Here is a 288,358-nt window from a genome sequence, read left to right as displayed (position 1 = left end):
TCAAAGACATAAGCACAAGTCCTGTTTTATTAAGCATGTCACTTTGGTTCTCCTGCTGAGACCATCACACATAACTGCCACAGGTCCCATGGAGTGCCTCTTTAATATTCCTTTCCAGGCATGTTTCAATCTTAGATCATTGTTTTTGGTTAAATTCAAATCGTCTGTGAGTCTTAAAGTTTAAGGTTTCAAAACCGAAAAAAATATACTCACTACCTTGGTTTAGGAAATCTTGTCATCAAATGATAATCTCTGAAGTGTAAGAATCCTACATGTGACTCAGACTTGCTCACATATGCTGGGGAAGTTTTAGCTGAATGGGTACTGGGAAACAGCAGGAAAGCTGGATATGGCTGTGAAGGTAGCAACAACATAGGATTTATCACAAAGTGCGGGAGTAAAGGGGCTGTCCTACTTGGGCGACCTAATCCGCGAGTCCAGAAGAGTGACTTCAACCTTCAATCTCGAGGGCACTCGCCTGGAAAGCCTCGAGCTGGACCGACCGACTGCGCGCACACACACACACACACACACACACACACACACACACACACACACACACACACACACACACACACACACACACACACACACACACACACACACACACACACACACACACACACACACACACACACACACACACACACACACACACACAAAACACATTGCGAAGGTGGGGGCCAAGGAAATTCACACCCGCGATGAAGAAGAAGGTAAAATGGCTGCACAGTAACGGTAAGTCCTTTAGGGAGCGCGGGGGGGGGGGGGGGGAGAGGATAGAAGAAAGGGGGTGGGGGGGGGGGGGGGGGGGGGGGGGGGGGGGGGGGGGCGGCGGCGGCGGGGGGGGGGGGGGGGGGGAGAAGGTGAGAGGAGGGAGAGGGAGAAGGGGGGGGAGAAGGAGTGGAGACACTTTTAAGAAGTATAATAAAGTTTAGTAGGCATTTTACCTACCGGTAGGTCTTCTTTGGGCCTGAGCAACATGCTGAAAATTTTCCACGACCTAGCTGAGGCCACGAGTATTCAGGAACTTCCCTCGAGCATGATGGAGAGTTCCAGCGACCTCATAGGATATCCTAGGACCATGTGTCGACCATGCTGCAAGTATGAAGGGCGAAGACACTCTTCTAAACTCGCAGATTAAGTCGCCCAAGTGGAACAACCCCTAAAGTCAGCGGGTCTGACACCATCTATGGAGAAAAGGAATAGGTGACGTTTCGGGACATGACCCTGCTTCAGTCCCTGGATCCAAAACGTCACCTAATTATTTTCTCCAGAGATGCTGCCTGACCTGTTGAATTAATCCAGCATTTTGTGTCTATCTTTGGTGTAAACTAGCATCTGCAGTTCCTTCCTACAAACATCGGATTTAATGTCCATTTTCCACCAAAATGTGAGTATCTTTGATTGCAAATCAGAAAGATGCATCAGTGGCAAGAGTCTTCTCCCATACAGAAGTCAATTTTCAGTTAAAAAAAGATGAAGCACATTTGATTCCACACTTGTTCCTTCTGACAGGAGCGACTGAATAAACCAATTTCCACAACCTCATATCAGATAAAATCTGTATTAATTATCTTGAAATCATCTTGCAATAAACTGCCTGTCTATCCAGTCTCTATATGTGGGAGATTTAATATTTATCTTGAACATTAGTGACTGTAAAATTAAATCAAAGAGAAAATAAAATGTGCTTGTAGTTCTTGTTTTCTGATAAAAGTCTTAGCTTAGATCAAAGAACATTGTGTCAGATGGTGGCAAACTGAAAACGAATAAATTATATTATTAATTATATAGTATAAATTTTGTCTTTGATTGAAAAGCAGAACAGACCATAACAAACGCATTAGTTCCTTCAGGGACCATATAACCTATTCAACACCAAATGTTTTGCCGTGATATATGCTTTTAGTTTTTAATTAAAGGAATCCCAATCAAATAGAAAGTCCCGCTGCAGTCATTCAATGAAAGTTGCTGGAATCTGCAAATTTATTACTGTTAATTCAAAAAATATCCCTTCAGGAATTAAATATCGCAGATTGTTAACATAGAAACATAGACAAATAGGTGCAGGAGAAGGCTATTTGGCCCTTCAAGCCAGCACTGCCATTCAATATGGTCATCTAAAATCAGAACTCCATTCCTGCTTTTTCCCCAAATCCCCTTTAGCCCGAAGACTAAATCTAACTGTCTCTAGAAAACATTGAAAACATTTTGCAAGGAGTATGAAAGATGACAAAATGCAATTGAAAAATCTGTCTAATACAGTTCTGGGAGGGTGAATGGGAGCTATGGGGAGAGTTCTGCTAATGGGAAGATGTGTCCACATGGTTGGCCTTTAAATGGCCCATTTATATTTTGGAGTAATGAATCAGAAAATGAGCTCTCGATCTCATCTGGATTAACAAAGGATAATGATAGGGCTGAATTTGCATGGAAGCAATTGAAAAAAGGGGGGTGGGGGGTGAGTAGAGGAGGGTGGGATGGCGAAATGAAGATTGCAGAGAGAAATATAGCGAATAAAGGAAAATGAATGGGGAGAAAACATGCTGGAAGAGATGGAGTGATCAAGTGTAAAGAGCAAGAGGACCCAAACACAGGGAATGAAAGGAAGATATAGACAAATAAAGGAAAAGACAAGGAGATTGGGGAGAAGATAGAAGGAGGGAGGCAAGAGGAAGGAAGGGAGCAATGAACCTGATAATTAGTTCAGTGATAACAAGAAGAAGGTGGAGAAAGTTAATGACATGATTTAGCGGTAGAGAGGAGTAAATAAACCTAGAGAAACAAAATACTTTATATGGTATGAATGCTGAAATGTAATTTTAACTCTATCTGAAGGGAATTTAATTCCTCTGTTTATATTGAGTCACTGTTAATACATTTTTACAGCTTCCCTATAGATCCATTTTAATAGAAGTTTGTCCTTTTGGCCAATGGATTTAAAACTTCTCTTTGAGGAAGGGCTTCAGCAAATATTGATTTTTTTTGGCTTAACGCCACAAACATAATAGAATTTTGTTTCAATTAGTGCGTTACAGCAGATTTAATTTCCTCATTAATCTACACGACTGGAAGGTCAACAAACAAACTCAAGGCAGCAAGGAGTTTGGCCACACAGATCCTCTGAGAATCTCCAGACTATTAAATATGGCCTTTGATCTTCAATGGATCTTTCCACCCACTGAACCCACCACAAAATTCATCATTTAACTTGGTTTTGTTAATCGTTCATCTTTCTCAACCCCAGCCCACCTCATCATGGTCTTTTTAGCTCAGTTTTCTCAATTTATTATGAGGCATAGATGCTCTTTGTGTTAAAGTTGTTTTACAAATGAAGGCGACTACTATTTAGTACCCATCATCAGTGGTGGACTGGCCAGGGTGTCAGCTTGCCCGATGGCAAGTGGGCCCCTGATGAAGTGATAGCAAGTGATGGTAAGTGGGCCCCTGTTAGATTCAGATTCAATTTTTAATTGTCATTGTCAGTGTACAGTACAGAGACAACAAAATGCATTTTTAATAATAATAATCTTATTTATATAGCACATTTTTAGTCAACTTGCATTGACCCCAAAGTGCTTCACATAATTACATTACATTTACACACAGGCAAAGGTGGGTGAAGTGTCTTGCCCCAAGGACACAACGACAGTATGCACTCCAAGCGGGATTCGAACCGGCTACCTTCCGGTCGCCAGCCAAACACTTAGCCCATTGTGCCATCTGCCGTCCCACTGTGCCATCTGCCGTCCTACATGATAGCATTGTAGTTGTGGGTGGGCCCCCTTTGTCTCCTGACAACCAATATTTTTAGACCCAGTCCGCCACTGCCTGACTTGGGTACTGACCTCCCCACCATCAAAGGGACCTGCAGGAGGTCATCAAGGAGCCACACCACCCTGGTCACGCTCTCACTTCACTCCTGCCAGCTAGGAAGAAGATGTAGGAGTCTGAAAACTGTAACATCCAGGTTCAGGAACAGCTCCTTCCCAAAAACCATCAGGCTATTGAATCACTATAAACACTAACTAAACACAGAACTGCCAACTGCCGTGTTTGTGTTAAGGACTTTGGACATTTGTTTTGTTTTTTTGCACAAATAATTTTTTGTTAAATTTATTGGACTTTTTTTGTTTGTTTTATTATGTTATCTATCAGGTACTATTTTTATGGACCTGCTATGCTACTGCAAGTAAGAATTTAGTGTCAAGGAGAATGGAAACAGACTCTTCGGCCCAGCTTTCCCCTGCAGATAAGGTGCCGCATTTACACTGGTCCCACCGGCCCTGGTTTGGCCCATATTCCCCAAAACCTTTTCTATCCATGTACCCGTTCAAAAGTCTTTTAAATCTTGTTATAGCTTCTGTCTCGACTGCCTTCTCCTGCATCTTATTCCATATATCCACCACCCTCTGTTTCCTATTAATTCTTTCCCCTCTCACCTTAAACCTGTGTCCTTTGGTTCTTGATTTCCCTACTCAGTGTAAATGACTCTGTGTATCTACCCTATCTATTCCCCTCATGATGTTATACACCTCTATAAGATCATCTCTCAGCCTCGTACGCTCTAATGAATACAGTCCCAACCTGCCCAATCCCCTCCTCTACAGTGCAGCCCTTAATTCCTGACAACATCCTTGTAAATCTTCTCTGTACTCTGTCCAGCTTTGCACCATCTTTCCTCGTTGTTCCATTGTTTCATTTCGGTGCATATGACAATTGAGCATGCTTGACTAACTCTTGAATTCCTTAGTTATCTTAATGACCGCAGGTACGGTGTGGAGGCCATGTCAATGGATATATTCAAGACGGAGATTGTCAGATTCTTGATTTGTAAGGGTTACTGTGGAGAAGGCAGGAGTTGAGAGCGAGAGATAGATCAGCCATGATTGAATGGCAGAGTAGACTTGGAGGGTTGAATGGCCTAATTCTGCTCCGAGAATATATGAATTTATGAATTACACATGTCAAATCTGGATTTTTGAAAATAAATGTAATGAACTGCTGCAATGTCAAGTCATATGGAGTAAAATATCTTCATGCAATATGCAGTTTCTCAACCAACATTGTTTCTGGTATGTCAAAAATTGAAGAAATAATTTAGAGATGTTATGACAGTAGAGCCAGGAGCCCTTTGACAGGGCAGTCCAAATGGGAGGTGTGAATCAAAGCATTAAGTGCATGGCAGTATGTAAGCAAAGGTATGATCTGATTTCAATTAATGGCAATCATTCCTTAGTTTAGAAGCCTCCATACCCTAAGATCTTTATTTCTGCAGATCAGTTTGTAACGCACAAGTCAGCATTTCCCATGTTTTATTGATTAAGTTAGTATGCTAAATGTTAAATTTATTCAATCGTAATTCAACTCAATGCTACTAGTATTGTTTGGATGTTGGAAGGGTGGAGTTGGTGGTGGGGTTGGTGGTGGGGAAGGGGTGGGGTTGGTGGTGGGGTTGGTGGTGGGGAGGGGGTGCAGGGGAGATGAGAATTCTCCAGGCTTTTCAAACACATTTAGTCACTATGGCAGACAGAAATATTGCCATCTAAGCAAAGGGATTAGTACCCCAAGCCTTATTTTGGTGAAAGTTAGACTCCATTGGTTGCTATAATGGATGATTGTAGTAATATTATCCTCAGCTGGGAATTTGGGAAATCGATCCTGGGATTTTTCTATAATGGATCAGAGAGGCCATGTTCACTCTGGGAAAGTCACTGATGCATTAACATTGCCATCAACATCCCAGCCCACTAACCCTCAATGCTTTGCTCTTAGGAGTAACGGAATCAAGGGATATGTGGGGAAAGCTGGAACGGGGTACTAGCTGTGGATGATCAGCCATGATCATATTGAATGGCGGTGTTGGCTCCTGCATCTATTTACTATGTTTCTATGTAACCCTCTGCTGGCAATTGTGTTCCTCTCTTTCCATTTCTGAAATAAACAAGACAATCATAGAGTCATTGAATTTTACAGCAGGGAAACAGGCCTTTTGGCCCACCATGTCTATACTGGCCATCGTTATCTATCTATACTGATCCCACCTGCCTGCAGATAGAAAACCAGTGACCAGTGGTGTGCTGCAAGGATAGGTGCAAGATATTGTTTATCTTATGGATAGATCATTTGATTGAGGATAGACAAAAATGCTGGAGAAACACAGTGGGTGAGGCAGCATCTATGGAACAAAGGAATAGGTGACGTTTCGGGTCGAGACCCTTCTACAGACTGATGCGGGGGTGGGGGGGCTGGACGGGAAGAAGAATGGAAGAGGCGGAGACAGTGGGCTGTGGGAGAGCTGGGAAGGGGAGGGGAAGGAGGGAGAAAGCAAGAACTACCTGAAATTGGAGAAGTCAATGTTCATACTGCTGGGGTGTTAACTACCCAAGCAAAATATGAGGTGCTGCTCCTCCAATTTGGGGTGGGACTCACTTTTACCGAAGCCTATTAGCTGACAAACCAGTAGGTCTTTGGAATATGGGAGGAAACCGGAGCACCTAGACAAAATACATGTGATCACGAGGAGAACCTAAAAACCCCATGCAGACAGAACCCGTGGTCAGGATTCAACCAGGGACACTGGCGTACTGCCAATTCTGCCAATTCTGCCTTGGTGGAAGATATCCTGATTATTTGAAGTACAGTATTGGAGCCGTAAACTCAACCTATCCATTTCCAGTCTCAGATCTGCTAAATCTTTACTGATGGCCATGTCCACCGTGCTGAAATTGACCATTCATTGTCATATTTATCTCCATAATTCTCTGCCACCACACCTGTAAACTCACTGGATGCACGGGACGGATGAGTTTTCAGCTTAGAATGTTGCGGTGACAGAGATGAATATCTCTGAGGATTTTCCCATTGAATAGAGGCAGCTCTGTATTATTGGAATGTACTGTTTAGCAATATGATAAATGTATGGTTTCATTCATTGGTTATCTTCAGTTACTATTTCCAACAAAGATAATCAGGGAAGTTATCAAGAAAAAGAATCAGTAAGACAAGGCACACTGAACAACCTACACACCACTAGGGTGTGGAAAGATAAATCAGGTGGTGGCAGTGCACGTATCCATTGAATTGCGAACATTGTGCTGATATCTTATAATTAGGTGTCATACTTCTTTCAGCGAATTCGAAACACATTTTCCAATTAAACAATACACTGGAGTCTTACTCCGAAACCGTCGATCAGAATTAGAGATTACCTCGATCAATGATCACTCTGAAACATGTATAGCCTTTTGGGTGAAAGCAAACAGTAGGAGATTAACAGTGAAGATAGACGCAAAACGCAGGAGTAACTCAGCGGCTCAGGCAGCATGTCTGGAGAAAATAACTCACTGAGTTACTCCAGCTTTTTGTGTCCATCTTCAGTTTAAGCCAGCATCCGCAGTTCCTTCCTACAAACTATTTATTTTATTTTATCTGAGCACAGAATCAAATCAATAAAATAATTTGATAACTTGTTATACATTTTCAAATGACTTAATATTTTTTGGCAACTCCCAGCCTCATTCTATATGATGACTCATAAATTCAATCACTGATGTATTTTCAAGAAAAATATCTTAAAATAGAACTGTGAACAGTTCTCCCCTTATTAGGCATTTAAAAAAGGCAGCACCACAGAGAAAGAAGTAAAGATATAATATGAAATATAAAGTAAGTAATTAAAAGTCCAGTGATCACCAAATCATCTCTTCTACATCCAAGTGATGATAAGTGTAAATAAAATGTAATAATCTACAGAGTGGTAACAGATTCTGAATATATTTAATCATAAGTAAAATTACTGCATCTACGCTTTGATTCAGACTGATTGTAGCTGTAATTTAACTTGGATAGTAAAATGGCTTCACACTTTATAGTAACCGGCAGAATTTTGGGTTAAATGAGCAGCAGAGGAAGTTGATTTTTTAAGTGTTTCAATTCAATAAGAGGCCGGAAATCATCACTGTAACAGCAACACACTTAGGTGCAACTTTGACCCTAGTTGTAATTGGCAATCATGCCCAGAATCCTATCCGTTTTACGAACTGAATTTTCACTCAAACCCTCAATCTGCTATATACCAGTATAAACTCGGCAGTATTTTAAATGTTAATTCTATTGGAAAAAAAAGTTTCAGAAAGAACTCCTTGATACACTTAAAAATGTCATTTGAAAAAATCAAGGTGAAAATTGGTTATTCACAAAAAATAAGCATTTCAAACAATCAATAAGCATTTCAAACAATCAATGAGCATTTCAAACAAGCTGTCAATCTGTTGATGCAGTTTCATAACAAAACAGAGACACATTTCAGCGAGTACAGTAATCTCAGATAGACACAAAATGCTGAGGTAATTCAATGGATCACGCAGTATCTCCATCATGGAAACGTTCTTATGAAGTCTTTCTCGCAAACAAAATATCTTGAGGCTGCCTAAACAAACCCTTCAGATCTCTCTTAACAGCTCATATCAGAACTTTTATGGTCAGAAAACATATCCTATATTTGGAAAACATAAATTCTTCCCCTTTTGCATTCTGGTGGAATGTTTTTGACTCTTTCTCTCAACCATGCCTGCGTAATGATGTTATAGTGAGCTAAGAAATATACTTTACTTCTTAAGAATCTTTGATCTTACTAACAACATCCTTCCTGCCACTGGAGTGCCATTTACATTTATCTTATCTTGTTCATAATTTAAAAGCAGGAAGCTTTGTGTTTCCGTGGTTTTAATGCATGTTGCCATTTTTGTCTTACATTTGTACTGCGGATTTGTGGCCTGTTGCCATTCCTTTGACTGCATTTGTTTTACACCAGTACTTCCTGAGCAAATATCCTTAAACTGTTTATTTTACCTTGTACATTGTTACACATTCAACTCTTCAACTAAAATGTAGCCAGAAGTATTGAATAAGGCTATATTTTCACCTAAAATTTAATCTTAATTATCTAACACAATGAGAGGTTTTTTCCTTCGCTACCTGGACTGATTTCTATTTGGTAATATTCTAAAAGGGAAGTTGTACAGGGAACATCATTTAATGTACAACTGGTGTGGAAATTACATTCATCTCAGTACATCTTGTGCTGAGAAACAAAGCTAGAATATCTGGGCTGGCATAAAACAATTTGGATGCTGCTTGACCCGCTGAGTTACTCCAAAATGTTTCTGTCTTTACTATATTTCAATCTGGATCAAAGTCCAACTGGTGTTGCACCTCAACGAACAGAGATGCACCATAGAATTTCTGTGCCCAATTTTTTTAAATTGTCCCAATATTTAAAGAAGCTCAAACTATGTGAGGAAATACATGTATTTATGTGCATGGAGTTTGTACGTTCTCCCCATGACCTGCAAAGGTTTTTTTCTCCGGGTGCTCCAGTCTCCTCCCACACTCCAAAGATGCATAAGTTTGTAGGATAAAATTACAAATTGTCTGTAATGTGTGTAGGGTAGTATTAGTGTGTGGGTCAACGTGGACTCGATGGGCAGAAGGGCCTGTTTCCACCCTGTATCTCTAAGCTAAACCAATCTAAAATTTCATGTGTTTGCTTTCCAAATAAATGTTTGGTCCAAAGATTCATCTGGTCCCTCATGTAAACAGATAAAGTCCACTGTCTCATTGAAAGGAGCAGTCACAATTTTCTAGATGTCTTGACAAAATTCCTTCCACAATCCACGTGACCAAGATTACACCGTTCGTTCTTTGTTGTTATATTATTATTCCCATCTGCTTTTGGGGCTGGTAGTTTGCCCAAATCCAAAATGTACTCTATCCAAAGCTGAATTGCATGATTTGGAAACAAATCAAGATACAGAGCTAAGGTGATTAAATTGCATATTGGCACAGTATTATCAGGTTATCAAAACACACATAACATTGGAACATAAATTTACTTTGGTGCTTTATATTGATCCAATTCTCATATGTATCCTCAGTATTTTGGACCTCAGAATATTTTGGAGTGAATATATACTTGGAATTCTACAGTTTTCACTTCCAATGGGAAATCAAACTTGACAAATGAACTCAAATTTTCATTATCCATGCAAAAACTGCAGGTAGTAAATCTATGAACAGGTGAATTTGTTGCAGAAATGTTGTCATCATTGCTTGACACTTGGCTGTACCTATACATTTATAGATTGACTGGGCAACAATGCAGAACAATTTGATTTTGTTCCCCCTAAGGCAGCTGAGGTTAATAATAGATATTCAGTTAAGATCAGTTAGCTCAGCACGGGTCAGGAGCACATATACATTTTTTCTTGATTTATATGTTTCAGTGCCACACTGACTGTGACGGGGTCGGCACGGTGGTGCAGCGGCAGAGCTACTGCCTCACAGCGCCAGACCCATGTTGGATCCTGACTAAGGGGTGCTGTCTGTACGGAGTTTGTACGTTCTCCCCGTGACCTGAGTGCGTTTTCTCCGAGATCATTCCAAAGAAGTGCAGGTTTGTAGGTTAATTGGCTTGGAGTAAATGTAAAATTGTCCCTTGTGTGTGTAGGGTAGTGTTAGTGTGCGGGGATCGCTGGTCGGCGCAGACTCGGTGGGCCGAAGGGGCTGTATCTCTAAACCAAACTAAAGTAAACTAAACTGACCATTGGACAATAGACATCACAATTGTGACATTTACGACGATAGCAAATAAATCCAGATCTAGTTTGCTAACAACGCTATAATGGTGGTGGGAAATGGAACTATGGCATCCAGGTTACACAGGAACTAAATTTACTGAGGAGAAATAAGTGTGTAACAAGACACGGATTTCAAAACATTGCTGCCTCTTCCATTCGTGACATTTCGTTCAATTACCTTCTCGTGAATCTTCAGATGATAGCATTTCCCATTTCCTGGCCTGAGAAGCTAAGCATGAACATGTGGCTGGTGAGAGAGGCTCATCGAGGCGATTACTGAGAAGATGCTTTAATCCCATTTGCCGTGTTGTGCTACGCTGAAGAAACACGGCCATTGAATCCCCAAACAACCATGGCAAGCTTGTCAGTGGCACCTTTGTGACAATTTTTCTCGGTACCAGGATCAAGTTCTATACTGAGTAAACACTGTGAAGGTAATAATAAATATATGCGTTCAACTGTATAATCAGTTTAATAAAGAAAAGTAAAGTCACAGTGGAATATCAATTACACTGAAATGGAGAGAACGGATCAGGAACGAGCTCCTGTTTTATTGTTTCGCTTCCAAGTGGAGCCAGTTATAGTAATTCTTAATTTTATCCGGTAAAGTAAATTCAATAGAGTTAAAACGTTTGAAACCTGTGGGTAATGTCTCAAAAATCGACTAGTGTTTGATTCACAATGGTAAAGAAAATGTCGCCTTCATCCAATCTCCTGCATCAACAGAGTGTTCAGTAATTTATAAGTTACATGGTTTCATTTGTATGATATGCAGGTTATTACATTTACGTTGTTGTGATAGTAGCTCTCACCGTGGCTCTGAGTCCAATGTACTGACATAAGTGCCTATCTAGGGAAGAGTTTTTCTTGTAGTCCCGGTAAATAATTCAAACATATGTAGTGACACAATTTTAATTAGCTGAAAACTGGATCATAAAAATCAGCTATTTAATTTAAGTCTCTGAGTGGGTTACCCAGGGCAGCATTGAGGTACTGCGTAGAATTACAATCAAGAATGAACAGCTTGACTATCGCCCAAGAGAAATAATGAACAGCTTCAGGCTGCAACATGGATTGGATCAAATAGAACAAAGCACAGCAGAGGGACATTAATGACCATTTTACTAGTGTGAAATGTAAACTATAGCAAGTTTCATAATTGTCATATAATTAAGCAGACATATCCTAAATTGTTCTTTATTAACAATGTAGTCTAGTCATTTTTTATCGACTATTGGGTTAATAGTGCAAGGATTCCACATTTATTAATTTCACAAACTTATCTTTCCTTTAAAATTATAACGAAGATTGAGGCTTTAATTGAAAAAAATAAAAAGTGACAATGTTGATGTGTAGCTAAAAATGAACCTCAGGGAAATAGATACAGGGTTGATCGGTGTTAGTGCATCACCTTGTAGTCGTAGTGCCAAATTGATGCTGCCTGCTCATTGTAAAGCAACATGTTCAGACCCTACTATTAATTGGATGGATACTTTAGCAGTGGACTTAATATTCTGAGTAGCTAACACAAGTTAAAATTGGTTTGAATAACTTAAGGGCCTGTCCCACTTTCACGATTCACGACCTTTTTTATTCATGGACATTTTTCATCAGGCTAGAAAAACGCCCCGACCTACCACATGATGCCACAGTACCTACGACTCGCATCACGGCCTGCTACAACCTACCTACGACCTCGTGAAGACCATGCTACGAGTATGAGTCAAGGGCAAACTCGGCAGAGGTCGTGAATTAGTTCGTGAAAGTGAGACAGGCCCTTTAGTCGGACTTGGCCTCATAAAGAGATGATGCATTGTACCGCAGTGGGGTTTGCTAGATATTCCACACATGAAGCTGATCTGAGATCGGAACGGAACGGAACTCCAGGCAGAGACGTTGTTATCTGATATTGCTTAGTTTAATTTAGTTTAGTTTATTGTCATGTGTATCGAGGTACAGTGAAAACCTTTTTTGTTTCGTGCAATCCAGTCAGCGGAAAACTATTCCTGATTACAATCAAGCCGTCGACAATATACAGATGCAGGTTGAAGAGAATAACGTTTGGTGCAAGATAAAGTACAGTAAAGTCTGATTAAAGATAGTCCAAGGGTCTCCAATGAGGAAATGGTAGATCAGGATCACTCTAAAGTTGGTGATAGGAGCACTACCCAAAAGGCTGGAAAATCCAGGAATCCCAAGTATGCCACATTAACTTTTTTTCGCATTAATACATTATGGACATAACAAAATGTTAACTATTCAGAACAGGGTCCACTTGCTCAGCAACAACAATCAGGAAACAGGACACGAGCTGTTGAAACTCTGCCTGGTGCATCCTAATCAAAACTCATTTGCAGTCGGTCTGATTTTTTTTGAGGTGGAGAAGAGGGAAGATGCCCTGCATCTAAAACAGGCCCAGAGGCGGATTACGCACACACTGACAAAAGGTGGTCAACCTCTGAGGATTTGAATATGATGCCACATGAAATTGAATGTTGGTGGGTATTGGCAAGTTGGTTCGAAGGGCCAGTTTCCACGCACTCGATGACTATCTCTATAACCTTGCACATGCCTTCACAATTAATGAATGTACATTAAATTGTCAAAAATCATCGACTGCATTGCAAATCACGGTGACTACATAACATTTCATCAGTCACCTACCAACAATCTATATTTGGCAAGAATCCTACTCAATATTTAAGAGTAGCAGTGCTCCAAAATGAATCTCTAGCCAAGCTGTTCCAATACAACTGTAAAACTGGAAAGTCGTACAAGCTCACGAAGAGTAGAAGTCCATCCAGCCTGCTGTTATATTAACAATCACCTTTAGTTATCAGCAAAGTAATGGAAGGTGCTGACAGCACTGATAGCAAGAAATGTTTATTCGTCAAAAGCCTGTTTATTGATTCCCTCTTTGGCCTCTGCAGCAGCCAACTGGTCTCAGACCTCATTATAACGTGGATAAAAGAGCTAAATTCCAGAGTTGAGATTGACTGACTGCACCTGATCAAATTGAAGTACTTAGCCCAATGTGGCACCGAGGAGCTCAAGTAAAGTTGAATCAATGGAAGTCAAACTCCATCAGCTTGTCTGCCACTTAATGTAAGTCTGTAATTCTGCTCCAGTAGATGTATTTCCCTGTTATTTAATGAATGGTCTACTTCGCTGGTGTGCTTACATAATCTGATTCAATAAGTTAGCTTCACCCTGTTCTGATTTGGCCATGCCTGACTGCACTTTCATTGTTAATGGGTCAAAGCCTTGGACCATCTTACACTGCAAGCCTGTATCTTCACTGCATGAGGGATGTAGTTCAAAAAGGACTCAGAAAACTCTGTCATTGGAATTTAGTAATGGGAAGTAAATGCTGAGCTTGCCAGCAACAGTCTTGTGCATAATTGAAGATAGTTCTATGGGTGGCACAGTGGTACATCTGGTAAAGTTGCTGCCTCACAGACCCGAGTCCGATCCTGACCTGGGTGCTGTCTATGTGGAGTTTGTGCATTCTCCCTGTGACCATGTGGGTTTCCTTTGGGTGCTCTGTTTTCCACCCACCTCCCAAACGTGCAGGTTTGTGGATTAATTGGCCCCTGTAAATTGCCCCTACTGTGCAGGGAGTTCGATGAGAAAGTGGGATAACATAGATCAGGTGACTGATGGTCAGCGTGGACCCGGTGGGACAAAGGGCCTGTTTCCAGCTCTGTAATAAACTAAATGAGAAGAATAGTAAAAAAATATATATAGGCACACTGTTGAAATGGACTAATGTAAGGCGGGTGAAATCTAAAAAAAGCAAATGTAATGCAATTTTGAAGAAGAATGAGTGGAAGCAATTCAGCAAATAGAAAAAGATAAACGGTTGTAGGAGGGGAGAGACCAGGATGGTTTACAAACTGAAATATTTCACACAAGGTGTCAAGTTGATAATCCTATCAAAAAAGCATATAAGCTTGTTGGATCCATAAAATATACAATAAATAGGAATTGATGAATACTTCAACAATATTAACTGAAAAATATTAACTGATTAGGCTGATTCTGGTCAGCACGCTTTAACAACCATGTCAAGGATTGGAGGTGGTGCAGAGTTTGGTTTAGTTTAGTTTAGAGATACAGCGTGGAAACAGACCCTTCGGCCAACCTAGACAACACTGAGCAGTGATCACATTCACTAGTTCTCTCCTATACCCTATAGACAATTAACAGAGATGAATTAACCTACAAACCCATATGTCTTTAAGACCAGGGCACCCAGTGGAAACCCGAGCAGTCACAGGGAGAACGTGCAAAGTCCACGGGGGCAATACCTGTAGTTTGGATGGAACACGGGTCTCTGGCACTGTAAGGCAGCAACTCTACCTCTGCGAATGGGTGGAGGATTTCAATTATTTTATGAGATCATAAATGCTGGGTTTGCTTTCATGAGCAAAGTTAAGATTATGGGGATATTTAATATATACCCACAATATGATGAAAGGTATATACAGATTAAATAAGGAGAAACTTTCCATTGGCAGATAGATCAGCAACCAGTGGATGAGGACTAAAGGCCATTAATACAAGATTCCACATCCCTTTCTGGTTACTCTCTTCTGATCAGTACAAAAATAAACAAAGAGAAAATAGTTTGTTGCTGATATTGTTTGCTTGCCTATTTGCTTCCAAGGGAACAGATAAAATCCATCTGCTCTTTTTCTCTTTTGCTCTTGGAAGCCTCTACTTCCGCATACAGAAAGGGGCCAAATCTAATTAGTTAAGTATTGTTGATAGTTTCCATGCTAATCTCTAATTCCTTAGAGCACGAACCGTAGTTCCAGGGATAAGAAATAAAAGCCTTAAATTCAATAATATCAGTAACCTAAAAAAGTAACTGTTTACGTTTTCTGTTGGATAATGAAACTCTTGACGCATGGGCAAGCAATTCTTTGGTGCCTAGATAGTTGTGTTCAATGGGGACATTATAAAGCAGACCAACAGGGCCAAGAGCCCATGTACTTTCACATCAGCAATACACCATTTATGTGATTAAGGGCATTTTGTCCTAACATCCACCTTTACTGAGTTGACTCATAGATCACGGGGAGAGAGGCCTGGGGGTGGGAGTAGTGTCAATTCATAAAGTTGATGTCGGGGATTGGGACTTTGATGGAGGGTGAGGCTGTGACTGAGATTGGTGCATAGGTTCACAATCACTTTCAAGGTCAAGTTGGGATTCAATGTCATGATAACCAATTGAGAGAGGGGGAAAGAGACTGGGTGGACCAAAGGAAGACACTACAAAGGGACATACTCAGGGTATGTTCCCATTAAGTTATTCTTTAGCAAGTTCCATGTGTTGGCAAGGCCTGTATCCACACAAGAAGTCCATACGGTTCGTTTGCTACTGCCCACACATGAAAATTATGTACATGATCTATAGGCTTGCACTACACACGATTTGGCATCATGAGGATGGTGAAGTTATGTTCAATTGCTTGCATGTCAGATGCGCAAGGTACTTAGAAGGAAAAAGCAAACTTTGTAGAGTGTGCATAAGGTTTTTATTCGCAAATGTATTCCTAACAAAATGCAATCTCTCTTCAATTTCTATAAAAGTGTTTGTACAAAGTGGCTCTATAATGCTGGTGCTGGTTTGTTGAAAGCTTTATATAATTGCTCCAATTTCATCGGAGTTCCCAGAGGCAGGCAATTTCTCCCCTTCAAGCACTATCCAATTTGGTTTTGAAATTCGCTGTTGAATTTGCTTCCAGCACACTGGGGAAATGCATTCCATACCTTGTTGCATAAACTAAATTCTCATCTCCATCCCCGATTTAGGCTTTTATCCAAGGGCCTTGAATCAAGAAGCTGGTCCTTCTCATAGAAACTGCTCAACAGTGGAGAGTCAACCAGGGAAACAAGTCAAACTGCTGCCAGTGATATGGCGGGTAAGATTGATACCACATACTCCAGCCTACGGGCTTCCTGCCAGCTGCTGCTCACATGCTCAGCCATTCAACCTGGAAAGGTTGATGAAGACAGGAGATCGAGGCTATTAATGACGGCCCTCTTCCTCTCACGACTGAAGGTAATAGTTTTGAAGGAGTAAAGGACAATAAAATTCCATTAATTCAGCATACTCTGAACTTTTCTGCTGCAGAATTAGCACACTTTGTTCACAATTGGATCTTATTGTATTTGAATCACTTCCCTCTGGAAGGCGACTCCGGACTGTCAAAGCTGCCACTGCCAGACATAAAAACATTTTTTATCCACGAGTGGTTGCTCTACTCAACAGCCAAAGACCCGTAGCCTCCCTTTGATCTGGTATTTTGTTGGTTCACATGCTTGATCAATGGTGTTTTATCATTAATGTTTTATCACTATTAATGTTTAGTATTTTCTGAGTCATTCGTAACTGTCACTGTATGTCACGTTGTTACTTGTAGGCGGAGCACCAAGGCAAACTCCTTGTATGTGAATACTTGGCCAATAAACTTACTTACTTACTTACACTTGGCTGACCTATGCCGACCTTTTTTTACTTGTGGACATTTTTAGCAGGTTGAAAAAACACCGCGACCTACTTGAGGCCACGAGTACATGCAGCCAACTCACGACCATGAAGAAGAGTTAATGAAGACCTCCCACGACCTCCTACGACCGCGTGGCGATCATGCTGCGAGTATGAGTCAAGGGCAAAGTCAGCAGAGGTCGGCAATTAGTTCGTACAAGTGGGTCAGGCCATTAAGCTGGAAGGAAGTGTGAGGAAACAAGGTCATTATTTTACTTCCGCTGCTCTAGGTGTCAGCTGATTTACATCGGGGAGACCAAGCGCAGGTTGGGCGATCGTTTCGCCGAACACTTCCGCTCAGTCCGCAATAACCAACCTGACCTCCCGGTGGCTCAGCACTTCAACTCCCCCTCCCATTCCCGATCCGACCTCTCTGTCCTGGGTCTCCTCCATTGCCAGAGTGAGCAACAGCGGAAATTGGAGGAACAGCACCTCATATTCCGACTGGGGACCTTGCGTCCAGATGGCATTAACATTGACTTCTCCCAATTTTGCTAGACGTTGCTGTCTCCTTCCCTTCCTTAACCCTCTACCTTTCCCCCCCCCCCCTCCTATCCCCCCGCCCTCGGGCTCCTCCTCCCCCCCTTTTCTTCCTTTCCCCCCCCCCCCACCCCCCATCAGTCTGAAGAAGGGTTTCGGCCCAAAACGACGCCTATTTCCTTCGCTCCATAGATGGCTGCACCCGCTCTTTCTGCAATTTTGTGTACCACTGTAGAGTTTCAAGCACAGCAGGAACTCCCTCAGCCCACCGAGTCTGAGCAATGACCCCGTACAGTAACACCATCCTACACACTTGGGATAATTTACAATTTCTAGCAAATCAATTAACCTACAAACCTGCACGTCTTTGGAGTGTTGAGGAAAAGTGGAGCTCCCGGAGAAAACCCACATGGTCACAGGGAGAACGTACAAACTTCGTACAGCCATCAGCCAAGGACACGATCAAACCCGGGTCTCTGGAACTGTAGACAGCAGCAGTACTCTCGCACCACTGAGCTGGCCAAGTGAGTTTCAACGAGTGCAGGGAACAGAACCAGCTAAATTATGAGTGAACATAAGAAAGTTACCCATCTTTTAGTAACTTTAATTCCTGCAAGGTGGAACTTGGTCTCCTGTCAGCTTGGGTCCAGTTACCATTGATCAATTCTTCACCCTGCCATGACTGTGTAGTAGCTGGGGTGCCATAACTTGCATTGACTGATGGAAATCATGCACAGGCAACGTCTACTCATCAGTATAAAGCTTGGATATTGGAACGTGTAGGAAGGAACTGCAGATGTTGGTTTACCACTGAAGATAAACATAAAATGCTGGAGTAACTCAGCGGGTCAGGCAGAAACTCTGCAGAAAAGGAACAAGTGATATTTTGGAATGAGCCCCTTCGTCAGAATTTCAGCTCTGTGCTTATTTTATTCTGAAGAAGGGTCTCGACCCAAAACGAGGTCTCAACCTACTCTTTCTCTCCAGGGATGCTGTTTGACCCGCTGAGTTACTCCAGCATTTGATGTCTATTTTTGGATTCTGGAATGTCAGAACCCCCAGTAGCAACAGACCTGTATATTTCCATAGCCCGGGGTGTTGAAAACATAATCTTAATTCTTAAGTGAGACACAATAGAAAGGAGGTTTCCAGCACAAAAAGATAAGAAGTGGTTACAGCTTCTTCTGCAAGAGTTAAAAAGATGCAGACTATAGTGGGCCTGCTATTAATAATAAATATTTAATATCCATAATTTAAATGTTTACATGAATTATAGCTCCTACAACGGAACATGGCCCAATATTAAATGACAAAACAAAATGGTATTGCTATGAATTAAACTTGATTTCACAGCTGATTTATATTTCCATTGATGCCTCTCTCAAGTTATATTCTTATACGGCCATAATTTTCATGCCATTTCCCCCTAAATTTTGCATTACTTTTTATTTAAAAACGGAAACTTGGAATCAAAAATGTAACTCATAACTTATTCATTGACCATTATCCAAGACTAAAGATGTATTAGCAATGTGTTAAAATGATGTGAATGCAGCATATTAATAAAATGTACTTGGTGTGGACAAATCAAATTCACAATGTTTGGACAAAAAGCAATATCAAACTCAAAGAAAATTACAGCAAACTATTTCTATGCATTATAGTGTGAGAATGAAATTTAATCTGCAGGGTAAAGGGAAAGTGCATTAATATAAAATGATTGGCTCTTTTAAGGTAAATTTTGTTGCGTAGCAAAATAGACATTATTAATATTAGAGCAGTCACACAACTGAATGAATTTACACAGTACATGCTTGCACTGGTGATATGTTGCAGCTACTTTCTAAATCAAATTTCACTTGGATTTTAACATTGCAAATGACTGCTAACATCATGATCATGTAATTTGCAGAGTGGGAAAAATAAATACTGGGCTGGAAAGCACGCAGTCTTTCCTGAAGTGATTTACAATCTTAATTATCACTGTCTTTAGAATCTGAGGCAAAATTCTTCATGGTGTTTTGACGGAACTAATGCAGAGCTCTAAGTACTTATTTTACCATTTGTGCTGCAAAATTTGGAGATTATATACATTTATAAAATCAGGTAAAGAATGGTGTTCATTACCCCAAATGAATGTTTGGTTGTTTGCACTATCCATTCTAAAAACCACACGGTATATGACTGTGCTGTTGATGGGAATGTCATCTTTAAGTAAAATGCAATTCCTGGACTTTTTTTGAAGGGTGATATTCAAAGAGTAATATCCCAAAACAATCCCTGTAAAATGAAAATGTAATTTAATTGATTCTCTGAATGAGGCTGCACCATTGATTGAAGGGAATTCGAAAATATGCTTTCTCTTTTTGTAGTTTAGTTTAGTTTAGTTTAGAGATACCGCACGGAAACTGCCACTTCGGCCCACAGAGTGCACTCCAACCAGCGATCCTGGTACACTAGCACTCTTCTACACACCAGCGACAATTTACAATTTTACGAAGCCAATTAGCCCACAAACCTGTACATCTTTGGAGCGTGGGAGGAAACCAGAGTTCCCGGTGTAAATGCACGCAGCTCACATGGAGAACACAGAAACTCCGTACATTCAGCACCTGTAGTCAGGATCGAACCTGGGTCTCAGGTGTTACTAGGTAGCTCCATCGTACCCATGTAGGACTCCAACTAGGAGTAATACTGTGCAGGTGCACAGCAGCATGAGTGGCTTTCATTGTAAAGCTGAAGGTATTTTAGGGTTATTGGAAGTGACTGGAGTAGAAACTGCAACCATAACTGTATGACAATACTGTAATCCACTCAAAGTACCCATTAATGGAATTAAACTGGAGTGGTCGACTGGATCTAAACAATCAATGTGAAGTGTGCTGTGAATGTGTCTTTTAGAACAAAGTGTACATCTTCAGCAATATTACTTGTTGTGGTTAGAATCTCAAAAGGGTTATACTGAACTCACCAGCATCACATGGATGCCACATTCATCCAATTACTATAAAAATGACCTTCAAAGAAACAATTAAGCATTGGCTTTTATTGTCAGGCACTCATTATTTTAAAAACATTGTCTTAGTTTTTCTTTCTTAATCTTTCAGGAAGGATTGCAGAACACTGTCTGAAGAAGGGTTTTGGCCCGAAACGTTGCCTATTTCCATCGCTCCATAGATGCTGCTGCACCCACTGAGTTTCTCTAGCACTTTTGTCTACCTTTGATTTTCCAGCATCTGCAGTTTTTTCTTAAACAAAGAAATTCCTCATCTTCTTTCTAAAGGTACGTCCTTTAATCCTGAGGCTGTGCCCTCTAGTCCTAGACTATCCCTCTCGGGGAAACATCCAGGCCTTTCACTATTCAGGCAGTTAAGCTACTTCCCCACTGAGCAATCAAGAGCCAGTGGGAATGTTGTGTTTCTATAAAGTGGCATTGAACATGTCTTTGAATCTTTCCCTCTGTCTTCCTGATGATCTCATCCTGTGATTGACTCCAGATTAGAACGTCTATTTCAGGAGTCTGTTTTCGAGCATGACCTGCCCATTGTAGTCAATTGCGTGTAACTAGAGTCTCAATGCCTGGAATATTAAGTGTGGGAGGACACAGATGTTGGTACAAACATCCCTTAAACGCGATTGAAGGATTTTGTGGTGACAACATTGATGGGGTTTTTTTCCAGTGCCTTAAGATGCCTGCTGAGCGGTACTTGAGATCTTAGATGTTCAGATGAGGCAGAGATCCTGTTTTACAGCAGAGATATATTTGATGCCTATGTCTGAAGTCTTGATCTTCAAATACCTTTCCCTCGGTTTATGTGATTTATGAGGATATTGCCAGGACTCGAGGGACTGAGATATAGGGAACAATTAGGCAGCCTGAGACTTGCATTGTAGAAGACCTCAGGGTGATCTGATAGAAGTGCATAAATTCATGAGAGGCCTAGCAAGGGTTAGGGGAATATAGAGGGGTTACAGTAGGCATAGTGGGGGGGGGGAGATCTAAGAGTAGCCTAAGGGACACGCTTCCACACAGAGGGTGGTACATATATTGAAGGACCTGCCAGAGGATGTGGTTACGGCAGGGACAATAACAACCTGTAAAATACATTTGTTGGAAGGAACTGCAGATGCTGGTTTAAATCAAAGATAGACACAAAGAGCTGGAGTAACTCAGAGGGTCAGGCAGCATCTCTGGAATGGGTGACGTTTCGGATCGACAGGTGTATGGACAGAAAGGTTTAAAGGGATATAGGTCAAACACGGGGAAATGGCACGAACGTAGATGGGCATCTACTATGGCGTGGGTGGACATAGTTGTTCTGCACATTTCCACTGTGCCTCTAGATGGAGAAATGTACATAGTGATTCAGGGAACAGCTCAGAGGGACACAGGCAATAATGTTCCCTGTGGCATGATGCCTCTGCAGTTACCACAATCCAATTTTATCTCCTTTCTTGAAATTGCTCATGATTACAACATCATGGGTCCTCTGGCAAATCCTCTTTTAGACAGATGTGCGGAATGAGATTGTAGATACGTGATTGGAATTCCTCAACTTTGATGTTTTGGATTTTAGCTGTGATTCAATGATTCGATGATACTTTATTGTCAGATGTACACAGGTTCAGTGAAATGCTTTGTTCTGCATCCAACCCGGAAACAGTAAAAACCATTTCCTGGTATTTTTGTATTTGTGGTACAGCCTTTTTGACTTCTGCCGATCTACTACGTGGGATTTGAAGTTAATTTGTATTGCGAAGGTTTTAAAAAGATGATTTGAGTAATAGTTTAGCGATAAAAAGCACAGTTTCCACAAAGTTTAATATCATAATGATATTTACAGTCAGAATGCTTTGCTGCCAATCAGCCATTGGTTATCCTCCGTAGACTTAAGTTCACCCCAAACTCGGCTATCAATCCCCTGCTATAGTGACAGACGCAATTATATAATCTGCCAAACTCTCGATCATTGGTTAAAATCCACCATGGCTTCAACCCCTCAGATTTGTAACCTCTTAGAGTCAAAGAATCAAGCAACACAGGTTATTTGACCCAACTCATTCATGCCAACCAAAATGACCCATCAAAGTTAATCCTATATGCCAGCGTTTAGCCCATATACCTCTAAACCATTCCTATCAATTTACGCGTCTAAGCCTCCTTTTAAATGTTGTTACTGCCTCGACCGCCTCCTCTGGCATCTCATTCCAAATAACCACCACTCTCTGAGTGAAAAAGTTGCCCTTCAGGTTCCTATTAACTCTTGCCCCCCTCACTTTAAACTTACGCGCTCTGATTCTTGATTCCTCTACTCTGAGTAAGACAGTGAATTTATCCAATCTATTCCTCTCACGATTTTCTACACCTCAATCGATCACCCATCAGCCCCTTGTGCTCCAAGGAATAAAGTCATACCCAGCCTTATGCCCCCGTCCCACTTAGGAAACCTGAACGGAAACCTCTGGAGACTTTGCGCCCCACCCAAGGATTCCGTGCAGTTCCCAGAGGTTGCAGGTGTTTGCCGGAGGTTGCAGGCAGTGGAAGCAGGTAGGGAGACTGACAAAAACCTCCGGGAACCTCTGGGAACCGCACGGAAACCTTGGGTGGGGCGCAATGTCTCCAGAGGTTTCCGTTCAGGTTTCCTAAGTGGGACAGGGGCATAACCTTTCAATATAGCTCAGGTCCTCTAATCCTGGCAACATTCTCGTAAATCTTCCCTGTACTATTTTCAGCTTAATGATATCCTACCTATAGCCGGGTGACCAAAACTGAACACAACAATTCAAATTCAGCCTCACCAACGTCTTGTATAATTGTAACATAACGTCCCAATTTCTATACTCAATACTCTGACGAATGAAGGCCAGTGTACTGAAAGCATTCTTTACCAGTCTATCTACCCATGACACCACTTTCAGTGAACTATGTATCTGTACTCCTCGACACCTCTGCTCTACAAAACTTCCCAGGGCCCTACTGTTCACTGTGAAGGTCCTGGCCTGGTTAGATTTTGTCACACCTCACACTTATCTGCATTAAATCCCATTAGTCATTCCTCAGCCCACTTGCCTAGCTGATCAAGATCCTACTATAACGTTTGATAACCATCTCCACTGTCTAGGATACCACCTTCTTTAGAGTCGTTTTCTAGCAGAGGAATTCAGCGTAACACCAGTTCTGGCCTCGTTAACACCCGGTCCAACAGAGTGATAGAAGCAAAATACTGGAGTAACAGCGGGAAAGGCATCTCTGGAGAGAAGGAATGGGTGATGTTTTGGGTCAAGGCCGTTCTTCAGACTGATTGAATGATGTCCTTGAAGAGCATTTATACTTGTAGCAAGTTCCATTAATTGGATGAAACAATCTCTTGTAGCATCTATGTGATTATTTGGATTGAAGAGCCTGATGTAGCTCTGATGCAGTTCGGCAAGAAGCATTAAAATCCACCGTTTCAGCCAAGTTTTTGACCACCTGTTTCTTTTTCTGGCTTTGAGTGTTAACTTCTATCTGAATATGTTCTTGTGAAATGTCTTGAAATGCTTCACAGCAATGAAGGTGTTATGTACAAATGTCAGTTGTTGTGGCCATGAAACGTGCCTTTCATGAAAGTACATCTGATGTGACATTTTGTAAAAGAGAACAATTTGCCTGCGTCATTGGCTGAAAATGTCGGCTCATCCACCCTCCCCCACAACAAATTCCACAATCCTGAGAAAGAAAGTCTTTCCTCTTTTTGCCTGTGTCGAGATATCTGAAGATTTCACATTCATGTGACAGAAACACAAATTAAATTTGCGGCTGTTTTGATTAACACTATCTGCATAAGAGCAGCTCCGTACTGCCTGACCATAAGCAACGTAAAAGGTTTGCCTGCAGCCACATCCTCAGATAATTAGATTTCCTACTCAGAGTGCACATGGGTTTTATTTGGCAGTGGCTACTGGCAGAGGGGAAATTAAGTTAATAGCATTAGTTTCCTTCCCAATTTCCTGCTTTGAAGTTATCTGTGCATACTTTGTCTGATCTTGTCCTCCCCACAACACTTAATGTTCAGCAACTATTATTAAGTCGCTGCTTTGCAGGAATCGATTTTCTAACCAAATGACAATCAGAGGGCAGAAAAATATATTATTATAATGTGTCTAATTTCTGAAACATGTTGGTGTGTTTTCTGCAGCTGCTTAATTGCTAGGCTTTAAGGATTGGACCCCCACTAGGATCCTTAAGCTCAAGAGGAGGACAAAGCTGTGTGTGATCAAGGCCTAAGAAAGAAACCTGCGTATGTGATTTTTAAGCCACTAATGATGCTAGTGAAGGAGCGATCCGGCTGACCCAGTATTACAGTAAAATATCATTGTAAGTTTCAGAATTATTATTTCACTATTGTCATAGAACATCAAGGAACTGCATTGGAATTGGCAACAAAATGGGTGCATGGAAAGCCAATCATGCTTGCCCACAATTATCAGGAGGAATGCTACAGTTGTGTGGTGAGAGAGTTGCTGCCTCACAGCGCCAGAGTTCGATCCTGACTACGGGTGCTGTCTGTACGGCGTTTGTATGTTCTCCCAGTGACCACATAGATTGTCTCCGGGTACTCCGGTTTCTACCCACATTACAAAGACATGCGTGTTTGCAGGTTAATTGGCTTAAATTGCCCCTAGTGCGCAGGATGCGAAACTGGGATACGGGTGATTGGTGGTCAGCACGGACTCGGTGGGCCGAAGGGCCTGTTTCCACGGTGTATCTCAATCTAGACTAAACTAAAACTAAACTCAGACTGAAAAGGGTCTGAAGAAGGGTCCCAAACCGAAACGTCACCTATCCTCTCCAGAGATCCTGCCTGACCTGTTGAGTTACTCCATCACTTTGCGTTCTTTCATCATGTTGTTTTGTGTCTATCTGCTGTTAAAAGTTCAGTTGCTACCCTGACACCCTGACCTCGATCTCTTTTGTGTACATTATCTTATTGTTGTTCTAGATCTGGTCGACAACAGTGGTATCATCAGTGAACAATAACTTATTGCGATGCTGCTCTTTACTTTGGATTTTTCTTTTTTTAGCTTTTTTTTTCATAGCTCTGTTTCACAGCAATGAGTACTGATTACTTGGAAACTATTACTGAGAAACTAAGAACATAAAAAATAGGAACTTAAAACCTAAAATTAGCCAGATCATACACTACTGGCTTCTGACAGAAGCATATCAATAATAATAATAAACTTGTTTGCATTTTGTTTCATATAACATTGAACTATTCCAAATGTGGTTATACCATAAATCACCATATTTAAGTGGCTATTAAAGTATATACAAGAAAGGATTAGTTGCAAATATTCTTCCATTTTCCTGGAACTATGTGCAGAAGAATTAGAATGCCAAAGTCTACTTCTTAACATCAGCACCACAGCAGTTTAAAATCATACAATCACTAAACACTTCCGCTCACTTCTCATTAACCATCCTGATCTCCTGGTGGCTCAGCACTTCAACTCTCCCTCCCATCCCGAATCCGACCTTGCTGTCCTGGGCCTCCTTCATGGCCAGAGTGAGGACCACCGTAAATTGGAGGAGCAGCGCCTCATATTTCGCTTGGACAGTTTGCACCCCAGCGGTATGAACATTGACTTCTCTAATTTCAGGTAATCCTTACTTTCTCCTCTTCTTCTCAGCTCTCCTTCAGCCCTCTGGCTCCACCTCTTCCTTTCTTCTTCCCGCACCCCCCCCCCCTCCCCCCACCCTTACATCAGTCTGAAGAAGGGTATCGGCCCGAAACGTTGCCTATTTCCTTCGCTCCACAGATGCTGCCTCACCCGCTGAGTTTCTCCAGCACTTTTGTCTACCTTCGATTTTCCAGCATCTACAGTTCATTCTTAAACATAACCCTTCAATAATTTTTGAGTCAGAATGCCCTTTGAGCTCTATCATTGTGAGCCAAATGCATAGAACTAGACTGTCCTATTCTACTCTTGCAGAAAATCAAAAATAAAATGTAAACATTATTAACCATATAGCCATATAACAATCACAGCAAGGAAACAGGCCATCTTGGCCCTTCTAGTCCGTGCCGAACACTTACTCTCACCTAGTCCCATCCACCTGCACTCAGACCATAACCCTCCATTCCTTTCCCGTCCATATACCTGTCCAATTTATTTTGAAATGATAAAATCGAACCTGCCTCCTGAAATAACACAATTGCAATTTAGCCTGGCCATTGAGCCCATCTTTGTCCATTTATCCAAACCATACTTAAATGTCTTGCAATGTTTCCAGTAGTGGGAGAGTCTAGGACCAGAGGGCACAGCCTCGGAATAAAAGGATGTACCTTTAGTGGATGGAGAATGGAGATGAGCAGGAATTTATTTCGCCAGACGGTGCTGTACCTGTGGAATTCAGTGTCACAGACAGCGGTGGAAGTCATTGGGTATTTTTAATGCAGAAATTGATAGGTTCTTGAATAGTAAGGGTGTCAAAGGTGGTGGGGAGCAAGTGGGGGAATGATATTGATGGGGGAAAATAGATCAACCGTGATTGAATGACAGAGTAGCCTCAATGGGCCGCACGGCCTAATTCTGCTCCTATATCTTATGAAATGATTGTCTAGGTTTTCATCTTCATTATTTATTGAAAGTCGATTCAATATGTATGGCAAGGCAAGTTACCAGATATCAATCCTAATTTCACTTTTAATTAATTTGAAGATAGACCCCTTTTGTTCTGCTTGTAATATAATATGGTGACATTTTGTCTCTTTTCTATTAATTATATGGCATGCGTCTATAAAAATCACTGCTCAAATTTCTCCTTTCAAAGCTGAAGAAAAAAATGCACAGTTCTTTCTTTATAGGCTTTCTGTTTCTCAGCCTCAGCTTGAAAATTCATGCCAGTAGCAGAATGTCTTCTTTGTGCCTTGGCAGTCAGAACTAATTTTCTACTGACCGGAACAATTAACATTTCAGTTGCAGCTTCCTCTGACTAGTATTTTCCTGCTTTGCCTTGCTGGTTGAATATTCTTCACTTCCAGATCTGCAATCTTCAAACCTGTTCATTAAGATGTCGAAATCTCTTCTCACTACATCTTTTTTAATATTATTTCAACATATGTTAGTCTAAAAATAAATACTCCTTTGTTTTTAAACAATATGTTTATCTAAATTAAATTATAGATCCCCTTGTATTTTCCACTTGCAATGTTATCTAATTCAATGGTTAATTTCTGAGCTACTGCTTCTAATTCCATTCTCCTCCTAATCAGTATATGGAAGCGTTTTGCACTGACCATCTAGTTTGTAGTTCTTTGCAAAAACTAGTACTGAGAGCGATCCAAACACTGAGCCAAGTAGCACAACAGTATTCTCCACTATGTTCCTTAGCATACTCCAACATTACTCTCCTAACAAGTGATTTCTACCTTCCATTAATTTCTATATAATTCCCTGGACTTTATCAATAACTTGGAGTTAGACTGATAGGACTCTGTGTGAAACTATACCTTAACTGGGACTCAAGTGCCAATGCACAACATAAATTCTGATACCTCTTCCTCATGTTAAATGAATGACATCTCACCATTAGAAATGCTTAAAAATAAGTTTACGAGCATTTCCTAAACTAATGTTTACATATATAAATTGCATAAACTTCCATTGAAAGTTTAGTAGTTTAATAGTAAGATTTGTGAAGGTACAATATGGAGAGTATGATTTTACAAGTTCTTTTGGAACAATTAATTCCCTTAAGTCTTGAATAGAAAGGCTTGGATAGAGTGGATGTGTAGAGGATGTATCCACTAGTGGGAGAGTCTAGGACTAGAGGATGTAGCCTGAGATTTAAAGCACGTTTTTTTAGGAAGGAGAAGAAGAGGAATTTATTTCATCAGATGGTGGTGAATCTGTGGAATTCTTTGCCACAGAAGGCTGTGGAGGCAAAGCCAGTGGGTATATTTAAGTCAGAGGTAGATAGATTCTTGATTAGTACAGGTGTCAGTGGTTATGGGGAGAAGGCAGGAGAATGGGGTTAAGATGGAAAGATAGATCAGCTATGATTGATGGCGGAGTAGACTTGATAGGTCAATTGGCCTAAATCTACTCTGATCACTTATGATCCGTATAAAGTCCCTTTGTAACTTTGAATTCATTCCCAGGTGGTTTCTTAATGATCAAATCGCACAGTAGACACATCATATGGTGCTGAATCCTGTGATGAAATCAGCGGTTGAAAGGGTTGTTCAAATCTGCTGCAGCTCAGAAAATAAAGCTTTCTAAACTGACCTGAAAGCTAATTATTCACTTGCATTCTAATCAAAAATTGAGTCATCGAAAATGGATAAAAAAACGAGTCCGTATGTTAGAAAATAGCCTCTACAAAACTAAGAGTCAAATAAGTAATTACTGGCTATTATGAGAGTAATACAGGTATAATGGTGTTGCTTTTAAACTTGCTGAGTTTCTTGATTCTTTGGCTCCCATTGCTGGAAAATCATTGTTAGTTATTTACAATGTGGGCTTGTCTACCATTTAAAATATAATGTTGCTTACACTCTTTCACCCTCAATAATGGGGAACTGATGGAAACTATTAAAGTTATTTATGTAACTATTAACAGCAGTCAGTCAAATGCTGAGTCAAATAGCACAACATTCATTGCATCCCACCATCTGGAAAAATGAATTTTAAAAACTGCTATTTTTAGCAAGTGGTGAAGGGAATGATACCATTCTTGGTCATAGGATTTATTTAACATTAATTGCTGCATTCCGATATGTAGTGTAAAAGCAACAGTTAGGCAATGCTGCAGGTCTGAGAATAATATACTTTAGACTTTACTTTAGACTTTAGTGATACAGCTCGGAAACAGGCCCATCGGCCCATCGGCCCACCGACACCGTGCCGACCAGCGATCACCCCAATACTGACGCTATCCTACACACTGGGGACAATTTACAATGTTACCTAAGCCAATTAACCTACAAACCTACATGTCTTTGGAATGTGGGAGGAAACCAGGGCACCCGGGAACACCCCACATGGTCACAGGGCGAACGTACAAACTCCGTACATGCAGCGCCCAAGTTAGGTTCGAACCCGGATCTTTGTCGAGGCAGCAACTCTACAGCTGCTCCACCGTGCTGCCCTATCCGCTTAGAGTGATTAGACAAGCAATACAAGCAATACTGGATCATATTCCGGCCAAGAAAAGCAGATTCCAGATTTGAGTATTCATTGATTCTGCAGCCAGTATTATTTTATGCCATTTATGAGTATATGCCTAAAGACGACGCAACAACAGAGCAACGATGACGTCTTTGTCTCAGTTTTAGAGATACAGCATGGAAACAGGTCTTTCAGCCCACTGAGTCCATGGCAACCTGTACACTAGTTCTATGTGATCCCACTTTCGCATCCTATGCACTCAGGGCAACTGACAGAAGCCAATTAACCTACAAAACTGCATGTCTTTGCAATGTGGGAGGAAACCGGAGCACCCAGAGATCTCAAGTGATAGCTCCAACACTCAAAACATTTCCAAGCTAATTCCTGGAAGGTACAATTTTACTTAATCGTTATTCTGTGTCTATTGAATTTTAAAAACTCCTATTGACTGCACATGTTGAAGAGAATAATACCATTCAGGGTCATTGCCAGAGTTCTCCTCAACTCCTCACAATAACTGAAGAATTGCTTTCCAATTTGTAATGTGCATTCAGACGTGATCATGCACATTGGACATGATCGTCACTGTGCGATAATACCAACTGAATTGCAGGGAGCAGCATTAAATATATGAAATGGCCAGTTATTATCTCACAAAGACTTTTGCAGGTTGAGAGGGATTAGGGAGTATCTAACTCAGATCTGGCTACCCTCAGAAGTTCCTGCCTATCCTCCATTAACCTCTAATGCAGCCGTGATATAATCAATGGGTCCACAGCGCACTTGGTCTCAGTATTGGTATCAAGCTAGTCTAGATAATTGTTCCCAAACTTTTCTCAGGATTTCTCACTGAATTGCATCTCATCTCCAATACAATTTCATCAGAGGTCATGTGCAGGACAAAGCGGAAATCTTGCTTGGAATCACCGCTTGTGCAGCTTACAATCCAAGGGTATAAACATTGATTTCTCTAACTTCACTCCCTCCATCCCACCCTTGTTGTCCTACATGTTCCACTGTTCACATCCCTGTATCCCTTCGTTATCACCACTTCCCCAGCCAACAATGGGCCGCTATGGATCCACCCTTCCTTGCCAGCTCTGATGTGTTCTGGTCTTTCCCGAAGTTCCAGTTCCGACCCGAAACATCACCCATCCTTTTTCTCTGGAGATGCAGCCTTTCCCGCTGAGTTACTCCAGCACATTGTGTCTATCTTTGCTGCAGAGACATGAACTACCTCTAGCAGGTAATTCGAAACATTGTTGAATGATAAAGTTCCGGAAACACTCAGTGGGTCAGGCGACATCTGTGGAAAGAGAAGAAGAGTTAGGGTCACAAGGATGAGTTGCACCCTGGCCATTCTCTCTTCACCCCTCTCCCATCAGGCAAAAGGTAATGAAGTCTGAAACGCACACCTCCAGATTCAGGGACAGTTTCTTCCCCGCTGTTATCAGGCAACTGAATCATCCTACCACAACCAGAGAGCAGTGCTGAACTGCTATCTACATCCTTGATATCCCTTGGACTATCCTTGACCAGACTTTGCTGGCTTTACGTTGCACTAGACGTTATTCCCTTACCATGTATCTATACACTGTAAAAGGATTGATTGTAATCAGGTATTGTCTTTCCACTGACTGGTTAACACACAACAAAAAGCTTTTCACTGTAACTCAGTACACGTGGCAATAAACAATATTTATCCAAAGTGGGAGACTTTGTCAGAAAATGTTTTGTTTTCATTTAAGGTTTTAAGGTTTCCAGCATCCACAGTTCTTTTGTTTTCATTCATAGGGGAAATATCACCATCGAATGGATCGACTGGGCTTATATTCACTGGAATTTAGAAGGATGAGAGGATCTCTTATAGAAACATATAAAGTTCTTAAGGGATTGGGCAGGCTAGATGCAGGACAAATGTTCCCCATGTTGTGGGAGTCTAGAACCAGGGATCACAGTTTAAGAATAAGGGGGAGGCCATTTAGGACTGAGATGAGGAAAACCTTTTTCACCCAGTTGTGAATCTGTGAAATTCTCTACCACAGAAGGCAGTGGAGGCCAATTCACTGGATGTTTTCAAGAGAGAGTGAGATTTTGATCTTAGGGCTAACGGAATCAAGGGAAATGGGGAGAAAGCAGGTACGCGGTACCGATTTTGGATGATCAACCAATGATCATATTGAATGGCAGTGCTGGCTCAAAGGGCCGAATGCCCTACTCCTGCACCTATTTTCTATGTTTCTATGTCTATATCCTTGTCTCTGTAAAATCAACCAAGTTCACTGGTAGGATATATGAACGAACATCAGTGCTCTTCCCTGCGCTGGCTCTGAGGCAATAATTACCCTTATTGACAAACTGTAATTACACAGTTCTGATGAAGGGTCTTCGACCTGAAACCTTAACTCTGTTTCTCTTTCAACAGATGTTTCCTGACAAAATGAGTGCTTCCAGCATTTTATTTTTTTGTTTCTATTTCTCTAATTACACTCAGCTGGCTGCAACAAGCAGGTCATGTTATTCACATTTCTGACTGTAAACTCCCAAAACAATAACTTTATTTCGAGCTCTATCGCGGCAAGAGATTATCAGGTGGACAGACTAAACGATTCATTGTCTCTTTAACTCAATGTAGCAACTCTGCTCTCATGTGGAATCCTTGGTCCACGACCGCTCGGAATGGAGAAGGACCATTGATTCAGTGGGCGAATGGGACTGTTGCTGGTGAAGATAGACACAAAATGCTGGAGTAACTCAGCTGGGCAGGCAGCATCCCTGGAGAAAAGGAATAGGTGACGGTTCGGGTCGAGAACCTTCTTCATTCCGAGAGTCGGGAGAGGGACTGTTTCCATGCCACGTGACTCTATGTCTATGAATTAGCAGGGAGATTCACTCAGAAGTCCAGCATCGTGGTGCCATTATGGTGTTCATCCCTTCAAGCATCTCCTCCCTCACCTGCATCAGAGGATCTGGGTTCAACAATGATCTCACCAGCTATCTATCCCAACACTCTCCAGATCTGAGGTGGAAACAAAACAAATTGAACTCTTAAGGACTGACTATTGAGAAGAAGATCACTCTCACAATACACCTGTTCAATCCATCCACATTCTTTTCCTTAGCATTAATTATTAGCAAATCACCATCATGAAATGAAATTTCTTCAGGATCATCCATCACCACACAAATTTTTGTGAGGTTTATAATGAATGAATGAATGAATGAGTGAATGCCATTTTATTGTCACTATACACATGTACAATGAGATTAAAAGCAGCTCCTACTCAGTGCACACATGGAATTAATCAAAAACAAAACAAAGGGGGGGGGGATAAGGTGCACAGTTCTGCGGCACTATATACATATCTATAAAAAGACAATGGATGAATAGAGCTAATAAATAGGATTCCTATATACAGTATGGGTACAGTTACAGTACAAATTACAGTAGGTGGATAGATGGAAGTCCGGGGGTTTGGCTGTGAAGTCAATACATGTGTGAGTTCAGGGAGGTTATGGCTTTTGGAAAGCAACTGTTCTTGAATCTGTTTGGCCTTGTTCTGATGCACCTATAGCGCCTCCCTGAGGGCAGCAGGTCGAACAGGCCAAACGCAGGATGGGAGCTGTCCTTGATGATGTTCTTCGCCCTGCTGAGGCAGCGGGAGGTGTAAATGTCCATCAGAGAGGGGAGAGGGCAGCCAATGATCTTCTGTGCTGCCCTAACTACCCTCTGAAGCCTCTCCCTGTCTGCCATGGTGCAGCTGCCATACCATGCTGTAATGCAGTATGTCAGCAGGCTCTCGATGGACGAGCGGTAGAAAGTCAGCAGCAGGTTGGAGTCCAGGTTGTGCTTCCTGAGGACCCTCAGGAAGTGCAGCCGCTGCTGAGTTTTCTTGATAACCGCTGTGATGTTGTCTGTCCAGGAGATGTCAGCGGAGATGAGGACGCCGAGAAACCGGAAGGTGTAGACCCTCTCCACACACTCGCCGTTGATGTATAGGGGGGCTAAGTCGGTGCTGTGCCTCCTGAAGTCGACAATGAGCTCTTTTGTTTTCTTGGTGTTCAGAGCCAGGTTGTTTTCTGAGCACCAGGCTGTCAACTTCAGGACTTCCTCTCTGTAGGCTGCCTCGTCTCCCCTTGAGATGAGTCCGACTACTGTAGTGTCGTCAGCAAACTTGACGATGCGGTTGTTGTTGTGGGCCGGACTACAGTCGTGGGTGTAGAGACAGTATAGGAGGGGGCTTAGCACACAGCCCTGTGGGGAGCCGGTACTCAACATGCGAGTGGAGGAGAGGTGGGGGCCGAGTCTCACAGTCTGGGGCCGGTTGGTGAGGAAGTCCTTTATCCAGGCACATGTGAGAGTGGGGAGGCCGAGAGTGACCAGTTTGTCGATGAGAATGTCCGGAATGATAGTATTGAAAGCTGAGCTGTAATCCACAAAGAGCATCCGGACGTAGCTCTTATAATAATACAAAACAAAATATTATTGCTAGTTATTATTATGTGACTACCAATTATATTATTATTATTGCAATAAAATAATAAAATAACTCAAATAATTGAAAGTGAAAAGTTATGTTTTGTTGGTATCAATGATTCTCAATCATTACACGTATGATATTGTTCCACATTAGTTTTATTTCCTACCTGCAATTGTTGTATTGCGGATGTATTTTGTGTGACGCAGGGAGTTCCTTGGTGAACATGCAGTGATGGCATGTTGTGTGACCTGATACGATGATTGTCCGTTATTCAAGAAAAGTAAAGAACCCAACTGTAGCCCGATTATTACCCACATGCCAGACTGACTGGAGTATTAACACCAAAAACGCAGTATTACAAAATGTTACAGATATCAAACAATCCACAGAGAAGTAACTGAAGAGGAATCCAAGCATTAAAAAATCTCAAAGGTCAGGGAGACAGGGATTACCTTAGAAATGAACCGTTGCAATACTCAGCGGGTGAGGCAGCATCTATGGAGCGAACGTTTTGGGTCGAGACCCTTCTTCAGACTGATGTGGAGGTGGGGGGTGGGGGGGAAAGGAGTAAGGAAGCGGCGGAGACTGTAGGCTGTGGGAGAGCTGGGAAGGGGAGGGGAAGGTGGGAGAAAGCAAGGACTCCCTGAAATTGGAGAAGTCAATGTTCATACTGCTGGGGTGTAAACTGTTTTCATACCGTTGGGATGTAATTGTTCCCCTCCCCTTCCCAGCTCTCCCACAATCTATTGTCTCCGCCTCTTCCTTTTGTCTTCCCACAACCCCCACCTCCACATCAGTCTGATGAAGGGTCTCGACCCGAAACGTCACCTATTCCTTCACTCCACAGATGCTGCCTCACCCGCTGAGTTTCTCCAGTATTTTAGTCTACCTTCCATCAACACTTTGATCTTTAAGTTGAAAGGTTAATGTTTTGGTAGGAAACCATTTTTTATATCATGATTTTAAGACATTAATATACTTGTAATACATTGTTGTGTTAGGACTTAAAAAGAACAATCAGTCACGGAGAATACAAGCCATTTAGTTTTGAGGTTTCAGAGCAGCCATGAAGAAGTTAGAGCCACCTCAGAAACAATGAACTCTTCTGCATTCCTGTCATCAGTAGTGCATAACTAACCCTTCCTGTACAACAGCATTCCAGCAGAACCACTGAAGGTGACTCTTTCAGTAAACCGTTGAGCTACGATAGAGGACGTCTCAGATTCCAGCCGGCCCCGAGATATTTGATCCGTGTTGCTGGAATTCTTTTGGAATTGTTTTCAAAGATTTAAATTTAGGAAGGTAAAATGATAATTGTTTGGTGTCACCACTTCTGCTTCCAATTTAGTGATTCATGTTGCAAGATATCAGCTTTAGCTAGTAACATTCACTCCTGTGTAAACAAACATCGCAGTCTAAATGTTCAGATTCCAGAGATTTCAGTGTGTAACCTAAGATGACATCTCAGCCCAGAACCACGCTATCGCTGGAAGTGTTGTTTTTTGAATGTTAAACAGAAACCCTGTATCATCTCAGGTGGATTTCGATTTTCTGTTCCAAGAAGAAAATTAGTTCTTCTGGTCTGTGGGACAATACTTAACTCTCAACCAATATCAATAAAACATTACCCAACCAGTCAATGCAAAGTTGTGGCATAACCTTGCTGAACACTCATTGAGCATGACAGGGTGGTGAATCTGTGGACTTCATTACCACACACGACTGTGGCGGCCTAACCAATGGATATATTTAGGGTGGAGTTTGACAGGTTATTGGTTAGTATGGGTTTCAGAAGGTATGAGGAGATGGCAGGAGAATTGGGTTGAGAGGGAAAGATAGATCATCCATGATTAAATGGTGGAATAGACTTGATGGGCCAAATGGCCTAATTCCACTCATGAACTTATGAACTTATGACATTTCCTGCATATCAACAGTAACTATCTACAACATGTTCTGGGGTATCCTATAACGTTTCTACCAGTGGAGACACAAGGAACTGTAGGTGGTGTGTTAGAAAAAAAGACACAAGATGGTGAAGTAAACCGAGTGGGTCAGGCAGCATCTCTGGAGGACATGGATAGGTGACATTTCAAGTTGGGACCTTTCTTCAGATTGATTATGATGGAGGGGGGGGGGGGGGGGGGGGGGCAGGAGGAGAAAGATAGAAGAGAGATGGAGGCAGGACAAAGCCTGTCAAGTGCTAGGTGGATACAGGTGAGGAGGGGTTTTGATCGGTAGACGGTAGGGCAAAGGCCAGAGATGGAAAAGGCAAAACGTGTGCGATAAGGATAGAAGACATGAACCTTGTGAAGTGAGAGGAAAGAATATAGGGGGGGGGGGGGGGGGGGGGACTAGGGCAGGGGGGGAAGGTGAGAAATCGTTGTGAATCCACATGAGACACAGGGAAGAGAAAGGGCAAGTAAGAAAAAGATGGGGTTGTTTGTAGGTTAGTTACCTAACAAGGAGAATTCAATGTTCATACCGTATATGTTCATAAGCTACCCAAGTGGACTCTGTGGTTCTGCTCCTACAGTTTGTGTGTGACCTCACTCTAGTAATAGAAAGTATTTTCATGTACACGTAAAAGAAACATGGAAAGGTTAAATTCAGCTCAAGAAACTCACTAGTCTGTCTTAAAGACAAACAATGGACAAGGTACTGAACAGCATCTGGTAAATGTGAATTGAACACGAATGGGATAAAAAAAAATCAGTCATAGAAGAAAATGCAATATAATTCAAGTGATTCAAATATTGTTAAATTAATCCCATGGGCACAAAAATAACAGTTGGTGATCAAACCTTTGTATTTGAGCAAAGGCTTTTCAAATATGTAGTAGGTAATTCATGTTTTATTGGGCATTGTGGACATGAACATCAGTTCATCAGTAATTTCCTTTGCCTATATTAACAGAATTTGAAGGAGGGAAAGGGAACTAGCTTTGACTTGATCAGATGGCAAATTATCTTTCACCCTGTTAATCAAACAATATATAAAGTGATATATGTGGATTTAAAAATTCAGAATAACCAAAGTCTTCAAAAAACTAATGGCCAGATTATGTATCTCATTGTCTCTTTGTGGGATGCTGCTGTGTGAAAGGCGGCTGGTGTATTGATTTAATAATAATGCAACTGATCATAACAATTAACATTTCAAAAGCTGTGGAGTACTTTGGGATAATCTGAGAATCTGATGAATTTTTATATGAAATATGAGCTCTTTCTCAGCTGTCATTAGACAGATATTGAGAATCTTTAACATAGCCTCAGTAGACATTGCATTCTAATCCAGATAAAATCAGATCAGTCGATGAACCTACTTAGCAGGCTTGCTTTGTGCATCAAACCATTCCAGAAAGAAAATCTATGTTGAAATGGTGGGAAATCACGACGAGACATTCTGGATGACTTAATCATTAAGAATTGTAATAATATTCCCAGATTGGCTAACCTACTCTTATCCCTTTAAAATATCTACGCGTGTGGAGTTGATAAAATGCTTTAATTCGTCAGCTTCTTCAGAAACACTTAGGATAATAGTGGAGCTGCTGAGCAGGAGTTCAAAAGGTCATTGCACGATAACATCCTGCGGATCTGGGGCAGAGCAACAATTTCTAATCAGCAGACTATTGTTCAATTGCTTTTCCAGATATGAGAATCCTATTATGCAGAAGAATGAATATTAAAGCGAACACTCACTGTACAACATGCGTGGTGGCAACAGATAACATTGGTAGACCAGTGTAGAAATGTCAACTAATGCTTTCATTGCAGATGTTTATTAGTAGAGATTGTTATTCCTGATTTAATTGGATTGTTGCTATTCTGATTAGGCACATTCAGTACTCAGCTTCTTCTGAAAGTGGAGTGCCATTATGTATAAGGGTGTGTTGGCGGAATGTACAACTGTGACCGCACATACAAAAATAGTTAATTAGCCATTAGCGTTTTGAGACTTTCTTAGTTTGAGAATGAAATCAAATATATTGTTACTGACATCCGTCGACTTTGGCTTTTAATGTTTCATGTTGTTTCATCGGAAAGCAAAGCAATCAGTGTGTGTGTCCTCTGTAACTGGCTTGTTAAGGGCCTGTCCCACTTGGCCGTCATTTGCGCGTCATTTACGCTACCTCGTCGTCGCGTGAGACGCACGGGTAGCATGTGGGCCGCGCAGGGACGGTTGCATGGAGAAGCGCGGAGGTGTATGGAGTTGCGCGCGGTATCGTGCGGCACTCCAGGATTTTGTAGGGCACCAAAATCTAAACCGGAAAGTCACTTGCGCCTCCTGTATGACGTATATCGCGTGAACGAAAGATCCTCGATCATAGAGGCAAATGTTTGAAGAAGTTTGCGTCTAAAATTCTTGGAGTCGAAAAAAATCCTCGATCATACAGGCAAATTTGAAGAAGTATCTAGGAGTTGAAAAGAGAGTTTAGAGGGGTGGGGAGGGGGGGGTGTAACTCTACTGTTTATGAATTGGATGGTAAAATACATGTTCCATTTTCAGTACATGTGACAATTAAACACCATTGGCTCTCTTGGTCACCAACAATGTGCCAATGATTTTGGGGAGGGGGGTGGGGGGGGATTCTCATGCAACTAGAATGAGAAAGGTATGTACATTGTGCATGCTTGAGTAGGTAGAAAATCTGGAAATATGCAAGTGTGAAGCCATGGCAGTACAAAATGGTACAATGGTGTACAAAATCATGAGAGGAATAGATTGTGTAGATGCACAGAATCTCCTGCCCAGAGTAGGGGCATCGAGAACCAGAGGACATAGGTTTAAGGTAAGGGGGGAAAGATTTAATAGGAATATGAGGGGTAACTTTGTCACACAAAGGGTAGTGGATTTATGGAACAAGCTCCCAGAGGAGTAGTTGAGGCAGGTACTACCACAATGTTTAAGAAACATTTAGACAGGAACATGGATAGGACAGGTTTAGAGGGATATGGGCCAAATGCAGGCAGCTGGGACTAGTGTAGATGGGATATGTTGGTCAGTTCGGACAAGTTGGGCCGAAGATCCTGTTTCCATGCTGTATGACACTACCCATTATTTAATGGTGTTAATTTATTATATCTCGTCTGCTCCCTTCTACTGTGATGATACAGTGAAATTGAATGATTTTATTTTAAATCATTGAGACCACCATTAATTGCTACATTACCAGATCAAATAGACAGCAAATTTCAGCATCTACACAACAGGTTTTTAAGTGTGAAAATCTGGAAGCAGGTTTTTAAGTGTGAAAACATAGGCAGCATCTATGGAGCAAATATGCTGCTTTTATATATATTGCTTATTTATGCCGTTGTCTTCATTCTACTTGCATGGCCCAATTTTTAATTTACACTCTGTACAGTTTGTATTGCAATTTTGTTTTAATTTCTGCAGTTCTATGTTAAGATTCTTCAGTCTGACACTTCCCTGCTACTCGACCTGTTCACCAACATCACGTCTCCAACAGAGGTGCCAAATATTTTAGTCTGTCCACAAGTATGTTTCTGGACGTCTTTTAGTCTTTTTTATGGGGGGGAGGGGGAGGGGGGAAACCATTTTCTCAGTCACTACCCGGTCGAGGATGCGTCTTTTCTCCGAGCCGCATCTTCGCCCTCCCCCCCCCCCTCGCGGCCTACCATCTGGATTGGCGCGGTCTTTCCTGCCGAAGACTGGCCAGAGCTTCAGCGGCGGCGCAGCACTGGATTCTATCGCGGAGCGGGCGATGCCTTACCGGGGATCGCGGTGTGGAGCTCCGGAGTGTTGGGCCAGCTGATTACATCGTGGAGCTGTGGTTCGCGGAGCTTCCAGCCATGGGCGGCGCTGACTTTTACCATCGCGGAGTCCTGGGAACCTTGCCGGGATCGCCAGCGTTGAATCTCCGCCCAGCTCGGCCTGTGGACTTCGGGAGCCGCGGTCTCCGGTAGGAAGTGGTCGGTTCGGAAACTCCAAGCCGCTGAGAGTGTTCTCCGTTCCGACGCCGGAGCTCCGATCATCCCGGTGAGAGGGCCTGATACATCGGGCCACCGTTTACGGCAAATGCGCAGGGCCCAAAAGGCCCCTGACCACGGGTGAACAAAGAGGAAGAGGACTGAACTTTATTGCCTTCCCTCCCAGTGGGAAACGTTGATTCCGCTGTGTGGGGATGTTCATGTTAAATTCTATCGTGTATTGTGTTATTTTTATTCGTATGGCTGTATGGTAATTCAAATCTCATTGTTCCAATTGGTGCATGTGAGAATACATGTCTCTTGAACTCTTGAAATTCTAGCAGATGCCAAATTAGCGGAGATCTCCATTGGCATGTCAGCTAAGTGGTCGTGGGGAACAGTGTGTGAGGCCGATATTGAAATCTGCTCTTTCATTGTGTACAGTAAAACCTGGATCGCACTGTTTTACCAGTGTATCAGGGCTGATTTCGGAATTACTTTCCAAGAATTACATTAAAGGAAGCAAGTTTTTGTTACCATAAATCGGTTTCACTTTATTCTGAATGGCATGAGGCGCGATAGGAACTTAAAGTCAGATTCCATGGGAAATATGTGCGCAGTAAGTGAGAGTTGTGACTGAGGGGAGATAATGGGGAGGAGAGAGCGAGGATGGGAGAGGACACAAACGATGCTGGGTTTTTTCGATGCTAAATTTCCTACAGCATTTCAATATATCTGGATTGTTTTCTCACTTGCCTTACCGATAATGTTAGCTTGTCATTGTGCTGCTGGAGTCCAATGTATGTGGAGCCCATTACAACAAGACCGTACACTCTCATAATTCTGTCTGGATTATAGAGTCAGAGAGTGATACAGTGTGGAAACACGCCTTTCAGCCCATCTTGGCCAACATATCCCAACTACACTAGTCCCACCTGCCTGCGTTTGGTCTATATCCCTCCAAACTTGTCCTACCCATGTACCTGTCTAACTGTTTCTTAAACTTTGGAACAGTCCCAGCCTCAACTACCTCCTCTGGCAGCTTGTTCCATACACCCACCACCCTTTGTGTGAAAAGGTTGCCTCTCAGATTCCTATTAAATCTTTTCCCCTTCACCTTGAACCTGTGTCCACTGGTCCTCGATTCCCCTACTCTGGGCAAGAGTTTCTGTGCATCTACCCAATTTATTCCCCTCATGATTTTATACATGATTAAAGGAGATTTAGTTTAGTTTAGTTTAGCTTAGAGTTTCTGCACGAACAGGCCCTTCGGCCCACCGAGTCCGCACTATCCAGCGATCCCTGCACGGAGGAAACCAAAGATCGCGGCGAAAACCCACGCAGGTTACGGGGAGCACATACAAACTCCGTAAAGACAGCACCCGTAGTCAGGATCGAATCCAGGTCTCTGGTCCTATAAAGCAGCAACTTTACCGTTGCGCCACCATACCTCCGAGACCACCAGTTGCTGGAAAACCGGTGGTCGGCCTGTACCTTAAACACCTTTAAAAAAAAACAGGACATTGAGCACATGCATTAGTAATAATAATGACTATTAAAACATTTCCATGAATATTGCTCTAATTATTTGCACTACAGAAACTGCTTACATTCTCATAATATCTGGAAATAAACATTCAATCTCTTTCAATCGGTGTCCTTGATAATACATATTACATTACATGAAGTAACATATCATCTGATTCAGTATAAAAAAATTCACAAGAGAACTATTAGGGTATTTAAAGATAACTGGTGGCCACGTTTAGCAAATGAATGCATTGTATCCACCTCATTAGAAGCTAATTGTTGCTGGCAGCCATAATATGATTCCAATTCCAAAGGCTGATTTGACCTGACACAACTGGTCTCTTGCCAGTATCCCTAATGTTCCATTACTATTTGTGGAAATGCACTCATTTATTTCTCAGCGAGCGTATTCTTAGAAAAGGGTGCCAGATGGCTGCTGGCACCCCAGGCGCTGTGTCCCAGAATGGATTGGCACTCCATAAAGAGCAGGGAACAAAACCACAGGGGAAGGCGGCTGTACTACAGCGATTGCCAAAATTACATAAGGGGAACTTACATTTTATTTTCAATTATTTTGTCGTTATGATATTTTATGGTTATAATGCAAAATATTTTTCAGAATATTTAATGTAAGAGTCACAGTCGTACAGCGTGGAAACAGGCTGTTCGGCCCAACATGCCCAAACCGACCAACGTGTCACATCTACATTAGTGCCACCTGCCTGCGTTTGGCCCATATCGCTCTAAACCTATCCTATCCATGTACCTGTCTAAATGTTTCTTAAACGTTGCAATAGTACCTGCAAATGATGTTCAATGTATATAGATTGCCAAAATTACAGAAATACATAAATTGTGCATCTTTATAGCGGTAATGATGTACAATCTATAAAGGAAACATTGAAGCTCAGTTACAGGTCGGCATCATTTTGTTTGAGTGATTGAATTGATTGAAAGATACAGCATGAAAACAGGCCCTTCGGCCCACCGAGTCCATGCTGACCAACGTACATTCCTTCCCACTAGCTCTACGTAATCCTTCTTAATCATCTACTCTCTACACATTGGGGGCAATTTAGATACGCCAATTAACCTACAAATTCGCACTTCTTTGGAATGTGGGAGGAAACTGGAGCACCCGGAGAAAACCCACACCGTTCCAAGGAAAACCAGCAAATTCCACACAGACAACACATGAGGTCAGGATCAAACCTGGTTTGATCATTGGATTTATTAATTTAGTAGCAATGTTACAAAATTTTGAGATTTAAAAAAATCAAGTCTGCAATTTATCCCATCAGATAAAGCATAACAATAAGTTTAATTTGACACCAAATTCACTTTCATATCTCAAGTATTAAAAAAGTTATGACCATTTTCATACTCGGAAATTAGCATCTTGTTCCCTATTGATTTTCAATGGACATTACAAAAAAGCTGTGATCTTGGATAGTCAAACGCCCATTTCTTAAGGAAAGATTAACATTTTTAAATAGCCTAAGTGTCCAAAGATTATTCACAAATAATTCACAATATAACATGATTTTTATATCTAATTTACATTAATTTATAGGCCAAATGGAAGGAATTTAGTGTTCAATTGCTGTAAATAAATGCCCATTTAAATCAGCTTTCTAGTGGGTTCATGTGGAACGCGCTGGTTTAGAATGTTGACAGCGCGCTGGATTAGTGCCCTCAAATGCCGAGAAAAATACTGCGGGATATAAAAAGCCCAAAATGAACTATTCGTTATAGATAATTTGATATTCAGGGTTATATATATGCCCCATTTAATGTAAAAATAAGGTACATACCTTTAATTGTTTGCTTTATAAAACCCTGGGGCTGCGAGAGGTTACGAAATCAGAGAGTAATTTTAAAACTATTATAACTATATTATCGAGGCCTATAAAACTAATAATACCTTTTGCGACCGGGTCTTGCAGCGATTTTTCGTTAATGATTTACTAGGCTGAACATGTGCGATTAGTACAGCCTAGTAAAAATCGCGTTTTAAACCCGCCCCCTCCAAACAGCGCCAAAATCGCCGACATGGCTGAGGGCAGATTCCCAATGACGATTCAGGTAGGTTTTGTAACATACCTAAATTTAGTTAAAATAAAAATAATATTTTACTTGAACAGTAAATCTGAGAAAATTTGACATGTGATGCTGCAGAAATCCTGATAGATAGATAGATAGATAGCCTTTTATTGTCATTCAGACCGAAGTCTGAACGAAATTGCAGCAGTCATACATATAATACAATACAATAAAACAACAATAAACACATATTAACATCCACCACAGTGAGTCCACCCAGCAACTCCTCACTGTGATGGAGGCAAAAGTCTTAGGTCTGCAGTCTCTTCCCTCCTCTTCTCCCTCTGCGCTGGGGCGATACCCCCCCGGGCGATGTTAAGAACAGTCCCGCGGCTCAAACACTGTGGCCCGGGGTGGTTGAAGCTGCCGCCCACCAGTCCTGCAGACGCAGCCGCTGGCCCGCGGCCGAACCCCGGACTCAGGCCACCACCGCCAGAACACCGTCCCAGCCACCCTCACGTGAGTACTGTGCCGTCTTCAGCCTCGGGCTGGGCCGCCCCGACATGGGTGCCGAACCTCCCCCGGACCGGGCTGCCCGGACTTGGGCGTCCCTTCTCCCCCAGACCGGGCCGCCCCGACTTGGGTGCCGAACCTCGCCCAAGTCGGGGCAGCCCAGCCCGGGGAATAGTTAGATATTTGGCTTGTTCAGATTGGAAGCAAGGTGAGGACCCACAGTCAAAGGTCCATAGGTGCAACTGGGGCCACAGTCCAGTCTGTGGGCTAAGCATGGGCTGGTATCCAGGGCCTGGAGTGTTATATTCCACTTGCTTTAAACCCTCTAGATTCACCTTCGAGCCAGCATCGCCATTCATTGTGATCATGGCTGATCGTCCCCTATCAATAACCCGTGCCTGCCTTCTCCCCATATCCCTTGACTCCACTAGCCCCTAGAGCTCTATCTAACTCTCTCTTAAATCCATCCAGTGACTTGGCCTCCACTGTTGTGGAATATAAGGATATAAACAGTGAAACTAGCAGAACAACTAGAGTGGGGAAGTGGGAGAGAGGGAGTGGGAGGTGGAGGAATGCAGGAGTTACTTGAAATTAGAGAAATCAATGTTCATACCATTGGATTATAAACTGCCCAAGCAAAATATGAGGTGCTGTTCCACCATTTTGCATGTGGCCTCACTCTGACAGTGGACGAGGGCACCAAATGTAAAAAAGTAAAATAAAAGTGTTTAAACTCGACCTAACTTGACGTGCTTCCCTAGTCCAGAATATCTGTTTGTCTGGCAATACCAAAATCAAGGGTGGCAAACTAGTGGAGTTTTATTGTAAATCAACATATGTTATTAGTAAAGCCTCTGTGGAAATGTCAATTTTAAATCATGTCATTAAAATACTTTTCAAATAATGTTTTTGCTGAATTCTAGAAATGTTAAACACTGCAATGAATTTACATTTTTCAAGTCAAGTCTAGTCAAGAGAGTTTATTGTCATGTGTCCCAGATAGGACAGTGAAATTCTTGCTTGCTGCAGCACAACAGAGCATTGTAAACAAAAATACAGAACAGTTCAGTTCAATATACACATACATTTTTTATTTTTTTTTAACAGCCAGATTTTTTTTAAATTCCCTTCATGGTTTCATAAGTTCATAAGTTCTAAGAGCAGAAGTAGGCCATTAGGTCCTTCCCGTCTACTCTGCCATTCAATCATGGTTGATCTATCTTTCCTCCTCAACCTCATTCTCATGCCTACTCCCCGTAGCCCATGGCACCCGTACAAATCAAGAATCTACCTATTTCTGCCTTAAAAATATCCATTGACTTGGCCTCCGCAGCCTCTATGGCAATGAATCCCACAGATTCACCACCCTCTGACTACAGAAATTCCTCCTCATCTCCTTTCTAAAGATACGTTCTTTTATTCTGAGTCTATGGTCTCTGGTCCTAGATTTCCACTAGAGGAAACATCCTCTCCACATCCACTCTATCCATTTCTAAATGAGAACAGAGTGAAAAATTGCGTGAATATAGTATTGTTCATCCATCATCATAACCACATGGGCAACATATTTTCAGTGGAGAAGCATAATCACAGGAGAAAGGGGAATATTAAGGGAACAGGAAATTGGAAATGATAGAAATTGTGGAAACACTCAGAAATTGAATTAGCATTTCAGGCAGATGATTAATCACCAGCAGATGAAAGATCATTTGCTGACTTGAAATACTCTGTTTCTCCTCCATAGATGCTTCCTGGCATGCTAATTATTTCCAAATGTTTATTTATTTATTTTTTTGCAATCACCACATTCATTGCTTGCCTATATAAGTCAAGCCTCTAGTTTAGAGATGCAGAGGTACAACGTGGAAACAGGCCTTTCAGCCCACTGACCCCGCGCCAACAGGCTGTGAGGCTGCTAAAAACAGTCACTCCACCTGATTCTGTGGCTTTGCACTGACATTTTCATAACTCTGGAACTGGCCACTCAAATCAGCTGCCCTGGACATTTTAATGACTGTTTTTACTGTATTTTAATGTTGCTGTTTTACCTGCTTTTAACTATTTATACTGTTTCATCAGGGACTGGATTGTTTTTACTGTTATTATGTGTGAAATGTTTAAGTTTTATGTGCGATGCTCCGGTATTCCCTGGGAAACGTCTTCTCATTTTGCACTGTACAATTGTTGCTTTGCAAGATGACAATAAAGGTTGATTTGATTTGATCCCCGCACATTAACACTATCCTACATGCAATAGGGACCTTACATTAATACCAAGCCAATTAATCTACAAACCTGTAAGTCTTCAGACTGTGAGAGGAAACTGAAGATCTCAGAAAAACCCACCTAGTGACGGAGAGAAAGTACAAACTCCGTACAGACAGCACCCGTAGTCGGGATCGAACCCGGATCTCTGACACTGTAACCACCGTAAGGCAGCAACTCTACCGCTGCGCCACCGTGTCGCCCCATTTGCTATTTGGCATTTACCATAGGAAAAAGGAAAGTAAGAGTGACATGAAGGGAAACTTTTTTTAATGCAGCCTGTGGTTAGAAACTGAAACATATTACCTATGGATATGGTGAATCGGTAAATATTCGGTGAAGAGAAATTTGTAGGGCTACAGAGAAAGAAGCAGGGGCTGGAATCAGTGAGTTATTCTTACAGACAGCTGACATGGACAAGATGGTTTTGTTGTGACTGTGACTAAGCCACTGGAGACTGGAACCGGTCGATATATAAAAAGACTTTTATTCATCATGACAAGCAACCATTCTCTGTCAGCAGCAGCTCCCCTAACTCAAGTACATTGAGTTGTTATACCGTTAGGAATAAAGATAGCAACAGGTGGTTTAATCAATTTTCAATGGCATTATTTACTTCAATATTTTGAATCTGACAAAAGGTTCCATAGAATTACATATTTACAAGTGGAGCTCTCTGCTCCTCTGAGATAGATTTAAGGCAGAGATAGACAGATTTTTGATTGGTACGGGTGTCAGGGGTTATGGGGTGAAAGCAGGAGATTGGGATTAAGACGGAAAGATAGATCAGCCATAATTGAATGGCGGAGTAGACTTGATGGGCCAAATGGCCTAATTCTGCTCATGGAACTTATGAACTTATGAAGACCACCTCTGAATATTCAAACACATTTGGAAAGGCAAAATAACGCCCACAAAATAGTCTAAAGGCTTCTGAGGGATTAATTGGCTTTGGTAAATATTGTAAATTGTCCCTAGTTTGTAGGATAGTGCTAGTGTACGGGGACCACTGATCGCCACAGACTCAGTAGGCTGAAGTGCCTGTTTCTGCACTTTATCTGTAAGCTGAACTAATCTTAATGTATAGGAAGGAGCTGCAGATGCAGTTACAATGGCGACAGACACAAAATGCTGGAGTAACTCTGCGGGACAGGCAGCATCTCTGGAGAGAAGGAATGGGTGATGTTTCAGGTTCAGACCATTCTTCAGACCATCGACCTAATCCTCTCAATGGCAGCTATACAGAGGCAGTATATCTGGGCCTTCTGAGGTAAGCCCACATCACGGAAACCACAAAAGGGCAAATAAAGCCATTTCTAAGGTTCATTTGATACATATCTTTTCCTTGGGAAGTGGGTTGGATTATTATGTATGAATTCTCTCAATCTGCTAAGAATTGTTTAAAAATGGTATGGCTTAGTGGAGTATTCAGGCAGAATTTAAAAATCATCAAGTGAGTCCCGAATAAAATTCTGTGTCTAACTCAAACTGCAAACCTGGGGCTAAAGTTCAGCATCAAGCATACTTAAATGTGAGACACAAAAAGCTGGAGTAACTCAGCGGGACAGGCAGCATCACTGGAGAGAAGGAATGGGTGACGTTTCAGGTCGAGACCCTTCTTCAGACTCAAAGAAGCGCCTCGACCCGAATCATCACCCTTTCCTTCTATCCAGAGATGCTGCCTGCCCCGCTGAGTTACTCCAGCTTTTTGTGTCTATCTTTGGTTTAAACCAGCATCCTTCTTTCATACTTGTTACACTGAATGAGTGAAGATGGCGTGACAGGTGTACATAATGTTGTTGTTCCATAGCAACTGGCACTGTTCCTCGGAGGCTGAATGCTACCATTGTGATTACGTCTAAATAATCTTGAAAAGACACACTGAAAGTTATTTTGAAACACGATGGGAATGAATCTCCCTGTGGACAGGAAAATTACACCTCTGGCACACTGTTCTGATACTGTTCTGACACTGAAACGTTGATATAAATCAATATGTGTGAGAAATCATCTAAGAAAGGCATTTGAAGGTGAATTTTCAATTAATCTACAAGGAATTACTAAGAGAATTGGAAATAGATTTATCGTCGAGCTGAGTCTGAAGCTTTGCACTTAAAGTTAATGCTAAAATTTAGTGAAGACATAAAGAGCTGAAATATAATTATAATTATAAAAATTATAAAATATAATTCTGTTTCCTTTTCCATATTGGATAGAAAGGTACAAATAGTTGCGATGTATTTAGACTTTCAGCTCAATTAAAAATATTTGTTGATAGCAAAAAACAAAGTGCCGGAGGAACTCAATGGGTCATTTAGCATCTGTGGAGGGAATGGAAGATTATGTTTTGGGTCAGGACTCTTTTTCATACAGCTGGAGTAAGGGGGAGAGTGCTGGAAAAGAAAGGTGAAGGTGGGGGTTTTCCCTGGGTTCTCCGGTTTCCTCCCACACTCCAAAGACGTACAGGTTTGTATGTTAATTGGCTTAGGTAAAATTGTAAATTGTCCCTAGTGGATAGGTAGTGTACGGGGATTGCTGGTTGACAGGGACTCGGTGGCTGAAGGGCCTGTTTCCGCACTGTACCTCTAAGCTAAACTAAACATGGAAAAGATGTTTAGGTTTGGCCCTATGGCATCATTTCGGCATGTGAGCTAAAATAACTTGTATTTATATAGCATCTTTAACATACTGTAGTAAACATTCTGAGACACTTCACAGCAGTATTCTTAATTAAAAGTTAAATCTGAACAAAAAAAAAGATCTTCAGTAGTCTGAAGAAGGTTCTTGACCCGAAACGTCACCTATACCTTGGCTCCATAGATACTGCCTCACCCGCTGAGTTTCTCCAGCATTTTTATCTACCTTCAGTAGAAAGACTAGTTGCTTGTCAAAGATGTAGGTTATGGTGTTTGTATTGATACTTATCAGTGTCCCGAGATATAGTGAAAAGATTTTGTTTGTGTGCTGTGCAATTAAATCAGATCATACTTTACATGAGCACAATGAAGCAAAAAAAAAACAGTCCAACAGGTAGTGTGAAGACAAACATACCAGAGTGCAAAATGTGGTTTCCAGCATCGTAATGTAACAGTTCCAGAGACAAAGTCCAATGTCAGCAAAGGTAGGTTGGAATATTGGGACTACATCATGGCTGATGGGATGACTGCTCTGTAGTTTGATAACAGAGGAGATGAAGCTGTTTGTGAGTCTGGTAGTATGTGCTTTCAAGCTTTTGTATCTTGAGTATTCTGAAGGTCATAAGATCATTCTATCTATGTCTATAAGTGATAGAAGCAGAATTAGGCCATTCGGCCCATCAATTCTACTCTGCCATTCATCCATAGCCAATCTATCTCTCCCTCCTAACCCCATTCTCCTGCTTTCTCCCCATAACCCCTGACAAGGCGGAAAGTAATAGAGAAAAAGAAAGGCTTAGAGATGGAGTTACAATTGTTACACCCTGCTTTGGTTCTGCAAAAATTTTGATTTTGTACGAGATTTTAATCAAGGTCACAGATGAACCAATAGAGCAGAAATCTAACGCTGGAGTAACTCAGTGGGTCAAGCAGCATCTCTGGGAGACATGGATATGCAAAGGTTCAGATTGGGACCCCTTTTCAGACCCTGAGTCAGCAGAGATGCTGCCTGCCCTGCTGAGTTACTCTTGCACTTGGTATTCTACGCATGATTCCAGCATCTGCATTCCCAGCATCCATTAGATGGATGTGTTCTTGTTTCTAATCCACCTTTTCATATCCTACTTCTCTTCGTCTCACAATGGCTACTGGTTTAAAGATTGTGATGTTCATAAGTTCTTAAGTTATAGGAGCAGAATTAGGCCATTTGGCCCATCAGGTCTACTCCATCATTCAATCATGGCTGATCTATCTTTCCCTCTCAACCCCATTCCCCTGCCTCTCCCCATAACACCTGACACCCAATGAATTCTATTTTCTTCAATGTGGAAACATTTACAGCATCATGTATTTGCAAATTATGAGACCACCATTGTAAGGAATGACCTGCAGGCTAAAAACATTGGGGATGATGGTGTCCTTGGCTTTATCAAGTCATTAGCTCTGCTCTGGTAGAAAACAGACTTTTGATGCTAGTGACTTAGACCATTCAGTTCAGCATTCAGTTCACGTTTCGTGCATGATTCCTTAAAGATTCATGGACTTGGTCCTCCTGCGAAAAGCACAGTCTTCTCCTCTTCTTGTTGCATGTGCTAGGAATGTCATTCCTTTGGTCTCCTGTTCTTGGTCATTCTGGAGAAACTTCTGGGTTCTGATGAGGTTTTAACGTTAACATCCTTTGTTATGAGCAATACAAAGATTTCAACTTTAATATACAGTGATGTCCAGGAACGACGTATCTGATCTCAGTGACCTTTGTCAAGAGTCAAAAGTCAAGAGAGTTTATTGTCATGTGTCCCAGATAGGACAATTAAATTCTTGCTTGCCGCAACACAACAGAATATGTAAACATAATACAGAACAGGAGATAAAAGTTTAGTGGGTCTAACAAATTATCTGACAAACCTTCCAATGAGTGAGTATCACTCTAGATAACAAAGGCCTTGCAACTCTGTTCAGATCTGTTTTCCAATCCTGACTACTTGATACTCTGTGTGCAACATGTGCATGGTACCACATGCAATCTGATTTTGAGCACCTTTAGAGATCTGTTTTACACTACAATTCAGGCCCGCAGTGTATGAAGAACATGTGCTATGTGACTCAATCTTCAGTTGATTAATTTTTTGAAATCAGAATATTTTCAAAGGTTTAATTAAAAATTGCTCTGAAAGGAAACTACAAAAGATGATTGAATTGCTATATTAAAACATGGCAAACATTAAAAAAAAATCAAAGTAATTCCAGACATCAAGGGATTTGAAACTTGCTTCAGGGATGGTATTAAGATCAAAACCATGAATGAGGACCAACAGTTAGTATTTAATCCAGAGGCGTCTTAATAGAAGGGGATCGCTCCCTTGTGTGTCAGATGACATGTAGCTCGTTGGCTTCTATGTCGTTCAACATGTTGACAGAGTTTGTCGCCCGACGCGTCACAGAGTGCATCGTGTCGTTGTTTCACAAGGAGGCTTCTGTCATGATCCCCATAGAAGGGGACAATAATATGGAATGTGTTTCTGGAGTAAGTAGTGGAAGTAAATTCTGTTAATGCATTTAGCTTAGTTTAGTTTAGTTTAGAGATACAGCTCGGAAACAGACTCTTTGGCCCACCATGTTCTCACTGCCCAATGATCCCCACACATTGCTCTCATGCACACGTCATACCAGACCAATTCACCTACATGATTTGAAAAATCTATCCCTGCAGCTTCAAAGAATTCAAAAACGAATGGAAATTGTTATTCTTGGAAATATCTGAGGAATTCTGCTTCTTGTAACTAGTCAAATTTGACTCCAACACTGAATGTGGATGACCCTTAACTGCCTGTCCAATACAAGTCTACAAGATAGACAAAAAATGTTGACATCGCCAGCGACATTCATATCATGAGTCAATAAATAAGGTATTTATTTTCTTTGATTATGCACCTTTCATCAACTTTAATTTTACACCTTTAATGTTCCAAAGTTCTTTATTGCCAAATGATACATAACTATTCCAGTAATGTGAGTTTGTGGTATACTTTGTGATTCCACCACTCTCATTTTCCTTTATGGGATTTTTCCATTCAATGTCTTTTAGTATAGTTTATAGGGATACAGCATGGAAACAGGCCCTTTGGCTACCAAGTCTATACTGACCATTGATCACCTATCCATAATAGTTATCCCACTTTCTCTTACTTTCTGCATGTTCTTTTTAAACAATATAGAATACCAGAGAGTAGTCTGAGTCATTTTCCAAACTTTATAGTCACAGTTTTGTTTATTGTCGCATGTATTGAAGTACAGTGAAATGCCTTTTGTGGCGTGCTATCCAGTCAGCGGAAAGACAATAAATGAATACAATCGACCCATTTACAGTGTATAGATGCATGATAAGGGGATAAAGTAAGAAATATTACTGTAGGGATAGATATTTAAGAGTGTGGAGCGATTGTAATACGTGATTGTTGATCTGTTTCTATGGCTAGCTCACAAATAGTCGCCTGGGCGCCATCTTGGAAGTTTTTGGGAGTGTTACTATAAATCTCTTCAGCTGTGGGACTTATTGAGGGACAGGAAATCTCTTCAGCTGTGGGACAGGAACATGTTATAGTGTCAATACTAGACACTCTTAATAAATAAAATATCCTAGGCTTTCTTCTGCAAGGTGTATCACGATGGAAATCAAAGGATTTGCTAACATCTACAGATCTCATTGCTGCTGGTCAGTGTCAGATCATAGAAATTAAATAAATAGTTTGAACTCCACTGGGCTACTGGCTTGTATGAGATGGTTGGGTCAAAAATCAATATGACTATGTGCTAGCTAGCTGACTGGTACTGTGTGTTGTGCTGAGAATAACAATGTGGCCTTCCAACACTTCCACAAGGAAGAAAGTTTTTTTACACACAGGAAATGTCACCACTCTGTTGTAAAATCTGTTGTTGCAATTCCACTTAAAAATATTTGCTCGACTACAATGAAAATGTTTAACTACATCAAGAAGACTGAATCCAAACACCACTAAGTGGTAGATAACGATAAGATTATGAATACATTTATATTTAAATAAGATTTCATGCCATTAATAATTGAAAGAAGAGCTTGAAACTTGCATTTTCTTTTATTTCTTTGAGGTTCCATTTACCTTTGTAACAGTCTCAGCACTGAGGTAATTTGTTATATGGCAAGTGTTGTGAAGTTCCTCAGATGAAGAACAAACTGCCTGGCACTTCTTAAAACATTTTTGAATAATTCTCTGCTGAAAACAACCACCTTCCCTACACCTTCACAATTGTCCATTGTGCACAAGTTAGTAGAACCACCCAGATTATATCAGGTAGACCTTTTGCCTCATACCTCCAGCAGCCCAGTCTCATTCCCAGTATCCTGTACAATCTGTGGAGGGTTTGAACATATTCCCTGTGATATGGCTTTTCTCTAATGTTCTTGTTCCCTTTGCATCTGAAAAGTATACAGGTTACCACTGCAAAATTGCATCCAGTGTGTAGAATCTGGGGGGAGTTGATGGGGATGTTTAGTTTAGTTTAGCTTAGATACAGCACGGAAACAGGCCCTTCGGCCTAATGAGTCCAAGCCGGCCAGCAATCCCCACATATTAACACTACCCGACACACACACGGGACAATTTACATTTATACCAAGCCAATTAACCCACAAACTTGTGCGTCTTTGGAATGTGAGAGAAAACCCACGTAGGTCACGGTGAGAACGTACAAAATTCATACAAATAAGCACCCGCGGTCAGGATCAAACCCGGGTCTCTGGCGCTGTAAGGCAGTAGCTCTACCGCTGTGCTACAGTGCCTCCCTTTAATAGGTTAATCAATTGGGTTATGTAGAATTAATGTGAAACGATGATTGATGGGTGGCTGAGAGTCTATTTCCATGCGGTATGACTCTCAGCCTTTATAAAGGCTTTTACTCTGCAGTATGTATGTGGAACTTGTATTACTTCTTGAGGATGTCAGGGGTAATGGTGAGAAGGCAGGATATGTGATTAGGAGGGAGAGATAGATCAGCCATGATTGAATAGCGGAGTAGACTTGATGGGCCGAAAGGCCTAATTCTGCTCCTATCACTTATGACCTTATACAATATTTGAAGCTCATGTTCTATCCTCATTGGCATTGTTAAATGAATAGAAAACCAGAAAATTTTGAAGTAAGAAGATTTAAAAATTATGCAGTTTATTCCAAATAGTAAATGGAACTGAGACTAAATGTGGACAGTAGAAAGGTAGTTTTCTATTCAATAGCAATGGCCTTTTATGACGTACTCACCCAACTGCTGCAAATGTCTCTGGAATTTTAAGTGCAAATTGTATTCAGTGTAACTTGATATCATCTTTCATGCCAGATTTGTGAAAGTAATTGGAAGGTCTTGCTCGCAAAAGAGATCTTGACAATTAATTCATCATCTTTGGGAGCTTCTTTCTTTGAGCTCAATATGCAATCTTAAAAATGACAAATATACCTTTAGGTCTTAATAAAAGCCTTTATGTACATATACACACATATACATATACTGTATACACATACATATGTATGTATATATATATATATATGTGCAAAAAGTCAAAACAATGCCCTCAAATATGCAGTTCAGAGCTTATTTGATGGTTGTAGTGTTTAATAGCCCAATGGCTAATGGGGAGAATGGTTAATCATTTCTGAATATTTTTCGTACCATTCAGTGAAGATAGCAGTTCATACATTGATGTGAACATTTTAGAGCCAGGTTATGACATCTTGTGTGGTTTTGAGCAACAGCCACTTGTGTTACAAAACATTTGAGGAAGCAATCTTTGACAACGTGTTCTATTAGTTGAGTTGTTGCTGTTGTTGGAACGAGGAGACGAGAGATAATTGTTTTTTTTTTGCAGGATTTAATAGAATACTTTATTGTTGCATGTGACTTGGTACAGTGAGATTCTTTGCTGCCTACACTATGTATTCAGATAGCAGCCACCAACAGCACTGACAAAGTTACAAAGCACACCGGCTCTTCCTTTTGTTCAAACCCCCCCCCACCCCACCCTCCCACACACAGTGGTCCCCCCGCGCCAGGTCCCCATCGTACATTGTGTATTTCCCCCCCCCCCCCCCCCCCCCCCCCCCCCCCCCCCCCCAGCATTACCCCCCACTTGGGTCCCCAATGCATTGCAGGACTGCTATTTATACTACATGGAGAGAAGGGACGGATATATATGATGGGCAGAGTAGTGAATAGTTTAGCTTTCATTTTGTTCAGTTATCTGTTGTGATGTTTCCAATGAGTCTTGTGCCGACAAGATTGTCATTAGTACTGTAAACCTAATCTCCTTTGATTTTGTTTTTAATTAGTGCTGCTCATGCATTATGCATTACATGTTGTTATATTAAATTACTCCTAAAATTTACATTTTAATGGCTGTCATTTAGAAACTGATTTATATGCTCGGTTTGGTTTCGAAAATTCAGTCGTGTAATAACATGGTATTGCTTCAGCAATAACTTCAGAAGGCAAATATTTCAGATTTAACAACAAACATCAAAGATGAGAAATCTGAAATGCAACCCTCAATGAACTAATCAGACCCCATACACTAGCACTATGCTACACACTAGGGACAATTTACAATCTTTACTGAAACCAAGTAACCTCAAAATCTGTGGAATTTGAGTGGAAACCAGAGCACTCTTGGAAAACCCACGCGATCACGGGGAGAACGTACAAATCTCATATGATAAATCATATGAAACAGCTAGGGGCAGTTTCTAGTCATAAATACTTAGTAGTTACTTTGTCTGAAAACATGAAATGGAACAAGCATGTGGAAGGGGCAACTGCCAAAACCAGCAGTGTCATCTACTTTCTATGTAGCAATCTGCAAAATGCACCCAAAGAAGTGAAGATCCAAGCATATAAAAGCCTTGTGTGTCCACATGTTGAATATTGCTGCTCCATGTGGGATCCTTTCACTCGAGGGAACATCAATAAGATCCAGACAGTGCAAAACAGAGCAGCTAGGTTCATATCTAGCAAATACACGAGGCAGAGCTCAGTCTCCAGCATGATGACGGACCTTAAACTTCATCCACCTACTACTCGTCGCAGGTTCATCAGACTGACAACATTCCACAAGATCAAGAATACCACTATTGGTTTAAAGATGGAGGGCCACGTCCAGTTAACCCAGGCACCCATAGGCACGTCAACCAGAAACTACCAACCTGGAAATAATTTCATTCCGCACGGCACTACAATAGTGCTTTATAACTTGTTGTTCTTCAAGACAGCATTGGATTGGAATACCCCACCAGCCCGTGTGCGGACGTGGCGCCGACAGACCAGAGGCCGAAGCAAAGAAGTCGAAGCCAAAGCACGGAATGGAAACGAGGCCGAAACGACAATAAACCGAAAGAGTCCGAAGGCGACTTTGGGTCATGCCTTCACAGTGATGTGATGGACGCGGGGGTCTGGACCAATCGCTGACAAGTCCCGCCCCCCCCGGCAACGTCAAGTCCGTCAACGCCTTTCGGGTAGGTGGCGTTTCGACAGAGCGCCCATTCGGTAAGTTTGCTTTAAGTCGACGCAGCTTTTCGGTTCCTTGGGATTTAGACATCTCGCCCTTTCGGTTAGTTTGCATTTAGGCGTCCAATCCTATCGGTTAGTAGGCGTTTCGTCTTCGGACTCTTTCGGTTTATTGGTGTTTCGGCCTCGTTTCCATTCCGTTCTTTGGCTTCGACCTCTTTGTTTCGGCTTCTTGTCTGTCAGCGCCACGTCCGGGTACCCACCAGCCAGCATCAGAGATCTCCAAAACATCAACACATACAAAGATGCAGCTCCAAAAGCATCTCCAGCTTGGCTAGCACGCCCACCACCATCATAGATGCTCTACCCAGAGCTATTCAGCTCAACTATATCCAGATCCTGATCCAGATATTGCTTTACATTCAAAGTTGTACATTTTTGTTGCCTTCTGCTTAATGTTGAAACAAGCTAGAGGGGGATCCAGAGATTTCCACACCTACCCATGTTTCTGTATAAAACAGTTGGAATGATGCCTTGGTGCACATACAGTCAAACTCCCTCAGTGCACAAACAAATTGCACAGCATTCTGGAGCAACCTTTACTGAGGACAACGGGAGGCAGTAAAACCGCTTGATTTCTCTCAGCAAACATTGATGCAGCCCAGGGCTATGCTAATTGCTTGCAAAGATGAAGGCCTTTTTGACTTGCAGAAATGGCAACAGCGCCAACTCTGCCGTTAGCCTGTGGTGGTGTCTCCCAAGTGTTCACAATATGCTGTGGTGCATTTCCAACAAGCAGAACAGTAGAAGAGTGAACTTATTTCTTTCATCACCAGACAAGAGAAACCAACAAAAATGAAAGAAGTGCCACAGTCCTGATCTAATCATTCAGTGTCAAATCAATAATTTCTGCCTTCATTGCTCAAGAGACGAGGCAGTACATATTGACTTTTTTTTGTAACAGGCTGTTAAAAAGCTTGTCTAATGAAATCAGGAAACTTGTTCCTTGCATAGACTGCCAAGGTTGTGAGAGAAAAAATCTGGAACTTACAGGCCACCCTGCCTGCACCAATGGAATCCTGGCCAAATTATGTACTCTGACCTCATGCTGGTTTTAGATATGAAGCAAAATACAAATTCCATCGGCTGCAGTGACTCAGAGTCGCAAGTTCATAACTGGTGCAAATAAAACTTAAAAGAAATTTAGACTGGGGTTGGTGTTGCTAAGTAACGAATGGTTTTGAATGGAAACCAGTATCACAGTGGTATTGTATGATGCAATGTCATGTGTAAAACTGTGGGAATGTGAACACCATTCTTCTGAGAGGTTTTAACTCTCTTCTCCGACTGTAATTAAAATACCATACATGCTTCCCTGGAAAAATAATGAACCTGACCAACAGCTTCAAAGGAAAAAGCTGACAATCATCTCCACATGTCTTGCCTCTGCCCCTCCCATAATAATTGCCAATGTGAAAATGAGTCCCGACTGTATATCATTGGTAACCAGCAATTACACTGAAAAAGGGTGGGATTTGAACTCTGGCTCAGCGATCCTTTAAAATTCACCAGGCTTTAAAAAGGTAAATATAATAGAAGCAAAATGTGCTTTTTTTTTGCCATTTTCATTTGCCGTTTTAATCTTCGATCAGCACATAACATCGAAACATAGAAAATTGGTGCATGAGTAGGCCATTTGGCCCTTCGATCCAGTACTGCCATTCAATATGATCATGGCTGATCGTGATTGGCGGCGCATCTCTCCCGTTGCAGCGCCCCCTACAGCCTGTCTGTCTTTTTTTTATTTTTTGTCTAGTAAAATGTAGTGTTGGTGTTTTTTAATACTGGTTTTAAATTTGTATATGTGGGGGGTGGGGGGCGTGGGGGGGGAGGGGGAAACTGTTTAAAATCTCTTCCCTGTCCGGGAGACCCGACCTTTTCCCTGTCGGGTCTCTGTTGTCGTTGGGGCCTAGCGCCGTGGAGCGGTCTCCAGCCTGAACGACCTGGAGGCTCCAGTCAAGGAGCCTGCGGAGCTGCGGACTTACCATCGTGGGGCTGGCTGGTATCGGAGCGTGGGGAGCGGTGGTGACTCGCTGCTGCGACTCGACTCCTGGGGCTCGGAGGCTCCAGCAACGCAGCCGCAGGTCCGGTGGACTGGGACATCGGGAGCTCGCGGGTCCGGGTGGAGAGACCGCTTCCCGGAGCTCCCGCAACACGACTTCTCCAGCCCGTGTCGCGGGGTTGGAACGACCCGGAGAGGGGCCGTACATCGCCCGGCGCGGCTTCATTGCCATGGGTCATTACAACGCCTGCCGGGGCTCCAACATTGTGACTTTTAGACCGGGAGCGGGGCCGTAAATCGCCCGGCACGGCCTAAAATGGCCGTGGGACTTATCATCGCCCGCCTGGGGCTTGGACATCGGGAGAGAAATGGAGAACAGGGGAGAGAAAATACTTTGCCTTCCATCACAGTGGGTTCACTGTGATGGATGTTTGTGTGAATTAAATTGTGTGTATGTCTGTAGGAAATTGTCTTTGTTTGTATGGCTGTGGAAACGGAATTTCGTTTGATCCTCACTGAGGCTCAAATGACAATAAATATTGTATTGTATTGTATTGTATCCAAAACCAGTACTCCGTTCCTGCTTTTTCCCCATATCCCTTGATTCCATTAGACCCAAGAGGTAAATCTAACTCTCTCTTGAAAATGTCCAGTAAATTGGCCTCCATTGCCTTCTGTGGCAGAGAATTCCACACATTCACAACTCTCTCTGTGAAATAGCTTTTCCTCATTTCAGTCGTAAATAGCAGAGGAGTTGCCAATACTAAGCTTGTTTGAGCTTGCACATACTGCTCCTGGAATGCTGATTGTTTATAGACAAGGACAGTTCGTAGTTGTGGAATCGGTGTTCAGAGTTGATCACATTGCTGGAGGCAGTGGAGCTACAAACTTGACCAGGGGCAGTACAATGCTGAGAACTATATCCTGCACTCTGTACCTTTCCCTTTGCTCAACCTAAATTGGCTTGATTGTATTTATGCATACTATTATTTGATTTGATTAAATAGCTGGAGCTCTGAGCACATGACAATAATAAATCTCAACCAAAACCTTGACCTCTGGTACTGTCAGTGTGGAGTTTAACCCTTTTTAATGTGACACCACAGATTTCCTCTGGGTGCTGTAACTATCAGGTTATTAAACACGACAAACATTATGGGTTATACAGAGTAATACGTTGTGCTGTTGTGCTGCTGCAAGTAAGAACTTCATTGTTGTCTGGTACATATGACAATAAAACACTATTGACTCTTGACTGGTGGACACCTCCCAGACGAACCTCCCTTCCATTTACTCCATTTATACCTCACGCTGCCTCGGCAAGGCCAGAAGCATAATCAAGGACGAGTCGCACCCTGGCCACTCCCTCTTTTCCCCTCTCCCAACAGACAATGTGAAAATGCACACCTCCACTGAAGGATGAACTACATCATTCATTTCCATAGTGATGATTTAGTTTAGATAATTAAAGATATAATTTTCTCTTAACATTAATTGTTTTGCTTTTATTTAGATTCTATCTCATTTCATTAAAAAGCATTTTCTTCCAATAGATAAACCAATCTATCCACTTTGTCCTCCTCCATTAGTAATCTAAGCAGTAAGATGAGTATTTTTAGTTTTTAAGTTTTGAGATACAGTGTGGAAATCGGCCCACCGAGTCCACACCAACCAGCAATCACCTTGTGCACTAGTTCTTACAAACTAGGGGCAATTTTTTAAATAGAAACCAATTAACCTACTAACCTGCACGCCTTTGGAATTTGGGAGGAAATCAAAGCACCCAGAGAAAACCCACATGGTCACAGGAAAAGCATACAAACTCCGTACAGACAGCACCCATATTCAGGATGGATTCCGGTTGTCTGGCATTGGAAGGCAGCGCCACCATGCCACACAGCATGGAATACAGCACAGAAACAGGCCCTACCGCCCAACTTACCCCTGCTGACTTACTGTGACTGTTTGCTCACTTGGCCCACCCCATACCCCAGCAATGGTTCCTGCCATGTTAGGAGGAAAAACATAGTAATAGATTCACACAACACAGAAACAGGTACCGTCTAAGGAAGTTATCCTAAAGGCAGCCCGGACTATCTTTCCTTTCTTTACCCTTTCTTTAACTATTACTCCTATCTTCGGGTAATTTAAGTCCCCCAATTTCATCACTTTTTCATTTTTCTAACTACCCAGCCAGAGTCACACCTTCATCTCCTATTATTTAGTGCCCTATAGAATGGACCAAGTGCTACAATGCCCCTGCACTTGCTTTTTTGCCAATTGAATGACATAGTTTATCTTCAGCAGCACTTGCTTAATAAAAACAGAAAAAAGCTGGACACATTCACAAAAGCTCAGGCAGCATCTGTGGGAAGAGAACGGATGTTAATTTGCCATACATTCCGTAATCATTACTGCAGTTGATATAAAAGGCTAAGAACAAAGAATAAAGAATATAGAACAACACAGTACAGGACCGAACATGATGTCAAATTAAACTAATCCTTTTGCCAGCATGTAATCCATATCCCTGTATTCCCAGTTCTTATTCCTATTTTTACTCTTTACATATTTATCCTGCAACCAGAAATATTAAGCATCCAATCCTATGGGATGAAGGCAAGAGAATGGGGTTGAGAGGGAAAGATAGATCAGCCATGATTGAATGGCAGAGTAGACTTGATGGACTCTTATAACTTATGAACTCATGAACTTATATTTCTGTTATCAATGCTACAGTGTAATCCCACCTAATATCTGTGCATGCCTCTCATCAATCTTTCTTTTAAATAATTAAAGTCCCAGCCAACCACATTAATTACACAGCCCGCAGAAAACCAAAATGTCTCATAAATTACTTATTGTCGTCAGTTTTTCAATGGACCAAAGAAAGTGAAAGACACAAAGAGAAAAATCAATTATGGGGACAAGCTAATGTTGAGAGAACCAATCATTCTTGATTAGTGAGGGTATGTCAGGGGTTATGGGGAGAAGGTAGGAGAATGCGGTTGAATGGGAAAGACAGATATATCTGTCATGATTGAATGGCGGAGTAGATTGATGAGCCGAATGTCCTAATTTTGGATCTGAAGAAGGGTCTCAAAATGAAAAGTCACCCATTCCTTCACTCCAGAGATGCTGCCCATCCCGCTGAGTTACTCCAGCATTTTGTGTCTATCTTTGTCCTAAATTAATCCAAGAATTTATGAACTTTTCGCTGATGATTGTTTGCTGTACTGTCCAATTAAGTCAGCTGATGATGAAGATGTTCTCCAAAAGGATCTCGATACTATGGTTGAGTGGTCACAACAATGGGGCATGCAGTTCAACCCTTCCAAATGTGAAACTATGCGTGTCACCAGAAAGAGGAATGCAGGCGAGACATTTTACAATATACTTGGTGCCACCCTTGAAGAATCCAAACAAACCAAGTATCTTGGCATCAAATTGCAGAATGATCTGCGTTGGAATGGTTAGACTCATCATGCAACGGTGAAAGCAACAGGTGTCCTAAACTTTGAGGCGCAACTTTCATCATGGTCCAACTTCTGTCAAGGAGAAGCTATACTTCACCCTCGTTAGACCTCATTTGGACTACGCAGTTGCAGCATGGGACCCATACACAAATAAAAACATTTCTTCCATCGAACGTGTCCAAAGCCATACAGCTCGATTTGTTACTAACACCTATGATAGAGAAGCGAGTGTCACCAAACTTCTGAATTCTCTGGGGTGGAACCCTCTCCAAGACAGACATGAAGCTCACCGTTTGACCTGTTTTTACATAATGTTAAATGGTCAGCTCGACATAGACTACAAGACCTACACTAAACCCAAACCAATTAGGAGCAGACGAGGACATTCGATCCAATTTGTGATCCCAGCTACAAAGACAGATGTATACAGCAATTCGTTCTTCCCCCGCATAATTAAAGCATGGAATCATCTCCACCCAACTATAGTTACCCAACCAGATGAAACTAAATTTAAAGTAGCTCTTTCTTCCCAATAACCCGTTCTGGCTTAAGCCCTCCCTTCACCACCTCCAGTTTAAATTCCATTTGGAATATTTTGGAGGACCAAGAAACCAAGAACCAAGAGCTGATGAAGTTGTCCATGAATGTTCAGCAATTTTAATTTTTGTTTTGGATTTCTAGTTTTCACTTTCTTTTACTTTTTTTATTTGAACCACACGCATTTTTGGGTGTAATAGCTATTCTTTTTGCTTAAAAAATAATGATAGCAATAGGTATCCTTGTATTAAGGTGATTTATAATTAAGGAAAATGTATTTTTAGTAGGATTATTTGATAGACTATCAATTGTAATATTTAGATAGTGTTGTTTAAGATTATGAAACTGCCTTGCACGCTGATACAACTTTTCTTTGAATTATGCAGTTAATTGATATGAAGGAACTGGTTTCAAGGGTTGAATTGTGGTGCCATAAAAATCTCTTATTACAAGTAGTTCAGTTTGTAGGAATGAAAGCATTATATGCTAGTAATTCACATAGTGGGAGAAGATCTTGTGTATTTTATTGGCAACCATGAATAATGATCAAAGCAACTTAACAGAAGAGAAAAATGTTAATGAATCCTGACAACTCCTACTCACCACATGCACTCATCGCAAGGGCTAAGACAGAGCAATGTTTAACCTATCATTATGGAGCATATCATTGCCACCGAAGGCTGTGGAGGCCAAGTCAGTGGATATTTCTATGGCAGAGATAGATAGATTAGTACAGGTGTCAGAGGTTATGGGGAGAATGAGGTTAGGATAGATAGATCAGCCTTCTCTCCAGAGAAGTGGACTTGATGGGCCGAATGGACTAATTCTACTTCTATCACTTATGACATGATTGTTCTGGGCATGGGACTGCTCCTAAAAGTTATTAGTGCTAGAGACCCAAAGTATAAGGATGATCCAGGGATGATTGGGTTAACATATGAGGAGCATTTGAAGGCACTAGGCCTGTACTCACTAGAGTTTAGAAGGAGGAGGGAGGGGGGGTCACATTGAAACCTACCAAACAATGAAAGGTCTAGATAGAGTAGATGTGGAGTGCATGTTTTCCCTTGTGGGACAGCCTCAAAATAAAAGGATGTGCCTCCTGAATAGGGATGAGGAGGAATTTATTTAGCCAGGCAATGGAGGCCGAGTAATTGGGTATATTTTAAGCAGAGATTGATAGGTTCTTGATTAGTCAGGGTATCAAAGGTTATGGGGAGAAGACAGAGAGAAAAATAAACCAACCATGTTTGAATGGTGGAGCAGATTGATGGGCTGGAATGGCCTAATTCTGCTCCAATGGCTTATGGTCTTATGGCCTTGTAAGGTGTTTCTGAATGTTCTTATACAGCTCCTTTTCCACAATGTATTTGCAGGGTATGAGAAGGGAAAACAACAGGAAGTTCAAGGAGTAGAGGAACATACAACTGAGGGGAGGGAGAGAGGTTCAGTTTTAAGGTGTGGATCATTTGATTGGGGCCAGAGGATTTGAGCCATGGGTCACCCAATCAATGTCTGTGTTTGGAGGGTGGGGCCTGGGGTGAGGATTGGTGCAGTTGTGATGGGGATCCAAGGAAAACAATTATGTGAAGAGATTAAAGGCAGGGCTGACAACATTTGGTGAGAGTTGAGAGTGAGAACTTGCGAGGGAGTATAGCGACAGAGGAGGGGAGGGTGGCGGAGTGTTGTTCCCCCTCCCACGGTAGGGAGCTTTTGCATTTTTCAGCTTGAAATTGTGCAATCTGGTGCATACAGTAGCAAGTCTTTTAACTTACACTTGAATGCAACATTTATGCTTCAAATTGGATTAGGTATGAATAAGGTTAGGCTAAATGAGATTACTAATTACATTCCACAGTAGAGCCAGATTCTGATCAACAGGTGCAGCACATGAATGACCTTAGTATATTCATGCATGGAAATCAGATTATAATTCATGTTGTTATGCATAATACATATATATATATATATATATATATATATATATTATGCATATTTTTCTCTCTCTCTATATATATATATATAGAGAGAAAAAAACATAGAAGCAAGTCAAGAGGAGTCGGACTTCCATCACTACTCTGCCCAAATAAATTAATCAATCTTACCCTTTGGCTATAGAAACAAAAATAAAATAATGCCACATGTTCTACCATATATGGTTCAATGAAATTAAGATATATATGTAAAACAAGTCCCACCAACTCCCACACTGACTAGCAATCTACCATACACCAGTTCTATCCTACACGCCAGGAACAATTTACAGAAGCCACTTAACCTACACACCTGGACTTCTTTCGGATGTGGGATAAACCGGAATATTCAGAGAAAATCCATGTGGTCATAGGGAGAAAGTACAAATACTGTACAGACAGCACCCGTAGTCAGGATCAAATCTGGGTCTGTGGTGCTGTAAGGCAGCAACTCTACCAGTGCGCCACCGTGCCACCCCATTACATTATTTTTTTCTGTAATATGTTTATTATGGTGTCACATCAATAAAGATGAACACATGATTCTGATTTCTGCCCTTAGTTGGATAACACACATCTCAAGTCATTGTGTTTTATGGCTGATTTTCATCCTCTTCAGCCGGAAGGACCCGAAACATTACCTATTCTTTCTCTCCAGAGATGCTGCCTGTCCCGCTGAGTTATTCCAGCTTTTGTGTCCATCTTCAGTTTAAACCACCATCTGCAGTTCCTTCCTACACTCTTCGTTAAGCGAAACAGGTTCTATTCTCATAATATTATTCACCTCAACTAAGTGTTTTCTTCACCTCCGTTGCTGCAGAAAATACAATCCCAGTTATCAAATCTTTCTTCAAAGTGGAAAAAAAAAATCCAGCCCTGCCAACATTTTCATAAATTGCCCCTGGATCCTCTCAAGAGCAATTACACCCTTTCTACAATGTGTCTTAGTCTTACAGCATGGAAATAGGCCCTTCATCCCAACTTGTTCATGCAGATCAAAATGCCCCATCTAAACTAGTCACATTTATCTGCATTTGGCCCCTATCCTTTTAAACCTTGTGTGTGCCAGTGTGTGTGTAAGGGTGTGTGTCAGTGTGTGTTAGGTTGTGTGAGAGAGTGTGTGTCAGTGAAGCGGCGACAACACCCGGAGTGGAGACTTGGCGACGTCCAGGGAGCCGGCCCAGGTCTGTGTCCAGCTGGGGTCCGGGTAAGGTGCGGGTCAGTGACCCAGGGGTCCGGGGAAGGTGCGGGTCAGTGACCCAGGGGTCTGGGGGAGGTGAGGGTCAGTGACCCGGGAGTCGGGCATCGGAGCGGAGCATTAGCCGAAGATTTATCCCCGTGGCTCCGGAGATGGCACCGACGGCCCGGTCCGCTCCTGTCTGCAAGGTAAATTGTCCCTTGTGTTTAGCATAAGTGTTAATGTATGGGACGATCACAGGTCGGAACTCACTCAGTGGGCCAAAAGGCCTGTTTCCGCGCTGTGTCTAAAGTTTAAAGTCTAAAGTCTCTTTAACTCACACTGCTGCGGAGAGAAGATATCATTAAAATGTTGTTGTTCTGAGAGTGATGAGCAATGTAAAAGGACATCAATAGCACAAGCAGAATTTGTGACTAGAAGTACTTGGTCACTTCAGGAGTGCTGTCTTCCAACCTGCAAAGGATCACAATTTCATTCCTCTCAAGTAATCATTGATTTTCTTATATTTAACTCTGTAGTACAGTTCCACGTGTCTGAATCAATAGGCCATGATATTTAGTTTAGTTTAGAGATACAGCGCGGAAACAGGCCCTTCGGCCCACCAAGTCCGCACCGACCAGCGATCTCCGCACATTAACATTATACTACACACACTAGGGACAATTTGACACCTATACCAAGCCAATTTACCTACATACCTGTGCGTCTTTGGAGTGTGGGGGGAAACCGAAGATCTCCGACGCGGTCACGGGGAGAACGTACAAACTCCGTACTGACAGCATCTGTGGTCGGGATTGAACCCGGGTCTCTGGTGCCGTAGGCGCTGCAAGGCAGCAACTCTACCGCTGTGCCACTGTGCCGCCAACATCTGCTCACATCTTTTCCTGACCTCATTGGCTTTCCATTTTGGCTGCATCCTGGTACAAAGCCCAAATGACCTTTATTTATATATATCATAGATAATTTAACATTCACACCAGGACGGTAGGAAAAGCTTGTTATTTTCCACTCCTCCCACTCTTCCTCCATTTAACAACCAATGTTGTAGAATTAAGTGAAGGGTAATGATCTCAACTGTAATATTGTAATTAATACACTAATTAAGAAACTCGCTCAAAATAGACTGGGATTTAAGTCCAAAACCTTTTCAACTCTCTATAATTCAAATCCGAGGATGTAGCCAGGACTCGATGCCTTAAGGGCCTGTCCCACTTGGCCGTCATTTGCGCGTCAAGCAGATGGCGCGCAAAGATTTTGAACATCACTATGTCATAGACAATAGGCAATTGGTGCACGAGTAGGCCATTCGGCCCTTCGAGCCAGCACCACCATTCAATGTGATCATGGCTGATCAATGGCTGGTCATTGCGCACTATGCGCGCGTAATGTGCACCATGCGCACATCACGTGGCGTGTCGCGATGCGTGCGTCGTGCGTTGTGACCCGTAAATGATGTTGTGTAAATTACTTGGTCACTTCAGGACCAAATGACAGCCAAGTAGGACAGGCTCTTTAAGCTGCAGGGAGAGTTGGGCAGGCTAGGTTTATATTCATTGGAGCACAGGAGGCTGAGGTGTGATATTGTAGAAGTGTATAAAATTCATTTAGTAAGAACCTGAGTGGCAACTTCTTCACAGGGGGTGGTGGGTATATGCCAGAGGAACTAGTTGATGCAAGTATAATAACAACATTTAAATGACATTTGGATAAGTACATGGATAGGAAATGTTCAGGGCGATATGGACCATACGCGGGCCAGGGGACTAACTTAGATGGGACAAAGTTGTGCCGAAAGGCCTGTTTGTCCGTGCTGTACGACTATGACTATGAATGGAAACCTCTGGAGACGATGCGCCCCACCCAAGGTTTCCGTGCGGTTCCCGGAGGTTGCAGGTGGTTGCTGGAGGTTGCAGGTAGTGGAAGCAGGCAGGGAGACTGACAAAAACCTCCAGGAACCTCCAGGAACCGCACGGAAACCTTGGGTGGGGCGCAAAGTCTCCAGAGGTTTCCATTCAGGTTTCCTAAGTGGGACAGGGGCATTAGTCTGCAATAAATGCGCTTACTCTTTCAGGTTTGGCATCCCATTCAAAATCTCAGAGCAAACGGTGACCAATTTCAAATTGGCATCAACGAGCGCAGTGAGGAAAAGCAAAAATATTTTCTAAAGTTGCTACACTTCATAATATCTGACGCAGCAGTCAGTGAATGAGCAAATGTCAGTAGAATCCTGATTTTAATATCGATTTAAGAATTTTACCGGGGAATTATTCCATGGGAACCATCAAGAACACTCATGGTTCTGCTTTCATTCTCACTATAACTACTTTAGTCCACATTCAATTTCAGTTGTCAGAAAGAAATTGCTTGGTATCAATTGAGAGCAACTTTGAGGCCACTTTTGAGGGCACACTAGATATGTTTTATATTTTTCTCATTCCCATCCTATTTTTCAACCTCTTTCATCTCAAGGATGACGTAACATACAACTTGGAGAATGTTACTTGGTACTACAATTTTTTTGAATTCAGTGCAGAAGTAAGACATTTTTCATGCTATCTCAAGGTTAACATTGTTGTTTTTTAATTCACGTGCCTGTAGAGCTAAGTGGCAATTTAAAAGGTGCATCATCCTTAAATTAGAAAAGAATAAAAAATCTAATTTCGTTTCACGTCATTAAAAATAATTTGATTGCATTAAATCATTTATCTCCCAGCTGGTGTGTGTTTAAAGAAACAACATGGAGATGAGACTTGCATACAATACTCTCTGGTTTGTTAAAAGCCCATGGCTAAGGCTTTGCTTGTTGAGTTCTCATTTCAGATCATTTGCAGAGTTTCCTGACATTAAAATTTCAAAAGATTTTCTTTCACAATCTAAACATCAGAACTCAGACCAATTATTCTATTTCTGTGTTCTATTTTAGAAATACAGTGTGGAAACAGGCCCTTCAGGCCACCGAGTCTGCGCCGACCAGCATCTCTATCCTACACACCAGGGACTATTTACAAGGTACAGTAGCCAATTAATCTACAAACTAGAACGTCTTTGGAATGTGGGAGGAAATCAGAGCACCGGAGAAAACCATGTGGTCACAGGGAGAACAAATAAACTGTGTACAGATAGCACGTAGTCAGGATCGAAACCAGGTCTCTGGACCTGTAAGGCAACAACTTGGGCCATGCCTAATTTACATCTTGTTCCATTACGGCTACCTGCCCAAACCGCTAAGGCACTCCTCACTGTTCCCTCTCCTGAAAGACCTCCCTTAATAAAAGTGACTGAGATTATTCAGGTTCCATGTAGAGGCATGTCAGTGGAGTCATCCACCTTTTGCAAGTCATAAGCTCCGTCTTCAGTTCATTTGTATTTGTGCTGAGAATGGCCCTGGTTAAGCTGCACTATTTGCCTTTCTCCAGATGACAGATAATATTGCCAGCTGATATTGCTGCATTATATCTTCAGGGTTGCTTTTCTTGATCAAAACTGCTCATTTTAAGTCACTGCTTCAGGGGGACCACATAATACACAATTGACGAATGAAGAAAACATGAATTTACAAGAATAAACTACCATTGAGACGTGCTTCACTGCTGATGAAGTATTTTCAAAGTATAGACAGTGTTATAGTACAAGTCAGAACAGCAAACTAGACCTACCGCATCAAATCACGATTTATTCTGTTTTACCGATGATGGGGTGGAGGCAAAATGTTGGAGTTCACACTTGGAATATTGCTCTATGAATCAATTCTTGTGATTTGTGATTTAGTGATCGTGTGAAATCATTTTGAATCATTCCATCAAAAATGATTGGTGGAATCTCCATTTAAAGCCTCATTTGAAAGATGGCATCTCCCACACTGATCCTTCCTCAGTAGCATCCTACATGGTAAAGTTACTGTCTAGACCAGAGATTGAGCTCAAAATCTCTCATTCCAATCGTTACTCTGAGCCAAAGGTGACGTGAAGTTTAAAATTTAAAGTAATTTAAGTTTTCAAGAGGAGTTAGATTTGGCTCTTAGGGCTACAGGAATCAAGGGTATGAGGAAAAAGCAGGAACGGGGTACTGATTTTAGATCTTCTTATCGAGCCACACACAAAATTAGATGTTGTTCAGCCAGAGCTGAACACATTTCTTGGCATCTGCATACAATGGTATCTGTCTTGTCGCTTCTTGTGCGTGGTGGTGGAAAGATTGGCGGAAACAGGGCCGTGACATGAACGCTCTTTCCTTGACCCCACTGATTTTAGATGATCAGCCATGATCATATTGAATGGTGGTGCTGCCCCGAAGGGCCGAATTGACTCATGCACCAATTTTTCTATGTTTCTAAAACAAATAACAGAAAATGACTCGTTCCCAGAGACATGGTTGAAGTAATTGAACTATAATTGTTGAGCAAGTGTTACATGAGAAAAAAACATTTCAAAGTGAATTTAATTGGCATTCTCTGGGTATTTACTCGAAGTTCAATTTTTATGTATTTGTACATCCGACAATAAGAATGGGAGCACAGTGCATAATCAGTATTTAATCAGGCGTCTTGGTTTGAACAATTTGCTTTAATTACATTTTTCAATCTGTGATGGGAAGACATGATGCCAAACTGACAATTATTCATGGGATTTATCAAACTTGTTGGGGATATAGAGTGAGACTATACACAACAGCAGCTCAATAAATGTTAATTGTCTTTCTTTATCAGCTCGCTTTGGATTTTATGTCTCAGTACTAATTATTTTTCAGAATTTTCAAATGCATTTTCTTGCAGATGGGCAAATGCAGCCACAGGTTCCAGCAACTTTATTGGCAAGGAAAGCAAATTGTTCCAATATGGTCATGGCTTAATTTGACGATTGAGAATTTTCAAAAGGATAATGAGCACAGAATTAATTCAATTTTTCTTTTGTCTTGAGAGAGTCATGTTCAGTGAGATATGCTGGACGTTTAATGCCAACCTGAAAATCATGGCATGATTCAAACTCCTCAATAAATGAATTTCAACAAATAGGCAGCTTTCTGATCCAAGTTATTTCTGGTGCATCCAAGGTCCAGCAGTTTCATATTTGTGATTTTTCTAAAAGTAAAATACAAAACAATAGGTCTTGGGTGTTTACAAGATATCTAAGTTTTGCTAAACCGTAGGTTTTTTGAAATGAGAATAAGTGTAGGTCGGTCGGCCAGAAAGGTCGATCAAAATGATTTTTATTTTAATAAAAACGAACAAAAACTCATGAAGTACGCATGTCTGACTGAACTAACAATAATAGCTCCTGTTGCTGGGAGGAGCGATGACTAACTAACAGACACACCCCAAAAGCCCGCGAAAACCAACACCCCACGGTTACATGAACGCACCGACCAATGAAGAGAGTTCTGTTCTCTCCACCCCACCACAAGGTGCCACTACATAACACAACTTATGTAGCGGCACCTTGTGGTGGGGTGGAGAGAGCAGAACCCTCTTCATTTTATATAAGGAATGCCCAAACTGTGCTCACTTATCTTTTGCTACCTCCTCATGGTCAAAACACATTTTCAGACAATCTACATCATTTAAAAGGCATGAATATCAGGTCTGATTGGTGCTAGGTCATCACGGATATCATCTGAAATCCAGATAAGCATTGTCCTTAAAGATTACTGCCATTTGTTTCTAGATGTACCTTTAAAGCATATCATTAAGAATAATATTAAAACATACAGCAAAATATTGCAAAGAGTTCAGGAAAAGACCATTGTCCCAAATCATGGAGAAAGAAAATATTTTGTTTAAATATTGGCTAACATGCAAGAACAGGTTAGTTCTCTCTCTGGTCCCACTCTGTGCAGAATTTGCCCTTAATCAACACGATACATTTAAAGTTGAATCTGAGGAAGAGTCCCTACCTGAAACGTCACCTATGCACGTTCTTCAGAGACGCTGCCTGACCAGCTGAGATATTGCAGCACTTTGTGTCTTTTTTTGTAACCCAGCTTTTGTAAAAAAGTTTTGTTTTTTTCTACACGATGCATTTAAAGATGCACATCAATGTTCAGTTATCAGACAAACATTGCTTCATCATGCAATGTCAAAGTATTTTACTCCCATATAGGGTTTCAAGGTCAGTTTATTGTCACATGTACCAATTAAGGTGCAGTGAAATTCAAGTTACCATATGGCCATACTAAGTGAAAAGCACAGCCACATCAAAGTTAACATAACCATCCATCACAATGGATTCCGCATTCCTCACTGTGATGGAAGGCAATAAAGTTCAATCTTCCTCTTTGTTAATTCCACAGTTTTCAACTATTTTTGATATGTTAAATGTCTGATTTTGACACATCCAGTTTACAACAGGTGTGTTTTAGTTCAATGGCTTTAATTTATTATCATTTTCCAAAGGCTCTGACTAAAGTTAATTAGGTTAATGGATCAGAGTGTGAAGTTTCAATTGTTAATTGTGTTACAATTTGCATACTTTGCATACAAAGTTAAACTCACAATATCTTTACCTGAGATTATATAGTGATATTTATCTGATTCATTAATTTCTTACTATGCAATTAACAATTCTTCCGGCTGAGAACAAGACAGACTTTCAATATAATCTTATGGGGCGGTTTCACCGAGTTGAAACCAGACACAGAGCAGTGATGAAAGAAGATATAGCGGAGATAGCCAGAGGCAAGTTCAAAGGTGCATATCTTAAGGAAGCCGTGGAGAGGGTTAAGAGAACTAGCATTGTCCTTAGGGAAACTATTTCAGTCTTGGGATTATAACTGTTGAAAACTGTAATTAATAAGGAGGGAGAGAAAGATGCATTCTTGGTCCAAATCAGACAGCAGAATATATGTTTAATTCTGGTCATGGACTAATATGTGATTCAGTAAAACCATGGACACTTCCGAACCAGCTCTTTCGTTAATGCAGTTGTTTGAAATGACAGCACTTGCACCAATCAACCTTCATTTTTCATCTCCCAACTTGGAGTGTGCATGGAATTCCAAACATTGATTTGGTGCACGTTCCCGCCAGCTCCTCAAACATTGGCCATGTGCAGCCTGCTTTGCCTCCAGCATGGCACACTACAAGCGCCGACTAATTAAGAGTTGGAGGTGCCATGTGTTGGCAGGAAATATCACCAGGCAGTGCCCGTGCCTGAATCGCGCATTAATTATGCTGTTCATCTGAATAAAGGGATGATTGCAAGTTGCCGGTGCACAGTACTAAAGCGTTTTGCTATGGCATTCCCTTCCCTAGATATTAGAACTGCAACCAATGGGCTCTCATCACCCTGATTATTCATTGATTACATTTTTTTAAATTTCTAAGAATAAACTTTATTTGGAATAAAAAATACATACAAAACTTGGAATGTTTGCTTGGAATGGGCTGTTGGGAATGGTGGTTGAGGCAGATACGATAGTGGCATTTCAGAGTCTTTTGCGTAGCCATATAACTATGCAAGAAAAGGAGGGGTATGGATTATGTACAGGCAGATAAAGAGTTGGTCTTGCCATCTTGTCCGGCACAGACTCTGTGGGCTGCAGAGCCTGTTCCTGTGCTGTACTGTATTATTTTCCGTGAAACACTTCTCGAAAGAACATCCTACTGCCATCTAACAATGAAAATAATAGATCAGCAGATCTGAAAAGACTTGAACATTCTCTTTGAACTCAAGATCAATTTAAAAAAAAGGTAATGGGTGACGAGACAATGAAGCAAAGGTGCTGGTGGGACCTTGACGGCATTCGGGATTAGTTGGCATAGTTTATGCAGTTGGCAGGTGCTCTTGATGTTAAGAGGGCCTCAATCATTCCCAGCTATTGGTAAAATCACAATCAGCTAGAACGTTTTGAGTGTGTGTGTGTGAGAGAGAGAGAAGATAAGGAAAATAATTTCAAAGGAACAGCTGCTGTTTGAGGAATATTGCAACCAAAGGCATGAATTTAAAGCAAAAGATTATTCCCAAAGCCATCTGGAAAATTCATTAATGAATGTATTTTGTAATTAACCCCTTGAGTGCATTGCGTTATTGAAGTTCACACAACAAAATGCTGGTTAATTTAGTTTAGTTCAAGTTCAAGTTCAAGTTCAAGTGAGTTTATTGCCATGTGTCCCTGATAGAGATACAGTGTGGAAACAGGCCCTTCAGCCCACCGTGTCGGCACCAACCAGCAATCACCCGTATGCTAGGTCTATCCTATGCACTCAGGACAATTTTACAGAAGGCAATTCATCTACAAACCAGCACGTCTTTGGGTGTTGGGAGGAAACCGGAGCACCGGGAGTAAACCCACGCGGTCACCGGGTGAACTTACCAATTCTGTATGGACAGCGCCCATAGTCAGGATGGAACTCAGGGTCTCCTGCGCTGTGAGGTAGCATTCCACCGCTGCGCCACTGTGCCGTCTCAGATGCTACTTACTCATTATTTTGTTCACACGTTACTTTAAGTAATCTCCAAGACATCTAATTAAAGTTCATTAATCACGGCTGTAGTATTTACCATACATTGTGAATGACAAATTTTAAATCCCTCTGCTCATTGAAACTGGGCAGAATGCGAGTTAAAATGCTAACATTACCCTTCGGTTTCTGCCCCACGGCCACTTCAATGCTAATCCAAATCTGAGCTGCGAAAGCACATTTTTGGCAGATGAATCGTTCTTTCCACTGTCACTGAACATAAATAGTGTATTAGTTTATCAGAATTTCAGCATATGTAATTGCAAGTACGTCTCAAATGCAGCATAAGTTTTTATTGAGCTGTTGTATTCAGCAGTGAGTGCTTAAATTTACATTCAGTTCAGATTGCCCTCAAGCTATTAAGATTCAATAGCCTGAATTATTCCGTTTTAGCCCAAGGAGGTTCGAAGTAAACAACATACGGATTTATCCGTGGTTTTCTCTGGATTTTTTTTTAAAGTTTTGAAGAAGTTTCCACACTCTAAATGACCTTGTGTGGGAAGGAACTGCAGATGCTGGTTTAAACCGAAGATAGACACAAAAAGCTGGAGTAACCCAGTGTGTCAGACAGCATCTCTGGACAGAAGGAATAGGTGGCAGGGTCGCGACCTGAAACGTCACCTATTCCTTTTCTCCACAGATGCTGCCTGACCCTCAAAATGATCTTGTCTGCTTTCTATTTAGCTCACAAAAAAATTGAGCAAATTGTCCTTTTTAACAGTTTCAACCTTAATTAAGTAACAAATCCACGTGCAAACATTGCTACTCGACATATTGTTACAATGATAAATGAGCATGTTGAAATACAGGAATAATGACCAGACATTTGTTCAATAGTACATCCAAATGCATAATATGTAATCGCTAATTAACTCATCAATAGAATACATCATAAACAACTGCTGTAAGCATTTTAATTCCTAACTGTAATCTTGATATATATTAACTGGGGGAATATTTCCACAAGATGGTATTTAGCATTAAATACCATATGTTGTAACTATTTTCATCATCATTTACAACTTTAATAGAAGCAAGAGAATAAAGTTTTTACTTGATCAGAAATTGCGTCCCAAATTAGTTTAGAGATACAACATGGAAACAGGCCCTTTGGGCTAGTTCTATGTTATCCCACTTCTTCACCCACTCCCTACTCACTAGGGGCAATTTACAGAGGCCAATTAGCCTACAAACCTACATGTCTTTGGGATGTAGGAAGAAACCAGAGCACTTGGAAGAGTTCCACTCAATTACAGGGACAACGTGCAAACGCCACACAGAGAGCACCTGAGGTCAGGATTGAACCTGGTTCTCCAACGCTGTGAAGTAGTAGCTCTACCAGCTGCGTCACTCTGCTGCCCCAGTACTTACAGTCATCTTTAAAAGTACATTTCTTCCTATTTGATATAGGCAAGTTCAAACTATTCCACCAAGCAGAGACATTAGGCAGGATTTTTAAATAAAAACGTGCTTTAAAAATATTTTTAAATATTTAAGGTTTGTGAGATGAATATTATTGTTCAAACTGGGTCTGTCACAAAAATAAATATTTTTCCCTGTCTTAAATGATTGAAAATGAAGATATTTATCATGTTTCTAGTTGGGATTGTAAATTGTAAATTGTCCCTAGTGTGTAGACTAGTGTTAGTGTATTGGGCGATCGCTATTTGACGCGGACTCGGTGGGCCAAAGGGCCTGTTTCTGTGCCGTATCTCTAAAGTCTAAAATCTAAATTCTAAATCAGGAGGGCTGAGAAGGATATGGTGATTGGAAGGACAGGGTGTCTGGTGATCTGGGAGGGTGCAACTGTGCTTTCACCTCACCAAGTAGGGCAGTGCCCCAAGGTAGCAGGCCGTGTCTGTTTGTTCATTTTCAGTGCTGCCTCAATCACTTCTGGCTGGGACCATGCAGCGGCCAAATGCATGGAATTAGATAGTGGCTAAAGTATGGGATAGGACTGCTCATCCGCCCAGCTCACCCTTGAGCAACACTGCAAAATGCTGATGGAGCCACTCAACCTCGGTCGGAGTGAAGGCCAGTTAACGTATTGTAATGTAAAATAAGGAGCTTCTGAAACATTTAGTACATTTTTACAAATGTCTTACTTTAACAATATGGCAGCACAGTGGCGCCATCGACTATAGGTGCGGCTTATCTGTGGGTTTTCTCCAGGAGCTCCGGTTTCCTCCCCCACTCCAAAGACATATAGGTTTGTAGGTTAATTAGACTGGTATAATTGCAAGTTGTCCCTAGTGTGTAGGATAGTGTTAGTGTGCGGGGATCACTGGTCGGTGTGGACTCATTGCGCCGAAGGGCCTGTTTCAGCAGTGTGTTTCTACACTAAATTAAACAATGTAAGAATATTTTCAACGCATTCAATTTTATATAACTTTATTTCTCTTTTTATTGTTATCGTCCTTGCTAGAGATATTGTTACATCTATTACTGCAAGAGGCACACTCAATAAAACTTATGCAGAAATGATGCACAGTCAATGAATAAGGAAGCTGGCTTGTTTCTGTCACATCTGGTTAATATGTAATGCCAGTTTAATACCCGGGAGTGAAGTTAAAAACCTATCCATGACATTAGCAGCAGTCTCATGAATGATGTGATTAGGATACAGATGGCATTTTAGTGGCTTACTGCGCAAATCAATGGCTGTAAAACAAAACCCTTTTGTTTTATGAGGAAGGAAATGTGGGCAAGCTTTTCTGGATACCCCAGAGTGTCTCGGCCTTCCCTGACCCAGGTGCTGGCACTCTTCGAATGAGAAATGATACGAGTATTCCAACCCAACAGCTAATGTCAGTCGCAGGAGGTCTCCAGGTCACACAGTTTTAACCAGGTCATGATTGTGGAATGTAATTGTGGCCCCCCAGCTCTCTATCCTTTGATCCTCTCTATACTTCGCTAACCTCAGCATTAAAGGGTGCTGTTTGAGAAAGGAGGTGAGGAGGAACCTCTTTAGTCAGAGGGTAGTTAATCTGTGGAACTCATTGCCACAGAGGGCTGTGGAGGCCAAGTCTGTGGATAATTTTAAGGCAGAGATACACAAATTCTTGATTAGAACGGGTGTCAAGGGTTATGGGGAGAAGACAGGAAAATGGGAATAGGAGGCAGAGATCAGCCATGACTGAATGGCAGAGTGGACTCAATAGGCCAATTGGCCTAATTCTACTCCTATAACTTGTGAACTTTGGGATGGCATTACATGAATTGTGGCCCTTACAGGTCATAGAGACAGGCACAAAGCCTGTGATCGGATACATCTCGCAACGAGACAAAAATCATGGGGGGGGGGGGTTTGGGGGTGAGGTGTGCAATTTTAATATTGTCGTGCATGGGTTTAGGGCTCAGTGTGAGGTTAAATGCGACATCATGGGAAACTAGTTCTCAATGGTTCAATGGTAATTTTAGTGTGAAATAAAATTCACACAGAGTGAAATTATTTTCTTACATGCAGTCCAGTAGAGTGTTACCATAACCAAGCATAGTCCATGCTGAGCAAATTATACAAAAATAATCCATGGAGTTTCCACGTTGTGTCTCTAAACTAAACTAGAGTCACAATGGACCACCTACCACAGAAAGATAAATTATGAGGAGCGACTTCAGACATTGGGTCTATTATCATTGGATCTGAAAAGCAAAGAGATGTATTGTTTCATTTTATAAATGTGAAAAACTTATGGCCCTGTCCCACTGTACGAGTTCATCCAAGTGCTCTCCCGTATTTAAAAAAAAATCAAACTCGTGGTAAGCACGTGGAATGAACGTAGCGGGTACGTCGGAGCTCGGGGACGACTATTAGCGGCTCGTAACAATAATGGCAGGTACTCGGGAAACACGGTAAGCTCGGGAAGACTCGTGAAGGATTTTCAACATGTTGAAAAATGTCCACGAGAGCCCCGAGTACCGATGAGCGGCCATTACTGTAAATCATCGAGTTCGAATCAGGGCAAACTCGGGAGAGCTCTTTGAATGAACTCGTACAATGGGACAGGGCTTTATGATAGTGTGAGGAGTGCGAACAGGAGGAACATTATAATGAATGGCCGTCTCTATTAGATTAGAAAGGATGGTAAAAATAATCTTCCATATAGATTGGAATTTTGAGGAATAGAATATTTTGTTGTAGAGATTGGTGGAGGCAAGAGAACGTCTCTCTTTTATGTAACAATTGCTGAATACTTTAAAAAGATCAAACACAAACCTCCAAGGAGTGTACAAGGCTGTGGGATTAGAAAATAACTACTACAAGAGGAATTGAAAATTATTCATAACTGGGTTCAAAATATTTTTTATTCATATCCTACAATCTTTTCTTGGCCTGAGATTCCACAACATGCAAACTTGCAAGGAAGGAGCTGGGGTGGAATTTTTGGTTTTCTAGAAGGCATCAATGAATGGTTTGTTTTAATTTCCATGAATTTTTCATCAATTTGAAATACAAAATAATCAGAGGCTTGTACAATCAGCAAATGCTGTTTAATCTAGGGTCAAAATGAAAACTGGAAAGTCTGTCGACTGTATCAACCTCCCATTTATATTGAAGGGTTTGAAAACTTCAGTGAATTATTTTTCTTTAACCATCCTGACAGTGGTCATCATTAGCCAAGAACTTCACTGTAATAGGCAGGTTCAAACTTTGGCTACAAAAATCACGTTAGAAGCTGAGGTACAGGGCTCCTTCCCTTCGCCTCAGAAGCTTTTCTTCCTTCTATGAGGCATAATTCAGGAGAGTGATAGTGAAATCTTCACTTGCCTGAGTTATAGGACGGTCTGGTCCGGTAACTCACACTCCGAAGCACGATAGAGGTTGCAGAAAGTATTGATGACGTTGGCTGTAATTTTACGGCAGTGCTTGTTACCGATGTATTCGATGGTGTGGAGGCCAATACCCATGATAGACCAGGCAATGTCTACCATTTTGCTCAGCCCAGGATAGATCTTCAGAGATACACATATCAAGATGAAGAAGGGTCTCGACCCGAAACGTCACTCATTCCTTCTCTCCAGAGTTACTCCAGCTTTTTGTGTCTATCCAAGAATATGAAGCCATTGACTCTCCCCACCACCTCTCACTATCTCTCAATGGTGGGGAAAGTCAGTGTCTATGATGGACCATGCAATGTTTACTAGTAATCTTCTTTGATCCTGAGCGTTTTAATTTCCAAACCAGGCTGTGATACAATCTGTTATATCCATGACCACACACCGATAGAGTATTTGTATACATACCAAATCTCCTCAATCTTCTAGGGAAGTTAAGGCATTGATGAGCTATGTGGTTGCATTAATGTTCTTGGGCCTGGCCAGATCTTCATAGATATGCCATTTAGAACGGAGATAAGGAAATCTTTTTCACCCAGAGAGTTGTGAATTTGTGAAATTCTCTGCCTCAGAAGGCAGTGGAAGCCAATTCTCTGGATGCTTTCAAGAGAGAGTTAGATAGAGCTTTTAAAGATAGCGGAGTCAAGGGATATGGGGAGAAGGGCGGAACGGGGTACTGATTGTGAATGTTCAGCCACGATCACAGTGAATGGTGGTGCTGGCTCAAAGGGCTGAATGGCCTACTCCTGTACCTATTGTCTATTGTCTTCCACAGCCTTACTGCTGTTGTGTTTTCTGAAAGCCCTATTGCCTTGACTAAGAAGGTTTCTGATTCAAGTCTGTACAGTGATTACATAATCTAAGCTGACTCCCCAGTGAAATACCTAATTGCCTCTTCAATGTCCAAATTGTGGTTATTGAAGAAATATTTCAACTCAGCGCCTTCTCAACTGAGTATTAAAGTTTCCAGATACTCAGAATGCGCTTCATTAATCCCTATCCCTCCTTTAATTAATATGATTTAAAATTCAAAATCTAAACATTCAACTTTTTCTGTTTGTGAAGAATAGCTACCAGGAGGCTTTGGCGGACAATGGCTCGGCAAAATAGTCACCATGTCTACGTTTGGTCTCGCCAATGTGAAGGAGTCACATCGGGAACACATGATGCAGGTTACAAGAGGTGCACGTGAACCTCTGTCTCACTTCTAGGGTCCTTGGATGGAAGTTAGGGAGGAGGTATAGTGCCAGGTGTTACATCTCATGCGGGTTTAAGGGAAAGTACCTGGGGAGAGGAATTCAACTAGTCCTCTTGTCAATATTCATCCCACCAGTGTGACGAGCCTTTACAATCAGATCTTCATAAGGCAACAATGCACATGTGATGACCCATTCCCCTCAGCTCCACGGGCCAGAGTTTTCAAAATCAACTTCTTAGTGCTCATTCATGTTGATAAATGATAAATTATACCATTAACATTCCTATCAGTTTTCTGAGGCTATCATTTCAGCAGCTACTCATTAATAGAGATGTTACATTAAAATTTAATTTTTACTTTAATATTCTTAGTGTAATGTGTTGCTCTGAACTGTTAAAACAACTTTGTGCATATATATGAGCGAATAAATATGTTAGTATTTGTATCTTCTGCATGTCACTCTGATTAAAAAAAGTATCATCAATTATCAATGAAGACCAAACTCTTCCTTGACAGAAGACTGGAATTAGACTTGCCTGTGGGCAGACTCAACAATATATTTTGAAGACTAGTAATACAGGAAGTAATTTTTGTACATTTTGTCCATGAACAAATCTTTGTTCCCACTTTTAAGCACACTTGTAAAGGATGGGTATACCTTTTAAACAATTCAATTGTAATTTGAAATGGACAACATTGAGCTATTTCGTGGAATGTCTAACAATATTTGGACAATTTATCTATTTCTACATCTATATTTTGATATATCTATAAATGTATCTATATATGTCATCTCCTTCTCCACTTTGTCAGTAATTCAAAAATGTTTTTGCTTTTCCAGACATCTACCCAATTGCACAACTTCATGTTTAATCACATAATTTCAATTAAAATAATCACAGTAACTAATATTTTGCTAACCTCTTTAACACAGCAAACATTTCAGAATGCTGGATGGGATATTAAGCAAAATTCAATGTTGTCACATGACAGGAGATTAGCTGGATGACCGAAATGTGATGTTAATCAGTTTCAAAAATTCTCTTGAAGGAGAAAGGATTTGAAGGAGAAAGTCTTGAAGAGGAATCTTGAGAACTTATATCCTTGGAGGCTATCAGCAGAAGTGACATAGGCAAAAATATTACATTCAGGAAGAAAATAAAAAGTCAGAATTAGAGGTGTGTGAATAATCTTAAAGAAATGTGAAGATTGGAAATTTTTTAAAAGGGCCAAGACTGCAAAGGGAACAAAAATGCACCTGTGTTTTTTCTAGTGAATACTAAGATGGTAAATTGACAGGAATCGTGTGAACAATATAGTTCTGGATGTTGTCTATCATAAGAGCACAAGAACCCAGAGCAGGAGCAGGCCAAAGATAGACACAAATAGCTGCAGTAACTCAGCGGGACAGGCAGCATATCTAGAGAGAAGGAATGGTTGATGTTTCAAATCAAGACCCTTCTTTAGAGAAGTCATTCATTCCTTCTCTCCAGAGATCCTGCCCGTCATGCTGAGTTACTCCAGCACTTTGTGTCTATCTTCGGTTTAAACCAGCATCTGCAGTTCCTTCCAACACATAGTCGGTCATCTGTCCCTTCAAACCAGGTGTACTGGTTCATCAAGATCATAGGCTGCACTTCTTCCTTGCCACCATTATCTTGCACTATCCCTATCTCCCTCTCCTTAATATTCACAAATCTACCAATCTCTCTTTTATATGAATTTAATGAACAAGTTGGTGCATTGCCACAGACTCAATGCAGATGGCTTTACTTTTGACTTTAGACTTTAGAGACACAGCAGGGAAACAGGTTATTCAGCCCACCGAGTCCATGCCGACCACCAATCACCCCATATGCTAGCACTATCCTACACACTAGGGGCAATTTATAATTTTTACTGAAACCAATTAATCTACAAACCTGTACATCTTTGGAGTGTGGGAGGAGACCATAGCACCCTGAGAAAACCCACGCGGTCACAGGGAAAACATACAAACTCCATACAGGCAGCACCCGTAGTCAGGATCAAACCCGGGTCTCTGGCACTGTAAGGCAGCAACTCTACCGCTGCGCCACTGTGCTATCCTCGACCCACAGTCATTGGCTTAGGACATTGCACTTTGATATTTCACTTTGGCCACTTGATAATTCCTTCATGTCTATTAATGTGTTAAAAGCAAATAAACCATAGCTAGGACTGGAAAGATCCAGTCAGGTTAACTGAATAAGAAACATATATATTTGCCATCCAGTATAACATTTATTATAATTTTAAACTTAACTGTAAAACTACTACATGTGATAGAACAGCAATGCATTTGACTTTCCAGCATGAGGTGGAAAATTAATATCAAAATACATTCACATCTCAATTCCCTGGAAATGTCAGTGTAACTGATTACTGCGAGGAAGCCACGCTCAAATGTATCTTTCTGAATCATTTTGCAGAAACTCTGTAAACATGAATCTCTGGTGGACATTGATACAGACTGTGTGGCACCATGTTGAGCCTTGGGCTCTGGTCAGACAGCAGACCATGTAAATACATCGACGTAATCATACCCAAGATGATGTCTAGCTCAAAATACATTTAACTCAATTCTTCATCTTTAATGGAAGCTTTTTACTGCGGTATAGCCATAATTTCTTGTAGCCTTTCCGCCCTTTAAAATGTAGCCATTAATTTTTGTATTTCCCAAAATATGGCTATGACATCGCTTCTTTCGACCAAGATTTGATTCCAAATCAGTGGATGGATTTTGTTTTGTATCTGATATTTTAAATTTAGCTCAAATTAAAAAGAAAATAAATAGAGCAAAGTATGTTTTTTTATCACAGACAAGAGAACTTGCGAATTTGTTTAATATTTTATTGGGATTGATTTATGTGGCACATATTGCACTGCATGATCCAGTTCGAAGACAAAGGCTTTAAATATGAAGATATAAATATAATTCTTCAAGCTTAAAAGTATAAGTATGATACTTTTTATTTATTCAACCTGAAACTAATGAAAAAAGAGAACGATTTGGCTCTATTCTTCAAACGTTCAATAGTAATGGTCAAGATGAGAAACACATCTGCAAGTAGTCTGTTAGTTTATACAAGTTAAACATAGTTTTATGTTCTTTGCTTTTTCACCAACAAGGAAAACCTATTGCAATGTTAAACTATTTGAAAAATGGTGCTCAAATTCCATTAAATATATATGTTATCCTTTCGATTGCAGTGCATATTCATTAGAAGTTGTAACAATGCTTAATTAACTATAGATCTAATCCAGTATTTATTTCACACCCAATAAGTCACCATGTCATAATATTGATCTTGAACAGGTCATTGCCACTGGGTGAGATATTGCCTGTTTTCCTGCGATTTTCCATTTAGAGAAGGATCTAATAATAATATAATATAGTTGCTACTGTTCTTGAAGGAAATAGATGAAGAATTGCTTGACCACCAGGTTAAAAGTGAAGTTATTAGAGCTGAAATAACCACATTGACAAGCTTGTTAAGAAGCTTAGGTAGACACAAAGAAGGCTTGTATTGTATTGTATTGTATTGTATATCTTTATTGTCATTTCCTGAGTATTCACATACCCAGAGGAAACAAAAAAACGTTGCTCAACCAGTGTCCATTCAGTGTGCATTAAAAATAAATAGAAATAAAATACATGTATCATGAACAAATTTAACACTCTACTAAACATTCAACAGGCGTTCCGATCGGCAGCGGCACGATCGGAATAGCGTGCAAAACAAAGCTTTTCACTTTATCTTGTTACACACGTGACAATAATGAACATAATCCTAAGAAGAGCAATGTTGCCCATTGTATTTGCATTTAGATTTTAATCTGCAACCAAAAAATTATTTTTAATCAAATTGACTAAACACCATTGTGATAAATGAGTTTCTTACTTCTATCAGGGACGAGTCTGAAGCGGTCACGTCAGGTAATCTCAACTTGTACAAGCAATGTAGATACAACCTTCACAAAACTATCGGCGTTGCCTAAAGCCAATTCCAGGCTAAGCCAGAGTCCTAGACTAACCACACGGAAACCCATCGATTGCATGCTATAATGGGCTTTATAGCAAAGTTAGCAATAATGATTCTTTTCCCAATGAGCCCAATGTATTCTATGTTCATCCTGAACAGAGGGTTCGTGAAAATATGTCACCTTCCCAGCAGCCTCGTGTACGTCTATGGCCATGGTCACCATCACAAACATCAGATTGACCAACCAAACATATTTCCAAGATCTTGGACCTAGGTCTCAGCGCCTCCCTCTGCAACTGGATCTTTGACTACCTGACCATAGACCAAATGGCCCATGACCAAACATCCTCCTTGATGAGTCTCAACACTGGTGCCCCATAAGGGTGCTTTCTCAGCCCCTTAGTGTACTCCCTCTGCACTCACAATGGTGTGGCCACGTTCTGCTCTAATACAATGCTCCAGTTTGCAGATGAAATGAATTGAATTGAATAATTTATTGTCAAGTGTGACATGTCACAGTGAAATTCTTTGCTTGCATATCCGTCAAACCAGGGGCCATTGGCTGCGGGCTTCGTCGACCCACGAGGCTCCACCTCTGACCCACTGCGTTGGGCTGGATCCCAAAGAAGGACGAGATGGAGCACAGGAAAGATATAGAGGGCTTAGTAGTAATATGTCAAGACCTCAGGAAGCAACGTTAAGCACATGTCGCAGTCTGTATTAATGATGCTTAAGTGGAGATGATCAAGAGCTTCAAGTGTCTAGGCATAAATATACCCAACACATTCTCCTGCTACTTGTCCAACTACATTGAGAGTATGGCTAAGAAATCACACTAATACCTCTGCTTTGTCAGAATGCGAAATAAATTTGGCATGTCTCCAATGACTCTTGCCAATTTCTACACATGCACCATAGAAAGCATCCTATCGTGATGCATCACAGTTTGGTGGGGTAACAGTGCTGCCCAAGACTGCAAGAAATTGCAGAGGATTTTGAGCGCAGTCCAGTCCATCACATAAATCGGCCTTCCCCCATGGCCCCTGCTACACTAAATTCATGCTGTCTTGGGAAAGCAGCCAACATAATCAAAGACCACTCACATTCTTGCCTCTCCCCTCTCCCATCAAGCAGAAGTTACAAAAGCTTGAAAGCAGGTACTGTCAGATTCAACAGAAGCATCATAAAATATTTGAATCCTTTTCCAATTATTAATCTAAGTGATTACTTGCTTTCCTGTTCAAGTATGTTGCGTAGACTGAATATTTTGAGTATTTTATATTCTCATTCCATTTACATCTGCACTTATTTTGCTTTTGATTTGGTAGTTAAAAAATATTTTATTCCGTGTTATTATGTTATCATCAGAATTTGCTTTTACTTCATAGCAATTTACTTGATATTGGTGCAATACTCATCAAGTTTATTACTGTAACAAGCTGAAATAATTGTATTTTGTTATAGAATGGTGTAACAGCAGGTGGGGAAGCAACTCAAGAGTGCAAGTGTTGAAAACATATCACGCAATGTTCAATCGGATGGAAAAGTTTCAGTTTAGTTTAGTTTGGAGATAGTTTAGAGGGGTGGCATGGTGATGCAGTGGCAGAGTTGCTGCCTTACACCGCCAGAGACCTGGGTTCGATTCTGACTCCATGTATTACATAGAAAATAGGTGCAGGAGGAGGCCATTCAGCCCTTCAAGCCAGCATCGCCATTCATTGTGATCATGGCTGATCGTCCCCAATCAAAAACCCGTGCCTGCCTTCTCTCCATATCCCTTGATTCCACTAGCCCCTAGAGCTCTATCCAACTCTCTCTTAAATCCATCCAGTGACTTGGCCTCCACTACCCTCTGTGGCAGGGAATTCCACAAATTCACAACTCTCTGGGTGAAAAAGTTTTTTCTCACCTCAGTCTTAAATGGCATCCCCTTTATTCTAAGACTGTGGCCCCTGGTTCTGGAATTGCCCAACATTGGGAACATTTTTCCTGCATCTAGCTTGTCCAGTCCTTTTATAATTTTATATGTTTCTATAAGATATCCCCTCATCCTTCTAAACTCCAGTGAATACAAGCCTAGTCTTTTCAATCTTTCCTCATCTGACAGTCCCGCCATCTCAGGGATCAATCTCGTGAACCTACGCTGCTCTTTTCCTACCGTCTTTGCCTTGAAATTTCTTGAGCAATCAGTAAGCCTGATTGGGGTCAGAATTTAGCAAAAGATGGCAATGACATTGATAAGGAACGTAGAACAACAGGTTGTTCTAACTTGAAACATCAAAACAGAATATAAAAGCTTCTGTACATAGATAAAAAGGACAAGATTAATAATTACATACTCTTACAGACTGAGACAGAAGAAATTATATTGGGCAATGAAGTATCAGTAGAGAAATTAAACAATTATTTGTATCTGTCTTTGTGGAAGAGGAAACTAAACACTAAATAATAGAGAGCAATAACATGGAGGCACAGGAACTACTGATGCTGGAATCTTGAGGAAACCAGTGCTGGATACAATGATACCACACCACTGTCTCTCCGCAAACTCCTTGACACTGTTTGCATCCAGAAATGTATCGATTCCCTTCTTAAAAATATTCAATAATGTGGCCTCAACAGGCCTCTTGGAAGCGAATTCCACAGGTTCACCACCATCTGAGTGAAGAAGTCTTTTCATCTCATTGCTAAATCTCTTGCCCTGTAACCTGTGTCTGTGACCCCTTGTTCTAGGTTCCGCAGCCAGGGGAAATATGTTTCCCACATCCAGTCCGTCTGACCCTGTCTGATCTTTGTGAGTTTCAATTAAATCCCTCTCATTCTTCTGAGCAGTGTTGAATACAAACTTAGCCATCTTAAGTTTACCCCTCCTTATTTGGTGGCCCGGTGACCCTCAGAGATCAGTCTGGTGAACCTTCAAGTATTTTTAAATTTTATTTTTGGTGAATTCTTTGATCTGGTTTTGCCTGTCTCGATGACAAAACAATCATTATTCCAGTGATCCTTCAGATGAATCGTCCTTTCATGTTATCAGCTGAGATTAATCATGGCCCCGAAGACAAAATGTAATTATATGGGGTAGGGGACTTAGAAAGTACCTAGCATGGCTTAATTTTTCTGGTTGGGAGCATTGATATTTTTTGCTCAGGATTACTCTTTGTGTCTCCGAGCTTCCGTGATCAAAATAATGATTAGGCCCCAGATCAAAACGTCTCACACACATGACTCAGTGTGCATACACTTCGATCTGTGGCTATTGCCCCTGGCCACAGATACCTTCATTAAATTGAAATGGCTGCAGGGGATGAATTTATATGAGAGTGAGTGAGGGAGAAAGAGATACGATGTAGAAACAGGCCCTTTGACGGCAAGTCCACACTGTTTCAGTCCACCTATTCACGCTAATCCAAGATGAATCCCATTTTTGTTTAATTCTCTCACATTTTCATCACCCTCTTCAGATACTACTACTTACACTGCACAAGAGGGTGCAACTTGCATTTTTTTGAGATGTAGATGGAAACCAGAGCACCTGGAGGCTACCCACGTGCTCACAGGGAAAACATAAATACTCAGATTGCACCCGAGGTCAGGATTGAACCCGGGTTGTTTGGCACTGTAGGCAGAGGCTTAACCAGCTGTGCCACTAATCTAAAAGTAACTGTTTTTGCTGTATCCACATTTAAAAGCAATGTGGGAATGTTGTAAATCACACACAGTTCCAGACGATGCATGATTTACTCCTTTTCTTGTGAGTTACAAATGAAGGTCATAGTTTTGTGGCCCATTGATTGGATATCCATCAGAAAGCTTTTTTAAGGACATCACATAGGCAAAATTTGTTGTGGAAATGACATCCGTGCTGCAGTGAATCGTGTCAGTGTAATTTCCTGTTGCATGGAACATTTGCCGAAAATGGTTGCAAAAATATCAACTCAAAATCTTGCATGTTATGCATGATTACTGTCTGTAACGCTGGTATAACAATTTTTTAAAAAACAATTTCTAAATTTCTGACCAGACAGTTAAAATCATTTGCTAATCATTTAAGGAAATAGTGTTCAATGCCTTTTAGTAAAGTTATAATGAAGATGGTAAATGTTTGGAAACTAAACAACACCTCAGGCTAGACAAATATGCAGGAGAAACTCAGCGGGTGAGGCAGCATCTATGGAGAGAAGGAATTGCCGATATTTCAGGTCAAAACCCTTCTTCAGACTGATGTCGGTGGCGGGGGGGTGGGGGAGGGGGAGGGCAGGAAAAAGAAAGGAAGTAGGTGGGGACAGTAGGACGTGGGAGAACTGGGAAGGGGGAGGGGAAAGAGGGAGAAAGCAAGGTCTATCTAAAATTAGAGAAGTCAATGTTCATACCGCTGGAGTGTAAACTACCCAAGCGAAATATGAGGTGCTGTTCCTCCAGTTTGCGCTGGGCCTCACTCTGGCAACGGAGGAGGCCCAGGACAGAAAGGTCAGATTGGGAAATGGAGGGGTAGTTGAAGTGCTGAGCAACCAGGCGATCAGGTAGGCTAAGACGGGCTGAGCGGAGGTGTTCAGCGAAACGATCGCCGAGCCTGCGCTTGGTCTCGCCGATGTAGAGAAGTTGACACCTGGAACAGCGGATGCCGTAGATGAGGTTGGAGGAGGTGCAGGTGAACCTCTGCCTCTCCTGGAAAGACTGATTGGGTCCTTGGATGGAGTCAAGGGGGGAGGTAAAGGGACAAGTGTTGCATTTCCTGCGGTTGCAGGGAAAAGTACCCGGGGAGGGGTGGTTTGGGTGGGAAGGAACAAATTGACCAGGAAGTGTCGGAGGGAACTGTCTCTGCGGAAAGCAGAAAGGGGAAGAGATGGGAATATGTGGCCAGTAATGGGACGGATCCCGTTGGAGGTGGTCAAAATGTCAGAGGATTATATTGAGTATATGATGGCTGATGGGGTGGAAGGTGCGGACAAGGGGGACTCTGTCTATGTTACAAATAAGGGGGACCCTATCCTTGTAATAAATGAGCATCTCATGCTTTGCCATTCAATAGGATCATGGGTGATCTAATCATGGTCTCAGCCACTTTCCTGCCTACCTTTCATAACCCTTGCTTTTCCTGTAATCCAAAAATCCATCAATCTCAGCCATTAATATCTATCTATATACTATTAAAAGTCTCATTTTGTTTGTATGTATGTATACGTTTGTGAGTCTGTATGTGTGTATGTGTTTTTGTATCTTCGCCAAAACGCTACACGGTCGTGCTTACATTTTTCCATATTCTGACACATTTTTCCCCTCCGCGCAGTAATCAGGTTCACTTAAGATTTCATCCTATATTTCACAAGTTATTGACGATTCGTTTGAAAAAAAAAGGCAAAAAACGGTTCTCACCCACAGCCTTTTTCCAGGACTTTCCACTGATGATGTCACAATGCCACTCACATTGCACCAATCACAATGGGCTATCAAGCTGCCGAGTGCCACACCCCCAATCCCCTCCCTCCCCAGGTTATTCACATACACCCCCCCCCCCCCCCCCCCCCCCAGGTGATTCACACACCCCCGCCCCCTCTCCCCCGGGTTATTCATGATTAAAGTTTCCAAAAAAAGCCAAAACCACCTTTTAAAACACCAGCTTCCAGTGACGTCACAATGCCCCCCCCCCAAACAGTACAGTGAAACAGAATATTCCTCCACCTTCCCAACAGATCTGCACTTAGTCTAGTAATCAATAATTTCACCTCCACAGCTCTCTGAGGTAGAAAAGCCCAAAAATCCACAATTCTCTGGGAGATGATTATTGCATCTTATTTTGTAATGCGTGAACTCCTTAATCAGAGACTGCCTCCCAAACTCTTGATGCCCACAGAAGGAGAAACTTTCTTTCCACATCTAGCTTTTGATCTGAATTTTTTACAATTCATTGAGATTATCTCTTGTTCTTCTAAACTCCGATGAATAAAGGCGCAAGCTGCTCTACCTTTTCTCACGAATCTGCCCCTTGATGCCAGGAATCGACCTAGCGAACTTTCACTAAAATGCTTACAGTGTAAGTGAATACCACCTAAAATAAGGAGATCAAAGCTGTGTGCAATATCACAGGTGTGGTCTGGCCAAGACCCTGTACAATTGTGCAGTCGGGAACTGCAGATGCTGGTTTACACTGAAGAAAGGCACAAAATGCTTGAGCAACTCAGCAGGACAGGCAGCATCTCTGGAGAGAAGGAATGGGTGATGTTTAGGGTGGAGACCCTTCTTCAGACTGAGAGTCAGGGGAGAGGGAAACTAGAGATATGGAAGGTGTGAAAACCACAGATTAAAGCAGATGATGGTCAAGGAATAGAATGGTTCGTTCTTGGCTACGGAATTTATCTAATTTACTTGCTGTACATACGTGCTTATTTTCTATGTACTCAGACATCTAGACACTTCTGTATAGCACATTTAAAAACAACTCACGTTGAACAAAGTGTTGTATATCAGTGCAGGTACTAATGTGCTACATACAATGTTACATAGACTAACAACACATACATAAACTGTTTACAGCGCCCCTTCAGAGGGCCTCAAAAACGCTAGGGAGTAGAAATAGGTTTCGAGCCTCGACTTAAATGAGTTGATGGAGGGGGCAGGTCTGATGAGGAGAGGGATGCTGTTCCACAGTCTAGGTGCTGCAACCGCAAAAGCGTGGTCACCCCTGAGCTTAAACCTGGACAGCCAGTAGCCCCAAGTCGGCCGACCTGAGGGACCTGGAGGTAGAATGGTGGGTTAGAAGATTTTTGATATGGGGGGGGGCAAGCCTGTTAAGGGCTTTGTATACGAATAAGAGGAACTTGAAGTTGATTCTGTACCGTACTGGGAGCCAGTGGAGCGAGGCCAGGATTGGGGTGATGTGGTCCCCGTCAGAAGTCTCGCTGCGGCGCTTTGAACCAATTGCAGGCGGGACAGGGATAATTGGCTGATGCCAGTGTATAGGGAATTGCAGTAATCAAGGCGGGAGGAGATTAATGCGTGGATGATTTTTTTCAAGGTCGTCGAATTGGAAGAATGATTTGATTTTAGCTATCGTGCGAAGCTGAAAGAAATTAGTTTTTACCACAGCATTGACTTGCTTGTCAAACTTTAATGCGGACTCAAATATCACGCCAAGGTTTTTGACGTGCGGTTTGACTAAGGAGGTTAGGCTTCCAAGGCTGCCTGTTATTGTTTTGATGTAGTTGGACCGGCCGAGTAGGATGACCTCAGACTTGCTCTCGTCTAGTTGGAGGAAGTTCTGTGCCATTCAACATTTTATGTCCTCGAGGCAGTGCATGAGGCTGATTATATTTGACCGGTTGTTGGGTTTCAGGGGGAGATAGAGCTGTGTGTCGTCTGCATAGCAGTGGAAAGAAATGCCGTGCCTTTGAATAACTTGGCCGAGGGGGAGCATGTACAGAAAGAAGAGAATGCGGCCTAGGATGGAGCCTTGTGGCACTCATCACATATTTTATATGATACCAAACCAAGTGGGACCCGTTGGGTCCTGTCCCCTCAACGCGTGGGGGGGGTAGTGATTGAGGCATTGGGCGGCGCGCGGCTTCACAGGGGAGGGCTGGTTACAGAACGCAATCCTCCACCAGAGAGGGGGCAGGCAGAGAGAGGAAGGGAGGGCAGAGAGGGAGGGGGGGAGAAGGGGGGGGGGGCAGAGAGGGAGGGGGGGGCAGAGAGGGAGGGGGGGGACAGAGGGGAGGGGGCAGAAAGAAATGTAGTGGGGGAAGGAAGGAAGGGGGGATAGAGAGGGAGGGGATAGAAAGGGAGCAAGGGAAAGAGGGAGGGGGTAGGGAGGGAGGGGGAGAGGGGTAGAGAGGGAGAGGCAGAGGGTAGGGGCAGCTCCTACCCAGGTCGTAGAGCAGCAGCCTCCCCACCAGGTGCTGGGCCAGAGCGAGGCTACGGATGGGTGTGGAGCCGAGCGAGGCCGCAGGCGGGCGTCAAGCCGAGCACCACGAGCGAGGTGGCGGGCGATCGTCGACCCGAGGGAGGCTGCGGGCCGACGTGGACACGAGGGAGGGCGTCAAGCCGGGCTTGGCCCGCGGCAGCAGCCTCCCCACCAGGCGCGCGGACGCTGAGCGGGCGCGAACACTCTCCATGCAGCGGAGGGCCAGCCGATCGTGGCTTCCGCGAGGGGAAACCCACCCACCCCCATGACAGACGATCGGGCGGGGAGAGAGGGTCGTGCCCCGTGACGGCCAGAGATCGCCAGGTGGGATTGGGATCACCAGCGAGGAAAAGGCGTCACGATTCGCCGAGTTCCTGCGATCGACAGTGTAAGGAAGTGTAAGTTAAGATGCCAAGAAGTACAGAAGACTTTCATGGGTGACGTCACTCGCAGCGCGAGCAGCGGCAGGCAGTCAGATCCATTGTGACGTCATCAGCGAGACCATCTTGTTTATTTTCTAAGTTATTTGCGATTTGTGAACATTTTCATAAATGACTCGAGAAATAATGCATGAAATTTTCAGATAAGGCGATTTTTGGCATCGTGACGTAAATCTCTATCGGAATATGTAAAAATGTCACCGTTAGCGCATTGTGTTTTCGAGGAGATGTTAAATGCACATGAACATCACACAAATAAATACACATCCAAGATCAGAGTTTTATAAGTATAGAGATTCTGCATTTCTATTCTCCCCACCACAATGGACTACTTCAAAATTCCTTGGATTGTTTTTCAGCAGCCAATTGTTTGACATCTCAAAATTTATCTTTCATCCTTTCCAGACTTTTTGCATCTTCTTCACCACTTTACTTCCCATTGATTTTGTATTCCTAGTAAATGTGGCTACAATACTCTGAGTTCTTTCATCTTATTCAATAATATAGATTGTAAGTAGTGGTGGCAACTGCAGTAATCCCATGGCACCCCAGCAGTTAATCAGCAGAGAAGTTCAAACCTAATTAAATTAAGTTAGAAAACCCTGACAGCAATTATTTTGTAGTAGGCTGCAGTGATTTATTTTCGCAGGGTATATTTAAGTAGCAGTAAACTGGTTATCATAGAAAATGAATGAATAAATACTAATATATCCAGAACAAAATAAGTAGATCAAAAGTAGAACAGATTTAATATCATCAGCTTGTTTGCTTTCTTGTTTTGATCTGATTTATAATTTAAAAACACATTGGATAAAAATTCTGCCATACAAGATTGAATTTATATGTCCTCAGTATTAATTCTGGTACTAAAAATCATTCTCTAGTACACAGCATACCATAACATCTACTGTGGTCATTCCATATGTATGTGATGCTTTTCTATGGAGGCTGTATGCTGTCAGCAATGTTAATTGTTGTGCAAGACACAATGGTGCTTCTGTACACTTGTGCAGTATTGCGGGGTACAGTCCCAAAACAACATGGACCTTCCAGCTCCAGCCCCTGGCTGAGCATTATTGAGGCTTGATCTTACCAGAGTGGCTTCTGGTCGTCCACCAGTGGTCCACATGATTACCTCCCTGATGAGTGCTGTGAACACTCGAGCAAGTTGTAACACAGTACTATAAATGACAATCTTTTTAAGGACAATTACAATTTATCCTGTTCAAATCATCATTGTGGACTAAGTGGGCTGAAGGGTCTGTTTCCGTTCTGTATCTCTAAAATGAAAACTAAACTAAAACTAAAGCCTTTTGCAAAATAAAGAAGAATTAAATTGCAAAGAAAAGCTACCACTTTAAGACAAGCAACATTGGACATGGATTTATGTAAGGGATTTTATAACATGAAGAAATATTTTTTAAACATTTAAAATTATCCAATCTCAATATTTCTAATCTTCCTCTGTGCAATGATAATTGGACCTAAAGAAAGATGACCAGAGATTACATATTCAAAATGATGGATCAGCCATTTAGGAAAGAAATTAGAAGAATCTTCTTCATCTAAAGCATGGGAAATCTTTTTGAATTCTGTTTATAAGAGCGCTAAGTTACTTGAGAAATAGATTGATTGATCGTGGATAATAGTGGACTCAAGGGAGATGGTTTGCTGCATGACAGTGGCATTGAGGTTAATGATCAGTCATAATCCATGGAATGGTAAAAAGACTAAACTAAAAGCCAACAACTCCAGCAGTTTGACTCAGTTTTAACCCATTCTTTAAATTCCTGATGCAAGTTTAAAAAGTGTTAATACATTTGTAATGTTATATTTTATGAATGTGTTTTCCAATTAATTTTCCAGATCATTGTTAGTATTTTTAATGGCTTGAATCTTGTTGCTAGTTCTACACACTGATATGTGGTATAAAAGCAAAATATCACCCATAGATGGTATAAAAATGTTTAACAAGCCGGATGGTGTGGGTATAAGGCAGTTCCTTGATCAATAAATTTATAGCATTGAATTGGATAGATCTGTCAAATAGCGGGAAGAGCCACAATGAGATGTAAAAACCTCCATCTAAATTGTGAAGTCCTACGTCCTTGAAAAGGATACACTTCAGGTTTCATTTTGTCTGGCTACAGAAAAGCCATCCCAGATGACAAGAAAATACTTGTTAAGAAACAGCAACATGACCCATTCCATTCTCCAGTTCACTGTTGCTCAACACTGACCATTACTAAAGGGACTTGTTTGGCACAAACCAGCTGCCTAAAAACCATCTTATTGTTTTCCTTTAATTGGAATGCTCTAACAACAGTGGCGGACTGGGTCTAAAAATATTGGTTGCCAGGAGACAAAGGGGGCCCACTTCATCAGGGGCCCACTTGATATACGGGGCCCACTTCATCAGGGGCCCACTTGCCATCGGGCAAGCTGACACCCTGGCCAGTCCGCCACTGTCTAACAACATATACATTGCAGATGACAGGGCAATGCAGAGAAATCTGAACTATCCAACAAGCTCTAAGTATGTGCTAACTGACTTCTATTAAAAAAACAGCAGACATTCAGGCACTGAGAATTATGATGGACAATGGGTAACAAATGTACGTGTTGCACTTACAATATATTGGTTTTCAAGCTCTGTATAATTTAATGCACTTTCTAGTTAAATATGAGGTAATATTTTTCAATTAATTCTTTTTTTATTTCCACAAAGCAATTAAATACTGGCTTATGTTTTGATTATCAGTGGTATTTAGTTTGACATTTGAAAATGTTATTGGAAAAGAATGTTAAGAAGATGTGGCCAGAATTTGCTGTAGTGGTGTATTTAACAAAATGACTGCAATGCTGTTGAAGCAGATGAGTCTTTCTCGGGTACAACTGTTAAGGTCACCCTTTACTTGTAATGTAAAACTTTGCTCATTCTTGTTCGCTGTCCCCACTAATTACGTTTGACGACTATGTATTGTTACAATTTAAATACATTACTTGACCCAATTAATTTATTTTTCAAGTGGCAAAAGACATTGGGTGATTCTGAATGTTTGTAATAGTGCAATTGATTTTGTTAGTTTACCGGCCTCTGAATATGGATGCAGCTTTGTTCTGTGTAGGAAGGAACTGCAGATACTGTTTTACACTGAAGATAGACACAAAATGCTGGAGTAATTCTGCAGGACAGGCAGCATCTCCGGGGAGAAGGAACGGGTTGAGAGCCTTCTTCCTTCCAGAGATCCTGCCTGTCTCGTTCAGTTCCTCCGGTTTTTGTGTCTATTTTTGTTCTGTCTGTTTGTTCTAATTCCTTGAATTAACTCATCCTTTAAAACTTAATTTAAATAGTTACCTTTATAGATTGTTCATAATCATACAGAGATGTGTTGATGGGGATAGCTCTGAGTTTGTATTATTCTTGAAGAGCTGAGAAATAAATGACAACAAATTACACAGTATAAACATTTTGAAAAATATTTGGAGATGAATACAGGTTGGTCGGTCACAAGTTTGTTACTTTCCTATGATTTTCATAGGAAGTATGCTCTTTGACCCAACTTGACCATGCCAACCAAGTTGCCCCATCTACACTATTCCCACCTGCCGAGTTTAAATAAATGCTAGCTTGGATATTTTAATGATCAATCCTTTATGATTAATGTTTGAATTCTTTGATGTGGCAGCAAGGTTATTGGTTAAAATTTGCTCATCATATGGACGTTGGGGATTTTGATCAAAGGCAAACTAACCAACTTCTTTAAAAAATATGAAAGTTATGGAATCAAAAATTGAATACAGTAAGTTGTAGTGAAAGGGTGAAGGAATTAATGAAGGTTTCACTGAGTTGGCAACAGGACATTCAGTTTTATTCATAGCTTGAAGTAATTGCTGGAGCCTGGTTATTTCTTCTTGCTCTTGCCCACATGGAACTCTTCAAAGTAGACACCCCACGATGATCTGAGTCTACCTTGATTTTATTTTCAAGTTCCACTTACGAATCACCCTCCTGTCAATTTCCACTCCTTATTACTGGAAAAGGAAAACCTTGTGATAACTGCTGCATTATTTTCTGTGATAGTAATGAATCAGTGGGCATCAATCAACCAAAGACTTTATTGTCATTCGGAAATACACCAACAAATGCAAGTCTGAACGAAATTTCATTGCATCTGGCACACCGTGCAACATAAAATAACAAAAGGATAAAATAAATAAAAAAAGATAAAATAGATAAAAAGATAAAATAGATAATAGTGGCGGCACATTATATGGGATTCAAGAGTATGATGGCTCGGGGGACGAAGCTGTTGCAAAACCTGGCCGTTCTGCTCCTTATACTGCGATAACTTTTTCCCAAGGGCAGCAGAGTGAACAGTCCATGATGGAGTGTGGGGTCTTTTATGATGCTGTTGGCCTTGGGCAAGCAACGTTTGCACGCAATGTCCCCGATTAAAGGAAGAGAAGTCCCGATTATTTTTAGCATGACCAACATGTTAAATAAAATAGACACAAAAATCTGTGGTAACTCAGCCCGTCAAAACCTTTTGTTTCCTTTTCCCCTGATTCTCAGTCTGACGAAAGGTCTCGACCCGACACATCACCCATTCCTTCTCTCCAGAGATGTTGCCTGACTTGCTGAGCTACTCCAGCTTTTTGTGTCTATTTATGATTAAAACCAGCAACTGCAGTTCCTTCCTAAACAGGAACTAAATACATAAAATCATTATTAATTAATAATTATTAATCATATAAAGTGTCCCATTTTTAAATAGATCAAGCTTTTGCATTAAAATTTTACGGTTTAATTTAAAAATCCACTGTATGTTCTTGGCAAGACTGTTGACAATAGGAATTGCACAAATATTCATGCCATCACACATTGACAGGATTTGAGTTAAGAAAAAAAACATGTTATGATGTCCTTCCATTTTGTACATTGTTAGTATGACTGCCTTCTGCTTAATGGGATATGTCATAATATAGATTTCATAAACCCTCCCAGAAGGAAACCCTCCCATCAAGATCGGCTGCGGGAGGCAGTCCCTGGGACACAGAGGTGATCGGGTGAGGACAGGGACATTGGGTCATGGGCATGCAGCAACCTGGGGCTCACCTGTGCTTACCTGGACCAGGGGCGCTCACTTCCAACATGTGGACCTGACTTTGGACTTTTTCTTTGTAAACAGTGCCAGAATATGGTGACTGTGCGTATGTGGGTTGTGGAAAAATAATTTCACTGTGCTGTGTACACGTGACAATAAAGAATCATTGAACCATCGATCCTTCGAGATACCAAAAGATCATTTGATCAAAATGATGCACAGACATGTCATATTTTTTTTAGATATTGTGGAAGAGAAAATTGAGGGAGCCGAGGAACTTCATAAACATGTGGTATATCAGAGGCTATGGAATTATACCCCAGAGTAAGTAACAACTTTCAAGACGGGATGAAAGAAAATCGAATAGCAGTTTATTCTAAGCATGATTGAACACAGGTTCTGAGAGACTTTAGTCATTTTCTTTTCCATTTACGTTGGAAAGGTTTTTATAATCTTTCTTATTGGTTTTGAGTGTTGGGACTGTGCAGTGTTTATGCAAGTAACAAATTTGACAGCGGCATCTAAAATTGAAGGGTTACAGGATATAAATGGCTGAAAATGTTGTACATTTTTAGATGCTCCCCATCAGTAAAGTCACCATCTGTACAGATGGCAGCCGAGCAGCCACAAATTAGGTCAGGACCCAGGAGTAACACATCTTGGCATCGCACAGAGGTTTTCTGAAGGATCTCAACGGTCTGATGCAGTAACATAGAAACATAGAAAATAGGTGCAGGAGTAGGCCATTCAGCCCTTCGAGCCCATTCAATATGATCATGGCTGATCATCCAACTCAGTATCCTGTACCTGCCTTCTCGCCATACCCCCTGATCCCTTTAGCCACAAGGGCCACATCTAACTCCCTCTTAAATATAGCCAATGAACTGTCCTCAACTACCTTCTGTGGCAGGGAGTTCCAGAGATTCACCAGTCTCTGTGCGAAAAATGTTTTTCTCATCTCAGTCCTAAAGGATTTCCCCTTGTCCTGGACTTCCCCAACATCGGGAACAATGTTCCTGCATTTATCCTGTCCAACCCCTTAAGAATTTTATAGGTTTCTATAAGATCCCCCCTCAATCTTCTAAATTCTAGCGAGTACAAGCCGAGTCTATCCAATCATTCTTCATATGAAAGTCCTGACATCCCAGGAATCAGTCTAGTGAACCTTCTCTGTACTCCCTCCATGGCAAGAATGTCTTTCCTCAGATTTGGAGACCAAAACTGTACGCAATACTCCAGGTGTGGTCTCACCAAGACCCTGTACAACTGCAGTATAGGGGTTCCTATACTCAAATCCTTTTGCTATGAATGCCAACATACCATTCGCTTTCTTCACTGCCTGCTGCACCTGCATGCCTACTTTCAATGACTGGTGTACCATGACACCCATGTCTCGTTGCAGGTTACACAAAAAAGCTGGAGAAACTCAGCGGGTGCAGCAGCATCTATGGAGCGAAGGAAATAGGCAACGTTTCGGGCCGAAACCCTTCTTCATGTCTCGTTGCATCTCCCCTTTTTCTAATCGGCCATAATTTAGATAATAGTCTACTTTCCTGTTTTTGCAACCAAAGTGGATAACCTCACATTTATCCACATTATACTGCATCTGCCATGCATTTGCCCACTCACCCAGCTTATCCAAGTCACCTTGCAGCCTCCTAGCATCCTCCTCACAGCTAACACTGCCCCCCAGCTTCGCGTAATCCACAAACCTGGAGATGTTGCATTCAATGCCTTCGTCCAAATCATTAATATATATTGTAAATAGCTGGGGTCCCAGCACTGAGCCTTGCGGTACTCTGTACGCAGTGGAAGTTAAACATTCCAAAGATGGGCACAAAATGCTGGAGTAACTCAGCGGGACAGGCAGCATCTCTGGTTAGAAGAAATGGATGACGTTTTGGGTCGAGAACCCATTTTCAGACAATATTCCAACCTGCCAAATTATGGGAGTAAGGATCAGGTGCGCATCATGACCTTGATGCCCTGAAGCGGGAGGAACTATTTTCTTACACATTTCAGCTTCCCTACAAACCATAGTTCCTGCTGTGACATATGTACATGACACCTGACAAAGAGAATATTGCCTATCATAGAAGGAGGGGGCCCATTGTTGACGGGTGCCTGACAATGATACAGAAAAGATCAATTCTTACCAAACACCAGGAATTCATAACTTCATAAGTTCATAAGTTATAGGAGAAGAATTAGGCCATTCGGCCCATCAAGTCTTCCCGGCTATTTCTTGAAGCAAGAAACTGCAGATGGTGGTTGACAAAAGATGACTATTTGCTTCTTAGCTATAACTATAACTTCCTGACTCTTAACTATAAGAAGACTTATTTGCAATTTAATAGTCCGGGTGTCAGGGGAGAAGGCAGGAGAATGGGATTAGAAAGGAGTTATAGATCAGCCATGATTGAATGGTGGAGTAGACCTGATGGGCCAAATGGCCTAATTCTGCTCATATCACTTATGACTTTATGAAGTGCTGGAATAAGTCAGGAGCTCAGGCATCAGCTCAGAAGAAGTTGGATAAGTTTTGCTTTGGTTCGGGAACCTTCTTCGGACTGATTGACCCCCAGCACTTTGTGTCTTCTTTTGTTCCTTATACTGATGAGTAGAGCCTTGGCGGTTCACAGCATCAGAGTGAAGTTGCATTTTGGAGAACTGCAAAGAACATGTATCAGTTTAAATCTCCAGAGAAACATATAATGACGCTAATTTTGTTGGCAGCTTCGATTTCTGTGATTGTTGCAAAGTGCTATTTTCCCTACATGATAGTAGAGATGCATTATGCCCATACAATAAACATATTGTCCTTTCTCTAAATATTACTGCAGTGGAACAATACAATAAACCCTAAAGAAATACAAACAACATTAAAATATGTAAAATGCATTCTGGTTGACTCAATATTCAGGTCAGCGAAATATTCCTAATGTCAATGGAATGATTATATAAATCACATATTGTAAGGTGTATGTATTGCAAGAGGCATGGTAAGTTCTGAGTTCTTGTGACTTACTGCAGTCCACCACAGATAGGAATTGGATACAGCACTCACCTTGAACCCCTGGGAAAAACAGCATTGGTATTATGCAGAGATCAAGGCCCAGTTACGTGTCAGCCCCCTTGCACAAGAATGATGGATGAAGATGAAGGGACAATTGTCCTCTTCTCATGATTTTTTTTGCAAAAGCCAAATAAAACTGCTGAAATTGCACAAAAAGTTTGTCGGCACCTGAAAGGATATTTCATCCTTGGAGCCACAAAGTAGGATTTTGTTTCTTTTCTTCTCTCATATTTGTGATGCATTTAACACCACGTTTACTGGCTTGAAAGTGAACAGTCGACGAGAAAAAAAGCGGAATACATTTCCAGTCATGGTTTAAGCTCAGAAAATGAGATTTTGTACGTCAAAATCCCTACTCCCAAAGAGCAATTAAAATGCTACAAGTACTTCAGTATTTTGTAGCCGTCAGTAACTTTCTTTTAAAGAATACTTTCATCTCTTTGTCCTTGGGCAACACTCTGCAGCTTACATTTTTAATCAGTTGCCAGCGCAGCTTTGGTGTAGAGCAACAAGCTTAAAATGAAAAGGCAGCACACCGGAGCTCAAAATCCAGGGATTAGGAAGCCTTCGCACTAGATTCACATTTCAATAGGATGTGACCTTTCCTTTTTTAAATCCCAATCAATCTCGTTTCAATCATATTAAGCCGTGTTCCTTATGTCCAGCCTTGCAAGACAATAAACAATTTAGCAAAAGCAGGCTTCATTAATGAGGTTTTGATGAAAGCCAATTGTCCAGTATTCACAGTATATAATCAATCTTTTGCATCATTGTGTTCATTATATGTTCTGAGAAACTCAACCGTGAGGATGAAAGTGTAAGAAAATCTCTCGAGGACATAATCATTCTGTTAACTGTTGCTTGAGATTTTTGTGTTAATAACTCACCGTTGTCATTTTCAAATGTTTTTATATAAGTGATTACCTTGCCGGTATTAAAACACTCCTGTGAAATCTCTTTATACCTTCCAAGAGCTGTTAAATCAACTTTCAAAGGCATGCACTTCTGCTCACATGCAGGGAGGGGCAGCAGGGTGGAACTGTAAGCAGGTACACAAAAATGCTGGAGAAACTCAGCGGGTGCAGCAGCATCTATGGAGCGAAGGAAATAGGCAACGTTTCGGGCCGAAACCCTTGGTTTCGACCCAAAACGTTGCCTATTTCCAACGCTCCATAGATGCTGCTGCACCCGCTGAGTCGATCCAGCATTTTTGTGTACCTTCGATTTTCCAGCATCTGCAGTTCCTTCTTAAACATGGAACTGTAGGCAGTGTTGCTGCCACAGACTGGTATCAACCTGGGTTCGATCCTGACTTCAGGTGCCGTCTGTGCGAAGCTTTTTCATTCTAGCTGTGACCATATGGGTTCCCCTGTGGGCTTCTGTTTCCTCCCACATCCCAAAGATTCACGGGTATGTTAGTTCACTGCTCATATAAGTAGGTGGCAGGAGGATGGGAGTTGATGAGCATGTGAGGGACCATTGGTTGCAGGTGAATAAATACGGGAATGGGTCTGATTTTCAAGCTGGCATTAACTCAACGGGCCGAATGGCCTCCTTTTATGTTGTAAGGAGAATGACAAATGTGAGATAACAAGATACGAGCACATTATTTCTGTTGCTGTATTTATAGAAAGCAGCATTGACTTCCTCTCAATGACTAATGTCAGGTTTCTGAAGATTCAAGGAAAGACACTGAATTATATAAATACAGTTATCTTAATAATAGGAAGATAGAAACATAAAGTCCACTGAGTTTCACTCATGGGGATTGTAGGGTCTTATATGTGGCAGAGCTTAGAGTTTTATTTTTAATGAGGAAATGAAGGCCAAGCCAAGCTTAAATCCGCTTGAAGTTAGAAAACTGAATGACACATGTATGATTTAGACAGTGTGGATGTGGGAGGATGTCAAGAGTCAAGAGTCAAGGATGTTTTATTGTCATGTGTCCCAGATAGAACAATGACATTCTTACTTGCTGCAGCACAACAGAATATGTAAACATAATACACTGTAAATAATATGATAAACAAAAAGAGAAAAAAAAGTTCAGTGTGTATATATATATACTCACAAGCACACACACACACACACACACACACACACACACACACACACACACACACACACACACACACACACACACACACACACACACACACACACACACACACACACACACACACACACACACACACACACACACACACACACACACACACACATATATATATAGAAGATAGAATGTATATATATAGAAGATATATAGAAGATATATATATATCTTCTCTTGTGAGAGAATCTAGGACGAGGGGACATTGTTTAAATATAATGGGTCACCCCTTTAAGTTAGAGATGAGACAAAATAGGTTCCGCAGTTCTTTGGACTCCTCTTTCTCAAAGGGTAGTTGAAGCGGAGGTTCAGACTATTTCTAAGGCAGAGGCAGAGAGATTCTTAATAAGCAGGTGTTGAAAGTTTACTATAGGCAAACGGGAATGTGAAGTTGACCTTACAACAAACCAACTATGATCTTTTTACATGTTGGAGCAGACTTGAGCAGTAAGTTGTCTACTTCTGCACCTAATTTATATGTATGTGTGTAATTGTATTATAGCTCACTGGTGCTCTAAACTAGATTTTCCAGTGGATTCTGATGACTGGTAAACAATGCTGTTAGAATGCAAGGACCCATGTTAAAGAAATAGCTCGATTTTAGTGAGAGCATTGTTTAAGATAGAATTCAACTAAATATCAAAAAGAAACCAAGTTTGTGAGATTAGCGCATTTGTTACAAATACTTCCTGGAAAAATGCAGAGGGTGCAGATTGTGTTGTTGATCAACGTGCTATGCTGATTTGACGTCAACATTGCTATTTTGCAGCTTACCGCATGGTTAGTGTTACACAGCTGTCTTCAGTTTTTGGAAGGCCCATTCACTATATTCAAGGAAGCATCAAATACATAGAAGTTTATTGCTTTTTTCACTATTAGCAGTGGTTTCTGGTGTTCTAGTGTTTTGTATTTTCTGGACTTCTTAAGTGTTGTTAACGTCTACAGAGAATAATGAGGTAGGTGCAGAAGGAATGTTTTTCTTGATTTACATAGAAACATACAAAATAGGTGCAGGAGGAGGCCATTCGACCCTTCGAGCCAGTACCGCCATTCATTGCGATCATGGCTGATCGTCCCCAATCAATAACCCGTGCCTCCCTTCTCCCTTGATCCCTTGAAACTTCAAGTGGAATACCATCTAGGTTTGGTCTATTGGCCAGGTGCCTGGATCCAGTGGTCCCAGTCTCAATAGCAAGTGTTAATCATAAACAAGAGGGTAACTAGAGGCATGGAAAGGTACAGAACAAAGCAGAGATGGCTCTGTTTCACCTCTCCCCAACTCTCTGTCTGAAGAAGGGTCTTGACCCAAAACATCACCCATTGCTTCTCTCCAGAGATGCTGCCTGTTCCACTGAGTTACTCCTGCATTTTGTGTCCATCTTCAAATGACGTCACTCGCTCCAGACGGCTGTGCGGGCGCATGCAGTCGCGCGCGACCTTCGCTGGACTGTCGCACCTCAACACGACCACGAGGTCGCGTAATTAGCATGCCAAGGACGTAAGTGAGACAGGGGCTTTACTCCAGTATTTTCTGTCTATCTTTAAAGAAAGTACATAATTGATGACTCCTTTAAATAATGGTGGTGTGGTGATGGGTAAGGTTAAGAGAGGGCAGCACTTGTGGCTCTGTGTTCCATAGTGGAATTGTTGGTGTCAAATCAGCAGTGACTGGGTACTTCTACATGTCTTCAGCTGTGTACACATGAAGAGACAGATACAAAAAGCTGGAGTAACTCAGCGGGACAGGCAGCATCTCTGGAGAGAAGGAATGGGTGATGTTTCGGGTTGAGACCCTACTTCAGACTGGTTAGGGATCAGCGAAAAGAGAGATATAGGCGATGATAAAGAACAATGAATGAAAGATATGCAAAAAAGTAACAGGAAACAGGCCATTGTTACCAGTTTGTTAGGTGAAAATCAGAAGTTAGTGTGATGTGGATAAGGGAGGGATAGAGAGGGAGGGAATCTACCTGAAGTTAGAGAAATCAATATTCATACCACCAAGATGGTGACCAGAGCACATTAATGCATGAACCTGCACGTTCTTGTTGGGCAACATATTCAAACATCATGTGCTACGGTGCCAGATTTTGTACCTAATTCTCTACTCAAAGCCCTGAATAAAATTTGTGATGGTGCTAGTTTATGGCAATGTGAACATTCTAGGACAATGTGTTCTTTAAAACTTTATACTTGGAAGTTGTTAACACTAAAATCAGAATTGAAGCAGATGAAAACAGTTCATGACTTACATTGGAAAGTTTATTCCCAGGAATTTTCAGTGCATAAAATTAAATGGCAGCTATTGGAATTAAAATAAGAACTATATGACAAGGTTACTAAAAATTATATTTTAGGTTTTCACATAAAAACATTTCTGAGAACCGTATTAAACGCTACATCCTACAAAACATCTTAATGCCAGCACTGCCTTTGTGTCTGTAGACTGGTAAAAATGAGCCATAACTCATTTATATAGCACATTTAAAAGAATAAAACCTCATGAAATTCCATCAGAAGCATGATCAGTCAAAATCTGAAAGAAAATCAAACCAAACATTTTATTAAACAAATTATGTTGTTTGACTATAGAGGGCATTTTAATTTCAAACCATTGACGTCAATATAGTCATTACATAATAAAAGATGTAACTAATATTCACTGAGGGATTTATCAATGGCCAAGTGGCAACAGTTTATGTCCTCTTATTTTATTCTAATTGATCACCCAAACAATGCTTTTAAAATTACACTTTCCTGGATTAAATCCCTGATGTATGTTCGAAAAATAAGCAAATTGAGTATGGGTGAACACAATGTTTAAGAAGGAACTTAAGATGCTGGAAAATCGAAGGTAGACAAAAGTGCTGGAGAAACTCAGCGGGTGCGGCATCATCTATGGAGCGAAGGAAATAGGCAACATTTCTGGCCGGAAACCTTCTTCAGACTGATGTAGGTGAGGGGGGGGAGGGGGGGGGGGGGGGGGGGAGAAGAAAGGAAGAGGAGGAGCCAGAGGGCTGAGGGAGAGCTGAGAAGGGGAGAAGGGGAGGAGACAAAAAGGGCTGGGGTATAAACTACCCAAGCAAAATATGAGATGCTGCTCCTCCAATTTCTGGTGGTGCTCACATTGGCCATGGAGGAGGCCCAGGGCAGAAAGGCCGGATTCGGAATGGGAAGGGGAGTTGAAGTGCTGAGCCACTGGGAGATCAGGTAGGTTATTGCGGACCGAGCGGAGGTGTTCGGCGAAACGATCGCCAAGCCTACTTGGTCTCATCGATGTAGATCAGCTGACATCTAGAGCAGTGGATGCAATAGATGAGGTTGGAGGAGGTGCAGGTGAACTTCTGTCGCACCTGGAACGACTGCTTGGTTCCTTGAATGGAGTCGAGGGGTTAGGTAAAGCGACAAGTGTAGCATTTCTTGCGGCTGCAAGGGAAAGTGCACAGGGAGGGGTTGATACGGGTGGCAAGGGAAGAATTGACCAGGGAGTTACGGAGGGAGCGGTCTTTGCGGAAAGCAGACGGGGGGGGGGGGGGGGGGGGGGGGGGGGGGGATGGGAAGATGTGGCGAGTGGTGGGGTCACGTTAGAGGTGGCAAAAATGATGGAGGACTATCTGTTGTATGTGACGGCTAGTGGGGTGAAAGGTGAGGACAAGGGGGACTCTGCCCGTGTTATGAGTGGGGTGATGGGGAGAAGAGCAGAGTTACGGGGTATTGGAGAAACCCTGGTGAGAGCCTCATCTATAGTGGGGGAGTGGAACCCCCGTTCCCTGAAGAATGAGGACATTTCCGATGCCCTGGTGTGGAACACCTCATCCTGGGAGAAGATGCGGCGTAGACGGAGGAGTTGGGTGTAGGGGATGGAGTCCTTACAGGAAGCAGGGTGGAAAGAAGTGTAGTCTAGATAGCCATGGGATTCAGTGGGTATATAGTGGATGTCGGTCAGAAATCTATCACCTGAGATGGAGATAGTGAGGTCAAGAAATGGTAGGGAAGTGTCCGAAATGGTCCAGGTGGATTTGAGTGCCGGATGGAAGTTGGTGGTGAAATGGATGAAGCCAGTGAGTTGTGCGTGGGTGCAGGAGGGAGCACCAATGCAATCGTCGATTTAGCGGAAGTAGAGGTCGGGGATGGGGCCCTGGTACGTCTCGAACAAGGATTGTTCAACGTACCTTACAAAGAGGCAGGCATAGCTAGGCCCCATGCGCCTGCCCATAGCTACGCCTTGTATTTGGAGGAAATGGGAGGAGTCAAATGAAAAGTTATTAAGGGTAAGGACCAGCTCCGCTAGGCGGAGGAAAGTATCTGTCGATGGGGATTGGTTGGTTTCCGGTCAAGGAAGAAACGGAGGGCTTTGAGACCCTCCTGGTGGGGGATGGAGGTGTAGAGTGATTGGACGTCCATGGTGAAGATGAGGGGATGGGGGCCTAGAGAACCGAATTCCCGGAGACGACGGAGAGTGTCTGAGGTGTCTTGAACATAGGTAGGGTGGGATTTAACCAGGGGGGATAGGATGGAGTCGAGGTATGCGGAAATAAGTTTGGTAGGGCACGAACAGGCAGAGACAATGGGTCTACAAGGACAGTCAGGTTTGTGCATTTTGGGGAGAAGGTAAAATCGGGCTGTGCGGGGCTGGGGAACGATGAGGTTGGAGGCTTGGAGGGGCAGGGAGCCGGAGTGGATGAAGTCAGTGATGGTGCTCGAGATAGTGGCCTGGTGCTTGTCTGTGGGGTCATGGTCCAGGGGTAAGTAGGAGGAGGTGTCTGAGAGGTTATGCGTGACCTCAGCCTTGTAGAGATCAACGCGCCAGACTACCACGGCACCTTCCTTGTCGGCAGGTTTGATAACCCAGCCTGGGTTGTTGCGGAGTGAGTGGATGACTGTATGTTCAGGGGGGGAGAGGTTAGAGTGAGACAGGGGAGTGGTGAAGTTGAGGTGGTTGATTTCCCGCTGGCAGTTTAAAATAAAAAGGTCTAAAGCCGGAAGATGGCCATGAGGGGGCATCCACGAGGAGGCGGTCCATTGGAGACGGGAAAAGGGATCATCAATAGGGTGCGAGGACTCCTTGCCATGGAAGAACGCTGCGAGGTGGAGGCGACGGAAGAGCTGGGGTCACATGGTTTGTGGCGGGCACGGAACTCATTGAGGTGGGACGGAGGGGAACAAAGGTGAGGCCTCTGCTGAGGACAGACCGTTCGGTATCTGAGAGGAGGAGAGGAGGAGGTCAGGGGGGTATGGTAAACACACGGCAGGGATGAGGGTTGGGGCCGGAGGAAGGCAGGTGAGTGGACGGAGGCCGAGGCGATGTCTGGTGGGGCGGTGGTGGGTGGTCCAGGGGGAGTGGGGTATGACTGTAGTGTGGGTAGGGAAGAGCTGGGGTCACATGGTTTGAGGGGGATGGGGAAGACCCAGTGGATCAACCACTGAGGTTACCAGGGTTAGAGGGACTAGCACTAGGGCCCTGCGCAGTCAAACACAGGGGAGTGGGAGTCTGCAGCGTGGAAGCTTCGGGCCCGGTGCTGGGTCCAGGCTGCGGGTGAGGCGACGGCTGCGGGCTGCTGGAGGGTGGTGGAGTGGCGAGGGTCGGTGGAATCGATGGTGGAAGTCCGCGGGTCTTGGAATCCGAGTCAGCGGGCGAAGCGTGGGAGATCCCAGCGAGTGGATGATTGGTGGGGCGACGAGGTTCGGCGGGCCAGGTGAGGCAGCAAGGTGAGTAGGCCCCGGTGCGGCAGCAATGTTCGGTGGGTCCGGTGAGGCAGCAATGTTCAGTGGGTCCGGTGAGGCAGCAAGGTGAGTAGGCCCCAGTGCGGCGGCGAGGTTCGGCGGTCACGTTATGGTGGTGAGGTTCGGCGGCAAGGTTCGGCGGCAAGGTTCGGTGGTCCCGGTGGGCGGGAGGTTCGGCGGTCATGTATGGTGGCGATAGTCAGAAGGGCATGTTTCCACACTGTATGATTCTATGACTCTAAAGGAGTGTTTTCAGGAGAATGAAAAGGAATTTTTCACTACCTGTGGAGTTTCCATGAAGCATCTTGTTAAAAAGAGCTTCATTTTATCTAATAAATGGAAATGCCAAACAAAGGAATCTACAATATTTATAAATGTCCATTAGGCCTACATTTTAGATGTTAACTTATGAGCTTAATATTGTGAGCTCCTAATTAGCTGGTCAATTGCTCCTCTGTCTCTTTGACATCAACCCAGCTGATACTGCCACCCAGTGGCTAAAGAGCATTTGGCATCCAGAGCATCAGACCACTGAAGTGAGGCTGGATGCACTCGATCAAAGATTTTGCACTCAATTACAGCATGCGATGAAGCTTTAATGTTACCAATTAGTGGATGGCCTTTTGACTTGCAATATTCTAAAGGGAGTATAAAAACCCCCCCAGCTCTTCTTCATCAGTGGAATCATGGTGCTGCTTAAATGCTGCTGCACCCGCTGAGTTTCTCCAGCATTTTTGTGTACCTTATTTAAGCCAGTTTGATTTGCTTCCATCTTTTGCGTTTTACACCAGCAAAGTTCAAGTTCAAGTGAGTTTATTGTCATATGTTCCTGTATAGGACAATGAAATTCTTGCTTTGCTTCAGCACTCAGAACATAGTAGGCATTTACTACAAAACAGATAAGTGTGTCCATATACCATGATATAACATTATACACACATGAATAAATAAACTGATAAAGTGCAAATAACAGAAAGTGGTTATTAATAATCAGAGTTTATTATTAAGCAGGTGCATTCACCCTGTTCACTTGACTGGATTTCTCACTCTGTGGAAAAAAGTAGGTGCAGGGATGTACTTTTCTTCATTTTAATGCTTTTAATTAATGATGTTTCAATGTGCTTCTAATTAAACATCTTATACCTTTTAGAATATTTTTTGGTTTAGTTTAGTTTCAAGATACAGCGTGGAAACAGGCCCCTCAGCCCACCGAGTCCGCACAAACCAGCGATCACCCCTGACACTAGCACTATCCTACGTGCACTAAGGACAATTTACAACTTTTACTGAAGCCTAATAACCTACCAACCAAAGATCCTAGATCTTTGCTACCAACCTGTACGTGTTTGGAGTGTTGGTGGAATACCCATGCGGTACAAACTCCATATAAGCAGCGCCCATTGTCAGGATCAAACGCTGGGCGATGGCGCTGTGTGGCAGCAGCTTTACTGCAGCACCACCATGTCGTCCAGTTATTTTAATCAGTCAAGAACATTTAAAAAGATCACATTGGCATCGGAAATCTGCCAAAAGACATAATGGTATTCTACACAGACCATTCGTCTTTGCCAACTGAGATCCTCTTGCTACCTGGAGCCCCGCTGCCTTGCCAGATAGCTGTTGGGCACAATACAAGGGCAGTTCTCCTGGCTCTATGTATCCACAAGCAATCTAGTAAGTGTGTGTGTGTGACGGTGATGATTGTGTTGGCTAGAAGTACAGGCTACAGACCACATCCTGGACAATGCACCATCAGCTAATTGAGAAAGGATCTCGACCTGAAACGTCACCTATTTGTTCTCCAGAAATGCTGCCTGCCGCGCTGCGATGCTCCAAAATTTTGTGTCCATCTTGAGTGGAACACAAGCTAGCTTTCCATCCCATTGGAATTCAATTATAGAGTTTGTATAATAGCATTAACAATGCAAGAAAATACAAATGCATTGATCGCGCATTTAAATAAGCTGTTTGCTAAGTGTATTTATTTTGTTTAATTTGGTTTAGGGATACAGCATGGCAACAGGCCCTTCAGCCCACTGAGTCCATGCCGACCAGCGATCCCAGCACACGACCACTATCCTACACATATTTGAGCTCATTGTAGACTTCAGGAAGTCCAGAGGCGGCACGCACACCCCCATCCACATTAACGGGACGGAGGTGGAACGTGTTTCTAGCTTCAGGTTCCTGGGAGTCAACATCTCCGATGACCTCTCTTGGACCCACAATACCTCTACTCTGATCAAGAAGGCTCATCAGCGTCTCTTCTTCCTGAGGAGACTGAAGAAGGTCCATCTGTCTCCTCAGATCCTGGTGAACTTCTACCGCTGCACCATCGAGAGCATCCTTACCAACTGCATCACAGTATGGTATGGCAACTGCTCTGTCTCCGACCGGAAGGCATTGCAGAGGGTGGTGAAAATTGCCCAACGCATCACCGGTTCCTCGCTCCCATCCATTGAGTCTGTCCAAAGCAAGCGCTGTCTGCGGAGGGCGCTCAGCATCGCCAAGGACTGCTCTCACCCCAACCATGGACTGTTTACCCTCCTACCATCCGGGAGGCGCTACAGGTCTCTCCGTTGCCGAACCAGCAGGTCGAGGAACAGCTTCTTTCCAGCGGCTGTCACTCTACTAAACAACGTACCTCGGTGACTGCCAATCACCACCCCCCCCCCCCCCCCCCCCCCCCCCCCCCCCCCCCCCCCCCCCCCCCCCCCACTTATTATTATTTATTCAAATCGTTTGCTATGTCGCTCTTCAAGGGAGATGCTAAATGCATTTCATTGTCTCTGTACTGTACACTGACAATGACAATTAAAATTGAATCTGAATCTGAATCTGAATCTGAATCTGAATATTAGGAACAATTTACAATTTAACCAAGCCAATAGTCGACAAACCTGCATTTGGTGTGTGGGAGGAAACCAGAGCACCCGGAGAAAACTCACACAGGTCACAGGGACAAAGTACAATTTTGATTGAGAGGGAAAAAGTTTGAAGCAGCCCGAGGAAACAGGGTGAACGTACAAATTCCACACAAGGAGCACTTGACCAGGTTTAAACTCGGGTTAGAGAGGCTGTAATATTGCGTTCTGTGCCTTCCTTTAGTACACTGTGCAGAGTTTGTACGTTCTCTCTGTGACCTGCCTGGGTTTTCTCCGAGATCTTTGATTTCCTCCCACACTCCAACTACGTACAGGTTTGTAGGTTAATTGGCTTGGTATATTTGTAAATTGCCCCTAGTGCGTGTAGGATAGCGTTATTGTACGGGGATTGCTGGTCGGTGCGGACTCGGTGGGCCCAAGGGCCTGTTTCCACGCTGTATCTCTGAACTAAACTAAACTAAAGAAGTATGCAAAGCATGTACGCGTGGTTGGCATGTGACCCAGGTTAGAATTCTAGTCAAATGAATACACAATCTGTTTTATTTTATCCATTATGTATCATTCAGTAAAAGATTTTCCATCTCTCTCACCTTTTATGCATCACAAATGTAACATTTAAGCCAAAAAGCTAAATGGCTTATTTGTAGCTGATATCATTTGCTTCTTGTACAAGGAGAAAGCAAATTTGGATGAGAATTAGCTCAATGGCAACGTAATAAATATGTTCTCTGTATTACATAGAGTCATGAAATTTAATGCAGTTAAATATATAGAACAGTTCACATGGCAACATGAAATCTGCATTTTGCTCTCAACATTTGGCCTAAATTTCGAATAAATTAGAATTATTATTAACAAATCATGGTGAGCAGAAATAATAAGTATTGTATCTGCTACAGGGCAAGACAAACAAATGTACCACCACAGCTAAACATGTGTTAACAAAATAGCCTGAAGGAAACATTATATTAAAATTAGAACTGATTGTGGAGAAATCTATGATTTCCACTGCAACTCAGTTATTAGTGAGTTGTAAAACACTGCAGCAAAAAACATTTAATCTGAAAATTGTTATGAATGTTGACATTTATTTAGACAAAAATCATTTAAATCAATTAGCAAGTCCACGGGGAAAAGAGTGTAGGTTTGGAACTAATTGGTTTGTTGCTTTGAGGATCTAATGCAAATTACCTCCCACTGAGCTCTAAGATTCTATAATCAATCCATGGCGTTTTATAAAATATTAAAATATACCCTACTAACTATGCAACAACTTAATTAAAAAGGACTTCAAAATAACTGAGATTAATTGAAGTATTGGTTCAACATCACATCAGGTTGGGGAATCCAAAACAAAGAATGTCACTTACGTTTTGCATAACTTTCATTCATTTGTTCTATATCTCTCTATATCACCGTCTATATCTCTTGCTTCCCTTTCCCCAGACTCTCAGTCTGACGAAGACTCTCAACCTGAAACGTCACCAGTTCTTTTTCTCCCGAGATGCTGACTGACCCACTGAGTAACTCCAGCTTTTTGTGTTTATCTTCATTTACAAACATAAGGCGGTCGCCAATAAATGTGACATGGAATTCAAAAGAATACATTTGCATCTAGAATGTCATTAGAACTATATTGAGTCATTAAGTGAATGCCACGGATGGATTAAAGAAAGCGCTAGATATGTATGCAGGAAAATAATGACTATGATGAGTTGGAGTGTAGGAGAGAGATTGAAAATCTGAAGGAAAGATGCTAGAACAATATTCTAGTTCTCATTGTCAGCAAGATTGAGGAGTTGATTGTTGATTTCAGGAGGGGCAGGCCAAGAATCCACGATCTTGGCTTTATCGACGAGACAATGGTGGAGAGAGTCAACAGCTTCAAGTTCCTAGACATGCATATCTCCAAAGCATATCGTTGCATTTATTAAATCCAATTGATGCTTCTACTTCCTTAAATGATGTAGGCTCCTGTACACCACACAGCACTAACCTCAGCAACTATGAACATCTATAGTAGATAAAAATGCAGGAGAAACTCAATGGGTGAGGCAGCCTCTATGGAGCGAAGGAATAGGGTCGGGTCGAGACTCTTCTTCAGACTCGACCCGAAATGTCACCTATTCCTTCGTTCCCTAGATGCTGCCTCACCCACTGAATTTTTCCAGCATTTTTATCTACCTTTGATTTTTCCACCATCTGCAGTTCCTTCTTAAACATGAACATCTATAGAATATCTTCGGTTGCACTAAGGACTTTGAGTTTTGATCTGGCATTATGGTTATTACGGGTGGCTCCGGTGGTGCAGCGGTAGAGTGGCTGCCTTATCCTATGGGATTAGTGCCGGCGACCCAGGTTCAATCCTGCGTATGGGTGCTGTCTGTATGGAGTTTGTACGTCCTCTCCGTGGGTTTTCTCCGAGATCTTCGGTTTCCTCCCACACTCCAAAGATGTACAGGTGTTCATTGGCTTGGTGTATGTGTAAATTGGCCCTAGCATGTGTAGGATAGTATTAATGCGCGGGGATTGCTGGTTGGTGCGGACTCGGTGAGCTGAAGAGCCTGCTGCCACACTGTATCTCTCGAGTAGAAACTAAAGTCTAAAATCTAAAGTCCAAAGTGTAAAGCAACATTGAGTGACCTTAAGACCATTTTGAAAGGACCATCCGAAAAGATGGTGAAAAGAGTTTTTTTTATGATAACATTTAAAGTGTTAAATATTTTCAGTGTGCTAAATAATAGCTGCATTTGATGCTAGTGCCGGTGTGGGAATCCTTCAAAATAAATGCAGAATAGGTCAGGAATATGTCCACAGCAGTGTTAGGGCACTGTACACTGAAAAAATGTTCTGACGAGACCTGCTTGGGACCTCGCTCATGTTCAGCATAGCTGCTGACAGTCTGTGGCCTTCCAATATGAGAAGGGTGGTTAGGTAGACCTTGAATACACATTCCCCACGGCAGCCAGAGACTGCAACACACACAAACGTTCACAATAGTCAGAGAAAGAGACCTCAGGGGAAAGGGAACAATCTCACAGGTTAACAACGATTAACACCAAAGGTCCTATAGCGGACCAAGATAGACCACTCCTGCTAAATGCAATGGGCTGACGTGTAGTACGCAACGGAACGGAACGTGGGCCTTTTTTTCATCCATTTCCGTAACCGGACCCGACCCGACTCGCAGTGTAATCAACGTTGCGGGGAAACAGTTTGTGTTAATAAATTTAAATTCTGAAAATGAGGAGAAGATTTTTAACAAATAACTTTTATTTTTACGAGGATGTTTCCATCTCCGCACGAGTATCCTATGGGATCTTTGGTGCAGAGACGGAAGCCGTTTGCGGAAATGCAGCCTAAAATTACCCATGAATCTGCCCATGACCGTACTACGTCTTTTTCGTCGAGTGGACCATCTTGCTCCGCTCTAGGATCTTTGATTAACACAGAGGTTTGGGAAATGAGATGCATGACTGAATGGAGGTCCTGAAACCATGAGAACTGCAAGTGTAAGCATAAAAGGTGACCCGAGTTTAGAGTTTGAAAATTTAGAGTTTATAGATACAGCGCCGAAACAGGCCCTTCGACACAATAAGGTCCGCGCCAACCAGTAAACATCCCGTGCATTAGCACTATCCTACACACACTAGGGACAATTTACAATTTTACTGGTCAATTACCCTACAAACATGTACGTTTTTTGGAGTGTGGAGGGAAGTTCCCGGAGAAAACCATCCCAGGTCAGATGGAGATTGTATAAACTATGTACAGACAGCACCCGTAGTCAGGGTCGAACTTGGGCGGCTGGTGCAGTAAGGCAGCAACTCTACTGCTGCGCCACGATGCCGCATAGTTGGTTCCTCTCGGAGTGAAATGATTTGACCACAGAAGCAATGCTATTACCTCTCAAGGAAATAAAAGGGATCAGAGATGCTGGAATCTTGAGCACAAAACAAACTTGAGGGAGACCAGACTTGAAGTAAATAAAATTGTGAGAGACATAGATAGGATAGATGGTCATTACCTTTTTCCCAGAATGGAAATATCAAATTCTAGAGCAAGTATTGTTTGTACATTCTCCTTGTGACTGTGTGGGTTTCCTCTGGGTGCTCCGGTTTCCTCCCACATCCCAAAGATGTGCCGGTTTGTAAGTTAATTGGCTTCTGTAAATTGCCCTGAGTGCGCAAGAGGTGGGTGGGAAAGTGCGATAATGTGGCACTGGTGTGAATGGGTGATCGATGGTTGGTGCGGACTCAGTGGGCCGAAGGGCCTGTTTCCATGCTGTATCTCTAAATTAAGCCAAACTATCCACATCAGCCTCATAATCAAAAGTTGTGTCGGTTGTCTGAATACCTTACTCTAGTACTGTTGCATGGACCTACCTTATAGTGAGAACATTCACCTCATGTCCAGTGCTTGGTTACAGATTGCAACCTATTGGTATTTGGTGTATCTCCGTGTAACATCCATATACCTCTCCAAACTCTTTAGTGCAATGCTAGCTAGCGAAAATATCTGACAGTCTTGACTCCCAATGCTTAAAGAAGATACGGAGCTGCAAGGAAAGAAAATTCCCCACCTCGTTTCCCTGTTACTTTTTATAACCAGTTTATCTACATTACCATCATGTGCTGACAAAGAACTATGCCTGAAAGGTTGATCATTTCCTTTCTTTACGAATGTTGCCCGACGAAAAGTGTTTCCAGCTTTTCCCTGTGTTTACCAGAGTTCGTAGCACGAATGATTCTTTTCTAAACAATTTTGATGTTAAACCCTGAACAGGAATGCATCGTTTCATTGTCACCCACACTTGTGAAAAAACAACGTTGGTCCTTCATAACCCCCCCCCCCCCCCCCCATCTGAAATTGCATCATGCAGCTAAGCAGTAAACATCAAAGCCCATCGGCTGCATTCAAGGCTTCTGCCAGGAAAATACCAGTCAAAACTGGAATGCGAAAATTGTACTCGATTCAGTGCTGTACCATAGCTTCTAGGGCTCACAGCATTTCAATTGTGCGATGCGTTTATTGGGTTGACCTTAAAATAGAAAAACACTCAGTTTTACTGTTTTGTTTAATTTAGTTTAGTTTAGTTTAGTTTAGGTTAGTTTAGAGATACAGAGTGAAACAGGCCCTTCAGCCCACAGATCACCCATACTATAGTTCTCTGTTATTCCACTGTCATCTTCTACACACTAGGAGCAACTTACAGAGCGAGTCAACCTACAAACCTGCACGTCCTTTGAATGTGGTAGGCGCCATGCCAGCAATGACTACCTCGCCAACATTCTGTCAGTCCATTCCTTCTTTGTGTTTTAATAGTATGTGTTAAATGTATGTTTTTAGTGTTCTTTTGCTTGTTTTATGTGGGGGGTGGTGGGCGGGGAGAGCTGGGGGAAACTTTTTCTAATCTCTTACCTCGACGGAGATGCAATTTGATTTCTGCATCCTATCTCTGCCCGCACTGCGGCCTAACATCGAGGAGTTGGCGGCCTTTGCTGGAGACCGATTTTGAGAGCTCCACCGTGGATGTTTGCGGGACTTACCATCACGGAGCTCGCGATCCCTTTGCCAGGGATTGACCTCGGAGCTCCAGCCGTGGGTGCATGCGGACTTAACATCACGGATCCCTCTGTCTCTGGTTAGAGACCGACTTCGGGAACTCCAAGCCGCAGGAGCTTCCACTGCCCTGACACGGGAGCTTCAACCGCCCCTGACGCGGGTTTTGATCACACCGACGCGGGAACTTCGACCGCCCCAATGCAGAATCTTTCATCGCCGGCTGCGGGAGCTTCAATCGCCCTGACAGATGTTTTGACTGCCCCCAACTGCAGGAGAATAAAGAGGAAGAAGTTTGGACTTTTTTACCTTCCATCACAGTGAGGAATGTGGGGAATCCACTGTGGTGGATGTTGAAGTTAACTTTTGTGTGTGTCTTGTTGCTTTTTTTTTTCGTATGGCTATATGGTAATTTGAATATCACTGTACCTTAATTGGTAGATGTGACAATAAAAGACATTTGAAACCATTGGAACTGAGCACCCGGGGAAAACCCACACGGTCACAGGGAGAACGTACAAACTCCGCCCAGGCAGCATCCATAATCGGGATCGAACCTGGGTCTCTTGCGCTGTGAGGCAGCAACTCTACCGCTGCACCACTATAAGCCACCCTTATATAATATTTTGTGGAATTTGGACACTTTTAAGCAGCCTGCCGTCAGCATGAGGTTGCTGAGTAATGTATCCCAGTAACATGACCTATTAAACAGCAGAAAGTGCGATAACTTGACCATTATGTTCCTAATGTTACTGAAAACATCCCAGGAAAATTGTAGTGTGGAGCTCTGTGCTCCAATTAAACCGTGTTTTGTGAATTATGGCATGGTTTGATGTGCACCTGATGCCAGGAAGGTGTCATGTACAGTATTTCAATGTGAATCTAACAGGATGAGAACTAGTCTCTGCTTCCTCGTCTACTCCTTATCAACCATAAACACTAATATACCTAAATACCCAGTAGAAAGTACTATTGGTTGTCATTTATATATATATACACAACATGTAAATGAAGACCAATAGTGCATTCTACTATATATACACACGCACACACACATATATATATACATATATTTATATACACACACAATTATATCTAACTTTCGTTTTTGTTTACTATATTATTTACAGAGTACTCGCAAGCAGCACGGTGGCACAGCGGTAGAGTTGCTGCCTTACAGCGCTCGAGACCCAGGTTTGATCCCGACTACAGGTGCTGTCTGTGCGGTGTTTGTACGTTCTCCCCGTGACCGCATGTGGTTTTCCCCGGGTGCTCCGGTTTCCTCCCGTACACCAAAGACGTACAGGTTTGTAGGTTAATTGGCTTTGGTAAAATTGTAAATTGTCTCTAGTGTGTAGGATAGTGCTAGTGTATGGGGATTACTGGTCGACGCGGACTCGGTGGGTTGAAGGGCCCCTTTCCACACTGTATAGCTAAACTAAACTACTCTGTTTGCATATTCTATTGTGCTGCTGCAAGTAAGAATTTTATTGGATGTTAGACAAACTGTATTGCCTACCACAAATGGATACTGCTTGATTTCTTTAACATAGACATAGAAACATAGAAATTAGGTGCAGGAGTAGGCCATTCGGCCCTTCGAGCCTGCACCGCCATGCAATATGATCATGGCTGATCATCCAACTCAGTATCCCGTACCTGCCTTCTCTCCATACCCTCTGATCCCCTTAGCCACAAGGGCCACATCTAACTCCCTCTTAAATATAGCCAATGAACTGGCCTCGACTACCCTCTGTGGCAGAGAGTTCCAGAGAGATTCACCACTCTTTTTGTGAAAAAGTACTTCTCTCATCTCGGTTTTAAAGGATTTCCCCCTTATCCTTAAGCTGTGACCCCTTGTCCTGGACTTCCCCAACATCGGGAGCAATCTTCCTGCATCTAGCCTGTCCAACCCCTTAAGAATTTTGTAAGTTTCTATAAGATCCCCTCTCAATCTCCTAAATTCTAGAGAGTATAAACCAAGTCTATCCAGTCTTTCTTCCTAAGACAGTCCTGACATCCCAGGAATCAGTCTGGTGAACCTTCTCTGCACTCCCTCTATGGCAATAATGTCCTTCCTCAGATTTGGAGACCAAAACTGTACGCAATACTCCAGGTGTGGTCTCACCAAGACCCTGTACAACTGCAGTAGAACCTCCCTGCTCCTATACTCAAATCCTTTTGCTATGAAAGCTAACATACCATTTGCTTTCTTCACTGCCTGTTGCACCTGCATGCCTACTTTCAATGACTGGTGTACCATGACACCTCAGGTAATTTTACAACGTATGTTTCTTGCTATTAAATAAATTAATTTGACTCCTGGGCACTTTTGTCATTTCATGGTTCATTGTAAATAAGCAAATTTATAAAGGTATTTTTAATTTGAAGCAGCAAGTAACCACTTCCAACCAAATCCAATGTCAAAAAGTGGGTAGTTTATTGCAACTACTGTAAAATGACTTGAACACTCATTTGGCAAACCACCATTACCACAAATTACAGCCTCAAGGTTGGTATCAATATTGAAGTGATTCGTTTATAACATGTTCTCGGAAGAAAATGAGCAGTTTACCTTCAGCGATGTAATAGATATGTGTATACTTTCACAATTAAACTTGAAGCATGATTTATGAAAATAATCACTTTTTCCCAGTTTTGGGCCCCATATCTGAAGAAGAATGTGCTGGCATTGGAGAGAGTCCAGAGGAGGTTTAAGAGAATGAACCTGGAGATGAATGGATTAACGTTTGAGGATTATTGGAAAGCTCTGGGCCTGCACTCGCTGGAGTTTAGAAGGAAGATGGGGGAACTTGTTGAAACTTACTGGATAATTAAAGGCCTAGATAGGGTGGGCATGGAAAGGATGTTTCCAGTAATGGGAGCATCGAGCACCCAAGGGCACAGCTTCAGTTTAAAAAAATGGACGTACTTTCAAAATGGAGACAAGGAGGAATTTCTTTAGCCAGAGGATGGTGACTCTGTGTAATTCATTACCACCAGCGGTTTTGGAAGTCAAGACATTGGGTATTTTTAAGGCAGAGATTAAAGGGCCTGTCCCACTTTACGTCACTTGCACGTCACGCAGGATGCGAGTGAAGATTTTGTGAATCCCAAAATCCTGGAGCGCCATGCGCACTAATTGTAGTTTCCAGTTGCAAGGATCACAATTCAGTTGACCTAGGCTTATGATGCAGCATGTGATAGATGGAGTAAAAATGCAGTTGATGTTAAAATAAATGATCTAATTGATGTTAATGAATTTTATATTGTGTATTTATATTGCATATAATATATGCAATATAAAGTTATATATATTTATATTGCATATAATATATGCAATATATGAGAGAATGAAGCAGCTGGGCTTGTACACTCTGGAGTTTAGAAGGATGAGATGGGATATTTTTGAGACATGTAAGATTGTTCAGGGTTTGCGGTTCCCGGAGGTTCCCGGAGGTTTTTGTAAGTATCCCTACCTGCTTCCACTACTTGCAACCTCCGGCAACCACCTGCAACCTCCAGGAACTGCACGGAAACCTTGTGTGGGGCGCAAAGTCTCCAGAGGTTTCCGTTCAGGTTTCCTATGTGGGACAGGGGCATTACTCTGGGCTAAAATTGATTGCAGGCAATTAGCAGACCTGGAAGAAAATATCATCAGATAAATTATAGATAGACACAAAATGCTGGAATAACTCTGTGAGTCAGACAGCATCTCTGGAGAAAAGCAATAGGTGATGTTTCGGGCCGAGGCCCTTCTTCAGACTCGACCCGAAACATCACCTATTCCTTTTCTCCAGAGATGCTGTCTAACCCGTTGAGTTACTCCAGCATTTTGTGTCTATCTTCGGTTTAAACTGACAACTCTGCATTTCCTTCCTACACATTTAGATAAATTATGTTGTTAAGTTCTCTATTGCATGTGAAACCCACGAACAAAAATAGCAGCTTGTTGGGGATTTCCACAATTAAACCACAATTTTCATTTTAATGAAACAAATGTTTAATTCTATATAATTCTACAGGAACTGAGGCCTCTTTTTCAGGTCAGAATAACAACCTCCTAATTGTTTCAATAAAACTGAAGCTGCTTTTAATTAGGCACTTTAAAAATCACAAAGCATAAAGATACACAAATATGTAATTGTGGGTGTCAAATATTAAGAGCTATTTCACTGAATGCTACATGGCTGAAAAAAAGGTACAAACATTTAATTCTTGCAGTCTCCTAATGAAATGGCCCAACTGCTGGTCCATCAGTGGATGGCTTAAGAAAATTGGATGTGTTTATATTCCCAGGATGTCTTTTGGAATCTTTCAAGCTGCAGAATAGAGTAGCAAGGGGTCATTGATAAGTGAGCTGAGGAGAAATTTATTTAGTCATTGGGTGGCGAATGTATGAGATTCATTGCCACAGACGGCTGTGGAGGCCAAATCAATGGATATTCTTAAGTTGGAGATTAGTAAGGTTGTCAGGAGTTATGGGGAGAAGGCAGGTGAATGTGGTTGGGAGGGAAAGATAGATCAGCCATGATTGAATGGTGGAGTCGACTTGATGGGCCAAATGGTCTATTTCTGCTCCTAGTATCCTTCAGTCATACAATTTTTTCCTCCTGATCAATGGACAACAAACCAAAGAAAGATCATGGCAACCAAACCCTCTCTTCCCGCCTCTCCCTCTGTACCCAGGATCCCCAGTTCTCCTTTCTGCATGAATATCATGAAGCTATTAACCAACACAGGGCCTGCAGAAGCCATGAATTCATAATCACATTTTTAATATCCCATTTAATATGTTTGAATGGGAAAACTAATATAATCTAATATAAAACTAATCCTATCTCCAGTGCAATAGATTTCATTTTTTGTGTCCATTTTATCATCTTCCATTACAATATAATCGTCCATTTCAATATCACGCCCTTCAGATGTTACTTCCAAAACTGTAGGCAGTATATCCATCATTGCTTCAGTTCTGGTATCAGCAGTTCCCTGTTGAAAGAACCTGCCAGGGTTTGAATCATGACGAACCCGAGGAGTGGTCATTAATATTCATTATCCAAATGTTTCACTGTGAAGGATCATTAACTTCTCAGATGGTGTTTCAATTCTTTGTTAACACAGCCATTATTCCTCGTTACCTGCCTGGAGCGAGTGATGAAAGACGTCAGGCTAAAAGAAATGTTTTCAGAGGAAATGTTCCATCCTGATATTGCAATTCTACTTAGAAACTCTTTTTTTTTTTCTTTTTTTTTTTCTTTTTTTTTTTCATTCTCGACACACAACATTATATGATACTCAAATCTAAACTCTCTCAACATCTTCTCAACATCTCTCTCCTCTCTCTCCCCTCGCTCTCTCTCTCTCTCTCTCTCTCTCTCTCTCTCTCTCTCTCTCTCTCTCTCTCTCTCTCTCTCTCTCTCTCTCTCTCTCTCCTCTCTCTCTCTCTCTCTCTCTCTCTCTCTCTCTCTCTCTCTCTCTCTCTCTCTCTCTCTCTCTCTCTCTCTCTCTCTCTCTCTCTCTCTCTCTCTCTCTCTCTCTCTCACTCTCGCCAATAGGTGCAGTAGTAGGCCATTCGGCCCTTCGAGCCAGCACCGCCATTCAATGTGATCATGGCTGATCATCCACAATCAGTACCCCGTTCCTGCCTTCTCCACATATCCCCTGAATCCGCTATCTTTAAGAGCTCTATCTAACTCTCTCTTGAAAGCATCCAGAGAACCAGCCTCCACTGCCTTCTGAGCCAGAGAATTTGAAAGACTCACAACTCTGTGTGAAAAAGTTTTTCCTCATCTCCGTTCTAAATAGCTTACCCTTTATTCTTAAACTGTGGCTCCTTGTTCTGGAATCCCCCAACATTGGAAACATGTTTCCTGCCTCCAGCTTGTCCAAACCCTTAATAATCTTATCTATTTCAAGATCCCCTTTAATCCTTCTAAATTCCAGAGTATATTCCAGCCGCTCCATTCTATCAACATATGACAGTCCCGGAATTAATCTGGTGAACTTGTAAATATGCTCCTAAGGCTTACCCCCCTAGTCTAGTTCAGTAAAAACACTGACTCAAGCAATTGACCAACTAATCTTTATTTTTAGAACAAACACAAATTCCCCTATACGATACCTACACCACTGTGAGTTCAACCCTTGTCTCTGCCTGGCCAAGCCCTACAGCCTCGTTCAAGAAGACACTGCCTAAAAGGTCACGCAGCCCCAAGCGCACTTCCAGCCATTCAGCCCATCAAGTCTACTCCACCATTCAATCATGGCTGATCTATTTCTCTCTTCTGACCTCGTGAATCAGGAGAAGTAACTGAAGCGTCACTAGGGGAACACTTTGGTGCCAGTAACCATGATTCTCATAGTTTTAAAATAGTGATGGAAGAAGTTAGATCCAGACACCAAGTTAAAGTCCTAAATTGGGACAAGGCCAATTTTGAAGGCATTAGATAGAAACTTGCAGAAGATGATTGGGGAGGTGTTATTTAGAGGTGAAGGGATGTCCAGCAATGGGAATTTTTTCAGGGTGAGATTGGGAGAATTTAGAGACAGCATGTCTCTGTTAGAGGGAAGAGCAATGCTAGTTAAATTGGATAGTTATATGGATGGGAAGGGAATGGAGGGTTATGGTCTGAGCGCAGGTATATGGGACTAGGGGAGATTATGTGTTCGGCACGGACTAGAAGGGTCGAGATGGCCTGTTTCCGTGCTGTAATTGTTATATGGTTATATGGTTGTTATATGGCTAGTAGGTTTAGTGAACACTATTCAATGAGAAATGTAATCAGAAAAAAGAGGAACCTTATGTCAGTATGTATACTTAAGGGAAATCAGAAGGGCAAAAAGAGGACACATGTTAGCTTTAGCAGACAAGATAAAGTAAAATCCAAAGAGATTGTAAAGGTTTATTGAGAATAAAATGGCAACAGCAGAGAATGGGCCCTCTTTAAGAATTAGCTTTGTGTTGAGTAACAAGAGTTGGACCAAGATTTAAAAGATTGCATCTCACATGTAGTTACTGGGGAGGAGATCATGGAAACAAAGGAACCGAGGAAAATGAGTGGTGATGTGTTGGATCATACCCAAAATACCAAAGAAATATTGCTGGCACTTTTAAACAATATTAAGATGGATAAAACCCCAGTAGCTCAGCTGGTTGGGCAGCATCCCTGGAGAACATGGATGGGTGACGTTTTGGGTTGGGACCCTTCTTCAGACTCTGTACTTTTTATCCCTTTGCTCTATCTTTAATTAGTCTGAAGAAGGGTCTCGACCCAAAACATCACCTATCCATGTTCTCCAGCGATGCTGCCTGACCTACTGAGTTAGTCCAGCATTTTGTGTCTTTCCTGGGTAGTTTTGTGAAGTGGTTCATTCCTTCTGAGGCTTACAAGTGGCTTTTGTGCACTCCTGGTGCATGTACTTGAATGTTTCTTCTTCACTTTGTGTGGTTATGGGCCAGAGATTCCCAGCAGTCAGTAGGGATATTGCATTACTTGTAGCTAAAGCTGTGTGGCACATGCCCCTTCTCCTGGCCCATGCCCAACTTAATCCCTCCACTGCCATTTTCCATCTCAACCCTCATCCCTATCAATTCTTCCCCAGTACAGATAAAGGATGTCGTTTCCTGTTGTGATGACACAATGTTATATTTATTTTTATATTTATATTTTATATTCGTTACAAAATTGACTGTTCGCTATAAGGAAAAGTAGACACACACAATAGTTGCAAAGATTTCCACAATACTGAGACTTCCAGTTAACTAAAAATCCTTAAGAGTTAACTTTGGGGTTGCCTCATCTCTGTCATCTTGTTTCTAAATTCCAGAGTATATTCCAGCCGCTCCATTCTATCAGCATATGACAGTCCCGCAAACCTAGGAATTAATCTGGTGAACCTGTAAATATGCTCCTAAGGCTTACCCCCCTAGTCTAGTTCAGTAAAAACACTGACTCAAGCAATTGACCAACTAATCTTTATTTTTAGAACAAACACAAATTCCCCTATACGATACCTAAATCGCTGTGAGTTCAACCCTTGTCTCTGCCTGGCCAAGCCCTACAGCCTCGTTCAAGAAGACACTGCCTAAAAGGTCACGCAGCCCCAAGCGCACTTCCAGCCATTCAGCCCATCAAGTCTACTCCACCATACAATCATGGCTGATCTATTTCTCTCTTCTGACCTCGTGAATCAGGAGAAGTAACTGAAGCGTCACTAGGGGAACACTTTGGTGCCAGTAACCATGATTCTCATAGTTTTAAAATAGTGATGGAAGAAGATAGATCCAGACAACAAGTTAAAGTCCTAAATTGGAGCAAGGCCAATTTTGAAGGCATTAGATAGAAACTTGCGGAAGATGATTGGGGAGGTGTTATTTAGAGGTGAAGGGATGTCCAGCAATGGGAAATTTTTCAGGGTGAGATTGGGAGAATTTAGAGACAGCATGTCTCTGTTAGAGGGAAGAGCAATGCTAGTTAAATTGGATAGTTATATGGATGGGAAGGGAATGGAGGGTTATGGTCTGAGCGCAGGTATATGGGACTAGGGGAGATTATGTGTTCGGCACGGACTAGAAGGGTCGAGATGGCCTGTTTCCGTGCTGTAATTGTTATATGGTTATATGGTTGTTATATGGCTAGTAGGTTTAGTGAACACTATTCGATGAGAAATGTAATCAGAAAAAAGAGGAATCTTATGTCAGTATGTATACTTAAGGGAAATCAGAAGGGCAAAAAGAGGACACATGTTAGCTTTAGCAGACAAGATAAAGTAAAATCCAAAGAGATTGTAAAGGTTTATTGAGAATAAAATGGCAACAGCAGAGAGTGGGCCCTCTTTAAGAATTAGCTTTGTGTTGAGTAACAAGAGTTGGACCAAGATTTAAAAGATTGCTTCTCACATGTAGTTACTGGGGAGGAGATCATGGAAACAAAGGAACCGAGGAAAATGAGTGGTGATGTGTTGGATCATACCCAAAATACCAAAGAAATATTGCTGGCACTTTTAAACAATATTAAGATGGATAAAACCCCAGTAGCTCAGCTGGTTGGGCAGCATCCCTGGAGAACATGGATGGGTGACGTTTTGGGTTGGGACCCTTCTTCAGACTCTGTACTTTTTATCCCTTTGCTCTATCTTTAATTAGTCTGAAGAAGGGTCTCGACCCAAAACATCACCTATCCATGTTCTCCCGCGATGCTGCCTGACCTACTGAGTTAGTCCAGCATTTTGTGTCTTCCTGGGTAGTTTTGTGAAGTGGTTCATTCCTTCTGAGGCTTACAAGTGGCTTTTGTGCACTCCTGGTGCATGTACTTGAATGTTTCTTCTTCACTTTGTGTGGTTATGGGCCAGAGATTCCCAGCAGTCAGTAGGGATATTGCATTACTTGTAGCTAAAGCTGTGTGGCACATGCCCCTTCTCCTGGCCCATGCCCAACTTAATCCCTCCACTGCCATTTTCCATCTCAACCCTCATCCCTATCAATTCTTCCCCAGTACAGATAAAGGATGTAGTTTCCTGTTGTGATGACACAATGTTATATTTATTTTTATATTTATATTTTATATTCGTTACAAAATTGACTGTTCGCTATAAGGAAAAGTAGACACACACAATAGTTGCAAAGATTTCCACAATACTGAGACTTCCAGTTAACTAAAAATCCTTAAGAGTTAACTTTGGGGTTGCCTCATCTCTGTCATCTTGTAGATCATGCGTTTACAACAAGCTTAATTCTCAGAAATCATATATCAGTCCATCTCATGTCTCAGTCAACGGTTGCAACAAAGAGGAGGCTTCTTCCAGGTAGACACTGATAAAGAGACAAGACTTTCAAACCAAACTCAAAGATGTTTTAGTATTTGCTTAAATAATATTGGATATCAATATTTTTTTAATTTAGGACAGTTCGATTTTGCCTGGTTTCTGTCTTCACTTTGAAGGTATTTTTTTTTAGCAGTTACACCAGGTTTTTTAACAAGAGATAAATAGGTCAGATAGACACCAAGTGTGGGAAGCAAGCATAACGTGTGCTTTATTAGATTATCGCTTACTGTTTAGCATTGAGTTGTGGATCTACTTGTTATTTCCTTCTTCACAACAGTGTTTGCTCTTCAAATGTTCATTGATTTGAAAACACTAAGGGAAATCCTAAAGGTATGAAATGTGCCAAATAAATGCCGTTCTATTTAAAAAATCATATTTAACACACATTGAGTTAGATAAACACAAGCACCATTGTAGAATGCAACTGTTGTTCCTATTATTTATTTATGTTTGTAGATATAAATTGATAGAAAATGATATAAATTCAGATATGGAAGGAATAGTAGACATTGTTCCTTGATGCACACTATATTTTAATGGATATTTGGACAATGTAAAGGGAAAATAAAGACATTGGCATGGTACTTTTTACTTCTCTTTAATGATATCCCCAAGTGTTTTATAGCCAAATAAGTCATTTTTAAAGGAAGTCATTATTTTTATATCCATTTCATTCAACAAAAGTAAAATGTGGGTGGGATTTGATATCATTTAAACTTTCTGCAATCAATTATTCAGGTCGTTATACGTTTCATTGCCACCAGATGAAGTTCCCAGTCAAATTAAGTTAATTTGTATTCTGATTAGATGGTATGGTTGGTCTTATGTTGCCAAATGTCATGGCCAAAGTACCTTTCTTTGTCATCTTCAGCTGATATTGCTTCAGCTGGTATAGCTTCAGCTGGTATAAAATCAGTCAGTAACATCACTTCATAAGTTCATAAATTCATAAGTTACAGGAGCAGATTTAGACCATTCGGCCCATCAAGTCTACTCCTCCATTCAATCATGGCTAATCTATCCTTTCCTCTCAACCCCATTCTCCTGCCTTCTCCCCATAACCCCGGAAACCCTTACTAATCACTTGTAGTTGGATTCAGCCCAAAATCATTTGAAGCTTTAGAACACTTTTAATATTTTTAACAAGATAGTAGCGTGATACATCATTTAAATCTAATTTAGATGTTACTGCATAATTAATCGATAAGGAACTCATTATAATTATTTTATAATTGTTTTAAAAGATTGTACAATAAGAGTGGAGTTCTTTGAATTGGATTTCAACCAATATATTTTAAAATTTCAAAATGCTTCCATCATTGGAAATGCAACATGAGTGAGATGTGCATCAACCCACAAACTGATTCCCTAAAAGGGTTAAAATAATTATGTGGTTGAAAATTATGATACCACAGCCATTGCACCCCTAATCTTACAACATCAGTGCTGCCTCTCAATGCTTCAATGGTACTTCATTGTCACTGTGGATGGCGCAATTGTAATCATGTATTGTCTTTCCGCTGATGGGTTAGCATGCAACAAAAACAATTCCACTGTACCTCGGTACATGTGACAATAAACTAAACTAAACTCAAACTCAAATAATGACATTTTTTTACATACAATTCAGCAAAATGTTACTGTACAAAAGCACAATCATACCTAGATATATTAGAGGGACAATCTGGAGGCAGCCTAGACCATTATACAGTCCAACCTCCCTTCTCAGTCTGATGAAGGGTCTTGACCAGAAACATCACCTATTCCTTTTCTCCAGAAATGCTGCCTGACCCATAGAGATAAGCGGCTGTCCCACTGCGGCGACTTAATCCATGAGATCAGTAGAGTGTCTTCGACCTTCAAGCTCAAGGGCACTCGCCTGGAAAACCTCGAACTGGATCAACCGTCAGCGATGAAACCACGAGCTGGATCGATCGACCGCACACACACACACGCACCGCAAAGACCGGGGCCAGGGAAAGTGGGGGAGCGCTGTCTGAAATTCACACTTGTGATGAAGAGGAAGGTAAAAAACGGCTGCACAGTGTACGGTAAGTCTCCAGCATTTTGACTACAACTACACTTCACGCTGCCTCGGCAAGGCCGCCAGCATAATCAAGGACCGGTCTCATATGACTTTCTTTTATTTTCCTTACTCCTCTACCTGAAACCTCTACAGGTGGATGTTTCGAACAGAGGTGTTGATGTTCACTCCCTAGAGACTACACTGGGCCCTTGGCTGACATGTATTTGCCCAAGTTTAACACTGGTCAGCAACCCACTGGTTTATTGCCAAGGTTCAGGTAGCAGGTTCAAAGGCCTGCAGGCATCTCTCAGGATCGTGGGACGTCATCTGGGTTTATCATTTTTTTCTGGAGCTTTCAAGATAGCCACACCCTCAGAGATCAGCAACAACTTCAAACAACAAAGTCAGATTGATTTCCAGCAGTGAAGCTAATTGCGAGCTTCTTCTTACATTTACTTTTACAGCAGATGTCAGTCAGTCCCACACTTTGACATTAGGGGGCAGCAAGGAGGCGTGCACGGTGCAAACTTTTGAATAAATCCATCCGAGCTACAGAGGAGCAGTCTGGTACTCAGCGCACGCTGTCGAGATGGTGTAAGAATTGATGCTCCTCCATTTACATGTGTAGGTTATAGGGCAGCTGATCTTTATGTGGAATGAAGGCTTATATATATGTACCCTTTATATCATTCCATAGAAAGATCATCTTCTTTATAACCTACACAATTAATGGGGGACACACAATTAATGTGTGTGTGTACATATATATATATATAATATATATATATATGTACACACACACACACTAAAATTAAAAACGAAAATATATAAAATCATTTCTTACATCATGTGTGTGTATACATATATATATACACATGATGTAAGAAATATATTTTCGTTTTTAATTTTAGTTTTAGAGATACAGGTAACAGGCCCTTCAGCCCACCGGGTCGGCGCCGACCAGCGATCCCCGCACATTAACACTATCCTACACCCACGAGGGACAATTTTTACGTTTACCAAGCCAATTAACCTACAAACCTGTATGGAGTGTGGAAACAAACTGAAGATCTCGGAGAAAACCCACGCAGGTCACGGTACAAACTCCGTACAGACAGCACCTGCAGTCAGGATTGAACCCAGGTCTCCGGCGCTGCATTTGTTGTAAGGCAGTAATTCTACCGCTGCACCACCGCGACCGCCCTATGTGTATACGTATACACATATATATATATATATATATATACACACACACACACACACATTATATACACACACACACACACACACACATTATATATATGTATATATATATATACATACACACGTATGTGTGTATATATTTGTGTATGTGTATAATATACATGTGTGTATGTGTGTGTATATAATATGCAGGATACATGGTGTAAGAATTGATTTTTCACCATTAATAAGTAATAAATGGGTTTTATACGTATATATATTTCTCAGAGAATTCTTTATAGAATAATATAACTTTTATTACATGCAATGCCTTAAGCTCTGCTAAAACAATTTATGATGAATAGATGGTTCTTCCAGCTGCTTAATCGAATATAAACATCAACTTTGACTGTGTCCTGCATCCCGACCCCCAGCTTCCCCCAGTGCTCCATGCAACTCCATATCATATAACCATATTACCATATAACAATTACAGCACGGAAACAGGCCATCTCGGCCCTACAAGTCCGTGCCGAACAAATTTTTTTTTTTTTTTCCCCTTTAACACTCAATATCAATCAGGATCATTTAGTGGCCAGCTCATGAAGAGAAAGAGTAAGATGTTCAATAAGACCTTATTATTTGAGTATTACTGTTTTCCAATGGAGTAAATGCTCTCTTGATGTCAAGGGTGTCAAGTGGTGCAGCGGCATAGTTGCTGCCTTACAGCGCCAGTGACCCTGGTTTGATCCTGACTACAGGTGCTGTCTGTACAGAGTTTGTACGTTCTCCCTGTGACTGCGTAGATTTACTCAGGGTGCTCCAATTTCCTCCCACACTCCAAAGATTTACAGATGTGTAGCTTAATTGGCTTCAGTGATTCGGAAATTGTAAAATTGCCCCCAGTGTGTAGGATATTGCTAGTATACGGGGTGATCACTGGTTAGCACGGAAATGGCGGGCCGAAGGTCCTGATTCTGCTCTGTATTTCTAAACTAAACTAAACTAAAACCAAAGGAACTAGTTATTGACTTGAGGAAGCAAAGTGGATTACATGCCCCAAAAATCAGCATCAATGGTGTCAAAATGGAGATGGTCAAGAGCTTCCAGTTCCTTCCAATTCCAGCTCCAATCAGCAATTTGGCCTGGATCAATGAAGTTTCAGACTGACAGAAGACATAAAAGCTTGAAAACATGTACAACAAAATTTTGGAACAGCTTCTTCCCCATTTGTGTCGGGTTTCGACCCGAAACGTTGCCTATTTCCCTCGCTCCATAGATGCTGCCTCACCCGCTGAGTTTCTCCAGCATTTTTGTCTACCTTCGATTTCCAGCATCTGCAGTTCCTTCTTAAACAATCTTTGTCAACTACAAGTTCACTGCTTTATGGCAGAACCAACTGCGATTTTACTTCGGAGTCACGTGAGTGACTACGTGAAGAACCCACCCAGCGCGCAGGCGCGGCATTACGTCAGCAGTGCAACAGCGGCAGCAGCTGGAGCCAGGCTCTCCAGCTGCAGCATAAAGACGAGACCTCAGGTAAGTGCCTTTTTTGTTACAGAGTCGCGCTAGAGAGAATCATGGCCTCTCGCAAGCGACCAGCCAGAAGGACTGCCTGCCCTACTCCACCCGAGGACGGGTCCATAGCGGGACGGCAGCCTCTCGCAGCGGAGGAGCTTTTTCAACGCTCCCGCTCACCCGACACCGAGCCGCCCCCAGTGCTGCAGATTTCAACGCCCCGCACAGGGAGGAAGGCGACACAGAAAACCGACCGGCCGGTGTCCTCCGATGAATCGGAGGAACGGGAACACTCTCCCCCACCGAAAAGGGGAGACGCTCGGATAAGCTGCATGAGGCAGCTCCTCGAGCGTATGATTAATGAGGAGATGCGGCATCTCCCAGGAGGACGGGCTTTGGCCTCCTCCTCTCCACACCCTTCTGTACCCTCTATGTTCGAGGGCAGTAAGGGAGGCCAGGACTGGGCTGGCCTATCCCAAGGGCAGGCGGAGGATATCGTCAGCATGCCGGGCGTGCCGGAAGAAGAGCTACTGGGTGTAGTGGGCCGATATGCGGCACCACCAACAACTGGGATGGTGTTGCCACCCAGAATGGCGGCAACTATAAACAGGCTGTCCAACAACCCGCTGCAGGACAAGGCTGTCCAGCAGGCCCTTGACAACTACATCGCGCCAGAAAATTGCGAGGCGCTGAGGGTCAAGACGGTCAATGGGCAGATCTGGAACCAGCTGGGGCAGCAAATAAGGGCTCAGGAGGTCAAAATGCAGCGAGTCCTGAAGCTCCACTCAGCAGCCGTCACCGCCTTTGCTCGGTCCGTTGGGGATGAAGACCTGACCATACCCCAGCAGGATGCCCTCGCACTGATGTGCAGCACCACGTATGAGCTAAACAACCTACGGCGGGACAACATCAGGCCTGCCCTCAACCCAACATATGCCGGCCTCTGTAAAGCTCCAGCGCCCGAACGACAGGCGCTGCTATTTGGTGCGGATCTGGCCAAAAGGCTCAAGGAGTTGGAAGAGGCGGCAAAACCAGTAGGCCTCATGAGGGCAGGGCCAGGACCGAGCAGGGTGAAGACACCCAGTTGGCCGCACGCCTCGGCAGCCACCAGCAGATACCGAGCTGGTGAAAGCCTGGTGACCGCCTCCCACTACCCCCAGTGCTCTTTTTTAGAGCGGGGCCCAGGGCGGAGCCGTGGGAAGATGCGCCGCCCCACCGCAGCACCAACACGGACAACCTTGGGCCAGACCCACCGGAAACGACCCCACAAGTGAACATGGAGGTAGGTGGGTCTGGTTCCTGTCAACATACACAGACAAAGGGTGTAGTATTAACAGGGGGACGTTTGAGGTTCTTCAAGCATGTTTGGTGCTCCCTTACTAACAATCAGTTTATACTCAACAGTATTAGTGGATACAAAATTGAGTTCAAACCAGGCGTAGAACCGCCAGTTCAGCACATGCCCCAAAGGGTGTTCCTTCCCTCGGCAGTTGAGAAGGTAGAAGGACAAGCTGAACTTGATCGGCTCGTGGCTAAAGGCATCATAGAAATGACCACACACGAGCCGCAAGAATTTGTATCAAATATTTTTCTCAAAACCAAAAAAAAAGATGGTGGATGTCGCATTATTATTGATCTGACATCACTCAATCAGTCTGTTGAGTATCAACATTTCAAAATGGAGACATTTGTCACTGACAGACAACTGATCTCCAAGGGATACTACATGGCAAGCATAGATATCAAAGATGCTTACTATTTGGTACCCATTCATAAAGATTACTTTAAATATCTGAAATTTATCTGGAGGGGCAAGCTATGGCAGTACCGAGCTTTGCCCAATGGTTTAACGACAGCTCCCAGACTATTTACGAAAATTCTTAAAGTGGCCATGAAGAAATTGAGAGAACTAAAACATTTAGTAGTGGCCTATCTGGACGATGTTCTCATATTAGGAAGAACACGGGAACAAGCTGTCGCAGGAGTGTTAGCCACTAAACAACTCCTTGAAACTTTGGGTTTTATCCTTCACCCAGATAAATCAATATTGGAGCCTACTACTAACATGGATTACTTAGGCTTCACTATTGACACGATTCACATGACTGTCACTCTGCCCAGAAACAAAACAGTTTCACTCATTGAAGCTTGTAACCATTTAATTGCTACACCGCAACCTAGAATACGGCATGTAGCCAGAGTTATTGGCTCTATAGTAGCAGCATTTCCGGCTGCCCAACATGGGCCCTTGCATTATCAAAATCTACAAAGAGCAAGGACTCATGCATTACGCCTTCATAGGGGGCATTATGATCGCAAAATGGATTTACCCGCTGAAGCCAAATCAGAACTTCAGTGGTGGGTTGACAATATTTGGCACAGTCACAGTCCTATCGCCGTAACCAATCCTAACATAACCATTGCAACGGATGCCAGTGCTTTAGGCTGGGGAGCTACTAACTCCATAGACAGCACAGGTGGCAGATGGACTAACTCAGAGGCATCGCTACTACAATCACTGGGCATTAACTTTTTGGAAATGCTCGCCGCCTTTTATGGGCTAAAAGCATATGCATCTGGTATGCGGCACGTGCATGTTAGAATTATGATCGACAACACTACGGCAGTATCTTATATCCAGCACATGGGTGGCATTAAATCAGTATCATGCGACAAATTAACTGCTATAATCTGGCAATGGTGTGTCGAGAGACATATTTGGCTATCAGCTGCCTATTTACCAGGCAAGCTAAATTTAGTGGCGGACACCCAGGTCACGAAAATTCAACGACAACATCGAATGGATGTTGGACCCAAAATTATTTGCTAAAATTATCAAGCAATATGGTACGCCAGATATAGATTTGTTTGCGTCTAGGTTAAATCACCAACTACCCATGTATGTGGCTTGGGAACCAGACCCAGAGGCAGCAGCGGTAGATGCCTTCACGCTGGACTGGGGAAATGTATTTTTCTATGCTTTCCCTCCCTTCTGCCTCATCAGTCGGGTACTCCAGAAAATTCAGGCAGACTCAGCCTCTGGCATTCTGGTCGTGCCCGACTGGCCTACCCAACCATGGTTCCCAATGTTCCACGACATGGTGGTAGAGACACCAATGGTCCTTCAACACCACCCCCAATTATTGACTCACCCGGTAACTGGCATTAGCCATCCATGCCACCAAAAATTGAAACTCCTGGTTTCCAGATTTTGAACAGGCCTTACCGGGGATTGGGGTTATCAGACAGAACAATCACCACCATGTCGGCATCCCTGCGAGTTTCCACCAAGAAACAGTACCTGACCTTCATCAGGAAATGGGAACAGTACTGTCTGGACGCAGGGACATCCTAGAAGACGGCTTCGATCTCGGATGTGCTGGAGTTCCTGGCCCACCTGCACCATGATCTCAAGATGAGCTACAGTGCCATCAATACGGCTCGGAGCGCACTGTCCGCATACCTCATGCCGATAGAACAGCATAGTGTGGGATCCCACCCTCTAGTCATCAGACTCCTTAAGGGGATCTTTAATACCAAACCCCCTACACCTAGATACACTCACATGTGGGATGTGAGTGTAGTTCTGACACACCTTCGAGGTTGGCCTCCGGTGGGATCCCTGAGCCTGGAACAGGCCACTTACAAAACCCTCATGCTCATGGCGCTTGTCTCAGCTCAAAGGGTTCAGTCGCTCCATCAGCTAAATCTGAACTACATGGTGACCACCCCAGATACCATTACTTTCACCATGCCGGGGTTGGTAAAACAAAGTAGACCAGGTACATCAAACTCCCCGTTGATCTTCCGGGCTTACCCTCCAGAACCTAGGCTGTGTGTGGTGACCCACCTTCATCATTATCTAGACACAACCCAAACGCTAAGAGGGAGAGAGAAAGCCTTATGGGTTAGCCACAGAAAGCCTTTTGGACGGGTAACCAGCCAAACATTATCCAGATGGTTGAAACAGGTCCTCAGCATGGCAGGGATTAACACAAATGTTTTTAAATCCCATTCAACCAGGGCAGCGTCCACCTCAGCGGCGGATAGGATGCAGGTTCCCCTCGACCACATCCTCAGAGCAGCGGGATGGTCAAGGGAATCGACATTCCAACGATTTTACAAGAAACCGCTGATGGAACAGGACGTCTTTGCGGATACCGTTTTAAAAACCGCAAAGTTATGATTTAAAGCCCATGGGAGCTATTTTGTTTTTTGTTATAGTTAATAAATATTTCTTTTATAACTAAACAAACTTGTTGGTCTCTAGCTACCACTTCCTCCCTCGATGATCTTTCGGCAGTGAGTGATATAACTGTTACACGGTTTGAAATCACAGACCTTTGAAGTCTTCACGTAGTCACTCACGTGACTCCGAAGTAAAATAGTAAGATTAAACGAGTACTTACCAGTACGAAGTTTGATCTGTATTTTATGAGGAGTTACGATGAGGGATTACGTGCCCTCCGCTCCCACCCTCATTATATAGATCAAATTCGGACTAATGTCTCGTTGGTCTTCACTATCTTTACTTCAACTAGTGTCTATCTGTGATTCCACACCGCTGCTTGGAAGTATGCCGCGCCTGCGCGCTGGGTGGGTTCTTCACGTAATCCCTCATCGTAACTCCTCATAAAATACAGATCAAACTTCGTACTGGTAAGTACTCGTTTAATCTTACTATTTCAGTGACCTAGACGTCTCTACAAGATAGTGTCACAATACACCCACTGGCATCTCTTGAGAATCATTTTCATTTGTTCAAAGAAAATGCGATTAATTAAATTTATTTTGCAAATATCCCATGCAACCAATTGCTTTATTGTTGATTAGAATTCTGACCATCTGCACAGTGAAAGATCCCTCTTCATTGATAATAGAATCATGAAGAGATCATTAGTTACAAAGTTGGCGTATGATAATAAATTGAAACGCTAGTAGCTTGTGACCAGGTGTTATTCTTCTGAGCACCATCCTCGACTAGTTAAGAAGACAAGCAATATTGAGAACAGAACAGCTTATTATTCCCAGAAAGCAATTTAAGAGTCATTTTCTTTTATATACTGTCGTTAAACCTCCTAAACTAACTTCTGGTGATCCTACTTTGCTATTTTTGTACCATAGCAACAGGAGATGTGAGAACCCGGGAAACTGATATCTCGCAATGAAAGAATCAATGATGGAAAGTCACCATCTACACAGAATATAATTAACTAAACTCTTGATATCTGCTAATCTAATTTTTTTTTTACACAAATGTAAGCTGTGCCTGAGGACAGGCAAGCTGTGTTGCTTCTAAGTGTGATGTAATCCCCTCAAGATGTCTGGCAGGGTTGTGACTTGGTTCAATTGGTGGTGGGCCCAGAATGCTCTTAGCAACAGTATGACTCATCAATAAAACGTCTCCTAGCAATTATCATAGCAAAGGCAATGCAGAACGCCCACATTTCCTTTCTAAAACTCAAGAAAAAAAAATCATAACTTATTTGTGGAGTTACTACCCAGTTCCGTTTACTTCCCGGGATGGACATATAAATCCCCAAAGTTACAGTTCCAGGAAGTGAACGTATTAATGTTGATAAAAGTGTTAACTTATTGAAATTTAAATCAAGCAGCAACTTTTCAACAATTTAAACGTGCCAGTTAATTACTTGTGCAACTCAAAACTGGTCTGCGATCATTGTAATGATAATACAGCCATTGTTTTTGTTTACTTTAACTTTGTAATGCTGGCAGTGTGCACTGAGTGAAGGGAGAAATCTTAGCTATTATACAAAATAGAACAGTGCAGCACCAGTACTGGCTCTCTAGCTCAAAATATCTGTGTTGAACAAAGACCAACTCTTATCTGCTTACACATAATCCATATGGTCTCTTAAATCCCACTATGGTATAGCGAGATCCCACTAAATCTCCACCATGTATGTCACAGCTTACTGATGCTCACTGTCCATATTCATACATGACAAATTGTTACTTGTGGGTAATTCTACTAGGCATGATGCAAATTGAACCCTATCCTTGCAAGAACGAATACCACCATGGTGATTTGGGAGGACTCGGGGGCGGTAGAAGATTATAAAACACATCAATTACTCTGCTGACACCAAATGTTTTATCTGTGCAGACATGATGAAAATTTGTAATGTGAACTATCGGCTACCATATTGACATTGTTTCAAGAAGCAACCTAACTAGTGATTTGGAGCTCATGTTTTCGACCTCCCCGTGGTGAGCCCTGTCAACTGACCTCAGTCAGGCGAACGACGGCAAACAGAGACAGCAGCAACGCCGCAGCTTGGCGCCAACCCAGAGCATGCGCCCTTTTTAGGGCGGGCACCTACGGATGTCGAACCGGATGGCATCAGCCTGCTGCAGACTTCTGCTGCCTCAAACGCAAGAAGAAGATTAGTGATTTGTAACTAACCAATTCAAGGATCTAGAATATCAGTGCACATCAAGATCTTGCATAGAAATGACCCAAGAAATATCACTATAGGACATAAAGTGCTGAAGTAACTCAGCAGATCAGGGAGCATCTATGGAGAACTTGGATTGGTGACTTTTCATGTTGGGACCTGGGAGTGGGAGATTGCAACCTTCACGTGTTCCACCCTGTTTCGACGAATGCAATCAACCTGGCATGCACAAACAGAAGATCAGGGAGAACAAGTTGTCGTACAACTTTAGGCTGTGCTCGCCATACGCAAGAAGAAGAAGAAGATGTTCTCCAGAGATGATGCCTGACCCACTGAATTACTCCAGCCCTTTGTGTCTTATCGTGTAAGCCAACATCCTCAGTTCCTTGTTTTTAAATATTATTATATGTCCCTGTGGATAAAGTGACCATAATTTTGTGAAATGTCTCATGATCCAGAATATGGAAGACCATTTGCATTGGACTTGTATGTGTCTCTACTTCTCAAAGGCCACTTGCTCATAGAGCTATTCGTAACCAAGATTCAGTATAGGAGAGGGGAAAGATGGAAAGCCTAAATTCTGTAAAGTCAGGGCACCAATTATAAATTTGTATTTGCTGTTTCTCCTCAGCAAAAAACATTCTCACAATAATGAGAATGGAGGATAATCAGGAAATATTAACGTTAAAAATCTGACCTTTTCTACTGCTGGGTGGAATAATAGTTATGTGCCATTAATAGACCTTAGGAACTTGGAAGAGACTGAATTAGAAGCTAAGTAATGAGAAAGACACGTGCAGAGTTATGCTTCACTTGTCGCAAGCATTTGAATGAGAAAAGGAGTACTCGACTCTCTGAGCTAGCAGATGTTTGTAGTAGAGCGAAAAAAAACGCTTAATGGAATTTGCTGGACGTTCTCTAAAAGAAGGAAAGGATCTGTGTTTCTGTGGGCCGATTTGGAATGGAAAGCTCAGATGTGATAGGATTGTTCCAGCATATTTAGCCTCAGAGAAAAGCCAAAGGAAAAGAAAGGAATCCTCACTTGAGCAAGCTGTCTAACTGCCCGCGGCAGCCAAGACTGACTCTGAATTAGGGCTTGCTTTGGATACAGAGCATGGCATCTGATCAAAAAGATTTGCTACCATGGAGATTCGAAATAAAGCCTGCTTAACGATTTAAATTGGAAATTAAAATGTTCCTTAATCCTGGGCTTGATGGTGGTGGGAGGGAGGTGGGAAGGTTGGGGGGGGGGGTATGGAGGTGGGGGTATGTGGAGGGGTTGGGGGGGCGGAAGGGGATGGGACATTTGGGATGATGTGCTATCCCTTCCCCCACCCTATCTAAAGGGGATGTAGAAAAGTTGAAAACATGGTGCAATTATAAAAAACGTATGTGATAAAGACTGCACTGGGTGGCACGATGGTGCAGCGATAGAGTTTCTGCCCTACAGCGCCAGAGACCCGGGTTCCATCCTGACTATGGGTGCTTGTCTGTACAGAGTTTGTAAGTTCTCTTCGTGACCGCCATGGGTTTTCTTCGAGATCTTCGATTTCCTCCCACACTTCAAAGACGTACAAGTTTGTGGGTTAATTGGCTTGGTGTAAAATGTAAATCATTTCCCTACTGTGTATAGGGTGGTGTTAATGTGTGGGGATTGCTGGTAGGTGCGGATTCGGAGGGCTGAAGGGCCTGTTTCCGTGGTGTATCTCTAAACTAATCTAAATTAAACCAAATAAACTGCATGAATGGAAAATGGGGGCATGGCAGTAAAAATAATCAACCTGAAAATTGGGGTTAGTAAAACATGGGTGACTTTGTCTTAGTTCATTGAATCCCACTTATCTGTACAATATACAGTCAATGACCCACCAGAGAAAATGGTCGTTCAGGCCACAATGCATGTGGAAGCTCTTGGGAAGAGCACTGGCCTCTCACCCAACAGTTTCCTCCAAATTTCACAAATATTTCCGTTTCAAGTATTATTCCAATTCCCTTAAAAAGCTACCATTGGAACTGCTTCCACTGTCCTTATCGAGAATAGATTCCAAATCATAACAAATGGTTATAGAAAAAAAATGTTAACCTCATTTCAACCTCTGGTTCTTCGGTCATTAATCTTGAATTGGTGTTATCCGTAGGTAGATAGAAAATGCTGGAGTAACTCAGCGGGACAGGCAACATCTCTGGAGGGAAGGAATGGGCGATGTTTCGGATAGACATTATTTTAAAAACATGGTTAAAGTGTATCTATTAGCAACCAAGCATCTAAATAAATAAATTAAATAAATTAACTTCCTTCTCAAGGTCCCCAAAAAGGGCACAATTAGTGGAGACAAACAATGCCATTTGACTGGAGGTCGGGTCAGTTTTGTGCACTCTAGCACAAAGCTGTGTAAATACCAGCAAAACATTATGGAATCCTAATATTTGTACTTGAAATTCTGCAATCTTTTATACTGACTTGACCACCTCTAATTAATTTCCCTGAAGGTAGAAACACCAAGACCATTATTCCAGCAAACTGCTGTCCTAAATATTGTTTGTGCGAATATTTGTACGTTAGTACCATTAATTGAGTTGATTGAAAGATACAGCATAGGAACAGGCCATTTGGCCCACTTAGTCCACTCTGACCACTGATCACCTGTTCACAATAGTGCTATGTTATCCCACTTTCGCATACGCTTCCTTTGTATTAGGCGCCATGTTACAGAGGCCAATTAATCTCCAAGTCCACACGTCTTTAGGGCGTGGGAGGGAACCAGAGCACACAGAGAAAACCCACGGGGTCACAGGGAGAACGTGCAAACTCCACATTTTCAGTACCCGAGGTCAGAATTGAACCCGGGTCTCTGGCACTGTGGGGCAGCAGCTTCCAGCTGCACTGCTGTGCAGCACTAATATCATGTTACGTGATTAGATGCAGAGTATATGACATATGCATTAACTTATTCTTAAATTAGGATTTTCTGGTGCAATGGAGAATTTAATCTCTCATACCTTTGGAAAAGCAAAGGGAATGAATAATGTTGATGGTCAGTAAATAGAAAGCAAATCAGAGGTTTAACTCTCTGCCATCATCGCAGCACATGGTGCAGCTAGTAGAGCTACTGCCTCACAGCGCCAAAGAACTGGGTACGATCCCGACCTCGAGTGCTGTTTGTGTGGAGTTTGCACGTTCTCGTTGTGACCGATGGGTTTCCTCCAGGTGCTCCGGTTTCCACACACATCCCAAAGATGTGTGAGTTTGTAGGCTAAATGACCTCTATAAATTGCCCCTTGTCGGTAGGGAGTGGGTGAGAAAGTAGGTTAACATAAAACTAGTGTGAACAGGTGATCGATGGTCGGTGTGGACCCGGTGGGTTGATAGGCCTGTTTCCATGCTGTATCTTTCAATCAATTAATTGTCCCAAAATCGCCAGTGGCAATAATGCAACAACTGTGATCTCTGTAGACACCTGTTGTTGGGCATCCCACTTGTACCCGTTAAACACCCTGAAAAAGTGGAAAGTACCTGAACTTTTTTTTCATATGAAAGGTTGGGCTTTAGGCTAATCAGGGCTCGCAAAAATGGGTGAAATCCAAGTCAAGGCAAGTTAAAGCAGATGCGAGGATTTGATTCCAAAGCACACCAGGATAATTTTAAACCACTTAACTTTTCCTTTGGCTTCCAGTACCTTTAATGAAAAAGACATCCACCAATTTATTATTATTCATGGGTGCTAAGAACATAGCTGGCTGCTTCGTTATCTGATAAAATATACATCTGAATATGTAGTTTGAACTGCATTAATGTAGCAAAGATTTGATGGTTTTGAGATAGATCCTAATTTCACAAGTTGATAAGTTATAGGAGCAGAATTAGGCCATTCAGCCCAGGTGGCACAGTGGTGTCAGGGCGGCACAGTAGCACAGCAGTAGAGCTATTGCCTTACACCCCCAGAGATCCAGGTTCAATCCTCACTATGGGAGCTGTCTGTACAGAGTTTGTACATTCTCCCCATGACCATTGTGGCTTTTCTCCCACACTCCAAAGACATACAGGTTTGTAGGTTAAGTGGCTTGGTATAAATGCAAATTGGCCCTATTGTGCATAGGGTAGTGTTAATGCACGGGGATCGCTGGCTGATGCAGACTCGGTGGGCCGAAGGGCTTGTTTCCATGCTGAATCTGCAAAACTAAACTAAAGCTAAGTCTACTTCGCCATTCAATCATGGCTGCTCTATCAAGAGACAGACACAGTCTCTCAGAATGCTCACTCGTACGTACGGGCTGTACATTAGTTGGGTATTCATGATCTGGGGTGGACTTGTAAAGGAATTTCACAACTAGAAAGGCCTTTGGAAGATTTTATGGGAACTGTAATGTACAATGGAAGGGAATAATTAGCCATCTTGTGGTCATTGGGGACTTTCAAACTATCTTTAATTGGACTTTACTGGACTTTATCTTGCACTAAATGTTATTCCCTCTACCCTGTATCTGTATACTGCTGATGGCTTGTTTGTAAACATGTACTGTATAGGCTTTTCGCTGACTGAATTGCACACACAACAAAAAAGCTTTTCAATGTACCTTGGTACACATGAAAATAATAAACTAAACTAAACTAAACTTTAGTTTAGTCACCGTTTAAGAATAAGGGGGAGGCCATTTAGGACTGAGATGAGGAAAAACCTTTTCACCCAGAGTTGTGAATCTGTGGAATTCTCTGCCACGGAAGGCAGTAGAAGGCAATTCACTGGATGTTTTCAAGAGAGAGTTAGATATAGCTCTTAGGGTTAATGGAATCAAGGGATATCGAGAGAAAGCAGGGTACAGATTGAGGATGATCAGCCGTGATCATATTGAATGGCAGTGCTGGCTCGAAGGGCCGAATGGCCCTTGCACCTATTTTCTGTTTCTTTGTTTCTAAACTAAACTAATTTAAACTAAACTAATCTAAACTAACCTCAACTCAACTCAACTAAACTAAGCTTAAGGGAAGAGTGTCCATGAGGATCACTCTAGCACCTAGAGTAAATGCTTTCATTTCTAGCATCCTGAAACAGAATCAAATAAATGGCAAAGTTATGAGACATCAGATGGCTCGGAGGGACAGATTGGTGAATTGAACTAATTGTGTTGATGGTAGCGAGGCAAATGGTAATATTTAAAGAATGTGCACATGAATCAGAACAATTATTCATTCCTGTCTGGCACGAAAATAACTCAAGAAAGAGGACTCGTCCGCATCTTGTGAGGAAATTAGAGGATAAAGTAGAGGACCAAACCCAAAGAGGAAGCTAATAAAAGTGCCTGTAAAGACAACAGGACCGTGGTTGGGTATTAGAGTTAGTGAAGACAAATGTCGTTTCCCTACATTCACGATTGAGGGAAATTATAATTGGGAACATAGAAATGAGCTAACAATTAAATACATACTATTCTCAGAGGAGTAAGGCACAGTGGAGCAAAGGTAGAGTTGCTGCTTTATAACACCAGAGACCCGGGCTCGATCCTGACTACGGATGCTGCCTGCACAGAGTTTGCACTTTCTCCCTGTGACCTGCGTGGGTTTTCTCTAGGTGCTCCTGTTTCCTCCCACACTCCAAAGACGTACAAGTTTGTGGGCTAATTGGCTTGGTATAATTGTAATTTGTCCCTAGGATGTGTAGGATAGTGTCAGTAAGCGGGATCATTGGTCGGCATGGAGTCAATGGGCCGAAGGGCCTGTTCCTGCGCTGTATCTCTAAACTAAAGGAGGACACTAGTTATGTCCTTGATGTATCAGGGAACCAAAGAGAAGGAGGAATTGATGGAAATAGGTATTAGTGAAGAAATAACGGATCAAAAAGGTGACTAATCCTCAGGGCCTGATAATCTACATTCCACACTAATAAAGCAAATGACATCTGAAGTGCAGGATGCACTGGTTGTCATTTTTCAAATATCTTTAGATTTTGGTGCAGTTCCTAAAGACCCCACAATGGGAAATGTAACCCCACTATTTAAAAAATGGAAGAAAAATGTGGAACTACAGACCAGTACTCCCACCATCACTAATGTAGAGAAATACTAAAATCTGTTATAAAAGATGTAATAACAGTGCATGTGGAAAGCATTAATGGGAAATCAAGCTACTTTTTTTGAGGGTGTAATTATTAGAATAAATAAGGTAGAACCTGCGAATGTGCTTATTTGGACTTCCGCAGGCTTTCCATACAAGAGGTTGTCATGCATGATTAAACCCTGTGGGATTGGTAAAATATATTAGCATGGATTGAGAATTCATTGTTGGATAGGAAACAAAGTGTAGGAATATATGGGTCTATTTTTTCAGGCAACAGACAGTGACTAGTGGAGTGGTGTTTGGGCCCCAGCTATTCACTAGACATGTCAATGACTTTTACGAGGCAATTAAATGAAACAAATGCAAGTTTGCAAATGATACAAAGCTGGGAGGGGATATGACCGGAAAGGAGGGTACGAAGAGACTCCACTATGAATCAGAGAAGTTGAGTGAATGGGAAAATGCATGGAACATACAGTTTTACATGGGTCAGTACGAGGTATCCAGGACTAGCACACATTTAGAAAGGCTAATGGTATGTTGGCTTTCAGTACAAGACGACTTGAATACAGGAGTAAGGATGGATTGCTACACAAAAGTATACAAAGTGCTGGAGTAACTCAGCAGGTCAGGCAACATCTCTGGAGAACATGGATAGGTAACTTTTCAGGTCAAGGCCCTTCTGAGACATCATGGGTTTTGTGTGCAATTCTGGTTTCCGTATCAGAGCAAGGATATTCTTGTCATGGAGGGATTGCACCAAGATATATTGGATGTCAATTGGGTATATTGCCTGTGTTCACTCTGGGTTAGTAGGAAAGATTCATAGACACAGTACAGAGACAGGCCCTTTGGCCCAAATAATCCATGCTGACCAAGATGCCCTATCTATTAACCTGGATTTAGTCCTATGAGAGGTGATTTAATAGAAATCTAACACATTTTAACATAATCAGACAATCTAGACTTCGGAAAGATGCTTCAGATGGCTGGAATGTCCATAGACAGATCATTGCTTCAGGATGCCATTTGGAACCAAGATCAATAAATGTATCTTCACCCAGAGGGTAGTGAACCTGTGGAACTCTCTCCCACAGAAAGCAGTGGAGGCCACGTCATGGAATATATTTCATAAGGAAGAAGATGTACATTTTTAATGTTAAGAGGAAAGGTGGAGAGCACAGGATTGGAGTGGATAATGAACCATAATCCTGTTGAATGTTGCAGTTGACTGGAAGAGCTGAATAACCTTTTTAGACTTTATACTTTAGAGATACAGCGAGGGAAACAGTGTGCTGCTCCGCTACTCCCGCTCTCACTTCTACTTTCCTTAAAACAATTCTACAGTTCTTAAGAGATGCACAAATGTTCTCTATCTTTCACTTGATCTCTACAAAATGCATTGTCACGGGGGCGGCACAGTGGCACAGCGGTAGAGTTGCTGCCTTACAGCACTTGAGACCCAGCTTCGATCCCGACTACGGGTGCTGTCTGTACGGAGGTTGTACGTTCTCCCCGTGGCCGCGTGGGTTTTCTTCGGGTCCATCCGGTTTCCTCCCACACCACAAAGATGTGCAGGTTTGTAGGTTAATTGGCTTTGGTAAATTTTTTAATTGTCCCCAGTGTGTAGGATAGTGGTAGTGCACGGGATGATCGCTGGTCGACACGGATTCAATGGGCCGAAGGGCCTGCTTCCGCGCTGTACAGTCTAAATTCTAAAAAGGTTATTCAGCCCTTCTAGCCGACTCCAACATTCAACAAGATTATGGTTCTTTATCCACTTCAATCCTGTACTCTCCACTTTTCCTCTTATCCTTTAACATTAAAAATATATAACTCCTTCCTTATGAAACATATTCCTTGACTTGGCCTCTAGTACGTGTGTAGGATAGTGTTAGTGTGCGGGGATTGCTGGTCGGCGCGGACTCGGTGGGCTGAAGGGCCTATTTCCACGCTGTATCTCTAAACTAAACCAAGGCTTTATGTTGTTGGAAATTTGCCAACGGGATCATGCATTATCCACATATTGAAAAGCATTTTTTCTCTCAACATCTTGCTTAACCTTGTCATGATGGTAAAGTTGCATAGATAACCCCTGTTAGGTAACACTTCATTCTGTATTGTATTTTACCATGCAGTTACTTAGGTAAACAAATAGCTGCTAGGCAACAGCGTAACATCAGTGTCATTATTCCACATTGCTCCCAAGATGCCTGAAGAAAATCACGGCCTCCGCTTTTGGTGGAGATGAAAGTTCCTGTGGCTAATGCTACATTTTTCGTCTGTGAAAAACTTTGTTAAAGAACTCCCCCAGACTTTGGCCTATTGGGTGAGCTGTGACTCAGTCCTTCATGTCAGACTGAAGCCAGTTACTGAGCCAAATATAAACAATCTGCCAAACTGTATGAGCTCTTTAACCCTTAGAACCAGCTGTCTCTCTAATGGACTTTAATATTATTTTATGGAGCGTGTTTCTCAAAATGGTTAAAAAATCACTGCCCCTCTTGACTTCTACTAGAACTTCTACTGTGAATGTAGGTAAATGCAAGATATTTTTAATGGCTTTGGAATGCTTATAGACTCCATAAACCAGGTCATAGTTATATCTTCTGTTTAGTTTAGTTTGGAGATACAATGCGGAATCAGATCCTTCGTTCCACCGAGTCCGCACCGACCAACAATCCCCGCACATTAACGCTATCCTACACACTACAGGGACAATTTACATTTATACCAAGCCAATTAACTGACAAACTCCTTACGTCTTTGGAGCGTGGAAGGAAACCGAAGATCGCGGAGAAAATCCATGCAGGTCATGGGGAGAACGTTCAAAGTCCATACAGACACCACCCATAGTCAGGATCGAACCCGGGTCTCTGGCGCTGTAAGGCAGCAACTCTATCGCTGCTCCACCGTGCTGCCCACTGTTTGCAGAGAAATTGGTCGAATGAGCAAACTGCTCCACTAAGAAATGACTTTCAAACACCTACTTTAAAAAAAAGGAAGTGATTCAGCAGGCATCAAGTTAATATTACCTTCAAGACACGTTTATCCTGTCTAAAAATACTTTGTTTCCCAATTATAGCCACACGGAATGTCTATCAGTAAATGTCTTTTTGGATGAAACACCAGGTTCTAATCCAAATATATCTGTTGCAGACATTGCCACATAGAACGTTAATTCCACTAGGGGATAAGAGCAAGGTTAAGAATACGAAGTAAATTTCCGATGCCAAAATGAAGTGATGAACCTTGTTAACAGGGGCTGATTCTGTAACCAAGCTCTGTCCTGGATTGAACTGTTTTGGCAACATTTTGTTATTCATAAATGATTGTAATGCAAATACATTATGTGTACTAAGATGCAATGTCATCTGATAAAAAAAATTGCACCCAACTCCATCCCACCCACAAATGAAAAATATTTACCGAGGACTTTTGCACAAAGCTTCTAACATGAGAAGAAACTCTTGGGTATGTTGGTGAGATCACAACAAATAAAGGTTTTCAATCATCAATGTTTCAGTCCATTTCACAATGTAATTTTTTGAAGCACATTCTATTTTTTTGTTTAGTTTAGAGATACATTGCGGAAACAGGCCCTTCGGCCCACCGAATCCGTGCCGACCAGCGATCCCCACATATTTACACTATCCTACACCAACTCATGACAACTTTTACATTTACCAAGCCAATTTGCTGGACATACCTGAACGTCTTTGGAGTTTGGGAGGAAACCGAAGATTTCGGAGAAAACCCACGCAGTCATGGGGAGAACGTACAAACTCCGTACAGACAGTACCCATAGTCAGGATCAAACCTGGGTCTGCAGCGCTGCAAGCGCTGTAAGGCGGCAACTCTATTGCTGTGCCACCACGCCGCCCAAATATAGTCATACAGTGATACAGCATGGGCAGGCCCTTTGGCCCAAATTTCCCACACCAACCAACATGTCCCATCTACACTAGTCCCACCTGCCAGAGTTTGATCCATATCCCTCTAAATCTGTTCTATCCATGTACTTGTCTAAATGGCTCTTAAATGTTGTGATAGTACCTGCCTCAACTACCTCCTCCTGCAGCCAGTTCCATACACTACCACCCTTTGTGTGAAAAGGTTACCCATCAGGTTCCTAGTAAATCTTTCCCCCCTCACATTAAACCTATGTCCTCTGGTTCTCGATTCCCCCAGTCTGGGCAAGAGACTGTGAGCGTCTGCTTGATCTATCCCTCTCATGATTTTCTACTGTCAGTATCAATTTAAATTTCATCCAATAAAGTTTTTAACAAGGAAATTGATTATGGCATACTTTCATTGGCTGTTGTTTCCTTCTTCTAACTCTCAAAATGTCTTTCTCTGTCTAGGTATCTCTCCATAAATAGACACAACATGCTGGAGTAACTCAGCAGGACAGGCAGCATCTCTGGAGAGAAGGAATGGGTGATGTTTCAGGTCAAGACCCTTTTTGAGAAGGTCATCAGACAGAACAGGTACACCTTTCTTCAGAAGGGTCTCGACCCGAAACGTCACCCGTTCCTTCACTCCAGAAATGCTGCCTATCCCTTCTCTAGCATTTTGTATCAATCTTCACTGTAAACCAACATCTGTAGTTCCATCCTACAGATCTCCACTGTTATGCTTCTTTGACAGAAGCCATATTGACAAGCAGTATACAATGGCGATTACACCATTTGTGATGCTGATGTTGTCAATTTATTTTCCACAAACCACCATATCATGACCATCCGTTCCAAAAGCACAAAAGGTCATGATTCTAAATGGCCTTTTTTGTTATAGTTGGTGCAACATTGCCCATTCATACGAGTTGAAGAAATTCCATTCACTCAGCGACCACAATAAAACCAAGCACGCAGTTGCCTGTCATTCATGAGAGAAATGTCTGATTCAGGGAGCCAAGTTGATTGCCGTACACTCTGAAAGCAGCACAAGCAACCTGCAAGCCTGCAATTACATCCTGCAAGAGGTGTTATGGAACCCCTTATTCAAAGTTTGTAGGAGAGAGCTGCAGATGCTGGTTTAAATCGAAGGTGGACACAAAATGCAGGAGTAACTCAGCGGGACAGGCAGCGTGTGTCGGGAGAGATGAAACGGGTGACGTTTCGGGTCGAGACTCTTCTTCAGACTGCTGTGGTCCGGCTTCCTTCTTCAAGAGATGCTGCCTATCCCGCTGAGTTACTCCAGCATTTTGTGTCTACCCTTATCCCAATTTCTTGATTCCTGTTTGATGTCCAAGATGCTGTTCAAGATGAGCACATCATTGCAGAAGGATAAGAGCACAAAAAGTGTGAGGGAAAGGGAGAAGAAGTGTGAATTGTAAAACTAGAGGAGGTGTAGGTGGAGCGGGGGGGGGGGTGGGGGGGGGGGGTGTTTGTAGGTTAGTTATCTGAGTCCGGGCTTGGTCCTGCCCATCAGGTACACCAGATGCAATAGATGAGGTGAGAGGAGGTACACACTCACTGGAGGAACAGAACCTCATGTTCCACTTGGGTGGTACGAACCTATTCCAACCTGATGGTACAAACATTGAAATCCCCAATTTTACGTTACTAACCTACAACCCCTCACCCCCTCCCCCTACCCCCCCACCTCCCTTCCCTACACCCCCCTCTCTCTGTGCGTCACATTCTCCAATCCGATCTTAACCAAACATCACACCTTTTATTTTTTCAACTCTGGGCATTGTCCAACCATCTGCCTATCAAACCCCGCCCCCCTTGCCAGTACCCACCCATCACTCGCCAGGCTTTGACCAGGCCCTCCTTCTCCCAGCTCTCTTCCCCCTCTACCCCAATCAGTTTGAAGAAGGATCCCAACCCGAAACACAACCTGTCCAAGTTCGCCAGAGATGCTGCCTAACCCGCTGAGTTACTCCAGCACTTTGACTCTTTTTTTCCATCAGATGTTCAACTGCTAGAAGGTTGAGATGTCAGGTGGGGGAATAGGTAAATTTGCATAAGAGAGCCTTGAGATTTAAACGGCTAGCCAACATTCATTTTCACAAATCACAAATCAAGAAGGGCTAATTTTTCACAAAGTCTCAGAGACTAACCAAATATACTTCACCTAAATTATAATGGTCAGTAAATGGTGGCAGAAACTGGGAAAGGGGTTAAAAGGGAAGAGAGTTAAAACTGTACACTTGATTCAATTGCAAAATAAATGAAAGGTCGACACAAAATGGAGGAATAACTCAGCGGGACAGGCAGCATCTCTGGAGAGAAGGAATGGGTGAAGTCTAAAGAATGGTCTCGATCCGAAACATGACCCATTCTTTCTCTCCAGAGATGCTGCCTGTTCCACTGAGATACTCCAGCATTTTGTATCTACCTTCAATTTAAACCAGCATCTGCAATTCTTTCCTATGCAAAATAAATGAAAACCAGCCCCATTTCTTCATAATCGGGAACTAGTTTGTTACAGAAGATCACCAGGTTGACCTTCATTTTATATTGATGCAGACAAAGTATTCTACAGTATGGTACGGCTAAAACAAAGCTTTCTTTATGCGATTAGGTCAGGTAAAGTAAGTAAAATAGATGCATTATTTTCCATGGTTAACCGATGTTTTCAGATTAGACTTGGGCATTTGAAATGAATGATCTTAATGCAAGGTCTTAACCCATTTCCTTGCACTGTGAAAGGGCGGTCTGTTGCACATGTGTACATAGTTATAATTACATCCCATGAGGAGTAACGGTGCCTGTTAATCAAAGGTCATTCAGTGAACTTGGAGTCTCTTTATTTTTACTCAAAGCTTCACAAAAGGAAGAGCAGCTTAGGAATGTTTAAGCAAGAACTGCAGATGCTGGAAAAATCGAAGGTAGACAAAAATGCTGGAACGAAGGAACAGGTGATGTTTAGGGTCGAGACCCTTCTTCAGACTGATGTGGGGGTGGGGGCGGGGGTGCAGGAAGAAGAAAGGAAGAGGCGGAGACAGTGGGCCGTGGGAGAGCTGGGAAGGGGAGGGGAAAGAGGGACTACCTGAAATTGAACAGGTTCACACCACTTTGACCACTTTATTGTACATTGTGGTTCACTTTACCTGATGCTTCATTATTTATCTTCAATAATTGATGTAGGGTAATTGGGGGATCGCTGGTAGGTGCAGACTCGGTGGGCCAAACAGACTGTATCTGCGCTGTATCTCTGAAGTCTAAAGTCTAAAGTGTAAAATGATATCCTTAAAATTATAGTGTGTAGTTCAACAAATTTTCAAGATGAAAGTTTGAAATGCCATGTCTTGGATAGATTTGCACAGGAAAAATGGAAATATAAATGGAGATGCTGCCTGACCCACTGAGTTACTCCAGCACTCTGTGTCCTTTTGTTCACAAAACACATCTGAGTAGGAAGGAACTGCAGATGCTGCTTTAAACCAAAGATGGACACAAAAAAGCTGGATTAACTCAGCGGGACAGGCAGCATCTCTGGAGAGAAGGAACATATCCTCATCACAGCAGGGAAAGATACCATTCATCCTATCCGATCCATGCTAGCTCCAAAGTAAATCATCCAATTCATCCCACTCCTCCTGTCCTTATTTCCCTATCCCCAAAATCTATTTTGTCTCACGCGTGCTCATGAAATGCTCTTTTTTTTTGCCATTAATCTGTACTATGTGGTAATCTAAAATAGCCAAACTCTGCCAGCATGCCACAGTATTAGAGTCATACTATGGGGTTGGAACAGGCCCTTCGGCCAAACTTGGCCTCACCGACCAACTAGTCGCACCTGCCTGCATTTGGCCCATATCCCTCTAACCTGTCCGATCCATGTACCTGTCTAAATGTTTCTTAAATGTTGCAATAGTACCTGGCTCATGGAGATAGTACATGTCTTTGGAATGTGGGAAGAAACCAGTTCATGGAGGAAACCCATTTGGTAATGGAGATAATGTTAGGAGGATTAGGTGTGAGCATTTCATCATCAAAGCTTTCAGTTCCAGCCTTGTACATGAACAATGATTAAAAGTTCTCTCTACACAAAGTTGCTGAAGCTGCATCAATTAAAACTGTTAAAATTGGCACATATAGATTTCTGTTGGGCACTGGCAGGGAACAAGATGGGCAGACGGATTTATAACACAGATTAGTCACAAACTAATTCAATGGCAGAGAATGCTTGAAAGGTTGAATGATCATTGCTTATGTTTCTACCCAGACAGGAGGAAGAATATTCTGAGGGAATTCTGCACCTTTCGAGTCAAGAGTGTTTTATTGTCACATGTCCTGGATGGGACAATGAAATTCTTACTTGCTGCAGCACAACAGAATATGTGAATATGTAAACATAGTACATAACGGGGGAAGAGAAAAAAAAAGAAAAAGTTAAATAAACAACAAATATAGTGCAATAACAATATAGTCTTTTGCAGTTATGAGTTCAGAGCTTATTTGCTGTTGTGTTTAATAGCCTGATGGCGGTAGGGAAGAAGCTGTTCCTGAATCTGGACGATACAGTTTTCAGGCTCCTGTACCTTCTTCCTGATGGCAATGGTGAGAGTGCGTGGCCTGGATGGTCAGCTCATGAATTGGATCTGTTCATTTGGTTATTCCAGCAACGTTACAAAATCCAACCACCCAATTCATCCACTCAATCTTTATTTATCAAAGAAGAGGGTGTCTCAGCCATTGAGCCCATGCAAGCCATCAATGCAATCCCATCGAATCAATTCCCTCACACATTTCTCCGTAACCTATTTACTCTCATACACCCATCAATACCACCTATCGCAGCAGCCAATTGCACCTGATGAAGGGTCTCGACCCGAAACGTCACCTATTCCTTTTCTCCAGAGATGCTGCTGCCTGAATTGTTGAGTTACTCCAGCATTTTGAGCCTATCTTCAATGCACCAGTAGCAATTTACAGCAACCCATTAACCATTAATTAACCATTAAAGCAGACCACCTACATTGGAAAACCCACACTGTCACAGAGTGAGTTTGCAAACTCCACGGTGATAGCACTGGTGGCGGGAATTGGAACTAGGTCGCTGGAGTTGTGAGACTGCTGTGCAATTTACAGCACCACTATGCCACCAATTCATTTAATGTGAATAATGTAAGCACAAAAGCCAAGAGGACCATTGTGACATTTAGTTAAATTGATAAAGGATACACTGAATTTTGTGTATGCCTGAATCTTGATTGATGTTGTTTCTCAAAACTGTTCACTCCACAGGGCAGTTGGCACCAAACTAGGATTTTTGATTTTGATATCCGTTGCCTTAGAAAATTATCCCCATCTGTAGTATTGTATGGAAGTTAATTCTAATGCTTGAGGCCTCCAGAAGGTGGCAGTGACTGATGCTTTCAGATGTCTTGTGTTATAGTGGACCTGTCAGCAAGACTTGTGAACCCAAATGTTGTTTGTACAAATTATCCAAACTGTTACTATGCATTAAAGTGTTAGGTTTCCACACTCACTGCCAACCCCATGCAGCTGTACAGCACTGATGGTGATGGTCATTTCATCTTGGCAAATTTGATGAGCATAAATTTAATAGAAATTTAATACGGCTCTTCTGCAGAGTTTCCAATGTCCAGCCTGACAAAGAGTCTCGCCCTGGAATGTCACCCATTCCTTCTATCCAGAGATACTGTCTGTCCCGCTGAGTTACTCCAGCATTTTGTGTCTGTCTTCGGTTTAAGCCAGCACCTGCAGTTCCTTCCTACAACTTTTCACCTGCAAAGGTTCCACTGATCTTAGGCAGATTGAAACTTACCAAATAGATGGTCAAGAAACTACTAATGTGTCCATCAAGCCTATAAAGATGCTACATCAACATACTACATAGTGAAAGGCTTGGATAGACTGGATGTGGAGAAGATGTTTCCACTAGTGGGAGAGTCCAGGGCTAGAGGTGCGGCATGGTGGCGCAGTAGTAGAGTTGCTGCCTTACAGCGAATGCAGTGCCCGAGACCCGGGTTCGATCCCAACTACGGGTGCTGTCTGTACGGAGTTTGTATGTTCTCCCGGTGAGCTGCGTGGGTTTTCCCCGAGATCTTTGGTTTCCTGTCACACTCCAAAGATGTACAGGTATGTGGGTTAATTGGCTTGGTAAATGTAAAAATTGTCCCTAGTGTGTGCAGGATAGTGTTATAATGCGGGGTTCGCTGGTCGGTGCGGACTCGGTGGACCGAAGGGCCTGTCTTTGCGCTGTATTTCTAAAATAAACTAAAGGTCATAGCCTCAGAGTTAAAGGACATTCCTTCAGGAAGGAGATGAGGAGGAATTCCTTCAGTCAGAGGGTGGTGAATCTGTGGAATGCTTTGCCACAGAAGGCTGTGGAGGCCAAGTGAATAGATGTTTTTAAGGCAGAGATAGATAGATTCTTGATTAGTACGGGTGTCAGGGGTTATGGGGAGAAAGCAGGAGAATTGGGTTAGAAGGAAGAGATCGATCAGCAATGATTGAATGGTGGAGTAGGCTTGATGGGCCAAATTCTACTCCTGTCTCTTATGGTATTATGATCTTATGATCACTTTTGAACACTTCTTCATCCAGTCAGTAACATCCAAAGCCACCATATCCTGGTAGAGGCAAACAGCAAGAACCAGAACCAATTAAGACAATAGTACACTGGGAAATCTCTCTCTGACAACTTCAGACCAACAACTATACCTAATGTTAACTTTAAAATAATATTGCTTCATAATAAGGAATCATTTTCCGAGTAAATAAATATTCTAGTTTGCTTTGAGAGATGTAACTCAACATACATTACGTCAACTAACAAAGTGCAATGTTCTGAAACGAGGGGCTTTCAGTTGTGATATAAAAATGGAAGATAATTATGTGTATAGATAGGTGGCTATAATTTGGATGCTAGTTAGCCGTACAGATAGATAAGTATGATTGCAGTACATAAATGTATCCCATTTACATGACCTATCAATGGTCGGTTTACTTCCTCTAAAAACTTTCAGAAATTATTTTAAATGTTAACTTTGAGCAATGGTAAAAGTCTTGACTTTCACTTGAAGAAGCATGCGTGGTTACACAAGAACAAGAATTAGAAGATGTGTCAGATATTTGAACCTTTGAGCTTTCTCTGCCAATTCACCAGGGTCCTGGCTCATCTTCCAGCTCGGCATCATTGCCCTACACTACCTCTCATTCCTAAATTATTTTAATTTCCAAGAATCTATGAATCTCTGTTTCAAATAAACTCAGTTACTGAGCGCTCTAATCTTCTGGGTAGAGAATTTGGGTGGCACTGTGCTGCAGCTGGCAGAGCTGCTGTATCACAGCACCAGAGACCCGAGTTTGATCCTGACCTCGGATGCTGTCTGTGCGGAGTTGGCATGTTCTCACTGTGATCGTGTGAGTTTTCCCCAGACGATCTGGTTTCCTCCTATATCCCAAAGATGTGCATGTTTGTAGATTAATTGGCCTTTGTAAATTCCCTCTGGTGTGTAGTGTCTGGATGTGGAAGTGGAATAACATAAACCTAGTGTGAATGAGTGATCAATAGTCGGTGTCAGCACAGATACGATGGGCCGAAGGGCCTATTTCCATGCAATCTCCATCTATTTCAAATATCTATCTATTTTTTGTTCCTTAAAAAACCCTCAAAAGGAAACAATATATTTATTTCTACTCTCTCCACTTTCTACCCAGTGTCTAGGCAACTTTTATCGTTGACTGGGGCCAGATTGTGCTCTCCAGCCTTGTGGCTGCTCCTAAACCATCTGCACCTCCCCACATCTGCATTAAATCCCTGCGGCCATGCAACTCCCAGCAACTGTGGCCAAAATGGCAGGACCGTTCTGTGGAGCAGTGTACTCTATGAGGAGCTCACAGGCCTCAGGAACGGCAAAGACAAAGCCCATTCATAGCCTCCATCAGGCCTTTCTGAAAGCTTGTGCTGTCATAAGACCTCATCTTTCGCTTGGGCTGCCTACAACCCAGCGGTAAGAAGATTGATTTCTCTAACTTCAAATACCCCTTGTTTTCCCTCTCTCTTCGTCCCTCCACCACACTAGTTCTCCGACTAATTTTGTCCTCCTGATTAATTGTACTGATTGTATGCCTCGTTGTCAACTTCCCCTCAGCTAACAATGAACCATTTTACATTTTTTTATCATCGTCTGCTTTGATCTGTCATTTTCACACCTTACGCTTCAATATTTCTAGACTCCTTCTACCCTGACTCTCAGTCTGAAGCAGGGTCTCGACCAGAAACATCACACATTCCTACTCTCCAGAGATGCTGCCTCTGCCGCTGAGTGAAAGCCCTGTCCCACGGTACGAGTTGATTCCAAGGGTTCTCCCGAGTTTGCCCTGATTCGAAATCGGAGATTTACGGTAATGGCCACTCGTCGGTACTCGGGGCTCTCGTGGACATTTTTCATCATGTTGAAAAATCTTCCCGTGCTTACCTGCCGTTAGTGAGTCTTCCCGAGTACCTGCCGTTAGCGCTAAGAGACGTCCCTGAGCACCGGCGTACCCGCTACGTTCATTCTCCGTGCTTACCACAAGTTTGATTTTTTTAAAACTCTGGAGAGCTCTTGGAATGAACTCGTACCATGGGACAGGTTTTTACTCCAGCATATTGTGTCCATCTTCGGTGTAAACTAGCATCTGCAGTTCCTTCCGACACCTAAGATCTTTTCACCGTTTCTAGATGTCAGTTGCAGGTGCAGGTCAAAAATATGCATTAATATTTGAAATGATCAATAAATGTATTTCTATTCAGTGATAATGTTGTGCCAAGGCTCATTTAAAATCAGATATTACTAGTCATTTTGTACTGGGAAAATGTGATACTGCAACTCATCTGCACAAAAAATGTGTTGGTTTCTCATGCTTCCTCCTGGCACAATACATGTATAAACGCTATAACAATACAAACAGGAAGAAAAACAAGCAATCTCAATTTTTAGGAGAACAAATGACTCACCAAGAAATGGAAAACAGTCTTCACGGCTAAATGAACAGCAGTGTACCAGACTAATTGCTGTTCCTGATCTTGTTGCACTCTGGGACAGCTCAAACAGTCGACAAAGACAAAGTAAAGCCATGTCATTGGTTTCTTTACGAGTGAGAAGCCATGGCTTTACTTTGCAGTTTGACAGTGACTTGTAATTAAACAGCGGATCTTTCTTGGTAAAACTTCACAGGGCTGTGCAAATCAAAATTTGACAATAGCAAGCAAGTTTATTTATATAGCACACTTCAGCAACAAGTGCTTTACACAAAGCATTAAAAATCAATCAAAAGCAATTAAAAACAGTCATTAAAATGAATAGAAAATAAAAACACCATAAAATAGAATACGGCAAGTATAAAATACAAGAATAAAAGTTACAGTGTAGTGTAAGAAATGAATAATTGTTTAATTTAATTAAAATTAAAAGCAGAGTCAAACAGAAAAGTCTATAGCCCCGATTTAAAAGAACTGAGAGTTGGAGATGAAGTGATTGGAGGAAATATCTGACCATGACCAAAAGACTGGCACAAGAAGGTATTTTTAAGGACCATTTAAAAAGAAGCAGGTAGCAAAATAAGGATAGACACAAATGCTGGAGTAACTCAGTGGGTCTGACAGCATCTCTGAAGAAAAGGAATAGTTCATAAGTTCATAGGTATAGGTGACATTTCGGGGCGAGACTCTCCTTCAGACTGAGAGTCAGGGGAGAGGGAGATGAGAGACATGAGAAGGTACAAAGAACAAATGAATGAACGGCATGCAAAAGGATGAATCAAAGACAGCAACAATGATCAAGGAAATGTGGAGCCCACAATGGTCCATTGTTAGGCTGTGGAGAAGGTGACTAAGATGGGGGGAGGGACAGGGAGAGCCAACTGGGTTGTAAGTTGCCCAAGCGAAATATAACCTGGTGTTGTTCCTCCAATTGAAAGTTTGACCTCACTCTGACAGTGGAGAAGGCCCTGGACAGAAAGGTCAGTGTGGGAATGGGAAGGGGTGTTAAAGTGTTCGGCAACTGGGAGATTGCGTAGGCAGACTGAGCGGAGGTCTTCAGCGTGACGATCACCCACTCTGCCCTTGGTTCAGCCGATATATAGGAGTCTACACCAAGAACAGTCGATACAGTAGATGAGGTTGGTGGAGGTGCAAGTGAAGAGACTTGTTATTATTAAGGACTGCATAGGTTATAAAAATAAATTCCCATAAGTTCATAACTTTATGTCATGGGAGCAGAATTAGGCCACTCTGCCCATCGAGGTTACTCCACCATTCAATCATGGCTGATCTATCTTTCCATCTCAACTCCATTCTCCTGCCTTCTCCTCGTAACCTTTTGAGTTGAGCGTCTGTGGCAATCTGCTCTATATTTAGTGCCAGCAGAACACTACCTGCTCCAAGGAAGATAGTGCTAGTATGTTGGCTCAGTCATTATCAGTAATTCCGTAAATAATTGCTGGCTCGTATTAGCTGTCATGTTTTTGAAATTCCTGGCTAAGTTCCCGTATTGGACTCCAAAAGTGAAGCAGAAACCAATTGAGATTCCCTGGATTATGATAAACAACGTTCTGTAAGACAACTTGCCAACTACAAGCCCATGCATTTGAAAGAGCATCACACAGTTCTGAGGAGGAAAGGTAAGAATAAGAGAAGTTGTGTATTTTTAAATTGAGCATTCAATTTTCTTAGTTTAGACTGGAGATGCAGCATGGAAACAGGCCCTTCGGCCCATTGAGTCCATTCAACCATCGGTCACCCATCCACACTAGTTCTCTATTCTCCCACTTTCTCATCCACTCCCTACACACCAGGAGCAATATACAGAGGCCAACTAGCCACAAGTTTTTGAGATGTGGAAAGAAACCACAGCACCCAGAGGAATCCCACGCGGTCACGGAAAACATACAAACTCCGCACACACAGTACCTGAGGTTAAGCTCAAACCTTATTGCTTTGTGTATTTTAATTGTGTTTTAAAAAAACAGTTAAAAAATGTAAATATATATTATTTAATGTAAGTTTTAGAATGTTGGATGCATTCAGAAACATTGAATCACCTCGATAATATGTCAAATTTGGGGGGTAAGGATTTAGGGTCAAGTAGAGATGTCCAGTGGAGGTTTTTGAGCAAGATTTGTTCTGGGCCACCACAAGACTCTGTTACATTATTGGAGTCTCTACCATTGTTCATGGCCTCAATGTTGAGCCCCGAGATTATCGAAGGCAACTAAATTACCTTTCAAAATCTACCAAAGGTCAACAGCAGAATGGACAACATGGGCATGTGTGTATAGACATGAAGCCAAACCCAAGAAAACCTGTTTCAACATCCATCTCCCCAGTAAATGATGAAGTCCACCATTGTTTTCTGCCATAAATAGCTGATTAGGTAATAAAAAAAGACAGTTTGATAATTATAAATAACTGCAGATCCAGGTAATCGATATTTCATTATAAATTGAGAGCTAAGCAAAATATTTTTCATTTGTAAATTACATTGGAATGTTCATTTCTGAATCAGAGCCCGCCTTAGTTTGAAGTATTGGGACAATGTGAAGTGATGAACTGATCTATGGTCTTTTCATATGTTCCCGATGTTAGGGGAGTCCAGAAGCAGGCGTCACAGTTTAAGAATAAGGGGTAGGCCATTTAGGACTGAGATGAGGAAAAAACACCCAGAGAGTTGTGAATCTGTGGGATTCTCTGCCACAAAAGGCAGTGGAGGACCAATTCACTGGATGTTTTCAAGAGAGAGTTAGATTTAGCTCTTGGGGCTAACGGAATCAAGGGATATGTGGAAAAAGCAGGAACGGGATACTGATTTTGGATGATCAGCCGTGGTCATATTGAATGGCGGTGCTGGTTCAAAGGACCGAATGGCCTACTCCTGCACCTATTTTGCATGTTTCTATGTTGTATGCTTCACTCAAACGTAGCTGAAGAACTGAAGAGGAAACACCAGTTTGAAACCTCTGGTGTGCCATAGAGTCTTACACTGTGGAAACAGGCCTCTTTGACCCAACTTGTCCACACTGGCCAACATGTCCCATCTACACTAGTCCAACCTTCCTAGGTTTGGCTCATATCCCACTAAACCTGCCCTATCCATGTACCTGTTTAAATGTTTCTTAAACGTTGCGATAGTACCTGCCTCAACTACCTCCTCAGGCAGCTCGTTCCATACACCCACCACTGTTTGTGTGAAAATGTTAACACTCAGGTTCCTATTAAATATTCCCCCTTCATCTTGGACAACTAAACCAGCCTGCAGTGGTCTGTGTCTCTCTTTAAGTGACTGTGAGATGCTGAGTATAAGGACATAAGCACATTGTTTATTCAGCATCTTAAAGAAACAGTGCCCTTAGCACATGCTGACAACTGTGCTAAACTCTGGGTGGTAAGGGTTCTAAACATCTAAACAACTGTGTACATACTGCCTGGGGTCAGATCAAACTGTTGCATTTGATGTTGATTCATTTAATTTTTTGGATTCTTCCTGGTTTGGTTTGAGATGGGAGGTAATGGTTACTAGCAGTTCCAAGGACAAGCTTGTTAAACTTTGGGTGGGTTTGTTTTTCAGTTCCACAATGGAGCCACCGCTGCACTTAAAAAAAGTAATTAAATTCCTGCAATACCACATCACAACTCTATATAAAAAAGACGACAGACTGCTTGTACAGCCATGGCTTAGTGGTGGCCTGAGTCAGCCAATTGTGGAGGAATGGGCAGGAAGGAACTGCAGATGCCAAAGAAAGACACAAAATGCTGGAGTAACTCAGTGGGCCAGGCAGCATCTGTGGAGAAAAGGAATAATTTTGAGGGTCTCTACCCGAAACGTTACCTATTTATTTTCTCCAGAGATGCTGCCTGAGTACTTCAGCATTTTGTGTCTATCTTCAAACAATTTGGGGTTGGTATCGTAGGCCAGAAGCAAGCATGCAATACAGACCGACACGTCAGTGCAGCATTTTGAGAACAATGCAAAGCTAAGGGGGCAATCTTTTGAATGATATGTTAAATAAAGGCCCGAACTGGGGTGGCACTGTGGCACAGCTGGTACAGAGAGATCTAATGGTAAAACTACATAGATCCCTCGAAGTGGAGACACAAGTACTGCAGAAAGCACATGGCACATTTGCCTTCATTGGGCAGGCTATCAAGTGCAAGAGTTGGGATGCCATGTAAAGGGCCTGTCCCACTGTACGAGGTAATTCAAGAGTTCTCCCGAGTTTTCTCCTGATTCGAACCCGGAGAATGTCCGTAGCGGGTCCGTAGGAGTTCGTGGATGTCTCGTAGCGGCTCGTACGAGTAAAAAGTAACAGTTTTTATCATCACAAGTATTCTTTTACTTATGGACATTTATCACAGTGTCGGGATTTCCCGAGTATCTACCGTTACTCGTACGAGCCGCTACGAGATATCCACGAACACCTACGGACCCGCTACGGACATTCTCCGAGTTTGAATCGGGAAAACTCGGGAGAACTCTTGAATTACCTCGTACAGTGGAACAAGCCCTTGCTGCTGTGTAAGATGTTGGTGAGACCACGCCCGGTATATTGTGTGCAGTTCTGGTCACCATAGAGTAGGTAGGATGTGATCAAGCTAGAGATGGTTCAGAAAGGTTTCACAAGGATGTTGCAGAAAGGTGTGCATTAAGGAGAAAGGTGTGCATTCCTGGGATGGCAGGACTTTCATATGAAGAAAGACTGGATAGACTCGGCTTGTACTCGCTAGAATTTAGAAGATTGAGGGGGGATCTTATAGAAACTTACAAAATTCTTAAGGGGTTGGACAGGCTAGATGCAGGAAGATGGTTCCCGATGTTGGGGAAGTCCAGAACAAGGGGTCACAGTTTAAGGATAAGGGGGAAATATTTTAGGACCGAGATGAGAAAAACATTTTTCACACAGAGAGTAGTGAATCTGTGGAATTCTCTGCCACAGAAGGTAGTTGAGGCCAGTTCATTGGCTATATTTAAGAGGGAGTTAGATGTGGCCCTTGTGGCTAAATGGATCAGGGGGTATGGAGAGAAGGCGGGTACAGGATACTGAGTTAGATGATCAGTCATGATCATATTGAATGGCGGTGCAGGCTCGAAGGGCCGAATGGCCTACTCCTGCATCTATTTTCTATGTTTCTATGTTTCTATGAGAGAGTGGGTAAGCATGGACTATCTATCTATGTACCTGTCCAAATGTTTCTTAATCGTTATGATAGTATCTGCCACAACGACATCCTTCAGCAGCTCGTTCCATACACCCACCACCATTTGTATAAATAAGTTATCCCTCAGGTTCCAATTAAGTCCTTCTCCCCTCACCTTAAACCGATGTCCTCTGGTTCTTGATTTCCCTACTCTTGTCAGAAAAGTTTGTGCATTTACCCGATCTATTCCTGTCCTGATCTTGTACATTTACTATACGTAAGGGCTTATGAAACGTAATCCCTACATAAGTCGGGGAGTGACTGTAATGATATCTGAAATCTAGATGGAATATGCTCAATGAATTATCATGATGGTTCATCTCCAGACTTTAGCAATTGAGCTGCTCTTCGTACATTCCACTCCATTGAAGGTTTCAAACTGATTTTCATTTATATTCCAGCACACCACGGAAATTTCATGCACATTTTGCCGTTTAAACTTTTCAAGATTACTTCGTGCCCTCTGTGCGTTTGGTCTGCGGATGTACGCAGAGCTCTGCACATGAGAAGGGAACGATGGGGATGTGCTGCACATTATACATCACTTTCAGGAAATTGAGTTAGCCTTGTTATGGAAAAAACATGTTTTGGTCTTTTATTCATTTACAACTATCGCAGATGCCTTACAGTGTGGACAAAAGCACCTGTATTGGAAATTATGGTCTCATAATGTAGTCCCGATTCACTGGAAGGAACAGTGCCACACAGCTGGAATCCTAGCTTAGGATGCCAACACCCACTGATTTACAGATCCATTATTTTTCACCACAAATTCATCCTACAATTTCCGGTGATGGTTTGCACAAGCATAGTTATGCATGTTTGGAGTGAAGTTGTCTCCCAGTGATGTAAACAATAGTTTTATCATGTCAACGTGACCATCAGCACTTCGATCCAGAAATAATCTGTTGCGGGTTATTTAGAGATGCACCAGAAGTTTGACTATGTCTTTAAAGTGGGGAGATTTATGGTGCTTAGAATCATTGAGTCTATGGAGCATGGAAAGAGAGCCTTCAGCCCTGTTTTATCCATTCAGGGCCAGTTCCATTTGACTACATTTAGCCTCGAGCCCTCGAACACTTCCCATCCATACATCTGTCCAAATTATTTTGAAGGTCGGAAAATAGTCTGTTTCTACAGCTTTCTTTGGCAACTCAATCCAGATACGGGTAACCCTCTGAGTGAAAAGGTTGCCCCAGAGGTCCCTCTTAAGTCTTTCTCCTCTCACCATAAGCCTACGCCCTCTAGTTGCAGAATCTTCTACCCTGGGAAAAAGACTGTGAGCGTTCACATTATCCATGTCTCTTATGATCTTAGATTTGGCAACAAGGTTAAGGGTGACACAGTGGCGCAGTGGTAGAGCTGCAGCCTGGCTCTCAACAACAGCAAAACCAGGGAACTGATTGTGGACTGGAACGGGTAGGATAGGGACCCACAATCCTGTTTATATCAACGGGACGATGGTGGAAATGGTCAAGAACTTCAAATTCCTGGGCATGCATATTTCTGAAGATCTTTCCTGGTCCCAGCACACTGAAGCAATTATAAAGAAGGCACATCAGTGCCTCTACTTCCTGAGAAGATTACGGAGAGTCAATATGTCAAGGAGGACTCTCTCGAACGTCTACACGTGCACAGTAGAGAGCATGTTGACTGGTTGCATCGTGGCTTGGTTCGGCAACTTGAGCATCCAGGAGCGTCCACTCATCTCTCCGTTGCCATCGGGAAGAAGGTACTTGAAATCTGGAACATCCAGGTTCAGGAACAGCTTCTTCCCCACAGCCATCAGGCTATTAAACACAACACCTGAACAAGAACAGTCTATTATTACTACTGCACTTTATCTGTTTATTTATTGTGTATATATATGGTCTATGGTATATAGACACACTGAACTTTTATCTCCTGTTCTGTATTATGTTTACATATTGTGTTGTGCTGCTGCAAGCAAGAATTTAATTGTCCTATCTGGGACACATGACTATAAAACTCTCTTGACTCTTACAGTGCCAGAGCACCGGGTTAAATCCAAAGAAAAGGCATATACATTGGCCAGAAGAAGCAGCAAATTGGAGGACTGGGAGACATTTTTAGAACTCAAAAGGGGAGGACACAGAGGTTAATTAAGAGGGGGGGGGGGGGGGGAGAGCATGAAAGAAAGCTTTTGGGGAATATAAAAACTAACTTTAAAAGCTTCTTTAGATATGTAAAAATGAAAAAATTAGTGAAGATAAATGTAGGTCCCTTACACTCATAATAGACAGGTGAAATTATAATGGGAAACAAGGAAATGGCAGAACAGTTAAACAAGGGAATACTAGGGGACAGAGGATCTAGTGGGAGGGAAGAACTGAAGGGAATCCACATTAGTCAGGAAATGGTGTTAGGTAAACTGTTGGGACTGGGCAGGTAAATCCTCAGGTCCTGATGGTCTACAACCCAGAATACTCAAGCAGGTGGCCCTAGAAATCGTGGATGTATTGGTGATAATTTTTCAATTTTCTCTCGACTCTGGATCAGTTCCTGTGGACTGGAGGATAGCCAATGTAACTTCACTTTTTAAGAAAGGAGGGAGAGAGAAAACGGGGAATTATAGACCAGTTAGCCTTACATTGGTAGTGGGAAAGATGCCTGTGTCGATTGTTAATGATGTTATAGCAGCGCATTTGGAAAGCAGTGATAGGATCGGTCAAAGTCAGCATGATTTATGAAGGCAAAATCATGTTTGACTAATCTTCTGGAATTTTTTGAGGATGTAACAAGTAGAATGGATAAGGGAGAGCCAGTGGATGTGGTGTATCTGGACTTTCCAAAAGCCTTAGACAAAGTCCCACACAAGAATCAAATTAGTGTGCAAAATTAGAGCACATGGTATGGGGGTAGGGTATTGACATGGATAGAGAACTGGTTCGCAGACAGGAAGCAAAGAGTAGGAATTAACGGGTCCTTTTCAGAATGTCAGGCAGTGACTAGTGGGGTGCCGCCAGGTTCGGTGCTGGGACCCCAGTTATTTACAATATATTAACGATTTAGATGAGGGAATTAAATGTGACATCTCCAAGTTAGCAGATGACACAAAGCTGGGTGGCAGTGTTAGCTGCGATGAGGATGCTATGAGGATGCAGGATGACTTGCAAAGGTTGGGTGAGTGGGCAGATACATGGCAGATGTAGTATAATGTGGATAAATGTGAGGTTATCCACTTTGGTGGCAAGAACGAGAAGGCAGATTATTATCTGAATGGTGTTAGGAAAAGGGGAAGTGCAACGAGACCTGGGTGTGCTTGTTCATCAGTCACTGAAAGTAAGCATGCAAGTACAGGGGGCAGTGAAGAAAGCTAATGGCATGCTGGCCTTCTTTTGAGTTTAGGAGCAAGGAGGTCCTACTGCAGTTGTATAGGGCCCTGGTGAGACCGCAACTGGAGTATTGTGTGCAATTTTGGACTCCTAATTTGAGGAAGGACATTCTTGCTATTGAGGGAGTGCAGCGTAGGTTCACCAGGTTAATACCCGGGATAGCGGGACAGACATATGATGAAAGAATGGGTCGACTGGGCTTGTATTCAATGGAATTTAGAAGGATGAGAGGGTATCTTATAGAAGCATATAAAATTCTTAAAGGATTGGACAGGGAAGATGCAGGAAAAATGTTCCCGATGTTGGGGGAGTCCAGAACCAGGGGTCACAGTTTAAGAATAAGTGGTAGGCCATTTAGGACTGAGATGCGGAAAAACGTCTTCACCCAGAGAGTTGTGAATCTGTGCAATTCTCTGCCACAGAAGGCAGTGGAGGCCAATTCACTTGATGTTTTCAAGAGAAAGTTAGATTTAGCTCTTAGGGCTAAAGGAATCAAATGATATGGAGAGAAAGCAGGAACAGGGAACAGATTTTAGATGATCAACCATGATCATATGGAATGGCGCTGCTGGCTCGAAGGGCCGAATAGCCTACTCCTGCACCAATTTTTCCATGTCTCTATGTTTCTACGGGCGCAGTCCATGCGGAGTTTGTACATTCTCCAAGCGACCACATGGGTTTTTTTCTCCAACGATCCAACGATCCAACGATATGCAGGTTTGAAGGTTAATTGGCTTCCTCAATTTGCCCGCTGGTGTAGGATGTGAAACTGAGATAACATTGAACTAGTGTTGGGTGATCTTTATTCGAGCGGACTCGTGGGTCGAAGGGCCTGGTTCCACTCTGTATCTCTAAACTTTTTCACTGAACTCTTATGCATGGTCTGCCTAGGCCTATGCGATCTCCCGGTTGCCAACCAATGCAACTCCCATTCCCATTCGCATACTCACCCTTCTGTCCTCTGCCTCGTCCATTGCCAGAGTGAGGTCATACACACCTCATCTTTCGCATTGATAGATTATAACCCAGCGGTATGAACATTGAATTCTCTAATTTAAAATAACTTCTGCTGAGGCGCCCCTCCCCACCGTCTATAGTTTAGAGATACAGAGTGGAACCAGGCCCTTCGACCCACCGAGTCCGCTCGAATAAAGATCACCCAACACTAGTTCAATTGAGCATCAGATGTGAGAATGAGAATCCATGAAGAAAAGTGTTTGTGAAAGTGAGAGTTTAGGATGGAAGGTAAGCTGCCAGTAAAATGTTCATTCAGCTGAAACGAGAGACTACAGACATTGCTATATAATGCTTACATGTCTCATATCTGGCCCTCTGGCCCACCAAGTCCACGCCAACCAGCGATCTCTGTACACTAGCACTATCCTACACATTCGGGACCTACAAACCTATATGCTTTTGGAGTGTGGGAAGAAACCGGAGCATCTGGGGAAAACCCACAGAGGTTCACGTTCATAAGATATAGGAGTAGAATTAGGCCATCTTGTCAAATAGCATTATTAAAACAGATGTTTAAATAGTTTAATGAATTTATAGCTTGGTGTTATAAACGCGTTTGATTAGCTGAGGCTACAACGATATCGTATATAAAAATTGATTTATTGATGAATTGATTAGAATTTAATGCCGATTTACATTGAAAACAACATTTTATGGATAAACAAAAAAGTTAAAAAAGAATTTAATATATGGAATTATCTTCCAATGAAGGGAACTCAGATTCGCAGTCAAATCTCGACGATAGTCTTTCAATAACTTCATGAAGGAAGAGTACAATTCTTTTCCAATAGCATTATTAAAACAGAAGTTAAAATAATTTAATGATATTATAACTGCGTTATAATTTTTTTTTTTTGATTAGCTGAGGCCCAATGATATGTGTAAATGGAAATTGGTGTAAAATTTAGCATGGGTTTAAAATGGAATTAACATTTTATGGATAAACAAAAAAAGGAAAGTTTAAGCTTTTATGTAATCTATGGAATCATCATCAAATGAAGGAATTCAGAGTTACAAATCTCTAGCTGTTGGTAACAAATCAATGACACCTGTGTAATTGTTGAATAAAAAATCAATTGCAACTCTTTCGATTAATATTTCTAAGAATATTTGCATCAAAAAATGTGTAGAATGTTGAAGTTCATGTTAAATCTGTGGTAATTCTACATAAGGATTACAACTTTACTTTGTGGAGCAGCTGAATATCATTGACAACAACTTCCTGACTCCTATATATATATCTACTTGTGCAGAAACCACACACCACTGTAAGTTCTACACAGCAGTGACAATTTGTTATAATTACAACCGCAAATTTCAGGCCAATGCTGTTCGAATTCTATGTAATTAGTCTGGCCTCTAGCACTGCCCTCAAGCTGATACAAATAGAAAAACCCTTTCACTACATTTCACACTTTTGTTTGATTTTTGATATTAGAGATACAGCGCGGGAACAGGTCCTTCGGCCCACTGAGTCCATGCCGACCTTCGATCACTCGCATTTTACAGAAGCCAATTCACCTACAAACCTGCACGTCTTCAGAATGTGGGAGGAAACTGGATCACCCGGAGCAAACCCACGTGGTCACAGGGAGAACATACAACCTATGTACAGACAGCAGAACCTGGGCCTCTGGCACTGTGAGGCAGCAGCTCTACCATTGTGCCACTGTGTTGTCCTTGCATTTTATAAACGTTAAACACAATAAAATATTTTTTCCTGTTTCAATATAGCAAACGTAAAATTTCAGATTAGTATGTTAAATTCTGCGGTGGCACGGTGGCGCAGCAGTAGAGTTGATGCCTTACAGCACCCGAAACTCGGGTTCGATCCTGACAATGGGTGCTGTCTGTACGGAGTTTGTCTGTTCTCCCCGTGACAATGTGGGTTTTCCCTGGGTGCTCTGATTTCCTCCCACACTCAAAAGACATACAGGTTTGTAGGTTATTTTGGCTTTGGTAATAAAATTGTAAATTGTCCCTAGTGTGTAGGATAGTGCTGGTGTATGGGGAAGGGCCTTGTTTTCACCTTGTATCTCGAAACAAAACTAACCTAAACTTACGATTTCATGTTACTTGAAATCAGTTTTGCAATTAAAACAATTTTTAATCCCCCCCCTCCCCTGTAAAAATATAATATTTAATATTAATTTAATTTAATATAAATATGTATGACTGCGACCATTATCAAGTGTATTTCTTATGGCAACTATTGTATCAAAAAAAATTAAAAGAAACAGTTCAGCCAAAAATCAAGCTTTTTTTTCATTTTTATTGATAAATTGCACAGATCTAAGCATGGCAAAAGGTTATAATAATTAGCATCAGAGTACAAAAGTTAATGATTTAATACTTTGCTTAAAGAATAAAATGTCAATATCATCAGATGCATTTAACCCCTTCTGTGCTGGTTCTTAGTTTTTTTTTAGAAAATCTTAGTAAATATATTTCTTTACGTAAGCAGTACTTGACTACATTGCATTAGTCCAAATCTCATTAGATCTGACACTGAGGGGAATATAAAAGTCAGGCATATAAGTAAATAGTATCGACAATAGTTTAAGGTCAGAAGCATGAAACAAAAATATTAAACATTTCTATACTTTAAAAATAAAGATAACATCATGCTTTTGAAAAACATGAATAGATATTGAGAACTTTTTGGATACAAATGTAAGCAGCAGAAATCTTTACATTACAAAAAAATATAGTGCTGTCTTTCGAGAAGTTCTACATTCAGAATGAATATATTGCTCTTAATCAATGGCATTACATTTAACAGTGCAAATCTTCACTTTATCACATTCTTTCTGCTATTACACATGGACCTTTGTGAGTCAGCTTTCCATAGTTGACCTTTGCTAAGAACTTTGTTGGCCTAAAACACACTTTGCTTGGTAGATACTTAGCACAAAAAAAAAAATTATCTTTGAAATATTTTACTTTACAGAGATCTGTGGAAAACAGGGTTGATTTTTTTTGGCATCCAGTCCATTCGTTTTTTTGTTTCAGTACAATGACAGGAAGGCACTGCAGCAAACCATTTAGACAACTGAGGAAAGATGGCGTTTCCTCGTCGACATTTGTGGCCACCATCCACAATAAACTAATACAAAATGTCCCTGCTTGTCAGTTTCGAAATACATGCCAACTGCAGCCCTGGTCATTATAAGAGACTGGAAGTTGTTGATGGAGGGATTTTGTGCATCGTTGAACGAGTTTGATAAAATAGAGCAATTAAAAAAACTGTTGGAGCTGACAATGTTCTAAAGCAAAATATAGTTCTGTAATAAATTACAGTAATTACATAAATTACATTACACATACAAGAAGCTGACTCATTTAAACATTTTCCATTTGAATCCCAAAGACCACCTTTTGATATGTATTTAAACCTGTTACAAAATAGGTTTAGAAACAAGACTTGAGCCATGTTGTGCACTTTGAAAGAGCCAAAAAATACTCAATAGAAAAACATACAGCATTGAATGCCATATAAATTGCCCGGGGACAATTTTATAAGGAATAATGGGTTGACCACCAAGACATGGAGTCACAAAAGTAAGGAAAGTAATTTGTACTTCAAACATGTATTAACTCAAGATAATTTGCCAAATCTTTTTAAGATTTCATTTTTACAAATCGAGTAAATGAACGCTGATGGATTGCGTCGTTTCATCCCGCCCTTTTACTGTACTGTTACCAATTTGGTTTATTTTTGCTAAAAAATACTTTAAAATATGAACGCATTGAGGGTCAACAAAATAGAATTTGTTATACATTTACAAAGAGTTTATGTAATTATAATATATTGTTTGCACCTGCGACAGTTTCAGTTTGCAAAATAAGTGCTTTGTGAAATGATATACTGGTAGGAGTATCCTTCCATGTATTATTTTAATTATGATATTAAATAAGAGATAATGATCAAATATAAATGTCCAGATTTGTTCACTCCGTAGTTACGTAATAACCAAGAACATAACTTTAAAACAGATTCCTTAACAGAGATTTAATCTATGAATGAATTATCCATTGACAGTACATAAATGGGACTTTTGAAGGGGGAATTAAAATAATGTGTCTACGATGTAATATTAGTTGAAGCCATCCTTATCTCCATATTCCATCACATTTAAAAACTTCTCATTTCTGATCCTTACATTACAAGCTATTTACAACAGTTGGCAATTTTCATGCTTGATTATATAAAAAGGGAAATTCTGTCCAATAAACCATTGATAAATTGTTATTATTGAATGAGAATAGTAAAAGAAACTTTTGACATTTAAGCAAGCTAAATATAAGTTTAATACAAAACTAAAATAAATTCATCTACATTTAAAAAAAAAAGGCATTTGGGCTTTCATAAGTCTACATTCAATGTCTCATTAAATCATTTTGAGATCATGGGTGTTGAGATTAAAGTTTGCTGTACCTATTTATAAAACTAAAGACACTTGGAAGATGCACAGCTAAACAATTTCTAATGAGGCACCAGATTACGAACCAGTTCTATTGCTTGGGGGTTTTCAATAATAATTGCTTTCTTATTTGAGCCGAAGTACTTGTGAATCTTTATATAGTTGAGCAAATTGTAGCATCTGAATAGCCCTTTCTTTGTGGAAATATGAGATGTTTGAAACACTACGGGCCGTAAATCCTTTCCCCTATTTACAGTAATCTCATTTACAGTACCATAAGGTTGAACATATTTTCTAGCCCCACAAGGTGGCAGTTAGCAATAACAAATTAGTACTTATGATATATAAATCTAATTCTGCCATGCATTATCCCATGCCACCAACCGGGAATATATTTGATAGGCATACCCCCAATATTGCAAGAAACATTAAGATAATTTGAGCAGCAGAGATACACAAATCTTCTGGTTTATCAGAAAGTATAACAAATGTTCCTATAGTTTGTGGGTGAGTTAGAATAGCATCTGTTTGCAACAACAAAATAGATTAGTGGATTCACAAGATTTGAGAATAGAATGTCATTAAAAGCATTTCCAGCATTTAGTGGAGATATTCCAGTCATTTCAATAATAACTAACCCCAAATTCCTGATCATTAGGCACAAAATAGTCCAGCTATTCTTCGGCAAAAATTGTAATGTACTACTTAATTTGCCACTGACACTATTCCTGCCAATATTAATGATTCCTATCCTGACTGTAACAGTATTTTGTTCTAGAAGTCAGGAAATAGATTGCATCTTCTGATGAGAACGGTGCGCAGATTTGGATGCCTCAAAATTAATTGAGGGCAGAAGACTTGTTAAAGCTATATTAACGCTAAACCATTCAGCTAAAAATGGCTGCGAAAGGAACAACTTTGATACCATGTTATCAGTCACTCGTTATTAAAATTGCATCTACATGTCCAAGTAGAAGATAATGATAATAATGTACAAAATATTTAACCTGCCTAATGCGAGCTGATTCTGTTGTGTAATTCAGCAAGGCTGATTAAACCACAAACAGTCAGAAAACAGCTGAGCAGGAGAAAAGTCTGTACACTGACCACAATATTAACTTTTTAAAAAATTGACAAGCAACATGTACACCAGATATGTTAATATACAATTAAAATTATCTTGATTCCTTTTGAAAACGGAGAAAATAACTTCATTCTCAGATATATAAGTATCAAAAAAGAAGTATATTGTTATTAAAAAACCTGCTAAAACAATGGCAGCATTCCTTGAAATGCTATAAGATTTTTTTTGGTATTTATGTTGTTGAACTATGATCCATTATAATGGGAATTCAAGTTATACACACAAAATTAATTCCTCAGAGCTTGAGATATTAACAATTCGATCTGCAATGACCAAATGATTTGGTTAAATAAATCATCATACATCAGTTAACAGTATTAGTTATTCTTGAATTCTTCACTTGTCTTATATAAGGCAGCTGAGATGTTTTACATCAGAGTTACTGTATATTAACAACAACCCAGAATATGTCAGAGAGAAACCTTGAGCTTCAATGAAGCATGTTGATTGGAGCTGTATTCTTTAAACTGCTGTACATCAAATATCTTACTTAGTTTGAGAGAAACCGTGTACTTTTGCTGATCATTCACCGGTTATCAATGTTCAATACAAATCAACAAATTGTTGTACAAAACTGGGAGTTACAGGCTGGTGAATATATATATATGACATATATATATATTATATTTTTTGCATTTTGCTAAAAAGACTTGCCTGGGATTTATACAAATATATTTCTAAGTGAGTGCCGATCATTTTGATGTGGTGATAGGAGATGTCAAAGTGGCAGTGATGCACATTCTTGCAGTCAAACAGCGTCTTCATACCAATACTTTTCATTTTGACTTCAAGCCATGTTTAGGTCTTTTGTATGGAAATGGTTGCAAAAATAATCCGTGGTCCTTGTAGATAAAGTAGATAATACGGAGAGCATAACAAATGCCCAAATTTCCCACAAAAGGGTCTGGAGATCAGTCCTTTACAAATTCGACTGGAAATGGGCCTGATCCGAATTAATAAAAGTGTATAAATGTAAACCGAAAGCACACTTTTTTGGACCCAATGAATGGATTTCAAAATGAACGGAAATTATGAGGAAAATTTGCTATGCTGAAATGAACCTGGTTAAAGTTCCCATGGTGATTAGTCAGAGAAACCAACTCTTTGCCAGCATATTGTTCTGTGCAGCTGAATATCAACTTTATAGCTGACCTATAGGTGAACCACAGGTGTTATTGGGATGTGTAGAAATGTTCCACATTATGCAAGGAAGTGTCTATTGTACACTTGCTGAGTTTACGACTGGCTTCGCACAGGAACTCCAGAAAGATCTTTTCTTATGATTTCATTAACTGCAAAGGAAAGAAATATAACGTGAGTATGTTCAATTCTTTGTGTGAGCGATAAAATATCAATTTCACAAATTCATAGATTTATCAATTAGTTTAGTTTAGAGATAAAACACGGAAACTGGCCCTTCGGCACACCGAGTTGCACGCTGACCAGCGATACCCGCACACTCACACGAGGGACAATTTATAATTTTACCAAGCCAATTAACCCACAAACTTGTACTTCTTTGGAGTGTGGGAGGAAACCGGAGCACCTGGAGAAAACCCACGCAGGTCACAGGGAGAATGCCCAAACTCCATACAGACCCGCTAAACTAAATCTCTAAACTAAACTAATCAATTAGTTTCAATTAAATGTAACATTACACAAATAAATTAGGACATTTAAATATTATTAATCTGTTTTGCATCAAAGCAATTGATAATACAATAAAATTCTTAACCGTCTCTCATTTTCAGTCATCAAGCTAAAAGCACAAGTGGCTGTGTAAGTTAATTTGAAACAATGCACTGGTAGTTATATATGTTAAACAGTAACATTACACAGGTAGCTGTATAAATTAACCAGAAACAATGCCCATGTAGCTCTGTAGGTTATCCAGTAAGGATGCAATAGACAATATATTCATGTTAGCAGCTAAACACTGGCATGTGCATGGTTATTGGGACATGGCAATGACTGAGAAGCATTCTTTTTTCTACATTTTAACTGACTGCTCTCCAATCACTACATTGCCTTTTGTTTTGGCCCAGATTGTTCAAGGAGCAGAATTAGGCCATACGGCCCACCATGTCTACCCTGCCATTCAATCATGGCTGATCTATATTTCCCTCGCAATCCCATTCTCCTGCCTTCTCCCCGTAACCCCTAACACCCTTACTAATTAAGAATCTGCCAATCTCTGCCTTTTGTGGGCTGAAAACCATAATAAAAACAAACATGCCCATTCATCACCGTCTGAATAAAATGGCAGTCATTTGGACTCAGAACCTTACATTGTGTTATATCTGACTTGCACGTCAGGAATCAAGAGGACCAACAACCATCATGAAAAGTGGATCAACATTTTTCAAAATTACAAAATAGGCAAGTCCCCATGTACTGGTGTAAGTAACTTTATTGTGTGGAATTGTCTCAATTTTACTGATGCACCCTGAAATTCATATATTTGCCAAAGCCATACTTGTAAAAGGAGAAACACACAGTGGACATTTACGATATGACCTCAGGAAGGTAGTGAAAGTTTTTTTTGTTCCATCGTCTCTTGCTTAGGTTTGAGTATGCGTTCTACAACTTCCTGCCCCTTGTGCTAAACGAGGAAATGATAGCTGTGAGTAAATGGAAAGTTTGGTTGCCCCCTCAATCTATTAATAACTTGAAGGTGAAAAGTGTGAGTGGAAGTTCTCAGTTGGCCCTTTTTGCTTACCTGCTGTAGGTAAAAAACAAACACACACACACACATTTGTTCATTTGTCCATTACATGGACAGGACAGGTTTGGAGGGATATGGACCAAACGCGGGTAGGTGGGACGAGGGTAGCTGGGACATGTTGGCCGGTGTGGGCAAGTTGGGCCAAAAGGCCTGTTTCGATGCTGTATCACTCTATGACTTGTCATCACACTAGCATGGTGAGTTTCAAAGAAACGTGTGAGCATCCAGGTGTCAATTTTCAAAACCATTATATGTTTGAGTGGATTCGACACACTGAAAAGATTTACAAAATGTTGGAGGAAGATGTATGCGCTTGTTCTGGAAATGAAATTTTAACTTTGTAAAATTCAAGAAATGAAATTACTGACATTTCAATTTCATCATGCATTGAAGAAAATGCTTTCCTCTTAAAGAGAGTTAAAATTCACCAGGGCAGCTATAAAGTTTCCGTTAATCTCAAAGGAAACAAACATCAAAGTTTATTCATGAAAAGACAGATTTTAAGAAAATACTTGGGTATGTTCAGTTAATTTAACATGTGAAACTTTGGAAAATTATATAAAATGTACAGAATAAAGAATGTGCTTACAATGTGCTATAACTGTAATTTTTGATACAGCAATTGCTATAACTGTGTTGTTTGCAATCAATAAGGGGAAAATGTTTCAAACCTCCATTTTTGTTACTTGCTTTCTTAAACTGCAACATAAAGAGGAAGCCATGGACACTGCAAAAACTGTGAATAGCTTGTTTGAGACGTTGTAATACAATAATTTATTGTTATTGGAGATAGTTTTAAGATCTAATGCTTCAAAGTTTATTGCTTGTCTATTGTGATAAACATGCAATTTCCTGGTGTCAGCGTTTTGCCCTCTGACTCAAATGAGGGAATTAAATATCCATTCCATTCACGGGAACAGAATTAAATTTCTGAGATAGAATACAAAATGTTGACACTATTGATACATTTATCACTGCCGGCTTCCGGTAGATTTCCAGGCATAGATTGCCCATTTATAAGAAAGATGCTGCCTGCCGTCTTTATTTTTGAGGCAACAAAGATGTCTCCTACAGGTGCTGTAAATGTTCTTATTTTGGCTGGGGGTTTAAAATAGGCTTTAAAGTCAATAAATATATTGGCATCAGGGTGCCCCGACTCTCTCTGATCTCAATTCTCTGATCACCAAACTCCTTTAAGTAACCAAAAATTATCTTTAAAAAAAAAATGGTGTACGTGCAGATACTCCAACCTCAGTCAAGATTTATGACAGAAGTTAGGTGATTCCTGCCAACAAGAAAATAAGAGGATGAATCACTCATAACATCTACAGTGCTTGCTGTTCCCATTTATCAATTGGCTTGTCAAAAGCATTGGAGTGTCAAAGCCAATTTAAAATGTTCTAAAACAACATCCCTCTGTCAACATTTATGGATAGGTTGAAGCATACAAATAAATTGTTCTATATTGCTGAAAATAAGTATGAATTGAGCACATCATACAGACAAGCTCTCAATCAAGTCTCAGTGTTAATACAAATGGTTATAGAGTCATAGAGTGATACAGTGTGGAAAACAGGCCCTTTGGCCTAACTTGCAATACCGGCCAACATGTCCCAGCTACACTAGTCCCACCTGCCCGTGTTTGGTCCATATCCCTCCAATCCTGTCCTATCCATGAACCTGTCTAACTGTTTCTTAAATGTTGGGATAGTCCCTGCCTCAACTACCTCCTCTGGCAGCTTGTTCCATACACCCACCACTCTTTGTGTGAAAAGCTTACCCCTCAGGTTCCTATTAAATATTTTCCCCTTAAACCTATGTCCTCTGGTCCTCGATTCACCTACCCTGGGCAAGAGACTCTGCATCTCCCCAATCTATTCCTCTCATGATTTTATACACCTCAATAAGATCACCCCTCATCCTCCTGAGCTCCAAGGAATAGAGTCCCAGCCTACTCAACCCCTAACCCTGACAAGTTACTTGTAAATCTCTGTACCCTTTCCAGCTTGACAACATCATTCCTATAACATGGTGCCCAGAACTGAACACAATACTCTAAATGTGGCTTCACCAACATCTTATATCCTCAAGATAAGATGGTAAGAAGCCAAGGCCAAGTCAAGTCAAGTTTATTGTCCACTGCACATGGATACAGAGCTACAGGTGCAATGAAAACCTTGCATGAGGCAATGGCTTTACCCCACTCTTACCTCTCTTTACCAGCTTTCTCCCCCTGGCTCCATCATTCTGAAGAAGGATCCCAACCCAAAACGGCTTCAGTCTATTTCTCTACCCAGATGCTGCCTGACCCATTGAGTTCCTCCAGCACTCAAGATTCCAACATCTGCAGTCTCTTGTACCTTCAGGCTGGGTGTGGAACTGTGACAAGCGGACCTGGTCTCCCAAATGACGTAGTGGTTAGCATGTCTATATTTGCAAGCCAAATTAGTGGAAAAGACTTGAATGTGGTAATCAAAGGGATCGAGAATTAAGGTTCATCAGTACATAAGTTCCAGGAGCAGAATTAGGACATTTGGCCCATCAAATCTACTTTGCGATTTAATCATGGTTGATCTATCTTTCCCTCTCAACCCCATTCTCCTGCCATTCTCCATAACCACTGACACCCGTACTAATCAAAAATATGTTAATCTCTGCCTTAAAAATGTACATTGACAGCCTCCATAGCCTTCTGTGGCAATGAATTCCACAGGTTCTCCACCCTCTGACTGAAGAAATTCCTCCTCATCTCCTTTCGATTGGTTAGTCCTTTTATTCTGAGGCTATGGCCTCTGGTCCACTGGTGGAAAAATCCTCTCCACATTCAGAAGAAGAGAAAGAAAGAGAAGAAATAAAAATGGAACAGAGAGAGGTCAATGAATAGGAAATAGAGTGACAGGGTTGTTTCATGAGAATAGCAGCAACAGGAAAGGGTGAATATTATGGGAAAATTAATTGCAGGAGTTGATGAGCTGATTGATTTAAGAAAGAGATGGAACGATGCGAGTCAGAAAAATATGCAAATAAAAGGGAAAATCCAAAAATGTTCTATTTCTAGAATGCAGGCATAGCTAGTTCAACTGACGATACTGCCCAGGTCTTTCCCAGAGAAGACAAATAAATCCTGGGGGTTGATGGTGGGTGGTGCCCTATTCTTGAACCACAGCTCTATACAATGATTTCCAACAACTAAGTTGCTTGCTGGCAGCAGAATGTGATCTGGAATCACGTACAACCCAGCCTAGAGAAGGGGAGCAATGATGCAAACCTAAAGAACACGAGTGAACCGGTGAAGCTTCATTGCTCACTTGTTGGATTTAAAAACTGTTTTCCAATTCTCCAATAGCCATGATGGAATTCGATCCTGCATTCCCTGAATAACGCCCGATAGTCCAACACAGGTACTGACTTCCCTACCATTGAAGGGATTTACAGGAGTCGCTGCCTCAAAAAGGCAGTACGCATCATCAGAGATCCACACCACCCTGGCCACACACTCATTTCACTCCTGCCATCCGGAAGAAGATATAGGAGCCTGAAAACTGCAACAACCAGGTTCAGGACCAACTTCTTCTCTACAGCCATCAGGCTCCAAATATTATATTGCTTACAGGGTATTATGTTTACGTATTCTGTTGTGCTGTTGCAAGTAAGAATTTCATTGTTCTGTTTGGGACATATGACAATAAAATACTCTTAACTTGTGACTTATGGACACCCCTACATAAGATCAAGGTCCAATTACAATGTCAATTTTTAAAGACCAACACATTTTTGTTTCTATAAACTATTTTTCCATTTTTAGTCATTGTTCTATCTTTGTGGTCCTTTGTGCTTATGATGCCATTCACTACAATATTCTGCAGGTATACGTATCATATTGAGGGATTTTTGTGTATTTTCTGGCTTACAGACAAGATTGACTCACAGATACCTGTCGAAAAGGAACCCATTCATTACCCTGGGATAGCTGACACAATTGCAACGAAGGTAGAGAGGAAAAATGAAAAATATACAAGTGCCAATTGGATGAATGAGGGAGCAATTGGAAAAGGGAAAGTTGGAGAAAAATTGGAAACATTGAAGTTTGCAAATTGTATTTTGGGATCAGATCTTAAAATAGTTTTTGAAACATCATGTGGCTAATAATTTATTGAATATTCTGTGCACGCTATAAGAAAAACATGTTGGATTTTTGCCAAAAGCCATTATTTTTCCAAGCTTTTGATGGCAGTCCAGCCAATTTGTTGCAACAATCCAGTGGCATAACTTGGGGGAATATAGTGATGCAGCTGATAGAGCTGGTGGAGACCCGGGTTCGAACCTGACTTTGGATTTAATGTGGAGTCTGCACGTTTTCACTGTGACCATGTGGGTTTCTTCTGGATGTTCTAGTTTCCCATCCCAAAGATGTGTAGCTTTGTGACTTATTTGGCTGCTGTAAATTGCCCCCCTAATATGCAGGGAGCGGCTGAGAAAGTGGTATAATTTAGGACTAGAGTCATCAGGTGATCAGGGTGTGTCGAAGGGCACTGTTTCCGTGTTGTATTTCTAAACTAAACTAATCTAAATCCTTCATCTAGGTAAGTTTTCACGTGTATCATTTCTAAACACAAAAATAACACAAGAGATGTTGTTAACTCCTTTCTAACAAATGAGTTAAAAAATGTAAATGCTGGCAAACAACTGATATACAATATGACATAGGCATTATTCCTACAATAGTGAAAGGTAAGATGCAAATCAGATGCAAAAAAAAGCTGCAGCTAAAAATTTGTACCAGTTGTAAAAACCTTTTGCCTGATTAGTTTAAGCTGTACAAACACTACTTATTTTCTTGACTACTATGAACTTCCTGTGGAGCAATGCATTACAGTAAAATGACGGGATTATCAGTGACTGCGAGGGCAGTTTGTCTTGGAGTGATACTCTGGACGGGTTCAGATTCTTTTCATTCCAGGTATCTTCCTGTGACAACTGTCTTTGTTTTTTTCAAATGCTATGAATAGTCTTAAATTTGTCCCCAGGCTTCTGAGTGGTTCTTCCATAAGCTGAGGCAATGTCTGATCTATACCATTGCGGACATTGGACTTTATCTCTGGAACTGGTGCGCTACAACGCTGATAATTATTTTTTTTGCTGTGTATCTTACCCTTCATTCTACCTATTGTACTTGAGTTTATGCTTTAGACTAGCACGGAGACAGGCCCTTTGGTCCACCGAGTCCGTGCCGACCAGCAATCACCCCATACACTAGCACTATCCTACACACTGGGGACAATTTACAATTTACAGAAGCCAAACCTGTACATCTTTGGGGTGTTGGGAGGAAACCGGAGCACCCGGAGAAAACCCGCTTGCTCACAGGCAAAATATACAAACTCTGTACAGACAGCACCTGTTTAACCCGGGTCTGAAAGGCAACAATTCTATCGCTGCACCAGTGTGTTGGCCGTTAAGTTTGGAATAGTTGTATTTATGTAGAGTGTGATCCGAATTGATTGGATACCTTGCAAAAAGAAATCGCTGTACCTCAGTACACGTGACAATAACAAACCTAATTCTAATTTGCAGCTTCACAACCCCTCTCTCCACAAATGTGATACATGAGCTACCACATGCACATCTCATCTCTCTTTGTCTTTGCGCATCCATTTAGCGCATCCTCCTCTTCCCGTATCCTCCCCACATCCTTCCCAACAACCTACTCTCTCTCACATGAATATGGCACATGGCAAACTGTCTAATGGATGGATTTGTCGATGAGCTAAGGATTATGAACCTACATGGCAGATGAATTCTATCAACAGGTAGACAAAAGTCCTGGAGAAACTCAGCGGGTGCAGCAGCATCTATGGAGCGAAGGAAATAGGCAACGTTTCAGGCCGAAGCCCTGTCTATTTCCTTCGCTCCATAGATGCTGCTGCACCCGCTGAGTTTCTCCAGCACGTTTGTCTACCTTCGATTTTCCAGCATCTGCAGTTCCTTCTTAAACAAATTCTATCAATCATTGCATCAGGAATGAGCAGCTGAATTGGCAGAGATGTTTTATAAAAATAAGAATCTCAGAAGAGATAGTGTATAGTCATTCCCTTGTCTGGTTTAATGGTTCATTACACAGAGACAAAGTCCTTGTCCTTATGGGCCATAACAAATATCAAATTCATGATTCCATTCATTTGAATTATTTTCGATGCTCATTTAAAATTATTGAATTGTTGTTTCCACGAGCGGGAGAGTCTAGGATTAGAGGGCACAGCTTCGGAATAAAAGGACATACCTTTAGAATGGAGATGAGGAAGAATTTATTTAATAAGAGGATGGTGAATCTGTAGAATTAATTGCCACAGACGGCTGTGGAGGCCAAGTCAATGGGTATTTTTAAGGCGGAGATTGGCAGGTTCTTGATTATTATATGGTGTCAGGGGTGATGGGGAGAAGGCACGAGAATGGGGTTGAGAGAGAAAGACAGCTCTGCCATGATGGAATGGTGGAATAGACTCGATGAGCCAAATGGCCTAATTCTGCCTCTATGACATGAACTTATAAAAGGAATGATCTGATCCAAATTTTATTTTCACAGACCAATTTTCAAAACTGTTGCCACTTTGCACCAGGTATGAAATTAGTTTGTCAACAATTGTATACACAATAGAGAATTGAGTAAAATAACTGAGGCAGTGAATTAAAAACAGTGAAGCTCACCAGTTTATTTTCTCATCCACAACTTTAGAAACATTCAGAGCCTTTTTAACCGATAATAATTTCACATCTTCTGCCTCAGAATGTTGACAGCCGTAAAACCAACATCGGTTATTTTTGGCTCTTGTGGTATTTAAGCAAATAAATAATTTATTTGAACACTTCACTAGTTACTTTAAATTGTACAATAATGCTAAACGTGAAAAGTTGATGTGAGACTTCCTGTACTGTTGGTTGGGGAAAGGATTTTATTGCTTATCAGTCCTTTATCTGATGTACAGAGATTCTGCCTACACTAAACAAATCTATAGGTTTTGTCAGTGAGGAAAGCAAGCACAAGACGTCAAGTAAGGACTTTCCCCTCCCTACAATGATCACTATTCCAACATTAAAACACTGTTTTAATTTTATGAACTTTCCCACCTCTGTGGCCACAGACTGCCTGAATGACTATAATTATGCAGCCTGTTTTGTTTACCCATTAATGGTTGGCTTAGAGATAGAATCTGCCATGCAGTCAATGCTACAGCAACAACTCCCAGCTACATCGTAGATTTTTATTTTCAAATATTGGTGCTCTAATCTTTAACTGCTGTCCATTGCAACAAACATAACACCAATATTTGAAGACCAAGACTGTAAAGCAGATAAAATGTAGAAACAAGGAACTGGTTTTCCAAGGAAAGACACAAAGTGCTGGAGTAACTCACCAGGTCAGGCAGCATCTCTGGAGAACATGGATAGGTATCATTTTGCGTCGGGACCCTTGTTCAGACTCAACATGGAAAGGTGTTATATTGGGTCGGGGTTCTTCTTCAGACTCAGCATGGATAAGTGATGTATCGGGTCGGGACCCTTTTTCAGAAAAAAGGTCTCGACCCGAAATATCACCCATCCATGTTCTCCAGGGATGCTGCCTGACCTGCCGAGTTACTCCAGCACTTTGTGTTATTTTGTGTAAACCAAAATTTTGTGTATTCCTCTTCTGGAATTTTTTGAGGATGTGACAAATAAAATGGATGATAGAGAGCCAGTGGATGTTGTGTATCTGGACTTTCAGAAAGCCTTTAATAAGGTCCCACACAAGAGATTAGTGGGTAAAATTAGAGCACATGGTATTGGGGTTAGGGTATTGATATGGATAGAGAATTGGTTGGCAGACAGGAAACAAATAGTAGGAATAAATGGGTCCTCGTCAGAATGGCAGGCAATGGCGAGTGGAGTGCCGCAAGGCTCGGTGCTGTGGCCGCAACTATTTACAATATATATTAATTATTTAGATGATGGGATTAAAAGAACACCAGCAAATTTGCAGATGCACAAAGCTGGGTGGCAGTATGAACTGCGAAGAGGATGCTAGGAGGTTGCAGGGTGACGGACAGGTTGAGTGAGTGGGCAGATGCATGGCAGATGCAGTATAATGTAGATAAATGTGAAGTTATCCACTTTGGCGGCAAGAACAAGGAGGCAGATTATTATCTCAAAGGTGTCAGATTAGGAAAAAGTGAAGTGCAACGAGACGTGGGTGTCCTTGTACATCAGTCACTGAAAGTAAACATGCAGGTAAGGCAGGCAGTGAAGAAAGCTAATGGCATGTTGGCCTTCATAACGAGAGGATTTGAGTATAGGAGTAAAGAGGTCCATCTGCAGTTGTTCAGGGCCCTAGTGAGGCCACATCTGGAGTATTGTGTGCAGTTTTGGTCTCCTAATATGAGGAAGGACATCCTTGCTATTGAGGCAGTGCAGCGTAGGTTCACGAGGTTAATCCCCAGGATGGAGGGACTGTCATATGAGGAAAGATTGGAAAGACTGGGCTTGTATTCACTGGAATTTAGAAGGATGAGAGGGTATCTTATAGAAACATATAAAATTATAAAAGGACTGAATAAGATAGATGCAGGAAAAATGTTCCCAATTTTGGGGGAAGCCGGAACCAGGGGCCACAGTCTAAGAATAAAGGGGAGGCCATTTAAAACTGAGATGAGAAAAAATTATTTTCACCCAGAGATTTGCGAATTTGTGGAATTCTCTGTCACAGACGCAGTTGAGGCCAATTCACTGGATGAATTTAAAAGAAAGTTAAATAGAGCTCTAGGGGCTTGCGGAATCAAGGGATATGGGGAGAAGGCAGACACGGATTACTGATTGTGGATGATCTGCCATGTTCACATGTGCTGGCTCGAAGGACCTATTTTTCATGTTTCTATATTTTAACATCTGCAGTTCCTTGTTCCTAGACCCTGATCCGATACAATGTTCTTTTCCAGTTTGATTCAAAGCTGGTAAATCAAATCTATATCTTTGAGCAGTTTTTATAAAACGTTAGCTGAAGTACGTCATCCCAGAGCTAATTGTTTGTAGAAAAGTCCTATGTTAATGCATTAGCACAAAAATTAAAGTTACTATTTCTCTAGAGAAATATAGTACTTAAATATTTGTGAACGATATAATATTATCACACCCGTGTTTTTTTTGCAACACTACCATTGCATTTGAATTTAATTCATGTTGTTAAGAAATCATGCAAATCTATAAGTTCATTCGGATCCAGTTTACATGACTTCATCTTTTGGTTAAACTACTTTTTGGGAAAAGAGACTAATTTGCCAGACACTCACATCCTGCCCTCCACAAGTGAAAGCTGCATACTCTATCCCCAAGGAGGAACCATTAATCAGAGAACAGTAATCACCTCAACTCTTCGGACCGAGGTGGCAGAGAAAGGACAGCAAACATACTGTTTACCTTCTCTCCTTGGGGAACCATTGCCGAGGCACTGGAATAGAAAAAATCCACTCGAGCCTGATTTTTAAGCTTTAATTGCACAAAGCATGCAATTTTATGTGCATTTTGTCATGTCTGCACACATTTCCTGGTGTATTTCTGCCCAATGGCCTGGATACTTCCTGGCACCATTCACCCTTACACCAATGCTATTTTCTGGTTGTATAATGATACCTTCAATGCGCATAGCTTTTCCTGCTTGCTTAATGGCAGAAATTAAAAAGCCAAGTTTTATGACATTTTGGTTTTAGTTTTGAGATGCAGCGCTGAAACAGACTCGTCGGGCCACTGATTTCATGCCTGCACACTAACGCTATCCTACACATCTTAGGGACAATTTACAATTTCCCTGAAGCCAATTAGCCTCCAAACCTTTGGAGTGCGGGAGGAAACAGGAGCACCTGGAGAAGACCCACGCAGGTCATGGGGAGAACGTACAAACTCTGTACAGACAGTTCCCATTGTGAGGATCAAACCTGGGTCTCTGGTGTAGTAAGGCAGCAACTCTACTGCTGCGCCACCATTCCGCCCCTAATATGGTACTAACTCACCGGCCCACAAAGTGTATATCACAATGATAGTAGGGAAAACTGTATGATGTAAAAGCCATCTTCCTTAAAGCATCCCTGTTACAACTTATGTTAACTTCAGTGTACCTTTCGTGCATCAGGAAGATGAGTAATCTAATAAGACACAACAGGACTTAAATCACAAAGGAAAGCAAGAAAATGAGAAGCAGGGGCATTACATAAATATAAATTGTTGATCATTATTGATTGCCCTAGTGGTGAGATTGGACTGAAAGCTAATTCAAGGGCTGGAGATTTTCATCTGTCAGTCACATATTCTCTACACATCCTGTGTGGCAAAACAGTCAGATACAGGATGGAAGATACAACCATTTTGATAATTAACACTGATCTCTATTTCAATTTTGGGAGATATTTTTTGTAAACAGTTTGTTTGAGGTTCTTTACACTTTCCTTTGTTTAAAAATGGGAACTGAAACCATAATTCACCATATCATTTAAATTAGGTTCACACTCAGCAAGTTTTATTAATATTTCAATATTAATACGCACCACAATTAAACAGTGGTGGTCTACTGATTTTCAAACAGATTTGGATGTTCAACACAGTTTGATTCCAAGCATGCTATACCATGAGTGGTCACCATCATCTCCAGCTACTGCTTGCCACACAGCTGTTGTGCAGCAGTAACACCATCCCACCTTCCTGCTTATGGGTTTGAGCTGTCAACAACAGTCCCTTTGTCTTTGTTTAAAGAGACTGGAGATTTTAATATTTGTGCTTTCTGCAGCGGCCTAGAGCAAAATGTTCACATTAGCCCTTTAGTTCACAAATGTTCTGACCTGGAAATATTCATGCTTATTTAGGCATCAAGAGATAGAGAAATTGCAACTCACAGGATGCAGAGAAGTTAGGGAAGAATGCTTATGTAGTAGATCGAACAAAGCTCCGTGTGTGGTCTGTTGGCCAAAGCCTTCCCCACTGTACACTGTACTATGACGGCAGTTACTAAAGGCTGCAAATTCTCTTGTACACTAAATGGTGTACTAGGTGGGTACAGCAGTACTGCAGACCACTGGTGAGTCAGTGTAATCTTTGGTGCAAACTACTGCTGCAGCTGATGTCTGAGGTTGAGGGTTGCAACTCAACATCTGAGGGGCAAATGGTCAACTGTGCTGAATTACCTCAGGAATGGGCATTGCAATTGGAGGTGGGCGCATCCAGGCAAAGGAGAGAAAATAGTTTTCATCAATTGCTTCAGAAAATATTTAACATAATGCATTTTTTTCCACAGTTCCTTCAAGGACCATGGGTTAAAATATTTATGATAATATTGGTGGATAGAGCACACCTAGTGCTAGGCAAAAATAGCAGAGCATCCTAAAAGATAATTTAAACGCTGAAAGTACTTAAAAAACAGTTTGGTGTACCACAGGTAGCCATTTTGAGAAGACAACATTTATCTCCATATTTATTAACACTCGAGGGTGAGATAAAGACTGTCAAATATTTTTCCATCTCTAATAAAAATGTAAGTAGAGTCATAGCGCCTGTCATACAGCGTGGAAACAGGCCCATCGGCCCAACTAGCCCACGCCGGCCAACATGCCAGCCACACCAGCCAACAAATATGGAAAGAGGAAAGTCCATTTGATCTATCAGAGTTAACATCTTCACAGAACATAGTTCACTGCATCTCAGACATATTTCTTTGAATTTGTGAAGCAAAGATTTGTAGGTCATTTATGATATATTTTGTAAAACCTATGCATCAAATGTACGTATTGCACAGAATATACCGCAAACAAACAGTCCTGTTCAGAATTTATACTATGAGTTTCTTCTAAATTTTCCCCACGAGAATCTGTCAGATTAATCCTCGATTCTTATCTCCATTAAATGCTTCCCTAGCTTATCTTTACACTGATACCATTTACATGAAGCATTCCCTGTGGTATTGACTTATGTGGAAAGGTTTCCAGCTTATTTCTTGGTGACAATCTTTGATTGAAATGTGAATATTTGACTATTATTCTAATTCAGAATGACAGTCAAAATCTTCTTCAATAACCTCCTGCTTGTTTCTGGTCATTAAACCATCAAACAATAGATACAAACCTGGCCTTGCAAGAAAGTAAAAAGCAGTACTTAAAAAAGCCTGCATTTAGAATAAAAATAAGTGTGGAATCAGTACTTGCTGGAGCTGACAGAATAATTGCACACGCCTTCATGAAGCCAGCTAAGTAATCCACTTAATCTAGTGTATTGTGCATATGTTACTCTGTGTATGTGTGTGTGTGTGTGTGTGAGTGTGAGTGTGAGTGTGAGTGTGAGTGTGAGTGTGTGTGTGTGTGTGTGTGTGTGTGTGTATATGTGTATCTATGTGTACGTGTGCATGTGTATATATGTGTGTGCATGCTAATACACTTTAGTGGATTGTGCATGTGTATATGTGTTTGTGTGTGTGTGCGTGTGTGTGCGTGTGTGTGCGTGTGTGTGTGTGTGTGCGTGTATGTGTGCATATGTGTGTGTGTGTGTACACATGTGCATGCCTTTTAATCTCTCCTACTCTAATAGACTTATTACAATTTCATAAACGTCTTAATTACAACTAAAACATGCTACTACAAGTGTTTGTATGTTTCTAAAACAGCAACAGCAGCCAGCATGAGAAGGGAATACCACAAAGTGTTAATGTGTCACATCGGAATATTTGAATTTTATGATCATACAATGGCACGTTGCCTGATCGCAGAGAAAGTCAGTCGTTCTTTCCTGAAATAACTTTCAGATGAACAGTAATGAGGGTCATATGACAAATACTTGCCATTAATGCAGCCTTTCAGTCTCTGCAGTGCAGGGAGCCAAAGTGCGGTATTATATTGCTTAGCAACGTGACTAGCAACCATTTCAACCTCTGTTGCAATGTTTTTGTTTACATTTTTGTTTCAGTCTAACCTTACAGAGGGTTACAGTTCATAGGAGTAGCGTCGAGTGGCACCATTGAAGGTTTGTTTAATGATGAAGATACAGTCCTGTCATCCTTTGGCAATGAAAGCGGAGGAGGCAGAGTTAGACATTCTTCCTCCTGCTTTCTGCAAACCTGCTAATTTGCTCGTTGTTGCTAAATTGTTGCTAACAATATGGGCTTTTCATTACATGGCTCCCCTCCCCATTTCCACTTTCTGATCTCATTCTGCCACTTAAAGCTTCTTTAGTTGAGTGTAGTTTCGAGATACAGCACCGAGTCTGCACGGACCAGTGATACCCGCACATTAACACTATCCTACACACCCTAGGGACAATTTACATTTATACTAAGCCAATTAACCTACAAACCAGTACGTCTTTGGAGTGTGGGAGGAAACAGAAGATCTCAGAGAAAACCGATGCAGGTTACAGGGAGAACGTACAAACTCTGTACAGACAGCACCCGTAGTTGGGATCGCACCCGGGTCTCCCGTGCTGCGGGCTCTGTCAGTCTCCCTACCTGCTTCCACTACCTGCAAAACTCCAGCAACCACCTGCAACCTCCGGCAACCATCTGCAACCTCCACCCTGCTTAGTTTTTAGTTTTAGAGATACAGCATGGAAACAGGCTCTTCGGCCCGTCAAGTCCATATCAACCATCAATCACCCCTTCACACTAGCTCTATGCTATCCCACTTTCTCATCTACTCTCTACACATTAGGGACATTCTTTTTACACAGGCCAATTAACCTACAAAACCGGCTGTTTGGAATGACATCAAGACTGTTTTTCTGTTTATTTCAGGAAGACAGGACACAGTGAAAGAGGAGTGTCCCCGTTGTTCAGATGCATATTGTCTTTCTAAGAAATGAAGTGATTTTGCTTTTTGACCACCTCAAGCAATTTCGAACTACTAGTAATTTTGAGGCAGTACAGTGCAATGGGACAACAAAAAGGGACTGGACTCTGGAGAGGTGGAGTACTAGATTACTTCCACAACCCACACCAAAGTTGTCAGTGATAGACACAAAATCCTGGAGTAATTCAGCGGGTCAGGCAGCATCTCTGGAGAACACGGATATGACCTTTGGGGTTGGGACCCTTCAATGTCAGCTGCCTTTGCAATAAGGAAGTTTTATCTCAGCTTTGTATTTCCCAGTGGAGCTGGGAATCTGTACAGGGATCATCGTAGAATTGACATTCTTTGAGCTCCAATATAATCGCTGGAACATTATTGGTGTTGACCGCCCACTCTGCCAGTGGTGTAGCTTAGTTTACTTGAGACATACAGCATGGAAACAGGCCCTTCAGCCCACCGAATCCACGATGACCAGTGATCACCTATTCACGCTAGTTCTATGTTATCCCACTTTCGCATCCTACAGACCAGGGGCAATTTATAGGGGCCAATTAACCTACAAACCTGCACATCTTTGGGATGTTGGAGGAAACCAGAGAACCCGGAGAAAACCCACGCAGTCAGAGGAAGAAAGTATGAACTTTACACAGACACCGATCGAACACGGGTCTGGCGCTGTAAGGCGCAACTCTACCGTCGCGGCACTGTGCCATTGTGTCACCATTTGTGCATGACTTCAAGAAAAAGGAAGGGAGAATAGATGAATTGCAAAAAAGGACTATACATACCATCAATAAAAAAAACTAAACATGTTTGCGCTATTTTGGAGTTTTACACAGACAACGCTAAAAATATATCCAAAATTGCTGTGCGACTGGGATGCCAATCAAACCCATAGGGCGTGTACAAATGCTAAGTGATGTCCATACACTTTGCTGTAAAAGGAGGTTCAATTGAAACATACTCCCGAACACTAGCTTCTACCAGATTTGGAGTTTTGGAGTATACCTGCACTCCTCTAGTTGCAATCTATGAATGGTCTGGAGAAATCTGTATCCTTGCAAAGAAAGCTTTGTGTTCTCAAGAGAAAGAAAAAGATACTGTGGTTAAGGAGATTTCCTGATTTTTTTTATTTGGGAAGTGAGCAGAGCCAAGAATTAGCCACAATTCTCTCCCTGGCACCCATTGTGACAACGGCAAACTTACAACGCATCACTTATCCACAAATTAAAATGTTGCCGAACCTATTAATTAGGTACCAAAGGAAGCAAAATTTGTCAGCGATCAAGCAAGATTGAGGCTGTGAGATTAACTGGATGGCAATCATCGAAGACTTCACTATTTATCAATGCCCTATTGAAATAGTACCGTTTTCTGAACATAGGTAGGAAGGACCTGCAGCTGCTGCATTAAACCAAAGAGTGACACAAAAAAGCTGGAGTAATTCAGTATGTCAGGCTGCATCCCTGAAGAAAAGGAATAGGTGATGTTTCAGGTCAAGACCCTTCTTCAGATCTCAACCGGAAACATCACCTATTCCTGGTTCTCCAGAAATGCTGCCTGACATGCTGAGTTACTCCACCTTTTTGTATCTATCTTCCCTTTTCTGAACAGGTACATTTTTGAGCAGAGAGATAGAGAATATGGATAGTTATAACATCCACCTCATTTATACTCTGTACTTTTCCATGGTGGAGGGAATTCATATGGAAGTGCAGGGAGACAAACCTCTGGGACAATGTTTGGTGGGAATTAAAAAAATCCCAACCAGTTACACCCTTTGACAAACAATGCCATAGGAAATCGATATGCTTTCAGCATGGGAAAGCATTCGGGCATCACAATGTGGTTCCAGTCAGCTTTCCCTGGGCTCACCGCCCCATCATTGGATCTGTTTACCATTCCCAGTTTCAATCCTGGACACACCCCTGTGGCACCAATAATTTTCCCAACTCCATTTCAACCCATTTGGTTTTGTTCATATTGTTTTGCTAACTGAGCATGCCATAACATTTCTGCGAAACCACAGTCTTATAATACTCGAGTTGAGTGTTACCTGGTTATTTGCTATTATGGATTAATTGCTGACACGTTAATCCTGAGAACTTATGGACTTAATTAGGCAGCAGTTAAGTCTGGTGCTGATCTGCTGCGGGATCGCTGGCACACACCCACCTGCACCATAAGCAAATCTTTGAGTAAATCCATATGTCCCGAGTTAATGTGGGGCAAAAGAATGTTGCCAGTCTTAAAGTCAGGATTGCTTCAGTTTGAAGTCTCCCAGCTCTATAAGAAATTAATAAAATTGAAAGAGGGATGGTACAAAAGATTAAATCAGCTTTGGCTCACTTACATTAGTGCAATTTTTAAACCCCTAAGTGGATAATAACCACTAGTGCTTCAGAGCTGGTGTCCTAATCATCATGATTTTCCTTGGTTTCTTTTGCTTCTTACTTTAGTTTAGTTTATTTAGAGATACAGTGCAGAAACAAGCCCTTCGGCCCACCGAGCCCGTGCCGACCACCAATCCCCGCACACTAACGCTATCCTACACACACTAGGGACAATTTACAATTTTACCAAGCCAATTAGCTTGCAAACGTATACGTCTTTGGAATGTGGGAGGAGACCGGAGCACCCGGAGAAAGCCCACCTGGTCACACGGAGAACGTACAAACTCTGTACAGACAGCTCCCGTAGTCAGGATCGAACCCCGGTCTCTGGCGCTGTAAGACAGTAACTCTACCACTGTGCTACCTTGCCACCTGTTACTTAAAAAAATATATTAGATATTTCTGCCAGTTATTAGTACATTAGAGGAGATGTATCTCACCTCATTTGGTAAAAGCAGGATGATTTCATTGTTAAAAGATGGCCAACTTACACCATTTAATCATGCACTGCCTAAAATTGGATTGAGGCCTTCTAGCAGACATCTCTGAATCTGGCAGGAAACTGATTAATTTACACAGGACACATTAATTTATGCAGGAAACTGATTAATCTACGCATAAATAGATTAATTACCGGTATGCAAGAATCGGATTAATGTACGCAGGAATCTGATTAATTTATGCAGGGAACTGATTAATTTATGCAGGGAACGAATTAATTTATGCAGTGTGTGTTCAGGATCGATTTCGTGCACCGTGTTCTCAGTAAATTTGCCAACTAAGAGGAAGAGATGCAAAAACGCTGAGTTTAATATTATTTATATGGGGGTAGGTAGAGGAAACTCCACAAGAATGTTAGCCATTCGGCTTTGCTTTCCTCCTTTGTTAAGTCCCTCCATCCCTACATCCACCCTCACGATTCATGCCTACTCGCAAATTGCTGCAGGTTTACTGCAAGCAACTGAGCTTCTCCCAATTCCCCAACCTCAACAGGGTCATGGTCTTCCACTGAAGTCATTAGCTGGTAAGCTTTACTATGTATCATCTCCCTTAATCTTCCTTCCAATTCATAACTTTGATGCAAATTTGCTTGTGTGATTTCCTGCCGTTTGTCTATTCATGAACTATTTATTATGGAAAGCCTTCTCAGCTGTGGAAATTTACTAGAATGTGCTACTGGCATGAACCTGACCCCAAAGGAAAATAAAATATTGCAGACACAGTCCAAGAACCTCAGACCGTTATAACCAGTGTGAAACTGGTACCACTGACCGCCACCCATTCCTACCACGGTAGCATCTTGCCCGATGCTGTAAACAACAAGTTGGGAGGTGTGGAGAAACCCCCTGTGTACAAAACGTCCTCTGTGTGCAAAGTATTTATCCGGTTAACTGTATTGACTCTGTGAATGAGCAACGGTGGTCCTTTGAAATCAACTCGCATCCTGCTCAAAGTCATCTATTGCCACGGTAAACAAATTTCAAAGCACCGCTCGCTTGTTTATTCATTTACTCTGTTTCATTTCAGGAGACTGCTGGAAATGTTTCTGAAATTAACTGCAACTTATCCCACCATGCCAACGCCAAAATAGCCGAGGTCTTAAGGCAGCAGAAATTTTAAAAAAAGATCATGAGGCGCAGTGAAGTGGAGGAATTTATGGGGACGGTTCCAGGGAGTGGAAGTCCCGCTGAGTGAAGACTGCCACTGAATGTGGATTAGATTAGAATGGGAGGCTCAGGAGGCCAGGGTCTGATTCATGGAAGCAATATTCTGGCATCTAGACTCGAGAAGGTTGCAAATATGGGAAAACTAAAGTTGCACGAGAATTTATAAAAGAGAAAGTGTTTTGATGCAATTGGGGCAGAAGGCTAATTAAGTATTTCAACCAATAAAGTGATATAAGCAATTGAAACTTTGATAGACACAAAAAGCTGGAGTAACTCAGCGGGACAGGCAACATCTCTGGAGAGAAGGAATGGGTGACGTTTCGGATGGAGATCCTTCTTCAGCCATTCCTTCTCTCCTGAGATGCTGCCTGTCCTGCTGAGTTACTCCTGCTTTTTGTGTCTATCTTCGTTTAAGCCAGCATCTGCAGTTCCTTCCCACACAACTAAAGCTTGATTGCCTATAAATTGGACAATTTTGTGTAAATTCTTTTGGTTTTAACCTTATGTTTGCCACAGTAGATCAATGCCATCATTTCCAAATGAAACTGTACAGAGTGTAGGTTGTCCACGTTAGCACGCCAGACAGTCCCAATGTCAGGTGCATATCTATTATAAGTGGAACTGTGGCTTTTTCCTCCCATTTCAATGCCAATTATAGCACAAAGCTGAAATCCACTGTGCAGTCACACATCTCTCTACCATGCATGTTCCCCTTTGTCACACTGGGCCTGTACTCGCTGGAGTTTAGAAGAATGAGGGGGGACCTCATTGAGATACAGAATAGTGAAAAGGGGTAGATAGAGTAGATGTGGAGAGGATGTTTCCACTAGTCGGATAGTCCAAGACTAGACGTCATAGCCTCAGAATTAAAGGACGTTCTTTTAGGAAGGAGATGTGGACACATTTCTTTTCTCAGAGGATATGTGAAATTCTTTGCCACAGAAGGCCGTAGAGGACAAGGCAGTGGATATTTGTAAGGCAGAGATAGATAGATTTTGATTAGTACAGGTATCAGAGGTTATGGGGAAAAGGCAGGAGAATTGGGTTAGGAGGGAGAGATAGATCAGCCATGATTGAATGGCGGAGTAGACTTGATGGGCCGAATGGAGAATTCTACTCCAATTGCTTATGATCTTATGATCTTCTGACTGAATTTGGGACCTGTCTACGTCCATCCTGAATCTGATTGTCTCCTTTGTGGCATCCAGGATATGTAATGGTGCTGTCCGACTGCTACAGTGAAGTGAGTCTTCCAGTCTACTATGTGGAACCTTATCAATAAGCTTGCTGTGGTCCATGTAGGGGAAGGAACTGCAGATGCTGAAGATAGATACAAAAAACTGGAGTAACTCAGCAGAACAAGCAGCATCCCTAGAGAGAAGGAATGGGTGACGTTTTGGGCCGAGACCCTTCTTCAGATGAAGACGAGACCTTTCTTCTTAAGGTCTGAGACACTGGTCAATCAAAAGAAGGCAGGGGCCAGGTACAAGCAGCTGGGATCACGTGAATCCCTGGAGCAGTGCAGTCTTAATGTCTTTGGTCATCCAGGGGTTCCATACTCCTGCCCACCTCGTCTTTTACACTAACACGAACATGCAGACAATGAACTCACGTTATCTCACTTTGAAAAGCTTCCCAAGCAAACTGCGAAACAGTGTGAAACCTGAAATTGGCAGAAGGTCAAATCTACTTTTGCAAACAAGGTCTGTCCACGCAGATTGGTGAACCGCCTGGCCAATGATATATATAAATCTACAGCTCGATCGGGACAATGTGATGCAAATACTTTTGGATGTAAAACTAATTCATTAATGGATGTAACTCAGCGGGTCAGGCAGCATCTCTGAACCTTGTTCAGACTGAACATGTTCTCCAGAGATGCTGCCTGACCTGCTGAATTACTCCAGCACGTTTGTCCTTTTGTGTAATCCAGCATCTGCAGTTCTTTCTTTCTGCATTTTTTGAACATTTTCCTTGCCATTAAAATTGTCAATTAGAGATGTTATTTCTGCCCTGCCCACCTGCTTAATTTCATTGGGATAACTGCAATGACGGTGTCATTGATCAATTGCAAGACAGGAGAAAATGAAGGTTGCAATTATAGCTTGTTAAAACTTCGTCATAGAACATTAAAGAGTGGAAACAGGCCCTTCAACCCAACTTGCCCACACCGACCAATATGCCTCATCCACACTAGTCCACCTGCATGCATTTGGCTCATAGCTCTCTAAATTTGTCCAATCCATGCACCTACCTAAATGTTTCTTAAACGTTGCAATAGTACCTGCCTCAATTACCTCCTCTGGCAGCTCGTTCCATACACCCACCACTTGCGTAAAAATGTTATCGCTCAGGTTCCTATTAAATCCCCCCACACCTTAAACCTATGTTCTCTGGCTTGGTCTTAATTTTGTTCGGTGTTGGTAAAGCTGCAAGTGAATCTGGTTGACGACTTATTCCAATCACATCACCTCTCATTCAGGCATCTTGATCAAACTATACAAATGTCCTTTTTATCAACCTCATTCAACTTCAAGTTCCATGAAGGCTATTCTATTCCAAAATATGATGATGTTTGTTGTATCAATGGCTGTACCTTCGTAACACAATCATGTCTTCAACTGGTAGCTGTATCTCAAGGTCCCTATCTGTACATTTTCTTTGCTTTGTGGCTGTTCAACTGTGGAAGTTCACTGCAATGCTGAACATGTGGGTGGCATCTGCTTGTTTTCAGGTACAACATTTGTTACTGTGCGTCAGTTGCTGTGGTTTAGAATTTTCCATACCAGAGTGAAATGCTGACAGTGCAAATACAACGACAACTGATCATCTTGCCTTGCCTTGCCTTGCAAAATAAATCTTTGGATTTTGATGGGGCACGTGTTAACCTGAAAACACGTTGCTCTATATTTGCAGAGATGCATCCAAAGGAAAGTTTACCATTTTATTACAAGCAATTATGGGCTGCACAGTGAGGCAGTGGTAGAATAGCTGCCTTGCATCGTCAGAGACCTGGGTTGATCCTGACTACTGGTGCTGTCCGTATGGAGTTTGCACGCTCTCCCCATGACCATGTGGGTTTTCCCCGGCTGCTTCGGTTTCCTCCCACATTCCAAAGACGTACAGGTTTGTTGGTTAATTTGCTTCTGTAAATTGTTCCTGGTGTTCCTGTTCATTGTGCACTTGATGGGCTGAAGGGCTTGTTTCCACCCTGTAACTCTAAACTAAACTAAACTGAACTAAACAATTCAAAAAGCAAATCTTATTGGATTTTGTAACCCCTCCCCCCCTCAGATTTATTCTAAATAATTTGAAACAGCAAAAGGTTGGTCACATATTTTAAAAGCTAAATGTCTCACCATTACTCTTTATCTAACAAGTGAACTGAAAAAGTGCAGAATTGCACTGTTACTTCAAAGTGCAGCCCCATGTACCGGCCGACCTCAGGCCTGTCTGTCTGTGGTTTTGACTGCCAGATTGAGCAGACAGTTCCACACGAGTGCTTACACACACACGCACAGAACCTCCACATCCACCAGTTAAACGTATTGAGCCCCCCGCCAGCAGTGTGCACACTTTCAAGAAATTTAAATAAACTCTGAGCGACACAGTTCAGATAAATCTTCACATGAAGTAATCCTGGCATGAGAACATGTCTGAAAGAACTGCATTTTTGGAACTCACATGTGAATTGGCCATCATTTCCTATTTATTTACTTTAACAGTAAATCAGAGGTGGTGGGTGTGAGAGGGGGTGGATTCACTATGGAATCTCAAGATGCCTCCCAGCAGTGAAATGTCCAAAACCAGGATTAGCACAGGATTACTACCTTTCCTTGATCATCGTTACTTTATGCATATCTTTCATTCATTTGTCCTATATCTCTCTATAATCACCGTCTATATCTCTCGTTTGTCTTTCCCCTGACTCTCAGTCTGAAGAAGGGTCTCAACCCAAAACGTCACCTATTCCTTTTCTCCAGAAATGCTGCCTGTCTCGCTGAATTACAGCAGCTTTTTGTGTCTATGTTCGGTCTAAACCGGCATCTGCAGTTCCTTGCTACACACAACCACAGATTACAATGAGCCCTGCAGCATCAAAGAGCTTAATGGGCTTCTTGAGCACTTTACGAACAAGGTATACGAGGCATTAGTATTATCCTCCATATTGGGATAATTCAGACTATATTTTCTAGGCTGAGTATTCACCCCAAGCCTAGCTTGGTATCACTAAACCACAACCTGACATTCTCTGTGAAAGTAGATTTCAAATGATCACAATGCATATTTAGATATTTCTGCATTCTGCATTTTTACTTCTGATATGTGTTATAATTGGATGAACAATTTTGCTACGCTGGTTAGCTGAACTAAAAGATGCGATTCACCTAAATTCAAATTTTGCGACTCCCATTCTGACAGCCCGAAAAGAAAATGGAAGTTGTTTTGTTGATTAAAAAGATGCACAATTTTTGCACCACAGATAAGAACTTTGTTCTCCTTCTTTTGAAAGACTCCGAATAAAATCAGTGGTTTGGTTTATAATGCAGATGCCCAGCCAGATCTTCCTATCATCATTTAAGAACATCCATCAATGTCAAATTTTGATATCTTTGGAAGAATTTGGCATTACACATCCCAGTATCAAATAACACCAATCACTGAATAAACAGGAACTTAGATAAACTCATTATATTTTGGACACAGAAAATCCATTGAGTTGTCAGTGACTCATAGCAGCAACTATGCAGGACATGTAGAATATGGGCAGGCCCAGTGAAAACATTAACATATCATTCACAGAGCACAATGCTTTTGACAGATTGTGAACTGGATAAAAACACTATCCCTACAGTTGCTATTTTGTATTTTCCAGTCATCTCATCAGAACCCTCGTCTAACTGGCAAGTTTATTACAGGCATCAGCACTCACTGAACAGAAATCCCAATGTGGCTTTCATTACGGAATTAAACACAAAATTGCTGAGTGTCAAAATCTACCTGTAAACCAAATCCTCATTATTTTCACTTTAGTTGGAGAAAATGATCAAAAGGTTTCACGCTTGGCACTGCTGCAGTGAATAAGAAGTACGGCAGATAGCTGTGCACAGCGGTTTACAAGAGCTGTTTATAGAGGGGAAGCCTTGTTAAGCAATGCAACAAATTTCTGCGACGTGCCATGCGCACTTAATTTTTTCCATTAACTTCAGCCACTGCGTTTGGGGAGATCGGACATTTTGGTGGCAAACAGCTGAAAATAGGATGGGGAGGGTGTTGTGAGGAGGTGTGGGAGCAGCGATGAGCCCTGCCAGATTGGCAGGGCTTCTGGTATGGAAAAGAATGCTCTCAAAGGTCCCCCTACAGAATAAGAGTGAGTTAAGCCAGCAAGCCCTGCCAGAAACAACAAACAAAACGGCTTTCCCCATCCTTCCTGGGCAGTCAGCTCCACTACATTACAACAGTTGCCATAGAGCTGGCTTTGCTATCATAACAAATTTGATATGTCCAGTTATAAAAGAGTTCACTGTATTTTGCAGACTTGAAAATTGAATTTTTGTTTTTTCACAGCCCCGGCTTACCTCTGTCTGGGTGTTACAGACAGGGACTCCCTGACTTAAAGCTGCCGTTTCTTTTCTTTCACTTAAGTAAGCTATTTCTGCGACCAGACCAGATTCTCTCACATATCATGTCCCCTGAATGTAACCATATCTCCAGTGAATGCTCAAAAAAAAAACAATCTACGATACATTAATAAAATTTTATCCCATTTCTTTGTCAGCAATCAAATCTTCGCTACATACCTGATTAAAGTGCTCCAGCCTTTTGAAGAAGTCCCATGAAGTTTCTGTAAAAAAAACTCAGTTTCACTGGTGCAACTTAATTTAGTTGGCCCTCACATCAAAATGTGGTTGACTTCTATAAAACTGTAATAACTTTCTTTACCAATTATCCCCACAACAATTCATCCATTATGACAAGGCTGGAATACCTAAAATGGGATCATTTCCCCCCTCTAGCCCGCCTAGGTCAATAAAAGTAGACCTTCTTTAGATAATATGAATTAGGCCAGTAATGTACATACTGCAACCTGTGTGAAATACACTACAAATACATTAATTAGAGGTGTGATTTGGCCTCGATTGATCTACAATATATAGACTCGACTTAACTGGTTTAAAAGATTCAGTTAGATGAACAGCTGAATTAAATTTATTCTTACAGATATTATATTGCAGTGTTTGCAAAGTTAACTCGTTATGTGATTGGTTTGAGGTGTGGAAAGGCAAATTCAACAAAATAAATATGACAGAATACAAAAGCCAACAGCAAGTGATACCGCCAGCTTATGCTCACAATAGCAGCATCTTAATGGGTGATCGATGGGCAGCATTGACCTGGTGGGCTGAAGGGCCTGTTTCTATGCTGTATCGCTAAACTAAACTAAACTAAGCATAAAGTCTTGTCCATGAGTACAAGAGAGACCCTTGCATCATCTCACAATTGTTATATTCTTTGACCATGGGTGTTCTGCACGTCAAATCCACTTGTCTCAACTTGCATCATATATCTTGATATTCCTATCCACTACAAATCTAATAGATTTTTTTAATTTCAACTAATTCTGGATCCATGAGAAAGAGCACCAGATTCCTACTGGCCTCTAAATGCTTGTGGATTTCACTCCTATTGGGTCAGGCCTCATTTCTAGATTGAGTCTTCTTATTTTGGATTTCTGTACTAAAACAAACAACTTTTGGATCTTGCTTATTATTTTTCCAGTTTACTTCACCATTTACCTCTAGTATAATTCTGGTAAATTTTCAAAGCCATATCTACCTTCAAAGCAAAATTTCTCTCCATTGCATTCCAACCTTCCAATGTTGTTGGCCAACATACTTGCAGTAGTTTTCAGAGGTACTCAAATCCATTTCCACGATTGGTAGGGCTTGAATTTTTAACACGTAGCATACCACTTATATGGGTGGCCCTACAGCAAGTTCCATGGTCAAACATGCACAGTAATATCAACATTGTGAAAGCGCATCTTTAAACTATTCCCGTGATTCTCATTCAATATGTGTGGTTTTGCAGATGGTGTGGGCTACTCATTCAGAAGAAGGTATTCATTACACTTGTGAAGTTGACTTTTGTTGCTTGCCTGAGAGTTCTGCTTCTGGGAATCCCATGGACTTTGCAAACTCATTGTCCCCTCCTCTCCACTAGCCAATGGCCTTGCCACTGAGCACACCATCTACTCCGCACTGATCCTCTTCAGCAATCATACCCACATCACCACCCATCAGTAGATCAAACAATACCCCCTCTGATCATAAGGCCGACCCTTGCCACTGGAGCCCCTACCACAAGCTGTCACCTATCCATTTTCTCCAGACATTTCACTGATTTATTGCATCATTCTGTGTCTATCTTTGGTATAAACCAGTATCTGCAGTTCATTTTTATTACATCTTGTCTCTCCTGCCTGATGCCCATTACATCTAGCCTGACCCATGGACATTACCATATTCTCAACAACTTACAGTAACTCCAATTTCTGGCCCAGATCTTGACAACTTCCCAATCTCTGTCCAGATGGTCTACACTGCCCAAAAAATCTCCAACACAAAATATAGCCATTGCTGTGTGATTCACTAGCCACATCAGAAGGTTGCTTCCTACTTCCCCCTATTAAGGCCAACCTTCTCCCATTGATGTGATTGATGGATCCCCTTCATTACTCTGATTATTGTCAATACCCACAATTACCAAACCAACACTTTCCAACCCCCAGCAGCCTGTTTTATAGCTGCTCACTCCCAATGACTTGGACCTTGAGATTCTGATTCCCTGCCCGAAACCTCAATCCTCCCAGTTCAAGACTTAACTGTTTAACTTTGCAACAGTGGACCATACTGTGGAAGGACCTTTGCATTCACAAATTATGCGAGCCCTATTCTGCAACCTAATGCTGTGTAGAACTCTCCAAGAAAATATTGAGGGGGCTACTATGCACCACTGTATATACTTCAGTATGGTCTTTGCAACTTTGGACTTTAGACTGTAAACGATAGAGATGCAGCGTGGAAAGAGGCCCTTCGGCCCACCGAGTCCGCGACAACCAGCGATCACCCCGTACCCTAACACTATCCTACACAATAGGGACAATTTTTTTTTTACAACTTACCAAAGCCAATTAACCTGTATGTCCTTGGAATGTTGGAAACCAGAGCACCCGCAGAAAACCCACGCGGTCACGGGGAGAACGTACAAACTCCATACAGACAGCACCTGTAGTGGGGATCGAACCTGGGTTTCTGGTGCTGTAAGGCAGTAACTCTACCGCTGTGGCACTGTGCTGCGACTTCTAGGCCTCAGTCTCATTTCATTATGAAATCATTCAATATTTTGGTTATTTTTTCAGATTCAAAATAAAATTAAACAAAAAAAAAGTGATTTGGAAAATTAAACATATCTGATTATTTGGAAAGGAAAGCTAAATGTGTGGACACCATATAAAGATATGTTTTTTGACAATTTATGCAAGAGTCTGGAGTTCTTGATTAGTATGGGTGTCAGGTGTTATGGGAATAAGGCAGGAGAATGGGGTTGAGATGGAAAGATAGATCAGCCGTGATTGAATGGCAGAGTAGACCTGATGGGCCGAATGGCCTAATTCTGCTCATAGAATTTATGAACTTGACGTGATGGTACCTTCAGCAGAAACATCGCCTCGATCTGAGTTTAGTACAAGGCGTTAATTTGTAAGGAAACTGAACCAAGAGATAGAAATAAGTATTCAAGGGTTCTTATGAGGATAAGTGCCATTTAAACTGACTGCTAGCACTTATTAAAAAGGCTGCCTGGTATTTAGTCAGAAGCAACTGCACATGAAATGCTTCTGGTCTGTGGTCAAATGCCAAATCTTTTACTTTTGCATCCAAGGAAAATTCAAATAATGGTAGTCAGCAATTAGACCCTAAAGTGCCTGTTAAAACTGGCCTCTCAAAAAGGGGATGCTTTATTAACCCAGTTGTATTCCACATGTTTCCATCCTATCAGTAAAATAACTCCAAAACGGTTTAACTCTGCTCCTAGACTGTTCATAAGTTGATTAAAAAAAAGGAGAGAATTAGGCCATTCAGCCCATCAAGTCTACACTGCCATTCAATCACAGCTGATCTATCTCTCCCTCCTAACCCCATTCTCGCACCTTCTCCGCATAACCCCTGACACCAGTACTAATCAAGAATCTATCTATCTATCTCTGCCTTAAATATTTCCATTGACTTGGCCTTCACAGCCTTCAGTGGCAATGAATTCCACGGATTCACCACCCTCCGACTGAAGAAATTCCTCCTCATCTCCTTCTTAAAAGAACGTCCTTTAATTCTGAGGCTATGACCTCTGGTCCAAGACTCTTACACTACAATAAACATCCCCTCCACATCCACTCTATCTATATAACCTCTGACCTAACACTCATAATGTGAACCAATTATTTATATTTCAAGACTTGAAGGTCCAGTACCTGACAGAAATTGTTCTTTAAACATTGCTGCCTTTTAGGATCTCACTCTGACTTGTTTTCCCACAGAAAGTGTGGCATTTTGAATTACGTGGAATAGATTTAAAGACATCTTGTTACTTTAGTACCATAACAGTGCAAAATAAAAAAGAATAATAATGTCCAGATGAACAGGATACAGATTTTTGCCCAGAGGTGAATGCCATTTCATGAAAAGAAATGAGAAAAGAGGGAATAAAATGCAAATATAAAAGGAAATTAAAAAGAGGGAAAAAATTGGTTTACAAAACCTTTACAATTTTAAACAAATCAGCAGGAAAGAGGTAGACTTCATAATAGGAGCTAAGGAGCTAATGTGAACATTTCATTGCAAATATATAACTTGGAAAAGCAACTGATGTGAATCTGGTGACATACATCCAATTATATTAAAAGATTTTCAGAAAAAACGTAACATTGGGAGTGTGGATAGAAGCATTTTTATAGCAAAATAGGAACAGGGAAAATGGCAGGTGCCATAACATGGCTTAAAGTAACGAAGCATTACACCTCGACATATGGTTGCGATGTTAGCTATGGTTTTGTAGACACTCCCAGAGATTCTTATTGAAAATGGATTTTCCTTAGTGGAACACAATGAATGGAGTTCCCATCAGGAACCGGAGCTTCTGGGGTTGAAATGATTTGCTCAGATTATCTCTGAAGATCGGTTCTGACTTGAAACATCATCTGTGCATTTAGTCATTGAGTTATAGGGTGTAGAAACAAACCCTTCAGCTCAACTTTCCCATGCCGACCAACATGCCCCATCTACACTCATCCCACCTGCCTGTGTTTGGCCCATATCCCTCCCTCTAAACCCATCCTGCCCATATTCAAAATGTTTCTTAAATGTCGTAATACTACCTGCCTCAACTACCTGCCTCAACTACCTGCTCTGGCAGCTCGTTTCATACACCCAACATCCTTTGTGTAAAAAAATTACTCCTTAGATTCCTATTAAATATTTCCCCGCTCAGCCTAGGTCCCCTGGTTCTCGATTCTCCTACTCTGGGCAAGAGACTCTGTGCATTTACCCAATCTATTCCTCTGATGATTTTTGTACACGTCAATAAGATCATCCCTCATCCCCTGCGCTCCAACGAATAGTACCAGCTTGCTCAACCTTTCCCTATAGCTCTCAAGTCTAGGCAACTCAGCTCTCAAGTCCAGGCCACGTCCTCGTAAACCTTCTTTGCACCCTTTCCCGCATTCTTCCATATAACATGGTGCCCAAAACTGAACCCAATACTCTAAATGCGGCCTCACCAACATCTTATATAACTGCAACATGACCTCAAAACATTACCTCAATACACTGACTGATCAAGGCCAATGTGCCAAAAGCCTTTTTGACCATCACATCTACCTGTATTGCCACTTTTAAATATCTGCAACTATTCACCCACCCACACCACATACACTGCATGATCCAGAGTTCCTGCAGCAGTCTATTTTTTTGGTCCAGGTAAACTAATATGCATGATGTCCTTGACCTGATGGTCCAAATGATAACAAATTAAAATAAGAAGGTGCGGAGGTAAAGGATGCGTTTCAGCATAAATTTCCAAAATGACCTTAACTCTGGAAAGGTGCCAATAAATTGGAAACCTGCATATGTAACATTCCTATTCAAGAAGGAAGACAGGAAGCAGGAAATCACAGGAGTGTCATCGTAGCATCCCTCATTGGGAAATGTGCTAAAATCCAGTTTTGAGTAAGTAAGTAGCAATCACATTCGAGATGGTTTTATGAAAGTGAAATAATTACAAACTTATTGGAGTTTTTGCAGAGTGTAATACATGAGGATATCGTGGAAGCCATGCATTAGAATTTCCAAATGGCAATCAATAAGATGTCACATTGAAGGTGATTGCACAAGGTTGCTTTGAGGGACTATGTATTACCATGGATTGATGACTGGCCAACTAACAGGAAATAGAGAACCAGAAGGCACAGTGGTGCAGCGGTAAAATTGCTACCTGACAGCGCCAGAGATTAGGGTTTGATCTGGACCTCGGGTGCTGTCTGTGTGGAGTTTATACATTCTCTCTGTGACCACGTGGATTTCCTCTGGATGCTCCGGTTGGCTTCCATATCCCAAAGACATGCGGGTTTGTAGGTTAATTGGCTTCTGTAAAATTGGACCTGGTGTGTAGGATAGAATTAGTGTGTGAGGGACCGTTGGTCCCCGCGGACTCAGTGGGCTGAAGGGCCTGTATCCACACTGTATTTCTAAACTGAACTATAAGATAAAACAGCCATTGCATAACCAGTGAGGGGCCATAGGGATCAGTGCTGAAGCCTCAACTCTTTACAGTTTATATTCATGACTTAGACATGGGAACCAAAGCCAGATTTGCTGACTATCCGAAGTTGGATGAGAGACTGAATTGTGAGGAGGACAGAAAGTGGCTGGAAAAGGATTTTGAGTAGATCTCAAGGGTGGGTGCAAATTTAGTGGATGAGTTATAATGTGGGGATTTGTAAGGTCATCTCCTTTGGTCGGAAGAATAACTAAATATTGTTTAAATGGAGAGAGATCACAGAATGCCACTGCATAGAGGATCTGGATGTCTTCATACACGAAACATTTACAGCCATGGATTAGAAAATAGGAGTAGCAAATCCTATATGATTTCCCTTCTCTTTGATCCAATGAGCGCTGTGATTCCTGTTTCCTCCCTCCTTCATTCTCCCAAACGCACCATTTTCAAGCCGAGGAACTCAGTTAAAACCTAAAATTAAATAGGAACCACCCTGCTCTTTTATGCCAGATGACACATTACTCAGAACACTTGCAAATGAGTCATGGAGGATTTGAGAACAGTGATTTTTAATTGAATATACTGAATGCATATTTTCTATATTTATTGAATATATATTTAAATATGTACACACAGGTTAGATTTCCATTTTGAAATCTAGCCAAACAAAGTCCACAAAATGGTACACTGCAGGTTTAAATGCATGTGCTATTATAATAAAACAGCAAGATTTTACCATTAATACTACCATTACCACCGAGGTCTATCAGATTGTAAAACTCCAGGACTTACATAGCCAGCTTTACCACGAAAGCTTTACTAGAATAATAATGAGCTGTAGAAAGTTCTTTGAACAGAGCCCAGGTACAATATCACTTTGATCATCAGTCCAATAAGAGAAGAAAATGTCACTTTTAGTATCAATCTGTGAGCAATAATTATGCTCAAAATATGCATAAGAAAGTTTCAACAACCCTTTGAAAAATCCCAGATGAGATCAGATTAGGCAACATTGCTCATTTTAGCAAGCTATCCTATCTTCGTGGCATGAACTCAGAGGGCTCTGGATATGGAGCGTATTCAATATTCCTTTTCAAAAAAACATTTTGCAGTTAGACACAAAATTCTGGAGTAACTCAGTGGGACAGGCACCATCTCTGGAGAGATGGAATGGGTGATGTTTCGAGTCGAGGCCCCTCTTCAGGCTGGAGAAGGGTCTCGACCCGAAACATCACCCATTCCTTCACTCCAGAGATGCTGCCTGGCTCGCTGAGTTACTCCAGCATTTTGTGTCCATCTTCGGTTTAAACTAGCATCTGCAGTTCCTTCCTAAACAGTTTGCAGTGATTTGGCCGCTGAAGATAACATCGCAAATGGGACTAGCTTAGATGGGGCTACTTTGCTGGTATCGAAGCATTGGGCCGAAGGGCCTGTTTCCATGCTGTACGACTCTATGACTCTATGATTCTCCCCATTACTTCTACTTCGTCCAGTCCCAGTAGCATTTACAATGAATTAGAACTAAGTTAATCCAAACACTGGCACTATTCATAGCAAATTCCCAATTCTCCATTAAAATATCTCATAAATCATTGGTAAAGAAAAAAAGAAAAATTAATTTTCTAGTTTGGCCTCACACTAATGATTTGAAAAGGCAAGAGATGAAGACTACCTCAAATGAATTATTTCTGCTGCTGCCACATCAAAAACACAAGGCAATGTTGAAGCTGTTGCCAAATGATTTGCATTCCATTAAAATAAGCATAGGACTTATGGAAATGAAATGAAAAAATATAAAATGAAAAGGACATTATGATCACTTTGTAAACTGAAACACTCCATTGCTTCAATGCTAAATGCAAAAGTAGCAAATGGCTTAAGAGATAAAATAGCAGCAGTGTTAATTTTTTGACCCTATAAAAACCTATTTACATTAGGTGCATCAGTCAGAAGGCTTAAAGTTAATCTTCAGATTATTATTATAATTTCTCAGCATTAATGAACCACAAAAGAAATAAGCCTCTGAACAACTGCATCAGTGTAGAGCGGCATGGTAGTAAAATATTAAACAGAAGCCTGGGTAGAGCCATGGAGCCATACAACATGGAAACAGGCCCTTCAGCCCATATTGGTCCATACCGATCAAGATGCCCATCTAAGCTAGCCACATTTACCTGCATTTGGCCCATATCCCTTTATACCTTGTATCTAGAATGTTCAAATCCCAAATTATGGATTTTAATTCAACATGAAGAAAATTTGAAATAGATATCAATAATGGTGATCAATTTGTCATTTGATTCACATGTAACATATGATTCACTAATTTCCTTCTGGGCAGGAAACTCATTGCTCTGACCTACTCTAGCCTCTATTGATTCCTGTGCCACAGCAAAATTAGGTTGCATGTCAGTTGTTCTTCAAAATGGCCTGGAAGGACCACTGAAGGGTGGCCAATAAATACCACCTTGCGAGGAAGTTCACATCCTGTGAACAAATGAAACCAAATCCATGAGAACCATTCATGTAGGAACGAACTGCAGATGCTGGTTTAAATCGAAGATTGACACAAAATGTTGGAGTAACTCAGCAGGACAGGCTGCATCTCTGGAGGGAAATGCCTGTCCCACTGAGTTACTCCAGCATTTTGTGTCTATCTATGGGAACCATTCATCTGTCTGAAGAAAGGTCCCACCCCTGAAACTTCACCTATCCTCTTTCTCCATGAGATGCTGCCTGACCCGCTGAGTTACTCCAGCACTTTGTGTCTATCTATGGGAACCAACATGGAAAATGCCATTCTACATTTTGTCACTTAACAGAAAACGTATATATGATATTAACAGAGGCAGATCAAAATTCTATTATTGCTAAAAGTAAGGAAAGTGTGTAAACTGCTAGAAATTGGTCACAACTGATCATTATGGGTATAAATGTTGTTTTGTATATGTTAGATTGCAATAGCAATCATTTCCATTTTGATTCAGCTCCTCTGGGAAATTGGCACGGACACTCCTAGCTATAATTCCCTGAGCATGGCAGATCTTTATTCAGAGTAGGGCACAGTGGTAGAGTTGCTGCCTTACAGCACCAGAGACCCAGGTTCGATCCTGACTATGGGTACTGTCTTTATGGAGTTTGTACGTTCTCTCCGTGACCTGTGTAGGTTTTCTCTGAGATCTCTGGTTTCCGATGACTTTCTAAATTTGTGTACCTTCTAAATTACATACCCTGCACAATAGTAAACATCTGCTTGTATAATAATAAGTGGCAGGAATGTTACAATTTGCCTTCCAATGTTTTTTTCTATGTATCCTTTGAGGTTGCAATTGGTAGGATTAGAAAGGATACACGTTGGATGGATTGGCAGAGAGAAACAAGCAATTGAGGGAGAATGGAAGAGGATTTGCAGGTGTGTCAGCCATGTCCTGTAAACCCCAACCTGATGTGGAACCGGTCTGCATGTACGTGTGTGTCTGCGTGCTTGCGTATGTGCATGTGTCTGTACACACATATGTGTACACATGTGTATATATACGTGTGTGTATGTGTGTGTGTATATATGCCTGTGTACATGTGTGTGTGTGTGTGTGTGTACATATGTGTGTACGTGAACGTGTGTGTATGTATATAGGGTGTAAAGAGGCAGAGGAAGGATAGAGGAGGGATTTCCTTAATAACATGTCTGCTTATGTGTGTTACATTTGGTAGGGACTTTTGAAGACAATCCCATGCCATTATAAGTTATCAGCCTGAAAGTGACATACACATCATTGAGTGTTGCTATGATGAAGTTTAGCAAAGGTTGAAGATTGCGTAAACAATGCCACATGGACTCAGCTGAGCTCATATGATTTTGGCTCATTCACCTCTACTTCGGGATGTATCCTGAGCTTTCCCTTTCCCTCCTCCAACAGTCCTCTCCCTGCTACTCGCATGCAAGAAGGCAGCTGCTTGACACCCTCTTTGCGCTACATTTAAATAAGATCCAGATGCTAATCTTTAGACCAAAGACTGCATTTTATGACTAAACTTTAGACTAAAGACTGGATTTTACATTTGTGTCAGTAACGCCACCATCCCCTCCACCCGCCTATCACTCTTGGGTCAAAGCTACACTCTTTTTCTCAGAAGGGTCTCGACCCAAAACGTCACCCATTCCTTCTCTCCAGACATGCTGCCAGTCCCGCAGGGTTACTCCAGCTTTTTGTGTCTGTCTCAAATTATGTTTTCGAATCCTCAGTCCGTGGCACATTAGTTTCAGCAAAGCACTGTAACATCATATTCTGCATCATTAAAAGTAATTAAGATCAAATCACTTCAATTAATGAACTTCAGAAATATTGCAACTATATTGAAACTGCTGCAGTCACTTAACTGGAGCCATGTACAAATGTCATTTATCAATGTTTACTTTCCCAGGTAATGAGTGAACTTTTAGAGGTAGAATCCAGCAAAGATAAACCTAGTCATAAAGGGCATTGGCTCAACTCACTAGGGACCAGTGCATAAGCCTGAGCTCATGTTGCTGATAGTGAACTTAAAACCCACAGGTTTAGGAGTAGCATCCTGATCCAAGGCCATTGGTTTGCAACAGAAAATAACTCATCTGTTCATTATCAGAATTAAAGGGCGCTCTTTTAGAAAGAAGGTGAGGACAAACTTCATTGGTCAGAGGGTAGTTAATCTGTGGAACTCATTGCCACAGATTGCTGTGGAGGCCAAGTCAGTGGATATTTTTAAGGCAGAGACAGACAAATTCTTGATTAAAATGGGTGTCAAGGGTTCGGGGGAGAAGGCAGGAAAATGGGGTTAGGAGGCAGAGATCAGCCATGATTGAATGGCGGATTAGACTTGATGGGCCGAATGGCCTAATTCTACTTCTGGAACTTGTGATCTTGTGACCCGAGTATATCACTATCTCAATTTCAATCTACCTCACTGTGATGATAATTGTAGCAATACATTCAGATGGATCAGCGCTTTTTACTTTGCAAAATCACATGCCAAATTCAGGCAAGTCGTGTGCATTTTGCCTTCAAGGATGGAGATCAGTGTGGGTTTAGAATTAAAATCCCACCCAATCCTGACTTGGCTACAGATAACGCAAACAAAGCCTGGCGACTTATATTGTCTTATTCCTCACCTTGATGCATAGTTGGGACTCTAGTGGGTTAACTAGGCTCTAAATAAAGTACTGAGCTTCAGTCCATTTAGTGGTGAAGAGCTGCCCAATGTTAACTAATCTGAGGCTGACGGTTTAAAACATTATTGACTCCTAGCTCAATCTGAACTATAAACTTGTAGTCAGATTCCATTAGGGAGCCAGGTTCAATAGACCTGATAATTGATCTTATTTGTGTATGTTTTGGAATACTTTTTGGAATACTAAAGGCAAAATCTACAAGGTGCTAGATTCAGATTCCCCAGACACATTTTTTTAAGATGTGCTAGATTTAGATTAATCTCGGATAAATTAATCAAATTAATTTCAAATACTGTGCTGATGTTCACTCTTGGCAGAAAGTTTTAATTGTACCGACTCCAAAAGTGTGTCAGTTTTCTCCATTAAAATAAAGACGTATGAAATAAAGAAACAATATCAAGAATCCACCATGTGGCTCCCTCACGCCTTCTGTGCTGCTCAATGAATATGTGGCTAATCTGGTCTTGGCTTCAGCTCCACTTTTCTGCCTGTTTCCTACAGATCTTAACCTGGATCATCTCAAGTCTAAAAAAGGATCCCGACTCCAAAAGTAACCTACCCATTTTCTCCAGAGATGCTGCCTGGCTTGCTGAGTTACTCCAGAATTGTATGTCTATTTTCCATACAAACTCAGGCTGTTGCCCAGATGGAATAGGAAGGTATTTGTGGATTGCTGCCCCTTTGTCCTCACTGTTGGGATGGCAGGATTTGCTCTCGTACCCATCACAACGCCCTAGACTATTGTCACCCATGTCAGGATGCTCTGGCTTCTAGCTCCAGAGCTGCTCCAAAGGGATCTACAACTTACTCCACTGAAAATCATTGGCCCTCCAGCAGCCACTGAGTTAGTATTGCATTGGCTGGAGCACACAGAAGACAGAGATTAAGTGAATCCAAAACACGTGAATAGTTGTCTTGCATGGGACATAGCATAACGTAAATTACAAATTTAGTCTGCAAGGTTTATTTTGTCGGCTTTCATTTTTGTGCTTTGGCCAAGTGGAGGCAGTGAAGGCCAGTGGCTGTCTAACATCTGGTCAACAGGGAATTTAGATTGTGGTTGCAAGATTTGCATTTGGGTAAGTTCTTGCATGAGTTCCTCAAGGACAGCGCATAAAGAAAAGTACGGTCTATAGTACCTTCTTTTGCTCCTTCCTTCTCCTGAACCTCTTCCCCTTCACCCTCCTCCAGCATCTACTCCTCGGATACCAATGAAGTTGGAGATGGTATTCAACAAAACACTAGAACTCTTGACACCTACTGTGCAGAGTGTGGTTGAGGAGGAATGTTGCAGTATATGAATGGCCTGCTCGAAGACACTGGGTTGGCAAATTTGGTTTTCATTGTACATTGCCCCAGTACATATGGGTTACATACGAGTTATTTCATCAATGACAAGTGGTCACTGCCAGCCAGTCTCGATTATGCCCTGTGTAGGAAGGAACTGCAGATGCTTGTTTATGCCGATGAAAGACACAAAATACTGGAGTAATTCAGCAGGACAGGCAGCATTAATGGAGAGAAGGAATGTGTTTCTTCCGAAGAAGGGTCTTGACCTGAAACGTCATCCATTCCTTCCCTCCAGAGACAGTGTCTGTCCCACTGAGTTACTCCAGCATTTTGTGCCTATCTTCTATTACGCCTTGGTGGTAGCAAAGCAACTAGACCAGCTGACTGCCACTGTATGAAAATATCAATAGGATATAAACATTATACGTCAAACATATCTTGGATATTAATGCAGACATCAATAAAAGTGGAATTTTGCTTGCTCAGCCTTCTTCCTGATGAACGTTTTCCTTCTGTTCCCCTATATTTGCATGCACTTTATTTCCCTCTACTGTGGGTTTTGAATAAACAGCTGGGTTTCCCAATTAAAAGGTAAGAATTAATAGAGCGAGGAGTTAGCTGATTGCTTGCAAGTCGAAGAGAAGGTGGATTTATTTTTCCTCATCTAATTCCCTTCGAGGGTAATTGCCAAGGAGCTTTCAATGCCAAGGAAGCTTTCCTCCAGATTGCCGTCCATCAAAAGCACCAAATAAGAAAAAAAAAAGAACTCACAATGTGATCCCACGATACTCATGACTATGGGTCTTTATTATTAAGATCTAAATGCCATTAAAGCAAGTTCCATTAAAAGCAAGGCTATGTGTGGCATGATCACTCCCCATCTACTGATGTAGGAATATGTACACATTTACAAATCCCATTATATTAAATTAAAGTTATAATAAGTAAGAAAGTTGTAACAATAATGCTTCCAAATTATATTTGATCACTAGCTAAGCTACCAGCCATGAGTATCAACATTCACCTCCCAGTTGACGATACTGTCTAATTTCAACATTGGAAACTCTTGTTAAATGATACTCGATCCTCAAATTTTTTTTTAAAATTGAGGTTTAATTTGTTCAATACTCTAATGGAGCTACAACCATGAGTAAAGTGTGGCTTATAATAATGGGTTCTTTGTAGCAACAGAAAGCTGCACTGCGATGTGACTGTGCCACATAAGTAACAGGATCACTATTCACATCAGGTTTGTATTATGATAGACTACATAACATATGAGCTCCACAATTATAATGTTACAGCTTTATCTTGCACTAAACATTGTTCCATATACACTGTATCTGTACACTGTGGAGTGGTTGATTGTAATCACGTGCAGTTTATTTTATGCTGACTGGATAGCATGCAATAAAAAAAATTCCACTGTATCTCTGTATTTGTGAGAATGATAAACTAAACCCAAACTAAACTAATGATATTAAATGTCTGCTGTGCAGGTGGCATAACAAGTGAGGAGGGTTTGTTCTTCGAATTGTCCACATCATGGTTTGCTATAGCGCAAAGCCGCATCGTCTGTGCAAGCTTTTAAATGAGAATCAGGAATCACCTCTAGACAATGAATCAGCAATGGTCATCATTTCAGTGGAGCCACAAGAGGCTGCAGAGATGCTGGGATCTGGAACAAAAATGAATTGCTGGAACAATTCAGTGGGTCAGGCAACATCTGTAGATGCAAAGGGATGGTGGGTGGGTTGTGACCCTGCTTTAGGACTCTGATATTATGTCACAGTTTCTTTGGCCTGAAATGGTGACTATCCTTTTGCCTCCTCAGGTGCTGCCTGAACTGTTGAGTTTCTCCAGTGGTTTGATTTTTCCATCATCATGTCAGTGGTATCTGGAGCTTGGGGAAGCTGTGTCCATTAGGGTTCAACATCTTTAGCAGATAAGGGATGTGCTATAATTCACTTTAAAAATTGTAAAAGCATAAAAAAGTCCCTGGTAACTTCGCATTGACTACAAGTAGACACATTTTGTGCACATAGAACTTCCTGTTGTGCAAATTCAACCAATACTTTAACAGCATCAGAGGATCAAGGGCACATATCGAACTATTTACACTGGAATGAGCAAAACTAATATAAAAGAGGAATGAATATAAAGTACAAGTGCTTCACTACAGCTACGTTTTTGACCTAATTACTAGCTACATGAAGAATCTCCTAAATGAAGGAATGGGGCTGAACAGGTTGACAATTCCTAAGAGTCCGGGAGTTCAGCCAAGAGTACTTGGGATGAATCCATTCAGAAGCAAATTGAATCCAGTATGTGTTTTATTGCCAGTTACTAACCTGGATCATCGAGTGATTCCCTGCTTGAGTTTTATCCTAATTATCAGAAAAGCATAGCATTTAGGAAACGTGGCTGCTGTATGGCTTCCAGGAGTCTGAGAATGAAACTGCTCTCTGGTAGGCACGCTTGTTGAGGGTAAAGGTCTCTGACTTCAGCTGTCCACACCAACCCCAATGAAAGACTCATCTGCCTGGAATTCCAAGCCAGTTTTACACTAACGCTTGGCAGAATTAGGTAAATCAGATTTTACGCTGTGCTGTGTCTGAAACTGTTCGATCATCTGGGGTTTCATAACTATGCCAAATCCTAGCCTTCCTTGCCTGACAGCTACATGAATGCAATGGAAGGAAAAATAGGCTTTAAACGGACAATCATTTATATGTAAGACATTTAGGGGCATTGAGGGAATAGATGGATCCAAGATCATTGATTTTGGATTTGTTTTGCAAATGTAAGCTGAGCTGTTGAGTTTTAAATTCCAACTACTTATTCCGGAGAGGTTACAAATATAGTATATGGATTTTTTTTTGTTTTTTAAAACTTTCCAATAGACGTTTTGGGCATAAACCAGGATGTTGTTCCCTTCTACCTTTGAACTGTGTTGTGTGCAAACCCTCCAGCTTCATGTTTCAGTTCCTTCCTCATGAGCGTCATGTACCTAATAAAACTGCCTGCGTTTACGTATCGTAGAAGTATTATCAGAAAGTTAACACAAACGTCAGTTGTAAATGTGTCTGGCCCTAAAGGGCTAGACATGACACTGGCTCGGAACACAAGCTCCAGTGTGTTCGATTTGTACAAATGCCAATTATGGGGACTGAAACAAGAATATCTAGAGGGAGCACAACTTGATGTGTCTCACAGTGCCACGTATAGGAAGTTACATTGGGTTCTATAAGCCAGAGCAAGGCTGAGATCATAATCACCTACCATTGAATATTTCACACATGCTGGCAGTTTACACTATGGTGAGGTCCAAAATAATTCTCCAGTTATTCCATCCAAATTAAAAAACTCTGAGTAAAAATAACAAGCCGACTGACTGCTCACTTACCTTCAAGCTTTCTATTACCCGTGCATAATTCCAAATTATTTTGTGGATAAAGTAAATATGTACATAAGACATGAATCATTCTCAGGCAAACACAGGCCTAAGGTAAGGCTGGCACATTTTAACCACAAAAACTGCATTAGCATGATAAAAGGGGAATGTTTTACTCTGCCCATTTTCACCTCCACAAATAAGTTCCAAATCTAACTGCGGCATTTCTTTTTGCCTGCTGGGTATTATTTTCACAGTTAAATTAATTTAGAAAGTCTTATTCCATTTCAGTGAATGTACCATCACAATAAGGAAAAAAAAACTTGTTGCTTATTCATTCCAGGATAGTTTCAGACGTGAGGAAAATTGGTCAGGAAAATGTAATGTAACCAAACAAGGTGGAGGCATCAATCTGTGGTTAAGAAATGAGCTGCACTACAGAGTTGTGTAGGGAGTGCTTTGGTTTGCACCTAACCTTTCCACTTTATGAGGATATTGCCAGGACTCGAGGGTCTGAACTATAGGAAGAGGCTGAGCAGGCTAGGACTCTATCCAGGCTAGGAGGATGAGGGATGATCTTCTAGAGGTGTACCAAATCATGAGAGGAATAGATCGGGTAGGCGCATAGTTTCCCCTGCCCAGAGTAGGTGGAATCGAGAACCAGACGACATAGGTTTAAGGTGATGGTGGAATGATTTAATAGGAACGAGGAGTAACTTTTCCACACAAAGGGTGGTGGTGTATGGAATGAGCTGCCAGAGGAGCTAGTTGAGGTAGGCATTATCGCAACGTTTCAGAAACATTCAGACGTACATGTATAGGGCAGGTTGAGAGAAATATGGACCAAACGCAGGCAGGTGGGACCTACTGGTCGGTGTGGGCACATTGGGCCTGTTTTCATGCTGTATCACCCTATGATCTTCCTGGAAGCTACCAATCTTCAAAAAGTAGCAGATGCGGACTCCTAGTCTCCCAGACCCAACTCTCATTTCTACAAATTAGTAGAATTCATCAAAGAATATTACTTATAATACACATAATTCAAGGGGCATAATGCAGAATTTTTTTTAAAACATATTTTGAGAAGTTTACTGCTGGGACCTTAGCTGCACCAATGTCTTTAAAACACGAATTGGTCCTTACCGTCATCCAGATATGCCTGGTCCAAGTTCTGTGGCTCCTGCTTCACTGTGACTCCAGTACTTGTTGTTTCTTTCTCCTGCTGATCCATTATCAATGTTGCAAGATGGCTTGGCGAGGGGCTGTCTTTGGACGCCTTCTGGATTGCATTGGATGTTTGCTGTTGTGGATGAGTCGCGGCTGGGTATTGATTTTGGCTACTTTTTTGCACGTGATGCACAGGTTGTGGCGTGGTGGATCGCACAATAGACACCTGGGGGTCATTCTCTGAATACACCTGCTGCTGGTAATCCTGGTGACTGCTGTATCTCAACGGATGGCTGGTGGGTGAATGGTGGATCATGGAGGAAAACTGCTGGTGGGTTGGGGAGCGTTGTATCATGGGTGACTGGTGGTTGGTTGGAGAGGTTTGGAGCATGGAGGGAGCCTCGCGGTTGTTTGGGGAATGATGAATTATTGCAGAAGACTGATTGTTGGGAGACTGGCGCAGCATTGAAGACTGGGCAGGTGACCCGGCATGAACCAGCACAGATCGGTGGGGATCTTGAATGATGGGGATTGTTGGCACCATCACAGCAGATGCTTGATAGCCGAGATGATTTGGACTGCCACCTTTGGATCTCGGATAGGCAGCTCCTATTGGACTCTGCTGCTGATACTTGGAATCCTGTGGAGAGAACCCCGAACGACAGGAAGTCATGCTCCCCCCAAGACAGGAAGTGGGGTTAGGGATCATGACCTGCTGCGTATAATAAAACTGAGGCATGGTTCCATTGTACGCAGCGTTGCAGAATATGGCACCTTCGCACTCTTCAATAGGTTCTGTTTTAATGATAGGCACTGAAATAAATTACATAATAAACATACTTAGCATTGATTTTCATTGAGATGCAAAGTTTCTGAGCAAACTATAGTCACAAAACATTTACTTATACTACTTATTATTTGATTTAATTGAGAGGTACAGCATGGAAACAGGCCTGTGCATGAAAGAACTGCAGATGCTGGTTTAAATTGAAGATAGGCACAAAATGTTAGAGTAACTCAGCCAGACAGGCAGCATCTCCGGAGAGAAGGAATGGGTCGAGTCTGAAGAAGGGTCACGACCCGAAACGTCACGCCTGTCCCGCAGAGTTGCTCCAGCATTTTGTGTCTACCTTCGATGGAAACAGGCCCTTCGGCCCACCGAGTCCACGCCAACCACTGCTCACCCGTTCATGCTAGTTCGATTTAATCTCACTTTGTCATCCACTCCCTACACACTAGAGGCCAATTAACCTACAAATCCATATTCTTAAGGATGTGGGAAGCCAAGTCCTCTAATTTTGGGAAGTAAAACCAGTGTTGGCCATTCACAGTGAACGGTAGGGCCCTGACAAGTGTTGTAGAGAAGTGGGATCTTAGTGTATACAGTAAGTACATGGTTCCCTGAAAGTAGCATCACGTGTAGCAGGGTGTGGAAGAAGGCACATGGTACTCTGGCCATCATCAATCAGGGAAATTAGTATAGAAATTAGGATGGTATGTAACAGTTGTACATGACTGGGAGTATTGTGTCATTTTAGGTCAATATTTAGCTGGAACATTGCAGAGAAGAATTGCGACGATGTTGCAGGGACTCGAAGGCCTGAGATTTTGTGAGTGGCTATTTGCTCCTTTGGAGTGCAGGAGCTGAGGGGTGATTTGTACAGTTGAAAAAAATCATGAAGAAAATACATAGGATGCTTTTTTTTTTAAATGTTTTCCCCCGGGGAGAGCAATCAAGAACTGGAGTGTATAGGTTTAATGTGTAGGGTAAAGATGTATTAGGAACCTGAGGTGCAACTTCATCACACATAGGGTGGGTAGGTAAATTGAATGAGATGCCAGAGGAAGTAGTCGAGGCAGGTACAATAACAACATTGATAAGACATTTGGATAAGTACATGGATAGGATATTTACAGTTGTATGAGCTCTCAGCTTCTTCATCTAAAAATGCCATGCTGTTTCAGTGCGAAGCTATTATTCTGCATTCAACTGTCACAAATGCATAAATGCAGCATTCCTTTCTCCTGTGATGCATTTAACAATGTGCGCAAATGCACCTAATTTTCTTTAATGTTTACAAACAACCCAAATCAGGTTAAGACAAAGCAACAAAAATTGCTGAGCAGCCCTCGGTCCAATTATCTTTGGAAATAATCTTTAGATCTTCTTCCCTTTAACTCCCAGTCACATGCTAAACCAAACAGTTATGCACATAACGAACATTTCCACAATATGTGTGTATTTGTATGTGGCTTGGCTTCTCCCTCAAACTTTCAAGACAGTTAAAAACAATCAGAGCAACATTTGTATTGAGTTAGCCTGGAGACATGGTTCAGACTGCTGCTGCTCCATTATATACGCCTCCTGGAGCAGTATTTCCCTGTCTCCCTTGCTCCTTTGTAAATCAGGCAGGCACCATGTGTCTCAGTATCTTTCTCTCATCAACTCACTAAGATACTGGAGGAAAACCAATTATTTGAATGACCAGAAACTACACCTTTTTTTGGAAAAGGAAAAGACATTGAGCAAGACAGTTTTTTTCTTCAGTGTGGTTACATGTGTCAGGCAGTTAGTTTCTCCCCAGAGGATGGTAGTGTTTGGAATATTCTATTCTATTGGGGGCAGCACAGTGGTGCAGCTGGTAGAGCTGCTACCTCACAGCGGCAGCGATCATGGTTTGATCCTGACCTCGGGTGCAGTGTGTGCGGAGTTTGCATGTTCTCCCAGTGACTGCATTGATTTCTTCCAGGTGCTCCGGTTTCCTCCCACAACCCACAGATGGCGGGTTTGTAGGTAAACTGGACACTGTAAATTGCCTTTTGTGTGTCGGGAGTGGATAACATAGAACTAGTGTGAACAATGGTCGGTGTGGACTTGGTAGATTGAAGGGCCTATGTCCATGTAGAACCTTTTAATTAATCAGCCAATTTGCCACATGGAAAATACTTAAATTGGTCTCATCTCAATTATTACAAAAAACACTTGTTTTTCATAGAAACAGAAAATACTGTAAAAATATGAATCTCATAAGTGATAGTCATTCCCTTGTCTGGTTTAATGGTTTAATGGTTTAATGGTTCATTACACAGAGACAAAGTCTTTGTCCTTATGGGCCATAGCAAACATCAAATTCATGATTCCATTAATTTGAATTATTTTCAATGCTCATTAAAATTATAGAATTGTTGTTTCCACTAGTGAGGGAGTCTAGGATCAGAAGGCACAGCCTTAAAATAAAAAGGCACAACTTTAGAATGGAGATGAGGAAGAATTTGTTTAATCAGAGGGTGGCGAATCTGTAGAATTCATTGCCACAGATGGCTGTGGAGGCCACGTCAATGGGTATTTTTAAGGCGGAGATTGACAGGTTACTGATCAGTAAATGGTGTCAGGGGTGATGGGGAGAAGGCACGAGAATTGGGTTGAGAGAGAAAGACAGCTCTGCCATGATTGAATGGTGGAATAGACTCGATGAGCCAAAGGGCCTAATTCTGCCTCTATGACATGAACTTATAAAAGGAATGATCTGATCCAAATTTTATTTTCACAAACCAATTTTCAAAACTGTTGCCACTTTGCACCAAGTGTGAAATTAGTTTGTCAAGAATAGTATAACACAATAGAGAATTGAGTAAAATAACTGAGGCAGTGAATTAAAAACAGTGAAGCTCACCAGTTTATTTTCCTCATCCACAGCTTTAGAAACATTCAGAGCCTTTTTAACTGATAATAATTTCACATCTTCTGTCTCAGAATGTTGACAGCAGTAAAACCAACATCGGTTATTTTTGGCTCTTGTGGTATTTAAGCAACTAAATAATTTATTTGAACATTTCACCAGTTACTTTAAATTGTACAATAATGCTAAACGTGAAAAGTTGATGTGAGACTTCCTGTACTGTTGGTTGGGGAAATAAATTTATTGCTTATCAGTCCTTTATCTGATGTACATAGATTCTGCCTACACTAAACAAATCAATATAGATTTTGTCAGTGAGGAAAGCAAGCACAAGACGTCAAGTAAGGACCTTCCCCTCCCTACAATGATCACTACTCCAACATTAAAACACTGTTTTAATTTCACAAACTTTCCACCTCTGTGGCCACAGACTGCCAGAATGACTCTATAATTATACAGCCTGTTTTGTTTACTCATTAATGGTTGGCTTAGAGATAGAATCTGCCATGCAGTCAATGCTACAGCAACAACTCCCAGCTACATCGTAGATTTTTTTTCAAATATTAGAGCACTAATCTTTAACTGCTGTCCATCACAACAAACAGAACACCAATATTTGAAGACTTTTAAGCAGATAAAATGTAGAAACAAGGAACTGCAGATGGTGATTTTCTAAGGAAAGACGCAAAATGCTGGAGTAACTCACCAGGCCTGGCAGCATCTCTGGAGAACATGGACAGGTATCATTTTGTGTCGGGACCCTTCTTCAGACTCAGCATGGATAGCTGATGTATTGGTTCGGGACCCTTTTTCAGACTCAGAATCTGAAGAAGGATCTCAACCCGAAATATCACCCATCCATGTTCTCCAGGGATGCTGCCTGACCCGCCGAGTTACTCCAGCACTTTGTGTTATTTTGTGTAATCTAAAATTTTGTGTATTCTTCTTCTGGATTTTTTGAAGATGTGACAAGTAAAATGGATGATAGAGAGCCAGTGTATGTAGTGTTTTTGAACTTTCAGATAGCCTTTGATATGGTCCCACACAGGGGATTAGTGGGTAAAATTAGAGCACATGGTATTGGGGGTAGGGTATTGATATGGATAGAGAATTGGTTGGCAGACAGGGAAGAAATAGTAGGAATAAACGGGTCCCTCTCAGAATGGCAGGCAATGACGAGTGGAGTGACAAAAGGCTTGGTGCTGGGGCCGTATCTATTTACAATATATATTAATGATTTAGATGATGGGATTAAAAGTACCACCAGCAAATTTGAGGATGACACAAAGCTGGGTGGCACTGTGAACTGTGAAGAGAATGCTTGGAGGTTGCAGGGTGACTTGGACAGGTTGAGTGAGTGGGCAGATGCATGGCAGGTGCAGTATAATGTAAATAAATATGAGGTTATCCACTTTGGTGGCAAGAACAAGGTGGCAGATTATTATCTCAATGGTGTCAGATTAGGAAAAAGGGAAATGCAACGAGACGTGGGTGTCCTTGTACAACAGTTACTGAAAGTAAACATGCAGGTACAGCAGGCAGTGAAGATAGCTAATGGCATGTTGGCCTTCATACCAAGGATTTGAGTAAAGAGGTCCTTCTGCAGTTGTACAGGGCCCTGGTGAGACCGCATCTGGAGTATTGTGTGCAGTTTTGGTCTCCTAATTTGAGGAAGGACATTCTTGCTATTAAGGTTCACGAGGTTAATCCCCAGAATGGCGGGACTGTCATACAAGGAAAGATTGGAAAGACTGAGCTTGTATTCACTGGAATTTAGAAGGGTGAGAGGGAATCTTATAGAAACATATAAAATTATTAAAGGTCTGGTCAAGCTAGATGCAGGAAAAATGTGCCCAATGTTGTGGGAGTCCAGAACCAGGGGCCACAGTCTAAGAATAAAGATGAGGCCATTTAAAACTGAGATGAGAAAAAAACATTTTAACCCAGAGAGTTATGAATTTGTGGAATTCCCTGCCACAGAAGGCAGCAGAGGCCAATTCACTGGATGAATTTAAAAGAGAGTTAGATAGAGCTCTAGGGGCTAGAGGAATCAAGGGATATGGGGAGAAGTCAGGCACCGGTTACCAATTGTGAATGATCAGCCATGATCACAATGAATGTGGTTCAAATGTGGTGCTGGCTCGAAGAGCCAAATGGCCTCCTCCTGCACCTATTTACTATGTTTCTATGTTTTAACATCTGCAGTTCCTCGTTTCTGGACTCTGATCAGATAAATGTTCCTTTCCAGTTTGTTTTAAAATTGGTAAATCAAATCTTTAACTTTGAGCAGTTTTGTAAAACTTTAGCTGAAGTACGTCATCTCAGAGCCAATTTGTTGTACAAAACTCCTATGTTATTGCATTAGCACAAAAAATAAAGTTACTAATTCCCTAGAGAAATATAGTACTTAAATATTTATGAACAACATAATATTATCATACCCTCGTTATTTGCAACATTACCTCTGCATTTTGTTAAGAAATCATGCAAATCTATAAGTCCATTTGGATCCACTTTAACTGCGTGATTTTTTCTATTACAAATCTCAAATTGTGGAGAACAGAGGCAAATAAATAAATTATGGGTCTTCGTCCCAAACATTATGGAGGGCACTGTAGGTGCAGAAATCGGCCAATCGGCCCTTCGAGCCAACACTGCCAATCAATATGATCATCCAAAATCAGTACCCCATTCCTGCTTTCTCCCAATATCCCTTGATTCCATTAGCAATAAGAGCTATATCTAACTCTCTCTTGAGTTGTTATTGAGCTGGCTGGAGATTTGGTGCAGACTGCCTCTGATTTTTTTTATACATCTCCAGGAGGATTCTTCTCCCTTTACCCCAGTGTAAGCTGGAGAAGAAACACATTTCATGCAAACAGCTATTTCACATTGACTTAATTTAAGTATCATTTATGTTCAACTGCACCACGTTTTATGGATTGGATGTCCACTGCCATCCCTTCAAGTAGTTTACCTGCAGGGAGATATGTAAATCTCTGTGGCTGGCTTCTTTTCCTTTTACCATTAACAACACAGAAGTTCACCTTTGCCGCTGTGCGGATATGCTGGTTCCGATAACGTGGGATTTCAACAAACAGCAGGTTCTAAACAGAAAGTGACAGAAGATTTAAAATAATGCATTGAGGTGGTACCTTTTTCACACATCCCTGTGTCTTTGTGGGGCAACACACAGGATGCAACGCCCAGGATTTATGTTTTATTGAACCTCTCAGCACACTAATAGAAGTTTCCTTCCATAAACAGAAAATTACTAATATTCAGAATATGATCCAGAGCCATGATTGAACTGAAAGACGCATTGGTACATTATTTGCTACTGTTTGCTCTTTGACATTTTTCAAATATCGATGAATTCATCTTCCAACCTTTGTTAAAATCATTGCAAAGCCATGTTGGGCAAAGCCATTATAACACAGCTGTAATTTATACATGGTGAAACCCAAATGTATAAAAATTGCCTCTATTAAGATCTGACAGTGTGCACTTTAACCACATGTGATTTTTTTCTATTACAAATCTCAAATTGTGGAGTACACAAATGTGGATTTATTTATTTAATCTTTGTCCCAAACATTATGGAGGGCACTGTATGTTGCTGCTTTGATCATTATGAAAGGGAATAGTAAAATAAATCATGAGGTCTGGAATAATTGATGACATTCGTGCCTTCACGATCACCTATTTTGCAAATTTCAAGCTGTGGTCAGGCAATCAATCTACTGATAATTGGAAATAATGAAAGGCTAATTTAGGGAGGATTACTTTGATCACCAGCACTATCTTCAGATTTTCAGCTTCTGAACTTCAATTCCAATGAAGACAGTTCAACAACACATTCAACAAAGACGTATACCCTTATCATTAGCCTTACTATGGATTTCATATATTAGAATGTAAAAATATTTAATAAATACTTTCAATGGATTAAACCATCTCTCTATTCATAAATGTTTATGAAAAATTTAATCATCAGATTTCTGTTATCATGCAGATCAGGTCTGACCCAAAAGATTCATACTTACTGGCTGGCTTTTATCTTTATCTACTGTTGCTTCCACCTCCCATATCTGTTGTCCTTCTGAAATAAATGTTTGAATACAATTAAGAATGAATAAATAAAGAAATAAAATAAAATATCTATATAAATAATATTTTCCATTTTCTCCTTCTGCTAACTTCCAACACTGTACTGGTTGCTAGTGCATCAGCTGACCATGTTGAATAAACTTAAGATTGACACAAAGTGCTGGAGCAACTTAGCAGGTCGGACAGCATCGCTGGAGTAAAGGAACAGGTGACGTTTCAGGTCAAGACCCTTCTTCCGACTGAGAGTCAGGAGCTGATTAAGCTTAACATATTTTTAATAAAATGGATTGCTGCATGGATCAACGAATATGCCATTCTGTCTGTTATAAATAGCGGAGTCAGGGGATATGGGGAGAAGGCAGGAACGGGGTACTGATTGGGGATGATCAGCCATGATCACACTGAATGGCGGTGCTAGCTTGAAGGGCCGAATGGCCTACTCCTGCACCTATTGTCTATTGTCAATTGATACGGTAACTGCAAAATAAATGATGCAAATCCATGCTATTCCAAGTGTATAAAGTCAGGACAATACATAACAAGCATCCATACAGGTCAAAATATAGTGGTCAGCTTAGTTTCCATTAATGCAGTCAGTTTGTCCAGCTTATGATGACATTGTGTATGAAAAGATAAGTGAAGGAAATCGACAGATTATATCCAGATCATCACTTCATTTTCACCTTCAAAAAATTGTGTGATTCAGCAATATTAAGACTGGGATTGCTATCGGGTGCACAAAATCAATGTGTTCGGAATCACTGATGAAAAGATCCTCTGAGTGTTAACAGAATTGCCCATCTGGCTTAGCTCATATAATGCAAGTGGTTTGCAAAAAGCAATTTTGAAATGGTTATGTATACATAACTGTATCTGGGTATAATAACAAATATAAATCTTACATTGCAGAATAGAAGGTTTGAGATGTCTATTTTCAACACGTAATTAGGAGAAACCCCAAAATAAATTTCCCAGAGTTAATCTGCGCAAAAGCATCTTGTAAAAATGATTCTGTACTGAGGATGGGGCAAGATCTCAATGTAAAAGCATCAGGATCATTCCGCAATCTACACCTGATATTGAGATTTGGAATATCAGATTTGTTACAAAGTTACTCACTCATGCCCTTTTCAAAAATACTTTTTGCAAACCACTTTCATGAAAATATATGAGCAGATATTTAAAATGTGGGGAAATTTGGTTGATTCACATTTGTTGAGAATTTTGTACTTTCGATTTAAATCTTTTTATTAGAATTTCACAGCAATTTGCATACATACAATGATAACAGACAGTGACAGTCAAGGCATAATTGTCCAACAGTATCTAAGCGACCCTCAAAGCCCTTACCCTTACCCACCTTCAACGCACCCGAATCAGGTCGGAACGAAACGGGGACAAACAACACTCACATACATACACATCCACACAAATATGGTAAGATAAACAAAACAAAAAGTACTAAAAAAAAAAGAATAATTAAAAAAAAAAAGGGGGTCACTAATAACAGTAAATAAGTAAGTAATTAAATAAATAAGTGTGGGGAGGGGGTGGGGGGTTAAGGGGAGAGCAGCTGCAGTAAAGCAGAACAATGGTGGAGAGCACTCAGTCCTCTTCCGAGTCCGGGGACAAGTTGAGAGAGTTATTAACAAGTTCCAAGAAAGGGTTCCATGTATCTAGGAATGTGAGAATTTTGAACTTTCAATTGCCGCGAAATGCTACCTATTTCTTTTACAAAATATTCCAGTATTTGCCTGAAATAGAACACCAAGTTTCTGAAGCAACGCGTTGATCTTTTGAAATGTGTATTGCATTGAAACTGATTCCAACTCTTTGCACAGAAAGTCCCGTATGTTGACTCATTTCAAATTACCCACAATATGCTGTATGTTTTGAGAAACTGTAATTATAGTTGCAGCTTGGTATTTTTGGAAACGTAACTTTTGATTTACTTTTTTGGCGACAAAGAATTTTCAATTTAATCAGTACCAAACTGAAAGTGCAACTGTTCAGAGAGAAGCAGTGCCTCAACTTAATTATCAAATACATTTTCTATTTTTATATTCATATTTGGGAACGCTTCAAGCACAAGGCTGATCTTGTGAGTCTCCTCGGGCATCCCACAGCCATGTGGGAGGTTGTGGACCCATTTCGCTCAACACCACATTTGTAACATGGGATTTTTGTGGAACTGAGTGAGGCTGCGGCATAGACAAGCATAAGCCTTATTAACATTGTGTAACGATTAAAACCAGGTCCCTGAGCCAAAGCAAGGCTCCATTCATAGTACGTATCTCAGCCCTATAAAATATGCACATCCGGAGCCCAGGGAACTGGTCTGCTTGAGTAGCCTCCTTATAAGCAAACTACAGTTTAAGCTGGTCAGAAAAGCGCTTACAATTGCAATTTGCCCCACTCATTATTTAGCTTTGCTTTGACAACTAGCTTGTTTTTTTTATTATTATTTTGCTCTCCTCTTCCTTTTATCCTTATCCTCCACTGCCACTGATATTAAAAATCAAATATTTAAGCAGGGGTGAGACTTCAAAAAAGCTTCAGCATAGTGTGACTCAGAAAGGCTTACTGCAGAGAAAGCTAATCAGTAGACATCTGTGTGTTAGCTCTTGTTGTAGCAATTCAGATAAACTCTTCTGGTCCCCTTACTTCCATTGCTGTGAGTCTGATCTCGGGATTAAAATTGTTTTCAATCATCCTTTCTCCCTCAACCGCTTTCAATCTTTCCATACATCAAGAACCCACAATAAAAATAAGATTTTCCTAATCCTTTATATTTGATTAGTAATAATTTGTAATTAATGACTGCCCCTCATCATAGATTCCTCAACCATCAGGCATACAATTTTACTAAATGACTCCCACTTTCTCCACTGGTTTCCCATCCACATCAAGGCAACTTTTGGCATGGTGAAGAGAAGCAATGTACTGGTTCTAATTCCTGGTCATGGATGCTGTGAACAGCACATCTAGAATCAATTACTATTGTCTGTTTAACATTTTTATAATCCTCTTCCTTGGGTCTGGGTAATGCCTCCAAAACGCTACGTTCTTGCTTTGACATAGTAAAACAAAAATGCCGTAGCATGCTGTATAAACATAACGCTTATCCTGGCACCATTTCCGAGGAAGATAAATATCAATATGTATATTGATGAATATTATTCTTCAGGCTGTACGGAGTTTGTACGTTCTTGTAGATTTTCTCCGGGTGCTCCAGTTTCCTCCCACATTCCAAAGGCGTGCAGGTTTGTAGGTTAATTGGCTTCTGTAAATTGTCCCTAGTGTGCAGGATAGAACTAGTGTGTGGGTGATCGCTGGTCAGAGCAGAGTCGGTGGGGTGAAGAACCTGTATCCACTTTATCTGTATCTCCACTGTATCTCCAAAGTAAACTAAACTAACCTAAATGTAAAAATTGTACATGAAAAAGTTTAGGCGGGAAAATAGAATTTATATGATTTTAAATCAATTTTATATTTAATAATTTGGTTTGTTTTAAAATTATCTTAATTCTAATTTGTATTGTGAATGAATCAGCAATAGATTCAGGATTGTGCATGTGAATGACTAATACAGCTTGGGGGAAATCAACGCGGTAGACAAGATATAGCTCTTAGGAAATCCCCATTTTACCTGCCTCAACTGTTAATCCCAGAAACACATTCCTCCTCATAATGACGTTTCTCTAGCCCTTTGTCCCAAAACTATAAAATAGCCTGATATCTTTTGTTCAAGATTCCTCAGCTAGAGCAACCACCTGTCTACTCAGTCCTGAACTTCCAGAATGTTGTGCATTCCTTTAGCTGGGTTTATCTTAGAGAATATTTGTTGTGTCCTCCTGAATATCTCAATATTCTTAATTTGGCTTGAAGCCCAAAGCATGCAATAATCTCTAAGATCTTTTTAGGTCTGATCAAGCTGATCTGGCTTTTAAATTTTAATAAATTTCTAAATGCTTCCATCTCAGGGTGTTACCTTTGATTAACATGTATGTCTAAATTCCCTGATCCACTGCAGCACTGTTTACTACTTCAATTCCGGCTACTATTTTCATTGTTATGTTTTCACTACTATGCTTTGATTCGTATTCTTTGAGATTGAATTCCATCTGACACTTTGAATTAACTTTGAGGTCGTCTTAATTCTAACTCCTTTGATCTCCTTCGACCTCCCTTTAACTATGATGAAGACTATCTAAGACTACCTTCGACTACCCTCGATCACCTACGACTAACATGCCGACCTACTACGACTAAACCTACGAGTAAAAAAAGTATCGATTTTTTACATGGCGACCTTTTTTTACTCGCGGGCATTTTTTAACATATTGAAAAAAACGCCGCGACCTAGCTGAGGCCTCGAGTATGCGGAGACCACTCTCGAGTATGAAGGAGAGTTACAGTGACATCCTACAACCTCGTGTCGACCATGCTGCAAGTATGAGTCAAGGGCAAACTCGCCAGAACTCGCAGATGAGATAGCCCAAGTGGGACAGCCCTTTACGAGGATGTTGCCAGGACGAGAGGACTTGAGGCATGTGGAGAGGTCTTTACTTCGAGCGCAGGAGGATAGGAGTTGATGTTATAGAGGTGTATAAAATCATGAGGTAAATAGATTGGGTAGATTGGTTAGTCTCTTGCCCAGAGTAGGGGAATCGAGATAGGTTTAAGGTGAGGGGGTAAAGATTTAATAGGAATTATAGGGGAATGAGCTGCCAGCAGAGGTAGTTGAGGCAGGTACTATTGCAACATTTAAGACAGGTACATGGATAGGACTAGTTTAGCGGGATATGGGCCAAACAGGCAGGTGGGACTAATGTAGATGGAACACGTTGGCTGGTGTGGGCAAGTTAGAACGAAGGATCTGTTCCCACACTGCAAGACTCTATGAATATTCAAATATTTTTGTAAATTGCCTTTAATTGATTGGGCTAGTTTGCTGCCTTTTTCCTCACATAGGGTGGCGGGTATATGGAATGAGCTGCCAGCAGAGGTAGTTGAGGCAGGTACTATTGCAACATTTAAGACAGGTACATGGATAGGACTAGTTTAGCGGGATATGGGCCAAACACAGGCAGGTGGGACTAATGTAGATGGAACACGTTGGCTGGTGTGGGCAAGTTAGAACGAAGGATCTGTTCCCACACTGCAAGACTCTATGAATATTCAAATATTTTTGTAAATTGCCTTTAATTGATTGTCACTGTTTTCTCAACATTTTCTGCTAGTTTGCTGCCTTTCCAACCAATCCATTCCTCTTAACATAAAATAATCTTCCAGGTTTCTATTCCCAAATTGCCGAGCCAGATTTAGTACATCTAACCAAACAAAGTTTCCAAATTTGGCTAAGTGCTTGAATAGCAACTAGCTCTACATACATGGTGATGGGCGGACATGATTATAGTAAGATTCAAGCAATCCAAACATGTCGAACACATGTTTCCCTTCACTGGAAAAAAACAATAGCACTTTTGAAAATAAATATCATCAACTGGATCAGTCATTTCCCAGTACTTAAAATCATCAAATAGCAGTATTAAAAATTCCAAAATGAATCATATTTTTTAAAAACAAATTATGTTACTTTCTTAAAGGAAAATGAATTGAAGAGAACATTTAAAAAGTATCTCACTACATCCATTGAGGAATTAATTTGGCTATCATCTTGATGACATTTTTCTCCCTGATGGATGCTGTTGCCATCATCACAGTTGAAAAAATGGTGGCGAGGGCAAGATGTATAGAGCAGTTTTTGAGCACTGCTCTGTTTTATTTGAAGTTTGCATTTTGCAAACTGTGGAGCTGAAACTAAACGTTTGCCCAAGATATGAGTTGCTGCACAGCGAGTTGCAAACATCAAAAGGTTTAAGTGGCACAGATCGTTTTGTGCTGTGGTGTTATTTTCAGGCTGGCTCACTGGGAAATTCCTGGTTGGTGTCTCTGATCAACCACTGCAGCGTTAGTGGAAGGTTGAGTAAGACCCGTTCATGCCTACCTTTGCACATTTTGCCGATGACTCCTTAAATTATAAATGATCGTGTGGAAAATAGAAAATTAGGAGATCCAAATAATTATAATCTAACAGCTGAAGTAATTTTATTTTTAAGTATATTTAAGTACATTTACGTTTAATAAGGTGCCGCTGCTAGAGCTGCTGCCTCATCATGCCAGAGATCCGGGCTCGATCCTGACCACGGGTGCGGTCTGTGTGGAGTTTGCATGTTCTGCCTGTGACCACATGTGCCTTTTCTGTGTGCTCTGGATTACAAATTTGTACATTTATGGGAGGGACAAGTAAGTTACTTGAGTTGGCTTCTGTAAATTACCCCTAATGTGCAGGGAGTGGATGAGAAAGTGGGATAACATGGAACTAGGATGAACAGGTGATTGATAGTCAGCATGGACTTGGCAGGCCGAAGGGCCTGTTTCCATGCTGTATCTCTAAACTAAAACTAGGAAAATGTAACCCTTGGATTATTGTTTCCACCGATACTTTCCTCTGCTTCTCCTCTCTTTGAGATAGTTGGTTAAGTACAGTTCAATTCCACCATGGTCTTTTTTTATTTTACGAGTAAAATGATTCTCAGTAAACTATTTCACCGTGAGGAACATGATGGTTAAGCAGGGCCCTAACCACACAGAAATATATTGTGTTAGAGGTTATTAGATCAAAATTAACAGCTGATCCAAAACAGGAGACCTAAAGACTGTGAGAAAATCAGTGGTAAATTCATAACTTTATCCAGCAATTGGTGACAATTAGACAAATTGCTGAGCTGAGTTCCCAGTTAATTTTGTTAACACGTAAGAAGAAATATTATCTCAGATTGAGCCTCTCTATTGCGTGTTTTGAAATTTCTGGATGTATCTATCTTCGTCTCATAGCAGCCATTTCGCTTTGTAATTTATCTCTTAAAGAAATGATTAATAGCCCTGATACATCACCACCTAGAAAGAGCCAGAAAGAAATAGCGGAATTGTAGGATCCTACTAGTAAATTGGATATAGGACTTGTTCAAACATTTTTTTCCCAACTTTTACTTTTGCTTTTTTTCTAAAAGACATTCCATTCCTTTAATTTCTCTTTACTTTTGTCTCTGTGTCAAACGTGACTCTACATCACACTCTAACTTCCTTGTCACTGCCTCCGTTCTTAACTTGAATAAGGACAGATTAATGACCCAATATTTATGGGGATCTATTGCCTCTTCTGATCTCACTATGCCATGATCAATTCACATTCCCAGCAGTCAAGATATGATCCAGAGACCAAAGTAAAGAATCCGCTTACTTAAAGATCCATTATTCTAGAACATTTTTGCATCCTTGCATTCATTTTCTAGCCTAGAGAAGCTGCTTTCAAGACTTGGCCAACAAACTTTCGACAGGCCAGGAATAGATTATGTAACGTTATGGTTTATGAGAACACCAGGTAGTGCTTCACAGCACAGGCCGTCGAGCTTGCTCTTGAATATAGACCTTTCTTTCTTTCATAGATGTATAGATCTAAAGTTTCTGTCAGATCAACCTGATTTCTTTCATCATAAATCGTGTAAAATCGGCCAAAACATGTCAGCAGAAAAAATTGAGGAATTTACGTACATAGTTACATGGAAATTAGGTGCAGGAGTAGACCATTTGGCCGTTCGAGCCAGCACTGCCACTCAATGTGATCATGGCTGATCATCCACAATCAGTACCCCGTTCCTGCCTTCTCCCCATATCCCTCGATTCCACTAGCCCTAAGAGTTCTATCTAACTCTCTTTTGAATGCATCCAGTGAATCGGCCTCCACTGCCTTCTGAGGCAGAGAATTCCACAAATTCACAACTCTCTGGGTGAAAAAGATTTTCCTCATCTCAGTTCTAAACTGCCTACCCCTTATTCTTAAACTGTGGACCCTGGTTCTGGACTCCCCCTACATCGGGAACATGATTCCTGCATCTAGTGAGTCCAATCCCTTAATAATTTTATGTTTCTATAAGAACCCCTCTCATCCTTCTAAATTCCAGTGAATACAAGCCCAGTCGTTCCAATCTTTCCACCACAAGATACATCCTCCACAAATTGAGGTTCCTTAATCTTCAGTGCTGAACATACTTTCAGCAGTAATAAAATTGTAATAGGTTACCAGATGAAGGAATTATGCCACTTCTTTTAGAAAGTCATATACAAAATGCTGCGAGGTCATGATGAATCATAATTTTCCATGCAGTTACAAACAAATGAGTTTGTGCAGATATCTGAGCTAAAACATTTTTAATACAGCCACATTTTGAGTGCAGTTATGTGGCCAGATTGCTCTTTGCACTTAATGCAGAATTCTTGGCCTCAATTAGATAGGTTTTTTTTTAAATTGGTAATTACACATTTCACTCTTTTCCAAGAATTGTGCTTTCCTCTGAATATAGTTAAAGAATTGGTGACATGTGACATTGGGTAAGGTTTAAGGTGACATTGCACAGGACTTCAATTATATGCAGCAATTAAATAGTGAACTGATTGGCAAGTCAACATAAAATGTTTGATAAATATATATTTTTAAACTCTTACATCAAGGTGTGCAACAAATTTCAATTCCTTTCACCTCTACCTGGTGTAAATGATCTGTATTTCAAGCTTAATTTACAGAAGCTACAGTAACATTATCTATCAAAACCCATACATTTTCAAACGGATTACATCTAAATCTCATAGCTCCTTTCCATGTGGGGATTCTGCTACTTTATGTCTGGCAGTGCTGGATATATCTTTACTTTGTATAAAGAAGATAAAATGTTAACATCATTTTGTTATTATATTTATAAAAACAAACTATAAAATGCAAGAAACCAGAGCAATCTTCAAAGGTAAACTATAAACCAATGTCCCACCGCCAGCTCAGCACCATACAAAGCCAACAGCCAATGAAAAATTGCTGGAAGTGGTTCCCAATATTAATTAAGACTTTAAAGGCTATAAAGTTCCAGATTGTTTCTGTTAGTGTGGAAACCATCCAAAATTTCTGTCTGTCAAAGAATTAAGTGCAGTTGGTTACTTATTTAACTCTTCACTTGATAACGAGCTATACAACCCAACCACCCCCTCCCTCCGCTACTTTCCAACCTCTGGCTTAACAATCTGCAATTCTTCAAACCTGGCGCACAACTTATTTTCTTATCTCTGGCATTTGTTCCAACCATCTACCTATCAACCCCCTCCCCCCTTCCCCTCCCCCCCCCCCACCACTCCCCTGCTCTATCGAGGTATTACCCGTCGTTTGGTCCTGCCTCTCCCCTTTTCCAGCTTTCTTCTCTCTACCACATGGTGGCACGGGCGACATGGTGGCATAGTGGCAGAGTTGCTGCCTTACAGTGCTAGAGACCCGGGTCTCTGTTTCTGCGCTGTATCTCTAAACTAAACTAAACTTAACTAAAGGTTTAATGTCACCTATCCACATTCTCCAGAGGTGCTGCCTGTCCTGCTAAATTACTCCAACACTTTGTGTCCTTTTGTATCCTAGCCAGCATCTGCAGTTCTTTCTTTCCACACTCTACACCACTACACCTATTTTATAGAAAATATACATAGCTTGTTCATTTGTACGAACAATGTAATGAAAAATACTCCATCACAGACATCAAAAAAAAATCTCAAGGTGAGTTATATTGCTAAGGAATTAACACCAGGAAAAGCAGGAAATAATTATTCTGCAAAAAAAAAAGAATATGCCACTGCATGGTGGTAAATCTGACAGGATTCACCTCAATAAGAATAATTTCTAATCAAATCTGCTCCAAAACATTTATAGGAAAATAAATCAGTGACAGGTTGTTGATGCTGTGGAACATTCAGGTGACTCCTAATCTAACATTTTCAATTTCAGCTAAATTCTACATAGCAGATTTGTGGATTCAAATAGGGTGAAATATAATATAGTCCAACACCTTAGAAAACAAGATATATTAATAAGTCAAAACAATGTTTCTCTATGCTGAAATGCAATCATACCCTCATGTCAGGATTTGCTTGGCCCACTTGCTTTGTTTTTACATTTCAGGTGCAACTAATCCCAACATTTCAATAGTTTTTATCAATTCAAATATTTTGTGGTGTACGGTGTATGCAAAGTTCCACCATGTCTTGTTTATATCAAAATACAATTATGAGCATTAAAAGAGAACGGCCTATTGATGGTAGACAAGGTGCTGGAGAACTCAGCGGGTCAGGCAGTATCTCTGGAGAAAAAGGATGGGTGACGTTTCGGGTCGGAACCCTTCTTCATCCTGATGATCTATTGGCTTACTAATCTTAATGGTAATCTATTACACTACTGTAGCATGGAACATGCAAATTATAATTTTCTTTTCTGAAAGGAAGATTTAAATAATGGTGACATTTAATTTGAGGTTAAAAAAAAACCGTTGAGAAATGTTGAGACTGGTTGATCTATTTTTTTTATAGTAAGTACAACATATGGCAGCAGAATAGCAAGATTACAAAGCGTGGCACAGTTTTAAGCAATTAAGTGGAATAATAACAATTAAATTGTTTGGAAGTTTGAGCGGATGGGATGGGGCTTTGGGTTGTCAAGGAATTAAATCACTTGCCTCTGTGTTTTTTCTGCTCTTTCTGGATATGGTTAAATTTCTGGTCAAGGGTGATCCCAAGATGCTTATGATGAGGAATGCAGTTGTGACACTATCATCAAAGCTGGACGCTCTTTGGCTTAGACTGTCATTGTCTGCCATTTTGTGGCACAAGCTTTAGTTCCCAGTTATCGGCACAAACTTAATTGTTGTTGTGGACAGCTTCATTTATTGAGTACATAGAACATAGTAAAATGTGGCACCAGTAGAGGCCCCACAACGCATGATATCTGTGGCAAACATAATGCCAAGACCAATGCTTATCTTCATGTGCATCATCCATATTCCTCCATTCCCTGCATGTCCACATGCCTATTCAAAAGTCTCTTAAATGCCACTATCATATCTGCCTCAACCACCATCCCCGCCGCACATTCCAGGCACTCACCACCCTCGGTGTAAAAAAGTTGCTCCGCATATCTCCTTTATACTTTGTCCCTCTCACCTTTAAGCTGTGCGCTGTAGTATTTGATTTTTCCATGCTGGGAAAAGGGTTCTGTCTGTCTATCCTACCAATGCTTCTCATAATTTTATATACTTCTATTTGGTCTCCGTGCAACCTTTGGCGTTCCAGTGAAAACAATTCAAATCGGTCCAACTTCTCCCTGTAGTTAATACCCCCCTAACCCAGGCATCAATGTGGAAAAACCACCTCAGCACCATTTTCAAAGCCTCCACATCCTTCCAGCAATGGAGCCACCAGACCAGACCTGCAGGCAATACTCCAAAGACGTACAGGTTTGTAGGTTGACACAAAATGCTGGAGTAACTCAACGGGACAGGCAGCATCTCTGGAGAGAAGGAATGGGTGACGTTTCAGACTGAAGAAGGGTCTCGACCTGAAGCGTCACCCATTCCTTCTCTCCAGAGAGTCTGCCTGTTCCGTTGAGTTACTCCAGCATTTTGAGTCTACCTTTGATTTGTACAGTTCTTTCCAACACAGGTTTGTAGGTTAATTGTCTTGGTTTAGTTGTAAATTGTCCCTTGTGTGTCGGATAGTGTTGGTCTGCAGGGGATCAATGGTACGTTCGGACTAGGTGGGCTAAAGGCCTGTTTCCATGCTGTATCTCTAAACTAAACTAAACTAAACTAAACTAAACTAAAATAAACTAAACTAAAAGATGTTCTTGGTGTTCTTTCTTCCATCTGTTAGTGTTCAATAGTCACCACATTTCATGATGCGGTAGAACTGCTGAGTTTTGTTCTGATTAATCGATTATGAGTCACATTGTCCTGCCTTTTGCCTGTTGCTTTTACTAATTCACTCTCACAAGTATTCCTGTTTCAAAGTTTCATCAGATTGGAGCCTCGTATGCCCAGTGCCCTCCTGATATGGCTTTCTGCACCCATCATTTAATCATGGTTAATGGCCCAGCCTGAAAGTAAGAGTGGAGTGTGGGCTGTGGTCAGCAATGGGTGACAAATGTGGTGGTGTTCACATCTGCAACTCTTGGTCATGATCCATGTTGCCTCATAGTTGAGCAGTTTTGAGCTGCCCAAATCTCTTCTTAGTTTATTCCATTCAGCATGGTTCTGGTGCCACACAAAAGGTGTTCCCAATGTGGAAAAGGGAATTAGTCTTCATAGGGGCAGTACCCTGTTACCTAAAGGGCCTGTCCCACTTCGCCGTCATTTGCGTGTAATTTACGCGACATCATTTACGCATCACGATGCACAACGCACGCATGGTGGGCATTACGCGCGCATGGTCGTGATGGCATAGGTAGTGACGTGTGACCGTGCGCAGCGTCGCAGGATTTTGTGATGTACAAAATCTTCGCACGCCATCTGCGTGACGTGCAAATGATGGCCAAGTGGGACAGGCCCTTAATACTGTTACCTGAGACAAGGTTTCAATCTGAAACATCAACTGTACCTTTTCACCCACAGATGCTGGTCAAAGTCCCTTCAGCAGATTGGAGATACAAGAGACTGCAGATGCTGGAATCATGAGTGGAACACAGATGCTGGAGGAACTCAGTGGGTCGGGCAACATCTGGGCAGGGAATGGACAGGCTTTTTCCATTCCATCCCCCTTTTTCCATTCAATCCTTCCCCAAATGTTGTCCGACCCACTGTGTTCCACCAGCACTTTGTTTTTCAGTTTAGCTGATAGTTCACATGGTCACAGGGAGAACAAACAAACTCCATACAGTCAGCACCAGTGGTCAGGATCGAACCCGGGTCTCTGGCGCTGCAAGACAGCAGCTCCACCACTGCTGCACTGAGCTGCCTGAGAAACATTGGCGATTCAATCCAGTTGTAGTAATACAAATTTCTGTTTTTGGGCCATCTAATAACCAAATCACTTTTGTTAAACCAGTAGATATGGTTTGGTTATGCATATTATCCTCTTGTTCTTTCTTCCACATAATCGGTACATATCACATTGTTGAAAATTCCATGAAGGAAACCTGCAGAAACTAGATCCTGCTCAATGTTGTTTTGTCGTGTTCAAATCAACTTAAATGTATTTCTTTATACCACATCGTCTGAATGGTACTTTTCATTCGATATAACTTTAACTAAAATGCACTGAAAATGACATTTGTCTTAAATTGAATCTGAAATGAGCACATTTACATCAGCTCCCTCTAAGAATAGATATTAATTTGAATGAATATAAATGAACGATTCAAAATGAAATTCAGGGGCAGCTAACATACTGCATTACAGTCCTGTATAAACCTGTGGAATTTGCTTCAGCAGAATACTAATCTAACATTCCAAAATGTCAAACATCCCCCTTGGGACTTAAGAAGACTTTACTTGGGACTGGGATGCTTAGGAAGATAAGGACAGTCAGGGATAAATTTAAGATCACACCCAGCAAGCTCAGTTTCAGGTTGGGACCCTTATTCAGTCCCGACCCGATGCGTCAACAATCCATGCTCTCCGGAGATGTGCCTGACCTGCTGAGTTCCTCCAGCATTTTGTGTCTTTTTTTGTAAAGCAGTATTTGCAGTTCCTTATATCCACAGGAGTTACACATTGCTGGCTTTACGGTAGTTTGGAACAGTCTAAGATTGTGAATAAATTCAATTATGTCTTTCTCTGTGTTTGACCTCTCCATCTCCACCTATGCTAACTTAATTCATGTTGAAGATGGACACAAAATGTTGGAGTAACTCAGCGGGACAGGCAGCATCTCTGGAGAGAAGGAATGGATAACGTTTCTGGTCAAGACCCTTCTTCAGACTGAAGAAGGGTCTCGACCTGAAACGTCGCCCATTCCTTATCTCCAGAGAAGCTGCCTGTACCACTGAGTTACACCAGCATTTTGTGTCTATCTTCGATTTAAACCAGCATCTGCAGTTCCTTCCGAGTAACTTAATTAATTCTTTATTTCTGAACAATGAGGGAAAAGCTGTCATAAATAATATTTATATACCTATTTTCTATGATTCTATGTTTCTGTAAACATTATTCAAGTTATTCCCTTCATCATGTATCTGTACACTGTGGATCGCTCGTTTGTAATCATGTATTGTCGTTCCGCTGACTGGTCAGCAGCTCACAAAAGTTTTTCACTATCTCGATACACTTGACAACTAAACTTAACTCAAACTAGAAAAAATATATTGACAATCAACACCAGACCAATGAGACTATTTTAAACATGCCTTTTCCCAAACAGTTTGGACAACAAATGTTTTCAGATTTGACCTGATAAGCAATAAATAATAGGTACACAAAAATGCTGGAGAAACTCAGCGGGTGCAGCAGCATCTATGGAGGGAAGGAAATAGGCAACGTTTCGGTCCGAAACGTTGCCTATTTCCTTCGCTCCATAGATGCTGCTGCACCCGCTGAGTTTCTCCAGCATTTTTGTGTACCTTTGATTTTCCAGCATCTGCAGTTCCTTCTTAAGCAATAAATAATACTGCTGTATATAAATATGTGATGGTGCGGTCCATTAATTCAGTATAGCTTATCAGTTTAGTTTATTGTCAAGTCTACCGAGGTACAGTGGATAGCTTTTGTTGCTTGCGAACTAGTCAACGGAAAGACAATCAAGCCATCCACAGTGTACAGAATCATGATCAATTTATTTCATAGTTAATATAATTGCTTCCATTAAAAGTTTGGAGAGTGAGTGGCAAATGGGAAGTGGAACTGATCTACTGCATTTGCTTCAGGTTCTGTTCTATATTTCAGTTTTTAAGCACCAGTTGGCAAAATGCACAGATTCAGCAGCAATTATGAAACACACGTTGCATTTAACAATAATTAGCTTTTGGTTTCCTGCCACCCCATTCTGACCACATGAAACGGAGCAAACCCAACCATTGTTTGTGCAACAACAGCAAACTGCATTATGGAGTCTAACAACGCAAGTAATTCACATAACGCAAGAACTTATGATACAAGAGCTGGCGCTCTGAGCCTGTTCCACCATTCACCAGGATCAGGGCTGATCCTCTACCTCAACATGTGTTTTCTTTCATACATCCATTTCACTTGATTCGCTGATATCCAAAAATATTATTGATCTCTGTTTTGATCAAACTCAGTGATTGAGCAGCCATGTTCATCCGATGTAGAGAATTCCAAAAATTACCCCGTCCCTGTGTGCTGAAATGTCCTCGCGCCCCATTGTTAAACAGTCTAACCTTTTTTCCAGGCCTATAATCCCCGATTCTACATGGCGCTGCCAGGAGAAAATCCTTCCTGCACCCAGCCTGTTGAGATTTTGTAAGAATTGTGCGTGTTTTAATGAGGAAAGTTTAATGGAGATGTGCGGAGCAACTTTTTTTTACACAGAGTGTGGTGGGGTCTTGAAACACAATTCTAGGGGTGGTGGTGGAGGCAGATATGATGGTGGCATTTAAGAGGCTTTTAGATGGGCACATGGAAGTGCAAGGAATAGAGTGATATGGATCATGTGCAGACAGATGAGATCAGTTTAACTAGACCATGGTTGGCACAATGATTGTGGGCTGAAGGGCCCATTCCCGTGCTACACTGTTTTATCTTCTATGGGGGATGTCTCTCTTTCTTCTGTACTGTACAGAACGTGTCAAATCCTCCATTCTTGTAACCAAACTACAGAGTCTTTGCTGCACTCCCTCCATAACAATTGTATCTTTATTTTTTTAGTACTGCACACAATACTCCAAGCTCCGTCTTGCCTACATAATGTACAATGAATTATGTTTCCATTTTAAATAATAGCTTGAACAGCAATTCTTATGAAGAGAGGCTAAAATGGCACAATCCCAAAAAGATAGACTTTTTCCGAGAAGTTTTTTGCAATCGTAATGTATTAGTAATGGTGTTAATGCTGCTAGTTCCACATTCATGCTCAAGGACATGGTGTAACTCAGCGGGTTAGGCAGCATTACTGGAGAACATGACTGCAAGATGTTTAGGGTCGGGACCCTTCCTCAGGCTGATTACAGTAAGAGAGGGAAAGATGGAAGGGATGTTGGGGCAGGACAGAGCAAGGTATTATATTTCTTCCTCCCCCACCCCGACTACAATCAGTCTGAAGATGAATCCTGATACAATACATCATCTATTCATGTTCTCCAGAGATGCTGCCTGATGCACAAGGTACTCCAGCACCTTGTGTCATTTTTAGTGAACGTGCATCTGCAGTTCCTTGTGCCTTCGTACCCATGGGCCATCGGACAATGTTTGTCACCCAAGCTATAACCAAAATATTGTCATCTCTCAACAAGCAAAGCAGCATAGAAAAATCCAGGTCCATTAGTGATAATAATCTGCTTCAGGGGAGCTAAAGAATGATCTTGTCAGTGTTACTGTTCTTGTCAATGGTCTTGTAAATACTGTTTATAGGAGGGCGTGAAAAGATCATTCTCAATGATGTAGATTTTGAAACTGTTCTTAGTTTCTACTGCCAATTAGTTATGATTCACACATTAAGAACCAGCCCCTCCTGCCTGCACTTGGCCTACATACCGGTAAGTAAAAAAAAGAGTCTAATGTAGATGGGACATGTTGGTCGATATGGGCAAGATGGAATGAAGGGCCTGTTTCTAGGCTGTATGACTCTAAGAACACAATACTCTATAATTTATGGTCAACAAATGAGGAAGAAAGAACTGAAAATCAAACTGATGGAATTGAATAAGGTTTTGTGGGGCATCATGAATATGAATGGTTTGTGCTGTAAATGTACATAATTTTGTGACAATAAATAAAATCATTCCCCATATTTAAGTGATTAATAAACAGATATTCATACAATATCTTTGAACACATGGGCTCCTTTGATCCATCAAAGCCTCCTGCTGGATGCATTCAGCAGTCAGCTGACAGAGGACAATGACTCTACACAATACTCCAAGCTCAGACTTACCTATGTCACATCCTACATCATATGGTGCGGCACAGTGGTGCAGCGGTAGAGTTGCTGCCTTACAGCACCAGAGACCTACATTTGATCCTGACTACTGGTGCTGTCTGTATGGAGTTATTATACATTCTCCCCATGACCGTGTGGGGTTTTGTTTTCCAGGTACACCGTCTTCTCCCACACATAATAATAAACCTAAACATGAATGTGTAAACCAAAGTTCCTTTTTTGCCTCACAAGAATATTAATTAGTCTACCAGTGTGAAATGTTACTAGTCCAGTCACGCATGCAACAAGAGTTTATCAGTGCAGCGAGTGTAACAAAATTGGAAGTACTTTATTAATGTTTAGTTTAGAGATACAGAATGGATACAGGGCCATCGGCCCACCAAGTCCGCACCAACCATCAATCACCATCGATGTTTTATGCTATCACCACACTAGTTCTATGTTATCTCACTTTCTAATCCATTCCTTGCACACGAGGGGCAATTTTACAATTAACCTACAAACCTGCACCACTTTGGGCTGTGGGAGGAGACCAGTGCCCGGAGGTAACAGGGAGAACGTGCAAACTCCACACATTTATACAAGCAGTAGAAAGACTGAAGGATGCAATTCAATTGTTTTAGATTTGATCAGTGATTCAGTTCAATTTGGATTCAAAGTATTCAAAAAAGAAAAATATGGAGAAGACAAAAAAAGAAAAGAGAAAGATGACTCACCAGGTGTCTTCTCTGTGAAAACCACCTTTGACTCAGTTGTGAAGTTTTGACCATTAAGGATCATTTGCTGTCCACCGGTGACTAAACAATTGTCTGTGCTCTGCTTCTCCACCATCGGTAGCTCATGGGCCGATCTCTGAGCTGGAAAAAAATAAAAGAAAGTACACTTATTGCAAATTATCAATAGTTTCACTGTTACAGCTACTTTTTTGGGGATTCATAGAAACATAGCAAACAGGTGCAGGAGTAGGCCATTTAGCCCTTTGAGCCAGCAGCACCATTCAATATGATCATGGCTGATCATCCAAAATCAGTACCCCGTTCCTGCTTTCTCCCCATATCCCTTGATTCCATTAGCCCTTAGAGCTATATCTATCTCTCTCTTGAAAACATCCATTGAATTGGCCTCCACTGCCTTCTGTGGCAGAGAATTCCACAGTTTAGCAACTCTCTGGGTGAAAATGTTTTTCCTCATCTCAGCCCTAAATGGCCTATCCCTTATTCTTAAACTGTGACCCCTGGTTCTGGACTCCCCCAACATCGGGAACATCTTTCCTGCATCAAGGATTCATCCGGATATCCTGAGCACAAAGCACTGGAGACAGTACTGCATCAGATGATGTGTATCGGTGAATATCCCCTCATTTTCACCATTAAATCTACCTAATCAGTTGCAGCAAATATTCCCTTCAGCCATTTTCATAATGAAGTTGTCTACAGAGCCAAGATCAATGTCTTCATGTAAATGTGGTATTAATAACTTGGGGAACCTCAAAGAATTTAAGATGCTCCACAAAATCTCAAAAGCATTTTATTTTTCTATCTCCACTTAAGATACAAACAACATTCCATAGCAATTTTATATCCTCAACACAACCCAAAGAGCTTTTCAACGAATGAAGCATTTTGCAGCTGCAGTCAGGGTTGCAATGTCGGAAAATTAAGTGTTTGGGTAAAATCGGCAGATTTTATTTGTTTTTTTTTCACAAGATGTTCCAGATGATTTAAATTCCAAGTCATCCCACATCCATTAGTTGACCTATTTTAAGAAAAGAATGCTGTTTACAAATAGCGGCTGTTTTTTCAAAACCATTTTAAACAATAATAATTTGGGAAAATCTGAAAAGCATTGAACATAATTTTGTCAAAGTATTGATGATAACCAGAAAAGGTTCGCCGGTACTTGAAATGTAACTGAATGATGCAAAAAACCATCAGTGGTTTGTGTACAGGAGCCGAAAAACTGTAATGTTCAGGTTCAGGAATAACCATCTCAACCCTTCTAGTCCGTGCCGAACACGTATTCTCCCCTAGTCCCATATACCTGCACTCAGACCATAACCCTCCATTCCTTTCCCGTTCATATAACTATCCAATTTATTTTTAAATTATAAAAACGAACCTGCCTCCACCACCTTCATTGGAAGCTCATTCCACACAGCCACCACTCTCTGAGTAAAGAAGTTCCCCCTCATGTTACCCCTAAACTTCTGTCCCTTAATTCTCAAGTCATGTCCCCTTGTTTGAATCTTCCCTACTCTCAGTGGGAAAAGCTTATCCACGTCAACTCTGTCTATCCCTCTCATCATTTAAAGACCTCTATCAAGTCCCCCCTTAACCTTCTGCACTCCAAAGAATAAAGCCCTAACTTGTTCAACCTTTCTCTGTAACTTAGTTGCTGAAACCCAGGCAACATTCTAATAAATCTCCTCTGTACTCTCTCCATTTTGTTGACATCCTTCCTATAATTAGGCGACCAAAATTGTACACCATACTCCAGAATTGGCCTCACCAATGCCTTGTACAATTTTAACATTACATCCCAACTTCCTTCTATAGCCCCTTCCCCACAGCCATCAGGCTATTAAACATTACAACCTCCAAATAACCTCCGAACTACATAGACTTGGGAGCATTGGCTTTATCTTTTTGCACTGTTATTGTGTGTATGTGTGCATATGTATGTAGGTATATGTGTGTATATGTTTATATACACACACTGAACTTTTTTCTTCGTGTTTATTATATTGTTGACTCTTGACTCTCTTAACTTGAAACTTGAACTGCACCTATAACAGTTTGCATTGTGACTGTACTTGGCCTCCCATCTCTGGTAAACTAAGGATTTTTTTTTTTAAATGACACAAGAAGCAGATTTGCTTCTGCAAGCATTGCGTGCCTCCTCACTGTTCTTCATTCTTTCTTTCTCAACTTCTGGATTTTGTGAAGCCCATGCATGATTTCACTTGATGAAGGTTTCTATTAACAAGTGCTGATCTTGATCAGCTATTCCCATCATCATAATCTCACTGCAACGCCAATGTGCATAATGAATTCCATTTCAAAACTTAAAATAGAACATCACCACAAACATATCTGTTTGACAAACCAAATATAACTAAATCAGATGAGTGAAGGATGCAATTGTAGCAGAATTAAAATTGAACAGGGCTGACAACGTTTTCAGCACAAGTCATTTTAAATCAAAAACAGATGCAGAAATGAATATTTAAAAAAAAACAGTTTATCTCTCATTTTACACCTGAGGTTGGGCAGTGCCAGCTCGATGTTCTACAATTGTTGGTGTTTTCAATCATACGGGCTTCTGTATTAGATCAGGAACTAATTGTTTGAATTTCTGTGGCGCCATTGTTATGAAAGTTCCTTACATAATGTAATCAGACTCAGTTAAGCATGCAAATTTAGGAAGATATATAATTTACAGGAGAACTGAGAGACATCCATTAGACAATAGACAATAGGTGCTGGAGTAGGCCATTCGGCCCTTCGAGCCAGCACCGCCATTCAATGTGATCCCCAATCAATACCCTGTTCCTGCCTTCTCCCCATATCCTCTGACTCCGCTATGTTTAAGAGCCCTATCTAGCTCTCTCTTGAAAGCATCCAGAGAACCTGCCTCCACCGCCCTCTGAGGTAGAGAATTCCACAGACTCACAACTCTCTGTGTGAAGAAGTGTTTCCTCATCTCCATTCTAAATGGCTTACCCCTTATTCTTAAATCAACTTTGTTAATCTCTATTGAAAACTGCAAGAGGTTTGTGAATAATGGATATAACGAAATTTCTGTCAGGTCAAATTGTGCCAACAAGTGTAATGTTCTCTCATGAAATTAGTGTTCAAAGGGGAAACAATATGATTATTAGGTGGCATTGAAGAAGTGTGGTCAATGTGATAGAGGGGGTGTCTTTTGACACTGAGCCTATTTGCAGGGGATACAGACCAGAGAACCAGAACATGACACACATAGATACACCTGCAGCTTATTTAATTTAGTTTAGAGATAGAGAGCGGAACAGGCCTTTTGACCCACTGAGACCGGGCCAATAGGCGATCCTGACTAAGAGTGCTGTCTGTACGGAGTTTGTATGTTCTCCCCGTGATCTGCGTGGGTTTTCTCCGAGACCTTCGGTTTCCTCCCACACTCCATACAGGTTTATAGGTTAATTGGCTTGGTAAGTGCAAAGATTGTCCAATTGAAGGATAGTGTTAATGTGCGGGGATCGTTGATCGGCGCGGACCCGGTGGGCCGAAGGGCCTGTTTCAGCGCTGTATCCCCAAACTAAACTAAACTAAACGAGGGTTCCAACATTGCAATCAGCGAGTTGCTGCAATTGTTTTGAATGCTTTCTGATTCTTCAAGCCCTGCAAGGAGGTAGAGAGCTGTGGTGGTGAACTGCCAGCTTATGGTGTGGAATTTGCATGAACATCCTGCATCAGGATGCATCTGGCCTAAACAAGGTTTATTTCAATAAGGTGAATGTCTGTGAGGTACATTGGTAAGTACCATATAGTTTTGATTTTGTTTCATTGCTTCAAGATTTTGGTTTGCAGTTTTCTTAATTTGGCTTTTAAAAGTCTCTCGAGGATTTAATAGTGTTAAAAAGCAGAAACAAGGAACTGCAGCTGTTGGTTTACCAAGGAAAGACACAAAATGCTGGAGTAACTCAGGGGGTCAGGCAGCATCCCTGGAGATCATGGACAGGTGACTTTTTGGGTTGGAAACCCTTTTTTACATCTGAGGGAATAAGTGCTTTCAAATTTCTGAGATACATTTCTCAGCATTGAAATTTCTAGCTATTTCTGGTGTTTTACTTTGACAGCTGTCAGGCATTTATTCTGTGGTTGGGGCTTGTTTTGGTCACACCCATGTGATGCCATCACACAGCGGATGTCCCTCTCAATGTCCCTCGCCACACACTGAGCTAGCTCCTCCAGAAGAACATGATTGTGCTGGAAAAAAACAAACCTTCAGAAATCATCGGCAATTCTAGACAACTCCTTACTGATTGTGAATTTTAGTCTATTGTATTTGAAAGTAGTTTCATGTTTAACAACTGTCCTTTGAATAATAGGACTGGACATTCCTTTTAACTATCTAATTGGCAACCTTAATTACGATGCAGTTGGGTGAGCTTGAACAGTTAAAGGCCTGTCCCACTTTCCCGAGCTGCTCACGAATTCTCCCGAGTTTTCCCCTTGATTCAAACCCGGAGAATGTTCGTAACGGGTCCGTAGGAGGCTGTAAGAGTCCGTAGGTTATATTGTAGCGGCTCATTATGTCAGCTGTAGGTACTCGGGGCATCAGGTAAGTCGAGACGTTTTTTCCAGCATGATAAAAAAATGTCCACGAGTAAAACGATAGTCGGGAGGAGAAAAATTGCAACATTTAATGCCCCGAGTACCTATGGCTGACACTCTTCTAAACTTGCAGATTAGGTCGCTCAAGTGGGACAGCCCGTTAAAAGCCATAGGAAAGGGTGCAAGAGGGATTCAGAAAGACGATACTAGAACTGAGATAATATTAAAAACTGAACAATTTAGACTTGTCTACAGAACAGAGAAGGCTGCTGGATGATACAATAGCACTATATAAAGATTATAAAAGGGTTGGAGAGGGTGGCGTACAAACAAAATATTTCCAAGTGGGCGAGACCAGTTGAACAGATACTCATTATTAAATCCAATGAGGAAGTTAAGGAAAAGGATCTTTTACACTATGAAACTTAAGAATGTTTAATATATTACAAATAGAGGTTAAAAAAAGGATTGTTACATTGGAATCAATAGAAGTAAATTTGAGCAGCGGAGTAAGATGTGTATACTCTATCGTGCTGTGGCCACATGGGACGAGGGACAGATTACTACTCCGTTGTATTCTGCACTATCACCATTGAAAGTATGTCGGTGCTTGAGAACAGCTCTACTTGTGTTTGTGTGGGATGAAATTCAATAGCACGACAAGAGTACATTTTGGGGAATATTATCAGTGTTAGAAATAGCTCATTTTTAAAAAGGAGAAATGCCAATTTCTTTCAAACGGAGAACAGAATAGTTGCAATTTATGCTGTTTAGCATTTCTACGGTGACCCTGACAATTTAGATTTAAATGTAATAGAAAACTTACAGCATTCAATGGGATTGGAAGCAGCCTGCAGTGAGAGACTCCTGCCGCTGGGCTGCGGAATGTGAACTCGAAAAACCAGCCTGACCCTCGTGTTCTTCCTGCCAATGTCCGTCTCCCCTTTCCTCAGTTCGATGTCAGCATTTCTCAGCTTCAATATCCCAGCGCAATCAATCCTATTAAAAAAAAGGACTTCATTACAAAACACGACACGATTCGGGGCTACTTAACATGAGAGAATTTCAATTCAGTTCGAAAAATAGAAATGAAGTTAGAATCAGTGAAATGTGACCATTAAGCTCTGAACTGCCATAGGAATAGAAGTTTTATTTACAGTGAATGAGATGTCCTGACTTCCAGGTCCAAATCTGACTTCCAGGTTCAAACCAGCCATATCCTGCCAAAAAAAATCATCCTCCCCTTAACCCTCCCATTCACCCCAACCTTCCTGGAGTTTCAAAAAAACTCATCGAAGTTCCTATTTTTGAGCACTGCCCAGTTATTTCTACAAGAAAGTGTGTGTGTGTGTATATAAATATCACCTAAATACAGTTCCATTGTTGCACCAGAAGAACAAGACAACGTCTTGCCTCAGACATCGCTTGTCACTTAGGTAATCTAATTAAAGGGCCTGTCCCACTTTCACGACCTAATTCACAACCTTTTTTACTCGTGGACATTTTTCATCAGGCTAGAAAAAACATCCCGACCTACTTTATTGCCACGAGTACCTACGACTAGCATCACCGCCTGCTACGACCTAACTACGACCTCCTACGACCTCGTGACGGCCATGCTGTGAGTACGAGTCAAGGGTAAACTCGGCAGAGGTCGTGAATTAGGTCGTGAAAGTGGGACAGGCCCTTAAGTATCTAGAGATTTGGAAAATTCAGGAGATTTCAACAAATAAGAAATTACAGGTATCAAGAATCATTCCTTGTTGGAGTTGCATCAATCTGCAAACACCCTGTCGCTAGTGTCCCTATTTGCTTGTAACAATTTGTCAGAACTGGTGGGAAGGAGAAGGAGAGGGGGTGTGGGATAACGTGCAGTGACTCTAACAATAGTAACCTTCATGAATGTAAATGTGGTCACTTAGGAATCCAGTTACCTGGTCTAACAGATATACGCTCTGAAGGTAACATACCAATTACTTAATGTAGTAGATAGAGCTTCAAGTGAGTAGAATGTACTAATTATAGCAATTCACAATGGCACGAGTCAAGCATGAGTCAATGAACTGTGTGGACTAATTCCTAAGGTTCACCTGTGTGGACTAATGGCTAAGGTTGTCACTTTACAAATCCAGCCCCTTATGCATCATACATACAGCACAGAAATCTTGAATTCTTCCTTTTTTACAGACTGGAACCCAATACTGCTAAAAAATATCGTTCCTGTTGAAAAACCTTTTGTTATCAATTATTTTTTTAATCAATGTGACCCAACAATAATGATGCACACAAAGATGGCGGCATATTATCAGCGCCATTTTTGTTGGCACCAGATTTACTAAATCAGTCTTCTGGGAATGGGTTTTTGAGTCACAAATGTGTACATTTTGAGCACATTTTTCCAAAGACATTCCAAAATAACAAGAGAAAATCCTGGAAACAATCAGCAGGTGAGGTAACATCAACAGAACGAGAAACAGTTAATGTTTCAGGTCAAAGACCCTTCAACTTAGGTGGAAGTTGAAGGACCATTACACCATTAAGAATGGAAAGACCCATCAAAATAACTGTACGATATGATACAATAGAACTTTCCTTATCCCAGGAGGGAAATTGGAGGGAGTCATAAGACACAAGATACATGAAACATGAAATTAAAGTGACGAGTGGAAAGGATTGGGGATGTGCAAAGATTGGGAAGTAGCGGGGGGAGGGGGGGGGGTTGGGGAGTCAGTCTACCGCACGACCGAAGGGGGAGTTGTTGTACAACAGCAACTATATCAATATGTAACAAGATGTACAAATAAGAAACCAGTAACATGCATGTTTTTGAGCACTACCAGTGACTTTGAGGTCAAAAATGGTATCTACATTGTGTACCAATGGATGAAGAGCAAATCACACCAGTGGCACGGTGGTAGAGTTTGTTGCTAACAGCACCAGAGACCCGGGTTCATAGAAACATAGAAAATAGGTGCAGGGGGAGGCCATTCGGCCCTTCCAGCCAGCACCGCCACCATTCATTGTGATCATGGCTGATCGTCCCCAATCAATAACCCTTGCCTGACAATGGGTGCCGAATGTATGGAGTTTGTACATTCTCCCTGTGACCGCGTGGGTTTTCACCGGGTGCTCCGGTTACTTCCCACATTACAAAGAAGTGCAGGTTTGTAGGTGAATTGACTTCTGTAAATTGGCCCGAGAGTGTAGAGTATAACAACTTCGACGCTGTGACTCTAAACTAAATCTGCAGTAGTTATGGCATTAGTATGCAGACTACTGATTTGGTACATACTGTGGACCTCAATGCACAGCCAATATGCTGTCTTAACCTTGTGTGTTTGGACACAATTTCTGTAGCAGAACACTCATGTAAGGTTTATTTATGGACACTATCGACCAAGTAGCGATTATTTGCTGATTTATTTCTTCTAGCTATTAGTCAAACCTACAAGTATTCGATATTTTCAAAAGTTGCTTCATGTTATTAATGGTTTCAGAGAGTGCAGTAGAAAATATAGAAGGACCTTTGTGTGGCTTCTGTGCTATCCAGTTGCACTCGGGCTTGGAAGCTTTAAAATGGATTCCCTTTAGAACATTGCATGGCAAATGGGGTGAGCATAGCGCACACACAAGAGGAAAAATGCTGGATTAAAGAGGAGAGAAAAGGAGGGGACATCCTCTGAACTAAGGTATCCTTCAACCCGAATCTCAATAGGGAACAACATGCAAAAATGATTGTGTAAAATAAGGACATTCTCACTGAAATCTTCTGAATACTTCTGCCACGACATCAATCTCAAAGCAGGGTATGGACCTCATTAGTAGTGGTTGCCAGGGTTACCATGGTAATGAATTACTACACTGGAGATGGAGATATCTGCAATGTTTCACAACCTGCTGCTTCTGGGAAGACACCGAGAGAGCTATTCAATGAGAGCTTCATCCTCTCTTGCCAAAAAACAGCAAGTAAAGAGAGTTTGAAGATTATTAATTATTATCATTGAATGAGTCATGAGCGTCTCATTTGGCAGCAATCTGCCAAGCACATGGCATTGAGTCAATGGGACGGCAAAGGGCGGCACGGCGGCGCAGTGGTAGAATTGCTGCTTACAGCTCCAGAGACCCTGGTTCGATCCTGACGCCCGTGCTGTCTGTGCAGAGTTTGCACGTTCTCCCTGTGACCTGCATGGGTTTTCTCCAGGTGCTCTGGATTTCCTTCACTTAATGACATACAGGTTTGTTGGCTAATTGTTTGGTAACATAGAAACATAGAAATTAGGTGCAGGAGTAGGCCATTCGGCCCTTCGAGCCTGCACCGCCATTCAATATGATCATGGCTGATCATCCAACTCAGTATCCCGTACCTGCCTTCTCTCCATACCCTCTGATCCCCTTAGCCACAAGGGCCACATCTAACTCCCTTTAAATATAGCCAATGAACTGGCCTCGACTACCCTCTGCGGCAGAGAGTTCCAGAGATTCACCACTCTCTGTGTGAAAAAAGTTCTTCTCATCTCGAAAAGTGTAAATTGTCCCTTGTGTGTGTAGGATTGAACATAATAAATAGTAGTGTTCCCAAGGGTTGGAGCTGGGGCCACTGCTTATTCTGACCTACAGTATATTTAAGACTTAGACATGGGTATCCATGTAAAATTGCCAAATCTGCTAATGACACGCAATTTAAAAGTGTGGGAAACATGAGAATAGATTGAAAAAAATGCAAGATGACCGAGTTGGGCTGGCAGAATGAGCAGATAAATGTCAAGAATTTTGTACAGGAAATTGTGTTGAGATACATTTCAGCAGAAAATGTAAGGAGAGACGATATGGACAAAATGGCACAGGTCGAAATAGTGAGCATGATCAAAGAGATCTGGCCGTATATGTGCATAAAGAGCGGAGTGATTTAAATGAGTGTATTTAAATAAAAAATTGTGACAGTTTATATTCGTGAAGTGGGTATCTGGAGTGGGCTGTTACTGGTTTTATCAAATTCACAACTTGGCCACTGCAGACATCCCTTCCTCCCACATGTAGTCCCATGAGCCAGCACGTCCTGCTTAAGGGCAACTGGAAAGCATTACATTTCACTCATTAAGACTAAATGCCCAATAACTCTGCCAACAGATGCTCCACTCTATCTAATCCATTTCAGTCAGTCTGACAAGACTCCCAGTCACAATTCGCAATAAGATTTTATTTTTATAGTTATAAATGTAGCCAACAAAAGTGATATTGCCTTTCCCACCTGTTGCTTGTTATAATGATTGAAAACATTCTTATAAAGATCTTGTGTAAAATACAACCAGATTCTATTTACCAGCTAGGGATTTTTAGACACAAGAGTACAGACCAAATCAGATTAAAATGAACCTCTGCCAAATCATTTTTTTTTAAAGATAATGACAACTCTCTTAGCTCAGTTTAAAGAGCTTTTGTATCCTCTGTGTGACTTTAATTTATTTCAATTGAATTTTGATATATCCAGTCATATATACAATTCACATGCCCAATGTGAACTGACTAGCTTACTTAGTTACTTCAGGTCAGGTACTGTCATAGATTCAATTTTGAGTCAAACGCTATCATGTGAGCAGGCATAACCTGCTGGGAAGGAAAGACATGGATAGCAAACGGCATCTCATTTATTTTAAAGAACTGTGTCTGTCATAAAAAATGATGTTTTGGCCAAATAACCAATAAAGAGTTTTGTTGCTATGTGCAAGAGACTTAAAGGGTCTTCCACTTAGTCAATAACAATAAACATGGGCAGAGACCCAACTGTGTACTTAAGGATCTCCAATTCTAAACAAGTAATTCACAAAAGCAGAACTTTAATTTGACAAGTAGGGAACACATTGCTACATGGAATGAGAAATTGAAATGATATCAGTAAACCTATAGACATAGAGCATGTGCATGAGATAAGATCGGGGCGGCACAGTGGTGCAGTGGGAGAGTTGCTGCCTTCGACTCGGGATTGACCCTGACCTCGTGTGCTGTCTGTACGGAGTTTGCACGTTCTCCCTGTGACCTCGTGCGTTTTCTCTGGTTTCTTCCCACATTCTAAAGACGTACAGGTTGTAGGTTAATTGGCTTCTGTAAAATGTAAATTGTCCCTAGTGTGTACTAGGATAGTGCTGGTGTGCGGGGTGGTCGTTGGTCGGCATGGACTCGATGGGTCGAAGGGCCTGTTTCCACGCTGTATCTCTAAAGTAAAGCACTGGTGACTTTTACCAATTACATTAATGGAGCTTACAAGAAGGCGTCTAAACTTTCTCTATCTTGTCCAGTTTCTCTAGAAAGATCCAATCTATGAATCTTTCTCCATGTTACTCAGGAGTGAACCTGCCAAGGGACATACTCGACTAGTGTGGGGAAGAATTAGTATTCCTCAGACTACTCCACAAGGTGTCTTCTGTGTAACACTGAACCGTTCAGCTACTCCAAGTTCAGCATCGACAATTGAAAGCTTGTAGGCAGGAATCGACAGGATGCAAGTTGCTGTTTCACAATATAAGACAAACATCCCACATCTTTATTACCCTCAATGTGGACAAGTCGTGGTCTGTTATGCAATTTTACTACAACAGCAACTCAAAGCCTTTTTAAGCCGCACTCGGATAACTCCATACAAAAAAGACAGTGGAACATGTTTTTGTGTTTCCAGGTTGTGCCATTATAAGCTGCCCTTGTGCTATTAATCTTTATTTAGAATTTAAGATCAGGTCAAGTGAATGACATTCTTTACATTTTGTCCCTGGAATTGCAATTAGGCAAAGGGAATGTGGGTAGATGGAGCCTGAATGGAAACTGTACCAACTTTTAAGTGTCACCGCAAGTTTGGGGTAGTGGGATAATCAGGTAATTTTCACCATAGTGTTTTCTTAGACTTTTCTTCTAACAAGTGCAGAAGCCAGTGCAAAAATATTTTTGGAGCATGAAAATTAGATTACTAATCCCACACTGTACACAGGGCCCATGCTTCATAATGATTAAAGCAAACTTCCAAATATTTATTTGACTTTATCCTGCACTAAACGCTATTCTCTTCATCATGTATCTGTACACTGTGAACGATTGTAATCATGTATAGTTTTTCCATTGACTGGTTAGCACTCAACAAATGCTTTTCACTGTACCTCAATACACGTGACAATAAACTATACTAAAGTTAACAATTCATCTAATACATAGTACTTTCCACCAATATTCTTAACATGCCACAATCTGATAGAGAAGCTATACTTGACTGGTTTGATGAAATTCCCCTCCCGCACCCAAAATAATACAGGAGGAAAATCATGTCTTTGCTGGTAACTATTTCAAAAAGTGTGCAAACATTATGTAAGTAAATGTTTAAAGTTGATAGGAAGATACACATATAAGTGTGCAGAACAAAAACGCTCAGCAAAAGGAGAAAAGATTTTCTTACAATTCATATTTCAGATGAAATTAGGAAATAACAAGCAAGATGTCAAGTACTAGGGAATGGGCCATTTTTAACCTGTTCAGTGCTCACCCCCAAATATACTGGGGTCGTGGCCAATAGTGAAAAAAAATCCTCGGCAATGAACAGGTTAAAGTTTAAACCACAAACATCTACATTGAGCAGGCCAAGTTCAGGCAAGGCATGGTGCAGATATAAAGATCTGACACCATGACTCAGCAACTCACCACAACGCTAATCTCAGAAAAAAAATTGCTATCTGGATCAGCGTGGAATTTAACTCTCCAGATTATAAATCAAAATCAGCAGTGCAGTAACAGAAATGCATTACTTTCAACAAATTGATTAAAACATTTTTGAGAAACAAAGTAATTGACAGAGTAAACAAGTTAAAAACATTGCTAACACACAGTGGGCTGAATTTAGACAAATATGTCAACCAATGCATTCAATGCAGTGCAATGTTAAATTATCTTGAGACTGATAGGTGCAATCTGCCCAGGTCCTTTACAGCAGCTGCCAGGAAGCTTTCAATTCATTGCTCTCTATTGGATTTAACCAAATTGTTCAATGTTAAGGAACAACAACAGTGCAAATCGGTTATCCAACTCAATCTCTATAGATAGACGAAAGATGCTGGAGCAACTCGGTGGGTCAGGCAGCATCAGTGGAGAAAAGGAATAGGTGAGGTTTCGGGTCGAGATCCTTCTTCAGACGGAGAATCAGGGGAGAGGGAATCTAGGGGTATGAAAAGGTGCAAGACAAATCAGAGATGTCACCAATGACCAAGCAATCGTGGAAAAAGAAAGGTCTCGACCCGAAATGTCACCTGTCTTCGGTGTAAACCAGCATCTGCTGTTCCTTCCTACACACTCAATCTCCTTAGGAGTAATATTTAACAACATATTTCAAACGTAGGTTACATACTGCTAATACTTTAATTAAAGTAATATTCTTACACTGCTTTCATGTTGTTCTCTGGCAGAAGAGGGATTTCCAGAACTTTGGTATTTCCACAGATTTTCTCGTAGCTGGTGGTCGAGACTGTTTTGCCGGTGATGCGGTGGACTTGGTAAAAGGCATGTGGCCTCAGGAGTCTCTCATCTGCCGTTCCAATAAATATCTGCAGGCTTAAAGGCTTGTTTTCCATGTATCCGTGCAGCTAGGAAGAAACAAGATAACTTATGTTGGTGTATTTAACATAAGACTGCATTAAATCCTTACATGCTTCTACGCATGTGAAGATAGGTCAGGACAGTTTTGCATTGTAATTCAAGAAAACTCTTAATTTCATTACTGTTTATTAAAACAACAGATCTTTCCGTGGGTGGTGTCTATAAAACATACCCAGCAATGGTGCCAATATTCACAGAGCTTCAAAGGAGCCATTTTCTGCCGACATTTGTCAATGAATATCCTTTGATCAAATGAACTCAATGGGACAAACACATGATCTCGATGAAAGGTATCAGGCCCCACCTTAAGCATGGTCCCAATAATAACGTCATATCTTATTTCATGAAATCCATGTATAATAGTCCCTTGCTTCTTGTCTGATTTTTTTGTGAGACAAGTTATTATTTCATTAAACTTTGTGAGTGAAAAGCTATTGAGGATTAAAAGGATAATCAGAGGAGGATGGTGCATAAATCACTTCGATTTTAACTCGTTCATTATTAGAATAATAAAAAGATCCTTTTAAGATGGTCTGATGTGGATTATAAAGGCTCCAGAATAGATTTACATCAGCCTAAATAATATATAGAATCACTCCAGGAATAACTCCCTTAGTGCAGCTTAGCCCTGCTAGAAACCGTCAAATGAAACACAGATATTTTGTACAGGAAAGAAAGAAAACAGATTTGGGATTCATGGTTTTGGGAATAGTTTCCCAGGTCTTTCAGGCAACTGAACCAACTAGAGAGCGGTCCTGACCTATCATCTACCTCATTGGAGATCCTCAGACTACTTTAATGGAACCTTTATCTTGCACTAAACGTTATTCCCTTTATCCTGTATCTGTACACTGTTTGATGGCTTCATTGTAATCATGTATAGTCTCTCTGCTGACTGGAGAGCACGTAACAAAAACACATGATTGTTATAAAACTAAACTAGTCCTCCACATTGATAAACATGTGGTTTAGAAGTGGTTATAGTGGAGTTTTTGGCACAGGTCATGGTTCCGATTTTTTGACTAGCATGGAGAGCAAGAGAGAGAAAAAAAAATAAAGGGAGGAAATTAATTCCAAAATCTATATTTCATATAAAAACTAGAGTTTATTTTGGATTAGTTTTGCAGGTGTAATCAATTATTTTGGCTAACCGGAAGCATCGGTTTAAACAATTCAATATGAATTAATCCAAACATGAGGAAAGGTGCAGTAATTTCATTTCCATTTTCAAGAACTGGAAAAATGTGGAGTGAGTCATTCTAGCTGGGTGCTATTTTGTTCCATCCCAGGTTTCTGCTCTTTATTTCCTATAACTCTAACTCCAGCAGGAAAATACATGTGTATCAAAGTCAAATGGGGCCATAGTTAGACTTGGCTTGGACATCCACCATCTCTTCCCCACCATGACAGAACATACTGCCGACACATATCGTTTAGTTCCACCAGGAATAAAGCAAAACCCAGGTAGGTGAAAAAGCAATAAACTATAGAAATCTGAAATAAAAATAGAACATGCTGGAAATAGCCCGAAGGTCAGGCAGATCTGGGAAGAGTTAAAGTTTCCTTCAGTCCACTGAATCCACACTGACCAGTGGTCCCCATATGTTAACACTATCCTACACAATAGGGACAATTTACAATCTTTACCGATGCCAATTAACCTACAAACTTGCATGTCTTTGGAGTGTGGGAGGAAACAGGAGCACCCGGGGAAAACCCACATGGTCACGGGGAGAACATGCAAACTCCGTGCAGACAGAGCCTGAGGTCATAATCAAACCTGGGTCTCTGGCTCGAACACTACGCCATCATGCCGCCAAGTTTTGCCTTTATCCACGGAGAGGTAATGGGATTTACATTCTAAAATAATCTCCATACTAATGGGGAAGAGGGGACGTGGGTGAAATTGAGTTAAAACAAGATCATCTAATAAAATCTGCAAATGTCTTATGAAGAAAATGCTTGTGTTCCAGTGATGGTTGTAGAGATTTCAGTTCTGACAGTGTTAATCGTATGTTACAGCAATTATAAAGTCGCAGCACTAAGTGACAAAGATTTTCCACTTTTTGGGCAACTTTCGTTTCCCACCAATGACATGGGCACAACCCACACTTTAAATGATTTAAAAGCCAATAGCACATCCTTTTTGCTATCTGCATTATTGACAAAGTGTAGGCTGATAACTTTACAGAATTAACAGAGTGTAAAAAAAATAGAAGTGGTTCGTCGAGTTCTAAAAATTACAAGGGACTGAAAATGCATTGCAGGCTGGAAACAACCACTATGAGAAGAAACAGTGTTAGAGAAAAACAAGGAAGTCAAACATTCAGGAACCTCTGGTTCACCAAGATGTGATTGAGTGTGATGTTCTTTTTATCGAAAAGACCAAGTCAAAAGTATGCAACATTTAGACCACAGATAATTCAGTTCTAATCGTGCTTAAGAAACAGAGCACAAAGAGCTCACACACATGGTGACTGGCAAAATAAATGTCGGCCATTTGCTTCTTCTGACATATTTGAAATGATTTTAGCCTTTTCATCAATGGTATGAAATTATACTCAAGCTTAGCCTAATTGATGATGGTTTATAAAACTGAAGTCAGAAAACTTCAGTTTGATATCTTCTCCAAAATACTTAAATAGCTTAGGATTCTCCAACATCAAGTAATATCCCCATCAAAATGGGGGTGAGGAGGCACGGGAAAGAAAGATGGGCCAGGGGTGGGTGGGGGGGGGGTGGGGGGGGTGGGGGATGTGGGGGATGTGGTATTATGATGCTGGAGAATGAGGGGAGACGTCATTGAAACATACAGAATAGTGAAAGGCTCGGATAGAGTGGATGTGGAGAGGATGTTTCCACCAGTGGGAGAGTCTATGACAAGAGGTCATAGCCTCAGAATTAAAGGATTGGAATTTAAATTTCCTTTATTGTCATTCAAACAAGTTTAAATGTAATTTCGTACTATGCTGTCATGACGGCAAAAAGCAACAACACACACAATTAACACAATTTAACACAAACATCCATCACAGTGAATCTCAAGGCACCTCCTCACTGTGATGGAAGGCAAAATGTCTTATCTCTTCCTTGCTTCTTCTCCCGCGGTCAGGTAGTCAAACAGCTGCGTCGAGGCTCTCAAAGTTGAAGCCCCCGCCGGGCGATGGTAGATCCCGCAGCAGATTTTGAGCACCGCGAACGGCCAATTCAAACTCCGCGATTCTGGGCGGGCGAAGCTGCTGTTGCGGGGGCTCCCGAAAATCGGTTACCAACCAGCGACCTGTGAGCTCCCGATGTTACCGTCCACAAGGCTCGCAGCCGAAGCCTCCGAAGCTCCGAAGTCAGCCAGCTTCGCGATGGTGAGTCCACAGGCTCTGCCACCGGAGCCCTCAAGGTCGATTCCAGTTGGAGGCCGCCAGCTCCACGATGTTAGTCCTCAGCTCAGATGGAGATACAAGGAGAAGGTTGCATTCCCGTTGAAGGAAGAGATTAAAATAATGCTTCCCCCACCACCCACATATACACAACTAAGAATAGACTAAAACATACATCTAACAAGATAAAAAGAAAACAAAAAGAAGAAAGACAGACGAACTGAACTGCACGAGCCGCAGCTACTTGGGCAGCGCCGCCACTTCCGGATGTTCTTTTAGGAAGGAGATGAGGAGAACTTTCTTTAGTCAGAAGGTGGTGAATCTGTGGAATGATTTGCCACAGAAGGCTTTAAAGACCAAATCAGTGGATATTTTTAAGGCAGAGATAGATAGATTTTTGATTGGTACAGGTGTCAGAGGTTATGGGGAGAAGGCAGGAGGAAGGGGTTAGGAGGAAGAGATAGATCAGCCATCATTGAATGGCGGAATAGACTTGATGAGCCGAATGGCCTAATTCTACTCCTATCACTTACGACTTTGTGACTTAAGTTATTGCAGATTCCATGGAGCCTGAAGAATAAGGCATTGCCTCACGCCATCCACAGCCATTTAGGCCATTAGTCCTCAAATTTGCAACCTCAAGCTATCTACCTCATTGTCCTTCCTTAAGACAGCATCATTTTAACCAAACTGATTTGCTCACCTCCTGTAAGCTCATGATCAATATCTGGCTTATTCCGTACCTGGGAAGCATTTAGGATATTTTATTGTCTTAAAGACGCTATAAAAATACATGTACTTGTACCATTCTGCCAAGAGAAAAATATATTTAATTCTAATATCTCATGTCTATTTGTTATAAATTATTTTTATTTGCAGAATTGTCAATACATACCAAATTCAGCCTTTTTTTTGTAATAGGCACTTTAGAGTTTAGAGATATAGCACGGAAACAGGCTCTTCAGCCCTCCGAGTCCGTGCCGACTAGCAATCCCCGCACACTTGTACCATCCTACGCACTAGGGACACTTTACAATTTACAATCTTTACCAAAGCCAATTAACCTACAAACCTGAATGTCTGTGGAGTGTGGGAAGAAACCGGTGTACCTGGAGAAAACCCATGCAGTCACGGGGCGAATGTACAAACTCTGTACAGACAGCACCTGTAGTCAGGATCAAACCTGGGTCTTGGGCACTGTAAGGCAGCAACTCTACTGCTGCGCCACTGTGCCGCCCCTGTCCTGTGCTGAGTTTTGTTTTTCCATTGACAGTTATAACCAACAGAAGGAGGGAGAAATTGGGTCATTATTTATTATTAAAATCCATCAGCAGGCATCTTTATATTCAGTGGTTCTGCGTTTACCCTGAATACTTTGTGTTTTATTTCCTCATTCTTTCACTTGCAGTTTCCTGTTTCACACGTGATCTTACCTCTTCTTCCCCCGACCACAACACTCCACAGATGCAAGTCTGTGCACCACATCACCAGCAAATATAATACTTTTATCACCACCCATTTTCATACCTCAAACTGAAATGTTTTAGATAAAAGTAATTAGGTATTAGACTTCAACAGTTTGAATTTTCTTTTGAAAGAACGGCTGTGTGAATAAATTGTTTGCATCATAAATATCATATCGTACGTATCATAAATAAGCGCAAGAATAACATTGCCTCACTCCCTTAGAACCAGTGCGGGGGTTGTTCAACATTACCCACGCCTTGCCTTGGCGGAAGGCTATGACTTCTGGCCAACCCCAAGAAATTGAGGAAGATGAACACTATGGGAAAACCCACAGATCGCAGTTAAAGGATGTGAACACAGCTGGAAAATGTGACTGTGAAAATATCACATAGCAGAAAACGTACGATGTATTGTCAAAGGGAAGGATGAGATCAGTCCATGAATACTCAAAGAACATCGCACATCTTCACTCATAGGTTCCAAGTTCACAGGGTTTCACAGCGGTGCAGCGGTAGAGTTGCTGCCTTACAGCGCCAGAGATCTGGGTTTGATCCTGACCACAGGTGCTGTCTGTACGCAATTTGTACATTCTCCCTGTGACCACGTGGGTTTTCTCTGGGAGCTCCGGTTACCTCCCACACCCCAAAGACGTGCAGGTTTGTAGGTTAATTGGCTTCGGTAAATTGTCCCCAGGGTATAGGATCGCCGGATACGGTGGGCTGAAAGGCCTGTTTCCACGCTATCTCTCAACTCAACTAAATGAATATAGTAGCATTGTTCAAGGGCTAGAATCAATGGATTCTGATGCATCTATTGACTAATGGAGCAAATTCCTGTCTGTGAACGAAGGAACAGACTGTCGCCAATCTTGACTTCCTCCGACTGATACCGCTGATCTTCCCCACAGTGGACAAGTCAGTGTAATGTGCGGCTTATATCGTGTGCTTGTCATCCAAATATATGTGAACTGCACTTGGAGTAACAGGTTGTGTCATCGCTGGACAACCCTGTTCTATCATAGTTGGCTTTTGCTTTGCTTTTTGCAGCTTGACCAACTAGTTCTACTTCAATCAAAATTCTGAAGCGTTTTATTTGGAGCGATAGTCTATCATTTGCTCAGTCAGCATCCTTCAAGAAGATCATCGTGGATCTTACATCTCGGTTTTGTTTAGTTTCAAGAGAGAGCGCAGAAACAGGCCCTTCAGGCCACCAATTCCATAACAAATAGCGATCTCCACACACTAGCACTACCCTACACACGAGAGACAAGTTACAATTCCTACCAAAAACAATCAACCTACAAACCTGTACGTATTTGGAGTGTGGGAGTAACCCGAAGCTCCCAACACAATCACGAGGAGAATGTACGAAACTCCGCATGGGTAACACCCGTGGTCAGGATCGAACACGGGTCTTTGGCATTGTGAGGCAACAACTCTACCACTTCGCCACTGTTGCACCGTTTATATACCCAAAATGATTGCATATTATTTAACACTCCTTGTCTTGGTCTATCTTGAATACACTCATTGACTAAGCATTCAATGTACGCAAGGATTATGCTTGAAGAAACAGCTCTATTCCTAGTACCAAGTGGACTTTCATCAATAAATGGTCATTACCTGGACGACGGGATGACCACCGCTTGGTGCTTTAACGGCCCCACGGCTGCCTTCAGTTTCATAGTGCGCTCGGTGGTGTGGTTTAGGCTGCACTTCAATCTGCAATTCGTATTGATCTGTTAAACTTGGCAGATGCCACTCCAGAGGTGGCAGAGATGGAATGCTGTAAAAAGAAAGAACATTTTTTATAATTACTAGCATCAACAACTAAATACATGTTCACATACTTTAGACTTTTCGAGATCTAGCACGGAAACTGGCTCTTCGGCCCACCAAATCCACGCGACCATCGACCATCCCGCACACTAGCACTATCCTGCACGCCAGGGACAATTTACAATTTTACCAAAGCCTATTGGACCTGCAAACCTGTACTTGTTTGGAGTGTGGGAGGAAAGTGGAGCACCCTGAGCAAACCCACCCGGTCACAGGGAGAACGTACAAACTCCAGACAGACAGCACTCATAGTCAGGATCGAACCTGGTTCTCTGACACTGTAATGCAGCATCTCTACCACTACGCCACCTTGCCGCATTTGTATATTTGGAGCCTAAGAGTGAAGATGTGCCATGTTCTTTGAGTATTCATGGACTGATCTCATTTGATCTCATCTTTTCCTTAGACAATACATTATAAGTTTTCTGCTATGCAATATTTTTAATCACATTTTTCACATCCTTTAAACTGTGATCTGTGGTTTTTCCCATCTTGTTCATCTTGATACCTTTATCATAATATTTTTTCTGACACAGGAGGCAATGCAATCTCAAAATTAAATGCAATATGTCAAAGAAATAAAATGTCCGATTTGAATTCACTGAAATATTATTTAAAGATAATTTCAAAAATATTCTATAATTTGTACATTAATCTGGTTTCCCAATCACGTTTTCACAAGATTAAAGCACAGTTTCCGAATATTGCTGAACTGTATTCATTTTGTTTCAGTTCGTTTGTGGTGGAAAAGTAATTTGATGTTTAAATATCTGCCATTTTGTGCACATTTTATCATCGCGCATTGCATTAAAACAATCTTTTTTATTCAGCGGGCTGTTTCCTGTTTAAGATGCTGTCATTTCTTTTCACAAGTCCAATGCAGTGCGACTCAACTGCAAACAATTTTCAACCAAAGTCATGTACTGATTTAATAAGACAAAGTCACTTCCTCTTTTGGTTGTACATTTGTTTCCTCACTTTGCAATAAAGATGCTTTCCCATGAAGGAAAGTGTTATGCACTTCTCACAGAGGTTATTCTGCTCTGCATTTATTGGCCAGATGTCATGATATGGTCTCATTATCCAGGGGAGGATGAACAACATGGCTGCATTTGGCAAGCTGTTTGAACACATTTCACAAACAGATAAAGTTCATAAATGGTATAGGAGCAGATTTAGGCCATTCTGCCCATCAAGTCTATTCTGCCATTCAATCTTTCCCTCTCAACCCCATTCTCCTGTCGTCTCCCCATAACCCCCGACACCCATACTAATCACGGATCTTTCAGTCTCTGCCTTAAAATTGTCCACTGACTTGGCCTTCACAGTCATCTGCGGCAATGGATTCCACAAATACACCACGCTCTGACTAAAGAAATTCCTCCTTGAAAGGTAGGCCTCTGGTTGTAGACTCTCCCACTAGTGGAAATATCCTCTCCACATCCACTCCAGCTGGGCCTTTCGCTATTTGGTAAGTTTCAATGAGGTCCCCCCTCATTCAGCGAGTACAGGCCCAGTGCCGTCAAACACTCATCATATGTTCACCCAATCATTTCTGCGATCATTCTCGTAAACCTCCTCTGGACCCTCTCCAATGCCAGCATATCCTTCCTCAGATGTGGGGCTCAAACTGGCAACTTTTTTTGTTTTATAGACATTTTCAGTCAAAATATTCTACCACCCCGAGGTTGAGCTCAATGCAGGGCAAGCAGGAAGACATTAGGTGAGGGACTATATTTCATACTTTATCAAATTATAAAGAAGGATAAAGAACCAAGATATAACACAATCTCTATCTAATGCCTAGTTTGCATGCACATTTTTCTGTATTGTTAATGAAATAATTTGGTTTTATAAATATTTTAACTTCAGACATTCAGTAATCAGAACCAGGGAATAAATGCTGTCTCAAGCAGAACAGACTAGTCCCGAAACGTCACCTATCCATGTTCTCCAGAGACACTGAGTTACTCCAGTACTTTGTGTCCTTTTGCATAAACCAGCACCTGCAGTTCCTTGTTATCACAGGCTACTTTGTTTCTACCTTGAAACTTAACAAAGATTATCTGCCGGCATAAAACAGTTAACGAAAAAAAAAAGGAAATTCCAGATGCATAACGTGGTCCATGTTACTCAAAGAGAAAATCCTTCCATCATTCTCATTAATTTTATGGATGGAATATGTGGCCTGCAGCTGCTCATTAAATTACAGAATATTATTATGGCTAATTCTGAAAAAAATAATTGGGGACTTAGATGAATCATGAAGACAATAATCAGGTTGGCATCAAGCTTTTAAATGGATTACTTGTAAAGGAAGTAAAGCAGAACATATTTCAGTATTCCTTTTCTTGCTAATGAATATCAATCTTACTAATACTCCATGAGCATCCTGAAGTCTCTCAGAAATGATACATTTGTAATTCTATGATGACAAATGCAGCCAGGAAAGTTAGATTTGCATTCATGCAACATCCTTGATCACGTCAGGGATCAAATGACGTCCTTTCAAACTATTGTCTTTATTCTGATCACAGAGGCATCAAATGATGTTGGATTGGAGGCTATTATGTTCACCACCGAAAGATTAAGTGGACCCACTTCCTATTTCTTTCTCCATAATATTTTTTCCCTTTGAATATTTTGAACGTTTCCATTGAACCTGCTTCCTCCAGCTTCTTAGATAATATGTATCAGTTCTCAGCAATCCTATGAATAAAAATGTTTTCTTTTAATTGTCTCCCATTCAGTGTGGTCGATACACTTCTGCATTTGTAAACCGTTGCTTCTTATTTACTCTTCCAAACCTTTCAGGAAATCTTCTCTTTAATCTTTTTTGTTATTAGAAGAGCATCCAGTGGCTCAACAAAACCAGAGTTCCCAGCAACCATTTGAGTAAATATGTTTTGTAGGTTCCCAAAACCACACTGCAAGTGTTCACTAGACCTACCAGCAGGTCCGGCTAATCAACTGCGGACCGGGAACCCACTCGGAAAGCCTGGCTCGCCTGCCCTGAGAGGGTGGAGTCGGGTGGAGGGCAGTAAAGCAGACTGGCTGCGGGAGGCAGTGCACTACCTTAATGATGGAGTGGGCCGCTGGAAGCCCTGCAAAAGCCTGTGGCTCGGCAGGACCAGGTGCCGATCCAAGAGGCTCAGTGCACCGACCAGACGTGGCCTAATGGTGGAAGACACAACTGCGCATAGCCAGGATGACCCTGCAATGTGCCAGGACAATGGGTCAGGTCAAAAAGCCTGCACCTACACCAACTGGGACATGAAAATCTGGCCATTCTGTATATTGTCTCGGTGTACTACTGCTATACATATATACTGTATCTGAGATGCTTATCTAAAATGTATCTAAGTGCCTATATATAGTGATACTTGTACTGAACTATATACAAAAATAAATGTCACTGTACCTCAGTGTATGTGACAATAACATACCATTGAACAAGGACAAGAAGGCTATGCAGAGAGTAGTGCGTTCGGCCGAACGCACTATGGGAACTTCACTCACCCCCCTGCAGGAACTATACAACAGGAGGTGCAACTCCAGAGCAAACAAAATCATGAGAGACCTCTTCCACCCCTGCAACGGACTGTTCCAGCCGCTACGGTCAGGCAAACGCCTCCGCTGCCACGCAGTGAGAACGGAGAGGTTGAGAAGGAGTTTCTTCCCAGAGGCAATTCGGACTGTAAACGCCTTTCTCACCAGGGACTAACTCTACAGAACGTTTTTCCTTCTATTATTTATTATGTAAAAGAATATGTGTGTTATGATTGTGTTTACAATTTGTTTGGTTGTTTGTCTTTTGCACAAAAGTCCGCGAGAATTGCCACTTTCATTTCACTGCACATCTCGTATGTGTATGTGACAAATAAACTTGACTTGACTTGACTTGAACTAAGACGTATAGGAAGTACTGCAGCTAAGTTGCAAGTGACAAACATCCACAAACACCAAAAAAATATTGGCTGAGTGTTAGATATTAGTTGTAGCATCTGAAGAGTTCTATTCCTCTTATTGAGTAGAATCATGCAATCTATCACATCGACCCAAGTATGCAGATTAACGTTACATCTACAATAGTGTAATGCAGCAAGAGTGTAATGCAAGGGTATAATGCAAGAGTGTAATGCAAGGGTATAATGCAAGAGTGTAATGCAAGGGTATAATGCAGCACTCAGTACCTCACTGGACAACAGGCCAAGAATATGTGCTCATATCTTTGACGCAGAATTTGAACCCATGACCTTCTGAATCAGAAGTGAGAATGCTAGAGAATTACGGTGCCCACAATGCCAAACATTGCAGCCCTTTGATACATCTGCACGGATACTCAAAATGAGTCATCCAATTCAATTTCAAATAAAATAGAGTTAGATAGAGCTCTCGGGGCTAGCGGAATCAAGGGATATGGTGAGAAGGCAGGCACGGGTTATTTACTGTTGATGATCAGCCATGATCACAATGAATGGCGGTGCAGGCTCGAAGGGCTCGAAGATCTCAGAGAAAACTCACACGGGTCACGGGGAGAACGTGCAAACTCCATACAGACAGCACCCTTAGTTGGGATCGAAACCGGGTCTCCGGCACTGCAAGCGCTATAAGGCGGCAGCTCTACTGTGCCACTGTGCCGCCTGAGTTGAAATCCATTGTCTTCCATCTTTTGGTTCAGTAACTAATTGCTACACAGGTCGTAGTTAGGAATTGCAATGTGTCGGCTCTCCAAGCACACTTTTGGCCATTTAACACTATTCTCCCAGTTGTATAGAGCAGTTTTACCAGCTTGAAACTGTTCCTTTGTCAGAATGACCACAATAACATTTTACCATCTGCAAACAGCATAATGAAAAGATATAACTTACACCCATTACTGTGGATTAGTACTACTGCCATTATACCAAGACGGGGAATAGCACAACAAAATTGACCCACATCTTTGCAGAATGAACCATTGACGTGATGTCATGATAGGATCTAATGAATTTGTCACCAATGTAAAGAATTTGAGACCCGGGTTCGATCCTGACTATGGGTGCAGTCTGAATGGAGTTTGCACGTTCTCCTTGTGACCACGTAGGTTTTCTCTGGGTGCTCCGGTTTCCTCCCACAGTCCAAAGACATACAGGTTTGTTGGTTAAATGGCTTCAGTAAAATTATAAATTGTCCCTAGTATGTAGATAATGTTAGTGTACGAGGTGATCGCTAGTTGGTGCGGATTCGGTGGGCTGAAGGGCCTGTTTCTACACTGTATCTCTAAAGTCTAAAGAGTTCTTACGCAGTTCTTGTGGACTTTAGTTGAAGTCCAAGTGAAGTAACCTTTCTGTTTGTTTTTGATATTGGGATGTAAAATGAAATGAAACTCACCCGCATGGAGGTTTGGGTTTTGTCCATTGAAATGGATGAGGAGGCATCAGAAAAAATGGGTCAGTGCCATAAAGATCATTCTTCAAATCCTGACAGGGCGCTGAAAACTCGGCGTAATTAAGCGTGGTGAAGCCAGCAGGTTTTTCTCCTTTACACATGTCAGCTTTGAGCGAGGATGGTGGGGTGAGGTCCATGATGCGAGCCTTGGATGGGACCATTTCACCCAAGTCATTGTTGGAGTCAGTGGTGAGTGTGCTCATCGCATCTGCAAGACTTGCAGAATTGGGAAACTGGTGCAAGCTGGACTCGTCTCTTGAAATTACCCTTGGTGACGTCTGTGGAGAAGGAGTTCTGGAGCGGTCGCAGGAGTATCTTCTCTTTCCGCATGGTGATGATGACCTCGAAGAAGGTCGGGGGGTTGGGGACGGTGACCTTGTGCTCTGCCAGTTTTCAATGTGAGTTGAGGGGGAGGTTACAGGAGATGTCCTTGGAGAATGGTGAACGCCATGACCTTGATATTCCTCCGAGCCATTTTTTGGTGAGACACATGGAGATGTTATGGGTGAGGTCTGAGGTGAGATGCCATAATGGGAGCAACTTGACTCATGAGACACTAACGATTGCCAACTTGTTGAGGAGGCACTACTAGCTGGACTGTTTGGGTCCCTGTATTGAATGTTCTCAGAACCTGGCACCGGTAAAGTAACTCTAGGACCTGCAGTTGGAGAATGATATGCTTGTTCTCCGCAGCTGGCTGCATGTGGAGCTACGTGGAACAGTCCGGGCGATGGTGTGATCTCAATTCTTGGGCTTTCTACACCAGATGAGGCATGTGGCTTTGCAGCTTCCAGGTAGTACTTGAACTCTCGGTTGTCCACTTGGCCATATTCACCCATGCGCTCTCCAGCCAGCATTGTGGATGCCATTGAGCTACATGAGTGAGATCCATATTGGGAGACATCCATAGTTGGGAAACCGATCCCAGGAGGAGGAACAATGCCCTTGTGAGAAGCAGCAACATGTTCTGCCTCTGAAAGAAAGGAACACCAGGTTATTATCGTGCAAGCTTCTGACATTGTAAATGGCTTCAAGATGTTGGTCACCATATTTTGCTGCTTTTCAAATAACATTCTGATATTGATTTGACCGATTAATTGTATTTATTGTATGCCTCCTTGTCACCTTCCCCTCAGCTAACAAAAAAACAATCTACATTTCTTCATGTGTAGGAAGGAACTGCAGATGCTGGTTTACACGGAAGATAGACACAAAATGTTGGAGTAACTCAGTGGGACAGGCAGCATCTCTGGATAGAAGGAATGGGAGACGTTTCGGGCCGAGACCCTTCTTCTCGACTCGAAACGTTACCCATTCCTTCTATCCAGAGATGCTACTTGTCCCGCTGAGTAACTCCTGCATTTTGTATCTATCTACATTCCCTTATCAGCACCGCTTTGATCTTTCATTTTCACACTTTACCCCTCCATTTCTGTAGACTCAGTCTGAAGAAGGGTCGCGACCCAAAACATCACCCATTCCTTCTCTCCTGAGATGCTGCCTGTCCCGCTGAGTTACTCCAGCATTTTGTGTCTATCCTGATATTGTCAAGCCCGAGCTACTCACTACATAAGATCAGATGTCCACTCAGCCCCTCAAGCCAGTAACAAAAATAAGATAACAATACAACCTATAACTAGTTCAGATTAAAATAATAAATGGGGCTAAAAGAAAATTTACGAAGGGGAGGAGATACTAAATATTTTTCTGATCTCCACTGGTAACTGATTAATCAAATTAAATTTAATGTCAACATAGCAATCATATGCATTGACAAAATCTTAGCTAACTAAACTTCAGAGTTAATGTCAAAAAATCTTGAACTTCTTTTAAAGTTTCCAAAAAACTTCTCTTTGGTTCTTTTCTTTAGAACTTCTCAACGTTCATTTTGAAAATTGATTCAAAAATATTAAAGTATATGGAATATAATCATGAAAATGTACATTGTTCGTTAATTTTAACCCCCCCCCCCCCCCCAATTTATAATGTTTTGTATGATTAATCTTCATTGCTTCTCTGCATCATATTTTCTGATGTACTGAATAATGTTGTTGAGGTTGAATGGGGGAATTCAAAGCCCTCCTGGAAATGGCTGTGAAATGTGGTGTGTGATTCACCATTGTCCATTCTGGAATGTACTGATAACATGCCCATTTTTCACTACACACTTCCTTGTTTATGGCATCGAATTACACTGTTACTGACTGTATGCTTCAAGAGTTGGCATTTGATGGTGTCATGCTGGAGAGGGTACAGAGAAGATTTACGTGGATGTTGCCAGGACTCGAGGGCCTGAACTATAGAGAGAGAGAGAGAGATTAGGCTATTCAGCCCATCAAGTCTACTCCGCCATTCAATCATGGCTGATCTATCTCTGCCTCCTAACCCCATCCTCCTGTCTTCTCCCCATAACCTCTGACACTGGTAATAATCAAGAATCTACCTATCTCTGCCTTCAATATATCACCTGACTTTGCCTCCACAGCCTTCTGTGGCAAAGGATTCCACAGATTCACCACCCTGCCAGAGGTTGAGCAGACTCGGACTTTATTCCTAGGAGCGCAGCAGGATAAGGGGTGATCTTACAGAGGTGTACAAAATCATGAAAGGAATAGATCGGGTAGATGCACAGAGTCTCTTTCCCAGAATAGAGGAATTGAGAACTGGAAGACATAGGTTTGTGAGGGGGGAAAAGATTTAATAGGAACCCGAGAGGTAACCTTTTTCACAATGTACACCAAAACTGCCTTCCAAATGATGCACATCAATGTAGCAGTTGCAGACATATCGTCAGCATAGGACAGAGTCTGCATTAGTGACTTGATTCTGATATTCACAAGGACCAACTCACAAGGACCACAACATCCTGATATTGATTTGACTGATTGTATGCCTCCTTTTCACCTTCACTTCAGCTGACAATAAACCATTCTGCATCTCCTTCTCATTGTCTGCTTTAAATTTTAATTTTTGCACCTTACCCTTCCATATCTGTACACTCCCTCTCTCCTGACTCTCAGTTTGAAGAAGTGCCCCGACCCAAACTGTCACCCATTCCTTCTCTCCAGAGATGCTGCTGGTCCTGCTGAGTTACTCCGACATTTTATGCCAACCCTGATATTGTCAAGCCTGAGCTACTCACTACATAATGATATGGATGATGATGAGAACTAGGCAGGTACATATCCACATGACTGATGAAGTCAGTTCCCTATAGTTCAATAAGGGGTTGCCATATTAGTGTTCAAGCACTCATGCCTGCATTTGTCAATGCCTACACAAACAATATATCACCCATGTAAATTTGCACCTGCTGATGAATTAATTTGGCCTAAAAATGTAGGAACTACAAAAGTCCATCCTGAATAAGATGTCACCAGAATCAGAGATTCAAAGCAAATCCCCGGAAATCAATAGACACTGCTTTCCAACGATGTTATATGTACCAACAAGCTGTGGAGGTCAAGTCAATGGATATTTTAAGGAGATTGAAAGGATTAGTAGGGGTGTCAGGGGTTATGGGGCGAAGGCAGGTGAATGGGATTGAGATAGAACGATAGATTGAATGCAGGAGTAGACTTGATGGGCTGAATTGCCTAATTATGCTTCTAGAACCTATGAACTTATGAGGACTGAATCAAGCCCCTCAACCCATTTTTTTCCATCCCAAACAAGATGCACATCTATGCTGGTCCCATTTGCCTGGGTTCACTCATATTCCTCTAAATCTTTCCTATCCAAGTCCCAGTCTAAAATGCCTTTTGAACATTGCAGTTGTATTTGCCTCTTCCACTTCCTGTGGCATTTCGTTCCATGTACCTCCCGGCTCGTCCTCCCTGTGACTACATGGGTTTTCTCCAGGTGTTCCTCCCACAGTCCAAAAACATACAGGTTTGTTGGTTAATTGGCTTCTGTAAATTGTCCCTAGCGTGTATGAAGTGGAGGCAAAAGTGGGATGAGTATGAACACGTGATCAATAATCGGCATGGACTTGGTGAGCCGAAGGGCATGTTGGAACTATCAATGGAAAGGAGTGGTTCAATTGGTTCAAGACTCAATTATCCTATATGTGCTCATTGCCAGCCTTGCACATTGAGATTCATCCACCAAGTAGTCTTCTGGACTGCATTCAATGAGACCACATCTCAGAAAGATACAAAGGATAGTGAAGGAGTAGAACACCTTGTCTAATGACAAAATGTATCTAGTGCCTATTTCTTACGGTGATTCCATATGACCAAATGAGAATCCGTTTTCTCTCCTCCAGTTTACAATCATTTCCAACAGATCTTTGGCAAATATTTTGATAATAAGCATTAGTGCTAGCTTGTGTTGAATAGTTAAGTATGGCCACAAATATATATTTTTAAATGTACAGTAAAAATTAGCACAGTAACCTCCAAACTGGAAACCTGTTTTTAATAGACGATATAGTCAGAAGCCATTTTTGAATGGAAATCCATTCTTTAAATTAATTGTGGGACTTCATGTTTCAATGCTCTATTATAAAAACGGAAGCATTGACATATAATTTAAGCTTCGGTAGCAAGCGAGTGTTTTCAGTCACAGCTCAGTAATATCCCCTTTGCTTGGTGATTTATACTGAAAGTTGGCACAGATCTACTACACAAAACTATTCTGTTTGTGTGACAGAGTAAAGGCAGCAGTTACAGTATATGGAGCACACAGCATTATCTACCTTGAAGACTACTTACTGCAAAGATTATAAATTGCAGAGCAGAAAATGGTTAATTAGTCTTTAATGTCCATTGCATCCATGCAGTCACACTTAAAAATTAAAACTGTTAAATTAATGACATTTAATGTTATGCATCTGCACAGGGAACTGACAAGTTTAGAGTCTATATTGCATGCATTCTTCTATGACCCACGTGAATTTAACAGACCTCTTCCCCAAAAAGGAAACCAATGTTGCTAACCACCAGAGAAACCAATCTCTGGCTGTTGAACCTGCAACCACCAGTGGGGAACTGCACTAAAGACAGCAAATCCCAAAATGACTCTTGCCTCATAACTTAGTCAGAGCTTGCCATAGTACAATGTCAGGCTCTGCCCCACATCCACATTCAAGCACCACTTTTACTAAATATGGCATTCAGCTACAATGGAGGAACTGGTAGGTTAAATTAGAAAAGTTGTGATTACTGAAACACTGTATATCTTTAGATCAATAAGGATGCGGAGTCAGATGACATTTAGTGCTAAATAGATAAAAACATTTCTAATCAATATCCCTTGCTACCTGTAAGAATAATTGGAGGCCACTGCAAATGTTTTGTAAGATAACAAATGATTTTACAAAATCGCGACTCAAACAAGTAGGACAGATACAAGAGAATTTAACTATTTTGTCTCTTTGTGATAAACATTGAAACAGAAAATATAATTCTTTAAAGATAATTTTTTTTTACAACACAAGGTAAATATTGCTTACAAACCTTTTGTGGTGAAGTCTTCATCGTGGCTACTGTCGAAAAGTGCCGAAAAATCAAATTCCTCAGAGTCAACCTCTGGGTCTGGGTGACTATAAATGAAGCTCATTTGTCACCACCTGCTAGACTGTTACCACTTAAGTTGTTACAGGGAGATTTCACAAAACAGAAGTACCTAACTTGTACTATTCACTTTTCCCCCACACCTACAAAAAAATTAATTTATTTTCAAAACATCAGATTTTATTGCCAATGTACCACCAGTTAGTGAAGACCAAACTGGCTCTGATTCCCAAAACAACAAAAGCTCCAGCCTGTTTGGCAAATTCCAGTTGCACGTCTGTCCCTGGGTTGCTCAATGACACCACTATCAAATTGGCAAGTTCAATAATAGCTGCTTCCTGTTACAGCTATAGTGTGCAGGAAATGGGTGTATCCTTTGCACACAAGACACCCAACTCTTTCAGTGTTAGTGGAACACGCCTCCCAATGAGAGGCTCAAATTAAAAATAAACACCGTACCAACATGTTTCCACACATGAACTAGCAAGTTGTTTTAACGTTGATAAAGGAGCACATAGTACATGGGCAGAATAATGCAGCTATCACTGAAATAGGTCAAGCTGCAATAAAATGACTTGCTCTTCAGCAACTGCTGTGGTCTTTTAGCTTTATCTAAATATACCATAGGCAGTTCCTGTTAAGAGTTCTTCCTGTTTGCTGTACATATATGTTGAAGGCAATTTGTTTAATGCAAGCAGATGCAATGATAGTAAGAGGTGTCATTCGCAGAGATATTTATCTTAGGCACTGAACTTCGGTTCAACGTCTGTGTTAACATTTGAGATCTTTGTAAGAAAGTAGAAAGCTATTCCGACCTGAGCAACAGCCCTGTGGAACCTACGGACATTTCAGTTACCATCCCTTTGGTGCAAACATCCTTCGTGCCCAAACTTTTGAACACTTCCAACGCCAAGCTTGTGCTGCAGCCATGCTCTTTTCCAAAGCCAGATTTTGGGGATTGGCGGCAACATGCCCGATCCGGCCTGTTCTGTGGCTGGAGTGTTGGGAAGACCATCGTAGTGCACCATTTTAGGAAGGGGGTTGGGGGAGTTGTCTGAGGGGATAGACTTCAGGGTTGATTGGGAGATGGACAAAACCAAGCAGAATAGTAGGGTAAGAAATTTTTAAAAATAAGGGATTGGAAATATTACTACGGACGATGAGGCAATTTGGGGCCTTACACTCAGTGATCGTGGGACCAGGAGTTGGATGAGAGATGGGAGCTGTTGTAAAAGGTATGACCTTCCCCAATAGCCATTCTCGTCTAGTGCTGCTGTATTAAAACCCGGTTGTCCCCAATAGACTCATCCATGGGACACTCCCAGGATGACGTATTTTAAGCTCCCCTGCAATGTTCCAAACATAGCGTTTTACAGAAAATAGCATTATGCTGTGCATTCCTAATACATAGATTGCACCAAGGGAGACATATCAGGAAGATATTAGACACAAAATGCTGGGGTAACTCTGCGGGACAGGCAGAAATTCTGGAGAGAAGGAATGGGTGACGTTTCGGGTCGAGACCCTTCCTACTCATATCAGGGAGAGTCCAGTCACATTTCTGAAGAGTCGCCATTTGATGTGCTCATTATCGTTTTACTTCAGGAATAAATGGGTTTCTTGATTCTTGGTTTCTTGGTCCTCCAAAATATTGCAAATGGAATTTAAACTGGAGGTGGTGGAGTTCCATCACACTGAAAGCAAACAGCAATTGAATTTTTCATCAAAGAAAGTTTGGTAAAAATCATTCACTTTTAGGTTACATTTATTGAATCACAATAAGAACAATTAAAGAGATGATTATGGTCCATGGAAAGAATCTCCAAGGTGGACAAGATGATTTTTGAGTTAATATTGAATTCTATCTATTGCAAGAATTGTCTAGAGAAGCACACAGTAAGGAGCTGCTCCTGTGGCAATTTGATATTCATGCAACTTCCATGTTCATTTTATATTGATTTAGCATATTAAATACAAGCACCATCTTGTGGCAGTGCGGCACAGTGTTTAGCATTGCTGCCTCACAACTCCAGAGACCCAGTTTCAAACCTGAATTTTGGTTGATGTCTCTGTGGAGTCACAGCGTGGGTTTCTCCTGGGTACTCTGGTTACTTCCATATGTCAAAGGTGCACTAATTGAATGGCTAAATGGCTACTGTAAATTGCCCCCTTCTGCAAATGGGTGGCAGGTGAACTGCAGGGGACGTGTTTGATGGGAGGCAAGAGGAAAATGTAATGCCCCTGTCCCACTTAGCTAACCTGAACGGTAACCTCTGGAGACTTTGCGCCCCACCCAAGGTTTCCGTGCGGTTGCCATAGGTTGCAGGTGGTTGCCGGAGGTTGCAGGTAGTGGAAGTAGGTAGGGAGACTGACAAAAACCTTCGGGAACCGCACGGAAACCTTGGGTGGGGTGCAAAGTCTCCAGAGGTTTCCGTTCAGGTTTCCTAAGTGGGACAGGGGCATAAAGATGAACTCCCATCAGGCAAGAGGTACAGATGTGTGAAAAAGCACACCTCCAGATTCAGGGGCAGTTTCTTCCCAGCTGTCGTCTGGTATCTGAACCATCATATCAACAACTAGCGAGCGATCCCAAGCTACTATCTATCTCCGACCGCTCTGCTGGACTGCTTGAGGCAGGGGCGAGGCATAACCTTTGGTCTCAGTGAGGCATGAGCCTTTGGAACTCACTTCCTTTCAGGACAGCGGAAACATATTTTCAATATTTTTTAAGGCAGAAGTATAAAGATACCTAATAGGCAAGATTGGACAGGAATGTGGAATTGAGATTAAAATCTGATCAAACTTAATCTTATAAATGGTGCAGTATTTGCTGCACTTGTTCTTGCTGCAAATTCATTTGTCTATAACTGCTACTCACTGAATAGGAGGCGCAGGTTCTTTAATAAGACACTGTTTAAAGATGTTCTCATACTCTCAATGCCTACTTGCTTTTGGAGATGGGTGGACTTGTCAAACCCATTCAGAGACTCCGGTATCATACAACAATGTTTATTCAGGAAACTCCCTGATAACCTATCGTGCCACTCCACATAATTGGATCCCTTATAAGAGTAAATCTGGGAAAAGGGCATTTTTATGGCCATGGGAATCTTGTCTGGCTTGCAAGAGGAGGCAGAGACCAGACACTATGTGGTTAGGAGGGAGAGATAGATCAGCCATGATTGAATGGTGGAGTAGACTTGATGGGCCGAATGGCCTAATTCTACCCCTATCACATGATCACAGCAGCACTGGCTTCTGAATGATGGGAGGGGAAGGTTCTCTCCTTCCTTATGCAGGTTTAAATCATCCATCCTTCTCTGAATCTTCTCTACAAAGGCTTCTGCTTCTTAGAATTCTGCCCTTGGTCTCCTGAGAACTGCCACTGGGCACCTACCTCTGCTTCAGTGGAGGTGAGTACGTGAATTAAAAAGAATGGATGAATAAATGGATTAGAGGAAACATCTATGCATGTAACTGCTCAAAGTCCAGATACCATTAATAGCAGCAGTGAAACGCTACGTATCTGCACACAGTGTGATTCAATTTCAATGAAAAATCATTCACAAAGAAAAACTGTGCACTTATTGTGAACTCCAAAAGGACTATGATTTTTCCTTTGTGAATAATTCATTTGCTCAGTAATTGATACAGCCTTTGAGATTCCTTCTACATTATGGGCGTAGAGTAGATAATGCAGTGAGCTTTATGGAAATTCTGAAGCTGCAATCTAGATCTGGTTACTGACACCCACCTATTCAAATTCATCTGTTCACCCGACACAATACAGATGGAACGCATCCTGGATGGCATCTCCACAATTTTGGGTCAGAGGTATGTAGCTCAGAGGCCACCCATGCAGAAATGGGCCTTTGTTACTTAAGTAGTACCTTCCTGAGCAGGTGCCAAGGTAGGGAGTTGGTACAGGTTTGTACTTCTTCTTCAGTCAGTTTTTATTTAATATACTTACAAACCATCAAACAATTCCCACTCAGGCCACCCACATCCTCTTCACTCAGCAATCCCCCTTAGTCCTAGTCAACATCCAACTCAGCTCCCACCTCATGCTAATCTTTTGGCCTGACCCTTGTCTTGACATAGCTATCCATGTACAGGCCCGATCCTTGATCAGACCTCCCACTTGCCAGCCAAGATCATGCCTCACTCTGAAACCCCTACAAAGTCCCAGAAAAGTCTCACCTCAATTGTGCCTCGGACTCCAGAGACTGAACCATTCTACTGATTCTCAACAGCCAACCTCAGCCCTGGATCACCTACCAAACTTTTAAGTTCATAATTTCTAGGAGCGGAATTAGCGCATCAAGTCGACCACCATTCAATCATGGCTGATCTATCGTTCCCTCTCAACCCCATTATCCTGTCTTCTCCCCATAACCCTTGACACCCGCACTAATCAGGAATCGGTCAATCTCCGCCTTAAAAATATCTGTTGATTCGGCCTCCACAGCCGTCTGTGGCAATGAATTCCACGGTTTCACCACCCTCTGACTGAAAACTCTACTCTGATTCTTGAATGTATGAATGATAATTTATTGTCAGATGTACCTCGGTACAGAGAAATTATTTATTTTGTGTACAATACACAAGTTAAAGTGGCCCAGTGCCATAACGGTAGAGCTACTGCCTTACAGTGCCAGAGGCCCGGGTTTGATCCTCACTGCGGGTGCTTGTCTGTACGGAGTTTCTACATTCTCCCCGTCACCTGTGGCAGTTTTCTCCAAGATCTGAGATCTCTAAGTTTCCTCCCTCCCTACTCCAAAGACATACAGGTTTGTAGGTCAATTGGCTTGGTATAAATGTAAATTGTCCCTAGTGTGTGGAGGATAAAGTTAGTGTGTGTGGGTCACTGGTCAGTGCAGACTCGGTGGACCGAAGGGCCTGTTTCCATGCTGTATCTCTAAACTAAACTAAACTAAGTATGCAAAGAGTTGCTGCATTTAGGGCGGCTCTTTGATTATATCACTTGAACTTCAAGCCCTGATCCTCCCCAACCTTCCTCAATTACTCCAGGCCTCTCTCCAACACTAAATCGCATTGCATGATCCAGACGAACACATGAAATGTATGCCTTCACTATGTAATATCAATGCTGTTGACTTCTTGGGCCTTATGTGCAACTACATTTTCCAATAACCAATTCTTCAACAAACAATTTCTCGGTTTGCCATTCACGATCTTGTTTGCATTCCATTGTCAGCATTTCCATTGTCTGACCTACATGGTTTCAAACAAGGCTTGTACATAATTTGCACAATACACAATATTTAAAAGTAACTGCAAAAATGATCAACATTCAATGCATAATCATTCAATGAAGATTCAATAAATTCAATTTATTAATGCGCACCTTCTGCAAATAATATATCCTTTGAATTCACTGTGATTATTTATAACTCATTCAACATCCTGCTTGAGGACAATGAAATGTATATATATTTTTAAGATCTATTCAGATTTAAAAACACACCTATTCAGTATCACAAGGACAAGACCATGATAATTTAATGTTTCTAATTTGAAAAATATAAAACATTGCCACGATAATGATGTCAAAGTACAAAAATGATCAGCTAATCCTTAATTTTAAACCATATTTTTCAGCATCATTTAATTATTTGGCAAAAGTGATTTTTCTGCACGGTCATTGACCTTACTATCAAAATATTTGTACATCTGGGTCAGTAACATTATAATAACTCTTCACTTAATGTGTAATTTTATATTGCATGCTAAACACAAAATTGAAAAAGTATTGTTTAATGTGCCGTGTTTTATTGCCAAATCTCACAATGTGAGATCTCACAACTGTTGCAATCAGTTTTGCGTACGTCCCTACGCAAAGCAATGACATTTTTTAAAGTGAGGCATAAAAATGGACTTAAACAAAAGGCTGGTAACCTCAAAATCCTCTTTCCTCTCTGCACTCCTCTATTACATCTTATGCTCAATAAACTTGTACAATAAACGTACTCATCGGACCAGTGTGCCATTCCATTGCCCAAAGCAAACTGTCTTTGTGGCCTTCCTTGATGTAACTTAGTATCAATCAACAGTGAATTATGGATGCCATTGTTTTATAAACTGCCACAACGGATATGCCTTTCATTCACTTTGAATCTTTAAATTGAAGTCTTATGGAGTGTCTTTAGGGGCTGTCCCACTTGGGCGATCTAATTGGCGAGTTTAGAAGAGTTTGAAAAAATGACATGTTCAAGACCTCTTTCAACTATGTAGAAGACCTCCTTCGACCTCCTTCGACTATGTTGTAGACAAGCTTCGACTAGCTACGACTAACCTTGGGAGAATTGGACACCGAATAGTGGAGAGTGAAGACGACCTCCTTCGATCTCCTTCGACCTCCCTTCGACTATGATGAAGATTATCTACGACTACCCTCAACTACCTTCGACTACCCTTGATTACCTACGACTAACATGCCGACTACGACCTACTAGGATTAAACCCACGAGTAAAAAAAGTATCAATTTTTTCCATGGCGACCTTTTTTTACTCACGGGCATTTTTTAACATATTGAAAAAAACGCAGCAACCTAGCTGAGGCCTCAAGTACGCGGAGACCACTCTGGAGAATGAAGGAGAGTTACAAAGACCTCCTACGACCTCGTGTCGACCATGCTGCGAGTATGAGTTGAGGGCAAATTCGCCAGAACTCGCGGATTAGGTCACCCAAGTGGGACAGGCCCTTTAGTCAGTAACTCAGTCTGCCAAATAAAGAATCTATCAACAATTTTTAAGTCTCCAAAAGTGAGGACACCAACAGCGTCGCTTGGCCAGGCCGACCTTACAATATCGCCAGGACAACGGGCCTTTATGGCTAGGTTAGGAACTCTACACCTACAACAACTGGGACTTGAAAATGGCACCAAAACCTGGCGACTCTTGTATACTGCCTCAGTATACTAGTCCTATACACTTTTACTTAATCTAAGATTGTGCTCATGTATGGTAAAGCTATTACTGAACTGTGTGCAAAAAACATTTCACTGTACCTCGGTACATGTGGCAATAAAGCACCATTGAACTAATTAACCATTGAACAAATCCATTCTGGCTTACAGTACTTACCCAAGTTTAGGGACACTCAAGCCAACCTAGAAACGATCAAGACTTAGGAACCCTGAATGCGTGCAAGGCTTGTGCTGGGATTTATTGAACAAAACCAGGCAGACCATCAACATATAATACTGTAACACATACACCCATGGCCATTTTATCTATAAAGCAATGGGTTTCTTTCAGCTATCTGTAACTATTCATTAGTGATCTAAATAAGTTTTTCATTCATGAAAAACACTCTATTGTTGCATGGATTAATCAAATGACTGAGTTGGCTTCAGACGATTAACTTAAAATGAACTACGGAGTCAAAAGAGCAAACTGCTGGTGTTGAACATGTATATGCACCATGGAACAGTCATTTCATAGCAAGTAAAATGTTAACTACTCTGCCAAATCAGTACAGTATGAATCAGAAAAAAATCAAGCTCAAATTGTTTAATGCATCATTCAGACCATTCGTTTGACCGTTTGTGGTCGCCAGGATACAAGAGAAACATTCATACTCTGGACGCAGTTCAGGGGAGAGTCATGAAGCCACATCCTAACTTGGGAAGAGTGGAAGCAAAATGCAGAAAACTATTACAAAATAATATCATTGTGAAGGATATTCTGCAGACGCAATGGGTGACATATCCTTCCTTTTTTGTGTTTGCCCTTGACCTTCTATCATTAGGTATGTTTTCTCAAACAACCTCAGGTCCAAGGTAACCCTGCTTACCTTCCCACAAGAGGACGTGCTGCCGAGAGAACACAGAGGGACCTGGTGTGGGGGGGTCGTCGAGAGCTTTGGGAACCATTGGGACATTGTACACTTTGTAACGTTATCAGTCGCCAGGTTTTGGCACCATTTACAAGCCCAAGTAGTTATAAGTACAGAGTTCTTAACCTGGCGACTCTGTATACTTTGTGTATGGTATGCAAAACAATGAATTTCACTGTGACATGTCACATATGACTATAACGTATCATTCACATGAAGAGTCGTCACTGGTCAACTTCAGACAACTGGAATGAAAAGCTAATTCTACAACCTATGACTCAACACCCTCACTTTGCTTGTATATTGAACAATTTAAAAAGTTTTCATTTTCTTTACAGAATAAAATTTGAGAACTAGTTGTTCTCTGCTTTCAGAAATACGTTGTCATTATTTCTGCTATAATACTGTAGTGAAGATATACCGAATTAATTAAATAATGTCGAAAGGCACAAATACAATTGTTTTCTACCTGAAAGTTAATCAAAAGGAGGTTACATGAATTATACTGTGACCCAGCTCAGTTTAACCAGTAAAGCTTTGACTTTGCAGAATAATTTTTACTATAATGTTTTTCAGACCAAAGTATCACACCAAATCTTTACAGCATTAAAGTGTTATCATCTTTAAAAATACACTATCAGGAAGATTGATAGATGAATGTTTTGTATAATTGATGATATCTATAACAAAAATACTGCAGAAGTAAATTTGCATTTCTTAAAACATCTCTGAGGGTTCTTCAGCTTTTTAATCAATAATGATCAGATGGGAACTTTAGCTAGAATTCTGCGCATCTACAAATTAAATGTTGCTTTCCTTTGGAAGATTGCCCAGCAGTGCATCAAACTGGCACCACAGCGAGTTGTGTCATTTGCACTGCTGATATGGGAAATCATAACACAGTTTGTAAATTGTCCAGATTGGAAAGTTCATAGTTGATGATGTTGGGATTATCTGATTGAATTAAATGAATTGTTAAAATGTCAGTTAAGGGTTGTAGGAACAAAGGTTTGAAATTTATCCTTACATTCACTTCTATCCATTACAACGGAACTAAATTCAGTGAACTGATGCACATAACATGACTCAGTACAATTTCTGCCCCATTATATTCTTACATGATAATATCACCAAAATCATCTCTTTGCAGTGCACATTTGATCCCAGACATCTAATGATGATCCCAGACATATATAATAATGAAACAGATGTGGTTCTGCAAAGTAAATAGTTTTGGTTATTAGTGATCTGCCTAAGTAGGAAGTTCATGAGTAATAATCCGAGTTTCGGAGTACATACAGTACATACATACATATTTTCTTTTTGTATTTCAGATAGAAAGTGAATTCTCTTATTTTTCACAGAAGTGCCTATGATTTGATCCTCTGTAAGGTTTGGTGATTCGATATTTTAATATGAATACAACTATTGTAAAAAATAGATATACTTCTTGAAATGAATACATTAGAATGCTGCAAACTACATAAGGATTTTAAAAAGTCTTTTACAATGCCTTTAATGAAACACATGCATAGATGACGCCGTTATATTTTGGCAATGTGGCAACATTCAGCAAAGAAGAGCCAAAATGATAATTTTATATATCATTAACCTAATATGTCTAAATGTTTCCTTCATATCCCTCCTATTATTGAAAATGTGAAGTGCTTTTGACCGCAAACCTCACTGCAAAGTGCTTCCCTACAGAGGGATTTTTAAGTGGATGTAAGCTGTTAGATGTTGCATTCACTGACATGAACAGACAAAGTCCAAGCTATTATTCTTTGACTTCACCCTTCAGAAGGTATTTTATCTGCAATTTTGAATGCTTTAGGGAATGGTGCGCTTTAAAGTTTGCAGCTAGCTTTAAGGACGTATATTTTAAGGATTGGGAAGAGGAGACTGTTGAAGTTTGATATTTATTGTTTGAATTCTATTGATTTTCATTCAGCTCCTCCTTACTTTTCTATGGTCTCTGTTCTCTGGTCCTTATTTGTTCAAAACTACATCTTAAAATAAAACACAGAAGATATCCTCTTTGGCATAATCAAAAATGACCCTTTCATGGTTGAAACATTTTTATTTTTTTATTTTTTTTTAAGTCATTCAGTTCACTCCAGCAGCTAATGGTGCATAAAATCAAATGTTTACTCAGGGATATCCCAACTCACAAATAGGCCACAACTTTTTGACATTTCACTTCATTGCAATCCACTAAATAATTACAGAAAGCAGAACATGTGGCTTAACTGGTATACTTTGTGGGAATTTGTTTGAAAAGACCATAAAGTTTATTTATGCATGAATTATGGATGTTGCACATCCTATGGGATTTTTGATATCTTCTAAACTCTGTAAACATCCGGAGTCTCAGTTGCGAATTTGGACAAAGATCCATATGACCTGTCGTAAGCATCATATTATACCCATTGATATTAAACCATACTCCTGAAAAATACATTGCAATATTCTAACTAGTAAACAAAGATGAAGACGGAAGCATAGGAACTGAGGAAAGTGGATTAAATTTATGAATTGACGATTTGGTACGATTTAAAATGCACTTCGCCAAAGCCAGTAAAAGCCGATACAACAATTATAAACAGCATGTTTGTGAATTAGTATTTTAGTGTAGTTCAGAGATACAGCACGGAAACAGGCCCCTTCGGCTAATCAGGTACATGCACACTAAAGGGGCTGTCCCACTTGGGCAACCTATTTGGCGAGTTTAGAAGAGTTTAGGAGAGTTTGAAAAAATGTCATGTTGAAGAACTTCCTCGAATATGTTGAAGACTAGCTTCGACTAGCTACGACTAACTTCGGGAAAATTGGACACCGAATAGTGGAGAATGAACCCGACCCCCTTCGATCTCCTTCGACCTCCCTTCGACTATAATGAAGACTATCTACAACTACCTTCGACTACCCTCGATTAGCTATGACTAACATGCCGACCTACCACGACTAATCCTATTGAGTAAAAAAAGTATCGATTTTTTCCATGGCGACCTTTTTTTCTCACGGGCATTTTTCAACATGTTGAAAAATACACCGCAACCTAGCTGAGGCCTCAAATACACGGGGACTACTCTCGAGCATGAAGGAGAGTTATAAAGACCTCGTGGCGACCATGTTGCGAGTATGAGTCGATGGCAAACTCGCTAGAACTCACGGATTAGGTCGCCCAAGTGGGACAGCCCCTTAACTCTATCCTACACACACTAGGGGCAATTTACAATTTTTAAGTCCATTAGCCTACAAACCTATACGTCTTTGGAGTGTGGGAGGAAAGAGGAGCTGCCTGAGAAAATCCACGCAGGTCACGGGGAGAATGTACAAACTCTGTACCACCAGCACCCATGGTCAGGGTTGAACCTGGGTCACTGGCGCTGTAAGGCAGTAACCCTACCGTTGCACCATCATGCTACCCTAAGCTATGATGAGCTGAACAACTTCGTATTCTTGAGCTCGGATAATTGTCAGAAATCTTATATGGTTATATAATAGATTCAGATTTGCCAGATTTATGTCAATGAGGGATGTTGTAACGTTCAGTGACCCCTCTCAATGATTTACATCAGAATACAAACAGCCTCCTCATTTCCAGAGCTGCTGTGGATTTTATTTAATTCAAAACCCACACCCATCATCAGTCTTATGAGATCTAATTTAATTAAGCTCATTCTGTGTGGAGAGGTCAGAGGGAGATCCAGATTTATCCTGATGCCACAGGAGCCAGGAAAGGGTTAAATCTATGGAGGTTATCTGTTCCAATGGTTATCTGGAGCCATGTGGACATGCAGTGCAAACTGGTTTGTGGGTGTCTGTTCCAAAAATCCCCACCCTTTGCTGCAATTTTAACATCTATCCAACTGGATGAGACATCTGCCCACACAAATATGTGTGGGTGCATCAGAATAAAGTTGTCAGATCACATCCATCATCATTGCTGCTTTAGTAAAGCTGGCCTTAAGTCACAACTGCATAGAACAAGGATCCAATGTTATCAGGTGGTAAAATGGCGAAGAAATAACAAGCAGAACCGAAAGGTTTGTGTTTTATTATTGTCATGTGCTCTGGGGTACAGTGAAAAGCTTTGTTTTGCATGCTATCCAAACAGATCAGATAAAATCCATACATCAATACAATCAAGTCAAACTTAAGTATAATAGATAGAGCAAGAAAAATATACAAAATGCAACTCGGCAGGGTGGCGCAGCAGTAGAGTTGCTACCTTACAGCGCCAGAGACCCAGGTTCAATCCAGACCACGTCTGTACAGAGTTTGTATGCTCCCCCTGTGACCACATGGGTTTTCTCCAGGTGCTCCGGTTTCCTCTCCACTCCATTGGATTGTGGATGATCAGCCATGGTCACATTTAATGGTGGTGCTGGCTCGAGGGGCCGAATGGCCTACTCCTGCACCTATTGTCTATTGTCCAAAGACATACAGGTTTGGAGATTAATTGGCTTTGGTAAAATTGTAAATTGTCCCTAGTGTATGTAGGGTAGTGTTAGTGTGTGGGAATCGCTGGTCGGCACGGACTCGGTGGACTGAAGGGCCTGTTTCCGCGCTGTATCTCCAAACAAAACTAGACTAAAACTCAGCGGGTCAGGCAGCATCTCTGGACAAATGTGAAGACGTTTTGGGTTAGGACCCTTCTTCAGACTGATCAAAGACAGAGCAAAGGGGAAGATACAGAGTGCAGAATATTGTTCTCACTTTTATCACTGCACTGGATTCCTGTCTCGTCATAAACCTGTTTAAATAACTCAAAATAATGAATTCACAACCCAGTGTTCATGCACTCACGTCACACCTGGTCCACCTGCACTCTCATCCGCCACGTGGCTTGTCAGTACAAATAGGTTAACACATGTGGAATTCTCTCTGCAAAACCACTGATCAAAACCTGCTGCAAGGCTGCTTGACGTTGCAAAGCCGCACTCACACATGTGTAGGAAGGAACTGCAGATGCTGGTTTACTCCGAAGATTGACACAAAATGCTGGAGTAACTCAGCGAGGCAGGCAGCATCTCTGGAGGGAATAAATGGGTAACGTTTCAGATTGAGACCCTTCTTCAGACAGCTGCCTGACCCGCTGAGTTACTCCAGTATTCTGTGTTTATCTCTTACATGTCATCTGGGGGTGTGGGGGTGGAGGGGCGGGCAAATTTTAAAAGGCTCCAAGGACATTTTGAAATCTTTAGGTACACAAAAATGCTGGAGAAACTCAGCGGGTGCAGCAGCTGCTTTTAGTCAGAAGGCAGGTTCGGCAGCAGGACTCAATGGGTTAATCAATAGTGGTCCAGGATGTTGGGAGGGTGGTGGGAGAGGGGAGGGGCGGGCATTTTAGCAATGATGTTCTGTTTTTTTTTTTAACTGACGGAGTAAAGGAGAATGGGGCTGTGTGCGTGAGTCAGAGAATTGGAGGGACAGCGGCTGTGTGAGAATGGCCCTGAGTCTGAAATGAAATAGAGCGTGCGAATCACACAGAGAGAGAGAGGGGCGGGCGGGGGGTGGTCTTGAGACGGGACGCGTGGGCGAGGGGGTGGGAGAGAGAGAGTGTGAGAAAGAGACTGGGGGAAAGCCAGAGTGTGTGTGGGGAAGCCACAGGATTTCGGATTGGTCGGGATGGAAGTTGTGACAACCACCTCCCACCACGTTGCAGCCACGCTTAACAAAAAAGTTGGAGCGGTGAGAATCGAGCAGGAGACGGAGCCCTGCGATTTCACCCCGTTATATCAGTCCTAAAATAAATTAAGTTGCAAATGAATATCCCCAGTAAAGAGGGGGGAGGGGGGGGGAGCTGCAAAGAATATACAAGGGTACAATCTGACCCACTAGTGAATATAAACCGCACATGTCCGGAGGAGGATATTTCGGACGGGCATCCAGATCTGTATTCTTAGGATAGTGCCATGCAATTGTATTTCGTTCACTAATTGCATGCGTTTTGTACATTTCACGGCGTCCCATTTGAGAGGAGCCGAGGCGTCTGCAGAAATCAGCCTCGCGTCAGCGCTGCTAGAGGACAGCGGCACATCTGGAATTTCTTATAGATGCTTCCAAGAATGTGCAGATGCATAATTAAATCGACAATTACTAACGCTTCCGTTACAGTTTATATACTTTGCTAGCGAATAAGTTTCTAAAACAAAAAAAAATATATATATATATATTTTGTTTTTCTAATTTGCACAGAAAATAGCACATTCAAGGCTAATTCACCGTCCCAGTCAAAATAATATCCCCATGCACAGCAAGGTTATGTCACATTACGACGACCCTGTAATTTTCCCATCAGTACCATTACCAGGTTTCTGCAATTCAAATACTTGGAAGATTGTTAACAACTTTAGAGATTAAGGAAAAAAAAAAGTTTAGAGTTTAAGGGAAAAAAAAAGTTTAGAGTTGAAAGAAAAAGTTTGTTTGAGAAAAGAGCCATACCGTGATCCATAGACCTCATTATGTGATAGGGCACCACTCTGCATCCAGCTTCTCTGAACATTTGCAGGCAGGTCGGTTAACATCAGTGTCAGGCTGAGCTTTCGGCTGCGGGCAAAGACTTCTCCAGTTTATGTGGAATAACTGAAGCGCAGGGCAGAAGCAGTCCGACAGTGCAGCCCAATCCCGAGCTTTCTATGCACTGCACTGATTTTTTCTTCTGTCCCAGATCTTACTCACTACAGAGGGAAAACGGCACTTCCTTCCCAAGGATCAGAGTGTTTATAGTTTCGCTCCAGTAAAATAACGGGATTCCCTCTGTGTTTCCTCCTGTTTAGACCGTTGCCTTGACCACCCTGGCATCCATCCCGACACTGAACTAAGGGGTTTCCTGCAAACTTGTAACTCCGGAATCCATTACGTCGCCACTGATAAATGCCAAATACTTTTTTTTTGTGGGTTTCTTATTCAGAAATACAGATGCTTCATTGTCAGGCATAGTAATAATCCGAAACACAAAGAAATTAGAAGACATTTTAAAAAGGACAGTCAGATTCTATTTTACAGGCCTTACCATTGGAATTTTGAACAAATCGCCCTCTCTTTTACACAAATCATTAAAAAAAATATCCCACTCCTCCCATGCCCAACACGCACTTTCTATATAATTTTAACCTCATCTAAATTACTTTTGATATCATTCTTTTTTAATTTTGTCTGCTGATTTGGAGATGGTTTGACAATAATAATTCAACGTCAGTGGGAGAGGAGAGTAGGACTTGACTTCCTTACCCAAGAGGACAGTGGAGATTCGGTTGTTATTTTTTTGTATTACTAAGGGAATAAAGGAATATGGGATTAGCATGGAAATGGAAGACTGAGATACAAGATCATATTGAATAGCAGGTAGACAAAAAATGCTGGAGAAACTCAGCGGGTGAGGCAGCATCTATGGAGAGAAGGAATAGGCAACGTTTCGGGTCAAGAGTTTATCCAGCATATTTTGGCTGCCTTCGATTTTTCCAGCATCTGCAGTTCTTTCTTAAACATATTGAATAGCAGATCAGTTGAGAGGGATCATACAACCCACTTCTGCAACAAATTCAATTGCTCTTATTTTCTATGTTTCCATAGAAAACGAAGAATCCCGGCATCTGAGTAAATCCTAAAATTGAAAAAAAAATGCAGATTGTATAATGTGGACTAAAAGTACAAGACAAATGTCCTATAAGTTGAAATTTTTGCTTCAATTCTGTCGTGAAGGTACAAGATGGAGTGGGGTTCTGAACGAGAAGGCAAGTACAATGTACAGTAGGAATGAATGGGTCATTTTATGATTGGGAGGATGTAGATATAGCCGGTAGATGCCACAGGGCTTTGTGTTGGGACCACAGGGCTTTGTGTTTAAGAAGGAACTGGGGCCACAGCTATTTACAGGCGGGGTCCAACAGTGGGACAACATGGAGCTAGTGTGAACAGGCTAGTGTGAATGGTCGGCGTGGACTCGGTGGGCCGAATGGCCTGTTTCCATGCTCTATCACCAAACTAAATGAAACTGGATAAATGACATGGATGAGGAGAGGTGGAATACCATTTTTTGTTGCTTTTGAGGAAAGGCTGGGTGGCAGTGTGAGGAGCGGGCACAAAAGGCTTTTACGGGTATGGACAGGCTAAGCAACTGAACGGGGGCATGCAGATGGAAAATACAGTACTCCATTCAGCAGAGCGTTTTGTTAAGTGGTGAGAGATTTAGCCATGTTAAGAGGGA

The 288,358-nt window shown here is 41.5% G+C and overlaps 1 protein-coding gene and 1 long non-coding RNA gene across 5 annotated transcripts; one reads left to right on the top strand and one right to left on the bottom strand.

Moving 5' to 3' along the window:
• The first annotated feature begins 19,394 nt into the window (after positions 1-19,394).
• Positions 19,395-99,337, top strand: LOC129707436 (uncharacterized). 2 transcript variants are annotated; one of them, XR_008725180.1, is made up of 3 exons: positions 19,395-20,962; positions 68,933-69,018; positions 97,848-99,337. It is a non-coding gene; the product is annotated as an uncharacterized LOC129707436 (long non-coding RNA). The 2 variants fall into 2 exon arrangements; XR_008725181.1 differs by lacking the exon at positions 97,848-99,337 and adding an exon at positions 70,781-71,077.
• Positions 99,338-173,086: 73,749 nt separating this feature from the next.
• Positions 173,087-288,086, bottom strand: nfatc2a (nuclear factor of activated T cells 2a). 3 transcript variants are annotated; one of them, XM_055652464.1, is made up of 11 exons: positions 286,594-288,086; positions 266,710-267,739; positions 261,121-261,283; positions 254,442-254,644; positions 246,859-247,031; positions 241,434-241,574; positions 223,680-223,735; positions 222,611-222,740; positions 215,930-216,766; positions 198,866-198,909; positions 173,087-173,724 (listed from the first exon to the last, which is right to left on the bottom strand). In XM_055652464.1, exons 1-11 carry the CDS (start codon positions 286,652-286,654, stop codon positions 173,710-173,712), a joined length of 2,853 nt encoding a protein of 950 aa, XP_055508439.1. In that variant the 5' UTR covers positions 286,655-288,086; the 3' UTR covers positions 173,087-173,709. The 3 variants fall into 3 exon arrangements, with proteins under 3 accessions (XP_055508439.1, XP_055508437.1, XP_055508438.1); XM_055652462.1 differs by lacking the exon at positions 286,594-288,086 and adding an exon at positions 272,226-274,210; XM_055652463.1 differs by lacking the exons at positions 198,866-198,909; positions 286,594-288,086 and adding an exon at positions 272,226-274,210.
• Positions 288,087-288,358: the final 272 nt, after the last annotated feature.

The sequence above is a fragment of the Leucoraja erinacea genome, chromosome 21 (genome assembly GCF_028641065.1).
Source record: "Leucoraja erinacea ecotype New England chromosome 21, Leri_hhj_1, whole genome shotgun sequence".
Classification (NCBI taxonomy): Eukaryota; Metazoa; Chordata; class Chondrichthyes; order Rajiformes; family Rajidae; genus Leucoraja; species Leucoraja erinaceus.
Note: the sequence above shows the minus strand (reverse complement) of the source record. Positions and strands in the feature narration are given on the sequence as shown.

Bases quoted from the DNA above. Each gene is read 5' to 3' on its own strand.
- nfatc2a (XM_055652462.1), bottom strand. From the start codon at position 272,328: ATGAGCTTCATTTATAGTCACCCAGACCCAGAGGTTGACTCTGAGGAA. The intron at 254,645-261,120 runs GTAATGACCATT...GTTTCTTCCTAG, and splicing joins GTGGTCATCCCGTCGTCCAG to CTGCACGGATACATGGAAAA. The intron at 241,575-246,858 runs GTAAGTTTTCTA...ATTTTTTTCCAG, and splicing joins TTCCAATCCCATTGAATGCT to CTCAGAGATCGGCCCATGAG.